Below are 288,358 nucleotides of genomic sequence, written 5' to 3' on the forward strand. Positions count from 1 at the left end.
ATGGATTGGGACAAAAAACCCAATCCTGCAAATGCCTTACTATCTAGATGATGAAGTGCTTGCTGCTACAAATAACCCTATTACTTTATGTAGGACCTTTCTCAGTAGTGAGCACTGTTAGTCAGGTAGTAAAGGTTTGCAGAAGGGGAGCTGTAGAAGTGGTGGAATTGTGCATGTTTCAATGCAATAATTGTGTGAAAACCTAAAGTTCTGAGCCATGAAGCAGCCCAGAACTAAACTGACATTTGTGCTGAGAAACCTTGTGAAGATTTTTTTGCAATTTTCACACAGCACTAGCCAAGAATATCTCTATACTAATCGAGATGAACATGAATTAAACATATTGAAAGTATCTCAAATTTTGTTTCAATTTATTTTTCTTCTCTTTTTTTAAGGCTACTAAGCGAGGGAAGAAAAATGTGGCTGTTAAATCCCAGCATATGTAGTTATGAATCTCTTTATTTTTCCTATAATTCCTCTTGACAAAATAATTAGCACATGTACAAAGTGAATGGAAGCATAGAGTGCTGATGTTTGAGGAGACTCTGAAGGCTCCTATGGCTGTGAGCTGAAGCCCTGCTACAGCTCTAATGAACTGAAAAGATACCTGCTCTCTGAAAGGGGTGTTAAAACAGCAATACTTCTGAAGATTACATGGGGCCAGATCCTTACAGGGTGTGGACTGTGTGGCTAACTTCAATAGAGCTACACAGACTACATCAATTAAGGAGTGGCCCACAGTGTTTTCAAAGCACTACATTGTAGAAGAATCATATAGTATCTTTAACTTTTAGGATTTTAAATGTGCAGAGTGGACTGAGTGGGTTTTCCAAAAAAAAAAAAAAAATCTGATAGTACTGTATTCTTCCTAAAACCACAGGGCAGAGAAATCTGGAACACCAAGAGCATAGCTATAAAAAGATTGCTTTAAAAAGATAAATTGGTTTAATTTTTGCACTTACAAAATTTGAGATTCAGTGTGAAATATTCATTCAGTAACTGTTAGATGAGACAAGTTGAGCACAGTGCCTACTCACTTCGCTGGACTCTCTCTGAGAGTCCTGTTGGCAGCAGTATGTAGGCAAGATGCATGACTCAAGACATGAAGATAGGAAACTACATTAATCTGTTGTTGGCTGTAGTGGTTACCCACCAAAGACTAGCTACCAGGGTTCCAACCTGATTTGTGGATGCAATGGGGAGAAATGTCAGGCTACATGTTTTTAACTCCCACACCTCATGCTGCTCCTAAAAGAAGCGTTCAAGGAAACCGGTGAAGGTGGAGTCCCCGTAGGAGCACATGGTCCCCAAGCAGTCACTCAAGTGTTTACACAGGTGCATCCACAATATTAGTCTTTATGCTGATTTAAATGGAGATCACACTCAACCTGTTTGTGTTAATGGGACACAGGTTCAGATTTTCCCCTCCAAGATATCTGAAATTTAAAAGAGACACATTCTGAATGATCTAAGGAGAATGTGCCCACATACTGTGGTTTAGAAAGGGGATCAGTGACTCCTTAAGGCTGCATTATGAATTCAGGAGTAGATAGTCTTAGGATAGTTTTCATATCTTGTGTATTAGCCACCCTAAGGGTCCTTACCCTAACAATTTTCATGAAGCTGCACCAGGACGTGGTCATCACATCATGACTAGGTTCTATGGGGCAGTTAGACTGGTGTATGGTGAGGCTGTGACTGAGGCCGGGGGGGTTCTGTAACCACTTCGAGGTCCTCACTGATGAAAAGAGAACAAAGAGGCTGAAGCTCAAGCTTCATGCTTTTGGGAGAAGGTTTGGCTGGGGACTCTGTAACATGGTTGGACTTTCCCCACCTCTTGTGATGTGGGTGCAGAGCCTGGCTGGGAGCAGCAACCCAGGCTCTCGGAAATAGGAGGTGGATACCAGTGTCTGAGCCCTCAGCTAATAGACTTGTGGGTAGAGCAGGTGTTTAAGGGTTGCTGGTGAGAAACAGAGAGCACAAAGGCCATGGAGGACACCAGGTCGATGGCAGCTCAAAGGGGACTTCCTTAAAGACAGGAGTCTAAAGCGCTCTCCTCTGAAGCTTGTTTTCCCCCTTCTCACTCCCTGTGGCATCTCAAGGCTATGTCTACACTGCAGCCGCGCCACTGGACGGTCTCCCAGGCAGCTGCTCTATGTACAATTAAACCGCCCTGGTGGAGCAGGGGGAAGCTAGGCCAGTGCGAGCCTCTCTCGCCCCCACAGCTCTGTCCACGCCGGCTCTTTTGCCTGTGAAACTTATTTCGGTCGGGGGTGGGGGTGGGGTTTTTTCACAGCCCTGGCGGGCAAACGTTTTCCTGCCCGGAGCGCGAGTGCGGACAAAGCTTGGCCGAGGGTTCCAGCCCTACGCCCCGCGGAGGGAGGCTGCCACCGCGCCGAGCCCAGGGCCAGCGGCCACCGCGAGCGGAGCGGCCAGGCGGGGTCAGAGCAAGGGCCCACCTAGCCCAGGTCCCGGCTGCCGACAGCGGCCAGCGCCAGGTGCCCCCGAGGGGAGGAACAGAGCAGGGGAGCGCCACGTGCCCGGTGCCCGGCGCCCGCTCCAGCCGGCGCCGGTGGCGAGATGAGGAGGGGGCGGGGGATTGGCGGGGTTCCCATGAGCCCCGTCCCGCAGGGGGCTCCCGCGGCGAGGCCCCGCCCCGGGCGGGCGTGAGCCGCGTGTCCCCGCTCCGCGAGCAGCCCCCGCCCCGCCGGCGCGCTGGGATTGGACGGCGGGTCCCACCCTGGCCCGCCCTCCTTGCGGGCGGAGCGCTGTGATTGGGCGATGTGTCCCCGCCCCTCGCCGGGTTCTCGCGGGAAGTGGGGGCGGAGTCGCTCCCCTCCCCCCGCCCCCCCCCAGGCGCTGTGGTTCCGCCGCACCCGCCCCGCGCAGGTAGGAACTTCCGGGGGGCTCCGGGGCTACCCCGCCCGCGGGTGTACGGTCGCCAGGTGCCCCAGACCCGAGGCGAAGGGGCTGCGGGCGCCGCGACGTGGGGCGCCCGGGAGGGTCTGGGGGCGCCCGTTGCCGGGGCCGGCGGCAGCTCTGCGGAGCGCCCCTACCTCAGCGCGGCTGCCTGTGGGCGCAGCTTTCCAGCCCCGCGCCCGGCGGCGCGCGGTGATTGGCCGGCGGTCTGGGGGCGGCGCGCTGGGATTGGGCCGCGCGTGTCCCCGCCCCGCTGGCCGGGGAGGGAGGGGGCGCCGCGGGGGCGGGGGCGGGGTTCGGCGCGGCCCCACGTCGCCGCCTCCCGGAGCCCCCCGCACTCTGGTTCCGCCCGGGCCGGGGACAGGCAGGAGCTGCCGCGCCGAGGGAGGCCCGCGCCCAGCCGCCCTGCACAGGTGGGAGCCGCCGGGGCCCGCGGGGCGGGGCAGCCGGGACCCGGCCAGGGGCTGTGCCGGCTCCGGGGCCGTCTCGGTCTCCTCTCCCCGGCGTGTGGGCTGGCTCGTGTCCCGCGCAGTGGCCGGGGCTTGGGGGACCGGGGCCGGCTGCGGGGGCTCGGCTGCCCCCCCCCCCCGGGGCTGCGGGCCCGGCTTCCCCTGACAGGTGGGGCTGGGGAGCGGCCGCCGCCGCCGCCCCCCCTGGCTTGAGGTGGTTTCCATCGTACGCAGGGGTGACCGTCTGGGTCATGGCTCTCAGCCCCCCCCCCCCCCCCACTGTACACACTGTTCCAGCCCCCCCCCCCCACCGGTTTGACCCCTGCCTCGCCTCGGGGCCATGTGGGTTCCTGGAGGATCTCTGCTGGGGGGAGCGCCCGGTCTGTGCAGTCTCCTGGTCTCTTTCCTGCACCCTGTTCCTCTGACTCCCTCTAGCAGTTGTCAGGCTGCCCGACGAGTACAGAGCCCGATGGGTTCGGGTCTGGCCACAGCAAGCGCCTGCCCTGGTGCAGAGAGTAGAAGCTGAGGAGGATGGTGCCTGGGAGCGGTGTGCAAGGGTTATAGGCAAGACTGTCTGGAAACTCCCTGGAGAGACCACAGAAGAAACAACCAACTGGGAAGTCAGACCGCTCTGAGACTGTTGCAGAAAGGAGACATGTTTGCTTTACCCTGACAGCCTTGGTTGTAGCTGTTTTCAGTCAAACCCGGCCACCACTTTTTCAGCTCCGTGCTCTTCTGTGTCTGTATCAGAGTTTTACACTCTTGCTTTCATGTTCACTTTGGCTTCTGTGCAAAGTAAATAAAAGTGCTTCCGTCCATTCTCTTCCTCAAGTTGCTTAGTAGAAGGGGCTTCACATTTCAGGATGGAGATTTTGAAATTCCAGGTCCAGGAGGAGAAGGGAGAGCAATAGCAGCTCTTTCTCGAGAAAGGATAAAGGCACTGATTACAGGTTGATATTTGTTTCATTCATCAGAGTGGGTAAAGTACTGCGTCTTGCTGCCAGAGCATTGTATGAGTAACCCGATCTTGAACAAACACCCATAAAAATTTGCCACCCTTAGGATGATCCTCTAAAGAAACGGATCACCCCATTTTGATGGGTGAGTAAACTTACTCATCCCAATTGAGTGGGTGTGTAGTGTTTTACGAGACTAACGTAACTGGATCTGAAATGTTCTATGGTGACTGGAGACACTATTTGGGAATTTTTATGCGAGCTGTTTTCTTGGTCAAGAGCAGCCTTTTCTTTGTGTGCTTCATTACTGCAGGTGCAGTCTGGCATAGAAGAGAGCTTGTGAATAGCTCTTTGTATTGTGCCAGCACCTGTTCATGTGGAACTGAGGTAGTTTTACTGTCTCCTTAAAGGTGTAATGTGGACTGACTAAAGCAGAAATATTTAAAGCTCAGGTTATGCTTCTGACGCTAACTTATCCCCTATTACCTGGCTATTGCTAGTGTCTTGTTGCCAGCTACTTGTGCTGTCACAAGGCAACATGAATTAAACATAGGGACACAATGTTGAATTTTCTAACCCTTTTTTAAGGGTTTTCCTCTGATCTGTAACAGTGCATCTTGACTCGTTATTCTGGCCTCCCAAAAGACATGGATTTCCCTCTTGGTGGTGGTGTTGGTTCCATAGAAGTGGGACAGAATATTAGCTGCTTATGTGGGACAGAAAGAATTTTGATTTGTTAGACTTTTATCTTAGGAAATACAAAAATTTAGGATTACTTAATCTTTGATGCTACTATAGTTTTTACAATTAGTTACAACAGTTCTGTGATTCTAACAACCGTTTCAGTGCGGAGTGCCTTTTCGTGAAATATACCTATATCCTCTGGCTACATCCATGGAACCACTCCAATTTGATCTCACCATTTTGATGTAGAAACTTCATAAAAATGCTAATGCTCTTCAAAGATAGTTGTGCAGTTGATTAGCTTTTTTGTCAGATGATCCAAAACCACAAAGATGGCTGTCTCTCTCTCTTCCCCCCCCTTCTCCCTTGATGTTCCGTTTATAAAATAGGCAGACCAGTTTAGGTAACTTTTTGTTCTAAATATGCCTAACCATGGCATAATGCTGATTAAGGGCCCAAGCTATAGTGGGTCTAGTAAGCACCCCCAACAGGAGAAACCGCTTCCATTTCGCACTGTTTATGTAACATTCAAATATAACTATTGATCAAAATATTCTTTGTGGAAATATGTATGCCCCTTTATATCTGTCTGTGTCAAGAGACAATTTTGTGAATAGTTTGCTTAGTGGGTGAATTCAAAAGGCCTAGCAGGATGTAGAAGTAGAGATTGTATTAGTCCATTTATCAAACTTACATTTAAAAACCCCCACTTATTTTATTTTGGACTAAAATGAAGCTTGATTGTTCTTAAGGGATAAAGCAAAAATAGCTTCTTCCAGATAGTTTTCAATGTATGGAAGATCATAACTGACTTGTGGAGTAGCAGAGTAAAATATATCGGATATCTAGATAAACAGGTAAAATCGTTCTGAGTCCGTATGGAGTCTCAGTTACTTAATTGGTGCGGTCTGGCTTAAATTTGCAGCTGTATAAGGAAAACCTACAAATATTCAGGAGGTTGCATTTTTGTTTTTAAGTACAGTACGTATAGTAGGAGAAACTTAGATGTCACTATCTATGAAACTGCATGCATTGCTCAGGAATGTTCTTTAAACAAATAAATATTTCTTACACCTTTTTTCCTCCCAAGTATGTAATAAGTGGTGCCTGACTGTTCTTTGAAATATGGGCGGGTGGATTTCTACATCTTTTGGATATTGTGGAACATCCAAGCGATGTATGTTTGTGTTTATATGTAGCAGGTATGACATGACAAATGTTACTAGGGCATTTATTTAAAAAGATATGGAAATGTTTAACAATTAAGAGGTTATGGTAAGCATATTAAAACTTTGTCCAAACACAGCACTTTAATGTTTAGTAGCTGGGCATATAGCTTGTCTAAAGCCATATTCTAAGTGGCTGGCTGAACTTTTGGTGCATGTTTGTGTAGGTGGGACCTTAAATTGCTGGGAGAAGACTATAGAGTAAAGACAGCTGGGCATGTGGTGGGGACAGAGAAGAATGCAATGGTTTTAAACTGTTCCCTCTGTTTCTTTCTCCCCATTCAATGCACTTCCCCTTCCTTCTCTCCCTTGAAAAGGTTGCTGTTGATAACAGTAGTTTGTGGATCTCTAGGCACTTTCTATCATAAAATCTATACAGGTTCAATATTACTAATGTAGGTTTTTAGTATAGATAGTTAGTTCAAAGTGAGTGATGGGCCAAGATCTGCTGAAAGGGCAGCTGGGCTTCTGAGGGTTGAGGAAAAGGATCCAGATAGTTAGGAAAAAATTGGGTTCTAGTGTCAGCTCCTTAGGCAAATCATCTCAACTTTCTATCTTAAAAATGAGGATAATATTACTTACCCACCTTTGAGTTGTTTCAGATCTATGGTTGAGAAGTGTTGTATAAGAATAAGTATGTGTTAGTTCGTGGGACCTGTAAATTATGTCAAGGTTAAAATTTATATTGTGTATATACTACATAGTAAAGAAAAGCCTGGTGTCCTCATTCCACTATTTTCTTTAATCCCGGGACTGCTTCTCGTTTTGAAAGGATAGATTAAGTTCTTCGAGTGCTTGTTCATGTTGGTTCCAATCAGGTATTTGTGTGTGTGCATGGCAGCTGGAAGCTTTTTCCCCTAGCAGTATTCGTCAGGTCGGCTTGGGACCCCACTGGAGTTGCACCTTCATGGCAGAAAATATAGAGCCCTGTCGACCCTCCGCCCCTTCAGTTCCTTCTTACTGTCTGTGACGGTTAGCTGGAACCTCTCACAGCTCTTGCCGTGGCAAGCGCCGTTAGCAGTGTCCATTGTACATAGTTGTTTACCTCCTGGTGTAGTTAGTATTAGCAAATCTCGGCCCTCCCGCCCTTTCACCCCCCTTCCCCGTCCCTCTTCAGGGACCCTTCTCACAAGCGGCGACTCATACAGGAGGTGCACTCGTTCCTATTGCTTGGGGGAGTGGAAGAGGTTCCTCAGGAGCTGAAGGGCAAGGGCGTGACACAACAGGAAGTGCCAGCAGTTTTGCTCCTTCCTGAATCGCAGCCCAGGCTCCATCGCGGACACGTTCCTCCTCCCATGGCGAGGCCATCTCCTAGATGTGATTCCATCTATTCCTCTTTTTTTACAAGATGCTCCTCAAGATACAGAGGGATCAAGCTTCAGTGATATTGATAGCTCCAGCCTGGCCCTGTCAATTCTGGTACACATTGATCCTGGAAATGTCTGTGGAAGCCCCAGTTACCTTGCTGCTCCTCCCAGGCTTAATAACTCAGGATCTCGCCCGTCTCCAGCACCCGAAACTCGAGTTGCTGGCGTGGAAGCTCCATGGCTAAACCTAATGGAGCTCTCCTGCTCAGACCCGCTTAGACAAGTCCTCCTTGGCAGTAGGAAACCCTTCACCAGGGCTACCTACCTTGCCAAGTGGAGGAGGTTTTCAGTTTGGTCGGCGCAGCATCGCTCGTCCCTATACCACTTATACTAGACTATCTTCTCCATCTCAAGCAGTAGGGACTGTCCATGTCATCAGTAAGGGTTCACTTGGCAGCCATTTCTGCCTTCCATCCAGGCACAGAAGGCCGGTCAGTCTTTGCCAATCGATGGTCACCCGTTTCCTAAAAGGTGTGGACAGTCTATAGCTGCGCCTCTGGCAACCGGCCCCGACCTGGGACCTTAATCTGGTCCTTTCCAAATTGACAGATTTGCCCTTCAAACCGCTGGCGACTTGTTCCTTGCTCTTCCTGTCGTACAAGGTGGTGTTTCTGGTGGTGATAACCTCAGCTCAAGGCTTAACATCAGAGCCTCCTTACACTGTGTTCTATAAGGAAAAGGTTCAGCTCAGGCCTCATCCAGCTTTCCTCCTGAAGGTTGTCTCCCAGTTTCACATCAACCAGGACATCTTCCTCCCAGTGTTCTATCCTACGCGTTCATCAACAAGATGAAGGGTCTTCCAGTCTCCTCCCAACGAATTTCATCGTGGGTCACGTCCTGCATCTGAGAGTGCTACAGCCTGGCAGAGGTGCCTGCCCCTCCCCTCAGAGTGCACCTCGCCAGGGCGCAGGCTTCTTCAGCAGCGTTCCTCACGCAAGTTCCGACCCAGGAAATATGCAGAGCGGTGACCTGGTCCTCCATACATACTTTCACTGCGCATTATACAATTACCCAGCGGGCCAGAGATGATGTGGCCTTTGGCAGAGCAGAGCTCCAGCCAGTGGACATCTGAACTCCGACCCCGCCTCCAAAACTTAGGTTTGGGAGTCACCTGATTGGAATCGACATGAACAAGGACTCTGAGAATAAAAAACGGTTACTCATGTTCTCGTAACTGTTCTTTGAGACATGGTGTTCATGTCCATTCCAATACACACCCACCTACCCCTCTGTTGGAGTAGCCGGCAAGAAGGAACTGAAGGGGTGGCGGGTCAGCAGGGCTCTATATTGAGCGCCATGAAGGCGCAGCCCCAGGGGTCGACCAAGCCAACCCAATGGATGCTGCTAGGGGAAAAATCATTTCTGGATATTCCCTATTTGTCAGTGGGGAAAATAGAGTCCTAGGGCATCTGGAAACAAGGATTGAGAATGGAAGCCTCAATCTTTGAGTTGTGTGTGTCTTTCTTTAGATACTGTTGTTCAGCAGTACAGTATTTAGATCATCCTTTAGTTTGTTTGATAATCTCCCTCAATATTTTCTGCCTGATATTACCAGCTTTGTATCTGATTTTCACATGCAAAGAGGCAGCTAGGATTGCTTTTGTACTCTGATTGTAATTCATCTGAAAACAGTCTCTGAAATATGTCGCATAATACAAAGGGGTGTAATTAAAGTTGTGTCTGACTAGATGTTGATTTCACAATCGGTTTCTTGAAAGTATTTGTTCATCAGTTATCACTGATTCCCCCGACCCCCCCCCCCCCCGGTTAATGTCAGTAATGTAATTTCAGTACTGTAGATACTTATTTACTCTGTACTTTATCATATAAGAACTCATTGGGAATTAAGAGTGCTCAGCACCTTGCTGAATTAGCCCCTAAGGCCATATGTTAAAAAAAGCCTACATAGTCTACATGTGTGAAAGTATGTTAACCTATTGAACAGGTCTACTTCTGTCTGATGTTTATGTAAAGTATTGTCATTACCCTATTAGCACGTAGTAGATCTCATAAACTGAAGCTTTGGTATATTATGGATACATTATTAATCAGTAGCTAAGCATTTTTATGCTAGAGATGTTAATGCTAGTATATCTAGCCTCTTTAATTTTGAATGTCATTCAGTTGGTCAAAGTCTGCATTGGCACCTTATTGTGCATTCAGATAGTGATCATTGAACGGTGTGGAGAGGATATAGCAAAAAAAAAAAGTACTGAATACATGATCAAAACATACTTTTCTGTAGGAGGGCAAATTAAAATAATTCAAGCCATTGGTTCAGCACCTTAGCAATGGGAAGGTCTGGTGTAGGCAAATTTAAGGTTAGATAATCAGAACTACAATACCTACCAGTGTAATATGAATGGACACCAGTCATCAGCGGGAAGGACTGAACCTGGGACCTTCTGGAACTAAATGTATGAGTCTCTACTGCATGAGCTAAAAGCTGTTTGGCTCTTAGCTAAGGCTGTAGTAGACTCATCAAGTTCTAGATCAGGAGTGGCCAACCTGTTGCTCTGGAGCCACGTGCGGCTCTTCAGAAGTTAATATGCGGCACCTTGTATAGGCACCAACTCTGGGGCTGGAGCTATAGGTGCCAACTTTCCAATGTGCCGGGGGGTGCTCTCCGCTCAACCCCTGGCTCTTCCCCAGGCTCTGCCCCTTCCCCTGAGCCTGCCATGCCCTCACTCCTCCCCCTCTCCCCCAGAGCCTCTTGCATGCCACAGAACAGCTGATTGGGAGGTGCGGGGAGGGAGGGGGAGGTGGAGGTGCTGATCGTCGGGGCTGCTGGTGTGTGGGAGGCTCTGGGAGCAGGGTGCGGGAGCTGATGAGTGGGGCTGCTGACGTATTACTGGTTTCAGAGTAGCAGCCGTGTTAATCTGTATCCGCAAAAAGAAAAGGAGGACTTGTGGCACCTTAGAGACTAACCAATTTATCTGAGCATAAGGTTTCGTGAGCTACCGCTCACTTCATCGGATGCATTCAGTGGAAAATACAGTGGGGAGATTTATATACACAGAGAACATGAAACAATGGGTGTTACCATACACACTGTAACATCCGATGAAGTGAGCTGTAGCTCACGAAAGCTTATGCTCAAATAAATTGAGGAACAGTGGGGGGGGGGTGTGTGTGGAATAAACATGGGGAAGTAGTTTTACTTTGTGTAATGACCCATCCATGGGTCCTCAGACGTTCTTGTCAACTGCTGGAAATGGCCCACCTTGATTATCGCTACAAAAGCCCTGTCTCCTGCTGGTAATAGCTCACCTTACCTGATCACTCTCGTTACAGTTTTCAGAGTAACAGCCGTGTTGGTCTGTATTCGCAAAAAGAAAAGTACTTGTGGCAACACCCATTGTTTCATGTTCTGTGTATATAAATCTCCCCACTGTATTTTCCACTGTATACATCCGATGAAGTGAGCTGTCGCTCACAAAAGCTTATGCTTAAATAAATTTGTTAGTCTCTAAGATGCCAGAAATCCTCCTTTTCTTTTTGACGTGTTACTGTGGCTCTTTGTCAATGTACATTGATAAATTCTGGCTCCTTCTCAGGCTCAGGTTGGCCACCCCTGCTCTAAATGGTCTCGGTGCCACGATAGGGGGACAGCACCACACCAAGCAGGCATGGGGGTTACACCTGCATTTTTTTTCTGCATAGCATGTACACTTTCAAAAATGCAATATGAAAATAACCCTTTGCATGAAGATTTTGCATGAATTTTTTTTATGGAAAAATACATTTGTGTATACAATTACTAGTAAGAATCTAGCAAGGGGAAGGTCTGTTAATAACTGTTGCACAGTTTTGTGTCTATCTACACACAAATGAAATCATGTTTTTTTTTTCTTGGTATTATCATTCATGAGTATAAATATTATTGCAAAATCTTAATGTTGGCTCAAGCAAATACTCTATGCCCTGCAAATAGCAAGAAGAATTATGTATATATGAACCCAATCCTTCAGTCCTCCTAAACAACATTTGCTGACTTGTTGATGGGAGTTTTGCAAACCAAGGCCAGAAGAATCAGATTTGGGTGTAGCCTTTTTAAAGATAGTATGAACTTGAACAATACAGCCTGTAGATGTAGGGATTGCCAGTTTTATTAATAAATCTTCAGTCAGCACTAGCTAAACAGGAAAGACTGTAAGGACGTTATGCACTTCTGAATTTGGCGAGTTGTAACAAGTGAAATGACACTATCAAAGCATGTTCTGTAAAAGTGTTTTGCCCTGCAAATATATTCTTTGGCACTATTAAACTTTTTATGGGTCAGATATTTCAGTTGATGTCTTTCTAGTGTCTTCGTTTTCACTTCAGTGAATTTGTAAAGTTATCGGATGCCACAGTGATGGTAGTACATAAATGTCTGTATTAAGTCTAAGTGTAATTCTACAACTAATCCTCCTTATGTAGGTAACTGAATCCTGTTCAGTTGTGGGGATGGGGGAGGGAGCAACTTGACAAGTTGCAACTTAAACTGTTTTACAGATTTCCAATATGCATATTGTGAAAACTTGCATCCAGTAATATGATTCTGAAGATGCATTTGAAGACCTGTATTGGCTGTTATAAATTGTTGACACAAGAAATTATTCTATTGACATGCCAAACTAGTTCAGTGAGTTTAACCAAAGTGACATTAACATTTTTTAAATGTAGTTTTAGTACCAAGTATGTGGTGGTTTCTGCCATCATGTTCCCAAATATGAGAAGCAACTTAAAAGTAAAGTGAAAGCATTTGTATAGGGAAAGGAAATATGGGCATTCGCTTTTGAAGTGATGGTCTTGTGAACCGCCATATCCCCTTTCTCCTAGTAGTAGTAGGCTAAGATCAACATTACCTTTATTATGGAAACAACAGCAAAATGTTAAAGCATGAGATAAAAGTTCAGTAAAGCATCCTCACGTCGTCATGGGAAGGCTGTCTGGGTGGTATTATGCAGTATATTACACTGCTAAAAATTAGTAGGTGCCTAAAACATTAGTGTCTGGCCGGTGGCCCAGACAGAAGAGAAGCTGGACCTGGCAGCATTTGGCAGCAGTTCTCTGCAAAGCAAGTGTCCTGAGCTCTTTTTACTGTCCAACATTCTTTGACAATAGAATGCTTTATAATGCTGTTTTTTACAGTGCTACCTCAACAGGAAAAAATAACTATTTTGGAGATGATGTAGTCGCTAGTTAGTTGAGACATTTCCTGTCTTTATTATAGAATTACACTAACTAGATTGAGGTATTGATTTTAGACTTGAAAAATAAAATAAGGGACGTTATTCTATATTTGTACAGCCCTGAATACAATGGGGCACTTATCTTGACTGACATGTCGGGTACTGCTGTAATATAAATAGGTGGTGGTAATAATCAGAACACTGCCTTTATCCTGCATACATATCATCATTTTGTGGCTTTCTTTGCCTAATAGCATCTTGCTGTTTTGGCAGACTTTCTGTTCCCTCACTGGTAACAGTGAAATGAGAAGCTGAGCTTCAATAAGATTAATTTAAGTGGGTCTCCAAACAATTGATTGAGCCATAAGATTAAAAGGTAGATTTCTTATGCAGTTACTATGTGATTTCTCAAAATGGTTACTTTACCATTTGGGTCATTAAAAAAATTAATTTTTTTTTTAAAAAGTTTGAGAACTACATGAAGTAATGTGGGATTCAAGTCTTACTGGCATTCTAAACCATTTAATATTTTGACTTCCAAAGGCCTTCAGAACAGATTGACCATTTCAGCAGACTCTCAAGTGAGGGAAATCTGATATTTTGCGTGGGCTGCAGAGTGAATGTGTCCAGAGATGTTGTGTACTGTTTTGACTTACCTTTTGCTATATTACAAATTAGCAGAATTATTACACTAGAGCAGTGATTCCCAAACTTGTTCTGCTGCTTGTGCAGGAAAAGCCCCTGGCAGGCCGGGCCGGTTTGTTTACCTGCCGTGTCTGCAGGTTTGGCCGCGATCCGCTGAACCTGCAGACGCGGCAGGTAAACAAACCGGCCCGCCAGGGGCTTTCCCTGCACAAGCGGCAAAACAAGTTTGGGAACCATTGCACTAAAGATTTTATGCACCTATACAAAGTTCAGAGGATTGATACAGGGATGGCAGGGTGTTAACTGGCGGTGGTTTTTACCAGGTAAAATAATGGCTTTTAGCGCTATGGGAAAAGCTAGCTAGACCCAGTTAAAGGCATTTTCTATTTCAAAAACTGTTTTATAGAACCATAGGGCTAGAGGGGTCAGCAAGGGTCATCTAATCTAATCCCCACCAAAATGCAGGATTTGTTGGGTCTAAACCACCCAAGCTAGATGGCTGTCCAGCCTCTTTTTGAAAACCTCCAATGAAGGAGCTTCCATGTCTTCCTTAGGCAGCTTGTTCCACTGTCCTACTGTTCTTACAGTTAGGAAGTTTTTCCTGAGATTTACTCTAAATCTGCTGTGCTGTAGTTTGAACACATGGCCTCTTGTCCTGCCCACTGTGGCAAGAGACTAACCACTTTTCTCCATCTTTTTATGGCAGCCTTTCAAGTATTTGAAGATCGCTGTCATGTCCCTCCCTTAATCTCCTATTTTCCAAACTAAACATACCCATTCTTTCAGTCTTTGCTCATGGGGCTTGCATTCCATCCCTTTGATAATCTTTGCTGCTTGCCTCTTGATCCTTTCCAGTTTCTCTACATCCTTTCTATAAACTAGTGACCAAAACTGGACACAGTACTCCAGCTGATGACTAACCAGCATAGAGTAAAGCAGTAGTATCACCTCCCATGACCTGCATGCTCTGCCTCTGTTAATGCAACCCAAAATTGTCTTTGCGTTTTGGAACAGCATCATGTTGTTGACTCATGTTGAGATTGTGATCCACCACAACTCCCAGATATTTCTCAGCAGTGATGTTTTCAAGCCAGTTATCTCCCATTCTGTAATTTGTAAATTTTGGTTTTTCTTCCCTATGTGTAGCACGTTATATCTTTGCTGAATTTCATTGTGCTGTCTATAGCCAGATTCTCCAATTTATCAAGATCCCTCTGAATTTTAGCTCTATCCTCCGAAGTGTTAACGACTCCCACTAGCTTTAGGTCATCTCCACATTTGATCAGTATGCTGCTCCCTATTCCTACATCCAGGTAATTAATAAAGATGTTAAATAACACTGGACTCAGATTCCTGTGGAACCTCACTTCAGACCTTCTTCCAACCTGACATCATTCCATTAATAGTTACTCTTTGTTTATGGCTGTTTAACCAATTATGTAGCCACTTAACGGTAGTTCCACTAAGCCTGCATTTCTCCAGCTTACTCATGAAAATGTCGTGTGGGACTGTGTCAAGAGCCTTGCTAAATTCAGGTATGTTATGTCCACTGCATTCCCCCTATCTACCAAACCAGTTACCTTGTCAAAGAATCAGAGGGGTAGCTGTGTTAGTCTGTATCCACAAAAGAAACGAGGAATCCAGTAGCACCTTAAAGACTAACAGATTTATTTGGTAGGTTTCAGAGTAACAGCCATGTTAGTCTGTATTCGCAAAAAGAAAAGGAGTACTTGTGGCACCTTAGAGACTAATTGGTTAGTCTCTAAGGTGCCACAAGTACTCCTTTTCTTCTTAGATTTATTTGGGCAAATCTGAAGAAGTGGGGTTTTTTTACCCATGAAAGCTTATGCCCAAATAAATCTGTTAGTCTTTAAGGTGCCACTGGACTCCTTGTTCATGTCAAAGAAGGAAATCAGGTTGGTTTGGCATGATTTGTTCTTAGTAAATCCATGCTGGCTGCTAGCAATCACCCCTTCATCCTCCAGGTAATCGCACATTGAATGTTTTATACATTATTCTGTAGCTTCCCAGGTATCGAGGTTAGGCTGACTGGTCTATAGTTCCCCAGCTTCTCCTTTCCCCCCCTTTTTAAAGATGGACCCTGTGTCAGCCCTTCTGCTGTCATCCATGAGTTTGTAAATATTATTGCTGGGGTCTCTGAGATTTCTTCAGGTAATTCCTTCAGCATCCTGGGTGAATAGCATCAGGCCCTGCTGATTTGAATTCATTCAAATTAGTCAGAAGATCTTTTACTTATCCTGATCTGCATCGCTTCCCCTTTATTGTCTATGATAACTTTGCTAGTCTTCTGGTCACATGTTTTTTGTGTGAAGACTGAAGCAAAGTTGACATTGAGCAGCGCTGCCTTCCTAGCATCTTCTGTTATTTAGCTCACCACCTCCACTGAACAGTGGGCCCATCATCCTTGATCTTTCTTTTTTGGCTGACGTATTTGTAGAACCCCTTCTTGTCTAACTTTTCTTGCCAGCCGTAACTCAAGCTTTGACTTTCCTGATTTTTGTCCCTGCACACTCGTGCTATTCCCATGTATACATCCTTGGTGACATGCCCCTCCTTCCATTTCCTATATGTATCCTTTTTGGTTTTTAGATAGCTAAAAAGCTCCTTGTGTGGCCACATCAGCCTCCTATGACTCTTCTCTTTCCTCTGCATCGGAATAGCTTGATATTGAGCATCAAGTATTCATCATTTTAGGAACTGCCAGCCCCCTTCCACTCCTTTGTTTCCTAATTAGTCTTTCCATGGGACCTTGCCTACTATTTCTGAGTTGGTTGAAATCTGCCTTTCTGAAGTCCAGTGTCCTTGTTTTGCTGTTCTCATGTCTTCCTTTCCTAGGATGTTGAATTCATCCATCTCATGATCCCTTCTTCCCAAGTTCCTGACCACCTTTGCGTTCGCAACTAATTCCATTCCTGTTGGTCAACACCAGATCCAAAATAGATGGACCCCCTAATTGTTTCCTCAGTTTTCTGAATCGGAAAGTCGTCCCCTACATATGCTAAGAACTTGCAGGACATATTATGTTTTGTTGTATTAGTCTTTCAACAGATATCAGGCAAGTTAAAATCCCCCATTAATACTAGCTCACATCACATTACTTAGTTTTAGTTGCATATTCAAAGTGTTACATAAAACGGTGGTTCTGTAGATTAATTAAGGTTTGTACAAATAAAGTAAAACTGCAGTTGGCATAATACTAATATGTAATAATACTGAATATTGGAATGTCTATACATTTTGGTTCAGTGTTTTCTCAAGGAAGTTATACGTGTTATGACACACTTCAGTTTTCAATATTGCATAAACAAGATGAAAACATTGAATTATATGAAAATCGTTAGTAATGCAGGATTGTAGGCTTGCAGCATTAAGCAGCCAGAAGCATGCAGAGTTGCAGATACCAGTCCGTGTCCATTTGGCCATGCAGCATTCTGTAGCAGAAGAGTGACTTTGATGTAGTGGATAGACCAACTCTATTCCTCCGTTTTGAATGGCTGTATCCAAAGTCCAAAAAAATTCATTCTATGCTTGTTGGACTTGCTGGGCACTGATGCAATTATTTTTCCCAGTTTCCTAGTTTAAACTGGGCTTAAGCCAGTGGGATCCCCAAACTTTTGAGGATCACGCTCCCTTTTACCCCGTCCGTGCTTCTCCTGCCCCTCCTTCCCCCGTCTCCCCGCACTCCGGAGCTGGGGCCTGGAGTGGGGGCTGATGCAGACGGGGTAAGGGGGCTGAGGCTGGGGCAGGAGCGGAGCCACAGCTGGGCTGCGGTGGGAGCCAGCAGTTGGGCCTGTGGCCAGGTGTGGCCCCACTCCCGGCCTTTCCCCCAGCCATGGCCCCAGGCCAGGAATGGAGCCATGGCCAGCAGCCAAGGCTGGGGGCTGGCATGGGGCCGTGCTGAGGCTGGGGACAGGGCCATACATGGGGCCAGGAGCTGGGGATGTGGCTGGGGGTTGGGACCTGAGCAGAGCTGGGGTTGGGGAGGGCTGGACCTGGACCCTCCCGCCTGCCCCAGAATGTTCCTCCATGGCCCCCTAGGGGGGCATGCCCCACACTCTGGGGACCTGTGGTTAAGCTAATATTTACCAGTGCCCTGTCGGAAACTGTTTTTTTCCAGGAAATTGAGAGCACTTGAGAGATACCGCAGTTTACACAGCTGTAAGTCTAGAGTAACTCCATTTACTTCTGTGAAGTCACACAGTGGATGTAATTTCTGAATCAAGAGCAGAATTTGGCTTCATCTTAATGTCCTAAGAACATAAGAATGGCCATGCTGTGTCAGACCAAAGGTCCATCCAGCCCAGCATCCTGTCCACCAACAGTGACTAATGCCAGGTGCCCCAGAGGGAGTGAACCTCACAGGTAATGATCTAGTGATCTCTCTCCTACCATCCATCTCCACCCTCTGACAAACAGTCTAGGGACACCATTCCTTACCCATCCTGGCTAATAGCCATTAATGGACTTAACCTCCGTGAATTTATCCAGTTCTATTTTAAACCCTGTTATAGTCCTAGCCTTCACAACCTCCTCGGGCAGGGAGTTCCACAGCCTGACTGTGCTGAGTGAAGAAGAACTTCCTTTTATTTGTTTTAAACCTGCTACCCATTAAGTTCATTTGGTGGCTCCTAGTTCTTATATTATGGGAACAAGTAAATAACTTTTTCCTTATTCACTTTCTCCACACCACTCATGATTTTATATACCTCTATAATATCCCCCCTCTGTCTCTTTTCCATCCTGAAAAGTCCTAGCCTCTTTAATCTCTCCTCATATGGTACCTGTTCCAAACCCCTAATCATTTTAGTTGCTCTTTTCTGAACCTTTTCTAATGCCGGTGTATCTTTTTTGAGGTGAGGGGACCACATCTGTACACGGTATTCAAGGTGTGGGCGTACCATGGATTTATATAAGGGCAATAAGATATTTTCTATCCCTTTTTTAATGATTCCTAACATCCTGTTTGCTTTTTTGACCGCTGCTGCACACTGCGTGGACGTCTTCAGAGAACTATCCACGATGACTTCAAGATCCTTCTCCTGATTATTCGTAGCTAAATTAGCCCCCATCATATTGAATGTATAGTTAGGGTTATTTTTTCCAATGTGCATTACTTTACATTTATCCACATTAAATTTCATTTGCCATTTTGTTGCCCAATCACTTAGTTTTGTGAGATCTTTTTGAAGTTCTTCACAGTCTGCTTTGGTCTTAACTATCTTGAGCAGTTTAGTATTGTCTGCAAACTTTGCCACCTCACTGTTTCCCCCTTTCTCCAGATCATTTATGAAGAGGTTGAATAGGATTGGTCCTAGGACTGACCCTGGGGGAACACCACTAGTTACCCCCTGTCCATTCTGAAAATTTACCGTTTATTCCTACCCTTTGTTCCCTGTCTTTTAACCAGTTCTCAATCCATGAAAGGATCTTCCCTCTTATCCCATGACAACTTAATTTACGTAGGAGCCTGTGGTGAGGGACCTTGTCAAAGGCTTTCTGGAAATCTAAGTACACTGTGTCCACTGGTTCCCCCTTGTCCACATGTTTGTTGACCCCTGCAAAGAACTCTAATAGATTAGTAAGACCTGATCTCCCTTTACAGAAACCATGTTGACTTTTGCACAACAATTTATGTTCTTCTATGTGTCTGACAATTTTATTCTTTACTAACATTTCAACTAATTTGCCCGGTAAAGACGTTAGACTTATCGCTCTGTAATTGCCAGGATCACCTCTAGAGCCCTTCTTAAATATTGGCGCTACATTAGCTATCTTCCAGTCATTGGGTATAGTAGCTAATTTTAAAGGACAGGTTACAAACTTCAGTTAATAGTTCCGCAGTTTCACATTTGAGTTCTTTCAGAACTCTTGGGCGAATGCCATCTGGTCTTGGTGACTTGTTCCTGTTCAGTTTCTCAATTAATTCCAAAACCTCCTCTAGTGGCACTTCAGTCTGTGACAATTCCTCAGATTTATCACCTACAAAATGACAGGTTTCAGAGTAGCAGCCGTGTTAGTCTGTATTCGCAAAAAGAAAAGGAGTACTTGTGGCACCTTAGAGGCTAACCAATTTATTTGTGCATAAACTTTCGTGAGCTACAGCTCACTGATGAAGTGAGCTGTAGCTCACAAAAGCTTATGCTCAAATAAATTGGTTAGCCTCTAAGGTGTCCCAAGTACTCCTTTTCTTTTCACCTACAAAAGAAGGCTCAGGTGTGGGAATCTCCCTAACATCCTCAGCCGTGAAGTCTGAAGCAAAGAATTCATTTAGTTTCTCCGCAATGACTTTATCATCTTTAAGTGTTCCTTTTGTATCTTGATCGTCTAGGGGCCCCACTGGTGGTTTAGCAGGCTTCCTGCTTCTGATATACTTAAACATTTTATTACCTTTTGAGTTTTTGGCTAGCCGTTCTTCAAACTCTTTTTTGGATTTTCTTACTACATTTTTACATTTAATTTGGCAGTGTTTATGCTCTTTTCTATTTACCTCACTAGGATTTGACTTGCACTTTTAAAAAGATGTCTTTTTATCTCTCACTGCTTCTTTTACATGGTTGTTTAGCCACGGTGGCTCTTTTTTTAGGTCTTTTACTGTGTTTTTTTAATTTGGGGTACATATTTCAGTTGAGCCCCTGTTATGGTGTCTTTGAAAATTATCCATGCAGCTTGCAGGGATTTCACTCTAGTCACTGTACCTTTTAATTTCTGTTTACTAACCTCCTCATTTTTGCATAGTTCCCCTTTCTGAAATTATATGTCAGAGTGTTAACCTGTTGAGATCTTCTTCCCACCACAGGAATGTTAAATGTTGTTATATTATGGTCACTATTTCCAAGCGGTCCTGTTATAGTTACTTCTTGGACCAGATCATCCTCTTTCTCAACTCACTTGACTAGCCCCTGGTCTCTTTCCACCAACAGTTCAAACTTCTTATGCTCATATTAGATGTTGCATAACTTCTGCTTGCTTCGAATCTCATTCCCTGCTCCATTTCTCTCTTGCATGCTATTCACTCTCAGCTTGTGGCTCCATTACTTTACTTTTCTCCTCTTGTCTTTGCCTATTTGAAAACTGTTTTCTGTACCTGGAATGATGTCTGTTTTCTCATCCACAAAGTGTCCTCCTTTCTCCTGCTTTCAAAATCTGCTTTCTTTAGTCTTTATTTTCACCCAGACTTCCCCTCCTGTGCTGTTTACTTCTCTCGTCTTGCACTCAGTCTTTGTGTAAAAATACTAAAACATATAACTGGCACTTTACATAATGGCTCACTCTTTATTTTAAGCATTGTCCTTTCTTTCCCAATCACCTTGACTTCTCTATCTTCATGTCCTATATTTAAATGTGATTTTTTTGGGGTGGAGGCAGGGGTAGGGTATATGTTAATCTGTGCAAAATGGTGTGCAAAGTTATGGCGTGATATACCTTTCGTAATCATTCATTCACTATAAAATATTTTTCTTCAGAATAAACTTTGCATAATTTTTAGGCTAGATTTTTAATAACTGTTGAATGCCAGTTGAAATATTGGAAGCGTCATGGAACACGAAAACCATGGTAACGAGATTCTCTAAAAGAATGCTCATTGTTAGTTTAAGAGGAAATGAGAAAATGAGGTTTTAATGACTGTCTTTATCTTGAGTACGCCACCTTCTGCCCAGATCTTCTGAATTTTGCCCGCGCTGCCAACACCATTAGAGTTGAAAATGAGCTGGTATTTCTTGATTTGAGAGTTGGCAACTTGGCTAGTGTCACTGGTGATTAAAATTTGACTTATAGGCTGCCTGATTAAATATGATTTGTTGGTTACAAATTTAATTTACTCAGCTATATTTTTGGGGGGCTTAGAATTTAGTGTAACCTACAATCAGGCAGTCTAGTCCTAATTAAGATTTATAGTAGAGGCCGTATGGGGAGTACTTGAATTGTCACTACACTTCTGTGTACCCTGTCTGCGAATGAAGCCTTCAGGGCTCTAAATCTGGCACCTTTTAAGAGCAGTATATTTGCTGTATTAAAAAAAGCTGCAGTCCATAAAATACTGTATTAAAGTAAAAATTGAACATAAATACCAATAGGTTGGGTGCTATAGTAGATAGCTAACTTCTGTCTCAACACATTTAATAAAATAAATGGAATACCTTGGTTCTGTACCTCACTAGGATTAAGGTAGGACACTTCTTGTTAGTTGGCATTCAAATGAAGCTTCCATAACCATTTTCTACTACATAAAATTCTCAAACTTAATTTTTCAGGTAGCCATGCAATCTGAAATTGTATACAGGTTTGGTTTCATTAGACCTTAGTGCAGACGTACACACATGACTTGTATTAGAAACAGAGAGACGTTACAAAGAATCCTGTAGACTTGGTTGCTTAATGTTTAAAACTTGTCTGTACCTCACAGGTTTGTCTGAAGATAGTTTTTCATAATCTAATAAACCCTTAACCTCAGAAGGAAATAACTTTTCTGAAAGAACCTATTGAGGAGAAAAGGAGTACTTGTGGCACCTTAGAGACTAACGAATTTATTTGAGCATGAGCTTTCGTGAGTTACAGCTCACTTCATCAGATGCATACCGTGGAAACTGCAGCAGACTCTATGCTGCAGTTTCCACGGTATGCATCTGATGAAGTGAGCTGTAGCTCACGAAAGCTCATGCTCAAATAAATTCGTTAGTCTCTAAGGTGCCACAAGTACTTCTTTTCTTTTTGCGAATACAGACTAACACGGCTGTTACTCTGAAACCTGCTATTGAGGAGAGAATTTGTCACGTCATTTTCACGGCATTATGAAAGCTGGCAGTTTCTGTGACATCTTGAAATTCACTTGTGTTATGGGTAAATGTGGCTTAGAAGTAAAATATTAGCACAACAATTGTTAAAATGTCAAGTCACATACCCTGAAGAGAATCTTTCTTTTGTATTCCTAACATGCGTTCCATAACTAGGCATAATGTAAGGCTGACTGCAACGGATGCTCTTTGAACCAAGTGGACAATGAAATCGCAGGGAAATGTAGTTTATTTCTGTGCAATGGATTTTTCTTTTGAAGTTCTAAGAAAAGTGTATATAATAGAATCTCCGCGTTATGGACGCTTCAGGAATGGAGGTTATTTGTAACTCTGAACATAGCGCAGTTTGGACTCCAGATGCAGCAGCTGATGCTTCAGGCTGGGCTTCGGCAGCAGCTGAGCTCACTAGTCAGCCCCAGCATGAGTTTGCAAGCTTGTTCCCCTCCAGGCAGAGAGGTGGGTGTGTGTGTTTTTGAGAAAACAGCGCGTCCCCCCTCCCAACGGGGCGTGGGGAGGAGGAGTGAAAGTGGTGCAGAACCCAGCCCTGCTCCTGCTCTGCTGGCTGGCTCTGGCTGCCTTGGGCTGGCAGCCCCAGCATCTTGCTGTAAGTGGCTGCCCCCAGGGTGGGGGTGAGGGGTGGGGACAAGCAGTCCAGATGTGCCTACCTTTAAGATGCAATACAGGCACAGTACAGTATTTGCTTTTTTTGGTCTCTGCTGCTGCCCAATTGGTTACTTCTGGATTTACTAGGTGTCTGGTTGACCGGTTAGGCCATAACTCTGGTGGTTGTATCTTTGAGGTTCTATTGTACTGTCAGTCAGGTGTTTCTTCTGGCTTTTCTGAATCAAATGTTACCTTTTCCCTGCTACTTCCATAAAATTAAGAGTTCTTTTGTTTGAGCCAGAAGTGTTTAGGATAATGTATGATTGCCCAAAGGCTAAAAACTATTTCCAGTGGGGGTGGACTACTATTTTATTTATGAGAAAATACTTAAAAATAAACTAGCAATATGTACCAGCAATCCTACCCTTACTGTCACAATAGAAAAGTTCACATACCAATCCTATCACTTATTTTGAGTTGATTCAATTCAAAACTTTCTAAACTAAATCCTCATTCATTGAAGTCAGTGCCGAAACTCTCATTAAGTTCAGTGGCAGTGCAGATTGGCTTGCAGTGAGGAAACTGCAAAAGGCAGGTAGGTAGATTGTGTCCTGTCTCCATAGTAGGGAAAGGGTATATTCCCTGCAGTCAGGAGGGTGGGACCCTGCCTAGCCCTTGATGCCATGGCACCACTGCTATTTTTAGCAAGCTAGCTCAAGCAAGCTACGTGTGCTGCAGTCAGACCTCCTGATTGCAGTGTAGAGATACCCGAGGCCTTTGGTGAACTTTCTTCTTTGGCGAGCATTGTGACCGTGTCACTAGTGGCCTCTCCTAGAAGATTTGTCATTTACCGCTTCACCTTCTTGTATCTTGTCTGTGTGGTTTGAAAACTGGTGAAATGGGAGGGCTTGAGATAGTACTGGAATTGACTGCGGATTATAAGGGTGCATTCTTTGTAGGGAAGACGTGCACGCTGGCATTTACTAAACTGTGGTACATTTATATTCTTTGACATTTCTGAATACGTAAAACCTAATGTCCCCATTGCCCTGCACTGCCCAAGGTGAAGTGAGTGCAAAGATATGGAGAATGGTATTAATCAAAATATAGTGCTGATGAATTGTGCACACTGCCTCTGTTCAGATCCCTGGAGCTCAACTAAACTTGATTTGCTCATGTATAAGAACAGTAAGTATTGTACTGGGGAGTGTGTAAGCATCTTAATTTACATGTTCTAAAACTGGGGGGAGAGTCAGTCTGAAGGTCTGTTTAATTTCTAAGTTGGCTTTAAAAACTTCATTTTATATCTATATGACTTTAAAACTTGGGTGTCACATTTATCCTACCTTTTGCTCATAAAATTAACATACAGTACAGGCAATTGAATCTTTACCTAAGACACCATTTTATATGCTCGTAAGCTGCTATTAGGTTTAAATAGTAGAATGTGCTGGGTATTTGAGTTTGGACAGTGTTTCTTTCAGTGAATTTTGTTGGAAAGCCATTAGTATTATTTCTTTATCTAATTTTCTGTTCAAAACTATGCTGATTTAGAGAATGTGCTTTTTACTGGGTTAGAGGTTTCTCTGCACGTCTTAAAAGGCCGCGTACGCTGAAATGCAGAACCATCTTGTCAGAAAATATCAAGGTTCCTAACATGAGAATCCACGGCTGCATCAGGCATGGAGCTGCTGTTTCACCTACCTTTTTAAAGGCTTGGAGGCAAGCAAAAGGTACTTTCTCACCTTTCTTGTGATATCCTATAGGTACCCTCTACAGGCACACCTGGTGAACGTGCAAAGACCCCACTTCCCAGGCTTCTGTCTCTAGGATCAAAGCCAGGTGCTTTCTCAGCAGCTCTCTAGAAGTCTGTTTCCTCTCCTCTCTGTCTTCTTCTGGCAAGGATAGGGTCTTTATAGGATCATTTCAAAGGAGTCCCCAGCCTTGACTGGCTTAACAGTAGATCCTCCACCTACCCCAGTGCTTCAGCAGTTGAGCAGGGCCAATTCAGGGATCCTGTCTACTTTCTCAGATAGCTTCTCTGAGTATTAAAGAGATCTCTCAACTCAAGGCCAGAAGCACAGGCTTAAGAAAAGTGTAGACTAAGCAAGATAGTCTGTGAATACAAGGGATGGATATAGCAAAAGAAAATTAAGGGTATCTCTATAGAAACATTACTTTGAGGAGAGGACAAAGCTTGAAGGCTTCTGATAGAAGGGTGGGTAGAAGTGTGTTTTTTGTCTTTTTAGGAGACAGTATGGTTTGAGCCTGTTGTGCAGGTCCCCCACACTTAGGGTCAGACTTTTCAAAAAGCTCTGTTTCATTTGGGTGCCTAAATGGGAGCAATCAGGTTGTCAAAGTGCTCAGCACAAAGCAGTTCCTGTTGAGAAGCAGCTTGGTGCCGGTCACTTCTTTTGAGAGCCAAAATGGTAGCTGAGCTCTCTTGAAAAATTGGGCTTTAGGCACTGAACTACCATTAATGGAAAGATTTCCTTTGGCTTCAGTGGCTCTTGAATTAAACCATTGGTCATGGTTTTACAGGTGTTCTGATTGCTTGTGTAAATAGGAATGAATTCCCCTGTTACACATATATATTATTAAGCCAATTCAACATGGCCTTGAAGCAACCATTCTGCAGATAATTTAAATGTAGCTTTCAGACTTTTTTCTCACAAACGCCAAATGCTCCTGTTCCAAAATGTTAGTGTTTATACCTTGTTTTCATTGTGTGTTCTCGCTTTGCCACAAGTAGTGCATTCATTTTGAGGTGGAGGTTCGGGTACGCGAGATGCATTGAAATTGCAAGACAGCAAACCCAGGAAAAAAACTGAATTGATCAGAGTTTATAAATGTTAAATGGAACTTCTATCACATCATCTTGCTACTTCTGCAAATAAGATTCTATCCTCTACTTACTCAAAGCATCATGAGATTTATTAGAAAATATAGACAGTTGTGTAACTGTCTGCAGAGATGGAAAAGATGTTATTGAAAGAGCTTCCCAGAAAGCTAAAGAATTTAATGGTTCTTTTGTTCTTCTATTGTGTGTGTAGCAAATGAATATATTTTTTGTTTTAAAAAAAGTCTATCCTAGTGTAGTCAAAAGAAAAATGCAGCTAACGTTTGAGTGACTAACTTATTGCGGTCAACCTAACTTTCATATTCTGTACTTGGTAAATAAATATTTGAGGACAAAGTTTGTTAGCAGTGCTGAAAATCACTCAATACCTCATCTTAGCTTAGTTATTTCAGAACTTTGTGTTTCACTGTAATGTCTCAATCTGTAGGACTAATCCTTTCTTGCCATCCCTACTGTTTAATGTAGGCTTTTTTAAATCCTAAGAAGCTTTATTCCTTTGTAAGGCTTTCAGAAGTCTCTCTCTCCTTAATGATAAATGTCAACAAATTACATCAGGGTATCTTTGACAACAGCAAGGGAAAAGTGTAGTTTTCAGTCTTTGGTAGGTTCTGTTTTACAGTATAGCAACAAAGTAAACTAGGTTGCACAACATTTACAGCAATGAAGGTAATGGTTTCTGTGAGATCCCTTATTCTGCTGTAAGGGGCAGAATAAGGTTGCAGTTTTAAAAAAAAAAATAGTGTATTTCTCTGTTTGCATACAGTGCTGACCGTAAGTTTGGAGATATGGTCTTCACAGTCTCCCTATGTACTTTTCTGCTGGGATTTGCCATTGTGCCAGTGGCTGATAGCAAGTACCCAAAGTTGCATGGTATACAGTCTGGCACTTTTCCGTTCCTTGCAATTCTTCTAGTTCTATTCCTTTCTTTCATGGGTCATGAAGACTTACAAACCTCTAAACCTTTTGAGGTAGGTTAATAGTGTAACATTTGTTCTAACAATGGTGGAAATGGAGAACCAGAAAGTCAGTGGAAGAGCAGGGAATAAGCCTTGTCTACATGGGGAGATTTAACCTGACTCCAACCTCTGATGTAGCTGCACTCACTCAAACTGCTAATGACAGTGAGTACTACTTACTTGCATCTGTGGAGCTTAATGGCTTTGCCTGTTTGTGTTGGCGGTGCTACCTCATGGATAAATGGCTTTGGGGTAAGCTCCCAGTATACACCAAACTTAGATTATTGTAGGAGTCGTAACTCTACTTATTGAAATGTTAAATTGCATAAAGAGATTTACTATTTTTTTTCATGTGAATCTTATTGTATGCATGAAAGGATTGAAAAATTTACTCGCCCCGGTGAGTACAAGTCTTAATATAAGATTCTGTGGATTGAAACCTTAATTTAAAAGAAAAATTGCTGGCCCTCTGAATGTGAGTGGAAAGTAAACTGATTCAGTGCTCCTTTTGGCTCCATAGCCCTCTCCAGTGCTGCTGCTCACAGCCTTATTTAGCATCAAAGCAAAAACTGTCAAGGCTCTGGTGAGTTTCATTGCTGCAGTTCAGAACTCTGAGGGCAGTGGCAAAATGGCAAATCATGCCAATTTTACTCTGTATGGAAAATCTCAGATTTCTAGGAGGTGAAATTGGACCCCAAAAATGGAGGTGTGGGGAAGACTACAGGAGCAGAGGTCAGCCCACTAGTCAAAAGGGGGTCTCTTTTTTCAGCAACTTGCTGGAGGAACTGTCAGCTTATCAAATGCTTATTAGCCACAAGCTGATTCCAGAAGGATTCTCAGGATTAGGTCTGGGAACAGCACCCTGGTAAGAATTCAGTCATCTTCTACAGCAACTGGAGGTCCCAGTGAGAGCCTGGAGTATTTTCATTACTACTTCACCTTCCTGGTCAGACCCACCTCTTGGTTGGCCTCTGATAGGTATAGGTTGCAGGTTAGCAGGTGTCTGGTAAACTTTTAAACATGGATTTTGTGTTAAATGGAGCTGTATCTCAGGTGGTCATGTTTTTAGAGTGTCTCTAACTTGTGGGAAAGCTTTAAAACCTATTAAGATTTAAATTTAGAAAACTCTTCACAGGTCTGGGAAGTTACTCTGTATTTCAGTACTCTGTGTGTAAAGGTGTGAGGACTTATATATTGTGTAAACACTTAGTTCTTGTTTCTTGGTTAATTTAAATGTAGTGCTAGTTCTTGAGAATTTGAACATCTGTTTTTTGAAGTGTGGAGCTCCAGTTACTGCATAACTAAATACTATGCTTAATGGATTAAGTAGTATACGTGTCCATAGTGGATTGCCAGGATGGCTCCGAGCTTTCATTGGATTTTTGGTGCTGCTTTTATAACTAGCAGTGAAATTCCAACTTGACATGGAGTACTTCCTGTTGGCATAATGATTAATGCACAGTCTAATGCCTCCACGTACATGAATCCTATGTGGTCATGTAAAGTAGGTCACATTTTTAAATCCTAATTTTATCAGTGCCATTTTATAGGGATAGCAATGTTCTAAAAACCTCTTAACACAGAAAATTGGTGCATCAAAATGAAAAAATGTAGATGTGCTAACTGCATTCCACTTTCGTGAGGGAGATCTAGAAGAAGAACTTGCTATCCAAAAGCTTAGAGATTTAAGTACCTAAATATTTTTCTTTAATGTATTTTAGAGCAGAAAATCTTCCCTGTTGTGTAATGCTTCCAAAACCTTGAGCAGCTGCAGAATTTTATATCTGAACATGGAATGCTTTAGCTGTTTAATGGCATAGAATTTTTCAAGAATTTACAGCATTTTCAGTGTACTCATAGCATGTCTGCTCCAGAGCTAGATTTAAAAAAAAAAAAAAAATTTCCACCGATCAATAACTAACGGGAATTCATATTGTAATACTCCTGAAGTACTTCAGTTATTGCTCCCCTTGTTATTGGAATGGGGCCATTTTAGCATGGCCCTCATCCGGAGATGAACAAATTTGATAGTCTCAGTGTAGGATTAACTTTGGATTTGTAAATCACTTTTAAACACTTGTGTTTACAAACCTTTCAGCTTTTTTTATCAATCATTTGCCTTTTACTGTACTCTCCAAGTTCTTAAATCCAAATTGCAGTAACTGGTACACTTTTTTTTTTAAAGGTTACTTTTAGTTCTGGAATATTGACATTTAAGTGCTATACTTAACAAATCTGACAACACAGGATTTAACAGGTGTTCATGTGGGACTTCATGGTGGCTGCAGGAGTAGAATAAGACTTTTCTGTTCCAAAACCCCATCCCATATATGAGTGCTATGAGCATTATAGGGCCTCTGACACAGATGAGCTATTCATATTTCATTCAACAGAGGAGTGAAATATAGCTAAGAGTGAGGGAAAATTGTTTCTACCTAGGCTGTAATGTGTTCTTCCAGTGCTCACAAGTGGTTTTAGTTCCTCCCATTAGCAGGCTGAGACAAGAAAAAATGTGAAGAGCTTTGTTACACTAGCTCACACTGAGGTCCCCCTGTGTCTGGCAGGTTGGGGGCTTAGGTCTTATTGTCTAACATAGTTCAGTGGTTTGAGCATTGGCCTGCTAAACACAGGGTTGTGAGTTCAATCCTCAGGGGGCCATTTAGGGATCTGGGCCAAAAATTGGGGATTGGCCTTGCTTTGAGCAGGGGGTTGGACTAGATGACCTCCTGAGGTCCCTTCCAACCCTGATACTCTATGAGTCTATGATCTTTGTTTTTTCTGAGGAGGTTATTTAGGTAAGAGAACAGACTTTGTCTGGCATGGCTTTTGAGATGGTTCTCTATGCTTCAATTCATGAAATAATCCACTTCAGGAATCTCTTGCAGCATGTTTGGGAATTGCAGTAGTTCCTGAAGTTCAGCTGAGTTTTCTGGGTGTTTCTTTTTATTGGGTGGTTTGTCTATTCACTGAAAGTGAGGGCAGGTACCTTTTGAATTCTGAATGAATTGTGCTTGTTCATGAGTCATAGTGAGCAGTCTCCCTCCCTAGTTTTATCTTCAACCTTCAAATGTGTTTTGAAACAGTCTGCTGTGCAAGTAGTCCATGCTCTGCACACACAACAGTATGAAGTTATATGAGCAATTGTAGATCAATAATTCTTAAACTTCAGGTAGCTGTAGTCTTAAGCATCAGTTATGGTGTTTTTTTAAAGCAAGAGGGTGAAATTAATGTCCTACATTCTGGCCATGTAGATTTTCATACATAACTGCAGTATGTATTCAGTGTGAATATACTGCACCATTGGACTATCCTTTTCCATTTCTCGGAAGATAGTGGAAGGCAATTATACTAACAGGCTAACTTAGCACTTACTGTCTCTTCACATGCTTTCTTAAAGGACATACACTTTTCCCCAGAAAAGTGTAAATGTTCAATACCCAAACAAACTTCAATTAAAGTCTGAAATTTAATGGGTGTTGACTTGAGGCTTAAGAAGTATGTGGCTGTTTAATAGTAACATGTACTAACTATACTTCTCAGCTGACTTCCCCACATGTTAAAAAATTCAGTGATTGTATTGCTGTGGAAACGAAGAGTAACTTTTTAGTAGGTCACTTCAGTTGACTGAGCTACAAACTAACAACATTTTAAATGCACATTAGTCTACTTGATGAATAAAACAAGTCGGCAGTAGCTCATCCTTTCTTTAAAAGACAACTGGATTTGTAATGTGTGGACGAATAGACAGAGTTCATAAGGTAAGATGCTTTTTTCACCACAAAAAAACTGCATTTGTAGGTGCTGAAATGCTAATTTAAGTGCCATCTTGCTCAGATGTGAGGTCATTTGACTCTCAGTAGGAACGTGTCCACTAAACAACTGTTAACTAGTTTCCCACATGCTTGACTTGCTAATAGAAGCTTTATCTGACATTTAAAATTGTCTGTTAAACCAAGCTTCAAATTTCAGTCCGTTCTTTAAGGCTTAGGCTTTCAATGCTGCTTTCACACAACCTTGTCGAAAAGAGTGTCTCCAGCATGGACCTTAAATTGATATCTATAAGGGCACGTCTGCGCTACAGGGATTATACTGGTGTAGCTATGTTGGTGTAGTTATGCTGGCATAGCCCTGTAGATGTGGTCTACACTGACAGAAGGATGTCTCCTGTTGGTATACGAACACCAACTCCCTGAATGAAGCTAGCTATGTCAATGGAAGCCCTTTTGGAGAGCACCTGAAGGTGTGAATACCCTATTTATTTCAGTGGGTAATATTGTGAACGCCAGTAATGCTTCAAATGAGTAGCAACAGATTTCACAAAGTATGTAAGAGCATATTTTGACGTTCAACCCAGGCCTTTCCTGAAGTGAGTGTGGTTGAAGGGCAGAGGGAAGGTTGGGCATGGGGTGTTTTGAGTGGGTATGAAGGATTTGCTTGAGGAAAGGAAGCATGGTAGAGGCCTACACCTATTAATGGATACATCTTCCAATATGTATGTGCAATTGGTTTTATTTTCCTAAAAGGGGCTTCACTTTCAACAATTTAACAAACACTGCTTTGAGGTCATGTGGCACCTTAGAGACTAACCAATTTATTTGAGCATAAGCTTTCGTGAGCTACAGCTCACTTAGCTCACGAAAGCTTATGCTCAAATTGGTTAGTCTCTAAGGTGCCACAAGTACTCCTTTTCTTTTTGCGAATACAGACTAACACGGCTGTTACTCTGAAACCTGCTCTGAGGTCAGTAATTTCTTAGATGACTTTCCTGTCCTGTTCAAATGCAACACCTGGTTGAGGAACTGTGAAGTTGGATACCAGGATACCACTAGTGTTTAAACGTATTGAAACATTCTCTACGCTACTCATTCATGCTACAGCACTTCATGCGAGTGTTGACGCTATAATATACAAAGCTTTCTGCTATGTATAGACCATGTAAAGATGCTGACTTATTGCTAAACACTAGATTAAAAGAATGCATTTAAATAAGTTTTTTTTCCTCAGTAACATGCATGTAGCTTCTTACAACGGACTTTTAGACCACTTACTAATCAAGTTGGCTTTTAACACACCTTAGTGTATTTTTTGTCTTTCTCCAACACAAGGTTTGCTTTTTTTTTTTTTTTTTTTTCCAGTTAAAGCAACATTTATATAATCCAGTCTGTCCTCTCATTGTGTAGTAGTGCCCTCTACTGGAATGAATGTCAAAGCTGCTCAAGTGTGATCATTTCCCTTTCTAGAGACTGCAGCCAACAGATAAAACATAAACTACTGCAGCGAAACAATTGATATTGCTCTTACGTTATCTTCATGTATCATGAAGGAACATCCAAGCATGTTTGAGTGCAGTTTGATCTGTCTCTCTCCTCTTAATCATGTATTCTCAATTTTATTTTAATACAGTGCGTTCCAGTTCTAATATTTTTAACGTCTTTATTTGCATGCAAATTAAAAACACACTCCAAATAGCATCTCCTGACAGCCCATAGAGGCAAAATGGGTGGTCATTCTGCCTTTCACAAATTTTGGCCTATACACCAAAAAAGCCCTTCTGAATTTGAAGAGAACCTGATAACTAGATGCCAATTAAAAACTAGCACAGCTGCAAAGACTAAAAACCATACAGTGCTGCCGTTGTTGGAGGAAAGTCCCATCTCAACCTCTAAAGCTGAAGGAGCCTGACTAATGCTGTTCCATGGAATGCTGGGATTAGAGTCAACCGGTTTCAGATTGGTTTTGTGTGGAAACTGACTGAAACAATCTCTGGAATATTCTTCCTCGTGATCCTGTTCCTCATAGGATATGAGTATACAGCTTGAAGGAGAGGAGGCATTGCATATGACAGGCATTTCTACTTTCTAATCTAATGTTTAAAACCTTGCAGTACACTCCAGTTTAAGAGTAAACATGTCAGGATTGATGAGTTTCACACAGTGAATTAACAAGCCCTCAAAAGCAAGGAAGACTGAGTTATACTTTCCAGATATCTCTAATATGTTTGGGTATCACAGGGAGAGTCCCATAACCCTTATTTCCTCTCTAGTGCTGGTTGCTAGGTGTGTTCTACACATGGGTGTATGTGTCATGTGCCCAAGTCTGGAAATTCTAACAAGCAATGTCCGTTGGACTGCATATGCGCAGTGGATCTCCTCGTGCTCCAGAGCATAAGAGGCAATGTGGACTAGCGTCTCTCCAATTCCTTCTTACTGCCACGTGGTCTGAGTTGGAATCCTGTGTTCAGTTTTCTCCAGCTTTTTTGATAAAACCTATAAATAGTTTTGCCTGTTAGTTTAGCTAGAGTTTTATAGCATATTTAATGTAGCTTGTTGTCACCTGCTGGGGACTCCCTCCTCCAGGAGTCCTGGAACAATTTTTATAGTGGGGGTGCTGAGCCATTGAACCAAATTGTAAACCCTGTATATAACTGAGTCCGCTTCAAGCCAAGGGTGTGTGGTAGCACCCCTAGTTCCAGAACCTGTGCTGTCCCCATGGTCTGGGACTATGCCCGGAGTCCAGGGGTTCAAGAACTGCATCTCTTGCCCTTTCTCCTTCTTCATCAGCAGCAATCAGCAGCACTGCCTCTACTTCTTGGGTGAAATGCATATTTCTGCAAAGCATAATATGTCCTTCGTTTCCACCAAGAATTCGTGAAACTCATGAGCTTCACCTAAGGAAATATCTGATGGAGAAGGCTCTGAGGCGCCTCTGATCCAGGCCAGGGAGACTCGCCCTATCCACCTTCCCAGTGCATTGGCCTCAACAGACAAGCAGCGCCCCTCCAAGCTTGTGCTTAGAATAGAAGTCTTCAATTCCTAAACCCAAGGACTTTTCCTCCAAGGCTTCCCATGAGAATAGGGGGCACTCTAATGGTTGCAAGGACAGATCTCTGTCAAGGACTGTCAACAAGAGACGCAATCCATCCCCAAGTCTGTCAAGGTGGGTAATGAGCCTTTGCATGTGGACCCTAAGGGACCGACACCACTGAAAATCCCCAGACTGGAGGGTAAAGTGTGCAGGAAGAAAGATCTGTTGGTGACTCCAGCACTGAAGCATAAGGACAGCCATCGACCGGGTCCATCTACGAGCATGGGTCTGGATTTGTCATCAGTACTGACTTCACCTCACTTGCAGGGCTTTCCTCAGGTTTATGTAGTCATTCCATATCCAAGTGATGTCAGACAATGTCACTATGGTCTTTTACATAAACAAGGTGGAGCAAGATCTCTTCCCCTTTGCCTGGAAGTAGTCAGGCTTTGAAACTGGTGCATCAGAAACCGCATTACTGTCCAGGCCGCATACGTCCTAGGTATTCAGAACTCCTGAGCAGGCACTTCTCTGCAGACTACGAGGGGGAGATCCACCACTGTGTCCTGAGCGAAATAGTCTCTCAGTGGAGAATGCCTCAGTGGGACCTCTTTGCATCCAAAACAAACAGAAATTCCTTAGTAGTACTCCAGAGGAACCATGGGCCAGAACTTCCAAGCCAACGCACTCCTGTTATCAAGAAAAACTATCTCAGATATGCCTTTTCTCCCATTCCCCAGCTTTCACATGTCCTACGAAACATACATCACAACAGGGCCAACATCATTCTTCTCTCATCCAGTTGATCCAGGCAGGTTTGATTCCCAGAGCTCCTGACAATGTCAGCCTGCCTCTAATCCAGATTCACCCCTTCCCAGACCTCTGAACTCTAGATGGGGGTGGGGGACAGAATCAGACACCCCAGTCCAATTTCACTCCACCTCATTGTCTGGTGTTGAGATGGGCATCTGAAATAGAATGCTTCTGCTCAGCACCCGTTAAAGGCTATCCTTACTCCTTATTTAAGTAGGAAAGATTCACCAAGGACCTAGCTAAATGGAAGCATTTCTCTGCCTGGGTGCAGCACTGTCAACCTTCTCCAGTCACTGCAGATACTCCAGTCATTTTAGATTATCGCCTGTCTCTAAAAAAAAAAAAAAACCAAAACAAACTCAAGACTTTCTAGTAGCTCGTTATGAGTCCACCTCACAGTGATTAGTTCCTTCCTCCCACCAGTAGATGGACATTCTGTTTTCACCAGCTCAGATACAGTACTATTCATGGGGGGGGGGCTGATCAGGATCTTCCAGCCAGTGGTCAGATCTACACCTCCGTGGTCCCTCAATCTTGTCAACAAGAGTTCAGATGATGATCTTGTGTCAATAAGATGTGCCATGCCCCCACCCAAAAATTGATTTTTTTCTTAGTGGCTATCATTTTGGCGGGAACGGTCAGTGAATTGGGAGCCATCGTGACAGACCCTTCTTATGGTTTTTCACAAGGAAAAGGAATCCCTTTGCCTCCATCTTAAATTTCCCCCCAAGGTTTCTTCTGAATTCAACATGAACCAAAGTATTCACTTACCTGTCTTTTTTCCAAAACCCCACACTTACGCTGAAGAGACTTCACTTTATCATCATCTGATATGCCCTGGCATTCTACCTGCAAAGAACGAAGCTAGCCGTAGCAGAAAGATTGTGAGGTAAAGCTGTAGCCTTTCACAGAATCTTTAAGCGGGCTTCTGGGTGCATTGTTGAGTGCTACAGGTTAGCAAACATCCTGCATCCTGACAGTGTCACAGCTCGCTCCATGAGAGTACAGGCCACCTCTACAGCATCCCTGCAGGAAGTCCTGATACAAGACATACACAGGACTGCCTCCTGGAGCTCCATTCACACGTGCGCTAGACATTACCTGCTAGCTCAGGCCTTTGCTGGAGATGCAGCAGTGAGATCTGCAGTACCGAAAGCATCTTTGTAGCTGGGTTCTGTGCACCCCCTCGCCCTCACCCCCCCCACATACCCAGAAGGGGAGAGTTGGACTCAACTCAAATCATTGCGCATTTAAAGTGACTGAAAATCAGAATGGAAACTAAGTCGGCTAAAACTAATGCTTAATTTTTTTTGAATGGGATGCGATTACTTCAGCTTAGCTACATGTGGCTTCAGACAATTAAGAACTCCTTCTCCTTTGATATTTTTCATTAATATTAGTGTAATCTTGATACTGAGCAGTTAATTGGGTGTCATCCCTACTTTAAATACCATATTTAAACTGAAAAGAGCTTTTAATAAATGACAAATGTCAATATAAAATTCCATGTGTTGTCAATGTAACTCTAAAGGCGTCAGCCTTCCGGCTTCATCTCCCCCACCATTCATTACCTGATAAGTACTCTTTAACCTTTAAGTCTTTTGTGCTATTTGGATAGCCTTTTAGATCAAATCTTTTCCATTACAACATTGCTGCCTTCACATTGATAACGCAGGGGACCAAAATACCATCCTGTTCATCTGGGAACCAGTAGAGTTTTGAAGTTATTGAAAAGTAATCTGTGTGCTCTATTTCAGTGGTTGGGCAAAAATGGAGCTGGAGGAGGAGAGAATAATGCAGAAATTGGGGGATAAGAAGGAGAAAATTGAGAGGAATAAACTGAAGTATTTTTGATAGTTATATATCAAATATCTAACTTAAAATATACAGTCACTATTTCAATACAACACTAGACATTGCCCATTCCTTAAAAAGAAAAGGAGGACTTGTGGCACCTTAGAGACGAACAAATTCATTTGAGCATAAGCTTTCGTGAGCTATAGCTCACTTCATCGGATGTTATAGTGTGTATGGTAACACCCATTGTTTCATGTTCTCTGTGTATATAAATCTCCCCACTGTATTTTCCACTGAATGCATCCGATGAAGTGAGCTGTAGCTCACGAAAGCTTAGGTTCAAATAAATTTGTTCGTCTCTAAGGTGTCACAAGTCCTCCTTTTCTTTTTGCGGATACAGACTAACACGGCTGCTACTCTGAAACCTGCCCATTCCTTGTCACTGAAAATGGATAGACCATAAAATCCATATGACGGAGCAATGAGAACACTGAACCTTGTTTATGCTAGCACTGTAGAGATGCTGGGAGAGAGAAAAGGGAATACTGATTTTTCCTAATTCTAGACAAGGCCCAGTGCTATCAGTCAAATGCTATTTGAATATCACTAAAATCAACAAGAAGGTGCAACAGGAAGCCACACTGACTTCCGCTCTATTTAAAAACAGGTGATAAAGTTCCAAACAAGAGGATGAAAACACCCAAGGAATAGCTTGGTTTACAGACTTGCATGAGGGTGCCGCAAACAATTGCAGGTTGTTTTTTTTAAGTATGTAGTGGTGTCCCTTTAAACAGAACCTTTCTACCTTTTTTCTCCTTTTTTAAATTGAGTTTGATGGACCATTCCAGATTTAATCTAAAAATCAGATGTCTGTAGGTCATGTCAGTTCTAGGAAGCAGCATAAAAATTCTTCATTGACCTAGTTAACCCTTTGGCATAAGGTATTAGAGCTGGGCAAATTGCTGATACCTTACTGGCTACATTGACCTGCTCTGACTCTTATAGAGTTCTTCAGTCTAGGAGAGAGAGGTAGAACATGATCCAGTGGCTGGAAGTTGAAGCTAGACAAATTCAGACTGAAGTAAGACATACATTTTTAAGTGAGTAGTTCACCATTGGAACAATTTACCAAGGATCATGATGGATTCTCCCTCACTGACAACTTTTAAATCAAGATTTCATGTTTTTATAAAAGATCCGCTCTGGGAATTATTTTGGGGGAAGTTCTATGGTCTGTGTTATGTAGGAGGTCAGACGAGATGATCACAATGGTCCCTTCTGGCCTTGGAATCTGTGAATCTGTATGCTGTCTTCAGTGTTGTGTTATTAAAAAGAGAAGCTTCATAAGTAATCAAACAGCTTGTCTTTTCCCTACTCAACTCTTCCTAGTGTCCAAAATTGTTTTTATCCTGGTATGAGTCTTTGAGGAAAAATTGTCTCAAGTGAGCATCTTCAGCTTCTTTCTGGAAGAATGTGGAGCTGATTGGATGAGATACACACTCTTACTCTGGGTAAAGCTGCATGTCATGGGGCAGACTGTCTGGAATTAGGGATGTGCCAGAATTGGGCATTTAGTTGCAGTGAGCATAAATGTTGACAGTGTTGGGGGTTAAAAATCATATCAGGTATTGTATTTCGATAGTATTCTACCAAGGCTTATTCTGTGAAAAAATTCTGTTCTTTCCTGTTTAACAGACTTCAGTAAAAAGACATTGAGGCTGACTGTCTAAAACTTCCATATTTGGATATTCAGTTATAATTTGGAAACTAGCATAATGTTCTGTTGTTGCAATAACTATATAAGATACAATAGGGTATAACTCTGTAATCTGTTAATACTGATTTGGAAATACTGAAATTTAAGGCGGCGAGTCCTTTAACCATGCAAGGCATATAGTAATGGCTTACTAATACACGTCCTGTAGTATCCTATTACTATATTGCAATAACTGTATACGCTAGCTTCAGAACTGTAGACAAACACCAAAATTTAACTTCACAGCTGTGCATTGCATTTTTCTGTAGAATGCTTTGAAATGAGAAATGCAGAAGGCTGCCTCCAATATTAGCTCCCTTACCTTGTCCAAATTTGTCTTTCAATACTTGTGGTGCTCTTGTCCATCTTGACACATGAGTTCAGTTGGCTGTTGTATCATTTCAACTATAGTTGTGTTGAATGAAGTAATGCTAACATTAGCTGCACTTTTCTCCCCCTCACAGCTGTCAGTGACACAAAAGGCAGTCAGTGAACAGGATTATCTGATCAAGGACGTTAGAAGTCCTTGTATATGCACTTATGTCAGTTATTTCTGAGTAGCAAGGTCAGTCCCAATTATAAAACATTTTATCTAGTGTCATACCTCTGCGTATTGTTTAGCGATTAGCCATGGTTCGTGGCCTGAAGAGTTCACAATCTAAATTAGAAAAATGAAGGGGGAGGAGAAAGGGGGCAAGGACTAACACAAATAAAAATAGTTCACACTAGATAGCAGAATCATAAGGGTAGTTTATTTGTTAGTTCATTCCTCATTTGTACACTTCTGAAGTGCAAGGTCTGTAATGCAGGGACTTGCTGCTATTTTAACAGTGTTGTAAAATTCCATACACTTCCATGGATGTTATATCAAGAATAAAGAGGAGATCTAAAATCATCACGTTTAAGTGCCTGACCTATTGGTATCGCTAGGGAAGGGTCTGGTGTCCCAAATGTTAGGCTTCATCGGGGCACACCTTGACAGGCAAAAAGGTTGTTTTTTCAGTTGAGTCAGCAAGAAGTGGACTTGGTGGCAACTTCCTACTGCTGGACAAATAATTCCTCTAGTTTCCTGTCTCTGCAGAAAGTTACGGGGATACCTGGGATTCACTGGCCTTGTCTAGTCTACAGGGGAAATTCAATCTGATCTACGCAATTTGAGTTATGTGAAAAGCGTAACTCAAATTGACGTAGCTTAGATCTACTTACTGCGGGGTCCACACTACGCGATGTTGACTGGAGATGCTCTCCCGTCAACTCCCCCTACTCTTCTTGATCCGGTGGAGTACAGGAGTTGATGGGAGAGCAATCTGCGGTTGATGTAGCGGGTCTTCACTAGACCTGCTAAATCGACCGCCGAAGCATCGATCACGGCTCGTCGATCCCCTGTTAAGTGTAGACAAGCCCACTGACTGTTGCTATAAGGAACTACTGTATAAAACTCACTTATTAAAGTGGTTGCTGTTCCCATCTTGAAGCTGAACAGTACTAATAGTAATTCCTCCATCCTGATAGGGAATTGGTGTGGCATCATTGGCAGTTCTCTCTTGGCTTGTACTTTGTCAGTGGAATTATCAGTGTGGAAAGAGTGCAAACTGCAGTAGCAACCAGTTGTCAGGAATGCGAAGAAGGTGGTGAGTAACACGCTTGTGCATTTCAGATTGCGTATCTCTGAGAAACTTCTGAAGACAGTGACAGAATTAGATGAATGGAATTGTGATAGTGTGGCTGTTAAAATAACTGACTGCTATTCATGATTACTTGTTAGTCTCTTTCGAAATGAACAGTGATCAGTTGCTTTTGTTTCCATTCACCGCGTGAGATGTGGTGGTACCCAGTTCAGCCTCTTGATACTGTGTTGTATACCTTCTGAGTATGTTCCCAAGGAACCCGTTCTCCATATTCACTAAACTCTTCAAGATCCTAAAGATCCATGTAAGCATAATGCTCCACAAGACTCTATTCTAGTTTGGATGCTTGCTTGTTGGATTTGAGTGTTTTATGTGCCTCCGGGGAGGTGTCAGTTAGTGTTCTGAAACAATTCTATATTGTTCGGTTGTGAGACCTAATACAATGCGCAGCTGGAGTGTAGAGCAATGCTGGGACTATAATTTGGGATTAAAAGGTAGCTTGGGATGGAGATGTGAATAAAAACCAAAAGGCTCGTTTAGACTTACTGTGGGCAACACCTGGCTCTCTCTGGGTATAGTAAGGCAGACTCTCTATATTTAAACACAATAAAAACTAAAGAGTGACACCTCCAGTAATAATAATAATAATAATGCCTGGCTCTTATCTAGAATTCTTCATCCATAGATCTCAAAATGCTTTACAAAGGGTTCATTAGCCCCATTTTACTGATGGGAAAACTCAAGCACAGGGCCAGGGGAGTGACTCTTCCACAGTCATCCAGCAAAGCAGTGGTAGAGCTGAGAATTGAACCTAGGTCTCCTGAATCCCAATCTAGCAGACAACTGCCCGGGGTAAGCTATCGCTATAAAGGATCTCCAGTTTCACATACCTTTTAGACAAACGTTAAGGACCAGACCATTTCTGCTGTAAAACTGATTTTTAGTTTTAGTCGTCAGTCTCCTGAGTGGTCGCTCAAAAGCTTTGCTGAACTTGGGAACTATGTCCATTAAAACTTGAAGGTGGAAGAGGAAGCCAGTAAAAATTATTCCTGGAAAGTAAAGCAAGGCTGTTATTAAAAACTAAATACGTATGCTTTTTAAAATCGGTGGGGCTTTTGAGGAGATGTTACTCTAGGGTGCTATAATCTTTAAAAGTCCACATTCCACTATATCAGTAACTAGAGTTTGATTTTATTTTTTTTAAACTGTTCTTCCCAGCCTTTAACTTTTGATGGTTGTAAGAAAACATGAAGTGCTTTGTAAGCTGGTTTTTGGTTTTGTTGCTTCAATTTATAAATAAGAAATGCTGGAAAATGAACATTTTGTTGTAAAGATGTTTTGAAGGCCACTTTTTTTTTTAAAGACTCCTAGAAGAAAAACTGACAATTTAATGGTGCATGATGCAGTAATAAAAATGCCTGTGTGGTTATGTTTAATCCTTTAAAGGAGAGAAAAGAAACACTGTAGTTATCAGCATTCAAAAGGCACGACGCAAGCTTAAATATATGCAAAGCCTTGGAGAGACTGAAGAAATTTACTGACTATATTGCAGAAAGCTTCTGACAGGCGCATCGCATCTTTGAAAGTAAGATTTGAATTATTAAAGCTGTCTTTGTTTATTAAATTGGGCCTCCAGTGAGAAGATTGTATGAAGAAATGTCATGCAGACTTGAGCTGAATTGGGCATAATTTGTAATGGGTATTAAAAGTAAATTTACCTTGTTGGACTAGAACAGTGAGTACATTCAAGTGCTTTAGAAAATGAAAATTCTGGTTTCAGGTGTACAGTAGATTGTGTATTTTAAGTCTCTTCCTGCAGCAGATAAACACACCTCTGTTTAAGGAGACCAGTTTGTTAGTGAAGGATAATCCTTTTTAAACCAAGAGATTTGATGGCAAAGCAGTTCAACAGGGGAGTCTTTGTTAATTTTAAATGAGGAATGCAAGGGAAAGAGATGAGAGCCAAGGGGCGTGCGTGGGGTGGGTGTGGGTGGGGGTGTGTGCGCGCGCGTGTGTGGAGATGGGATGCTTAAAATGCTACTTTTTGGAAAAATTAACTACATGAGGCTTAAAGTGAATTAAAAAATGAGATCATTTTAAACATTTTAGTGTGGAAAAAATGTTTTTACCCCTGTTGATTCAAGTATAGCATATATCTGCAATTTTTTATGCACGTAGCAATTTATCTTCTGTTTTCAGGAAAGTGGGACCATTGCATTGCAAAATACTTTTTCTTATTCCTGTTCTCAGTTGGACTGTGTAAGAAATATGCAAAACTCACAAAGTAGATGGAAAATCTTCACAAATTATTGTGGGACCAGCACAGACATTATAAACAAAGCACTTCATAAGAGTGTTTAATTTAGGATCTTTTTTTTCTAAAACTTATTTTGTAATTTCAAGGTTTTGGTTACCTCTGCAGTCCAAGTGGAGACAGCATAATTTTGTTTGAGGTTGAAAACTGGGCTCCAATTTTTTGTTAGCGTTTTAATTTTTTATCTGTTCCTTTACTGTAGTTTCTCAAGTGGAACACCATGATGGTTTATTTAAAAATGGAATCCTTTAAATATGGGATTTAAATCTGAATTCTTCAAAAATGTTTAATGAAAGCCGTGCATTTTATGACACCAGGAGGCAGATGTCAGGATTTACTCTTCAATTAGGTAGGATTGTGGTGGGAATAGCAGATTAGACTCCTTTGCAGCTGATGCGCTGTCTAGAGGAAGTGACATTTATGCTCTTGATCCTTCAGTGATTCTGCATGTCAAGAACTGAGCCTTGAAATTCGTCAGCAGTGCTGTCTTAAGAGCAGACAGAGCTGAGTAAGAGGATTTTTACAGACGGAAAATTTAAGTACAAATGCTTAAATACATTATTTTCTTTTTTTTCCCTAGGAGATTGGAAAGGAAAATTGTAGGTGATTATTTGAAACTAATGTATTTTAGAATTTTGAAATCTGAGATGCACTAGAGTTCAGAGACCTTCGTTTGATTAAGGTAAGAATATCTTAAGAAAAGTGTACCTTCCCCTTTCGTCTTTCTGCTTAATGTGTTGTTGTTTTTTAAATTTAACTCTATCTAATCTGAGATTCCATATAGTAATGCATTTTAAATGTACATTGCACCCCTGGCATTTAAATGGTTAATGTTCATTCAATGTAATAACTTTCAGCTGCAAAGGGCACATGGGTCTATGTCTACAGAAGGTGTTGTGTTGATAACTGGGTTCTGTTTGACCAGAGGAATTAAAGCAGGCAGGAGGAATAAACAGTGTGATTATAGTGCATTTACTCAGAGGAGGAGCTGGTTGGTTGTTTTCATTTTATAGTAAATTAGGTTTCATGTAATTTTTTTCATTTGGCTTGTAAGCAAGCTCAGTAACTACAAGGTGGTTACAGGGCAGAGGAAGTGTTTACAATATCTCGAAGGTAAAATTTTTTAGTTCTGTACAATAAACCAATGAAACAGGAGATCAGGTAAGCAGCTGTTATGGTTATCATGGCAACAGAAAATTACTCAAGTGCTAAGTGCATATTTATCTCTAACCATTTAAGGTTTTTTTGCCAAACAGCTTTTTTTCCTTTTTTAAGGTGTATATTAATTATTATTGTCACGTTAGATAAAAATGAGTAGTTTTTGCTCATCACTGCCTTTTTTCCTTAAGAATAAGAATGGAACATTGCATATTTGTACTAACATAACTTAGTGTTCGAAAAAATGCTCTTTTTAGCATAAATACATATTGGACAAACTAAACCTGGCTTTTTTTTAAAATATGTATAAGAACCCTCCTGATATTCCTTTTGATGGAGGAGTATTTAAACTGTTTCCTTACTCGTGTGTGGTATAGTTAGCCACGCACAATTTTAGAAAACCAAATTACAAAGGAGGAAAACCAAAATTAGAGACCAGCAAGCCTTCTGGTGTTCCTCTGACATGCTCTGGCTTACAGATAAAAGCAGAGTTTGAACTGCTATACCAAAAAAAAATTCAAAGCGTTTTATATTAAAGGAATACTTCAATCGTATGTCTAAAAACTAATATACAGAACCCTTTTTATGTCTAAGAAAATAGAAAATTATGGTTTTTTCTTTAAAATTTAACTCCATGTGATGAGTTTATTTGGCTTATGTAAGGTACTTCTTGTGAATCTCAAACTAATCTGACCATAATGTCCCATGTTCGTAACCTACATTGGTGTATGTGATCTGTCATTATGAGCTGCAGGACTGTCAGATAAGAGGGAGTTTAAAATGTCTTATTTTTTAAATTTGTAAATGGTAGCGGGAAATAGGAGTTGAACTGCTAAAATGGATCCTCCGTTCAGGTGGTAGCAGCATGTTACATAACCAGAGAGACAAATTTCTTCCAGAGTTACACTAGTGCTATGCGTACAAAGCATCCATTTTGTGTTATGAGTATTGTGAATTGTTCCTTCTGTGCAGTTTCTAAATGTAAAAGAATGCAGCAGATCCATTTGAGTTTTGTATCAATCACTTCAAACGTACAACATCCCATCACTTTAGTGTATTCTCTACTAAGACAGCCTCTGAGTTTCAGAAAAATTAGTTTGATTTGTCAATGTAATCATACTCCCCAAACCTTACCATACTTAACTGATTGTAGAATATGCTTTTTTTTATTAACTTGCAGGCAATAGAATTTGACTATTTAGGGAGGAAATAAAATTTTGCTGTCGGGTTTTAAATATATATCCTCTTAAACATGCTTTGCAATCTGCTTATGCAGGCATCATGAGTTTTATATTTAAATTGGAATGATTTTTTTTAGGATGAAAGTGCTTGCAGATCTGAATTGTGAGGGATAGATGAAATTAAGCTGTGGAAGCACTGATGGCAATCTACAAAGCTTTAATGTGTTAATGTAGTCTAGGCATTATCCATATTTAGAAGCATTTTAGATTGAATCCTGGAGAAATTCAAACTCCTGTCTTAAGCATGTTTCTGAAGTGATGGATGGTGTAGAACAGTAGTATGAAGGAGCTCCTAACGATTATTTTGCTGTTGCTATAACTAAGTCAGAGACGCTAATTCCCCCAAGTTGAGTAAAAAAAATAAAACTTGGGGGGGGGGGGAATGAGTGGTTTGTAAAATGTCTGAGTTTTGTGTAGAGACCTTTTTTCTCCATGAATTATTCAGTTTTTTGAGTCTGCTATATTGCAGTATTTAATATACTTTAAATGACACTGAGTCAGTTAATATGGTAAAGAGAAAAGATCTAGGTTTATTGATAAATTTTCTGTCAGTTGTGCAGCAACAGTGAAGAATGGCTTGCTGACTTGAACTGAAAAGTATATTTTATGACCAAAACATACCAATACAGTTTGCACTTGGTGTTATCCCATATTTAAGACTGTTGAGCAGCTCAGAACTAGGAGACCAAACTTAAGCCCTTCGGGATAAGGGACCACAATGCTTTTAGTACAGAGCCCTAACCCCAATGGGAGGTTTTGGATTCATTACAATATATATCGGACTCTAAGGAGACTGGACATAAATAGGGAGTGAGTGTAATGGACTTCCAGTTGAGGAGCCCAGTAGCATTAGTAAGAAATTAGATTGCTATCTGGCATTAAAGTGGTGGTAAAATTATTTGAACAACTGCCCAGAAGCGTCAGTCAAAGGGGTTAAAAAGGGGATGCTGTCCTTTGCAGGGGTGTAAGTCTGCCCTTGTCTTGTGCAACATTTTAAAAAAAAGTTTACAAATATACATGATGGAATTGGGGCCCTTCCACTCCATGACATGGTGGACCCATGTCATTCCATCTGGTCCTGTGTAATAGTTTTAAAGCACGGCTATATGGTGTGCTCTAATAGATCAGTGCATGCAGCATAGAGATGTCTTAAAATGTAATTTGTGTGTGTACAAGCAAATGCTTTAAAGTAGCTTTATTTTTTTCTGAAAGCCTTATTCTCTTTATATTGCTAACGTGGCTAGAAATTGGAGTGTGGCAGTAATACCTACAGAATAGCACACAGCTTGGGAAAGCTGACTGTAGTGTGAACCCTCATTCAACTGTGTCGCTTCCAGCAGGCTGGAGCAGAGGTTCTTAGTTGGACCAGATCACATCTCAGGTTCTGTGGGTTGGTCCTTCTATTGTTTTCTGAGGTCTCGAGTCCACTCCTAGTGGAATGCCCTTATCACCTCCTACCCAAATGTGCTTGAGGGCAATTCATGTTCCTCAATATGTATAAACAATGAGCCCTCTGCCCCTTTGATAGCCTCTATGGGAACTTTCAGAGCTAGCTGTGAATTTAAAATCACTTCCATAAACATTTTGGGCTCTTCTCCTGTTCTACTTAATGATGCCTGATAGCAGTCGGTGTTAACCAGGCCAAAATCTAAGCAGTTTTACCCAGCCCCCCCCAAATTGTACATATCTGAACTTGTATGTATCACACAAAATCAAACTAGGTGCCTGAAGTGTGTGTTGGACATTCGTGTTGCAAATGTGTAGCCATTAGACAACATCCAATAGTCTTTAGAATTGTGGGTTTCTTTCTGCTTTTGCCCCTTTAGTTCCTGTGATGGAGTCACAGGTCCGATGCTCTGGAACTGCTCTGTATGAAGCCCACCAGGACTCTGAGGTGGTGTGACTCCCCTAAGGGCACGCTGTCCAGGGCAAAAAGCCTCTTCAGCTGTGGCCTTCCTGGTCTGACTTCGGAGCATTCAGCATCCCTGTTCACACCGTACACTTCCCCTTGGCGGGTCCACCTGGATGGGACCCCTGGGGAAGCCAGAGGGCCCTGCTCCCCAACTCCACAGTCACCCATGACTCTCAGCCAGTGTTGTAAAACAGAAGGGTTTATTAGTCAACAGGAACACAGCATAGAATAGAGCTTGTTAGCACAGAAATCAGTGACTTTCAGCAAAGTCCATTTTGTGGGCGACCTCGAACTGATGCCCTGGACTCCCTCCTCTGAGTCCCAAACTGGAGACTGCCCAGCTTCTAGCAGCCTGACCCCGACACGCCTGTTGCTCCTCCTCCTGGTCTTTGTCTCGCTTCCTGGGCAAAGTGTCACCTGGTCACATCCCCCTCCTGGGTCTCAGGTTATGAAGGGCATTAGCTATCTCTTACATGCAGGCAGCTGAAGCCTCCTCACCTGGCCCCAAGGGTCTCAGCAAAAGTCAGACACCCTTATTCCCACCACCTAGGCACTGGTGCAATACATGGGGAAACTGAGGCACACACAGTATTCATGCAAAACAGTAAGACTCACGTAGGCTCACATGCATCATAACAAGGGAAAACACCCACTTTGTTACAGCTCCCAAGTCTCGCTTTAACCAGCAATCTGTGAAACTTAAGTTTTCAGGAAAGTCTTGCCCACTTTAGATAGGGAAAGGCGCATCACCACTCTTGTGAATGACATGATGTTGGGCCCTTTGTGCAGCCCAGTTGCCAACCCTTGATTATGTGAAGTCCACTATAGCTCAGCTGGTCAGGATGAGAACAGTTCAGGAAATCCAGTATTTGGTTCCCATGTGGCCTGGTTCTCATTTGAGACAGACTGTCTCAGATACTGAGGTTCAAACTCACTTGACTGCAAACTACCACATTTTTGAGCTGAGACTTCCTCCCACAAACCACTGGTGACTGCTACTATCTTCCTTTCTTATCCTTCATGGAATCTCACTGGCCTCCTTCACCTTGTAAGTTGGGATTTTGCTGGGACATCCCAAGTAGCCTTTTCTTCCCCCTTCCCCCCATTATGTTATAGTTGTGTCCATGAGCAGTCTTGAATAAACCAATCAAAGTTGCTTTAACTGAGGGGGACTACAGCAGGAGCCAACATGCACAAAATTTCCACAAAAACAAATACATTTTATTTTGTATACTGTTCAACTGTTTACTTGTGGAGATGAGCCTGGCTGAATTCCAGGGGCAGTGTCCAAGTATGCATTCTTGCAGTTACGGTGAAAGTGCTACATCACCCTGTTTCACTACTTTAATGTGGTAGTGAGATGTTCTCAAAGTAGGCAACACAAAAGCAATTTTAAAGATTGTGGTATGGCTAATGGGTACCTACTTTACTTCAAGTAACTAAAATGTTTTATACTCGCACATATATGTAAAAAAAAATCTGGGCCTAATAAATTCAAATATTTGTGACAGGAGGACAGTATTGTTCGGATTTAAACCTACAACAACACAGGCACTAGTAGGATATCTGGAATTCAAACAAAAAGGAGTAATGTGTAAACTTTCTTTGGGCTTTTACAGCAGTCAAAGGATATTTGCAGGTTTTTGAATGTTAAAGATAGAAGGTAAAAAATAAAATAAAATAAACATTTAGATCCGAGAGAGAGATCAATACTACTTTTGTAATAAAGTTGGTTTGTGGGGCAATAGAATTATGTAGTAAACGTTAACATTTCTTCTTTAAAATCCCCTGATAAGACAGTGGGGCCACATGTGCAAAAGGTCAATGAATTTTTAGTGTCTTTCTGGTGTGTTACCTAAGGTGCATGCTCAGGTTGGGGTGTTTGAACACATTGCAGGTGTGCACGCACGTGCCCTGATGTGTGCCTTACAGAATTTGTATACCTGCTATCAGATGTGTGGGGTTCTCGGCACCCTCCACCCACTTTTTTTATGCACAAGTTAGAAAATTTGGTCTTCAAATTCTTTCCGCTCTTTTGTGTAAAGAAGTGCACCTGTCTGTTTGGCCTTGTGTACACTGGCAGCAGGGTATAGGGTATGTGTATGTACATGCCACAATGAAAAGCACGCTGCACCCACCCTGAAATGTGGCAGTGAAAGCCTATGCCAGGCAGAGGCAGTGGGGCAAGGCTCTGGTACGACACGACACTGCTAAAAATACCATGTGGGAGTAAATGTGGGAGACATTGCTTGAGCATGTAGGGTACTTACCCTAAGGTTCTATCCTGTCTTTACTCATCTGAGTCGTGCCTCGCTGTCCACACTATTTTATACTTGTGCTGGGTGATGTGCAGTGTATGTACTGTACATGCCGCCATAAGTGTAGAACATAGTCTGAGAAGGGGGTACAAGCAGTAACTGCTATTTCAGCTTCCTAGCTGATAATTACATGGAAATATATACCAAATAAAGGTCAGTCTGCACAGCAGTTCAAGTTTCTGAAAATGGCTAAAGCACAGACATTGCCTTGTTTATTTCAAGCACTTTTGCTCTTCTAATGTTAAGAACAAACGGAGGCATGTTATATGTATCGTTAAAGCTGGAGCTACAATAAGACAATACTTGCTACCAATTGCAAATCTTTCAATAAATCTTTCTACTGTCCTCAGTTCTGCAGAGTTTCTGGGGAAGTATTAGAGCTGTCCAAATCAATGAGTAAAAACACAAGTCAAATGAAGGCAGAATAACAAAGCGGTTTCTGTCCTCTCTTGCCTTCAGCTGTAGGCTCTACTAACAGCTTTTTCAATGGCAAGTCTTATGAATATCTTATGAAACAAAACAAAAGAACACCTGAGATAAAATAATGTAGTGGAGATCTGAAGAAGGAAAAATTACTTCCTATTTTTGGTTAATGATGATGTGTATATGTAAAGGAGTTCTTGGCTGTATCGAGACTTATTTTCTCAGTTTTAACTCAGGAACTGGAATGGGAGCTTTCTCTGATATCCGTTGATGGAATGGCATATATGAATCTTTAACAAAGAGTCACTGTACTTTCCACTATATGCATCCGATGAAGTGAGCTGTAGCTCACGAAAGCTTATGCTGAAATAAATTGGTTAGTCTCTAAGGTGCCACAAGTACTCCTTTTCTTTTTGCGAATACAGACTAACACGGCTGCTACTCTGAAACCTTTCTCCTAAGTGTTCATCAGGAGATTGTGACTCAGGTATCAATAAAAGTGGACAATTTTAAACACTGACTAAAAGTCTTTCCTCCTGTGCACTTATCTTATAGCTTAGATTCTTTCAGGCAAGGGCAGTCTCTTCTGTATCTTACATGAAGTACCTAGCGTGTTGGTTTTTAATAGCATCCAAAAATTTCTTGTGGTGCTCGTAACCTGCTGTAATTTTATATACCCTGTTGTTTCTGGAAGACACTGTTGACAAGACCTGATATTTTTAATATAAAAAGAGGCATGGGAAAAATCCTCTAGTTTCTTTTTATAAAGAACCAAACAAAAACTCAAAAAATTATCCTGCTGCTTTAAAAGCATTAGATCTATATTCAACTCAAAATACGGTTGCAATGGTCAGCTTGAGATACAGCACAAAGTCAGAATTAACATTGCTGCAGCAGCTACAGTTTATTGCTACTGATTCTGTCACCATTTATCCCATGAGTTAATATTCTGTTACACCTTGTAAGAAAACTTTTGTCTGGAAGGGTGTACAGTTTCTAAATATACTCCAGCTGAGGAAGGAGGCAAGATTCAGTGGAAATTTATAGTGGAGCAATCTGGTTCCCGCTGCATGCTTTCATGTGACATTATGAGATCAGGGTCTGCCTCTGAAGCAGCCTGTGGATGATTCCTTTCAAGCTGCAGTTCAGCCCTAGAGCAATAATTTTTCCTCCTTTTTTTGCCTATTTGTTAAGTTCAGAGTGACGTATTAGATATGTCCCTTCACTGCTTCTAGAGGTTTGTCTGAGATTTTAAAACTAGTGTTGTGCCCAGCAGTACATAAATATTTTAAGAGTTTTTTTTTTTTGTAATCTGCATTGTGTCTTATCCTTTCAGTCTTTCACATAAAATTAGTGCTTAGTTTTAATGAACTAATGTCTGAGTGGATTTTGTTTACATCTACAACTAGGTCTTTGGAGCACAATGGGTTTAAGTCTGTCTTATCTGAAGATACGTAACAATCATCTGGAGTACGTTATCTTGGAAGCAGTCTTGTGTGAATACATCCAGAATGTATTCCCTTCCCTGATCTGTTATCAGGGAGGAGAAGTCTTCGTGAGATGGAAGGCTAGAGATTTTTTTAAAAATTGATTCAATTCAAAACAAAATCTAGCATTTCTTATTAAACAAGCATTTAGATTCTGATGTATTTTTCTTGTTGAATATATTTCTTTATGAGTTGCTTTAATTAAAATGTGAAATCCTTATCACTTGCTCTTGCAGATCAAGTTAGTGCTGAAAAACATAATTTAGACTAAACTGAATTTTTGGATAAGCTTAGTAACTAATAGTCGAGTCAGTAATAACTGCTTAGATCTTATTGCTTGAATTTCTTTTTTTATTTGGTTTTTCTTTCCTGCCAAAGAGCCCCATGAAGTCACATACAGCATTGTATGTATTTCTTGCACAGGAAGGCTAGTCTGGTTACTTAAAGATGAAAAATACCTAAATTAAGTCATACATGTATTTGAAACCTTATGTTCTTGTTAGGAAAACAAAGTTGATCCATATTTTTTGGCCAAATGCATCCTTCAATTAGTCAAGAGAATAACTGTACACAAGTATTGCGAGAAAGTATTTGATGCAATTTATTTGTTGCACTTTAAATATCTTCACACTGCCTAATCATATGGATAGCTTTTGGTTTGGGATGCAATTATTTTGACAGATAAAATGTACCAAGACTAGTACAATATGTCACATGCAGAGGAGACTTAATTGCTTAGAGGTGTCTGAAGATGTTGCGCTTCTTTATAATTGGTTTTCCCCTTCTATAAATGAAAATCTGTAAAGTTAAATGTTAGTGTAAATAGGAAGATGCAGCTCCTGACATCTTTCTTAGAAGATGAATATGGTATCAGCATCCTGTCTGGCAGATTTGCTAATTGCATTTTTTTTTTTTGTATAGACAAATACTTGACTTGTCTAACAATGTTAAATGGATGCTGAACCTTTAAAACACATTTCTTATAATTTGCTAACTTCAGCTAAAATTGAAATTCTTTCAGATCAAATTAATCTGTCCGCAGCTCTGCTGTTTGGTTTTTATATATAAATTTTTATGCTAACGAAGACACTTGGCCTACCCATCCTGATAGTAGTGGTTACTGGTCCTGATTATCAGCTGGACCTTTACCTAGCACCTATATTTGTGGGCACTACTATGCTTGCAGTAATCATGCCCACAGAAATGGAGGCTGTTACCAGAAATTAAGCCCCTCACCTCACTTACCAATATGATACTGCTCATTCAAGTGATCGCCGCTGCTCTTATACTCGCACTGACACAAGGAGAAGCCAGCTTCTATTCCGAGGTTTCAGGAAATACCTAGATCTTGTTGGGGAGGTGGTGGGATAGGTGCTTTTTAAACCATTCTGAATAAATGAGTTCGCAGCAGTGGCAGCAGCAAAGTCTGCCTGCTCCACACTTTTGTAGTCTTATAAATGATTTACACCCAGCCCAAGTGCTTGACGATCTCTACTGCTGCGCTCTCAAAGTCTCCACTCCTAGCAAGCTAGGGAATCCTTTCAGCCCCTGATGCCAGCCCTGCCACTGACTTGGGAGGGTTTGCCTGCTGGTCCCAGAGCCAAGTGCTAGTGTGTGCTGAGATGGGATGTACAAAATATTGGCATTGGGTTCCACTAGTGAGTAAACTCCCAGGGAACTAAGGACCATCACAAACCTCCCCACCTTCTGCTCCAAGTGCAAGGTGTATTTCTTCTTTGAATATGCATCAGTGTGACTTCCCCACTGTGGGTGCATATATGCCTTGTGCACATGAAATTGGAATGTTTTGAATAGCTGTGTCCAGTGGGGCCACACATGTACCCTGTGCTCCCGTGTGAGGCATAAAGGGTGGAGCGGTCCTGACTCTCGCTTAGTTTCCTTTTAGCATTCATGGCATCAGGATGGAACCCTCACTGCCCAGCCCACTTCGGCGTTTGTCCTTAACTATTTTGTGAAGCAATTATTCACTCTTTGGTCTGTTTAGTTTACCCATTTGTTTTTATTTGGACATTAATGCACCTAAGGAGAAAGGGTGGGTTTTGATGTCTACTATTACCTAGAGAATTGGCTGACCAGGCAAAGAACTTGAAAAGAAACCATGACAGATTGAGATGCTGCATTAGCCCTTTTCACCCAGTCGCAGTGATCTCTCTTGATCAACCAAGAGAAATCATCCCTGAACATCCAGTGCAAATGTTAGAAATCATAGCAGCTAGAATAGATTTGGAAGTAGTTGAGGCATATCTACCTCAGGACACATTCCTTGTAATCTATTCCCTGATAAATGGGATGATCGCTTACCCAACCTTCACTGTACAGACTCTTACAGTATTGGGCCATGTGACTGCATGTACGTATGTGACGCTGCTTGCCAAACTTCACCTGAGGCCCCTACAATTCTAGCTCCAATCAGTATATTTGCCAGGAAACAGAGCAAATCAGTGGTAATACCATCTTGAGTCTGCAGAGCACTCACCAGGTGGCTGCGTCTTGACAATATCCATAAAGGAGAACTGTTAGAAACCCCATTGCCATCCAGGACTGGACTATCTCCACCTGGACTGTCCCCAAATACAAAGTACTTAACCCAGACCCACTGTCACTACAGTTGATGGCCTGGATGCTGGTTTGAGTACCCTGAAAGAGGACTGCTCGTCACTTGTCCAGGATATGCAGGATATACACCAGGAAACCATCCAAAAGAAGAACCTTCTCCATTAAGTGTTAGAAGTTTTCCATATTGGTGACCCAACAGGGCCACATGCTTGAACAAGCCACTGTACCTAAGGTCCAGGAAAACCTGGTGCAGTCAAAGCACTCTGGACTTTTCAATCAAAGTCCATCTCGCAGTGAATTCAGCATACTGCCCCTTTGATGCAGTCACTCTCTCTTTTTTTCTCATCCAACAGTATCAGGTTCTTCAAGGGCCTGATACATGTCTAGTCACTGGTCGCACAACCAACCCTGGCCTGGGATCTGAACGTCATTGTCCTGAAACTTACGGAGTCACTATTCAGGGAGTGCTCAATTTACCATTTTGTGTTTAAGACAGTCTTCCTGTTGGCTATCATTTTGGCTAGGAGAGTAAGCAAGCTACAAGTTCTCATGGCAGCCCACCCCAGAATATCTCCTTCCTTCAAGATAGGGTGGTTCTGAGGCTGCACCTGAAGTTCATCGCCAAGGTGGTGTCTGAATTTCATTTAAACCAATATTTCAATACACAAAATCCAGAAAAACCACTCCTCTGCACACAGCTCTCCCCTTGGTGAGAGGATGAGAACACGAACATGTGACAATATTAGTCCTGTTACTTAATGCACTAATGAAAGGTGCTCTGATACAGTGCCGGTGTGGGTGTGGTGTCAGAACCTATACAGAATAGAAGGGTGGGATAATATTATTGAACTAGGAACCCTAAGAGCAACCAAACCTGAGGAGAAGATTTATATTGGACTTCTGTTGTCCTGTTCTTTGTCAATAAAGTCAAACTTCAGAATGAGATGAGTTTTACCATATAAAGTTGGGTGGCAGAGACAACTATTCTCCAGTTTCTGTAGTGCTTCTCACAACCCAGCAGAAGACTGTTATGCCCAGTCCTGCCACATAAAGAACAGTGGAGAAACAATGGCATCGCCTTTTACGCTGCACTACGAGGGAACTGCATGAAGGGTCTTGAGCATGAAGCAGGACAAAGGAGCAGTCTTTGTAGATCCAGCAGAGAGAGACACTTGCAGTTTTTTTAAAGTAACTCTCTTAATCTTGAATCTGAAGTTCCTGAAAATGGTAGTGGGCATAGAACATGCTAAATAAACTGTTATAAAATTTCACAGAATGCTGTAAACTGTTTTGCCAATAAACTAATGTTATAGTAGATCAATAGGTTCCATTTGTAGAGTGGTTTAACAGTCTTTAGCTTTATAGTTCTTTTGCCTGAAGTAATGTTATATGGTCAAGATTAATGTGTAGGTATAGTATCCTTGTCAGTTTCAACACATTTTTCTTTATATACTCATTAGATTAATGATGCTATTGTAGGATGGATGTAAATTTGTCTATAAAGCAATCATTATGAATTTGTTTCCAGTGTATTTGTGATCTGTTAGAAGCTTGCAAATCAGTAAATATTGATACAAAAAGTACACTTCACTTACCACAAAACTGAGATTCAAGTGAATCAGTTTTTTTTAATTCAGTTAAACTGTAAAAGATACCCGAATTTCAGCCTTTGCCTGAATGAAATCTCATTAGCCTGACAGAGGGCCTACTCTTTGTCATGTATGTTTGGAAGCAAAATATGCATAGACATAGAGACAGTCATTGTAATGGCCTGCAGCCATAGGTGCTAACTTTCTAATGTGCTGAGGGTTGCTCTTCCCCGGCTCTGTCCCAGGCCTCACCCCCACTCCACACCTTCCCCCAAGGCCCAGCCCCCATCCTGCCCCTTCATGCCCAGTTTCACCCCCTCCCCTGAGCATGCCCTGCCCTCACTCCTCCCCCCTCCTCCCAGCACTTCCTGCATGCCATGGAGAAACTAATCCGTGGTGGGCGGGAGGTGCTGAGAGGGAGGGGGAGGCGCTGATTGGTGGGGTTGCTAGCGGATGGGAAGCGCTGAGGGGAGGGAGAGGCACTGATAGGGCAGCTGCCGGTGGGTGCTCAGCCTCCCCTCTCCCCCCGTGGGTGATCCAGCTGCAGCCTGCAGCTCTTGGGCTGTGATTTCATAAGATTTCTCAAAAAAGGCAGTTATGATATTCATAATACTAAAAACAAAAAACTTGACCTTTGTAGTTAACTTTTTGCAAATAGCGTTAACTCTGATCCACCTGTTATTGGCCCCCTACCTGTTTTGTTTTGGAGTTGAAATTTGGATTTCTGCTACAATAAGGACACTGCTACACAGCTCTAGAATCTTCTAAAGCACTTTTTGTTTTTAAAGCAACTCTATCAACAACCCTAATGACTGTACCTCACCTAATTTACCTGTAGTGACAACCCAGTATACCTCCCTGTATTGTGCTTACAGATATGAGAACCACCCTGTTTACGCCATACTCTGGTTCACAGTAAACATCTAATATATTCTCTATAGGCAGTACAGAAATTGCACAGAACTGAGGATATTCTACCATCTCCAGAGAAACCCATGTACTTCATCCACTCTGTCACATATTGGCTAGAAGACGCACATTGTAGCTATGTAATCTATCTTCCCCATGTGGCTAAAAGACTCCTTCAGAAACAGGTATCATAAGTACCTTTTGGACTGTCCATTTCCCAGGCCATTAAAATATATCTCAGATAGTAGTGACCACAGTTGCTGATAAACACCTTAGGCAGGTAGCTAGAATGCAATTATTTTCATGTTGTCCGTGATGTCTTATATGCCCTTTTATACATTTGGGGAGGGGTGTGTGTGAGAGTTGATCTCATTTCAAGAAATTTAAATCTAAACTTCTTAACTTCTGAACTTGACTATGAGGCACAAATAAAGCTGTTGACAAATATGTGTATTCAACCCTAACCTAACTGGTCCAGGCAAAGTTGATTTTCCTGGCGAATAACTTAATGAAAACAAAACCTCACCACAACATATGTATCCAATACTAAACTTTGGTTGGAATGTGTGCTGTATGTTTTCAGAACTTAAACAATCCCAATGGGAGACAGAGTAAATACAGTTTACAGATATATAACGCAGGGGGCTGGACTAGATGACCTCCTGTGGTCCCTTCCAACTCTGATATTCTGGGGGGGAGGGATAGCTCAGTAGTTTGAGCATTGGCCTCCTAAACCCAGGGTTGTGAGTTCAATCCTTGAGAGGGCCATTTAGGGATCTGGGGCAAAAATTGGGGATTGGTCCTGCTTTGAGCAGGAAGCTGGACTAGATGACCTCCTGAGGTTCCTTCCAATCCTGATATTCTATGATTCCAAACTCTATCTGGTCTTCAGAGTATGTTTGCTGCCTTAAAAAATGGGCTGTTCTTTTAATTTTTTGACATGGTATAGTGCAAGGTTTGTCTTTACCTCAGCTCAGTGAAAATCTTGATGCTGAATATATTTTAGCTGAGGTTAATGCATTTTCTCTTGCAGTAGTTTCTTGGTAAAAACTCATCTGTTGTGATAAGTGTCTCTTTGGAGGAAGAAAATCAAACTCTAAGGCATTTAAACTAATGTACTATTTTTAAAGTTCTGCAGAATATCTCCTGGTAGAGAGATCTGGAATCTCTACCCTGCTAGTCTAGGCATGTTTAATCACTGTACTGTGAATATTGTAACCCTTTTATTAAAACAAAGCTTCCAGTCATGAAAAAGTAAGCATTCTGTTGTCGGTTTAAAATTGGGAGTGCTTTTAATTATTCCCGAAACCTACACAATTACTGCAAAAGCAAATCTTTATCCTAATGTAAAATCAATAAAAATAATGCAATTTGTATCTAGTCAAGTGCTTTAGGAATTGTTAATGCAAAAAGTGTTCTTTCTTGATTTACCAGCAACAGGGTTTCTAATAAATCCAAATCAAAGACTTCAGACTAAAAAAATGTAATTTTAATTGATTCATTTTTCCCAAGAGACTATTGCCAGGATGACTCTACTTAAAATGCAAATTGTGTAGAGGAGAAATGATACTGAAACAGTTGTAAATAATGCCTCTTTAAACTTTTTTTTAATTGAATTTTTACTGTAAAGTCAATTTGGTTAGTGATCTTCAGTAATTATTTCAGTTCAGTTAAATATTTATGGGGTTTTGTGCTATTGGGAAAGGTATGCTTAGATCCCTAAGAGGTTACACAGAACCTCTTGAGCTTTGGGTTAGTTTTTGTAGCGGTATCTGAAGCGGCAAAAGGCTGCTTCTATTTTTGGAGGATGAGTGTTGTCCATTCTGGTGCAAACCAGTCTCTTTTTAGAAAATGTTCACATTGATACGATAGTTACGCATTTGATTTTCAATGTGTTAAATTTCATAAGCATTTAGAGTTTATATTTAACCTCACATTTTTCATGCCTGTGACAGCTTGCCCTTTTCTCTGGCGAAAATGAAAATTTCATTTGTAGCTCAGGAGAAATTTTTAATAAAAGTAACGTTCATATCACAGTTGGACAAATTCACAAGGCTAAAAAAATTACATAAAGTTTACTAAAGCTATTTTCCCTATATCCCAATAAAGCTAGATTAATTTCTTTTAAAAGTGGAGGGGGAAAAATAGGAAAGAAGCAGTTTTTTCTCACCATTTTGAGTGTGCCATAAGGATAAGATTGTATCTTCATAAAAATTTCCTTGTAATTATGACAGCTGTAGGAAGCTACTTTTTAATGAGGTTATGAGCATTTGATTAAAAGATCTAGGCTGCTATTGACCTTTCATAGCCGTTCGCAAAAACAGAAAGCAAGTAAAGATGATACTGTTTGTTAGGATGATGAGAATTCCTTCTTCCACAAAATGGAGCCTGACTGCACACGTACTGGGGAAATAAGTAACCCATAAAAACAAATAATTGATACCATCAGTGTATTCAGAATAGCTGCAAGAACTAAAGCATAAAACAGTGATGGTAAAGCTAACTTTGCAGGAGAAATAACCTGGGATTGGTAGAAAACAGTACCTGACCAGGTGTTTTAGGATATTGTAACGAGTGCATATGCTGAATGAATAGGCCCTTAAATGTTCTTCTAAGTTTTGAATTACCTTAGTGCTAACTAGGGAAACTCATCAGTTTAGAATCTATCTTAAAATGTGTGATTGAAGAACATTTGTATGTGGCAGATCATTCCTGTGACCAGAAGGAAATGATATGTAAGATTGAAATTATAGTCTCTTGTTGGAAGATCACTGAAGATGAGAAAATGCCTTTCAATGGCTTCTTACTTGTGGCTAATGGGCTTTTCATAAACACTTCATTTATAGAGAGCTGCATGACTCTGGTTATTTTGTATTCAGTTTTGATGCCAATACCTCCTGTGAAAAAATGTTCCTTTTTTCCTCACAACATTGATAATTTATGAATTTTATTGCAGCAGCACCTACAGGTCCCATTCAGGGATTAGTGCCAATTATACTAGGAGCTATACAGACATGAAGTAAAAGAGCTTGCACGCTTGGAGGTGAAATCATGGCCCCACTGAAGTCAATTGCAAAACTCCCATTGACTTCAGTGTGGCCAGGATTTCACTCTTGATTTAGAACAAATGTAATAAATTGGGGATGAATAGAATGGAGAGGACCAGGAAACAAAGATGCTTAGGTAAAAGTTCACTTGTCATTTCAATCTTCAGCAGCAAACATGCTCTTCTCCATTAACCTTAGTTCCACCAAAGTCCACACTGTGTAGACAGACTGGTTCCTGTTTAGTATCCTGTAAGTATGGCCTACGTTCTTTGTTCCCAGATGAATACATTTATATTTAGCAATTTAAGATGCATATCATTTGCTTGCACCCAAGCAATCCAGATTGCTTTGTATCAGTGACCTGTCATTTTCATTATTCACCACTCCTCCAGTCTGTCATCTGCTAACTTGATCAAGTGACTATTTTGTTTTTTCAGTAAAAATGTTAAATAGTGTAGGGCCAAGAACCGTTCCCTGTGGGACACCCCCCCCCCCCAGAAACGCTCCCATTTGATGATTCCTCATTTACAATTACATTTTGAGACCTATCAATTAGCCAGTTTTTAATCCATTTAATATATGCCATGTTAATTTTCTGTCTAGTTTTTAGTCAAAATGTCACATGGTACCAAGTCAAACACCTAGTAGAAATCTAGGTATATTACATCAGCACTATTAACTTTATCAACCAAACTTGTAATCTCAAAAAAAAAAAAAAAATCAAGTTTAATTTGACAGGATCTATTTTCCATAAATCCATTTTGATTGACATTAATTGCACACGTATATAAATTATACATATAAAAATAAATGGTTTTGACTTTTATGCTGTTTGTGCATTATAAATGTGATCTAGTCATGACCACTTGTACCTAAGTACCATTTGTTCTGTGAGCAGCTCCTGTTTATCCATCAAACTGAAGTCTAATATAGAATTCCTCCGCGTCAGATGCAAAACTTTTTGATTTAAGGAACTGTCATGTATAATGTTTAGAAATTCCAAGGATGTTTTAGTACTGGCAGCATGAGACTTTCAGCATAAGTTATCAATATCTTGATTTTGTGCTAAAGGAGTGCGCATACCTTCCCTGTTCTTATTCTCCCCTTTTGTTATTAGTTGAATACCCTACATACTGACTATGCTAGACAGCGTGCCCCTGTGGCGATTGCTCCCTCTGTCATCTGCTAACTTGATCAAGTGACTATTTTGTTTTTTCAGTAAACAAAGTGGAAGGCCATTCCAACTATACAGCCTCCTCTAGCCATAGAAGGTGAACCAATGTTCCACAAAACCAAAACCCTCCTCCACTTACCTCGCCACTTCCAGAGTCTACTTCCATCACTTGTGGGACGAGAAGGATCTGACATTTTCGTTTGAAAACTCTTCTTCAGCATGCTTCCAAGTTCCTTGAAGTCCTCTTTTATGCAGTGGCATTAGTGCTGATGTTAACCTTCACCAGTTGTTCCTTGCCTACTGACTTCAGAAGCTTTTCCAGTCTTAGTGATGTCTTGACTCCAGGAAGGCAACACAGTCCTCTTGTCCACCTGTTCCTTGCAGAATGTTCTTTTGATTCTTCTGAGTAATGAATCCCCAGTAAGGATTGTTTATCTTCCTTAGACAACTGGAGAACTCTTTGGGCAAGCTTTATTTTCTTGTAGGTTGTGCTTAGCTTCCACAGGTGTGTCCCATACATCTCTCCATTCCCTTGGACCAGTGGGATCCAAGGAGGTATTTTCCACAGTTTCCATGTTGAGGACCTGGAATCAGTTGGGAACTTGGATGATAGTTATGTTATATGTAGCTGTGTGAAGGAGGCAACCAATATGTCTGATGGGTAAGGGGACGAAGCTTCTGGGAAGGGGACAGAACTCCCAGACGGGCCTAATCCTGTTTTCAGTGAAGTCAGAACTCTCTTTAACTTCACTGAGAATGGGATCAGGCTTAGTGTCTTCACTCCTGTTCAGTCTCCAGTTTATAGGGTTTTCAGCTGTTTGGAAAGGCACAAAGAGAGAAACGGTAATTATTTCTCTCTTTACTTATTTTTTTAGTATGACGTAGTGGAATGATATAGTCTATTAAAAAGCACTGGAAGCTTCAAAATTGGGTAAAGCTGAGTTCTGCAGTTCTTTGAGCACCGTATGTTAGGGTTGTGATGAGCCCAAGCAAAATCCTGGTGGGCTTTAGGTGCAGGTTTCTGTCAAAATATTCATGAGTTTAGCTGATCTAGTCTATTCAGAAACCTTTTGGTAGGGGAGTAAATTAAGAGACTTTATTGACAGCAGCTGCTTGAGTGGCAAAATAGTCTAAAGTTTCCATTGTTGTACTCAGACTACAGCATCCTCTGAGCTGTGCAGACCTGTATTTGTTGATTGTAGCTGAGGAATGTTTATCTAGACTGTTACTAGGACTGAAGAAAGCTACTAAAACCCCAGATCCCAACTGAACACGAGCTCACAAAGCCCAGTCCTGCAGTCCCTCAGACAAAAATCCCATTGTGAGTCTCTTGTTGGAATTTGCACCTTTAAAGGACTGGAGCTGGAGCTCATCCAGTCAAAGAGCCCTCATGCAGAAAATAAAAACAGTGTTGCAAACCCAGACAAATCAGACTGCTCATGCCAGTACAAAGATTGTTCTGTTGCAATTTCTTTCTCATGAAACTGAGTAAAAGGTTGCTGCTATTCCTTTACTCTAGTTAATTTATATTGATGGACAAACAAGGTTTCTCTGTCCGCCTTTTTACCAAAGATGGATGCCATGCAGAAAAGCAGAGGGGGAGATATTCCCTGAATGATAGTAAAAAGAAAACTCTCTGACTCAGGTCGTCCTTGTGGGCTATATGACATATACGGGTTGAAGCTTAATTAGTATCACTTTTTGGGGGGATGCTGCATATAATTCTTTATAGTGGGCTTTAAAATATTTCCTTGTATAATTCAGCAATAAACACTCTAAAATCTATTTTGAGAAGCTGAGCCAAAGATTTTTAGAGGGAGCCTCTGAATTAAGGTAGATTGTGAACCTTGTCTGATAATTCTTATCCCTGTTTTGTATACATGAGATCTGTATCTTCCTGAGTCCCTTAAGTATTTGGAGCCTTTAGTCAGAAAGGCTACTGGATAGAAAGAGAAAATAACAGGAGCATCCTAAAGACCTTCTATGTATATATTTAGATAGAGAGATATGAGAGAGAGAGAGATGCCGGCAGCTGTCCATGTAACCCCTTTAATCCCAGAAAATAAAAATATTTTTACTAATCACGAGTACTGGACTAATAAAGTGAAAGATTTCCTTCCTTCACACTTTGTTCCTTCCATTACTTCTGCTGTTGTATAACTTTAGCTCATTCCTTTTTCTTGGAGCATAGTGGAAAATAATTTGCAACATGCTTAAAATGGCTGTTTTTGTCTTCCCCTGTGAAGAAGATACATCATCACAACAGATTTCTCTCCACTCTGCTGTGGTCAGTCTATCTTTGGTCTCCAGATTTGTAAATATTGTCATGGTTTTCTCAAAACACCAAATGGCTTCAGGATCCTGGAGTTGTAGGTAACTCTATGGCCCAGATCCTGAGCTTCATGTGAGGATTAGAGGTGTGCACACACATACTAACGTGTGCATTGAGCCTGCTCTGTGCTCCCCTAGTTGGAGATTGGCTGTGAGCTAGTCAGATCTCCTGAGGTTAAACTGGAGCAGGCTAACGGCCCCAAGGTGCTATTGTGTCATCCGGGCAAATGGTGAGGCACAAGCAGTGCCCCCTACATTGCTGACCAGGAGTGGAGAGGCATATGGCTACACTGCCCAACGATTCCCCTACACAGGGATGATTCTCCAGGAGCTGAGTAAACTAGATTTTAGGACCTGTTTGCAGTGGGAGAGTAGCAAAGAGTATTTTGAACAGAGCCATGGTTTAGGCTTTGCATGTTGTCTTTGAGGATCCAAAGAGATTTGAGGCAGTTTTGCCTTGCATTTTATTTTGATTGTGAGAGACTCAGGTTACTAGAGCTGTCCGCCACACTCCCCACAGAGGGATCTAAATCTGGTGTGGGCATGGAGGGTGTGGTTCCTACTCTCTGCACTTAGGAAATTCCCCTGTAGGAGGATTGTATTGGTGTTCCTGCTTCTCTTTAGTGCTTCCCTATCAACCGAGTAAAACAGATGTGACCCTGATCAAGGCAGTTATGTGCAGGGTCAGCAAAAGCCCTATTTTACTTATTTTCTTCCACATTAGCAGAAGATCATGTCTGCCATATTAAAGCACTTTACTAATATGACCCCACTGAAGTGGAAAATAAGGACCTTGTGTCTAATGGAGGATTGAAACAAAGGAGGGGAATACAGGAGCTGCAGGAAAAATCGGGGGAAGAGATAAGCAAAAACAAAGAGTGGTGGGAGAAATGAGAGAGGGACCTCAAAAGGGTTTGGGAAACAAACTAAGGCTATCCTTCTCTTGAGTTTTTTTGGCAAAGGAAGCTGTTTAGTCTGAGTATACTGAGAAGGAAAGTCAGTTACTCCTCCCCCCCCCCCTTTTTTTGAGTGAGTTGGGATGTCACATATATAAGGGATCAAGAACCCATCCCCATTTTAAAGACAGAACTACTCCTGTTAAAGGTGATCTGGAGAAGAGAACTTTGCATTTTCATGGAAGTGACTACTTTACAGCCATGCTTTATTTTATTGTCTGCTCTGTGTGGCAACAACATTTGAGACCATTGAGTAATTAACACTTGCTCCTGTAAAGTTTTACAATCTGGAGCTGACTGCAGTAGGATGAGGTCTGTGTAAGATACAGAGAAACAGTTGCATTAAGAATTCAGTGCAACATAATAGCTTTAGGAATTTACTCCCTGATCTGTCCTCCTTACCTTTTCTGGTTAATAGAATAGAATATCAGGGTTGGAAGGGACCTCAGGAGATCATCTAGTCCAACCCCCTGCTCAAAGCAGGACCGATCCCAGACTAAATCATCCCAGCCAGGGCTTTGTCAAGCCTGACCTTAAAAACTTCTAAGGAAGGAGATTCCACCACCTCCCTAGGTAACGCATTCCAGTGTTTCACCACCCTCCTAGTGAAAAAGTTTTTCCTAATATCCAACCTAAATCTCCCCCACTGCAACTTGAGACCATTACTCCTCATTCTGTCATCTGCTACCACTGAGAACAGTCTAGAGCCATCCTCTTTGGAACTCCCTTTCAGGTAGTTGAAAGCAGCTATCAAATCCCCCCTCATTCTTCTCTTCCGCAGACTAAACAATCCCAGTTCCCTCAGCCTCTCCTCATAAGTCATGTGTTCCAGTCCCCTAATCATTTTTGTTGCCCTCCGCTGGACTCTTTCCAATTTTTCCACATCCTCCTTGTAGTGTGGGGCCCAAAACTGGACACAGTACTCCAGATGAGGCCTCACCAATGTCGACTAGAGGGGAACGATCACGTCCCTCGATCTGCTGGCAATGCCCCTATGTATACATCCCAAAATGCCATTGGCTTTCTTGTCAACAAGGGCACACTGCTGACTCATATCCAACTTCTCGTCCACTGTAACCCCTAGGTCCTTCTCTGCAGAACTGCTGCTGAGCCATTCGGTCCCTAGTCTGTAGCGGTGCATTGGATTCTTCCGTCCTAAGAGCAGGACTCTGCACTTGTCCTTGTTGAACCTCATCGGATTTGTTTTGGCCCAATCCTCCAATTTGTCTAGGTCCCTCTGTATCCTATCCCTACCCTCCAGCGTATCTACCACTCTTCCCAGTTTAGTGTCATCTCCTGAGGGTGCAATCCACACCATCCTCCAGATCATTTATGAAGATATTGAACAAAACCAGCCCCAGGACCGACCCCTGGGGCACTCCACTTGATACCGGCTGCCAACTAGACATGGAGCCATTGATCACTAGCCGTTGAGCCCAACAATCTAGCCAGCTTTCTATCCACCTTATAGTCCATTCATCCAGCCCATACTTCTTTAACTTGCTGGCAAGAATGCTGTGGGAGACCATGTCGAAAGCTTTGCTAAAGTCAAGGAACAACACGTCCACTGCTTTCCCTTCATCCACAGAGCCAGTTATCTCGTCATAGAAGGCAATTAGATTAGCCAGGCATGACTTGCCCTTGGTGAATCCATGCTGACTGTTCCTGATCACTCTCCTCTCCTCTAAGTGCTTCAGAATTGATTCCTTGAGGACCTGCTCCATGATTTTTCCAGGGACTGAGGTGAGGCTGACTGGCCTGTAGTTCCCAGGATCCTCCTTCTTCCCTTTTTTAAAGATGGACACTACATTAGCCTTTTTCCAGTCGTCTGGGACCTCCCCCATGTCCATGAGTTTTCAAAGATAATGGCCAATGGCTCTGCAATCACATCCTCCAACTTCTTTAGCACTCTTGGATGCAACGCATCCGGCCCCATGGACTTGTGCTTGTCCAGCTTTTCTAAATAGTCCCGAACCAGTTCTTTCTCCACAGAGGGCTGGTCACCTCCTCCTCATGCTGTGCTGCCCAATGCCGTAGTCTGGGAGCTGACCTTGTTCGTGAAGACAGGGGCAAAAAAAGCATTGAGTACGTTAGCTTTTTCCACATCCTCTGTCACGAGGTTGCCTCTCTCATTCAGTAAGGGGCCCACGCTTTCCTTGACTTTCTTCTTGTTGCTAACATACCTGAAGAAACCCTTCTTGTTACTCTTAACATCTCTTGCTAGCTGCAACTCCAGGTGTGATTTGGCCTTCCTGATTTCACTCCTGCAAGCCCGAGCAATATTTTTATACTCATCCCTGGTCATTTGTCCAGTCTTCTACTTCTTATAAGCTTCTTTTTGTATTTAAGAGCAGCAAGGATTTCACTGTTAAGCCAAGCTGGTCGCCTGCCATATTTACTGTTCTTTCTACACATTGGGATGCTTTGTCCCTGTAACCTCAATAAGGATTCTTTAAAATACAGCCAGCTCTCCTGGACTCCTTTCCCCCTCATGTTATTCTCCCAGGGGATCTTGCCCATCAGTTCCCTGAGGGAGTCAAAGTATGCTTTTCTGAAGTCCAGGGTCTGTATTTTGCTGCTCTCCTTTCTTCCTCGTGTTAGGATCCTGAACTCGACCATTTCATGGTCACTGCCTCCCAGGTTCCCATCCACTTTAGCTTCCCCTACTAATTCTGCCCGGTTTGTGAGCAGCAGGTCAAGAAGAGCTCTGCCCCTAGTTGGTTCCTCCAGCACTTGCACCAGGAAATTGTCCCCTACATTTTCCAAAAACTTCCTGAATTGCCTGTGCATCGCTGTATTGCAGATACAGTTTAAGTGGTTTGTCCAGCAGATATCAGGGTGATTGAAGTCTCCCATGAGAACCAGGGCTGCGATCTAATAACTTCTGCGAGTTATAACAGTTTCTACAGTAAAAAGAAAAGGAGTACTTGTGGCACCTTAGAGACTAACAAATTTATTTGAGCATAAGCTTTCGTGAGCTACAGCATCCAATGAATCCAATGAAGTGAGCTGTAGCTCACGAAAGCTTATGCTCAAATAAATTTGTTAGTCTCTAAGGTGCCACAAGTACTCCTTTTCTTTTTGCGAATACAGACTTAACACGGCTGCTACTCTGAAACCAGTCTCTACAGTGTTTATACTTTGAACTGGGCCATTCGTGGATGGGAGCATTCCAACCATTACTAGAGAGAGTCTGGCTATTGGTTATAATTTAATAGAAAGTAATGCAGGGTACAGGATGGCTTTTTACTGCACTGCCAGTCCTAAATAACCAGTGATTGCAGCTAGGTTTTCTCATATGACATTACAGCTGTGTCAGATCCCTCTAGTGCACTTCCCTTCTATAAAGGATGCAAATAATTCAGCTGTGGAACAGCGCTGACTGTGAAAATCTCACTCTGTCTATTAGACTATTTCCTCAAACCGTCTTCGCTACTGAGTAATAGTAGAATCACATTAGATTCCACCTAGAAAATATCTCCCCTTTAACTATGGTGTAATCACTATTTCCTAGTTATAGGAACACTTTGTAATGATTTGAAAAATCTAAAGCAGATAATCGTAGCTCCTCCAGTGAGGCAGCTCACTTTTAAGTCTTTATTCTTTCTTTTCGTGCATCATAATGAAGCGCATCGATATAATCCGTCACTCAGACCTTTTTCCTGAGTCAAGAAATAGGCTATCCTAAACCTTAACAGTACAGGTTACTAAAAGACATCGCTATATGTCTGTGTGTAAACTACCTTCTGCTTGTGAGTAGTAAGAGCAGAGCTTTCCAGGCTACTACATTATAAGGTGTTGGGCTAATAGCTATAAGTCTCTCCTCCCACACACACCATAATTACATCTGTAGAAGGACCCATACGGCAGAGATAATGGAGTAGTATCCAATAAAGTATCCTTCTGTCTTTCTGATGGGTGACCTATTAGACTAGAATGTCAGTCCTGTAGTAGGTGTGCCTGACCGTGCAGTCTGTAATGCCATTATTTTAGGTTGCCTCGGGACAAACCACTTAAACTTGCTAATCGCCTAATAGTTGACCAAGGAGTGACACTGGGCATTAAGTAATTGCTAAGGCTGCAGGGATATGAGACTAATAAAACTTTGTCTGAGGGAGTATTTGGTGATAGCAGTTAATCTTGGATATTAAGCTCTGCATGGCTGGGATTGTCTGCCTGCCTGCCTGTCTGTCCGTACAGACCCTTGCTGGAAGAGACCCTAATCCTGTCTGGGGCCGCTAGGCATTACCACAATGCAAATATTAATAATTAGCAACCTGACAAAATAGAATAGGCACTTACTTCCCCGTAGTTCCCTTTAGAATATTACCTTTGAATATGTGTACTGGAGAATCAACATAGCTGGTGTTTATTGAGCCCAGTGTTTTGTGGGGAAGGAGTGGATGGGCGTGAGGCTGTATAGGTTTTTTTGTTCTTCCACTCACCTGTGCTCTCATATTCCAAATTCCTTGGCATGTTCATTGCTGGTACAATTCAAGACCGCTCTTCCTGAGTAAATGACTTGTATACAACTAATGCAAGTACTTCCTTAGATCTAGATTTGGTGGGAGGTTGTCCTTTTTTCCATAAGTTATGAGTTGTGTTCTGTAGAAAGTGTATATAGTAAAGCAGTGGTTCTCCACCAGGGGTACATGTACTCACCCCTTGGGGTACACAGAGGTCTTCCATGGGTACATCAACTCATCTAGATATTTGCCTAGTTTTACAACAGGCTACATAAAAAGCACTAGTGAAGTCAATACAAACTAAAATGTCATACAGACAAAATGAGAATGTAAGCAATTTTTCAGTAATAGTGTGCTGTGACACTTTTGTATTTTTGTCTGATTTTTGTAACCAGTTAATTTTTCAGTGAGGTGAAACCTGGGGTACACAAGACAAAGCTGACTCCTGGAAGCAGGTACAGTAGTCTGGAAAGGTTGAGAACCACTGCAGTAAAGCATAGGTGAAAACAGTGCAGCCCACAAATATTTGCATAACTAAGACAATTTTAGTCCTCTCATAGGTTCATAATGTAAGGTTTGTAAAATATGAAACATTTGGCTGTGCCTGACAGAGCTGCAAATGGATATGGCAAAGACTCAAATTAGAAAAATGTAAAACTACTATACAAAGAGTTTAATAGCAAAACCAGCAGAGCAGAAAGTCGCAAAGATCAGGGAAGACTACTGGTTGATCTAATTAGAAAATTATTAAAGCCTGAATCTGGACACTGAAGAAAATGTCTTTCCAGACAGAGAGCTCATGGGAGACGTGTAACCCCAATGTATATCCTACATAGGACCTGCCTCTTATTTGGAGCTTACATCCTTGACCCTCAGGAAGACAGCCTTCTCAGAATGGTTTGGCATAATATAAAAGTTTTATGTTAGCCAACCAATTCAAATTCCTAGCAGCCAAAATGAATTTAAAAACTAGTGTCCCTGTAATATGTTCCACATTCAAAAGACATGTGTGTGAGATTTTTTTGGAGGATTTTATTTATACAAAATGCGTGTTGCATCCCAACCCAGCAATTCTAAACTCAGATCAACTGGCTGAAAGTAATCTTGCAAATAACAAGAATGTAGCATTAACAGTGGTCAGAATATTTCCCCTACAAAATTCCTTTCATTGTTAATTTTGCTTCTCCTCCCGAAGTCAAAAAGCTTTACTGCAAAAGTCTTAAGACTTAGGATACAATGAGCTCAAAGCATTTATTGGGGGAATTGTCTTTATTCCACAGCTCCTATTCTCATAAAGAACAGAGGTTAAAATCTTTTTGACCTTTCTTTGGACCTCTTCTTAAAGTCCTAATTCTGTTCTCTGTCTATTAGACATTAAGTAGCTGCTTCCTTTATAACCAATTCATTGTAAGGAAGCTAGTTTCATTCCTCTGCATCTGAAACTGTTTTGCTATCAACGGATTTTGAGCAGATTTTTATATAACCTATAATTTATTCTGTCTTCTAGCTTTGCATTAGTTTTTCTGAAGAACAAAAGCAGTAACTCTAAGGATACTGTGCAATCTTATGCCTTATTACATATGCACTTTCATGGGGCATATTATGAAATATGGTATATAAACTGTTCTGTTTTTGTGTAAAAGATAGATCTGCCTTTGTGGTGAGTTTTCAGTAGAAAAGAGGATTTGTATGTTATCTTAGTCTGTTTCCTACCCAATGCTTGGTGCTCCTCTGGCTTGCAGGATATGAAAAACTGTGGAAAGAGAATGTGTCCTAAACACATTTGTCTGTGAAGTTAATGCTGGATTCTAAACAGAAATTAAATTAATTTTTCAGGAATTAAAGGGAGAAAATGCAGCATCCCTCCCAAAATTGTAATATAGGTGGGAGATTCCATTGTTAAATGCTTATCATTCTAGTTCTTGGACTTTGTCTCTGTTCAACTATCTAGACCTTGGCCACTGTTTACTAGTGTGTACGCTTTTTTTGCATACCAGTCCAGGCCTTAGCAAGCAAGATTTCACAAAGCGATGCATACTTTTCACTTTGTTTGAGCTGACTGTTAGCTCAGTAAAATACTTGTGGTGTTGCTGTAGCGCGCTGGAATATTGCAGTTACATGTGTTCAGTGTGAATTTTAAAACCTACAAAGAGGAATCTTTACTCTTTGCTGAGCATGCCATGAGGTCATACATAAGTGGGAGGTGAATGAAGTCTGCTGCTGAGCTCAAGTTAATTTGGTTTTGTAACCTTACTGTTTGGTTTTGAAAATAGTCCATCTGGGAAATCATAGGTTCATGCTTAATTCACATTTATCAGTGATAAGGTTCACAGTCACTGCCAATATCTTGTATTATGTACTCTGAGAAGAGAGGGAATATTTACAATTGTTGATTTATCTCATAATTGAGAGCTATGGGGAAAAATACATACATCAGGGTAAGTAGCAGCAGAAAAACCTTCAGTGGAAAATAGTTCTTGTCAACTTTTCCTATTTTACATTCTTCAATGTTCTGCAGACCATTCTCTTTGAAGATATGTAATTGGAAGCAGCAAAAATTCACTGAAATGCTTAATAATTCTGCTGCTGATTAAGTGTCAGCCATAGCTCTTTCAAGCAGTACCATCTGTACAGAACTCCAGAATTTGCTAAGCAATAAAAAAGGCATAGTCAACCAGTTATTTTAGATATTTTAAGTTGACTTAAGACAAATTTTCCAATAGGCAGTCTTATTTCTTTGGCTTATTTTATGTATTGTATGAGAGAATAAAAGAAGGAAAACTATATTTTCAAATTATACAAGTATATGGTCTCAAATTACTTAGGCTGCAAATAAGGTAACTTTCAATGGAAGTGTAACACAGCCATGTGCAATGTTGCACTCTAGGTGTATACTACAAGGTCTGTATTCATCAACACATATCTTAGCACTCTTTTTATTATCTTGGGGAAATGAGAAGCCCAAGCCCACAGATAGATGCAGAATAAGGAAAATAGAAACTCCTTTTCCACCATGAATATTGATTGATAAAAATCTCCTTCCTTAGAAGTTATTAAGGTCAGGCTTGACAAAGCCCCGGCTGGGATGATTTAGTTGGGGATTGGCCCTGCTTTGAGCAGGGGGTTGGACTAGATGACCTCCTGAGGTCCCTTCCAACCCTGATATTCTATGAAAATCTGTTTTTTGTGATATTGTAGCCCATGGTATCTCTGTATCCTGGGTTTACTGCAAGAAATACAAGGTAAATTAATAATCCAGAAATGGTGAAAGTAAAACAAAGGGGGATCTCCAACGAATAGACTAAACTAACAGTATATTGAAGCAGTATATTGAAACACTGCCCCTGTGTTTCAAAAGTATCATGTATCATATTTTTAGTGTGAGACCCTTATGTCTAATGGGCATTGGCCCAAGCAATTTCCATTTTATACCAGCCCTGTCCCGTTTATGCCTTCTCCAGTCAAAATTTAAATGTATCCCTGTATTGGACACACTTCTTGCATCAGATGAATTTAGCCCCCTGATGCTTGTGAAGTGGCAGCAGGACTTGTTGTATCAGTACTTGGAGAGTACCCACATTGCAAAACTTTTGATCTCCAGCAAAAGGTTCAGGCTAAGGTAATGAGTTTCCATTCTCTCAATAGCTTTGCTAAGAGAACATGGAGGTTGCAGAGACAAAGTTGAATGCTCCAATCTGTTCTGACTCCATGTGCCTATGCATTATGACATCAATGTGTTGTTTAACTACATGACCATATACTATTTCTACAATATAATAGAATATGTACAATCTTGCCCATAATCTGATAGCATAATATTTTATAATGTTTTTCCATTTTTATATACCTGCACTATTTTCCTTGTCCTAATGGTGTGTATGTTTTAATAATTTAAGCAGCAGCCACATACACTAGCTTTTCAGCCACCTTTTCAGTCTTTTAGATCCAAATCCGTGGATAAGTCATTCAGCTACAAAGGTAACATAGCTGAAAATGTTGGTGGCCTATATATGCCAACACACTGTCACCATTACTGTATTATGTTCCTTACACAACATACTGTGTATTAATGTTTTATGGTATACTTGTTACATAAATATTTGAGCTCAGTGGACCCTAGAATGTGCAGAGCTCTGGTCAACACTAGAAGATGTTACATATCTATGGTTGTAGAATAAGTTGCGTTGTATGAGAAATGGCAGGTGACTTGGTTATTACTGTATCATAATGCTCCCAAATGGATGGTTGCTCAAACTTTAAAAACAAAAAAAATCTGTGGACGTAGATCACTCTTGAAAAATTTAGCTCAAAAAGCTAAAATTAGGGGACATTATGGGCAACCAGAAATGGAGGTAGAATGGAAACCATAGTGCCCTGCTGAACTGTCAGCTGCTAGCACTCCATCTATGAGTCTACGATAGTATAAGTGCAGGAGTTAATTCAAGAATAACTCCATCCTTCCTCCACGAGGTGGAAGATTGGGAGTTATGCCAATTTCAAATTTCTTTAGTCTATACCCACACTGTTAAAGGGAGTTCACAAATAGGGCTTGACATAATAATCTGTAACAGTTGCCATGCATGATTAAATGTGACCTGTGCAAAGACTGCATAAGTATAAGTGGCAGAATCATAGGGCACAGCGTAGACACAATGAAGACCCAACATTTGCAAGGATAAAAGGTGAGACCACTCATGCTAACCAGTATTGCAAGCCATTTTCACTGAAGTAAAAGCTTTTTGCTTCCTAAAGTAACCAACCATTCATAGCAGCAAGTGATTTTATTCTTTCTGAAATTTAATTTCAAACTAATGAGCAGTAATCTGCAGTGGACAATTAAAATCCTTTGGAATGGCTGAAGGAGGTTGTTTAGACACTTGACCTTCATATCTAATGATAATTCAAACTTCAGAAGTCTCCCGGTAACTAGCCTTGAAAGACTTTGCTGTTTTCAGTGTGATTGTAATCATGTTTGTTCCAGGATATTAGAGAGACAAGATGGGTGAGGTAATACCTGCTATTGAACCAACTTCTGTTGGTGTTGAGACAAGCTTTCAAGCTTATTCAGTGATCATCTTCAGATGCTGTTGTTAATTTCCTGTAGAATTACTTGGGTGTGAATTGACAACCAATTTGACCACCTGTCCGCAGCTGTTGTGTTAATATAAAGAATACATGTGCCAGTTCATCTGATTTCCATGGATTTTCATCTGAAAGGAGCAAGAATGAATAAATACAGGGCTTGGGCCAGCATACATGTCACTGGAGGAGGATATGCTTGCTGGATTTGACCTGAGGCAAGACCCCTAACTCTCCTGCGCTTCCTTCTGATCCATGGACTCATGTGCTCATCTATCTTTAGTAACTTCCTTACATGACGAGAGAAGATCGTGAAACTACACAATGTTTCCAGTCAGCTCCCAGTGTTGTTTTGAGGAATGCAAAGTTTTCCCCCTAGCAGCTCCCATCAAGTCGGCTGTGGAGCTCCCTGGAGGGGCGCCTCCATGGTGCTCAATATATGACCCTGCTGACCCGGAGCCTCCTTGGTTCCTTCTTACCACCAGTGACAGTCGTTGGAACTGTGGTGATTTGCTTAGCAAGCTTTCCTCGTTTTCCCGAGCCTTTCAGTTTAGTGTAGTTTGAATTATTTCTAGCCTAGTTTAGTTTTAGTTTACTGTAGTTATGACAATAGCTGTTGGGAGTGGGGATTTCTGCTCCACCCCGACAGTGTTCTCCCTTTGGGGACTCGGGGCATGCCTAAGTCCCAGGGGTTCAAACCCTGCAATGAGCCCATGCCAATGGGCAACCCCCATGATGCTTGTTTAAAGTGTCTGGGAGAAGTGCACCAAGTGGATAAATGCAGGATTTGTAAAGGATTTCGCCACAGAACAAAAAAGAAGCAGGACTTCCTCCTAAAGCAGTTCCTTATAGAGACAGCGCTGAGACCACAGTGCACCTTGGCATGGCACGACCCGGTGTGCAGCGCCCCAATGGCAGTAGCAGAAGCGGTACTGCAGAAGGTCTCTGGACACAGAGGCCTGTGTCCCCGCTGCTCCCCAGCACCAAAACCGGTGGGAATGGCCCGGCGCCACAGAAGCAGCACCGGTAGCAGCGGAGGAGTTGATCTCCAGCTCTGAGACCCACCCCTTTGGAGCCAGTCACAGGGAGGAGCACCGAGTGCCGAGAACTTTCTAGCCGGCACCATCGACTTTGGCCCCACGACGGGGACTGTCCAGTCCAGTACCGTTGGACTCCCCAAGCCAGGTGATGGAGGAGGTGGAACTGCCGTCCACCCGGACACCTTTGGGGCCGCGAGGGACCTCGTTGCCATGACGGTGCCACGGTCCCCGGTCCTCCGTGCCAAGCCTCCGGCGCAACAACATGCGGCACTGTCTTGAGGCAAACGGGCGATGCTTCATCCTTCAGCACCGCCAGTGGAGGCAAGATACTGCTCGGACTGCCGCTCCAGGTCGCATCAGCGTGTCCGACTGTGGCACCGATCCCTGTCGCACAGCAGGGCCCGTTCCTGGCACCGGTCGGCATCTCCGCGCAGACCCTACTTACCGTACTGCTCCAGATCGTGGCACTGCTCCCCAGGCTTGTGGCACCACTCTCCATAGATAGCCGTGCCCACCAGGACTTCTACAGGATGGAGTGGAACATGGGTCTGCAGGCCGAGGAGGTGGTAGAGTCTAAGGCCCCTATGGTTGACATCTTGGCCCCAGAAGTCCCATTGAGGGTGGTTCTACCCCTTATCAAACTATCAAAGCCAACGCAAAGACCATTTGGCAGACCCCAGCCTCCGTGAAGGGTATGGAGAGGAAATGCTTCATCCCCTCTAAGGGGTATTGAATACCTTTTCATACATCCGCAACCCTGCTCTTTGGTGGTGACCACAGTGAACGAGAGTGGGAGGTAGGGACAGCAAGCCCCAGCACCTAAGTCGAAGGACGCTAAGCACCTTGATCTGTTCGGGTGCAAGGAGTACTCCACTGGGGGTTTGCAAGTCAGGATTGCCAACCAGCTGGAAGCTTCAATTCCTGGAACTCTCTGCTGAAATTTAAGGGGCTGATACCAGCAGAGTCAAGGGAGGAGTTTGGAGCTATTGTTGAGGACCTCTTTACAGAGGTAAACAGAGCAGTGACACGGACCTCTTTACAGGCCTCATTGGACGCTGCAGGCTCAGCAATGCACAACTTATCCTCCGGTATCGCCAAGCAGCATAGCTCATGGCTGCAAGCCTCGGAGCTTCTGCCTGAGGTCCAACAGACAATGCAGGACTTGCCTTTTGATGGGGCGGGCCTGTTTGCAGAGCAGATGGACTGCAGGCCGCACAGCCTAAAAGACTCCCAGGTGACTGAAATAGTTGGGCATGCACACCCCAACATCCCAATGCAACAGCCGCAGCGCTCCTATCCTCCACGGCCGAGGCAGGACTTCTACAGGAGAAGGGGCAGGAATAGCAGGTCCAAACCTTGCCACCCCCTGCCCAGGCAGGGCCAAGGCCTGACCAAACCATCGTCTATTTCAAAGCAGGCCTTTTGAAGGTGTGCCTGAGGACAGCACACCAGCCACGACTCTGGATCCTTCCCCTTGCTTCTTGACTAGTCTGTCCCACTTCTGCCATGCTTGGTCCCAAATAACATTGGACCGCTGGGTCCTTCACACAGTAGAAGTGGGATATTCTCTCCAATTCTGCTCCTCCCCTCCCTCCCACTCCTCTTCCCTATCCCTCTTCAGGGACTCTTCTCACGAGCAACACCTTATCCACGAGGTGTGGACTCTCTTTGCCATAGGAGCGGTGGAGGAGGTTCCCCAGGGGCAAGGGATTCTATTCCTGATACTCCCTAATCCTAATCCCGATACTTCCTAATCATTTAGACAGTAATCTAAATTAGCATTTACTAAACTAGTAAACTTATTTTTGCAACACATTCTTATGGATTGCCTACCATTTCTTACTAATTTGTTCAGAGATGTCCACATCATCATCTTCAAAGTCATTGCCTTCTGAAGAGCATTTTATTATCATATTTCATTCTGACAACCAGGCATTGCATCTCTTTGGTGCGCTTTTTACATTTGGCATGTGTTCCTTTTTTATGACATGCAGCTGTGGCAGTTTTTTCCTCTAGTTCCCTAGTGTGGAAACCCACACGAGAGGCTGCACTCTGAAGAGTGTGTTGTCTTTTCTTCCAGCAGGGTCCTGCTTTGACACCAATGTTGCTTCTTTCTAGTTGAATACTCTGCTCCTTCTCCGTTGTTCTGTAACCTCCATCCTACCCCTACTCCCAGAAAAACAATAAGAACTAAGAGCCCAAGATTTCTGCTCATGGGGCCTTTTGCACCGCTTGATTTTATTTATTTAGAGACAGAGGGAGGCACTTGGGAAACTAATGGATTTTTGTTCGTTTGTGTCTGTGTAGACATGCCAAGAGACAGAGCAAGGTCATTTCCTTGGTGACCAGAACCATGCAGAAGCAAGACTGGTAGTTACTGGGCAGATCAGTGTTTTTTTCCATGAGCCAGAGAGTAAGTCTCCCTTGTGGATGGAGTCCTAAATATTCATAACTTGAGAACTGACCCAATCAGAGCTCCTGTAGGGAGAAGCTATACAATAGAGGTACAAGAAGCTCAGTGGATGATCCTCAAATGAGATATGTGATGGTGTCTCCTGAAGTCAGAGGCTGAGTCCCAGTGCCTGTGATGACTCTACCAGTCTTTTGTGCCCAGTGGTACACAGGATCAAGCCCTTAACACAGCACATGACCTATTGTCCCATATTTATAAAGCTCGACCTCCAAAGTTAGATGTTTTTCCTCTGATTCTTTATAACAAAAAGCAGCCTTTAACTCAAAAAAAATTTGATAGAGGTCCATTTGAGGGTTTGGTATATATTTTATTTGAATGTTTTAAAAAACTAAGCCTTAAAACATTGTTATGTTCAGATTTCATTTTAAACATTTATTTGTAGAAAGAAAAACTATAAGAAGACCTAATGGTCCATCTAGCCCAGTATCCTATCTCTGACAGGGGCTGGTGCTAGATGCTTCAAAGGGAATGAATAGAACAGGCAATTACTCAGTGAGCCATCCCCAGTCATCTAGTCCCAGCTTGTGGCCAACAGAGGTTTAGGGACACCCAGAACTTGGGCTTGCATCCAGGAACATCTTGTCTAATAGCCATTGATGGACCTTTCCTCCCGGAACTTATCTAATTCTTTTTTGATCCTAGTTATCATTTTGGCCTTCATGGCATCCCCTGGCATTGAGTTCCCACAGGTTGGCTGTATGTTGTACAAAGTACTTTGTTATGTTTGTTTGAAACCTGCTGCCTGTTGATTTCAATATGTGATCCCTGAGTCACAACAACAAATTTAACATTCAACTTTTTTAAAAAAAATTTTAATTTAAAAATCAGATTTATTTTATTTTGTTCCTATCCACGCTTGTCTCACCCCTGGGGAAGCTAGGAAGCCATATGTTCTTATGAAACAGTAGCACAGAGGAGACGGTGCAAATATCGGGCTCCTGTCTTAACGTTTGTTGAAATGGAAAATATATAAATCTCAAACTTGCCATTAAAAAGCTAATAGGCTATGCTGTTGAATGCAGAAAGCGGCAAACCCACTCCTCTGCCGTGAGTAAGTGGGCTGCGTGCTGGGGAATGATGTATGTTGGAAGAATTTGCTCTGGAGAGGCTACTCCATTCTCATGCCTCCTGTAGACTCAGGCCTGTTCTCATTCTCCTGGAACAGGACAGGATGAGCCACAGTGTGAGAGATCCCGTGGCCACCCATACTTCTCTCTTCTCTGTGCTGTCCTGCAAGAGGCTCATTTAAAGCAGGTCTCTGTGCCATGCTGGGGTCCATACTCTGCATGGACCCCCACATCAAATCCTGCCTTCTTGTTTAAGCGTACTGCACCAGTTCTGCTACAAAGCAGATTTTTAAATTAAACAAGTAATTGATGAAGCAGTAAACTAGAAAATAATTTTAATTCCTTCCTAGATCCTGAAAACTAAAGTCAGAGTAATTCAGTTGCTAGCAAAGAGAAAATGTTCAAATGGTACATTTGAATTCCTTAACGTATTGTAGGGATGGCTGAACATAGTACTGTAAAACCTGCTTTTTCCAAGTTTGCATCTGGAAGTTTTGGCACTATACATCTGGTCAGTCTCTGTTTTGAGAACTGGCTTCTGGGTCCCCATGGACTGGCATTTCCTCATGGGGCTAGGATAAGTGTCCAGAGGGGTACTTCTAACTTCTTAGCAGTATCTGCTTGAGCTACTTAAAAAGTGGCTTCTGAGCTGAATGCGCAAGCGGATGAGTGTAGTAGAGCTCTGTAGTAGCCAGTGAAGTCCAGAGTAGGCAACTACAGTACAGTGAAAGATGATGTGCCAACAAACACCGAAAGAAATTAAGACACTTCTTAAAAACAAGCATGTGAATTTGTTTGCAATTTTACCTGTTTAATGAAAGGACCCTGACTCCTGAAATAGTATATTACAAGATATAGTGAAAGATTTTGTTTCCCTGAGAGGCTAGTTACAGTGGTTAGACGTCGCTATCTTGAGACTTGTGGCATTTAGTGCTTCTGCTGCATGAGAAACCCAGTAATAATATTATTTGTCAAGCGTAGAAAGATTAAAAACAGTCTAGCAAAGACTGTGGTTTAGATGTCCTTCAATTCTATTACAAAAGAGTTTAAAATAATGTACAGAATTACTTGTGATATATTAAATCTGGATAGGTTTTATGAAATTCTATAATGTAAAACTAATGCTTTCTTGCAATTATAAAGACAGGTTATCTACCATGTAACTTCAGTGATTTGAATAATAATCTTATGTGAAAGGAAAAATGCAAAAAACTCAAACAAAGTGAAACCGCCACCCTCATTTAACAAAATTGGTTTACTTTGTCCATTCCCCGGCATCAAGGCAGAATCAACTTTCTTATTGATAAACCATTCCTGATTAACTTTACAGACTAAGGATAGACCTATATCGGTACTGTGTGCTGCTGTTTATTTTTAGCGTATATATATGTATATCCATAGTGCAAAAATGTTGCAATTTGACGTGGAAGGTAGTTTGCATATATTGCCTTTTTGATAGTCCAGCCTGTGTTAGCTGTCTGTGCTTATGTGCGCACAGATGTGCTTTTTGTCAGAACTGAAAAACATGAGGGAACTTGGCCCTGAAGAGGGACAGGTCACAAGGGAATGAGTGAATATGCTTTTTCTAAGGTGATCTAACCTTCAGTTCTCACCAAATCTGTGTCTAGCGATGAGCTAAGTGCAAATGAAAATGGTATCAGTTGTGCAGTTTTACACAAAAATCTTGTAAAAAATATGAATATACTGAGCGTGGCTGTCATTGAAACTAAATAAGGAATCCGCTGTGTTTTAAGTGAGGTAATGATTACAAATACACTGATATAAAATTATAGTATGCTTTTTAAAACCACTCTTACCTCATCACAACAATGTAATGTAAATAGACTTCTGTTCTAAATCTAAGCAGTAGATGGAATTTGTTTAACAATAAAGGAAATTACATTAGGCTGTAGTCACATTAGAGAATTGTAGGGTATATTACTGGACACTTTGTCATTTTACTTTACAATTTAGATCTTCCTTTCATGTGGTATACAGATGGAATATTACTAACTGCCATAATTAAATAGTAAATCTGTCTTGGAGTCAGCCAGTGTAGCATAGTGATCTAGATTCAATTAGGTTAGGTCTATTCATTTGTATTTGTACATTATTATAATTTCTCAGCACAAAATGAAACCATATATATTGTTCAAATTCTCGTCTGATTTTATTTAATCAAAATCTATTAAAATGCTAACTGCATATAGATTAAATGCAGATTAATTATAATTAATGTATTAAATTAGGCACTTGTACTCAAACCAGTTTTCACAGGTTAACAGTCAACTAAAATCTACTTACTAAGATATTTTAATGCCTCTGCCAACGTGTATATTTATTAAAATAAATGCAGCCATATTCTCACCTACTTCTCAGTTCTGCCTATTTCAAAATTGTCGTTCTAGTTTTGTTGCATCATCTGCTGCTGTGGGAATAAATATGTTGTGAAGCAGAATTTGGCAAACATTCATGAAGCCAATTCTAGTAACAAATTATCTTTAATTAGCTTTCGAAGGGCAGCCTTAGTGTTTGGGAGCATTGCAGAATTCCTGTCAGCGAGGCTTTATAAATGCTGAAAAAAATCTGGCTTTCAAGTCTTAAGTAAACATCAGTGGTACAGAAGTACAATGGAGTTTTTATTACATTATTTTCCTATGAAGGAAAATGACGACAATTGAGACAAATTGAATGGTTTCTGTAGTATTGAGCATGACTGCTTAAATATACACTTTCTGCTTCTAACTTTTTTCTTCACTCTTACGTACCTATAGCAAGATTTATTTTTCCCATGATTGTGATCAGGATATCGGTTGGAATTCTAGTCTGTCAGATTTATTTGGTTGCTAAATTGTTGTTGGAATGTGGTTTTTGTTTTTCTTTGTATCATATTTAACATATCTCAGATTGGCAGTCACTATTCCGTGGTTTTTTTCCCCCTTGACTAAATAGTTTAGCTTCAAAGTAAATAGGTAGCTTATCACTACTCAGCGGAAATCCATGGTCTTCAGTTAAAATACAGGCTTTCTTCATACATAGTAAACAGAATGTCAGTTCTGAGAAGTTTAAAATCTCGGTGAGCAACTTATTTTTGACTATTTAAACACATTACTTTTTAAACTGAATACTCTAATGTATTACCAACTGATACAGCCTGTTTGGAAAATGTTTGTGCTTCGTGCTTGCTAATGTTTCTCTGCTTTCTATACAGAAAGACAGCTAGAATTTAATAATTTGAAGAAGCTTTATGTAATCGTTGAATTTAGTCCATTCAAGACTGAGCCATACAATGTTAGGAAAAAAACCAGTAGCGCTAAAAGAGCCCATTGACTGTGGTTAGCAGATTGCCTGGGTGTGCAATACATGTCCATGCTAAACAGGGGCAACTGAAGTGATTGTAAAATGCTGGAAGCTACCATCACCTTATCTACACTATGGCTCTCACTCTTGCAGGTGAATCTGTGGCACCGCTGGTGGGATTTTTCCCCATAAACTTCCTAACCTGGATACAGCCAAAAAAAACCTTGAGGGTGAGGCAGGAGGTGATTTTAAGATCAAGTGGGCACTACAATCATTGCAGACGTGATGGATGTCCTATCTGGGAGAAGGTTTAATATATGTTTGCAAATTGTTCAGACTATAGTAGTACAAAGTAGTGCCTCTTGGTGACATCTGCCATAACAATGCTACACGTCATCTAAGAGCTATTTTGTGGCATACAGACAAGTTGTACTCTTGGTAGAAGTGCTTATGTAATCCATTAGTTTGGTTGTGCACGGATCCTTTGAGAGAAGATAGGGTGAGCAGGGGAACTTGCTCTCTGCCTCAGTCTAACTAGAATTAAACCTTAGTGCAGAGTTGCTTCCTGAGAAAGCAGGCTTTGGTGCGTGGGCAGAGATTTCTGGAAGAAGGGTTTGTCTGCACACTGTTGTGACCGTCTCCGTTCCCAGACTATTGTGTACTTGTAAGAGTATGCATGCTTTATTTATGGTATATCCAGACTCCCTGTCACTGTTTCCTCCACTGGAAAGCTGACTTCCATAGCCGCAGACATCTGTTGCCTCTTGGCAAAGGATGAGAGACATTGGGTTCAGAATGGGACACTAGTTTTGGAAGAAGGGGCAACAGTACTTATATTTCCATTTATTTAGAACATTAGGAGAGAATCCTAGTGTCTGAAACGAGATGGTGGGGAGTTGGGATCAAAAAGCCACATGAAGGAATTACTGGAAATCAGGTCTCCTACTCAACTTGCTATGATGAGTTGTTTCTTCTTCCACAAATTCTGAGCCTGCTGGCTGTGACTGAACAAGCACAAATGAGCCTGTATTTGGATGCTTGTGGCATACAGCTCTTGGAAAATAGGCAATTTATAGCTGGGATCAGGTATGCTTTGCTTTTCTGTGGCTGGGGAGTTGGGTGCTCCAGAGTTTTAATTTAAAAAAAAAAATCTAGCCTATATCACTGTGAGGCAAACCTTTAAAAACACTCACTACATGGCAAGGAATGGCAGGCCTATTGTCTGTAGCAATGATAGCTATAAGGGAGGTGTGAACTGCCATGTTCATCTCAGTGGGGTGCTGAGTGGGAAACCACCAGTGATGATTTAAGGATTAACATTGTTCATTGCTGAGTGTTTTAGGAGAAACATTCAGTTAATGTGCTTTACCCCACAATCACACACTGCCTCCCACCATTTCCCAGGCATCCAAAGCCACAACTGTCTTCTCCCCAGCTCCCCAAACCTCCAGTTTACCCCTGCTTTCTATAGTGCCATTGTGCATTTTCAGCAGACAGGTCTGCATCCCATAAAAATGCAAGGCTAGTATACAATTAATTAAATACTGTGTTCAGTAGTACAGGGAACTATGTACTGACTGTATTCATTTTCATATTAGGTTTTTTTAATGGAGGTATTTTATCTAAAAGCTGCCCTGGAATCTCTAGTATACCACACTGGAATGCTGTGAAATCCAGACACATACCCCCCACCCCGCTGCCTAAATTAGACCATGTTTGCCAAGGAGTGACCTACAGAAGGTCAATGACCAGTTAAGTAGCTATGTAAACATTATGGTGATGGCTTCCTCAGGGTAACTATACACAAACCCGCTACAGTAGCTCAGTGTAGGAGTGGCACATTTTTGGATGAAGAGAGAATCCCCCAGTACGAAGTCTTGCAAAGCAGCTCTCTAGAATGTGAAAAGGATATTTGCTAAATAAAAAATAGATATAGCTCCTTTGGCTGGTTCATTTTCTTGTAGAGTTTAATAAGCTTGGTCTCTCCAATTTCCCTTTTCTTGTACAGTATACCTTTCTTTCTTAACTGCAGACTGAAAAGGAGTACTAGTGGCACCTTAGAGACTAACCAATTTATTTGAGCATAAGCTTTTGTGAGCTACAGCTCACTTCATCGGATGCGTTCCAATGAAGTGAGCTGTAGCTCAAGAAAGCTTATACTCAAATAAATTGGTTAGTCTCTAAGGTGCCACTAGTCCTCCTTTTCTTTTTGCGAATACAGACTAACACGGCTGCTACTCTGTTAACTGCAGACTGTTCACTATCGCTATAATCTGGAAAGGAGATTAGTGCAAGTTCTGACACTGCTCTTTATCCTCTAGTGAAGCCTTTCCCCTCAATTCTACATCTCTGCATCCTCCTCACAAGTGAGAATTCTTCAGATTGAATAAAGATGAACCCTGCATCTTTAATGGCAAATATGACTGGGAACAGCTTGTAAGGTGAAGTTGTCAGAATTACATTAGCATTTCAAACTAGTGAGTACAGTAGCTTGAGGGGGGAAAAACCAACTTGCCCTTCTTAGCATATATCAAGGCACACTGAATTTACAAAATGATAACCTGGTTCTGTGTTTTGAAGGCATGCCAGAACGGCAAGCTAAGGGTTTTGGCCAGCAAATTGCAGGACCTATTTTGCTGCATTTACCTGATACCGAAATTTTGTAAGGAAGGTAGAACAAAATTCTCTTTTAAGTAGCATATGGAAGATTTTTCTGTAGACCTGAACTGTGTTTGGTCCTGTCTGTTTGTTTACCAAATCAATTTGTAAGTGTTGTTCTTCTATTTGTCTTTTTCTATGACTAATTATCAGTTTCTTAAAAAGAAAAGGAGTACTTGTGGCACCTTAGAGACTAGCCAATTTATTTGAGCATAAGCTTTCGTGAGCTAAACTTGCATCTGATGAAGTGAGCTGTAGCTCATGAAAGCTTATGCTCAAATAAATTGGTTAGTCTCTAAGGTGCCACAAGTATTCCTTTTCTTTTTGCGAATACAGACTAACACGGCTGCTACGCTGAAACGTATCAGTTTCTTGTGAACTGTATGTAGCATAGTTAAGGTTAACAGCTTCATTGTAACTTTTTTTTTAGTTCCGAGGACCTGGATTCATCATCTTACTTCTCCCCCCCCCGCCCCCCCCCCCGAACGTCTGAAAAGGGACCAAGCAGCCTTTTTGTTCTATCCAGCACTAAAAAGCATGCGTTTAAAACACCTTCTGGAGGAAAAGTCATGGCAATAAATAGTCTAGGTCTAACATGGTAACAAAGCCCTTTCTTGGGACGTTTTTCTTGCCATCTAACATTACTTTACAAGAGAGCTTGTTATGGTTGCATTATGATTTGTTTTTAGTGAACAGGCAATAACCTTGAACCTTTAGCCCTGAACCTTTTATCATAAATAGACTGTCTTACCTGAAAAGTTCTTTTCTTCTTCACCATTCTGCACTTTGGGTTAGTCTGTTGTGAGTTACTGACCCTCAGGCACATCCTGCTGACACTGCTCATGCAAGTAGCCTGATTTGGAATCAGCTGAGCTATTTGCTTGTGTAAGGTGAGCACGGTTAGGCACTTCTATGGAATTCCTTGGTACTAACATCTCTCCTCTATCTGAAGGCTCCAGTTTAAGGCCCTGTCTACACTAGGGGGCACTTCACTGTTATAGTATACCTCAGAGCTCCTTGGGCTAGCCTACACTATAAAAGTTTTGCCAGTATAGCTCTGCTGGCAAACCCCCCTTGTGGAGACACCGCTTATTCTGCCAAAAAGAGGTCTTTGGCCTGTATACTTAAGCTGCCTATACTAGCAAACGAACTCTTGCCAGCATAAGCTGTGTCTCCCTTGGATTTTTTTCAGGCGTAGCTGTGTTGCTTAAGGGTGAGACTTTATTTTTTCACATGCCTGATGGATATGACAATACAATTTTGTAGTATCAACCTGGTCCTAGTGTGGATGCCAATTTATAGCAGCAAAATAATGCTTTTACTGGTAGAACTTATTTTTTTCCTCTCTCTTCTCCCCGTCACTCAACTGAAAAAAGCTCTACCCATAAAAAGCACAGTTTTTCAGGTATAACTGTGTCTATATTAGGGACTTTGCCAGCACATCATGTGGGTTAGGGCTTACTCCTGTTCACATCCTGACAGACGTAGGTGTGCTATCAGAAGTCTGTCATGTAGACAAGGCCTAATTCCTCCATATCAAGCTTTTCCCCAGTTACATCCTGTCAGGCCTTGGAACAAAGACACCCTTTGACATAGACTCATGCTGTCAGGAGCCTGTCTTTAGTCTGGGAGACAGAATGATGAGTAGACAGTCTAATAGGAGGAGAGGGGTTTACATGATGTGTTTAAAAATCCTTGCCAGGATGTCGGAAAAAATCCTTGCCAATAATTGGCTTGAGCCTGCCTACCTGAAAATGGAACCAAAGGTTAGTTTGCAGTTTTCAACTAAACCCATCATTCTGATGAAGTTTACACCTTAATTAGTTATCTTGACACCTTCCCCTCCATCCCCCACCCCCATTCTAATGCTTCAATAGTGTTGAAATTGCCTTTGTAAACTGGAGTTTAAAAGATTTTGTTTTAATTTAGGGCAACAATAGTTCCCTAAAAAGTCCATCCACACTTTCAGTTTTGAAATGCTAACAAATTGGGTCAGCCTGTTGCAAAACTGGGTCAGTGTACTGCTCATTCTTTCATGGGATTGTGAGTTGTGTGCCAAATCAGAACTCAGCTTGCCAAAGCTGTGACGATACCTACCCTCAGGTCATTCCAGACTTCTGAAATGTACAAGCTGCAGTAACCACTTGAAGTCTGATTGTTTTTCCTCATTACTTCTATCTTAGTGATCCATCATAAATCCCCAATATTGATTCACTTGGGTCACTCTCTTCTGAGTGCCAGTGTTTCCTCCCAGAATCCTGTCTTTAATTCTTTCACCAGTAGTCTGTTTGTGAAAGATCTGTTTCCTGCTCCCAGAGCACAGGATTTCTGTGCCCTTGAAGCCCTAAGAAATACGCACAGATCCACAGTTATTTTCCACCTGTCTTCAAGACCTTTGCTTGGATACAGTATATGTCCATCCAAGTTAAGGACTCCTTTCTGAGCCTGTCTGCTGCTCCTGCTTAATCATATGCAGGTCTTACCATTTAGCTATACAAGCTACCCCTCCCTTTCTTTGCAGCTGTGCACATTCCCTCACTCCCAGACTGTACTGACCTTCAGAGCAAGAGACTGGGGTGAAATGCTGGCCCTGTTGAAATTGATGGGCATTTTGATGCTGACTTCAGGAGAGCCAGGATTTCACTCCAGCATTCAAATATGGGTCACCTGAGAAGCCATGCTGCATAAACAAACCACAGTGGCGGCTTATCCTCTGTGGCCCTCCAAATGGGAAGGTTTGTGATAGCCATACACAGACTTCCATTTTCCTTTGGCCATTATCACTGTAAACTAGAACTGTTGGCCTTTGTTCTTCCCTAATGTCATTCCCCAGGGAGAGCAGCTAAGGCAGGTCTTTAAATTGTTCAGAAAAAAATTGCCAAGTACCAAAACGCCCTGGTAGGTTAACTTTTTATTCTGTGCTTGTAGCTACATACAAAGGGACTTCCTCACGGATGTCCACTTATTGCTAGACACATTTCCATATTCCCATGGCTGGTCAGCAAAACATCCTGTGCTTTTTAGCTTACTAGGATCAATACATTTGGAATACAGATCTTCCTTGTTTGGCTGAGTCACAGCTGCACACGCCTTCACAAGCGGAGCTGTATAAGGCAGGTACCTGCCCTTCCCTACACACATTCTGCAGTAAAATGTTCTCTTTTGGGGCCCTGTCCTAGGTGCCTCGCTAACCCAGAAGACCATTGTCCACAGCTTGTGGAGTTGGTTTTGAGCTTTCCCTTTCTTTGTGTGAATCCTTTCTTCAGGAAAACATCTGTTCCTGCTTACTCTGCTCTGTTTGCTTTCCCTTCCTTTGGGTAACGTTTAGTTATTGCTACTTCAGTCCCGTCCATCTGTACTAGTGTTGGCCAGTTCAGAAAAGATCTTCTTGCCTACTTTCTTCTGCTACTGTTCACTCGTTAAAATGCTAACCTGTCCGTTTGATTTATCTCTAGTCAGTAAATTGCTCTGGGAAGGTTGATCTAGAAATATGTTTAGTCCTGCAGTTTCTCAACTGATTTGAAGAGCAGATAGCTAAACTTACTGGAAGATCACATAGAATCATAGAATATTAGGGTTGGAAGAGACCTCAAGAGGTCGTCTAGTCCAATCCCTTGCTCAAAGCAGGAAACCAACTAAATCATCCCAGCCAGGGCTTTGTCAAAAACCTCTAAGGATGGAGATTCCACCACCTCCCTAGGGAACCCATTCCAGTGCTGCACCACCCTCCTAGTGAAATAGGAAATTTCCTAATATTCAGCGTAGACCTCCCCCACTGCAACTTGAGACCAATACTCCTCGTTCTATCATCTGCTACCACTGGGAACAACCTAGCTCCATCCTCTTTGGAACCCCCCTTCAGGTAGTTGAAGGCTGCTATCAAATGATCACTTCCCTTGATCTGCTGGCAATGCTCCTACTAATGCATCCCAATGTGCCGTTGGCCTTCTTGGCAACAAGGGCACACTGTTGACTCATATCCAGCTTCTCATCTATTGTAATCCCCAGGTCCTTTGCTGCAGAACTGCTGCGTAGCCAATCAGTCCCCAGCCTGTAGCGGTGCACGTGTTTAGCTGCTTCTGATTGTTGCCTGTTTGCTGTTCTGGGGTGTGCACCAGTTTGGCCCGGAGTAACCTAGTCAAGAAAAAATTTAGCAAGTAAACAGGTCTGTTAGTTCCTGTATGTTAATCTGTAGGTGATGAGATGAGTCTTGAACAAAGGAGCATCTGCAAAACAAGCTGTTATAAATATGTATTGGATTCCTGCTGGAGCCCTTCTCATCCACCAAGCTTGCTTTGGATTTGGTTACTGCTGTAGATAGGAGTTGATGGTTAGAGGCTGTGAAACAGTTTACATCCTCCTTTGCCATGATCTCTTTATAAATAGGTCTTTTGTGTCCAGTGGGCAAGGAGACCTGACAGCAGCCTGGACCCATGAGCTGCTTACCTTTAGGGGATTCTAGTGCAAGGTGTCCTTGCATATTAGTTGTTTGCGGTGTTGTAGCCATGCTCATCCCAGGATATTCGAGATAAGTTGGGTGAAGTAATGTCTCTTATTGGACCAACTTCTGTTGGTTAAAGACAAGCTTACACAGAGCTCTTTAAGAATAAAAGATATTACCTCCCCCACCTTGTCTCTCTAGTTCCAGGGACCAATACGGTTACAATAACATTGCATTAAATTCTGGCATTCTCAGCCCAAGGTATAAAGTGACGCCTCATTTATAATTCTTAGCACTGAATACCAAGACTTCTTTGCTTGCAGACTTAATTAATATAACAGTAGTAGCAGGAATAGTTGAAGTTTTAGATTTTGTTTAGCCTAGTTTTTTATTCTTTGTACTCAAAACAAAGAATGTTGACACTTCATTTGTGCGTCAAAATAAGTTGTTCTAAGTTATATCCATTAACATGTTTAAAATTGACTGGTTATTTTCTCTGTAAAATATTGTGTATTTCCTTGCATATTAATTATGATTCTGTGAAGTAATTTTTGCTTCAACAAGAATATACTGAACTTTCAGAGGTAACTTGGATTCACTATATTTTTAGAAAAGTATTCTTTAAAGGTAACTTTGATCTCCAACTTGAGATCCTTAGGTGTTATCACAACAGGAACAGAGTCCCCATTGTACTGGTTAATACGAAGAGACATGAGAGGGGGAATTGGTCACAATAACATCAAACAGATGTGTGCATGGATTAGTTGTAGGTCTCAATAGTCACAGGTAGTAACGGCTTTTAAAAGCTGAGCAGTTGAGTGTCAGGCTGTTTAGAAATACTTGCATTTTGCTAATATCTATAACACTAATGGAAACTTCAGCGAAAGAGATGCTGAATCTTTATGAAAGATAATCTAATCTATACCTTCAGTTATGGTGTGAGAACTCTCAGCACACCTCCAGAGATTCTCCTAGAATACTCCAGCAAAATCTGGGAAGACCAGACACAATATCCCTGATATTTCCTTGATATACAGAGAGAGCAGACCCTCCCATATATGCTACCTTACATTTTATTTCAGGATTTTTAAAAAAAATATTCCTTTTATATATCATAATGAAGAACAAAAGGCACAGTGTCAATTTAAAACAATCCTTTGTAGGCCTGCTTTACATTATTGAGACTTGTACAGTTATTGGTCCATCCATTTACCTCTAGTGTGTACACTTGCTTTAAAGATTAAGGAATGTCTCAAAGTGTAGATGTGTATGCAAGTTCAGAGAATGTTTGTGTTCTTTTTCTTGGTAACTATGGGAATTTGTCTAACTACTACATTTCTCCACCTTTTGCTTGTTCAGTACCCAAAATCCTCTCTCTGGTTTCACAGTTGGTTGCTGTGAAGTTATCATAAACCTGAATTGTGACTTTAGGGGAGGAGCTGATGAGTAGTTCAAAAACAATTATCTTTACATGTTAAATATTTTTCATAATAGAGAAAAAGGGTAACATACAGAAAATATACTGACTGCTAGAAAAATGTGTAGACATATCCATAAAAATTTTCTGGTAGCTCTTTTAAAAACCTTGCCACTTTAAACTTCACTCAGTGAGCAGACCTTAAACTGCTGCACAGGCTGCTGGATAGATTGCACCAAGTGAGATCTTGCAATGTGTGTCAGGATTGAGCATTCAGAAATGCGAAAAGCAAGGGAGGAAAGGGACTTGTTGGTTGCAGATATTTGATCCGTTTTTTAACTTGAGTGCTGGATACTTCTTGTTTTGTGGTGTCTTCAGCTAATGTTCATAAAGATTGCATGTGTGTTTTAAATACCATTTTGGGGTCCTAGTTAACGTGGTGTTTAGGGGGCCAATTACAAATATTTTTGTAGTAATAAACTTAGGCTAGAGCAAAACAGAAAATGCTTAATTCCAACATTAATGTTCCAACATTTTCCCATCTTTCTTGAGTGCATCAGGAATGCTTTTCTCCTTAGAATGTGATGCAAAGCTCACTGAAGTTAATGGAAAGACTTCCATTTATTTCAATGGGCTTTGGATCAGGCCCTCTTCATTGCACAATAAAATCTCATATGATGGTTCTTCCAAAATGTTTCACTTTTTTCTTTCTGAATCGTTCTAGTTAAAATACATTGCTTATCATGAAAGTAAAATATACAGGCACCAGGCAATCTTTCCCACAAAGCTTCATGTGCTCTTTAACCCCAAACTGCAGCAGTGCCTAATCCTCCATTTACAGGCTTCTGAATGGAGGTGAACGGTTGCCGCTGTGATCAAATATGCTCACAATCCTGGACTGCGAACACCATTCTCTTCCACTTGTGAGCCAAATGCAACTTGGGACTCATCTCCAAGTGGTACCTAGAAGATGGTTAGCCATGCCATTGCTGCCAGTCTGAACTGTCATTTTAGAAGAATGGTATGCATCAATCTGTGTGACCCAAGTCAAGGAAACACACCAGGGAGGCCGTATTTCATAGGCAGCAACTCAGAGTATTGGTGGTATAGGATGACAGGTCTTGCTCATGACACTAACTCTGGCATACACAGAGAATTCTAATCAGAAGGCAGGCCAAAGACTCTCTTTCTTAATGATAGATATTTTGAAGTTTGGTGGTTGGCTTTTGTCTGCTCCCACCCCAGAGTTTACTTGCAGTTTGCTGTTGGTCATCTTCCAGAAATGTTGGATTTAATTTAATACTTCACGCTTCTGTTTTTCATCTGAGAATCTCAGTGCTGTCAAAACACTAAGAATCCTCTCCATTAAGCAGAGTGCGGATTGGAAGGTCTCAGAGCTTGCCCAGGATCGCTCCTCAAGTTGGTGGAAAAAGATGAGCAGAAATTTGCTGTGCTTAGTTCAAGTCCTCTGCTCTAACCAGCAGATGTGCTGCCTTCCAATGCACTGGACATGCACAGATTAAAACAAATATATTTTGTAACTGGGGAATAGCTGGGCCCTATTCACTGTCATAAAATGACATCTAATAGTCTGTTTAAAATATGCAGTAATAAGCATGTAAAAATGTATTGAGCTGTTTCTCTCTTCCCCCTCTTCTCCCCCCCCTCCCCATAATACAGATGGCTTTACATTTAGTTAAGTGTGCTTTATGGATAGGGGTGAAGTGTAGGAAGTACTGTTCTCCATTTAAAAGTGAATTATCTCTCTGTATAAAAGAAGCAAAGCATACTTGTTGAGGTCATCCTGAAAGCATCATCACTAAAAATTATCTGCTGATGCAGAAAATTAGATTTATTCTTATATTAGCATTTCCATAAAAATACAATTATATACAAATTTATATTCTCTAAAAGCTTGTAGTAAACTAGGCTTTCAGGAAAATAGGACACTTATCTTTTAAAGTCCAGTTTCAAATGGCCAGATGGTGCTTACAATATGGAAGCATAAAATTAGTGAGGTGATTCATTGTCTCTATTTTTTTTTAAAGGCAACCTGAGGTAGGAACCTTTCTTGTTGTTCGGTATCATTCCTGCATATTTATCTGTCAGCAGAAACTACAGCCGTTGCCGAAACATTTCATTTAGTCATCTGAGGTCGATTCAGAGAGTTGTGTGGATAGTCCCTAGTGGGGGGGGTGTGTGACCATTATTTTAAATGTGAAATTTAACCACCAGCTCTGCCTATTCAGTTGTGCTTCAAAGAATATTAAGAGCTAACATACTTGTTTCACTGCGTATTCCTTTAGGTTCCTCCCGTAGTTGCCCAAAGGCTGTGCATAGTGCTACAACTTTGTACTGTTAACGGCATTTGTTAAAATGTTGTGGACCAAACGTTTTCTGAATTCAGAAATAAACAAGCCATTTTTCATAGTCCTTAATTGCAATTAAACCATTAATTTGTTTGTGCCACTAGGTACAAGAAATCTTATCCTGTTGTCATCCTGACACCTTCTTAATGCTGATCTCTGGCAGGGAGTGGATGCTTCTTTAGAACACCAGTTAAGGGGGAAAAGTCTGTTATGGATGGTTGCATACAGTGAGATGCTTGCAGTGGTAACTGTTCCTGGCCTGACTTCCTGATCTTAATCTGTAGTACTTCAGCCTGTATAATATTATTTATTATCATGGGTGGTTTGTGTAATGGCACAGATCAGATCTGCTCTGTTTCTTTCTCCGTCCCCACCTCTACCCCATGACGTCTGGCTGTTTCTCAGTTACATAGTGATGTCTCACCTCCGTATTGAATTCTGTGTGTGAGAGGAGCCCTAAGACTTTTATAAAAGTATTTCTTCCAATCGCCTTGGCAAGACAAGGGCAGCTCCCGAAGCACAGTGCTAAACAAAAGCTCAGCTCTGTGCTTCACAAATCAGATCAGGTAGTTTAACCTTTGGGCACTCTTTGCCATCCACTCAGGAGAAGTTTCAAAGGGAAAAGATGTTGGCATAGAGGATATATGTGAATTAAGCTTTTGATTAAGCTCCTCGGTGAAGAGAAATCCAAGTATCAAAAATTAAAAACCTAGTAGTCTGCAACACATGTAATTCGGTGGGTTTTTTTAAAAAATGCTCTTGTGTTTTCCTTGTGGTGTCAGGTTTTTTGCTTCATTCTTGAGTAAAACCAGCTTTTTATGCCAGTATGCTTTTATAATTTAAATTTATTCTCATTATTTCTATATTTCCCAGTCTCACGTCTTTTGACGTGTTCTTTCAACGTAATCTTTCACCTACTGTAATGTAGGGTGCGGAAGGGGAGGCAGGGGGAATTTTTGGCAAGAAAACTGGTAATGGGGAGTGGGACCTTTGCTATGAGAGAAGCCTTTCCAACTCATGTTTTATGTTCTTATTAACCCTATGGAAACTTTGTACAAGAAATCTGACCCAAAAACACTTCTGCTGAGTCTGTAGTCCCCTCGGATGTTCTCGCATTTTCCCAGTTCTGTTCCTACTTAATAGAGGCCTCTAACTCCCTGGCGTCCTTCCCAGCCTGAGGTCTGCGTTGAACAGGGCAGTAGTTAGCGCTACATAGTCCAGTTGCCTGCCTGCTCCAGTAATAAACTGTAATTTTAAAGGTTTCAGAGTAGCAGCCGTCTTAGTCTGTATCCGCAAAAAGAAAAGGAGGACTTGTGGCACCTTAGAGACTAACCAATTTATTTGAGCATAAGGTTTCGTGAGTATTTTCACTGAGTATAGTATTTTTCACTGAATGCATCCAATGAAGTGAGCTATAGCTCACGAAAGCTTATGCTCAAATAAATTGGTTAGTCTCTAAGGTGCCACAAGTCCTCCTTTTCTTTAGTAATTTTAAAAAGAGTATTTGAAGAGTTGAAACTTAAAGAATTGATCTAGGTTTGAATGTCAAGATCCACACCCGAACAAATTTGTATATTTCCAGTTCTTTTAAATCAGCTCACATTTTTATCGGTGTCTAAAAACTTAAAGTACTTTTTTTAATCATTAGCCACTAACTTCTCGAAAGCGTCTGTTTGAAGAAAGCAATGATTGAGATTTAATCTTTAAAATGAGGCAGTTTAAAATGATCAGCAATGACTTTAGATAAATATTTAATTCACTCTTCTCCCAATACACATAAGCCAACAGGTGTGCCAGCCTGTCACAGAACTCCAAACCACAGAGTTTTTTAAAAACACCAATTTTAAAAAAAATCTTTTGGTGGCATCTCAGTTCAACAAAGCAAAACAAATCCAAGTTTAGAGCTTAGTCTTTTCATTTGTCAGAAATTTATGGTTTTTTAGATAGTTTTGTGTGTTGTTAGTTTAACCAATTACTGTCTGTATTACCTGTCTGAGCTTTCCTTCCCTACTCCCCCTTCTTTCTGGAGTTGGAGTAGTAGAAATGATTCATCATGTCACACTTGGTAGTGGCTGTACTTTGTTTGACTTCTCTGTGTGCGCTGCAGAGTGGATTACTGTGATTAGTGCTTTTGCAGCTCTAGTCGCCTGCTGCTGAGCATTTCATTGCTAGATTTATGACTCTTTACTTGAAAATATACTGTGGCTCTAAAGCTTACTGCCAGTTCTGGTATGTCCTGCTCATGGTGCACAACAAAATTGTGTTGATAAATGCCTTTCTGTTGCTATAGTCCAAAGTTGGTGATGTGAGCTACTAATCCGTAAATTCACTTTGTTGGGATGGAGGCGACCTAGAGGAATCCTGAGGAATACCCCACTGTACGGTGCTCCTAATTCAGTTATGCCTGTGCACAACCTCGCTCCATGAAAGGCCTCGGTCACGCTTACCTCTGTCTGAGAGCCTCACACCTATTCCTCCAGGTACTATTGTTAAAGAAAAGGAGGACTTGTGGCACCTTAGAGACTAACAAATTTATTTGAGCGTAAGCTTTTGTGAGCTACAGCTCACTTCATTGGATGCATTCAGTGAAAAATACAGTGGGGAGATTTATATACATAGAGAACATGAAACAATGGATGTTACCATACACACTGTAAGGAGAGTGATCAGGTAAGGTGAGCTATGACCTGTGCGGGGAGGGGAACCTTTTGTAGTGATAATCAAGGTGGACCATTTCCACACAAAGTAAAACTATTCCCCCGCCACCCCCCGCTGTTCCTCAGAGGTTCTTGTCAACTGCTGGAAATGTCCCACCTCGTTACAGTGTATATGGTAACACCCATTGTTTCATGTTCTTTGTGTATATAAATTTGTTCTCTGTGTATATAAATCTCCCCACTGTATTTTCCACTGACTGCATCCGATGAAGTGAGTTGTAGCTCACGAAAGCTTATGCTCAAATAAATTTTAGTCTCTAAGGTGCCACAAGTCCTCCTTTTCTTTTTGCGGATACAGACTAACACGACTGCTACTCTGAAACCTATTGTTAAAGAGTCCGTGTGTCGGACAGAGAATCACAGGGGTGAGGTTGAATCCAAACTGACACCCGCGCCCCCACGTGGCTCTATCGCTGTTGACTAAAGCAAAAGCCGTCCATTCCCCTGTTTTAATCTACTCCACATTTATACTTGAGAACATCTCCTCCTTTTATTTTGTAGGCATGGTGTGAATATGCGTTGCTTGGCAGCTCGGGTCAACTATAAGACTTTGATCGTCATCTGCGCTCTCTTCACTCTGGTCACGGTCCTGCTGTGGAACAGATGCTCCAGTGATAAAACTACGCAGGTTCCCCGAAACCTGAACAGTGGCTTCCGAGTAGATGGACTGGAAAAACGAACAGCTGCGTCTGAAAGTAACAGCTATGTAAATAACCTAGCCAAGCAGCAGAGCGAGGAGGCATCACCCCAAGAGCAACAGAGAGCACCCCCTGTTGTTGGAGGGTTCAATAGCAATGGAAACAAAATTTTGGGACTTAAATATGAAGAAATTGACTGTCTGATCAATGATGAGCATACAGTTAAAGGGAGGAGAGAGGGCAATGAGGTCTTTCTGCCCTTTAGTTGGGTGGAGAAATACTTTGAGGTTTATGGGAAAATTGCTCAGTATGATGGCTATGACAGATTTGAGTTCTCTCATAGCTACTCCAAAGTATATGCACAGAGAGCACCTTACCACCCTGATGGAGTATTCATGTCCTTTGAGGGCTACAATGTAGAAGTTCGAGATAGAGTGAAGTGCATAAGTGGTGTTGAAGGTAGGTGGTGTATGTATTTTACAACTGAATGAAATGCATCTGAAAATTGGCTCTCATAATTTGGTATTCAAGATGTTTGTTTTCATTTTCTCAGCCTCCCTAAGAAAGAATGGGGATGTGAGTCATGAGTGACATCGAGTTTTTTCTAGTCTGTCCCTTACTTTTCCTCCAGAGTCATCCTGACAGCTCTAATTTTGGTTTACAGCGGACACCTGCAGCACTAGAACGTGCTCTGATGCTTTACTAGCACCCCCGGAGAGAGATGACAAACCGTACGGCAGAGCTCTGCCATACAATAGCCTGTGGCTAAACCGTCTTTTGTATTTTGTCTTTCTGTTGTATTTAACAAGATTATGAATTTTATTTGTTTAGGTTTATAAATGTCTGATTTAGCACAACAATGTAAGCTTCTGCTTTGGAACATTTTTAGAGCAAAACAATAAATGTGTACAAGCAGAAAAGAGTACAAGGTTAGATTCTTCCAGATCTAGGTTAGCCTAGCACAGGTTTTATGCAACAAGGTAACAGAATCACTGCGGATAAGAGTATTTCTTCAAATTGGAGAGTTCATGCTTTTCTGTGTAATTTCAGGAGAGATTTCGAAGAATGGTGTGAGCTGAATGGGAAGGCATTTAAGCCATTAAAGCTTTATCTCATAAGACTCTGAATAAAATTACAGGACAGTAGAACTTTTCTAATTTGCTGAGCCACTCAATCGATAATTCGTACACAAACAGCTCTCATTCCACTTCATAGGAAAGATTTAATAGCAGAAAACTCTAACAAGATCTCATAACTAACAATTAATTACTTTTACAAAACGTACTACGGAAAACTTACTGGCATACTGTCATATATTATAAATAACTAAAACTAAACTGCACTTGTGAAATAAATGAACAAAGTGCATTAATGTGGTGGTGTATTCCTGAGTTTTTCCTAACAATTAACTTACTAGTTTGAAAAATTCATTAATTTGTGATGTTTCATTGTATGCTAGTATCAGTTCTTACTTCCAGAGTAGGGTCACTTCTAAACCCCTGAACATCAGTAGATTAGTTTTGTTTTAAAAGATGCACAGGAGTGAGTGAACCATGTCTGAATTAATCATGATACGATGTGCTATGATCCTTTCAGGTTATATTATCACATTCCCACTAATTTAGGTATCAACCAAACAAATACTATTCTATCTTTTCAGTCAATGTATTAAATTATTTTAGTCTCTGGAATATATTTTGAAAAAATATAAGATGCCCTATCAAACACATTTCTAAAAACTACTATTTTTAATGGACATGGTGTTAAAATATCTCTCCAAAACTACTGAATTCAATTCTTTAAATTCATGTTCTTTTCCTGTGTTCTGTAACTGCCATTTTGGGTTCATCGTAGTTGCTTTTAAAAATTCACCATATCTTAATGTTGGGCATTCGCTAGATGACATCTTAGCCCTAATATCTCAAAATGTAGTGGTATCCTCCTCCTGTTTTTAAACGGCCACCTTCCTTTGGAATGAGATGGAAAGAGAGGAAGGACATCTGGAGCTGTTCTTGTGCCCTACAAGAAAGGTGTTTACTAATTCTACACATTCCAATTCAAGTGGGTTGCAAGGTGGTCTAGTTCTGAATGTAGACTCGACTCCCACACCCCCCGCCCCGGGCTTGTCTATATTTCAATCACTACCACGGCACAGCTGCAGTGCTTCAGTGTAGACACCATCTATGCTGACAGGAGAGGTTCTCCCATTGGCATAGGTAATCCACCTCCTCAAGAGGTGGTGGCTAGATCAATGGAAGAATTCTTGTCCACCACACACTGTCTACATTCGGGTTAGGTTGGCATAGCTCCATGTGTCGGGGTGTGGATTTTGCACACTCCTGAGAGACGTAGCTATGCCGATGTAAGTTCTGAGCATAGACCAACCCTAAGATGCCTGACCATAATTCGTCTCTGGAGGGAAAAGGGAGAGTACATGCCTAAGTTCCCTCTAAGCTGCGCGGCTGTGCAGCAGCCTATTAAGCGCCACACAAGCACTTAGGGCTGTGGTGGGGAGAGATGCCTCTCCCCTGGTCCCAAAGCAGCCCCAGACCTGCTGTGGCCCAAGGAGGCATCACGCATCACCTCCATATTGGTGCACATAACAAAATTCATTCCACACATACCTGGGAAAAATTAGAGGGAACGCAGGTGCATGCTGAGTCTTCTGACTCTCCCAAAATTACAAATAAATTAAAGACCCAATAAGCAGCACACATGCGCAAAGAGGGGAATTTTTAATGAAACAGACAATAGATTAGAAAGTCCTATGTAGAATATCATTTAGAAAGTCTGGTTATCTACATCAGACTTTCTAATTGATGGTCTATTTCATTAAAAATTCCCCTCTTTGCGCATATGTGGTGCTCAGTGTGCTGTCAGTCTTTGGATGTTAAATGTAGAATGTATTTGGAAGATCACTGCAGTTAGTCACTTTGCAGTACTGCTGACTTTTAGGCTGAAAAGCTAAGTGAAACTGCAGTACAAAACCAAGCAAGACAAGTTCTGGAGCATCTCAACTGCAAAATATGTAGGCTCCATGCAGATCTGGAATATGTCTAGCTGCTGTATATTTCAGCCACAAATGATGAATTTAATCAAAGTGTCAAGTGTCATTTACCTACAATCTTGGCTTTCTGCATTATGCCATTTAGAGCTGTCGCCGTGCAATGTGGTGCCAAGAGCCCTAATGTGGTTGGGGAAATAGACTTGCTAGCATCTGGCAGACAGGTTTCAGGGGAGAAATAACTGTGTGTGGGGGAGAGGATGGATATCAAAGTAAAACCGTTTGAAAAGGTTTTAGGTTTCAAATGCAAACTAATAGAATGATGCAAGATAAGTAGTTCTTATCACCTAGATGGAATGAAGAAGAGCTCATGTTATATTTTTACCTTGTCTCTTTTTTACAAGGTAATATGTTGCCTTGTGTCCTGTGACCTGGACAATTAATCATGTCATCTTCTTAAATTAGCAGCTACAAGTAAAGCTTTTACAGCAGATTTCATCTTCTGATCCCAATACATGCACCCTTAACTGAGAACACTTATTAATACTAAGTGAGCTAGCTTCCAGCAGTTGAGATAATACAGAGTACTTAAATATTTCCCTTGATGCTTTTACTCTTCAGGCAGAAGTAGTCCATCAAGTTACTTTCAGGAACACTTACTATTAGTAGCATGAAGCACTGATAATCTATGAAAGTGTATCTTCTTTAATTTAGTTTAATCTTTTCATTACACCAGGTTCCAGGGATAGCTAGCTTCCAAGTTGGACATTTGCAAGGGACAAAAATGGTGCAAATGCCACTGTATTTTTCACTTTTAACTTTCTTCACTTTGTGCCATTCAAAGGTTTGAAGGGCTGGAATCCTGTTTCCTACCGGGGGTTCAAAACACTTTCCATTTTAAGGTTCAGCTTTGAGACTTAGGTGGAAGACTAGTAAATCATGTTTGTTAAACTCCAGCAAGTTTTGGAAAAAGTATTTTATCCATGCTTCATGCTGTGTGTGCATTTCCTTTCATGTTACCATTTTTCCAGATATTGGCATATAAATTAGAACCTCTTTCCATATACTAAGGCTCCTCTTGCCTTCCCCATTCAGTCAGTGATGTGACATGTTTATCAGTTATGGCTGTGATAATGAGGGTGTCCTCACTGAATGGACATTAGTGAGTGCTTTGGGCAGAAGGAAACTGATTACAAGGTAGGGGGAGCTCTTTTTAAGCACATCATGGCGGTTGGTCATGACAGAGAATGTTAGAAAATGTGTATTGATGAATGAGGTTTCAAGAGCACTACATTACGCAGTGAGCTTCAGTTATACAAATTACCAGGTTGTAGCAGGTCTCTGGGGGCCCAACTGTTAGCAGATGTTGGAGCTCTGCACAGATGTGCCAGTTAATTCTTATTGACTGATTTTGGTAGATGTGACTTTTTAATTCCACTTCGAATATAAAGGGGGAAGTGGCTTTCTTCTCAGAGGCAACTAGGGTCTGGGACAAGGATGCCCTTGCAGAGAAACCCTAACTCAGGGGACAAAGGTTTAGGTTGCCATGTTTTTTATTTATATGTTGAGCTAAACCTGAAGAAGAGAAGTTTAGATCAGAGAGTATGTGTAAATTCTGCAAAGAGCAGGGTGGGGGAAATCTCTGATTACACAGACATTATTTCAGGATGTATTTGTAATAGCTTTATAGTTTGGGAGCTGTAACAGTTTAGATTTGCAAGTATTGAGTAAAATTGCAGGTTCAACATGAAAAAATGCTAGTAAAATTCTACTAATGTTGTTTTACATTTAATTTGCAAAGATTTATGTGGTATTAGAGGGATTTCATGGTCTCCAGAGTGGAAGGAAAAAATCCATAAAAATGTTTGTGTATTAAAGTCTTGTATTCCAATAAGCAAGTAAATGCCCCGGTGTGGTAGAACATGGTGAGAACTTCACTTTGCCTTCTGCATCTGGTCGGTTTTGATATCAGTTTTTAGTATTTGCAGACCTTGGTAAAAAGGAGAGTAATTTTGTCTGTGCCTGAGAACTAATGGTGAAAGCTACTTCTGGTAAATGGCATTTATTTATGTAAAACTGTGGGGGGAGAGAAGGGGAGACAGAATTCTAAACTCTATTTTAAATGTTCTAACAATTATTTGTGTTTTTCCTATATTACAGGTGTGCCATTATCCACACAGTGGGGACCTCAAGGCTATTTCTACCCAATCCAGATTGCACAATATGGGCTAAGTCATTATAGTAAAAATCTGACTGAGAGACCACCTCACATAGAGGTGTATGAAACAGCAGAAGACAAAGACAAAAGCAGCAGAGCCATTGATTGGACTGTACCAAAAGGCTGTTCTGTTTCAACCGTACCTGATAAGTTCAGGTTCACTAATGTTAAACAGTTTGTCGTTCCAGGTGTGTTGTTGTAACTACATCGCAGATAAGCCATTTGTGTCAATTTTGTGCAGATGTTACCACGGGAGTCCTTTATTAAATACATATGTATATAACCTTGTTGACTTTTCATCTTTGAAATCTCACCTGAAAACCTGTCTTCTCCTTTGTCTGTCTCTTATTTTCCTTCTGTCTTATCTCTCAACTTTGTAACTATAAAGTGAACAGAAGCTGTATTATAGAAGAGATTTTACCACACAGATAAAGAACAGAAAAGCTCCAGATGAAATTCTGCAGCCTTTAGTTGCCATGCCTATCACAGAACTAGGAGGAAGCAAATAACCTGGGAACCAGTCTGTAGAATAAGAAATGGGAGTAAAATAAATTCCACAATCTTAGTGCTAACGAATTACAGATAGGGTGAACCTGCAATATCCTCTTTACAGGCTTAACTGCATGGACTCCATCAGCGTTTCCATTATCAATCCCTGTGTTCTAAGATTTTTCATTAGAATGTAAATGTTGCGCTGAAACTCAGCATACAAGTTTTACGATATTTAGTTTGTCAATTCAGGCCTTCCTAAGTCTAAGGAAAGAGGAGAAGCTGGACTACATGTGGCTTCAGGCTTTTTTAAATGTTCTATTTCTTTGTAACAGTACTGCAGATTCATGCAGCAAGGGTTAATCCATAAGGTGGGTTTAGCATGTCTTGTACATGTATTAAAATAACCAACGTGTTCAAAACCGTCCTGAACTGAAAGATGTACTACTGTTTAATGGAGGAAATCAAGAATGTCTAATTCTGTAACCTGCCATCTGTTTCATTATGCATGAGCTTTCATGCACAGGATGGCTTTGGAATCGGGCCCAAGGTGTTCAGGTATTCTTAAGGGATCTAGCACAATTGCTTTATGCACCATTGCTGGTAGAATCTGACCCTAAAACTCCAAAGTAGCTGATGATTGGAGGGTCATCTCAGCATAGGAGGATCCTCCAGTGGTGTAGTGGCTTCCTGCTGCCAGTGTAAGGGAGTATGGCTGGGAAAAAGCTATAACGAGGGCTTCCCTGTGCCCTGCTGAGTCCCAGCTACCATGTAAGTCCCTTGGGGGTGGCTGAGGTAATGTCAAATAGCCTTCAGGCTGCTCTAAGTGACACCCAGCTACAACTAGCCTAGGTGGGGAGCGAAAGGTTACCTTCCCAGCTGCACTGTCTGCTTGGCAGTTGTAGTCAATGTTTGAGCCTTTGTTCTTACCGAGCCCCTCTGAGTTTTCCCAGTCTGTATGTATATATCTGTTAAGACACTATGTGCCTATGGCTCCTTTCTCCACTCAGTGTTCTAAAATATACTTTTACTTCCTCTGAGTTGTCATATACTGTTTCATACATAACAAAACAAATCATCAATACAACAGAGTGCATTATTTTATGCAACATTTTCCCCTTGTACTAAGACAGCCTCATTAGTAAGGACTGAATGTATTTTTCTCCCTAATCAATACCCATTAGAATTAATGAGTCCATTACTTAAAAAGACAATGAAGTAATTTTAGTCAGCACCTTAGGCCTGGGTCTCTAAGGAAAAAGTTGTTAGAACACTCTTGTGTCTTTGTAGTACATAAATATAAGGAAGAGGAAAGGTTATAAGATCTCTTATGTATTCTCCCCTCATCCTTTATTGATGGCAGAGTAATCTTCAGACCTTGAAGGCCACAGTACGAATCCACTCATCTTAGATGGCCTTAAGTAATGGATTTATAGGTGCTTAATGCGGTACAAGTAATGGGCAACCTTTAGGGGTTTTTTGTTTTTTTATTTGGTTCTGAACTTTTTGCCCCTCTTCCCATAGTGTTTTGTATGGTAGAAAGCAAAAGGAATAAGTAGAAATGATAGATGGGGACAGTCAACTTTTAACATTTTTTTATAAAGAATTAATTTTACTTAATTTTGTTGGTGGTGTGTGTTAGTCATTCACAGAAAGAAGAACACTAGTGTAACAAAGCACTGCTATTTCTCTACTCCAAAGGCAGACGCTGAACTTCAGAGCTTAAAGGAAATAAAGCTTTATTTTAAAAAACATAAAATTCAGTCATAAAGGCGATACGATAGAACTGACATTGTACAGTGCAGCATATGAAACTACAGTCTTGATGCAAAGCATAATGGATTAGTTTGGTAGCTGGGGAAAGCCTTGTATTCTTGAGGGAATGTGGGTCATAACTCAGTTGTTGTTCCTAGAATTATTTATGGGGTATTTCACACATCAAGGAGCACAAGCACAGAAACAATCACCTTTCACACATGAGAATTTTATTCCATTAAAAACATTAATTTAAATGACTGTCTTTAAATGTTTATCATACCTCTGTGCTTTCAAAACTACAAGATCTGTACAGTCTTACAAACTAATTAGCTGATTGATCATCTACTACAGTTTTGGGGGGATTTGGTTTTATACTTAAAAGCTAATGTGTGAGGAAACAGGGTTTCTTTATGGTGTGTTGCTTTGGAACCTTATTTAATTGTTGACATACGTTTTAAAAAAAAAAAAAAGTAAAACCAGACAGCTGAGTTTTGCCCTTGTAGGGGTTAATAAATTAAAATGTAAACTTGCTTTGTGTTCATTTTTCCACTAAATTAATCAGTTCCCTGCTCTTGCAACTGTCAAGCGGGCAAAACCTCAGCTAATAGATTTTAATTTTGGTCCCAATGGATCTCTAACTACCTGTTTCTTTCTCAGTTCTCCAAGCTGTTTTGCTTAATGTGGCTCTAGTCTGAAGTGTGACTAAAAATGGCAAAGCTGGGGCTCCATGTTTTTTCCCCCTCTATTTCCGTTTCAAATATTTTCAGTTTGCAACTAGAAAGAGTTCTTTTCTAATAAGCTCAGTAGAATCTGTGTAAATCAAGTTGGGTTCTTTCCTTCTGGTGCATCACCAGTAACAGATGTACTGCAGGCCCAATTAGGTCCTCAATTATGCTTGTGCAACACCCATTGCCTTCAGTAGATTTGCAGTTAGCTGGTGGGCCCTGCGGTGGAACTTGGTAAACATCTAAGATGATGACAGTAGAATCTGCCGTGAGGAGTTTTACCTTTTATTTTAGCTATACAAGCAGGGGTACTGGAACAGTTTGGATAGTGGGGGTGCTGAGAAGCATTGAATCAAACTGTAAACCCTGTATAGGATGGAAACCACTTCAAGCCAGGGGGTGTGACAGTACCCCTAGTTTCAGCAACTATGTATACAGTTTTCTGACTGGGGAACTGAAGAGAAGTGGGCAGTTAATAATCTGTTGGCACAAATCATGTCAACTGCTTTATGTGACAAGTTCCAGAATATGTAATGCCAAATTAGTGTCAGACACCCGATCTGCACACACAAAATCGGATTTTTATTGAAAGATGACTTACAATGTAAAGTGACTTTCTTCTGCTTTTCTTTCTTTGAATCATAACCGGCTGGAACAAATTGCCCACACTGTGTTACTAGAATGCCAGACCTGATTAGGGTAAGATTTATTGTAGCTAGAGGGGTTTATATTTTTTGAATTGTGTTGGTTGGTTAGTTCATATTGCGGTCTACTATGGATAGCTTAATACTACCAAACATATTTCAGGTTCTCAGTGATGCAGTCCATCTACCTCTTTTCATCTCACCCTCTCTCTGTCTCCTCTTATGCCAGCTGTCCTTTGCCTGAAGAGTCCATTTTGGCATCTGCGTTACATCCGGGGTATTGACCAGCTAGCATAGGATCCTGAAGAAGCCATTTGGCCAATACCTTGGCACTGCTCCTAGACCGAATGCAGCAATGCACTAATGTAGAATAGAGGAGGGAAATTTTCCCTTATGGTACGGGAAGTCATCCTTGACCCATTAATTGATGCTGTGTTCTTAATTTAGTAATAAGCAATAATGAACTGACACACACAATTGAAACACAGATTTTAGGTTAAGTGCCCTTGAATTATTTCAGATTTTTATCTGGCAAACCTAATTGCATGGTGTAACTTCCTTCTAAATGTTCTATTAATATACATCCTGGCGGATCATTTTTTACCCCTAACCACTTTCATTTGTGTTTTGTGTTTTTTCCAGAAAATACCGAAGGGGCGTCTCTGCAGCTTGGGAACTCAAGAGATTTTATTATTTCTTTTGACCTCAGATTCATCACAAATGGGAGCATATCTGTGGTTCTAGAAACAACTGAGAAGAACCAGCTCTTCACCATACACTATGTCTCGAACACTCAGCTGATCGCTTTTAAAGACCGAGATATTTACTATGGCATTGGACCTAGGACCATTTGGAGCACAGTCACAAGAGATCTGGTAACTGACTTAAGGAAAGGAGTGGGTCTCTCCAACACAAAAGCTGTGAAGCAGACAAAAATAATGCCTAAAAAAGTGATTAGGTTGATCACGAAGGGAAAAGGCTTTATTGATAACGTCACTATATCGACAACTGCCCACATGGCAGCTTTTTTTGCTGCGAGCGATTGGCTAGTGAGGAACCAGGATGAAAAAGGTGGCTGGCCAATTATGGTGACACGGAAGTTAGGGGAAGGGTTTAAATCTTTAGACCCTGGCTGGTACTCTGCTATGGCACAAGGGCAGGCCATTTCAACGTTAGTCAGGGCTTATCTGTTAACAAAAGACCACACATTCCTCAACTCAGCTTTACAGGCAACAGCACCTTACAAGCTCCCGTCAGAGCAGCATGGAGTGAGAGCTGTCTTTATGAACAAACATGACTGGTATGAAGAGTACCCAACCTCTCCTAGCTCATTTGTTTTAAACGGTTTCATGTACTCTCTGATTGGACTGTATGACTTAAAAGAAACTGCAGGTGAGAAGCTAGGGAAAGAGGCAAAGTCTCTCTATGATCGAGGCATGGAGTCCCTGAAAGCCATGCTTCCACTCTATGATACAGGCTCAGGAACGATCTATGACCTCCGTCATTTCATGCTCAGCTCTGCTCCCAACTTGGCCCGGTGGGACTATCACACCACCCACATAAACCAACTCCAGCTATTAAGCACGATCGACGAGTCCCCAATTTTCAAAGAATTTGTCAAGAGATGGAAGAGCTACCTTAAAGGTGGCAGGGCAAAGCACAACTAGAGCTCACAACCAAAACCCCGTTTCAGCTATCTGCTGTTGACGGGAATTATTGGACTCATTAAAGCTAAACAAAGGTACATTTTAAAAGGTTGCATACTAAGTTTTTTGTGGACTATTTCAAAGTGGTCCTCAAAACTGATCTTCAGAAAGTAATTGCATTCCAGCGTGAGAATACTTCTATCTGGGTGGTAGAATTTGAGGCAGGGGTCCAGTCAAAGGATGGAATAAAAGCTGGTACTTTAATGTGTTTACCTGCCCATATAGTGTTCCATAGCGAAATTATTCGCACTGGACAAAATCCATTTGTACTCCTGGGTTTGTGGGGGAAGTTTTTTATTTTTCCTTTTTGTAGGAAAAAGATGATTTACAGAAGCCATACAGGTCTCTAAAGTCCAGCACTTGCCTGAAAAGTTAGTATGTGGCCTCTTTTAAAATGGAATTATCTGTATATATGTTGGAAACAGAATTACAGATCATGTGATGTAATGCAGTAAATGTGTATTTACTTGTAACCTGGGTAGTCGACAGTGTGTCTTTTTAAAAGTGTTTCTTTAATACAAATTCTTTTCTTGGGGGGAGAAAAATACACAAAATTTGTTTTAAATTCTATATATTGAGGAATACGTTGAACATATGGTTTCTTTAAAGATGTGTAAATGGAAAACACACACAGCCAGCATTCAGGCTTCTTAAATTATGTAAGCACAACTCAAAGTGGGATTAGTTGACTGCACAAAAACTGCAAGCATGCCATTTAAATTTGAATTTACAGTCGTATTTGAGGCTTGCTAATCAACATTCCCCCCCATGTAGTTGGAATCTCTTGTTGTGGAGTCTGATGTTTTGTACTGTATTTTCACCCACACTTGAGAGGTTTCTGTATCAATATTTTTTCTAGCAATTTAATTTTTAAACTGTTTTTAAAAAGTGGATCAAGCATTTTAAATGTTAATTACAATCTAGGTCTCTACATTTAGTTATACCCACAATATTGGCTTAATTTTTTATATTGATTCTCAGTTGCTCTGACAGCTGAGTACTTGTGCAATAACTGAATGTGTTGAACCCATGCATTCAGTGACATACATTATTGTTCAGAATTAACCTGAAATTTCCTTTTATATTTATAAAGTCTTTTCAGTAGCCATTACAGTCTTTCATGTCAACATGTGTAGTGCCTGATCAGATTCACGGCCGTGAAAAACCCATCGTGGACCATGAAATCTGACCTGGGCAGAGAGGCTGCAGCCCTAGCTGTCAGCCCCCGATCCTGGTGGAGAGGCTGCAGGAAAGCCTGGACACATGGTAACCCACCTCCCCATACCTTGCAACATTTGCTTCTGCGCTGCTGGTGGCCGCGGTGCTGGCTTTAGAGCTTGGCATCCAGCCAGCAGCCGCTGCTCTCCAGCTGCCCAGTTCTGCCAGCAGCAGCGCGGAAGTGAGGGTGGCAATCCCGCTGCCCCGTTTTGGGTCAGGTCCCCCACAGTTACAACAAACTGTAAAATTTCAGATGGAATCATATGAAAGTGTGAAATTTACTATTTTTAAAATCTTATGAAAGTGAAATTGACTAAAATGATCCATGCATTTGGTAGGCCTCTAAACATGTGTTTTGCCTCTTTGTAGTTCGGAGAGAGTAAACAAACCAACTCATGTCATTGGACCAATACTGTTTTTAGGGTAGTCTGCATCACTAATATCTGCTAATATTTTGGTCAGTACAGATTATGAATCCCAGACCTTTAAGTTGTAGACACATTCCAGTATGGTAAAGTATGCACACTAGTAACAGATTTTTTTTTTTTTCCGCTTGGTCCTGTTGTATGTTACTTATTTCTTGTGTGATTTAAAAAAAAAAATACCAAGGAGAGTTTGAGTGGGGAGAGATGTTTGTATCGGGGACAAAATAAATTCAAACCACTGAAAGGAGAGATGTGGCAGATAACAGTAAGACTTTAAAGCCTTTTCTGTTTTGCTCACCAATGTATGAAACAGGTTTGTAGCTCTTTTGATCTTTGCAAACACACATGATCGTATTGATTCCTACAAAAAGTAGATGTCACAGCAGAACTATTTTGAACCCTAAAATCTTTATCAATACCAAAGTGTTCAGAGAGGAGATTTTCCTCAGATTACAAAAAAGGGGAAAAAAACTACTTCTGCGATGGCTGTTCACTATCTGAGAGTGAAAGAGAGATCTTTCTGGTGTGTTTCCTCAACATTATACCCATTTTAGATTTGGAGAATCAAATGAGAAGGTTTGGGTACTGCTTCTGTGACAAATATCAGTGCCTTAACAATGTGAACACCTTTTCCAACTGAATTAGGAAAAGAGTGTTAAAAACAAATAGTGGCATTGGTCTTTCCATGTTTCATACCTCACATTGGAGTCCATCCGGCAGCAGACAAATAGATTTGTTAAGAAACATAGGTTAGTCATTTCAGCTGAGAAACTGATGTTGTACCATTCTATTTTTAACGCAGTCTCCATTGCATTTTTGTTGTTTGAGTGCATATGCATGTAAATTAAGCAATCAACCAGGAGTGCTTATGGAACCTAACGCATGGATTCCTCTTCGTTTTTAAAAAAGAAGTGCGCTGTGGGAGAGCATTAATAGACACCAGTGCCGGTAATTTCATTTATTTGACTTCACTGTATAATAATCCCTTTTGTACCTCTGTTTTTAAACTGACAGAAGATCTCCGATGCTAAGATCTGTTTAACCCATTCGCTAGGATTACTGTACGTGTCGGTTTCATTAGAGAAACACAGTGCACGTGGGTATGTGCAAACCAGAGACACAAGCACAACTGTACAAGCGTTTTTCTCGGCCATTGTGTGAGACACTCACTGAAAGCTGCTCTTGTCACTCACTTTGTAATTGTACTTTATTCTTTTCTACATTTTACATGGGGGGTACACACCATGTGTTAAATATGCAATAAATTGTTTACAGGGTGCCCTTCTAAAGGGTAGTCCTTTGTAAAGCTGTATAGACTTTGCAGGTTAAGCACAATGTGCACGTTAGTTTTATATACAGCAGGACAGGATTTTTTGCAGAGGGAAAGAGGTCCTATTATGTTTATATACCAAGTAAATGGATCAACATTTGTGCTTAATGTAAAGCTGCTTTATAAAATTGTAAAATAAAAATTTTTATCTTAAGACATGGTTTTGGGTGTTACATTTTAATTGGCGTGTATATATATATATATATATATATATCAATCAATCACCTGCATGAGAAAATGTAATTGCTTGATTGCACATAAGTAAAAACAAACCCATTATGTGGTTAACAGTCTTCCTAATGGTTTGATAAATGTCCCCTTTCGGGATACCGTATCCTCGAAGCAATGACCCTCTATGGCAGGACTGGGCAAACTTTTTGGCCTAAGGGCCACATCTAGGTATGAAAATTGTATGACATGAAATTGGGGGTTGGGGTGCAGGCTCCGGCTATGGGTGCGGGCTCTAGGATGGGGCAAGAAATAAGGAGTTCAGGGTGTGGGAGGGGGATCAGGGCTGGGGCAGGGGATTGGGGCACAGGACAAGGTCAGGGGTTCAGGCTCCGGGGAGCGCTTACCTCAAGCAGCTCCCAGAAGCAGCAGCATGTCCCTTCTCCGGCTCCTATGCAGAGGCATGGCACCAGCTCTGCGTGCTGCCCTGTCTGCAGGTGCTGCCCCTGCAGCTCCCATTGGCCACGGTTCCTGGCCAGTGGGAGCTGCAGAGCTGGTGCTTGGGGTAGGGGCAGTGTGTGGAGCCCCCTGGCTGCCCCTACATGTAGGAGCCGGAGGGGGGACATGCCACTGCTTCTGGGAGCCTTGTGGAGCCAGGCAAGCCCCCGACGCCGCTCCCCGGCTGGAGCTCGAGAGCCGGATTAAAAGGTCTGAAGGGCCGAATGCGGCCCATGAGCCTTAGTTTGCCCACCCCTGCTCTACAGTGAAGGTGGAGCAGGCTCTTTCTGCCTCTTCCTAGCTTGCTTGTTGTGGCTTCTTTTCATCTTTGAGGTGACTTCCACTCATACCTCTGATCCCCAGCCTCCCAAATAAGCTTGATACTGTCAGTTATTTCCACTAAAGGGCCCCACAACCTAAATATATTTAATTCTCATACTGTTTGATCATTGAACAATAAACTAATGAAGCAAATGGATGGTCTGCATTTGCCGTAATCTATACAAGAGTGTTACCAGTCTCATCTTTACCTATAGCTTTAGCTAAATACGTCTTACGTAAATGTCTGCCTTACCTGTAGGTATAAAAGTTAAACCTGTTTTTTTTAAGGCTACTAAAGTTTAACTTCAATTGAAATTGCAACAAAAAAGGAATTGGGGGCCCCTTGAATTTTATTCTGCAAAGCTTTTACTGTTCCATGACTGAAGTGAAACCTCCTGCTTTAACACACAGGGACAGCAAATTTAGAAATACCTTGCTAGTCGCTGCTGTGGCCTCGGTCACTATTAGCTTGGAGGTGAAAAGTCAGATTTTTAGCTTCAAAGAACATTCTGACCTACATAAGTATGTAAACCGCGAGTTAATGTGTCTTTTTAACAACTTTATACAATTCAAATAGCTAGAACACGCTTCTGCTACAATGATGCAGATTTTCCAGCATCTTTCCTCAACTATTTGGACAAAAGTATTGATTTTCATTACTTAGCAATTTGTTGAGAATGTCTGAACTGAAAATAGAAGTGAATTTAAATATGTTGTCTTGGTGATGAATTTGAATGTTTGCTGCTCAATTTGTGGTGAAAGGAGATACATTTACCATCTGCCTACAATGATTGATAACTTGCACGTGTGCATTACATTTCCTGAATGTTAAATAGTTCTCTTCTATAACTTACTAATCCTCTTCCAAAAATGGAAGGAGCTATTTAAATGACACAAGTGCTCAGCATTTTAGTGTGTTAAACAAGGTTTGTTTTTGCTATGGTGAAGTGCGAATGGTGCTACAAATGAGTCTTTAGGACAGTACAGTGCTCTTTAAATATAGCATTCTTTAATATTTAATCTGCAGCCAGGGAGATTTAGGTTAGATATTAAGAAACCCTTTCTATCTATAAGGATAGTTAAGCTCTGGAATATACTACTAAGGGAGGTTATGGAATTCCCATCATTGGAGTTTAAGAACAGGCTGAACAAACATCTGTCAGGGCTGGTCTAGGTTAACTTGGTCCTGCCTCAGCTCGGGGGCTGGACTTGACTTCTCAAGGTCCCTTCCAGCCCTGCGTTTTCTAGGATTCTATAACCCTATAGAGGAGTTGTCAGTAAGTAACTCACATAACCGTCACCAGAGGTTTAGCAATGTGAAGACCACAGTCTTTCTTTTGTCATGCTACAGTCTTGCTTTAAAAATGTGTACTAGCAGGAAGGCAGGATGGTGGTGACACGGGTTGATCTAGAGCAGGGGTGGGCAAACTTTTTGGCCTGAGGGCCACATCTGGGTATGAAAATTGTATGGCAGGCCATGAATGCTCATGAAATTGGGGGAGGGGGTGCGGGTTCTGGGGTGGGGCAAGAAATGAGTTCAGGGTGTGGGAGGGGGCTCTGGGCTGGGGCAGAGGGTTGGGATGCGGGAGAGGGTGAGGGCTCTGGCTGGAGGTGCTAGCTCTAGGGTGGGGCCAGGGATGAGGGGTTTGGGGTGCGGGAGCGTGCTGCGGGTTGGGACCGAGGGGTTCAGAGGGCAGGAGGGGGATCAGGGCTGAGGCAAGAGGTTGGGGCACAGGAAGTGGTCAGGGGTTCAGGCTCTGAGCGGCGCTTACTTCAAGCAGCTCCTGGAAGCAACGGCATGTCCTCCCTCCGGCTCCTATGCGGAGGCGTGGCACCAGCCAGGTGTCTTTGTATGCTACCCCATCTGCAGGCGCTGTCCCTGCAGCTCCCAGTGGCCACAGTTCCTGGCCAATGGGAGCTGCAGAGCTGGTGCTTGGGGCAGGGGCAGTGTGTGGAGCCCCCTGGCTGGCTCCTGTGTGTAGGAGCCGGAGGAGGGACATGGCGCTGCTTCCGGGAACCGCGTGGAGCCAGGCAAGCCCCGAACCTGCTCCCCAGCTGGAGCTCCAGGGCCAGATTAAAAGGTCTGATGGGCTGAATGCAGCCCACGAGCTGTAGTTTGCCCACTCCTGACCTAGAGTTTTTTGTTACTGTTGGGCTAATTCCTTCTCCATGCTTTGCCTTATTGATTGTCACAATAAGCTTTGTTTTTGTTAATCATGTGGTGAAACTGCTTCTCTTTGAACTAGTATTTTGCCCGTGTATAGCACCTTTTGCCCAAGGATTTTTTCAGTGCTTCATGCTTGTGCAGAAATATTCTCCCATTAGATGGTTAAATCCAGGCACATAGCTGTGACTTGCCTACACTCTTATAGCAAATCACTGTTGGAGTTGGCAGTAGAACCCAGATCTTCTGCTCCTCACCACTGGGCCTTTGATAGGAATGATCCTTTAACGAAAATTATCATGGATGTGCCTTCTCTAGTATCTGTAAATGGCAACCCATGCAGCTCCATCTGACATGAAGTTGGGGTTTCTGTTCTTTCAGGGATCATGTACGTAACCCAATGAACTCAAGTGACATTTAATGAGTAAACAACATCTCTTCAGAAAGCTAGAGAGAAACCTCCCACCAATGTGGACTATTTCTATTCCCCTGAACAAGAAGACAATGGAAGCTGGTGTCTGCTCAGTCGTCTGTCTTCTAAGTGGTTTCTTTGTTTATCCCCTTCCAGTAATTCAGGAAATCACCACTTCTGGAGAAAAAGGTAGGAGCCTGGTGGAGATGGGTCCAATCAGGTTTGTAGCCAAGCACCATCTACTGGAAAGCAACACCTGGGGACCTTGGCATTGGTGCTCAAACCAGCCTCAAAGCCTTTTGTTCCCTGAGTGCCGGCATCTTGTTCTATACCGTCTAGTCCCTTCCCTTGGGCAGCTGGGAAAACAGAAATCTTGTCCTAGACAAGACTCACTTTGAGCTTGATGATTTTTTTTTGCTTTCTCCCCGCCCCCCGTTCTAAGGAAACCCAAGAAATTCTTGGGCCTAGGTATGCCCAACAAATCGGACAAGTCTGGGCAGCTTCTGGAGGAAAGAGCTGTAGCTAACCCAGTTATAAGGCGCTTCTCATGAGTCACGTAAGTATAAAAAAGGAAGTATAAAACGACAAACAGCCGAGAGCCTAACAAAACAAAGGTGTGTGCACAAAGCAAACCTGGCAGCCTCTCAAACCAACAACTATCACCCCCAACCAAACGGACTAGTTATAGACAAGAGGCTGGCTGGGAAACTTAGAAGACCATATAAGATACAGGCTTGGTCTACACTTACAGCTATGCCAGTGTAAGTTTTGTCAGTCAGGGGTGTGGAAAAACCCCACTCTTGACTGACACAGCTATGCTGTGAAGATGCAGCTGTGCCAACACAAGAGGACTTTTGCTGGCATAACTAACATTGTTCGGGGAGGTGCTGTTTTTACACCAGCAGAAAAACTCCTGTCCCTGTAGGTTGCATCTATGCTAGGGAGCTATGCTGACATAGGCGTTGTAGGGTAGACAGCCAGGGCTTCCCACCAGACACAGGAGCTACAGAGCATTGCCAGCTAAATGGGACAAAGGACCTGCTCAATCAAGAGTGGTGGGGGATTTCTGATCCCTGGGAGAAGATAGTAAGGCCCTCTAGGGTTGAAGCTCCTACCTTCACCCTCATTCTTATCCACAAAAGAGCCAATTTGTCAAAGCCAGGGAAAACTGAGTGAAATTGAATGGAAGGAAATATTTTTTAAAAAAAGTTTGTTGGTCAAAAAGCCACGATTCCACAATCAAAGAACAACTTCCTCTAAAAGCCTATTCTGGTGCAGTGGCAAAGTGAAATAAAAAAAACTGTGTGTGTGTGTGTGTGTGGCAAAGGGGAGGTACTAATCAGTATAAATTACAAGTTAAGAAGTGTAGAAGATTGATAAGGGAAGGTACTGAGCTCAGTACAGGGGTAAGTGGGTAAAATGTAATAACCTGGGCTATACAGGAGGTCAGACTAAATGATCTAATGGCTCTTTCTGGCCTTAAAATTCCCATGACTCTCCCTGAAACAGTTCCTGAAAAGGGGGCTGTATCTGGAGAGCAGTGTGTTAGGTGACATTATGAAACCATGACAGGATCAGCAGTTGCTTGGGTTTTCCTGGCAAAGCAGGTATGGGGCATACCTATGACTTAGCTCAGGCTTCCATAGTCTAGCCTGTAAAAAGTGTTTTGGAATAGGTTGTAGACCAACTAATTACTGGACAAAAGAGAATGTCAACAGGATGTTTTCCTGCTTGCTTTCACTCACTGGGGTCTCAGGAGCTGTGTCTGGTCAGTTAACAAGAACATAACAATGACCTCACAGGATCCATCCAGCGCCCAGTATCCTGTCTTCTGATAGTGACCAGTATCAGACATTTCAGAGGGAGTGAACAGAACAGGGCAATTTTACTGAGTGATGCACCGTCATCCAGTCCCGGCTTCTAGCAGTCAGAGATTATGGGACAGTTATAGTTTCCATTGCAGTGAGCGATGTACTCATGATGCTTGCCAGCCCATATTGTTCTGCAGCCAGAACAGCCGAAAGATATTCATTAACATATACCATTGGTGAGTAACGTCTTTCATCTCTTTCATCCACTAAGGACTCCCGTCGTAGTTCTGGAGTTACCCCCACACACACACCCCGACTGTGAGAACAGCCAGGTACCAGGGAGTAGGATGAAAGAACTGTAGGAACTTCCTGGAGATGTACAGCTGCCGTGGTGGTCGCCTGACTGTTAACCTTGCCTACGCAGCACAGTAATCAACACACGGAGGGAGAAAACCCACCTTTGGCTGGTATCTGGGCTTTGCTCCTTTTGAGGCAACTTCTGTAATCTTACAAAATTAAATAACAAGGCGGAAGAATTTCTCTGCTCTAAAGGGAAGCACGGCAGAGTGGATGGGAGAGGGCTACTGTGTGTGATAGCCCTGGACTGTGCTCTGTCCAGGGGTGGCTCGTTCCTACTTTGTTCTTCCATCTGGTCTGGAATTCATGGTTCTAAACATCAAAGGCAATTACAGGCACTTGGAAAAAATAATGTAAAAAATGAACTTTCTGTGCGCCGTAGGGGGCCCGAGAGCGAGCGCCAAGCTGTCCTAGAGAAGCAGCCGGAACATCAGGAGTTGGCACCATGGTAAGCCTGGGGCCATTGTTTCCAAGCGACAGAGCCACCCAACTGTAGAGGATTAGCCTGGACGGAAACCAGCCAGAGCAGTAAGTGCTTTTGTTTCCAGTAAATTAAAACAGAACTGCTACTCTTTCTCCAAACACCACTTGACTTTGCAGGCCTTGTGGGAACGGGACATGCTCTAACCTAGTCAGTCTCAGAGGTTGTGGACTGCCCTGCGGTGATGCGATAAACCCCGAATGGGCGGTGACAATGCATGCTCCCCCTCTACGTCACATCGTCCAGGCCTGAGCTGGAGGCTTGACCTGAACCCATGACAGGCTGGTCACTGCAACGCCAAAATGATGCTGTCGCCTGCTGTAAAAGGAGGCAGGATGGTGTTGAAGGCCTTGGGCAGGTACTGGGGAGCTCTGGGATGGAACCAGTGATCTAGAGAGGGTAGTCTCCTAATCCCATGGCTGGCTCCTTGAGCCATCCACTCCCCTGAACTTGGACTTGTGCAGACAGGATCCTCAGTTGCTGTCCCCTGGAGTATCTCCATTGAAGTCAGTAGGAATGTGTTGATAGCCACTCACTGTGGATCCGGCCCACGCTTGTATGGACGTTCACCTGCTGCTTCCGAGTCCCTGGGGCTAATGCAAAGGCCGTGCACTGAGCCCTTCTGCAGGAACATACCACCAGGGGCAGCTCAACGGTGCCCCCTCTTGCCGACTAAGGATCAGTGATGAATAGTTTGTGGTGTCTAATTTTGAGACTGTAGGATTCTGTGTCCAAAAGTTCCCCACTGTGCTGAAGGGAATGCTGTCAGCGAGATGTTCACACTCGGCAGCATCGTCTCTGACTGCTGAAATGCCTTTCGCTGCCTCAGAAATTAAAATGACATTTACATGGTGCCCTGTAATGTACAAAATTAGTCAGGACCTTCGGGGCATTAAGGGAGGCATTTTCAGCCATTTGGGCCCAATGTGCATGAAGCATCTAAAAGGATTTGCTTCCGCAAAGCTCATTACTGCCAATGTTCAAATGGCACCGCTTAGGTGGGGAATGTGACTCCGTTAATTGGGTCATAAAGAGGCCTTATTAAAATCCCTTCTTTATCCCAAGTACTAGCCTGGGTAGGTCGAATCTTATTAAATACTCATATTCCACTGTTGCAGTGTTGTTTTTACTGTGGCTTGTTTGAACAATCAAATGTCAGCGGAAGCAGCTGGTGGTAAACTGCCTTTTCCGTCGGCGTTTAGGGAGTGCAGCTTCGGCTGCTGTGTGCTTAATCGGGAGATGAGCTGCTTAGAGTGAATTAAATATTAATACTGTGTACTGGCCTTTTAATGCACTAAACCTTATTTATGTAGTTCAGAACACTAACCAGCTGCGATTCGACTCCTTTCTGGGATTAGTATATTCCCAGCCTTTGTACGCCTCACACACACTGAAGCTGGGGCTGTGTGTGTGTGTGTACAGATGACTTTCATAGGCCTGTGCTATGAAGAGAGCAACAGTGTAATCAGGACTTTCCAAATGTCAGTTCCTCAAGGCGGGGCCTCAGCAATGTAACATAATGACGGGGCATTGGCTGTGATGTCGGGTTGGGGGGGACGGACAGGGACGAGATCCTCAGGGGTTGTAAGATGTGCGAGGTGCAGGAATTAGGAGACGCTCTGTGTTGTTAATGGTTCTGCCCCGGCTGCTCCAGCTTTTTCCATCTGCAGATGACATCGTAAAAGAAAAGAAAAAACCCACTAGGCAGCCGATCTCCACCCCCTTCCTCTGTGGCTCATTCTGTGCAGTGTCTCTGCAGAGCCCCCCGTGGTACAGCGGAGAGTGTGAGAACCATTAGGCTCTCCTTGCCTTGCCCTGGTTTCCTTGTGGCTGAGAGCTCTGGATGGAGGCTGTTGGGAAACCTTGGAAAAGCAACGTAGCCTCCTGGCGTCGGTGGGTTTTCACCCTATTTGCTGGCTGTGGCTGCTCCTCTTAGTGCTGGATTAGCTGAGTCAGCCAAGGTGCCCCCAGTTAATGTGGGCAGCTGTCGCATGCCGTGGTGAATCCGCCGGTGGCGTTGATGTCAGAGTTTAAAATGGAAGCTCCTTAAAAGAGCAAAGGTTGTAATTCATGGGCCTGGCGTCCACCCTCAGGCAGCTGGGCCAGCCAGTGCAAAGGGCCGGCTTCCACGCCCAGCTGTGAGTGCACCCCAACGGCACAGCTTGTCACTGGCATGCGTGCCCCGACAGCCCAGGAGTGCCAGACCAGCCCCTGGGCCAAAGGCTTTCTTTGCTGCTCAGTGCTGTAGGAGAGACGTGCGTTAGTACCAGTCAGAGTCCCACTCGGAGGAAAATATCCCATTGGATGCTGGCTGGCACCCTAGTTAGCTGTCTCCAGTGAGCCCAAAGGCCACGCACGATCACATAGCAACCGATGTGTCCAGGGCTTCCTTATGACTGTCGCTTCAAGTGCTAACGTTTGCCAGCTCAACTGTCTAAGCCCCGGAAACTGCTTCCTTAGACCAGCCAAGTCATGTCTCAAAGGCCTCCACTCCACCCAAAGGTACGTCCGGACTTTGAGCGTGGCGTGTGCTTCCCGGCCCCAGGAGCCAGCCCCGCGGTGGCAGTCGTTGAGTTAGCACGCTCAAACGCGCATGGCCGCGGCAGCAGGAGGGGCCAGCCGCCCCGAGCGTGTGCTTAGCGGGCTCAGGCACCTAGCCCTCCTGCTGCTACACGCTGCGGTTAGCGTGGCCGCTCTGAGCAAGCTGGTGCAGGAACGTCCCTGCAGATGAGAACTGCATGTCCAGCTCGCGGTGCAGGCGTGCTGGGAACGGGGCAGGAAAGCAGCGAAGGCCCGAGTCCCATGCAGTCAGCAATCCCACCTTAGCCTTCCAGGGAGTCCGTGTTCTGAAACCAGTGTGTCTGGCTGCACTAGCTCGCTGCATGGGCAGCTGGATTTCAAAGCCAACGAGAGGCAGAGAGGATCGGGGATCATCTCAAACTGTGCCCGCCCTCCTGCCTGCTGAACATGCCCCTGCTTGGAGGCTCAGGCTAAAGCTACTGCCCCACAAGCAGGCTCCTCTGTGTGACTCCTGGATCTCCGGGGAAAGTGACACTGAATCTCAGTGGGGCCGCAGTTTGGGGATTGTTTAAGGGGGGAAAAAATATACCTGTAAAAGGAGGCAAGTTTGAAAACACGCACAGTCGCCCTGGGCCTGCGCACAGCTGCCAGAAATGATCGTTGCCCTCCCTGGGCCTGAGCCATCTGGCTATGTAACTGAACCCATTGTATGGGCTGCACGGAAAGAGCAGCCTTCCTGAGCCAAAGGGGAATCGTCCTTTTCCTAGGACTTCTCTCCTCTCCCTGCCTGAGAACGGCCCCTGTTCCACTGAGGAAACTCCTCCAAGCAGGACAGCTGCTGTTCCACTCAGGTTCCTGCCCTGTGCCCCATCGACGTGCACGCTGAACACCGGCATGACATTACCTGCTCCCCGGGTTTGGTGTCTAACTTTGCCAAGGCTGGTGCCATTGCAATCTCAGCTTCTTGTCCTCGGTAATTGATGGGAAACCTCTCTCCTGCTCTTGGGAGCCTGCCCTGTGGTGGTCCTCACAGCATAGCAGTCTGGTTTCCCTTCTCTCTGTGCCCCAGGGCCCCAGCAGCTCTGCCTTCATAGAATATCCGGTTGGAAGGGACCTCAGGAGGTCATCCAGTCCAACCCCCTGCTCAAAGCAGGACCAATCCCCAATTTTAGCCCCAGATCCCTAAATGGCTCCCTCAAGGATCGAACTCTCAACCCTGGGTTTAGCAGGCCAATGCTCGAACCACTGAGCTATCCCTCCCCCTTTCCTTGCAGTCCTTCCACTAGTCTCCAGTGCGTTTTAAAACCCAGGCCCTGTTAAACCCGTGGGACACTAAATTCACATTTTAAAAGCCCCTTAAGAAGGGCGCCGTAATGAGCCAGAAGTGCCTGGAAACCAGGCCGGCTTGTGCAAGGAGCTCCTCTGGACTCGTTCTTTACGGTGCTGCCTTCGTTCCTCTCCTGCCCACGGGGCTCTAGGGTCAGTATTTGCTACCAGACTAACTCGGAGGGGAAGCTCCTGGGGGCCGGTTCCCGTCTGTCGAACGCCCCAGGGCGGAAGTGCCACAGACAAGAATGCAGGAATTCACGAGGCAGGGGCTACGTGCTGCTGCCAACCCCCGGCTGCCTGAGACGTCTACACCCAAAGCCTGGGCTGTCCTGGCTACATCAGCCAGCCCTGAGAGACGGCGTTACGCCGCCCGAAGCCCTGCTATAGCTCCCACTGCTGCCTCTCCAGGGGCGGACGCGGAAACCCCTTGTGTCTTGTAGCCAATGGTGAAGCTGCGGCCGGGCCGCTGTAGCGTGTCTAGTGTAGACGAGCCCTAAAAGCACAAGAGGAGCAGTACAGGGGCAGCATTTCCTGCGCGTAGCCGTGAGCCACCCTGTCTACTCGGCTGCCATTTCCCTTGGCGAGCGCCAGCCTTCCTACCTGGGGCTCCCAGGTCTCCTGCCGCCTCCGTCACATTCCTCCCCACCCCACCAGCCGTGCCATGCAGGGAGGAAAACCGTCTCATTACAGAGACTCCCTCCGGCAGCAAGGTCCCAGGAATCTCCCCGGGGTCTGGTCCTCAGCGCCGCTAGTTTGTGTCCCTTGCTCAAGGCCTCTCAGCTGGCCCAGCTGGCACTGATGTCAAGGGTTTGGCAATGTCGTCTTCTGGACTCTCCAGAGCAGGCCTGGAGACCGCTTTAGCGGGATGAGTTTCCTCCTCACTTGCCTGCAGCCGGTCTGGGCACTGACAGGAGTTTGAGAGAGAAGCACCAGGAGGGTTTACGAAAGGGTCTGGTTTGGCACGGGGTTATTGGCACGGGGTTATTGGCACAGGAAAGCACTGATTGTATGGCAGGCCCAGGAGGCTAAGGAAAATGGAGGCAGGCATGGACCCCAGGGCTGGGAGTGCAAGTCGGGGCTCGAATTTTTTGAGTGTCTGGGATTCAATCAGCTCTGGGACACCTCTGTCTTAGTGGCTGGAGCAGGCTGCCCTCCTGGCTGGGGGACAGGGAGCTGCGTAGCAGCCATGAGCAAGCAACCGAGGGACTGGAAGAAAATCAGAGGGAAAAGGGGCGCTGCAAGGAAGCTGTGAATCCAGCTACGAGTGCATTTCAACGAGGACGCTGCCAGAGAAACACCAGCAGCCCCGGCCACCTTCCCGGGGAAAGAAATGGAGATGTTTGGTGTCAATTAGCTGTCTCCTCCCATGGCAGGAGCTGCAGCAGAATTCTAGCTCTCCTCTACATCTGCAAAACGCTTTGCATGGGCTTTTGAATCCCAAATACAAAGAGCTTTTTTAAAAAAAACTTAAAAGGAAGAAAGAGGCACCCTCTTAGTGAGCCCAGCTGGCTGAGTCAGCGCCCTATACTACGTGGGAGGATGTAACACACGCAGGGCCGCTTTAAATACAACCGATGTAACGGAGTTTAGAAAACACCAGCGTGGCTTCCTCCAACTTTTGGCAAAAATGCAGATTCCATGACGCTGAAAGGTGCAGGAGGTCAGACGAGATGACCCTTCACCCTTAAACTCTGACTCAGAAGCCGGCCGGTCCTGTGTTCCCTCTCCTCTCGCAGCCTGGTTATTATTCTCCCTTCATCCTCCTCTGCCAGAGCCGCTGTCCCTCCCTTCCCCCTTCACGTGCTCAGTGAGCCCCCGGCCTTTACATTCCTTTACATTGTCCTAGTGTTGTCGCCCTCTTCTCTTCCCCCTCCTCCTCCCCGGCCCAATGTTCCCCTTTCCCCTGGGCAGCAGCATGAGCCTCTGGGTCCCCTTTCATGCTTTTGCCTTGTCTTGTCTTAGCTAGCTGGGGTCAGGACTGTTCTGATGCACCTGGGACGGGGGGACGGGGGACCCTAATATCAGTCAGCACTGCTGCATCCTAGTGTTACACAATGCGGATTCCTCACTCCTACCCCTATTATTTGTCCCCCTCCCTCCCCCACCTCACTGTCCATCTGTCCCAACAGCCTCCTCTACCCAAGCAAACAGCTAAAAAGAACGCCAGGAACAAGCAGTGGTGAGTGCAACCCGCCACCCATCGTTAGGGGTTCTTGTTTGTAGTACACGCAGGCCTTGAATTCAAGCGGCTGCACTGACAGGTTCGGCAAGCTGACAGGCCCCTACGCCGATCTTGTCAGCACAGTAGTTTTGTAATTAAAAATGCTAATTAAGACAGATCTAGACCGTAGGCTGGAGCTGGCAGTTGGCTTAACTTCCTCTGCAAGGAGCAAAGTCAGGTAAACTTACGGGATGTGGCGAGGCTGGAGAAATCTCTGTCTATGGCCTGGGAAGAGCCATTGGGCCCGTGCTGCTGGCCCCTCCTCATTTCTATCTGCTAAGCTGCAGGTTTATCAGCCCACCTCACTGCCACTCATGCCATTGGACGGCTGCCACTCACGGATCAGGATGAAGTGTTATTCATTGTAAAATCCATGTGATTTCTCAAACATTACACCAACCAGAGAGATGTATGCTAGAGAGAGAAGGTGCAGAATCTCATCTCAATCCCTGATTAACTGGTAAATGTCAAATAGTGATTCTCCTCTCTCCTAGGATCCCAGCCCAAGCGCCACTTAATACAATAATCAACCGTCTTCTGTTACTGTCTCTTTTCTTGCAGTCAGAGACTTTCCCCTTCCCCACGCCATTTTGTCCCCCTTCACCAGAGTTATTTTCAGGAAAATCTTCCAGTGCTCTCTGTCAGGTCCTGGGGCCAACCCCTGGCGTTCCTGAGCAAAGAGGAGACTGTGCCCAGCTCCAAAGCAGAAGAGTCGGTGAGCTCGGTGCACGTTGAAACAGGACGCGGGAATGGTGCCAGTAGAATGGAGCTATTTGTACAGCAAACCGTGAGCCAGGAAGCTCTCAGGTATGTGCCTGAAGGAAGTCATTTGCGTTACGGTGTTCCCACTTCACTGGCACGCACAATACAGGTGCTAATCAAATGCTTCCCCACTCGAAGGAAAGTGACTAGCTGAGGTCAGTAGTTTCCAGTGTGATCCACTCAACAGTCATTTACCAAGCTGTTCTCCCCGGTCCGTACTCCCCCCAGGGTAGTGCAGCCACTGTGCTAACACCAGTCCCTGGCCCCCCTGGTGCACGTGATGAGATCTACGAGTGCAGCATGTGAACAGAAGGGTTGATGGGGAAGAAAAGTCCCTGCCTGTCACCATAAGGAAAGTTGCCCGGGGACAATAAAACGATATTCTCTTGCCTACCCTTCCAGCCCCCAGGAGCAGCAGTGTGATGCTGAAAGGGGTGCAATGGCCAGCGAACAAAGTGTTACTTGATTGAGTGTTAGCCCCGTGTAGCCTGTGGAATAGCATGATCTGAACAACAGTGCCACCTGGAGTTAGGCACCAAAGGAAACCAACGTAAAGCTAAGCCCTGAATGGGAAATACAGACACCAGCTGCTAAAAGGAATGAACAATATAATCAAATAGACTAAAAACCTGCCCCAATGAAAGAGGGCGGACAAAGCGGGGCTGCACACACACTCCTCTGAGCAGTTACCTGCTGGCATGAGTAAGCACGAACACCCAGCACCACACTCCAGATTCAAATTCCGGGTGGGTGCATTCGAACAAGTCCATTTTTGGCACAGGGCTTCTTTAGCACTGATGACTCATTGCAGGATGGATGGACGGACCCCCCCACACACGCACCCTGAACCACTCCCGGTCTAGGGGAACCACTCCCAGGGTGGGGGCAAGGGGGGAACACCCTAAGCCAGCTTCATCAACCCGCCCCATCCCAGTGATATGAGCGAGGGCAGGAGCCTCGTCTGAGATCAGTGGGTGGTGCTGGCCTTGCTCTTGCACTGTGCAGCAGAAGCCAACATTTGGGGTCACTGTCTCCTTGCTGCCTAGAGAAAGTAAGGGAATTCGCACTTGTGTTTTGGCCACTGTACATCCGTGGTGCTTGTTGCTATGTGGGGGGGCTGCATGCCCTCCTGCATGTAAGAATATGGAAGCGCTAGCAGACGCATTCAGGCAGCAGACTGTTTCCTGGAGGGGACTGTTTGGAAGGGTCTGTGAAGCCATGCGGGTGGAGTGGGTTAATTAACCATGTGCCAGAGTGAGCTCTTATAAGGCTGATGATCCAGAAACAATGAAGCATATAACATGGTGGCAGTGATAATCGAGCCCAAGACCTTTCAGAGCTGCACTGCAGAGAGCAGAATACGTCTGAGTGCGCAGTTTGTTTGACAAGACCAGGCTGATAACAGGATATGGAGGGGCGGAATTCTCTGGGGTCATTAAATCTCCAACTAAGAATTTAGCTCAAGTATGGAAGAGCTGGAAAGAGGAATTTAACCTCTGTGTAGGCATTGCTATGGCCCATAAAGAGGATGCTATGAAAATAAACTTGGTTTGTTACCAGACTGGAGAAAAGGGGAGAGAGCTAAGTCAGACTCTGTGTGCAGAAATTCCCCAAGCTCAATGCACCTTGGAAGCAATAATGGGCTGTTCTGATGCTTGCTGTAACCCCAGGAAGAATGAAAGTGTGGAAAGATAGAATTTCTTTTCCTGGGATCAAGCAGCTGGGGAGGCTATTGCTGAGTACAGTGCTAGTGGAAAAGTGCTGGCAGAAAGTTGCAATTTTGGAACTGTTAAAGATTCATTAATAAGAGCCTGGATAGTGTGTGGGGCATGAGATATGCAAATACAAGAGCGGTTGCTGAGAGAACCTGACTTAACTGTGGGAAAAGCTTGGCACTATACAGGGCTGTCCAAAGAGAGGATTAGAACCTGGTAGGGCAGTTGGCAGAACCTGTCCATACAATACGTAAGAAAGAGAAATGGAAACCAGATACATAATCAGTAGAGGACAACAGTACAGACAAATGCAAATACTGTGGAAGAAAACATAGATCAGAAAGAAAAGTGTCCAGCTTTTTGGGGAAAGTGCCATATCTGTGACAAATTTAATCATTTTCAGCCAAGAGTTTGTCCCAGGAGAAGAGAAACAAATTCAAGGTATGCACAGTAACTGAAGAGAGCAGCAGTGAGTATGAGGCCATAATGTGAGTGACCAAACAGCTGGTAAACATAGTGCAAGAAGACCCTAGTAAGCACCAGAAACAGATGTATGCAGCCGTGTTACTTGGGAAGAAAGTGATATGATTTCAATTAGATTGTGGCACAAGTGGTAACGTTATGCCGACCAGTCTAGTGAACCCAGACATACAGCTGGAAGAGGTTAACTGGCTGTTAACAGTGTACAACCATACCACATTAAAGCCCACTGGGAAATATAAAATTAAATTAAGACATCAAAGGAACAAAAAGAAATAGAGCCTGGAGTTTGTGGTCATAGATGAGTCAGCAGCAAGGCTGTCCAAGCAATGAGCCTGAGAAAAGTACAGTTCCAGAACATAACGAAAGGGAACGGCGAAGTGATTGAAGATACCGTGGATGATTTACCTGGGACCAGGAGATGATATTTCAAGGAGACAGACAACTAGACAGTGTTTATAAAATAGAGATTGACACTCTCTTTAGAGAGTGTGAAGCCAGTTAAATGCCCCAAAAGAAAAGTACCCATTGCATTATTACAGCCCCTGCGAGACAAACCACAGAGCCCACAGAATTGTTGATTTCTACAGCCTGTAGAGTAGAGCAGACTGGATAAGCAGTCTTGTGGTGGTAAGAAAGCCATCCGGAAAACTAAGAATATGCACAAACCCAAAGCCTTTAAATAATGTTTTGAAATGGAACCATTTCCCTCTGCCTACAATTGAGGACAAATGACCAGATCTGCCTAAACCCAGACTATTTTCAATAGGTGATCTAAATAATAGATTCTGGCTCATCGAACTGGATGAAAAATTGTTACTTGACAACCTTTGCAACTTTATTTGGATTAAGGATGCCAATGGGAATCAGTACGATACTGGAGGTATTCCAGAGCAAATTGTCCCAAGCATTGGAGGGCTTGACAGGAATCTGGACAATGTGCTGCTAGAGGGAAAGAATGGTGATCTAGAACAAGCACAAAGAGAGTTTTTACAGAAATCCACAGAGAATAGTAAATTGAACTTAGCCAAGTAACAGAGGTGCCATACTTTGGACATTTGTTGATCTCCAAAGGCCTGAAAGTAGACCCAGAGACAGTGAGGGCAATTAGAAAAATGCCAAGACCCCACAATATTAAAGGAGTCTGTAGATTCCTGGGAATGATCAATTATTTAGCAAAGTTTTACATCCGTCTGAGAGCTGTGAAATCCTGAAACAGCTGACACATCACGACACCTTATGGGAGTGGATGGACAACGTGAGCAAGCTTTTCCCAAAAAGGAAAAGAGATGATTGGGGAGGCTCCCATTGTGAAATATTACAATGCTGCAATGTGATGCATCCAAGTCAGATCTAAGGGCTACTCTGATGGTGGCAGACTAGGTGCTAGCTCATGCCAAGGCCTCTCGGACTCTGTTGAACACTGACAAATGCATAGCTAGAAACTAGTCTGACTCGCCTGTGGGTTAGCATTGTTAAAATAGGCATTAGATTATAAAAAATGTGTTTAGTGTTTAGACTTTATGAAATACTTGAGAGTTGCTGCATTCAGTAATCACACTTACAATATCTGTATCCCATGTTATAAGGTAATATTTAAGTGTTTGGTCCCTAACCATAAAAATGTTTGCTCTGAAATTGTAACACCCCCCCCTTCACACCCTTCACCCCGGTCAGGTGAGAAGCTTTACCAAGTGTGAAATGCTAGTTTACCACAAAAGCTGTCCCCTCTTGCCCAACAAAAGAAGACCCATAGGCCTTTGTGGAACATCAGTGGACAAAAGACCTTGTTGATCGCTTCCCCCACACTCCCATGAAGAACACTCATCCCATCAGTTTGAGCTCTAGGGGAAGGGAGTAAAATCCCTGTCAAGGAGCAATTGTTATCCCTGTGCTGCCTGGACTTCAGGGAGAAAGCAAGACTTCTAGGCATAAGCAAGGGATCCCTGGCCGTTCAGTTTGGGTTAGCCCTAAAGGACACGGAGCTTGGGTCTTACAACAGCTTCTATCGTCTTTTGGAACTTAAAACTATAACTCATTTGTGTGTATTTTTACCTGCTTTAACCTTGTAAACAGCTCTTTTCCTTAATTAATAAATCTTTAGTTAGTTTATTACAGGACTGGCTACAAGCGTTTGTCTTTGGTGAGAAATCTGAGGTACAACTGACCTGGGGTAAGTGACTCGCCCTTTGGGACTGGGAGTAACTTGAATATTAGGGTTAGGGTTCAAGAAACCTCCAAGGACATTATGGACAACACACCACTTAGGGGTCTACAGCAGGAGAATCCCGAGCCCGAGTTGTGGAAAGAGGACAATGTTGGGGGCACACCACAGGAAAGACAGGTGTAAGAGGATGTTTTGACGGAGACTCCAGCAACACCAAACCTAGAGAGTGTGGTTGACCCAGATGGGAGGAAGACAGCACTGTCACTCCATCACCTGGGACTTTTAAAATAGACTGAATCCAAACATTGGCCCGTGTCCTGCAGGGACAGTGCTGTATTGACGGGGAGTTGGGCTGGCTGATTTGACTTTCCCATCGGTCTGTGATCTTTGTGTCCGACTAACTGAAAGTGTTTTTTGTCTGGGAAATTTTTTTCACTGAGTCCCTCCCTGTAACTGAGCAAAAACGCTGCCATCTGCAAGTACCTGACCGTTTACTGGGAAGCACCTTTTTCATACGTTCTGCAAAGGGAGCAAGCACAGTTTGCAATATATAAGATGACTTAGGAAAATGTGGCCCCATATGCATGTCATTCATTCTGGCTGTGCCGGCTTTATCTAGTCCGCATGCCTAGCTCCGCTTGCGGAGTGTCAGTAGCTCGTTACACAGAATTTGAGCCAGGATTGCTACGTTCCTGACAATACATTTTGTTACTCACCTAGCATCTACACAGTAATTACTTTGCACCTGACTTGGCTTAGCAGCATCCAATGTATCAACACAGCAGGGCTAGGAACATACCAGATGGATCAGAAGGTGCTTAGACACTGGTAAACAAGAAGAACTCAGCTGCCTTTTGTTGACAGCCAAGAAAAGACAAAACAATGTGGATAAAAGGTCTGCTCCTACTCCCATTAAAATCCAGGTGAAAACTCTTTGGTGTCAATGGGCATGAGCGTGGGCCACTTATTGCTGTTACCACAGAGCTCTATGTATAAAAGGAAATAGTTCATAAAGTGCCAGTAGATGGCGCCCAACTACAGCCGCATCCTATACAGCAGCTCTTAGCGATTATTCAGAGTATGGAGCACCTGGAGAGCCAAACCAGGATGGCAGCCCCCCAACACAGTCAGAGCCCGTCCCCTTGCCCTGACGAGCTTACAAGCTAAAGAGACAAGACAGGCAAACAGTGGGGTGTGTGGAGGACAGCGGAGAGGTGTGGCTTGACCATGACCCCAAAGCAGGTCAGTGGCAGATCGATCCTTTGTCTCCTAAGTTCCAGTCATGTGCACTAGACCACTCTGCTTCTTTGTGTGTTTGAACCCATTCATTGCAGTGGAGACTTTGTTTAAATGAACACATTTAAATATACATTTTGATTTCCTAGAGTCCAAGACCACTGGGGATCATCTCATTTGACCTCCCATATAACACCAGTCATAGGACTTGGCTGAATTAATTCCCGTTTGAACTAGAGCAGATCTTTCAGAGATACCTCCAGTCTTGATTTAGAAGTAGTTAATAACAATGATTTATAGCAGTACTTGGAACTTCGAGAGCACCTTTCCTCCGAGGATCTTGAATCACTTTCCAGGCAGTTGTTGTTGAAGTACTTAATGAGGCTGTTAAGAATGCTAGAGACACAACACAATTCATGCAAACAAACATGGCTGTGGCATCCTACTTTCTATTTAAGCAAGAGATACCGCACACTGCAAACTGGAGGCCAGTGTTAAGTGCAGTGTCACTTGTTCATCCTGAAGTTGAACACTGGTTCTGAACAAGACCAGCAAATGCTCACTATCTTTCTGCAAGAAACTCAACTGACTGGCTAGAAGCATGCAGTGAAAGACTCAACAGTTGAAAAAATTAAGAACTTTCTCACCACATGGCTGATGAATGCACTGATGCAAATGGGCACCAAGTATTAAGTCATTGTGTACGTTATCTTGATGTCAGAGGTAGGCCAGTAGATACATTTCTAGATGTTCAAGTTATAGAAGACACATCGGCTGCATCTGTGACAACCCACATCTTAGAAGAGTTCAATGCTTGTCAGTTGGACCCCAAACAGATGGCTGCTTATGCATTTGATGGAGCTGCAAACTTCTCTGGAAGACCTGGTGGAGCACAAGCTTTGCTCAGAGAAAAGTGTAACCCTAATCTCTCCTATACGCACTGCAGAGGCCATCTACTCCAGCTAGCACTAGTACAAGCTGCAGAATTTCAAAAGGCATTAAAAAAGCTATAAATTTAATGTCTTCATTATATTCTTTTTCAGCAAGAGTCCAAAAAGACTGAATATCTTGGAAAATATAGAAGATACACTGGGACTGAAGTTCAAATTGGTCCAACCTGGGAAAACCCACTGGCTTTCTCATGAGCGGTACTTGGCTGTTGTCTTAAAATTACTCCAGCCGTTATTACTGGCTTTGGAAAGTATCTACCAAGATGGGATGGATCTAAGTAGTAAGGCTGGTGGATTACTTTTGCTACTACGTTCAGAGAAGACTATCGCCATTCTCTCTCTCGTAAGTCTCTACTGTTGAAACCACTTAGGTCATGAAACAATGCCATCCAGGCATCTGCTACAACAGTAGTAGATCTTTGTCCAGAAAGAGAGGCTACATTTGGATCAATCAGAGAGCTATCCATTGAAAAAGTACTGGAAGAAGCAAAGACTTCAGTCCAGAAGCTGACTAATGAAGGCATTTATATTGAATCCTTAAGTGAAGAAGAGAAGAAGTGTTTGTTAAGACAACTGAAAAAGTACACAGACTTGATTCTTAATCTACAACAGCGACTTCTAGATTCTACTCAACCTCTACGTAGCTTTTACAGATGCCTGTCCTATAAAACACCAACAGTTGAGTGGAGTGAGGCACTCCCAGCAATGGGGCTGCCGTGTGCTCAGGACAGAATAGAGAATTTGAACACAGCGTGGAATATCACACGATGAATGAATGAAGATTTGACTTCAACTTTTTTTATCCTCACTAGTGGCTTGACCCGATCTTTGTGTTCTGTTTCCTGGGATGAAAGAAGTAGGAATTCATCTCTCGCTACTCCCAGTCACAACAGCTACAGTTGAGCGTTCTTTTTCATCATTGAATCAAATTTTGTGTTCTGAAAGAAGTCACCTTCTGCCTGATCATGTGAATGAACTAATGAGCATATCAGTTGAAGGAATGGAAGTACTGGACACACAAGAAGCCACCAAAGATGTACGCATTGCATTCAAGAAGTTCATTAACAGAGTTGTGCAAAATTATAACAAGAAACCAAGAAGGATGTAGACGTAGTGCTTCATAGAAGGCTTGAGTAGCCAACTTTAATTTGTGTGATGATTTTAAAAACATGAGTTAAATCTAATAAAATGGTCATGAAACATTTTTCAGTTTTTACTATGATGCCATACAGCCCACCTTCACCCTCACAGTCTCACCCCTCAAAGGCCCTGACACCCCCTCCTGTAAATTCGAACACCCCCCTCCCCAATTTCAATTCCTGGGGAAACCACTAAGTGGCATTTTCTCCGTTCTACACTCGGGAGGAGCTGCGGTCCAGAAAGTTTGGAAATGATTTGCTCAGTGTCACATAGCCGGTCATTGGAAGAGCTAATAATAGAGCTCCAATCTCCTGGCTCTCGGTCCTGTGCCCTGTTGACTTGTCCATTCTGCCTCCTTACAGAACGACTTTCTTCAAGCATTGGACAATGGTGAGGGTACGTCACTGATTTCAAGGGAGCTATATTACACTCCAATGACACTATCCGTGCTCCCTAGACTATGCCAACCCAAGAGTGGCATCATGTCCAGAATAAACAGAACATGGGTCTAGGGGCAGGAAAGCTGTTACGTATATAACTGTAAGTCCCACTGAAGTAAAGCACCTGCCCACATGTTTTGCTCTACTGGGGTTTGGTCAGCATTTCAATACCTAAAGCAAGAAACCACTTGGCCTTTTGTTACCTGTTGACATTTTCCAGTTCTGCATGTTCGATTCATAGTGAACTAGAAGACTTGCTAATGTTTTGTGTGGTTCTTTTACATGAAAACAGGTTATGGTACAAGTGACTACCTTTGTTTACAACAGTTCTGGGTCACGACAACTAACTGGCTAGTAGCTGACTCCCTTTTATGGGGCGGGAACAACTTCTTACAATAAAAAGTTGCTTTTATATTCCACAGTCTCAATCCTCTACATTGTTCCTATTGGATACTTGTATTGTGATAGCACCTACAAGTCTCACTTCAAGGGTCAGGTCTCCATGGGCCTAGGTGCTGCACATGCTCATAACGAAGTCCGTCCCTGTCCAAAAGAGCTTATAGTCTCCGTAGAGTTTGCAGTGCAAGGCCCCAGTCCTGCAAAGACCTATGCACGTGCTTAATTTTATGCATTGAGAATAGTTAAGTTTAAGTCCTTTAAGTGTTCTGATTAAAGTTAAGCACATTCATGAGTCTTTTCAGGACTGGGGCGAAAGGGATTGATCCTGCACCACTGAAGTCAATAAGAGTCTTTCCATTGACCTTAATGGGTGCTGGATCAAACCCTAAATTGAGCTTATGGTGCACAGCTGCAGAATGGGGAATAACTGGCTAGGTGGTGGGTACTGCCGGAAAGGATCATATGATATTATGGTGGATCACAAACTGAATATTAGTGAACCCTCTGCAGCTTCAAAAAAGGCTAATATTATTCTAGGGAGGTATTAACAGCAGTGTGGTATGTTAGACAGGGGAGGTGATTGTCCTGCTCTACTCAGTACTGGTGAGGCCTCAGCTGGAGCGCTGTGTCTGGTTCTAGGTCTCACACTTTGGGAAGGATGTGGATAAACTGGAGAGAGTCCAGAGGAGAGCAACCAAAATGATCAAGGTTTAGAAAATCTGATGTATGAGGAAAGGCTAAAAAAAACCCTCCGCATGTTTAGTCTTCAGAAAAGAAGACTGAGGGGGACCTGAGAACAGCCGGCACGTACGTTAAGGGCTGTTAGAAAGAGGACAGTGACAAATTGTTCTCCATGTGCACTGAAGGTAAGACAAGAAGTAGTGGGCTTACTATGCAACAAGAAAGATTTGTTAGATATTAGGAAAAACTTTCCAACTATAAGAGAAATTAAGCTCTGGAATAGGCTTACAAGGGGGGTTGTGGAATCCCCATTATTGGAGGTTTTTAAGAACAGGCTGGACAAACACCTCCCCAGGGATGGTCTAGGTTAACTTGGTCCTGCCTCAGCTCAGGCAGCTGGACTTGTTAACTCTTCCAGGTCCCTTCCAGCCTGACATTTCCATGATTCTGTGAAGCCCAGTAGGTCAGGTTAGACGCTGAATAATAAGGCAAAGAATTAAATGTACATTATTTATTTTGTAGGTGATAAATCTGGGGAATTGTCACAGACTGAAGTGCCACTAGAGGAGGTTTTGGAATTAATTGAGAAACTGAACAGGAACAAGTCACCAAGACCAGATGGCATTCGCCCAAGAGCTCTGAAAGAACTCAAATGTGAGATTGCGGAACTATTAACTATGGTTTGTATCCTGTCCTTTAAATCAGCTACTGTACCCAATGACTGGAAGATAGCTAATGTAACGCTAGTATTTAAGAAGGGCTCTAGAGGTGATCCTGGCAATTACAGAGCAATAAGTCTAACGTCTTTATCGGGCAAATTAGTTGAAATGTTCGTAAAGAATAAAATTGTCAGACATATAGAAGAACATAAATTGTTGTGCAAAAGTCAACATGGTTTCTGTAAAGGAAGATCAGGTCTTACTAATCTATTAGAGTTCTTTGCGGGGGTCAACAAACATGTGGACAAGGGGGATCCAGTGGACACAGTGTACTTAGATTTCCAGAAAGCCTTTGACAAGGTCCCTCACCACAGGCTCTTATGTAAATTAAATTGTCATGGGATAAGAGGGAAGATCCTTTCATGGATTGAGAACAGGTTAAAAGACAGGGAACAAAGGGTAGGAATAAATAGTAAATTTTCAGAATGGAGAGGGGGTAACTAGGGGTGTTCCCCCAGGGTCAGTCGTAGGACCAATCCTATTCAACCTCTTCATAAATGATCTGGAGAAAGGGGGAAACAGTCAGGTGGCAAAGTTTGCAGACGATACTAAACTGCTCAAGATAGTTAAGACCAAAGCAGACTGTGAAGAACTTCAAAAAGTTCTCACAAAACTAAGTGATTGGGCAACAAAATGGCAAATGAAATTTAATGTGGATAAATGTAAAGTAATGCACATTGGAAAAAATAACCCCAACTATACATACAATATGATAGGGGCTAATTTAGCTAAAACTAATCAGGAGAAAGATGTTGGAGTCATCGTGGATAGTTCTCTAAAGACGTCCACGCAGTGTGCAGCGGCGGTCAAAAAAGCAAATGGGATGTTAGGAATCATTAAAAAAGGGATAGAGAATAAGACTGAGAATATCTTATTGCCCTTATATAAATCCATGGTATGCCCACATCTTGAATACTGCGTACTGATGTGGTCCCCTCATCTCAAAAAAGGTATACTGGCATTAGAAAAGGTTCAGAAAAGGGCAACTAAAATGATTAGGGGTTTGGAACGGGTCCCATAGGAGGAGAGATTAGAGGCTAGGACTTTTCAGCTTGGAAAAGAGGAGACTAAGGGTGGGGGGATATGATAGAGGTATATAAAATCATGAGTGGTGTGGAGAAAGTGAATAAGGAAAAAGTTATTTACTTGTTCCCATAATATAAGAACTAGGGGCCACCAAATGAACTTAATGGGTAGCAGGTTTAAAACAAATAAAAGGAAGTTTTTCACACAGTGCACAGTCAACCTTTGGAACTCCTTGCCTGAGGAGGTTGTGAAGGCTAGGACTATAACAGGGTTTAAAAGAGAACTGGATAAATTCATGGAGGTTAAGTCCACTTATGGCTATTAGCCAGGATGGGTAAGGAATGATGTCACTAGCCTCTGTTTGTCAGAGGGTGGAGATGGATGGCAGGAGAGAGATCACTAGATCATTACCTGTTAAGTTCCCTCCCTCTGGGGCACCTGGCATTGGCCACTGTCGGTAGACTGGATACTGGGCTGGATGGATCTTTTGTCTGACCCAGTATGGCCGTTCTTATGTTCTTATTAAAGATACTGGCTTAGGGCTAAATTAAATATTAACCTAGTCATCCTTTCACTTCTCCTTTAGTGACTCCCCTATGATGCTAGAATATTTAGAAGAGGCTCTGAAGAGCATTTTCATACACAATTTATAACTCGGGAGCTTGTCTGATTTGTGGCTGGTAGGATGTTTGAGTTGCCACCAAGTCCTCAGAGGAGCGAATGGGAGCAGTGAAATCTAAACCTCCATTTTCTTGATGACGTCTCCTTTTCAAGTAACCCACGTCCACGCTCAATTGCATGTTCTTCCTGCCCTCCTTGTTTTGTCTTATTCAGGGTGGGTTTGAGGATGGTTTTTGAACGAGAACTGGATAGTTTACAAAAAGTTGCCCATGCTGTGGTGATATTCGTCTGTACAAAACAGGCATTTCTGGTGAACTCAAACAGGGACCAAGGCTGTGCAACACTTATTACTGGTCTGTGAACATGAGAATGGATCGTCGTTATCAGCTGAATGATCCAGCTAGTTAACTCTCCAAAACAGCTGAACTTAGCCTGGGGGAGGAGAAAGAAGCACAGCGGTTATGATGTTATCAGGATTTATGAATGGATTGGTATTATGGTAGCATTCAAAGGATTCCAATCAGGAGGCAGGGCCCCATTGTGCTGGTTGATGTACTAAAATCTATGAATACAATCCCTGCTCCAAAGAGCTTATATTTTCTACGTTCATCAAGAAGACTACGATGGTGCATGCCCGTGCTTGGTTGAGGGCAGAATCCATACCCATCTATACTTGCAAATAAAAAACCCAATACAGATGTGCATAAATTTACTTACATATGCATGTGTTTGCATAGATGTTGGCTGCTTAATCCACTCTCTGCATTAATGCCTTATGCCTAGAGTCTCCTGGAATAAAATGAGGAAGAAGGCATGGTCACTCCCATTGAAAATTACCCCATCTCTGCATAAACCCTAAGCCAGAACCCAGCATGCCAGGCACGTGAGGGCTCCCAGCAATTAGCACTTACGGACAGGAAGGAAGAGCGAAGGATGGGGAAACAATACAGTAATTGTGTTCATTTAGGTGGGGGTTAAAACGTAGCTGGCAGAGGTTCTGATCCAAAACCCACTGAAGTCAATGGACAGACTCCTAACTTCAGTGGGCTTTGGATCCAGCACGTGGCAGTCCAGCGAGCTGAGCTGGAGCAGGAGACAACTCTGATGGAGGAAGCTGTGCTGGTGGCATGACAGTAACTTGTTAGTCTCTAAGGTGCCACAAGGACGCCTCATTGTTTCTCCTCACTTTGAGGCTGCTCCTGCAAACCCTGAGTGCCCTGAACTCCCAGGGGCTTTGCTGGAGTCCTGCATGCAGCAGGGAGCGGGAGGACTGGTGGAATCGGGCCCTTCCCAGAGGAGACTTGTTCTCTCAGTAGCTCTGCATTTCAGAAGGCACACGGCGTCCACTTAATGTGGCCATGCTACCTCGAGGGGGACGGGGCGTCAGGAGGCAGAGGTTCTATTGCTGACTCTGGCTAGGTCTACACTGGAGGTGTCACTTCCAGCTTCGAGCTAGCCTGCTGACGATGAAGACTTGCCATGGCGGCTGGCTGAGCGCAGTGCACGGTTGGCGTGCTGGGTGGGATTGCGCTCGGGGCAGCTAGCGGCTGCATCGCTAATGTCAGCGTGCCGAGTCGATCCAGGCCCGCCTGGGGACACGTGTCTGAGCTGGAATTACATCTCCAGCCTGGCTGCAGTCAGTCACTGAGTCACTGCGCAACTGCAGGCAAGTTTCTTCCCCTCTGCACCGCCGTGTTCCCCCTCTGGATGCTGGAGATAACGCTCCCCACCTTGTAAAGTGCTGGGAGGTCTACGAAGAAGAAATCTCTTACAAAGTCAAAGTACCAGCAGTGATAACCGCTAATGCGTGGTGTAGTCACGCAAGGCTCTTGGGCTTTTCAGCGAGAAGGGATCAATTGGTAAACAGGGGAACTAGTTAGTTGTTGTTGTTTTATTTCACCTCTCTTTACTGTAATTGGTTGCCATGAATTGAGGCAAATTGATCAAAACTGATGTGCACTGAGGTTATACCTAATTGAATTCTATTGGAAGCTCCATTCAGATGTTATTTACTGGATTAAATTAGCAAACTGGTTAACCTGAATGGATACTCTGTGGCAAAAAACATTTTTGAAGTAGCTGGTCAGTTAAGTAAGTGGTAATAAGGAGAAATTGACAGAAGTTAGATACAGGCCGAGTCAAATACATTAAAATCCATTTGCAATATTTAAAAAAACTAATTGAATTAGAGAAATACATAGCAACACACTGAATTACTATTAATAGCCCGGGAGAAATCTACTGTACTCATGTAGTGTATGCAAGGGAGGGTTTATGGAGTGTGGTGATTCAATTAAAACAAACATGAAATACTTCTATATCTCAGTTAATTTTACTGTGCCCTGTTATCCAGCTATAAAATGGAGGATGATCATAATCCCTTTCTCCTACTTTGTCTGCCTTGTCTATTTATACTGAGAGCCTGCAGGGCAGGATCTGTTTCATATTACGTGTTGGTATTGTGCCTCGCTCAATGGGGCTCTGAGCTCTGTTACAAGAAATAGTAATTGGCCTGATCCATCTTCCACTGAAGTCAGTGGAAGCTTCCTGATGGACAAAGTGCCAGCAGCCTGTGGTATTTGCACCGCCATGTTGTCTAGACCGGATCCACGCAGGGTTAGATGACAAGGGTTTTTACCACTGTGACATTTTGGGATTCACCCAGAGCAGTAAGGGGGCCTGTTGCCTGCCCTGCAACTTGGGGGGGGCCTGTGTGCTGTGCGGCTGTGGTTCAGATCCTCGACACCAGCAGCCAGACCACCAGTCTCACCCTGGCTCTCACCAGCTTAAACAGGCTGACACCAACATCCCTTCCAGGCCCGGGTCTTCCCTAATCCGTCCTCCCCAAATTCTTAATGACCAGACACTCAGACCAGGCCCTGTGATTTAGCACTCCTGAAGGTGTGAAACCAGCCCCCCCCCCAGTTACCAGCTCACTTTGGCACACCCACTCCACACCGTTTGCACACCAGGGACCTGCTGGCAATAAAACTAAACATATGGTAAAACCACAGATTTAAAGACTGAATAGCCTGGGGAGAGCAACCAAAACAAAAGTTACACAGACAATGAATGTAAAGACACAACCTCAGGAGTTACGTTTCCATATTAGATAAAATCTCTTTTCCAATCAGTTACCTGTTGCCTTAAAATAGCTTCCCCGTGTAACCCCTAGTGATAGGAGAGATCCAGTGCCCAGGGACAGCCTCCTGCCCTGGGACTAGCCCGCAAATTCGGTCTGGGCTTCAGTTCAAACCCCTCCCATTTAAAAGGGTTTTGCAGTTTGTTTGTTTGTTTTTTCTTCATTCACTCCAGATAGTCAAAGTGGGGAAAACTCCCTCCTTTCTTGGTTTCCGTTTCCTTCCATGGTTCCTCTGGCTGGACAATGGTGTTTGAAGCCAGTCTCCTGTGGTTGGGGGTGTAGCCCCTCCCTGCCTGATTTCTTCTGTGTCCTCTTGTGGTGTGATGCTGAAGTTGCATCACAGTTACAAATTTCCTCGTATACAGCCCCTGCCCTTCATAACTATCAGGTGTATATGGCCCCCGTAATGATTTTTAAGTTTGGTGCATTACAAGCTTTTATAAAAGATCTTACTCAATATGTCCTTACAGTAAAATAACATTGGATGCAATCAGTTAGTTTAACAGCTTGCTTTTCCAAGTTTAAACCTTCTGTTCTCTCCTTGGGGCCTCTGGACCCTGACGGTCACAACCACCTTCATCAAACCCACGCCACGGTGACCTCAGCAGTGTTACTGCATGGAACGATGATGCATGGAACGATGATGCATGTGTAAGCAGTGTCAGGATGAGCTCCACCCTGACATCTGGTGGTGAGGTGTGGCAAGTTGTGGAAAAGAACTTCAGGGGCCGATCTCATTTGCATAGGCACACCCACCCCGCCTAGAATGAGACCATAGCTGCCCAAATGGTCACTTTGGCTGCTGTGGGATCCCCAGTGTCTCTGTTATTGGGGTGGGAAGAATAAATTGTTAGTACCCTGATTATGGGAACTGTGCTTGGAACTGTACATGGCCTTTTGTTATGATGGAGGGATTCACCATCAACTAAGTAGCACTCGCTAGGCAAGGGTCATGGGTTCCAAAACTGTGTGAATGGAGAGAGGCTGGGGACAAGTATTAATACTTGGTGGTATGGGCCCCTTGGTGAGGGCCTTACATGCTAATTGCACTTCCTCCTCTCTCCACTGTGGAATATCAGAGCTAATTTTGATTTCATTAGAAGTCTAGTTATAGGCTGCTGAGCTCACTTTGGGCTGACAGTGCACCAGCACTGGGGCTCCCCCTACTACAAGCTGAATTCACCTAAGAGCTGAAATCACTGAGTGTTGTGTTAAGTAGTGGGGGAGCCTGAAGATATATTGTGGAGCAGTTTGCGGGACGGCTGGTGAAGCAGTTCGACGTGGAGCAGTGTGTGGATGGCAGGAGCTGCTTGTGGGCCGTGGAGCTGAGCGAAGGAGTTCGTGGGGCGGCTGGCGGAGCGGAGCGCAGCTGAGCGAAGGAGTTCGTGGGGCGGCTGGCGGAGCGGAGCGCAGCTGAGCGAAGGAGTTTGTGGGGCGGCTGGCGGAGCGCAGCTGAGCGAAGGAGTTTGTGGGGCGGCTGGCGGAGCGGAGCGCAGCTGAGCGAAGGAGTTCGTGGGGCGGCTGGCGGAGCGGAGCGCAGCTGAGCGAAGGAGTTCGTGGGGCGGCTGGCGGAGCGGAGCGCAGCTGAGCGAAGGAGTTCGTGGGGCGGCTGGCGGAGCGGAGCGCAGCTGAGCGAAGGAGTTTGTGGGGCGGCTGGCGGAGCGGAGCGCTGCTATGGAGCTATTGGGCAGTCAGCTTCAGATCATGTAAGGTGCCTCTTACCCCTGTCCCATTTCCACCCAGGTTGGGAGGTAAAGCTCCGCAGATAAACTTTCGAACTCTGGGGCTGACCTGACCAGGGACAGAGACTTTTGGGGCATTGGACTTTTGGGACTTTGGGTGATTTGGGGTTGCTGGACTCAAGAACCAAAGGGAAAAGGGCATGCCCCAATTTGCCTGGGGTGGGGTTTTTTTTTGCTCATGGGTTGTGTTATGAATCCTGTTGGTGGTGTTTCCCCAACATAATGCCACATTGTTTCTCTCTGTTATTAAAAGGCTTTTGCTACACTCAGACTATGTGCTTGCGAGAGGGGAAGTATTGCCTCTTGGAGGCGCCCAGCGGGGGTGATATATATTTGTCCCAGGTCACTGGGTGGGGGCTCGAGCCGGTTTGCATTGTGTTATTGGAACGGATCCCCTAGATATTGAACCCGGCCCTTGTTGCTGCCAACTCTGACGGGCAGAAGGGTTACACATGGAATGAGGGGCAGCTGTGCTGATCTGCTGGTACAAGAGGGTCTGAGGCTGCTGTTAGGGTTTTGCACGAGACAGAGTTCGCTGAAGCTGGAGTACCCATTGCTATGTCGGAGGTGGACATGAAAGTACCCTGAAGGGTTTGATCCACAGGGTTGTTACAGGCAATGTGAAAGCAGCAAGGAATTCTGGGGACTTTTCCCTGTTCAGAGTCTGCGTTGGTGTGGTGTGTCCCTAGCTGTCACTAAATGAAGATTTTGTGTATTTATCGAGTATCTAAAGGGAGATTGTCAAAAGTGCCAAAGGGGGTTGGGAGCACATGTCCGACTGACTTTCACTAGGTCTTGTGGTCCTGAGTCTGTTAGGCACTTTTGCAAATAAAACCTGTAGTCCACACACGCATAGAAGGAGCAACAGTGACATCTATAGTTAGGTTTCAGCTTAGCAGCCGTGTTAGTCTGTATACGCAAAAATAAAAGGAGGACTTGTGGCACCTTAGAGACGAACCAATTTATTTGAGCATGAGCTTTCGTGAGCTACAGCTCACTTCATCGGATGCAGCTGTAGTTCACAAAAGCTTATGCTCAAATAAATTGGTTCGTCTCTAAGGTGCCACAAGTCCTCCTGTTCTGGCCTGTGTTTTCCTCTGCTCACGCAGTAGCAGCTATGGCAATGCCCTTATGTCCGACGTGCCCCAGCGGACGCCTCTTGTTTGCAGCCACTTCATGCAAGTGCACGTGTATTCGGCGCTGCTGCATAATTTGTCTGCGCTCTTTTAAATACGACTTACAGCCTGATGCCCGCAAATGTAAAGCGAGACCCAGCTCCCACAGCAGCATGAGCAGACAGAAAGAGCTTCGATGCTGTTGGGACAGTCAGGCACAGGTCACGCGATCACAGGTGGGTCTATAAAAATCACAGCGAATGTTCTACGTGCCACTCGGTGTTGGGAGGCTGCATGTTTGCACTTAAAAATGCTACTGTGTTGTGGGTTAGATGCAACTTTCCTTGGGGGCAGCTTGCCCCAGAACTTGTACCTTTCTCTGAAGTATCTGGTGCTGGCCACTGGCAGCGGCTAGATTCTGGATGAAAAGGACCCTTGAGTTGACAATCTGGTAATTTCTATGTTCTTCAGAGCCCCCCACCCCCACCCCCAAAAAGCCACACCCCTCCTTCCTTCCCTCCTTTTCCATTAAAAAACTCCAAACTATAATGATACCATCCAGCCAGGCTTTATTTTCTGGAAGCTGGGCAGATGCTCCAAAAAGGCCTTTCAGGCCAGGTTCTGGCCCCCTTGTTCATGCTGGAGACTGCCTTCTCCCCGCAAACCATCCCAGCCGAGTCCCTGGCAGCTCTGGTTGGGGAGGCACCCCTGAAATCAGCCCCTGGGATTTTGGAATGTTTTTATCATTAATTCTTCTTCTTCCCAAGTCTCTGGGGGCGGGGGCCGTGTTTGTGTCCTTGCCTGTCTCAGCCCAGCTCGTCTGTCTCCGTCTGTCTCTTTCCCTGTGTCTGCCTGTCTGGTTCCCCCGTTGTCTGTCTGTCTGTCTGTCTGGCTGTTTGCCCCTGTGTCTGCGCTTCCCCCTTTGTCTCCCAGCCCCCTTCCCTCCCGGCCCGCAGCTGGGCGTGAGCGGTGCCTGTGACAGCCAGTGCCTGCCGCTCTGCCAGCTAGGATTGCCAGCTTTGGTTGGACAAATTCCTGTTGATTTCATCACATGACATAATCTTTAATTAAAGATTCATCTTTAATTCCTGGAGACTCCAGGACAATCCTGGAGGGTTGGCAACTCTACCCCCACCGCAACACACACCTGGCCGCGGCCCCCGCCCTTGCGCAGCGCCATGTACCCCAGAGCACCCCTGTCGGCAGCTCCCGGGCTGCACAGCCCCAGCCCTCGCCATGTGGCTGCTGCCCGTGCCCGTCTGCCCGGACCCTGTTCTGCAGGCCTGAGGGGGGAGGAATAGCATAAGGGACCCTCGGCCAGATCTACGGTACTGGAGGGTCATCTCGGCACCGGAGACGATCCCTCCAGGGCTGGTTCACTTGCCTTTTTAGGGGCAGATTTTGCCAGCAATGGGGCACAAAAGAAGCTGCACCACATCAAAGAGCCTTTAAACGTAAAGGTGCAGAGTTAATGTGAACGGATTCATGGAATAAAAGCGCTCGGGCGCTCTCCCTCTCGCTCTCTCAAGTTGACATAGTAGATCTAAGCATAATGAAAGATTGCCCAGATAATGCTGTGACGCTATCCGAGTAATTATGACGTACAGATACCGTTTCATTCCAGTATCAATAAGCCACCCCAGATGCCCCAGAACATGGGTTGAAAGCTATATTTCCCCACAGCCACTGAATTTGTATTGTCTCTGCAGAGGGCTGTAACCTGAAGGTCATAGCACTGGGAGGTTTTTAAAGTGTGGCAATCCTGGGACAGTTTTGCAGTTTCCCCAGGGGAAACGGCTAATGACCCGAGGAAAGAGAGAACCTAAACTCCCATTTCTTTTGCTTTTGTTCCTATTTTACAAGTATCTAGAACTTCCTGCCAACACGGTTTTCTTTTGAGTCTTAATTTGACTACAGCATTGCTTTTGCAAAAACTGTCGCTAAGGTTGTGCCAAAAGTTTTTTATCGACATCTGAAAACGATGTTTAACTGGTAAATTTCCACTGGATCGAAACTTGTTATACCAGTTTCTAGTGCACAAGGCATGCCTTTGATGCCCTTCACAGCCTCTTCTGGTTACACGAGATACTACCTCGCCCTCTCCCCACACGCGCATGCGTGTGTGTGTGTGTACAGTTGATTTGGAAATATGAACTGTCAGGCACATGACTAGACCCTAGGTATGGGATCTTTAAAAGGGCTCAGTAGATCCCAGGGTAGAAAAGAGGGTCTAGTGGATAATGCACTGGACTGGGACTCAGAAGACCAGCGTTCCCTTCTCAGCTTACCCATACAGTTTCTGTGATGTTGGGCATGTCACTTAATTTTCTTTGTGCCTCAGTTTCCCCTTTGGAAAAGGAGGATAATTCTTCCCTGCCTTACAAGAACGTGTAAAGAAAACTATCCATTCATGACTGAGTTACTCAGTTACTGCAGTGGTAAGGGCTATACAGGCATCTAGATCTAGAACTCCCACTGAAGCCAGTGGGGACTCTTTCTGTTACCAGCTGAGCTGGATCGAGCAGTCTGTTACAAATCTATTAATTCTTGGCAGTGCAGCAGGAAAACCTGCCGCTGCTCCATTAGTGAGCCAGCTTTAGTAACTGGGAATCGCTGCCCTGAATTATTGGGTGGGTTTGTGTCAACTATTGTGTTTAAAATAAATAAATAAATAAAAAAGCCAGGAGTCATTTGCAAGTGTTTAGTTAGTTTAATCATGATACAGCAGCTGGTTTTATTCTTTCCAGCTTGTTTGATTGGCCGTGGTAGAGTAGATGGAAGTAGGCTGCATAACTCTACACCTAAATTTTCAGATAGGGGAAAAGTAGCATCAGAGAGCTACCTACAACTTGAGAAGATTAATCGATTCATAGGGTCTGTCTACACAGCAAAAAAAAACAACCCAAAACCCCGCGGCACCACTTTGGGCCAATTCGCTTGGGCTCAGGCTGCAAGGCTAACAATAGTGTAGGTGCTTGGATTGGAGCCAGGGCTCTGAGACGCCCCAAGGAGAGAGGGTCCTAGGGGCCGGGCCGCAGCCTGAGCGTTACCGTCTGCCCTGCTGTTTTCAGCCCTGCAGTCCGAGCCCCGGAAGCCTGAGTCAGTTGACTCTGAGACTTGGTGCCGGGGTTTCTTTATTGCAGTGCAGATGGACCCACAGATTTCAAGGCCAGAAGGGACAGTTGTGATCATCTAGTCTGACCTCCTGTACGACACAGGTCAGAGAACTGCCCCACAATAATGAATGGATAACAGCTGTTCCGTGTCCCTTTCAGTGTAGTTATCATCCGGTTCAGAACTATGGTGCGTATGTTGATCAGATCCCAGGGCACAGACTAGATTCGGCGTAACTGTGCAATGTCATTTATCCCGTACCTGAATGAGATGGAAGAGGACTTGGAGCATGTTTTACCTAGGGGGCTCTCTTAGCCATGTCTGGGAGAGTCCAGTCTGCTGATATTAAAATGTGATTGCACAGATGATGGCTTCCGGGACATTGCGCCCTTCCTTGTAAGGCATGGGGCGCCCCCAGTTTCAAGACCCAGAGGCCTGATGAATGGTCAGGAAATGGTCAGAAGAGAGCATGGCCGAACATAGACAGAAGTACAGGAAATGGGTTTGCAATATACAGTCCCCACTGACCGCAAGGAGTGGGCAGAAAGCCAGCAGCTTTCCTTTGCTCTCCGCATTGTTCAGCGATATAACTTGGGGCTCAAGAATATAAAGTGTTTATGAAGCTGGGCCCCAATCCTGCTCCCACTGAGTGAAGTTAATGGCAGCATTCCCACTGGCTTTTCTGGGAGTAGACGTGGGCCAAATGTCCAGTTCACTAATGACGTGTTTACCCATCAATTTGCTTCCTAGTAAATCAGTATTTTGTGCCAATTTGCTGGCCAATGGGGAAAAAAAATTCATCCACTTTGTGCAGCCGAAGGGCATTTTGTTGTTCTCCAGGACCGTGTTCCAGAACCAGAGGATGTTGTGGTGTAATGTTGGTGTGTGTGTCATGGGGGATTAATTGAGTTTGTTAATCCAAATAAATCAGCTGTTTACAGATTGTACCAAAAGGAGGCCCACGCCTGACCTTTATCCAGGGACATCTGTCTGTCTAATGGGACCAGTGACTCACCTCCAGTTGGAAAATTCATTTCCTAGGGTTTTGAAAAAACTGCTTTATGTGACTGTGTAACTTGGCAAGGATCCTGACAGGTTGTGTCACGAGGCCCACTGTTGCTTCCAGGGCCGTATTTACAGCCTGGCATCTGCTTTTGCATGCTTACTTTTTCCATGTAGTGGAACTACCTGCTCTGATTTCTTAGCAGTCGGGCTTTTCTGTGGCTTCGGTGCAGGGTGCGTGTGCAACGTTAACCACGTAATGGGCCGGATTCTGCGTTCTTTCCCCACACCCGCTCCAGTTGCCTTTCCTGGGTACAGATCTGCCGCCCTGCATGTACTTCCCCAATGCTAAACTAACAATAAGCACTTTGGAGACACACCCAGTTCTCAATGTTTGACTGGTGGAGCATTTGGTGTGTCTGGAATTTTTTTTCATTTATTCTTGATAGCAAAGGCGAGTGTTCACTGCTGTGATTGACCAAGCTTCTTCAGTTGCTCCATGATACCAAAGCTGGCCGTGTTGTAGTCACGCAGCTGGAAATCAGAGGGGTTTTGCCTTTTCTGATATGAGTGTTGAGTCATGTGGGAGCCAGTCCCGGTAGCTGTGCGTGCAGTCAGCAGTTGTTGGAGCTAGTCCGGGCCGAGGTGTAAGTATTAGTGCAAAATGGTTTCTATGAATACCTGTAACAATGGGTGGTTGGTTGTGAATTGTGCATCTGGACTATTTGTCGTGTGCAGCTGGTCACGTGACATTTGGCTCTGCTCCCTGAGGGGGGGACTAACTTTTTAGCAGGACAACATCAAATGCCAAAAAACGTGCTTCTGGCATGAATGTGCGAGACCTCCAGGGTTCGGGAAAAGTTTTCTGAAAGCTCCAGTGGTCGCCTGAATGTTCAGAAATACTGACCAGCATGACCCCACAACCAGTACGGAACCGAATGTGAACTGTTTGTTGTATGCATAGATCTGTTTTATCATTATTTTACTAGATCTAGGTCATAAATATGACCGGTTTCAGAGTAGCAGCCATGTTAGTCTGTATCTGCAAAAAGAACAGGAGGACTTGTGGCACCTTAGAGACTAACCAATTTATTTGAGCATAAGCTTTCGTGAGCTACAGCTCACTTCATCGGATGCATCCGGATGAAAGCTTATGCTCAAATAAATTGGTTAGTCTCTAAGGTGCCACAAGTACTCCTTTTCTTTTTATAAATATGACAGAGGTTGTGTTTAGCAAGAGGTCTGGAATACTTTGCTAGCTAATCTTCAGTGTGATTTCTTGTACAAATTCAGAGCCAGCAAGACCATAAAGAACATTGCTTTTTGTTTTTGCATTGTACATGCTGATACCAATAATGTCTATTGCACTGTCCTTAGCACTTTGTTGGCATTGTATTTGAAATTGCTGCCTTGTGTGGATAATTTTATAGTCCCACTGAAGGAAATGACACTGAAAAGAGATCGCAGAACAGATGCGATGCAGGCTTATATATTTCAGTCTGAGGTTAAAGAGAGGTTTTAAAAGCAGCAATAAGAGCACTAGGTAATTCTCATCCAAGGAAAAGCCATGATTAAAATTCTGGAGCTGGAAAAGGGAGGGTTAACATGCCCAGATTTTAAATTTTAGGTCAAGATTCTTTCCACCCCCTGTGATTAAAACCTGGGACATTGTTGCATATTCATGAGGCCTGATTTAAAATGACCATTATTTCTGCTTTTCGTGATCTGTGAATAATGCATTGTGCCTCGATATAGCTTTTTAACTACTTAATAATACTAGAGTAATGCCCTTGTATCACACTTCAGTGATTCAAGGCTCTTAGTCTGTTATAGTCAAATATTGTGAAATATGTTACTCATGGCTGCGAGGGCTAAAGTAAATATAGGGGCCTTATCAAAGAGAAGAAGAAGAATATGTTTGGTTTTGCATACGGTGACTTTGACTAGTCAAAAGAACTGGAACCAGCAACACTGTGAGCATGGAGGGCTAGATGGGGCAGAACTGCACAGTCCCTGCAGAAGTACCAGGGACCTTGCTTTGCAAGCAGGTACCGCTCTTCCATAGTTTCCCTGGGCACGTTGGGCATATGATCTGATCCGATGGCACTGATTACTCTCCTCCCCTCTGGTGTGCTATCTCCGTCCCCCGGTCAGTGGGGAGGGAGGCTATGACCCTGCCCACCCTTTTTTGCCCCATCCATCTCTTTTCTGGCATTTTATGTTTATTTTTTTAAGAGCCTGATCCTGTCCCATTAAAGTCACAGGAAGTTTTGCCATTTACTTCCATGGGAGCAGAATCGAGGCTGGAATGTGTGGTTTTACTCTGAGGAACCGTGATTGGAGACCTCATATCGATAGTGGCTCAGAGGCTCAAGCACAAGTAGGCATAGTTTCCACCCAAAATGATGTTTTGGATTATTTCCCCCCCTAGTCCCTTAACTGCTGGCTCTGCAGACTCCACGTAGGCTCTGAGACGCAAGCTGGGTTCTCTGGCTCGTGTGCTGTTGCTATTTGTCAGATAAGGATGTTGAGGCTGGTGCATAGTTAACAATTCTGTGGATGGTGCGTGAGTCAGAATTAGGGCTGCCAACAGTCCCTTATTACAAGGGATGTCCCTTTTTTTTCTTCTCTGTACAACAAAATCGGGAGTTGCTGAGCTGTGCGAAAAGCAGCAAGAAATACCCCAGGCCAATGCAGGTGACTCCTGCTTATTATTATTAATCATGGTGATGATGATACTGGAATACAGAGTTGGCAGCCCTAGAACAGAATCCAGCTCACTCTTCCATGGCTGACTGGGATATAGAGCAAGCTGTTGTGACTCAAAAGCTCAGGGAGCCGGTCTGTGGAGCAAGAAGGTGCCATTTTCACATAGTCACTTTCATGCCCATAATTACACTTTTAAGCAATCCCAGTTTTGTAACCTCTTTGGATGTTACAGAAGGGAACTGTGACCGTGTGCTGCTCCGTGTTCCCCTCCCTGCTGTTCTTGGGAAATGTTGTCCTCCATGCAAAGGGACAATTTAGGCTCTGGTTGATCCCAGCAGCTGAGTTTGTCGTAAGCACATTTTAATTCAAAATGGACGATTTCCGTTTGTTTGACCAGTTTTTGAGATATGCCGGGCTCTTTCCCCTGTTCTCTCTGTTTGAATTACGATCACAATGGGACAGATTCTGTCCCTCTTACTCACACTGAATAGTCCCTTACTCCACAACTAGCTCCACAGAAATCTGTGGTACTACGTGAGAAGTATGGTATGATTCGTGTGTAGATGTGGCAGGCCCAATATAACCATCTGTTTCTATAGTATTTGATTTCTTAAAGCTCTTTGATACGAATGATGTAAGATTTCCAGACCATTGAAGGTAGGCAGGCATGTGTTTTTATCTCCATTTCAGCGGTGGGGAAACTGAGGCACAGAAAGGTTGGACTTGGGACACTAAAGAGGCCTGTGGATTTATACACTGTGTACCTGTGTTCTGCTTCCTGTAGGTCTTAGTAAACTTAATCCAGAACATAATCTGATATTATTTTGGACTCAGTAATTTCCAATAAAACATGAGTCAGAATTAATTTGCTCCTAATCCCAGAGAGCAGCATGCATGCTTAACCGCCTTTCCTTACCCTGAGCCAGCATGCTGCATGCCACACCACAGCTCGTTAATGTGTATGTACTGCCTGGCCAAGTGGCTGCTGCAAGCATATCTTGTGCAGAGCTTCTCTGCGTCTGTTGCTCTACCCTTAGGAGGTCAACAGGTTGGTTTTGTTTCTTTTGCAAACCTGTCAGCCCACTTACTCTCACTGAGCTGCTGTGTACATGCCAGCTCAGCCCCAAACAATTCTGCTACTTACCACATTTCTAGCACAGGGCTGATCTGTGCATTTTCCATTGTACAAAGAAGAATAGTACCGACATCCTGGTGCTGAGGGGGCTGCCAGCTCCTCTGGTTATTAGGGCACCAGTGAGTGCTTCCCGGCTCCCGAGGCAGAGATGTAAGTACAGTGCATATTTGCTTCCCAGCAGCGCGTCTGGTTTTTATGCAGCATTTTTGATGGTCTTTTTTGTGTTGCTTGTAGTGAAATATACTGAATCTTTATATAAGAAATGCAAACAGCACTTGGACTGTAACTAGGCATGGAAGGATTAGATTTTTATTGGTAAATGTCGATTTCACCGAACACACAGAAACCAACGAAAAAATATTTCCACTGAAAATAATCAAAATTAACAGCTAGACAAAGTAAGAAAAATGCTACATGAGTACTTATTTGAGTTTAGTGTAAGGATATTTACTTTGTGTATTTTGACATGTGATGTTGGGAATTTATAATCGTTAAAATACACAGCTTTAACTTTTTGAATCTCCACATTTATCATTAAACAATTATTGTCTAACCCCCCCTTGTCTGACCACCCCATAATTTCACACAACTGTGAAAAATGTAAATAAACAGACAAAAAAATGCTTAAACCCCATAGTTTTGCACAACTGTGAAAATTTAAACCAATAAATAACTTTAAAAATAAACCTCAATATTATGGGTCAAATTTTGACTATTTTAAAAATAATTCTGCCAAGCCCAACTATATGCAATCTGCAAGCAAAAGTTTGAGCTTTCTCATGCCCACTCATATATATATTGAGAGAGAAAGGGACACAAAACTATGGAAAATTAATATGTATTTTATGTCATCAGAACAATTTGTTTATTTTAAGAAGTTGTTTTCTTCTTGCATTCATACTGTAACAATAATATCTTAAGTGTATAATAGAATTTGCGCTGTCATTCCAAAACACTTTTTACAAGCAGACAGATACACCACTGAAATGCAGCCATTTCTGGGGTGCAGTAGAAATCTGATCACCCTGGATTCAACAAAGCACCTTAGCCCATGCTTACCTCTGCCTGAAAGTGACTTCAGTGGGACTTAAGCAAACACTTAAAACTTTTTCTTTATGTGTTTAAATGCTTTGCTGTGTTGGGCCCTAAACAAGTAATAAATGATTAATAATAAACCTGTTATGAATTCCTCACCGTTCTGCCTACAAGGGCTTGGCATTTCTTATGTTACCTTTAGTGGTGATTATGCAGGATGGCTCAGTCACTGGTTTCATAGTTTAATAATTCTCTCTGGTGCTGTACAGAGTAAATCATAAAAGTTAATAATTAACAGCTAAACCATTTTTCTTGAATTTAAATCCTCCTGCGTGCCCTGTTGTATTTTCGCTCTGATTGTGTCCGCCATGCAGCCAGTGCTAATAAATGTAACTCTAGAAACCCTACAATGGAAGGTTGTGCTTCAGTCAGACCTGTTCACCCTTGGCCCGTATCTTCCTGAATAGAAGCACGCCCTTGTAGAAGAGAGGTGATTCTGTAGGGGACTGTCAGGGCTCCTCATCTGCAAAAACTGGAAATTAAATAGTCAGGCTGAAATATTCCTGTGTAAACTTAACAGCAGAAGAATGCCTGGCTCCTGCCCTTGGAGATATGGGCGTGCACCGTGTGTAGTATATTTTGTAAAAATATCTACTTGGCATGTGTGGACAGATGCTTTGCTGAGTTTGCAAGATAAGCAGGGAGAGGCTTCTCTCTATTCAAGCTTCAAAGCCAAATTTGGACCAGGACCTTGAAGCCTTTTGGTGCCTGTTGCTCCCATGGAACTCAATGGAGAGTAACATGAGGCTTGCACAAGGGGAAGTTGTGTTAAAGGGAATTGGACAAACTGTGAGAAAGTTTGTGTCTCTGTCTTTGGGGAGGGAGGTTGTAACTTTTACAAAGAACTCTCTCTATCCTCGCAGCTGCATGCAGAGCTCACTTGTGTGTGCACCTTACCACCCTTCATACGCCACTTTCTGGCTGCTTGTTCATGTTTCCCTTATTCAAATTTGTGCAGCTTCCAGGTGTGCATGTAGGGGGTACCCTGCAGTGCACAGTACTGGCAAGAGATTTTTAGCGGGTACGGGGAAAGACTTGGGGCTAGCCCCCCTCCCCCCAAGGGGGGAGGGGCTGCACTCTGCTCCTTAAAGGAACAGAACACAGCTGGGGAGGACATTCATTCTTTATATGGCTTTAACAGCACAGTACATATGCTAACAAACATAAACGAAGGCTTTAAGTTTGTTAGCATATGTATTGTGCTGTTGTGTTGGTCAGGAGCCCTCAAAAGGGGAGGGGTGGGCGGGCCGCGACTCCCCAGCCACGTTAAAGCGCTGCCCTGGCAGCATTTTAACATCGGCTGTGTAGACATACCCTTCCATGCATTTTGTGAACGGGAACTGGAGCAGCAAAACAAATGCCTCGTGTTCCAGCTTTGTGGGTGAGAGAACTATAAGTGAAGATTATAATGCCGGACACTGACGGCCTTAAACCAGCTGCCTCAGGAATCTGCCAAGAACTTTGCCGAAAAGATGTTCCTCACCTTAGCAACGGAGCTAAGACGTATCACACGTCTGCCCACCTTTAGTCGAAGGACGCTCCTTCTGATCTGACAGCTCAGGCCTTGTCAGCTTCATCCAAAACAATTTACAAACTTGGAACCGAACGCTGTAAACCCTTAATCATTTGATCGGTCCCATGGAAGACAATGGGACTATTTGCATGACTATGGGCCACTTTTGTGGACTGGTAAGTGTTTCAGGAGTCTGTTCCTGTAAAGGACGTTGAATCCCGCATTGAAATGCAATGTTTGGGTACAACACTGTAGAGCAGTTTAGGATACAGTTCTATTTAAAATGTGTCTTTTAATAAGTCATACATATGCTGAAATGGCTCCTCACCCAACTCCCCTATTCCATATAAACAGACTGAATACAGCATATGGGGGGGGGTGAGTAGTTAAGTATGTTGATGATTATATATACAAAGGGGGGGGGGGCCCTGAGCTGGAGGCGGGATGGGAAGCAGTCACATGGAGGGTCATATGGGAAGTCACCTACCTCTCCTTATGTCCCTCCCATGAGTGCAGTACCAGCAAAAAATGACTTCTACTAGCACCACTGGTATCGTCCCAGAGGCCACAGGAGTCTTGCTGTGGGAGCAGAGGGAAATGGGACTGTAGGGTTGGTTGTCTGTCCCTGCTAGTCTTTTCATCGGTTCTAGAGTTGTGCATAGTTTACTCTGAGCTTTAGAGAGGGGACTATATTTCTGACACTTGGACAGTGAGACCAGAAGACATTTTCACTGTTTCAGTAGCATGTAATTAGATGTATTCATATCAACATAGCTTTTTGGGTACTTTGACTCTCTCCGGTCAGCAGTGAGTGCCAGCTTGGAGGGCGAACAGGCAAGCTAGTTGTTCACGAGGGAAAACGGTTTGCCATGACGAAATCAAAGCTGGAAATGAGAAGGTTCCCAACTATCGGAGGAGTGACGTTTTGGAACAGTCTCCCATTAGCCCTAATACAGGCAAACAACCGAACTAGTTTGAAGATGGAGCTTGATACATTTCAGAATGGGATTATATGATGGGGCTGCCTGGAAAACTACAGGCCTGGACATGGTGACCCAGGAGGTCCCTTCTAATCCTATGTAAATTTGTTTATATTGATACACAACACAGTAACTCACTAGCGAGGGCATATTGCTCCTCCAGGACACATTTCTGAAATGTACTATCAGCTGCTCTTAGATACTACACTGATGGATGCCAGTACAAGAACCTAAATACATAGACAGAGAGTCAGTGGCTAGTCAGATGTATGCCCAGTTAGCTGATTTGCAATCTGGTAACCCAGCATATCAGGTACTCGGCTTTGTCTGAGACTAAAAATACAGGTCATGTGCTGATCAATGATCCAACATGTAAACCACGGCACTGTGTAACAAATGTGTTGAGCAGCTCCCGTCTTTTCCAGTTTTACTAAAATAACAAGAGTTTGTATTTTTTCTGTCCCATGGCTCCCTTCAGCTGTGTTCATAGCAAAGGTGTTCTGGCAAAGGATAGGAACAGATAGAGCTTGTTCCAGATCTTGAGAATCCAGGTGAGCACTGGAGGGCCCAATTCTGCACGGTGTGGAATACTTTCAATGGGGATCTGGAGCATTCCCCCACAGGATTCGGCCCATCGCTTGTACTGCAGTGAGAAAATGAGTAACTAAAAAGGAGACCTAAACAGACCATACTCTGCATGAAACAAGACAAAACTCTGAGCCTGTAGGACCCTTGTTCTAAATCTGAAAGAAGTAATTACAGATCATGGAAAAAATCAGACATGAAGTGTAAACTTCGAAAGCATTTCTGATTGTTTTTATGTCACGCATTAAATTGCTGGGCTGTATTCGTTTTCTTCTTTTAAAACAGATGAGCGAACGTCGAACCCTTTCTTCCTGGGAAGTAGCTTTGCATGGTGGACTACAACACTTCTCCCATTATGCAGTGCAGCTCGGGAGTTGCACAGCCACAAACTTTGTTTAATAGTGTTGGAAGGTTGGATCTGAGAGAGTGAGGCAAACTCTAATTACAAGGTGTGGGGCATTTGCAGGAAAATAAAAGGGGAATGTGTTTAATTCTCCGGATGGAGAATAATTGTAGGGTGGAAAAGGCTATCAAAGGCTTTGCTTGAGATGGAGTTTCTCTACCGCTGGGGCTGCGTGTCTATGCGGAGTCAGTCCCGTGCTTACAGTCTGATCCTGTACTGGGCTAATGCCCCTCAGCTCTTAGTGAAGTTGTGACTGGCATGTTCTGCACAAGAGAAAAGGGGAAGACGGACTAATTGGGCTGTCTGTCACAAGAAGTGTGTACTGATACAGAAAATAATGAAACTGCCATTTTCAAATCTAAATTTGTGGTGCCAGTTTGTCTGTCACTTGGATAATACTGTTTTAAATATTGTCCAGGCACTGCGATTGGTATGTGACTGTTCGTAACACTTGGTTACAGGCCTACTGAAAGGCGAGGCAAGCTGATAAAATATGCGTTTGGATACTCACCCTTAAATGACCCTTCTCCACAATCTTTGACTATGCAGTCGGACAGATGTTCAGGCTGTAAGAAGTCTGGGGACCTGGAGCTAGAGAGCCTGCCAATTAAACTCCAGCAGCCTGCAACAGGTTAGCACAGATCATGGAAATAGGGCTCTGCAGTGGCATGCTATGAGAAAAAAGAAAAGGAGTACTTGTGGCACCTTAGAGACTAACCGATTTATTTGAGCATAAGCTTTCATGAGCTACAGCTCACTTCATCGGATGCATACTGAAGTGAGCTGTAGCTCACGAAAGCTTATGCTCAAATAAATCGGTTAGTCTCTAAGGTGCCACAAGTACTCCTTTTCTTTTTGCCTGAGTTAGACGTTTGAAAAGGTTTTGCAGAAACAGAGATTAAAAAAAAGGCTCTGGGGGACTGTGAGCAGTGCACAGATATTTCACCGTTCACCTGCCACTCCAAAGAGGGGCATCCCCGGGCCCTGGATGCATTCCCGGCATGACCACCCTCTGTTAGGATATAGATATTCAGGCTTGTCTGTAAAGGCCTATACTCTAAGAATTTAGGTGTATTCTTATCACTTGGCTATAAAAGAGAGAATCCAAATCACTGTCTGACTGTCTAAGGCCTTTTCTCACTGAGACAGTCTGAGGCCCTGTTCTTAGGCTAAGGCCTTTGGCTAAGCAGCAGAGACAGCCATAAGCTGCGAAGCGACCGGTCACCTCCTCACGTTCCAAACTAGTCACATTGAAAGAAGGTGCTATGGGGCTGTTAGGATACAATCCTGTCCTGATAACGCCTATCGCTTCCAGAGAAAGGGAAGTGCCTAGAAAATGTAAAAGGAAACTTAGTTTGATAGCATCCTGTCTGGCAAGAACTCACTTATACGTAGCTGGGATGGGAAATCCTCACTTCTATGTTGTTTTGTCATTATAGTTCCCACTTTGCTATTGTTTGTCTGTAAAATCTCTGTCTGGTTCTGTGATTGTTTCTGTCTGCTGTATAATTAATTTTGCTGGGTGTAAACTAATTAAGGTGGTGGGATATAATTGGTTACATAATCGTGTTACAATATGTTAGGATTGGTTAGTTAAATTTCAGTAAAATGATAGGTTAAGGTATAGCTAAGCAGAACTCAAGTTTTACTATATAGTCTGCAGTCAATCAGGAAGTGTGTGGGTGGGGGAAATTGGAATCATGTTTGGCTAAGGACAGGAAATGGGAACAGGGACACAGGAGTAAGGCTCTGTGGTGTCAGAGCTAGGAAGGGGGACACTAAGGAAGGAAACTGGAATCATGCTTGCTGGAAGTTCACCCCCAATAAACATCCAATTGTTTGCACCTTTGGACTTGGGGTATTGTTGCTCTCTGTTCATGCGAGAAGGACCAGGGAAGGAAGTGGGTGAAGGAACAAGCCCCTAACACACCCCCTCAGAGGAAACCTCAGGAATTAGTCTGCCAAACTAGCACTGGGCAGGTAGGCTTGAAATAGGTGCTTGAGAATAAATGCACGCGATTGTAAATGTTGTCAGAAAACCATTCCCATGCCAGGAGTAACAGCGACATGCCAACTGTGAGCCAAGAAATTGAAAAAGGAGAAGGTTTGAAACCTAAACCGAGTGGTGTTGGAAACGGTTTCAGCAGAACGTTTGTTTTAATGAACTCACTTCATGGATCTGTGAGTTAGCAAGTTATGGGACAGTACGGGAAGCCTTTTCTGTGCCCTGTGGTTTCCTGTAGATGGCGCTACAAACACCTTTCCCTAGGCGTTCACTGTCAGTGCTCTGCTTATGTTGTAGTTTAATGTGAAGCTGACAGCAGTGCTGCTTAATTCTGAAAGGCTACGGAGCACTTCTGACCATCACTGCACGTGTTAGAGGCTGGCAGTTTGATGAAACAAAGGAAAAGGGCTTATCCCCTCCCCACCCCTGCCTCTGTCCCAGACAGAGTCCTTCCAGGTTTAAATACATTAGCTCTTCCAGCATCACAGCACCCTGGTGAGGCAGGTTTTGTTACCCTCTTTTTACAGCTGAGACGCTAAGGCTCAGAGTGATGAAGGGACTTGTCCAAGCTCACAAACTGAGTCAGTGGCAAACTTGGGATCAGAACCCAGGAGTCCTGAGTTTGCGCCTCCAACAACTGCAGACTGTTGCAACGCCCACCCTTTATCCGTTTGCATTTTCCAACATCAGGAGTGCAGCGTGGCCCCTTTCGGTTGCTGTAGAAGCCAGCAGCTTGTACCTCTTCCCCCAGGACTGTGCTATTCCAACACATCTGGGCCTCCCTGCCAGGGCATTCAAGCTAACCCTTAGTTGCCAATGCCCATGATTCAGCATCTGACAGTCTCCCACACCCACCTCCCAACTTCCTCAGCAATGCCAGCTGGGGCCAGAGGGCCAGACAGATGGAGTTTTACTGTTAGGGAAAGTTGCCAATAGGGATTGAGATAAAGGGGGAGACATACTGATTTCCCAGGGGCTGCATGTTATTAACAACACTGAGCTGTCACTGGGCATGGAGGAGTTTGTACTCCACACCTTGTGGCATTGGACCGGGAGCAATAAGCACTTAAACTAGCATTTTGGCTGATACCAGCTGGAACGAGGAGGGACTCCCATGACTGAGATTACTCCAAATAGCTGCAGGTTTGGCAGCATTGCCTGGATTCCACCCCCATCTCCCCACTCCTTTAAGGAGAGCTCACCTCCCCAGTCTATTGATGTCCAAGGACATCACTGAGCAGCAGAGACCATCTGCATGGTAGCACGGTACTGCACATGGAAGGCTGGTCCTCTTGCCATTTCAACAGTTCTCTCCTGAGTGATTTTTTTTTTTTGGTGTCTGATGATAAATGAAATCTCAGACACCGCTAGATGGAGTGTTAAGGAAATGCTACTCATGTGGCTTATTCCCCATGACACTCACTCGTAACGGGAACCACCTGCAGAAGAATATGGGAAATAAGTGACATTCTGCAAAGGGGCCAGTCCTGCCTTGAATGGAGCACATGTCAATGCCAATGGGAGCTTTCAGTGTGGATTAATTGGCAGCATCAGGCCTCAGAATGTCAAGACAAGTGGGTGTCTGAGCTTCCTCTCAATACTTCCATCAACGGTGGGGAGTTTGGACGCAATGACTGAATAGACAGGGCCCAAACTAGACTTCGGTAAAGTTTTTCATGACTAGTTTTTTTCCACAATAAAATGCAGTTGTGAGGTGACCAAAACAATCCGTGAATTTGGCTAGATTTTGGCAAATAGTCTCAGTCCAAAAAAAAGGGCAAAAAGTTTCAGAAATGTTCCAGAATGAAACGATTTGATTTTTTGTTTTGGCGAGATGTTCCAGTTTTGAATTTTCCTAAATTATGTTTTAAAACCCATCAGAATGAAACAAAATGAAATTATTTCAATTTTTTAATTTTGCCAGGAAATCAGAAATGTATTCATTTCGGTGTGATCCATAACACGTTTTCCCCTGTTTTTTTTTTCCAGCTCAGCCACCAAACTGAAATACTGGTTATTCGCTCAGCTCTAGCCCAAACTTACAGGTCTCCCAAGGTCCACATAGGTATAAGAACAGCCATACTTGGACAGAGCAAAGGTCCATCTAGCCCAGTGTCCTGTCTTCCAACAGTGGCCAATGCCAGGTGCCCCAGAGGGAATGAGCAGAACAGATCCATTCCCTGTTGCTCCTTCCCAGCTTCTGGCAAATAAAGGCTAGGGGACACAATCTCTGCCCTTCCTGGATAATAGCCATCGATGGACCTATCCTCCATCAATTTATCTAGTTCTTTTTTGAACCCTGTTATGGTCTTGGCCTTCACAACGTCCTCTGGCAATGGGTTCCACAGGTTGACTGTGTGTTGTGTGAAGAAATATTTCCTTTTGTTTGTTTTAAACCTGCTGCCTGTTAATTTCTTTTGGTGACCCCTAGTTCTTATGTTATGTGTTGTGAGAAGGAATAAATAACACTTCCTTGTTTACTTTCTCCACACCAGTCATGATTTTATAGACCATGATTTTATCATATGCCACCTTAGTCGTCCTTTTCCCAAGCTGAAAAGTCCCAGTTTTAGTAATCTCTCCTCATATGGAAGCTGTTCCATACCCCTAATCGTTTGTGTTGCCCTTGTGTACCTTTTCCAATTCCAATATATCTGGGATGACCACATCTGCACGCAGTATTCAAGGGTCACCCATGCAGAGATCCAATACCTCTACCCTGTTTTCCAGCCCCTGTGCCAGTGCTGTAGAGGCTTGCCGACTGGCCCATACTGCAGGGATTTCACTTTCTTGCAGGGGATCTGTGTTACACAACATCCTGCTTTCCTACTTGGAGAGCCCCTGCTAGTTTCCAGAGGGCTGGGGTCTCACAAAGTCCATGCTGGGCGTAGCCCTGAAGTACCTCATCCCATGAAGGGGCTTTCCTGGGATTAGGAGGAAGGGCATTGCCATGGAGACACCATTCTCCTTTCTGTGCCTCGAAGCTGTGTCTTCCAGCTCTGGGTACGCTCTGGGTACCCTCTGCTCTCAAAAGCAGTGGGACCGATCAAGCTCTGAGTAAGGCCTGCAGCGTCTGGCGCTGAGTTCCGAGTCTCTCTACCTACTCATTCCTCTAGGGCAGTCGTTCTTAAGCTGGGGTGCATGCACCCCCTGGGGGTGCGAGACATGCCAGATTTTTTTAGAAGGTAAATTATCGAAAACACAAATTAAGCACAGGCACGTTAAGTACAACTACTTTGTTTCATCAAACCTGTGTATTTATTAAAATTACACATTTTTTAACGATTACTGTAATATACAAACAGGTTTAAAGAACTGACCTACTTCAACGATTTTTGATAAGGGGTGCGAGAACATATTTTGAGAACCAAAGGGGTGTAGGCTGAAGTAAAGGTTAAGAACCACTGCTTTAGGGTGACATTCCCTCATGCAAAAGGTCATCTCAAAGCATAGGTTTCATGTCAGCCCATTTTGATGGCCTACGTGTGACGTAAGCTGTGCATAGACCTCGCACAGGGGTGAATGTCACTGTCTTGCCTTCTACATCACACCTGCCTTCACTAAACCCAAGAATCCCAAACTGGCACCCTAACTGGGTATAGAAACAAAAAAGAGAGCAACTGGTAGGGATGTGACACAGGCTAGAGCTGCCAATGATGGTTTGAATCCAGTTACCTGGCCCGGGGCCCTTTCCCTGTTTGTTACTCTTGCTATAGCAATCCGCCTTGTTTTGTTCTCTTGCGCTCCCTAGCACCAAAGCACTTGGAGGGCCTTGGCAACAAGAGCTGGGCGAGGAGACAGGAAGGTGTAAATAAGGATGAGTTTGGCCTGAGGCCATAGATGAAAACTACACAGGAGTCTGTCTCGAAGGAGGTGAAGATTTAACAAGCATTCCGAGCCAAAATCATCACCACCGAGCCCAACGCACCATGCTGGGCTGGAAGTTGCGCAGGCAACTCAGTATTAACCAAGTGCCTAAAGTAAGTAAGGTTTGGTTAAATGTATCTCCAATTTGGCTGCTAATCTGTGGGCTCAGTAGCCTAATAAAACCTCAGCGACCACTTCTCTTTTTAATGATAACTTTCTTCTAATGCTCTACACGTGAACCTCTTGATTAAAGCATGTTGGCCAAACCCTATGTCCAAATCAGTGGCCCTCGACCTGGCTGGGGAAAGAGCTTATTTCTGTGGAAAATTTTTGAAATGGTGAATTTGTTTTGTGTAAAGTTTTTGTTTTTGAAGAGTTTGAAAGAGAGGCATTGAAAAAACAGCCCAGAGAATTTTTTTCAGCATATTTTTAATTTTTTTAATTGAAAACATTATAAAATGGTTATAAAACTTACATTCACCAAAAACCAGGTTTTTGATCAAATATTTTGATGATCATTTTCAATAATAATTTTAATTCACTTAAATACCTGTAAGCGTGTTCACTCTCACACTAAAAACAAGATCTTTTTTGTGAAAAAGGAAAAACATTGAGTTTTGTTGCATAAAATTTCGTTTTCACAAGAAGGCCATTTATTGGATTAAAATATTTTTAGTTCAAATAAAAGTATTTTATTTGGTTTGAGAGCCAGCGCCAGCCAGAGCCGCAACAGCCCTACTGCTATTTACAATGTGCTGGCTTGTGGACCCAGGCTGGGAGGCTCCCTCCCAGACGCAGTGTAGACATCCCTTCGTCCAGATGTGGGCACTAACTACGTGGGCTCGTTTTCAGAATTGCCGAGGACCCAGCAGCTGCTATTTTCTTCAACAACTCTGAAAATCAGGCCCCAAGTGTCTAAAATGTGGCTCCCAAATGGAGGCACTGCAAATCAGTGGCCGTTTTTGGAATGACCTAATTTTGCAGAAATGGGCTGGGCTGGAGCTGAGCTGTAGCCTAGCTTCCACATGCCACTGAGGGAACAGAGGCTAGGAGCAGTCAGCAGCTGGGGGACCAGCCATTGCCAACTATTCTGAGGCAGGCTTGCAGGTAGAGCGTCAGCTCCTATATGTAGATGTCCTGTGACTTGAGCTCAAGGTCCTAATCAAGAATTTCCCCAGGATCCTCAGTCTTCTGCCAGAAGCTGGGACTGGGAGACAGGGGATGGATCACTTGATGATTGCCTGTTCTGTTAATTCCCTCTGGGGCACCTGGCATTGGCCACTGGCGGAAGACAGGACATTGGGCTAAATGGACCTTTGGTCTGACCCAGTATGGCTGCTCTTATGTTCTTATGACCCTGTTTAGCAGCTATTACCTCGATTGTTCCTCGCCCCACGAGCCCATCTCCTAGATGAGATCATGAACCCATTTTTCTGCACCATTAACATGTGTTCTCCTTCCTTTGTAGCATACTTTCTGAATTAAATACAGTTACCAATATTTTGCACTGCAGCTTGATAAAGTTCTCCTTTTGCAGGGAGATGTTTAGTGGGAGTTTTGCTGCAGGACTGGGCATTTCATGCTCATGCTCCAATTCCTGTGACACAGTGTGAAATATACAGACTATACAGTCCATCTAAACGACGCGCTTCTAATCATCCCCTGGCAGGTGTTTCGAGAGCAGGGCATCCTGTTTGGGTATCGCCATCCAAGAAGCTCTGCAGCAGACTGTCTCCTCAGTGTCTTCCAGATGACAAATGAAACACTAAATATATGGACACATTTCTTGCCTGCCTGGTACTTGAGCTGGTTTTTATTAACTGCTGTATTTTCAAATGTTTAAAATCACCCTAAGTAGATGGCTCTTTGTGATTGGCGGGGGGGGGGGGGGCGGTGATTTTGGGACCTGGGTGGGAAATGTACTGTATTCTAATGGAGGGACAAGGAAAATATAACTGAGAACTTAAATAATCAATGCATTCATTGTAATTCTGACAAAAATACAAGAATCAGTGAGGGTGAAATCCTCAGGAGTGGGAGTGTTGCCACTGATTTCAATGGGGCGGGATTTCACTAGTAATGCACAAGGTACTAACTCAATACTCTGTATTTCAGGTACTTCCTATGGAAGTTGTTTGTCTTGGCCTATTCGCTGGATATCTGGAATGACATGTATGCCTGGCCCTTTCTTGCCTACATGCTCACGTGCTGTATTTATCCGGTCACATCCAGCTGTGCCCACACGTTCAGTGCGATGTCCACCCAGGCGAGACATATTTGTTATTTCTTTGATTATGGTGCCCTTAGTATGTACAGCTTAGGTAAGAGTCTCCAAACATTGTCTTGTTAAATATGTAACCGAATAATTGGCAACATCTTCAGAAGCATCTAAGTGAGTTAGGGCCCAGATCCTCAAAGGTATTTAGGCCCCTAGCTCCCATTGATATCAGTAAGAATTATGTACCTAAATACCTTTAAAGATCTGGGCCTAAGCCCCATTTTCAAAAGTGACTTTGGCATTTAGGAGCCTAAATCTAATTAAAAGTCAATGGAACATGGGCTCCTAATTCACTTTTGAAAATAGGACTTAGGCTTTTAAGCCATTTAGGCACTTTTGAAAAAGTTGCCCAATGTCTAATTTTTTTTCTCATTCGTCTTTAATGCCTTAAGTATTTTGGGATTGCTGTAGGTGTTTTTCAGTTAATAATAATTCATGCTTTGCACTTAAATTGCACCTTCCATTCAAGGATCTCTAATCAATGAACATTAATGAAGTAAGGCTCACAACACCTTCATGAGGTATGGAAGTATGGTCATACCTATGTTACAGAAACTAAAGAACAGAGAGTTTAAATGCCTTGTCTGAAGTAACCCAGGAAGTCCTGAGGCTGCTGATATTTATGCCAGGAACCAAGAGATTGACATATGAAAAGTGGCTTAAAGCTACCTTTGGTCCCCACAGTCAAGTCCTGCATCAACCCCAAAATTGGGGTCCTTTCCCTTTATGCAACCACAGCAAGATTAGGGATGAAATGCTCCTTGGGCTGGAACTGAGTGGGCTCTAATGGTTCATGCTCTGCTGCTTGAATCCTGACTCCCAGGGCTGGGTTCTCTGGGGTGACTATGGGAGACACAGTGGGACAGTCGTTCTTTTGGAAAGACATGACATTTGCCCTGGCTGGTGCATGCTGCTGCCAGCCAGCTAGAGGACCTATCCCGCTGCCTGCCTGGCGGATGACATCTCTCTGGAGCTGTTGGGTCCAGCTCACTAGTGCTTCCTTCACATGCCACCATGAAATCCTGCTCCACCGATTAGCAAGGGGAGATTGAAGGACCTCTTGTCCTCAACTATTGCAACGTGACTGTGTTGAAGACACACCCAGGGCTTGAGACAGACAGAGAGACACACGCACACTTAATCCAACTCTGATACCTGCCGAAGTCAAAGAGATGGCTTGCTAGATACTTGTATTACCGTCCACAGAATGTTGAAGTATAGTCCTGCATGTTAACATTTGGTAAAGTCACTCTGTCTGGGAGCACTGAAGTAAAACTGTGACTTTTTTCTATCATGAACCTGTGCTGTGTGTTAATGGTTAATCTCGGAGGAAGAGGGGACCAAAGCGGTGGCTTGACACTGTTATGGCTCTATAGAAAGAATGCTGAGTACATGCAAGCTGTGTGAGAATAGCTCTGTTTTGGTTTTTTTTTTTTTTTTTACAGATACCATCAAGGGAGATGCAGGCCATCTAACCATTTGTGAATTAATCCCATGCTTTTGTTTACAGTGGGTTTCACTGGCTGTTTCGGTTTGGAGTGGCCTGTGGCTTGTAAAACGTGTGTCACCAATGTTTTTAGATTTTGCTATTTTGCTAATGCCAGGAGTAAAAGGATGAAATCACAGGATCCAAATAGCTCCACATCCCCATAGCTGCCCCCCCCCCAAATGAAGTAAGGTAAATTAGCCCTAACCTGCTGGTTCAGATGTTCTGCATTTGTGCAGTGCCAACATAGCATGCTTTATCTATTATCATGGGACATGTCCAGCCTCCTTTGAAGTTGCTGGTAATTCTTATCAGTCCACAGTCATACAAGGGGATGCTGCAAGTACCCTGCTCTGAGTCAGAGTTTCCCCTCTGTGATGTGTCTAACTGCATCTACATAAGGATCCAGAGGGACCTGGCTGTCTTGCTTATAAATCAGAGAGATCCTGACATGAAGTTACTGCCTTTGGGTTTATTTATTATATTTGTAAAGGAATGCGCCCTGTGGGATGCATCATCTCTGTTACAAGGAAGTCCTGGTGACAGCAACTGGAACAATAAAGTTATCTTCAGCACTTAATGAAATAATTCAAGCATAAATATGAATGACACTAAAGAAAGCATATAACTGGCAACCACATAAGCACAACGGAGACATAAGAACATCTCCACTGCAATTTTTAAAAAATCCATTGAATGGTCTGATCTTGCAGTACTGACTTAGCCCTACCAGTCACTGGGGGGAGGAATGCCTGAGTTAGGACTGGCTGCAGGGTTGGGCTCTTTGTTTTTTGTAAAATACCTGAAAGGAGCAGCTGAAGCAAACTAGAATTCTATCACTTTACAACAGGAAAAAACAACAGGTTCTGGGCCAGATTCTTCTCTCGCTTACACTGGAGTCAATCAAGAGGGACTCCACTGAAGTCAATGGCATTGCACAGGCATAAAACCCAATGTGAGTGAGAACAGAATCATCCCAGAGCCACATAATTTGCCTTAATTTTTTCTAACAGAAAAAGATGTATAAACATAGCTAGAATAGAATGTTCTCTGTCTGGGCTGCCAATAAATCAGGGAATGCTATTGTCCTAAGTCAATTTGTTTCTCTCCTGTGTGATACAGACCAGTTTCAAAGCTCTAATTAATGAAGTGTTTAACCTAGTATCTGAAATGATGAAACTTTTTTCCTTATTTTGTCTTTCACGTGTTAAATTAAGGTCCCTAGTCCACTCGCAGACACCTCCGATCAAGTCAATGGCAGACTATCCACTATCAGAGAGACAAAGATAGATGAGATAATGTCTTTTACTGGACCAACTTCTGTTGGTGAAAGAGACAGGCATCTCTCTCAGCAACTGAAGTTGGTCCAATAAAATATCACCTCAACCACCTTGTCTTTAGACCAGCACAGCTGCAACAACACAACGTATCCAGTATCAGTCAGCTTCAAACAACAATGGACTTTTTCTGATAGTCTTGCCCCTGAATCTGGAGGCTTATTTAAAAATCAATAGTTTCATTTTCCAAGGTGCTGAAATCCTGTCCTTCCTTGCAGCTTTCTTTAATTGCAGAGGAATCTACAAGTGCTTATCACCTCTGAAATATATTTAGGATCTGCCTACAAGAAACACAGGATAACACAGGTTTGCTTGTTTGAAACCTGCAAGATCACCAAATTACCCGGGAGGTTACTGAAGGGCACTAATAACATTCAAAACTAACCTGGGCACTGATTTTATTTTCAGGTTCTGCGATTGCTTATTCAACCTATGTTTTCCCAGAAGAATGGATCAATAGCACTTTCCATCACTATTATGTACCCATTGCTGTGCTTAATACTGTCATTAGCACTGGTCTTTCCTGCTACTCCAGGTACAGTTACCTCCTGATTATCCCACTGTGACTGCTAAAGCAGGTTTATTTACAAATGTAGCTTTGGAATATGTTACGCTGTGTGAACTGGGGAAAGGGAAGGGGAAAGGACGTTTAATTTTAGAACCATGTCATATACTGAAGCTAGAGCAGCTTCATAAGAAAGCATGTGAAATAACTTATCGGGGAAGTTTTATTTTTAGAGTTGCTGAAAGCTAGCTTGATATCTTACTATGTTTAATATGTCTGCCTAAAGTAACTTTTTTTTTCTTTAACTACAATGTGCCTGATATATGGGGTAAAGAAATTTGGGCCCCTGTGCTGCAAACACTTAAGCATGAGTTTAATTTTAAGCACAGAGATAGTCCCGTTGAAGTCTGCACCTGGGCATAAAGTTAGGAACATGCATAAGGGTTTGCAGGATTGGGGCCTCACATCCAATTGCCTCCTTTGTAAAGGGTAATAAACATGATGTGTACTGTATGCTTACCATGAGAAAATCATTAAAATCTAACCTCCCTGACAATCTGACTGACTTATAAACTGAAAGTATCCTGGCATGGAATTGGGATTTGAGCAACATTTCTAAAAATTTCCATAGTACTCAGCTAGCTTCTGGTTATGAATTACCTACCAAATCTCAAAAAATCTTTTTAATCTTCATAATGGAAATCCTCTTTAAAGTCTTCTTTGTAGAAGGTTAATATCTACGATTAGGATGACACAGTTCGCCTCTGCAACTGATGATTGATTTTTTGGTTTTGCAGCTGTATGAATAGTTCAGCGTAATTAGTCAATTGTCCTTTCATTGGAGTGTAGTGATCCCAATTTTTCCTATTGGCATGTGTGTCCATTACAGGAAACACACAAAGCACCCACAATAGCTTCTGCTGATTGAGGGGTGCTTCCCTATCAGCTTTAGTGGCTCTAAGTACACTTCTAACCTGGGGTTTTTGCTGGCATGTAAATATGTTTGAAATGCTGTTGCCACAGAACAGGGAGAGCTGAATTCCTGAAGGTAAAGCACCAAAACAAAATGGAACAGTAGCAGAGGTGATTCTGCTGTAGCAGAGAAAAGAAGCAACTCCAGGGGGGAACAAATTGATAGCGTAGCAGTACCTGGGTCTACCAAAAATCATGCTGCAAAGCTTGGGTGTCCCAGATGTGTCCTGATCCAGCCACTTACTCACAGAAGTAGCTCTACTGAGTTCAGTAGGGTACTTGCAGAGGACTACTCACTAAAGTCAGGGTTGCAGGTTTGCCTCCATCATTTTAATTTTAGTACCAAGTATTATGTGAACTGCAGAATTAGGAACTGATATTTTAGACCACTCCACTTGTCTTGCCTTCCTCCCCCCCCCACTCCTTTTTCCTTTTTTTCTGTTTTTCTTCTTCTTTTGTTTTCCCTCCTCCTTTGTGTTGGTTGACTTTTGATTTCTGTTGTCTGGTTAGACAAATGAAGACAGGTGACAATGGGTTAACTCTAGCTTTTACAATTTCAAATATTACCATACTAACACAGTTATGAAATGTCAATGAATTTGACCAGTCCAAGTGTAGCTTTTTAACCTATTTTAAATTCTTTCTAATTTACAAATTGAAATGCCAGTATCACCCAATTGCAGAATTGTAGAGATGGTCATGTACAAATTTGTACAGCACTAACTAGATCCGATAAGACAGTGTAACATTATTGTCTCAAAAAGAAAAGGAGTACTTGTGGCACCTTAGAGACTAACCAATTTATTTGAGCATGAGCTTTCGTGAGCTACAGCTCACTTCATCAGATACATACCGTGGAAACTGCAGCAGACTTTATATATACACAGAGAATATGAAACAATACCTCCTCCCAAAATGGCCTAACTTCATTATCATGCACATTGTGTAAAGAGTTGTCACCTTGGATGGGCTATCACCAGCAGGAGAGTGAATTTGTGTGGGGGGGTGGAGGGTGAGAAAACCTGGATTTGTGCTGGAAATGGCCTAACCTGACGATTACTTTAGATAAGCTATTACCAGCAGGACAGTGGGGTGGGAGGAGGTATTGTTTCATATTCTCTGTGTATATATAAAGTCTGCTGCAGTTTCCACGGTATGTATCTGATGAAGTGAGCTGTAGCTCACGAAAGCTCATGCTCAAATAAATTGGTTAGTCTCTAAGGTGCCACAAGTACTCCTTTTCTTTTTGCGAATACAGACTAACACGGCTGTTACTCTGAAACCTATTATTGTCTCAGCAATGCTGAAGTGTCAATTGTATCTGTGGTGCCACCATCAAATGTCACCTTTTTAACAAATTAAAAAGAAGTTCCCAAATAAGCAGACATTGTGGCTGTTGGGCCTGATTCTGCTCTAACTTTACACCAGGATGATTACATTGACTCAAATAATATTATTCCTGATTTATACCACTCTGAGTGGAGAATTGGGCCCACTGATTTCTAATGGCCATCTCTGATGGGATAATAGTTCTTGCCCTAGTTATCATTCTTGAATTCTAGAGACATCTTCCTCTTCCTACCAAACCATCCCGTTGCTTCACAATCAGCAGTGCAATGTTGTCCCCTGTGAGTAGGTAACTTCTCTATTATTCATAATAAACATATAATAAAATCAGAATCTCTCTGTGCAGTTGATGTTGAACTTTTATAGGAAGCTTTTATATATTTCCCGAACTTCATTCACGCAAAATAGAGCTTCCCTGTCAAATGAACTGCAGTAGCATGGAGCTTCAGCTTATACTGTGCCAGCAATGAATTTGTTAGCTACCAGACTCTCCATCTCTTCTTTTTTTTTTGTCTGTCTCTCTCCTTTCTTTTTCTCTTTCAGGCTCAGGCCCACAGCTGCAGAGAAAGAGCAATGCCACCCTGTGGCATGGAATCACTTTCCCCAAGGGGCTTGATGTTCAGTGAAATACACTAGGAGTGCACAGTTCTGTAAAATCCATAGTTTTGTGAATGTCTCTTCACCAAAGTCCTCTTCCTTGTTTATGTAAGTGGCTAACTCACGATTGCATCCCCAAAGGGTGCATGAGCCACGCGAGGGGCAGAGAGCCTGCTCCAACAGGAAACCATTGGAGAGAAAATGGGAGAGAATTTAAGGGCCTGACTGAGTCCCTGGGAGTTTAAGACATTTAGCACCATGCAGGAAATTTAGCGCTCAGTGACCACAGTAAATCTCATTTGCTTGCATACAACACAGAATCCTTCCATAATCTTAATTGCTATAGCGAAAGGATCCGATTCTGCTGAGTTACGCCAGTGCAACTCTTCCTCAAAATCAATGTGAGTTATAACAGAGCAAAATTTGGTCCAAACTGCAGAATGGACAGTGTTGGAAGCAGTGCAGTCTAACATGTTTAGGAGTGCAGCCACCCATGAATCTCTCTCTTGTCTCTTTTAAAAAAACCACTCTTAGTAGTAGGCCAATGCAATCTTGGACCGTCCACATCTATCATAGCTTTTATGACCTTTCACAGAAAAAACACTGACATTCTCTACCTTGGGGGAGTGTCCTGGAACCCCCATATTCCTCATTTATATAAAGCAGGCCTTGTAAAGTATCAGGGGAAAGGCTATGACCCCCTGAAAGTCATTTCTCTGTCCACATGTGTATCATTAATGCATGTGAAGTTCTGAGAATTGTGTAGTATGGTGGTCACTAAAACATGCTGTAAGTTGGGGAATCAACCAGGTTTTAGCTCCCCAGAGGCAACAGCAAGGAAAGTGACCAATGCCCAGGTGGCGCCATCAACAACCGTTGTCCAGCAAGGGAGCTAGGATGCAATGATTCACCTGCATGAGGCCACACCAGGGGAATTGCTCAGCCTTGCCTAGAGACTCAGCAAGGCCCACCCAGACATGCCAGGACTTGTGTTTTCCAAGCACACGGACTGAGGGTATAAAATCGACAGAGTGGCCATATGCTTGGCTTTTCTCCTTCCCCCACCTACGCTGCAAGCAACTAACACACTGAGAAGACGACAAGACTCCAACAGAGGAGATTGGCACAGATTTCAAGGGGGAAATCTGTATACTAAGGACTGCAATATCCAGTGGGGTGAGAAAAACTGCTTAATCTAGTTGTTGCCCAGTCTAGTAGGATTGAGAGTTTAGGCTGCATGGTCATATTTTATTTCTTTTGGTAACTAATTCTGACTTTTTGCCTATCATTTAAAATCTGTGATAATCAATACATTTGTTTTACTGTTTATCTTTACCAGTGAGTTTGTATGATGTGTGTGGCAAATCTGCTCAGGTGTATGTCCACTTTCCATTGATGAAGTGGTGAACCAATTAATAAATCTGTTTTGCTCGTCTTGAGAAGTGCAAGACTGTGTATTCCTGGGGTACAGTGCTGGGAGCTGGGGGGATCTGGTTCTGGTGCCTTTCTCTGTGTGATTCGTGAGTGGCTATTGGAGCATTCATGCAATCTAGCTGGACGTGGGGCTCCACATACAGTTGTTCTGAGTGATCACAGCGCCTGGAGGGGTTTGCTGCTGGTCACTATCAAGGCATTGTGAGAGACAGCCCAGGATGGAGAGAGTTAACGGAGCACCGTGATCCCACAATCTCAAGCTGTACCCTGTGGGATCCTGTCACAACCACATCTACCAATAAACAGGTATATTTCTACACCTCCAAAAGTAGTGGGCACTAACTATCATAGGCATGTAGATTATTTTAGTGAATAAAAGATGTCATTGCAACAATACGGTATAATGATTTCAGGTTGATTAATACTGAGGCCATTTGCACTTCATCATCATCTTGGCAAATCCCAAAGGGATGTGGCCTTCTTGTAAGGCAATCACCATCCGGACAGATCTTTGGCAAGGTGCTTAAGGTTGTCTGGTTGTATATTGAGGTTTCTGTCCATCACTGGCAACCTTGTCATGCCACCGAAGCGTTTAGCACCCACCTGGTCACCGGAGGGGTAGCAGCATTCATTGGCATGCATGCATGCATTGGAACTCATTGGTCTTCCATTTTTATAATATATCCATACCAACAAAGCTGCTGGAACTGTTCCAGTCCTGATGGAGATGATTGTTGGATTTGGCTTTGAATATCTTCATTTCTGATCTTGCCTTGGCACTTTATATGGAGCAGCTGACTGAGACAATGAAAATTAGAACCATCAGTCCAGTGATCTTCAGCCCTCCAATGCGCCCACGTTTCATTTCCGTGCAACAAGGTTGGTGTAACTGTCATTCTATAGACCGGCAGGTTCGTAGAAAGCTTTATGTCATGAGGTACCCACAGAGGCCGCTGAAGGGCCTGAACCATGGATGCTGCTATACAAGCATCCACATTTTTCAAGCATCATTCAGCATTGTCTTTGACGCTACTCAAGTATTTGACAACTGGCAGCTGCTCCATGTCCCATTCGGACAGGTTAATATTGAGCTGGTTGTAAACAGCAAAGTAGCTTGCATAGGTCTGGTTATTAATCCCAACAAAACAAAGTCTGTAGCCATTACCTTCAAACAACCTTCAGCTCCAGATTACAGCCAGCTCAATATTAACCTGTCCAGATGGGACATCAAGCAGTTGGCAACTATTTTCACTTGCTCTACAATAACTAAAAATGGAGAAAGATTCTTGGGTCCTGGTAGGATTCCTCAGGGTACTTGGAGCCTTTAACAACAAGCAGGCCTATACATAAATGTAAGAAGTATGGGGAATAAACAGGAGGGACTGCAAATATTAGTACACAAGCTAAATTATGACTTAATTGGCATCACAGAGACTTGGTGGGATAAATCTCATGACTGGAATATTGTGTAGGAAGGACCAGCATGGAAAAAGGCAGGAGATGTTGCATTATATATCAAGAATATATACACTTGTTTTGAGGTCTAGAAGGAGGTGAGAAGCATACCAGTTGAAAATCCCTGGGGAAAGATAAAAGGGAAAAAAAAATAGGGGTGATATCATGGTAGGGGGCTAGTATAGGTCATGAGATCAGGAAGAAGTGGATGAGACACTTCTAGAACAAATAATAGAAATATCCAAAAAACAAGACCTGGTAGTAATGGGGCATTTTAACTATCCAGACAACTGTTAGAAAAATAATGCAGCAAAGTACAAAATGTCCAATAAGACCTTGGAATGTATTTTGGACAACTTTTTATTTCAGAAAGGGGAGGAAATAACCAGGGCAAGAGCTATTTTAGACTGGATTCTGACCAACCGGGATGAATTCGTAGCAAATCTGAAGGTGGAAGGCAATTTGGGTGAAAGTGACCATGAAAGGATAGATTTCATGATTCTAAGGAAAGGAAAGCGAGAGCAGCAGAATAAGGTTTACTTGGTCCTGCCTCAGCACAGGGGATTAGACTAGATGACCTCTCAAGATCCCTTCCAGACCTACATTTCTATGATTCTATGTATCCATCCATCTTAACCACTTCATACTGTTCCTCATGAAGATCAATAGGAATATGAATCAGTGTATCAGCATGAAGATGGAACTTCTTGATGAAGGCAGGAACTTTATCATGGTCATCAGAAAAAAGTTAATGGGTTTCTATAAACCTACCGTACCAGCTCTTACCAGCTTCTCAGGAATTTCTTTCAATACTGGATAGTTGGTTGGTGAGTCAGTAATAAAGCATTTTTTCCTTTTATGTACTTTACGAATACTGACTTGTCAAATGTAAAAGTGTATAAAAATGGCTTAAAACAAACATATTTTTGACTTTTAGGGGAAGCAGGATGTCTCCATTGCTCTCTCACTGAGAGCTTCCTACTTCTTCCCATATCCTTTTCACCCACTGAATCAACATCTGTGCAGCAGTCACATCTCAATATCTCTTGCATACTTGGAAATCTCCCTTCAGATTCCCACATGGATCTAGAATAAAGACTGGACATATGAAAGAAAACAGAAGTATTTCTGGGATTTGTTGCATCTCACTTAAACTTTTTTGCAGAACATAAAATCCCATGGATTATTGCGCACGTGGGCTGAAGAATTGGTGTTATGTTTCAGAAATGGAAGTAAATGTAGATTTGTACATTGCTAAAAAGTAGCAGCAAAATGTGGGGCAAATAGTAGCAGTATTTGAATGGATGGCATGATGACATGCAGGACGGTATGGAAGCTACAGTTGCACCTGAAGCTCAGCACCCTACAAGGAGGGTAAAAAGAAAGTCAATAGGATCTTCTTCACCATCATCGTTTTTCATACCCAAAGTCTGCAGAGCTACAACAGGCTTTCACAGAAGTCCAATTGTGTCAGAGCTTTGTTGGGGGCCAGCTTGCCAGCTACACATCTGATCTGAAGAGCACTAGTAAGTATCTAGTTCAGGGGTTCTCAAACTGGGGGTTGTGACCCTCAGGGGGTCACCAGGTTATTACATGGGGGGCTGTGAGCTGTCAGCCTCCACCCCCAAACCCCAGTTTGCCTCCAGGATTTATAATAGTGTTAAATACAAAAAAAAAAGTGTGTTTAATTTATAAGGGGGGGATCACACTTATAGGTTTGCTGTGTGAAAGGGGTTACAAGTACAAAAGTTTGATAGACACTGCTCTAGTTCATTGCTCAGAAAGTCCAGATAGTTACAAAGAATTGTTTTGCAGGGAGGGGGCGTTAAACGAGCTGAGAAGTTGGCACTTTAGATGACCTGAGCACAGAGTGCTGCATGGAGAAGGTGCAAGGAGCAGTGAGGAACTTGACCTTGCAGCAATGGAACAGCTGCTGCACGGCTGCTAAGTTAGTTCTCCTTGATCGCAAGAATAAGACGTAAGAGAGAAGTGCAGAGTTAAGACCACCCAAATTAGCATCAAGACACACCCATTCAATGCACTGTATGTAACCACACTGGGAGCAGGCATGAAGGAGATCTGATGCTTACTTTCACCATACTACACCCCATGCTTAACTTTCCTTGCCCTCACATGTAGCCTCCACTTGTGCTATACCGCTCAAGGATTTACAGGATCAAGGCCGGTCTCTTCTCTTTTTAGGATGCTAAAAGAAATGAAAGGTAGAAAAACACAGTTGAGACTGCCATGAGAAACCACTTTCACACAACTAAATATCCCAGAGTACCACGAGAGTTGCAAATAATAGTTTTAACTGAGGCTTCCATTTTTCTCTTCCAGGAATTTTGGGGTTGGAAATTATCTGGTTTCATCCCCATCTGTACCGTCCACTCCTCATCTTTGGTTGGTTTTTTTGGTTTTAGTTTTAAAATAAATAAAATGCAAATACAAAAACAATGGACACTGTGTTCATTCCTTGATTAGTGAGTATCAGATCAGGGCTATGGGCTGTGCACTGCACTAATTGTCATGCAAATGCACATGAAGTTTACAAATGAGTGGCTACTTGCGCTGAACTTGGTGGCAAAATTCCTACTGAGGTCAGGGGAACAGGACTGGACCCATTAGGGCAAGGCCACTCACAACCTATCTGAACTCTTTTCGCTTCCTTCCAGCGTACATTTGAAGTTACATCGGTAGTAGAGCTCTTTCGTATGGAAAATTCTTAACGGTGAGGGAGCAGATCTTTCATAATTCAAATCAAGTGAAAACAGACTACTGAAGATGTGGGCCCATAACCTCCCACTGGCCTTGCCTGTGAGGTTGAATATCTTTGTAAACATTGGGCCTTTTCTGCTCAATCCATGAGAAAAATCACATGGAGAGGTGCCCTGCAACTGGCATCTTCATTCACCAATGCAAACTGGGTGCTTGATGTTACCAAATGAGTATGGTGTCATTTTACACCCACTTTATAAATGACACCAGATGAATTGGGCTCATTGCACTGGGAGTCCTGTGTGTGGAGTGGCTGCCATATCAGACATAAAGAGGAATCTGACTCTAAGGGATAAGTGAAGTGTCTGCGATCACTGATATTCCAACTGGATTTCTGATCTGGATAGAATTGTGATACATTGCATTTACTATGAACTTAGTATGTGAACCACTGAGCAATAATGTGTGTCTTCCTGGTTCTGTCTTGGTTTGGAATCTCAGGCTCTTCATCGGAGTAAATGAAAGTCACCTGTGAACATGTTTCTTTCTGCAGAAAGGCGAGGTGTTCTTTCTAACTCTCCTTTTTGGCACAATTACCACTTCTTTCAGCTCTTTGCACATTTGCTGAGGACTGTTAAATTATGTTTAGACTTTGCACCAACTAAGTATAAAGTGCATCTCCACAATTTTCTTTGTTGTGCTAACGAATTCCAGCATATATTTCTCCACCCAAACATACCCATTTACCATATGATTGTAACCAACAGGCTTGGTGCGCCATACCTCCATTATAACCGTGATATCCTAGAAAGGTAATAAGGGCCAGATTTATTTTGGATTTTAGCTGATATGTTTGGATTCCCTGAAACATTGCATTTACAAAATCTTGGCTGGATGTAAAATATAAGTATTCTGAGATATGTCATGCATTATAAACAAACTGTGATTCAACTTAATGAATCAACATCAGTGATTAATGAATCAACAGCAGTGACCAAGGCCTTGTAATCCACTATAAATAGATCTCTCTTTATGACAACACTGAGTTCAATATCTAGCTCCTGTGATTAAGCAGTACAAAAACTCAGGTCAAAATAACTATAACTTTGGCAACTAGTTAAAGAAGTAAACTCTGTTTTTTCCATATGATATATGTTGCTAAATTTTTAAAGGAAGTACTTTCTCAGTGTTTTGCCTTAGGCCATTAATACTGCTTTGAAATGTGTGCCAAGATGATGTAAAAAGATTTCATGCTTTCAAAACTGCTCAGAGTCTGTGTTGAAGAGCCTGGTGCATGCTAATCTACATCTAGAAGAGACATAATTTTAGCCAATCAGAGCTTAGAAAATTGTCTGATTTGTTTTCTGTTGTGTGATTTTACACAATGGTAAGAATCTTGTAATCTGGGAAATAAATTTGTGTGATTCAGCCATCATGGAAATGGCTACAGGCTCCTCAATATGCTGCTAATTCCACTGTGGTCTGCAGAAAACAATTGGGAAGATTTTTATAGTAAACCACACAAGGAACCAGCAATTCCAACACTGCTCCTAGTGTCTGTTTATGCTGGACTCTGTCACCTCAATGACACAGCATCACACCACAATACTAGCAATCAGGCTGGAGGCCCAACATGGAACAGTTTGCTGAACTGTAGAATCAAGATATCCCTCTGCTCCATTCGTCATTCCTTATTATTAACGATGACTGGCCTGCTATGCTCCTGTATTAGTGCACGATTCAGCTATTTTCAATTTAATTGTCTTATCTACAACATGAGAGCCGAGGAGGTGGGGAATCGATGGGGAATGATCAATGTGGAATGATTGTGGGTGCCCTGTCTCAAAAGGCCTGATCCATGCATGGTAAAGGCAATGGAGTCTTTCCATTGCCTTTAGAAGGGTTGGGCCAGGCCCACAATTTTAATCAGCTGAATTATGCAAAGATTGGTTGATACGTTATAAACAAGGCCATTGTTCGAACAAACATGGACATTTATGTGGCTTGGTTGTCTACCACATGTTTTACAACAATTAGTTGCATAAACAAATTGAGGATGGCTGTAATTTGACTTCCATTTCTCCAGCCCCACTTCTGGACTTAAAGACAGCTTTTTGTATGCTAGTATAGATTACAACAGCTATGAAAATATGGCTTGTGCAAAAAACTTCCACAAAAAGCACGTTCTGCAAGCCACAGTTCCTTCGAAAATATGCCTGGCAGTTGCACAATCCTTATTTGCCTTGATTTTGTAATTTGAAATGCTTTTTTATGTAGGTTCCCTGAGATACAGCAGCCCACGCTCAGCAAAACTCTTCGCACACTGGCTTTTGCATATCCGTACCTGTTCGACAGCACCCCTCTCTTCTACAGGGTATGCGCTGAACATTCAACCTTTATTAAGATGCCATAAAATACATTAGCTTCCTGCAGTGAAGTAACTATCGCCTATTAACATGAGACTGCACATATTCAGGAAAATATACAGACTATTTTTTTTAAAGGAAAACTATACAGGTTAGAAAACGGTGTTTGGCTATTTTTAGCAAATACCTGTTGATGTACAGATTATTTTGTGCTCAGTACAGGGGCACTCAAACATACTGGCAATTTACCATGAGCCCAAAAGCTGCCCCTAGGCCCAATTCTTGGATGTTAGTGGGAGTTCTGCCTGAGCAAAATCTGAGTCAGGTCATCAGTATTTGCACCATAATTTGCATAAAATGGAGATGATTGCATCTGCTCTCATATCTACTACTGGGCTCTGCCCACCGTGTTCCAGATCCCAGCATACAATAATCCAGCCTGACCAAGTGGCCATTCTTAGTCCTGAGACTAAGATGGCAAAGCCTCATCATCTTGGTATACAGGGCTACAGGGATAGGTGGTAAGTTCTTTGGAAACATGCAACAGACAAGAAAGCCATTAAATATAGACAGCCTGGACTTGATTCTCCACTGTGACCTAGCAGGGAGGACACAGGAGCTGACTGAGGAGCTGATCTGATTCCCAGCCACAGTCTAAACTGAAGCTCCAGGAAAAAGGCTTTAATTTACAACACTGGCATAAGGACCCTTAGGGACCTTACACCAGTGGCGAATAAGACTCAGATATAGCCTCACCCACTTCATTGTCCATCCCACTCATGCCCCAATGTATGAATGCCCCTGCCCTAGCCCCACTCTCTGCTTACACTGGAAGTGAAGAAGTGGCTAGCACAGGAGGCAGGGGAACTGCCTGTGCAAGCTTTCTGCTCGTGGAAAGTTCTGGTGTGTGGGGTAACTACTCCACCAGCCACCTCCAGCCATTTTATGAGGCCAGGTGACCTTTAGCAGAGCAGCAAATCTGGCCCCAATCAAGAGGTATTCTTCAGTAGTTCTCTAACTTTCCTTTTCTTGGTACCCCCATGTGTAATTTTTCCTTTTGATATCTCAGCTATATCTGTGTACTGGGGAGAGCTGCATGGAAAGCGTAATCCCAGTCCACTACAGGCACGGTGTGTTTGCCTTCCTCACTTGTTTCATTTTTGCTGCGCATCTGCCCGAGAGACTTGCACCGGGATGCTTTGACTATATTGGTGAGTGCAGAACACTGTGATTCTTGTCTTTACTATTCTTTATTTCCAGCATTTAAGAGTACAGAAGCTTGGGCATCTCATGAGGGATATAATATATCTGGAGCAGAGTAAATGGTTCATATCAGGAAAATGCATTCACTGTTTCATGCTCATGATTAGAATAACCATGCATAGTTGTGCAAGAAGCCATCTCCAATGACCTGCTGTTTCAGGAAGTATCATAGAATCTTTAATGACCACAAAGTGGTCCTTTGCCATCCAAAAATCTACACCATAGTGCCATGCTATACAGTACTGAGTTGGAAGAAAGACTGACTCACCAATACCAGTTCTTGCAGCACACAGGTGTTTCTTGGTGATCTCCCATCCAAGCAGAGCTCTAGTCTAGTCCTACTTAGCTTGTAGTCTCTGGCAGAATCACAGCACAAAGCAATATACCCAGAACTTTGATTTATGGTAGGCAGGGATTCAGTGAGTTTCCAAATGGACAATTGTCTTAGTTTAGTAGCATCACAATAAGAGCTATATAAATTAGTAAAATAAATAGAATTTTTGCACATAAGACTTGCTAAGCTGTCATAGGTGTATTTTAATGAAACCCAGAGAAATTTCTTGTTAAATATTTTTGACTCTGTTGCAGGGCACAGCCACCAGCTTTTCCATATATGTGGGATCATTGGCACACACTTCCAAATGGAGGCCATCTTTATAGACATGAACGCTCGCCGTGACTGGCTCTTAGCTTCCTCACCACTTCTCTCTCGTTCTCAAATAGTTGGTTCAGTTGGCATCTCCATTATCATTAGTCTAACTATCATTGGGGTTTTCTCACTGGCTCTCTATTCAACACCAATGTCCTCTAGGAAAGAATAACTACATAAGCATTAAACTTTAAGTAGAGATTGATTTTTAGTTACATTGCTGCAAATGAGAAATACCAAGTAACATTAGCACTGGATCAGTGAAGGTGATGAGATTTTTTAATGAATGTTTTTCTTGGGAAAGACACTCACTCAAGGGGTTTTCAAGAGTGAACCATTTTATATTGCACTGCTTTTTGTACTATGACTTTAAAGTTGGAGACCAGATTGTGAAATGGTTTTAAATTGGGACAAGTTGATATTTTAGCATGAAATTATTTAGAAAAAAATTAAAACACTGTAAAAGGGAGAAGTGTCATATTTTGCAAGCCAGTATTTGAAGGGCAGATTTAATCCAAATGATAAAACTCAGTGTGATACCATCTTCTAAGTCCAACGGCCATTTATCTGTGTTGCTTTCGACTGCTTTAGGGAGGAACCAGGAAACTTGATTATTTTGATTATAACATGATGGTGCATTGTGCTCTTATGTCAGTTCATAGGCATAAGTGTCTATATTTTATATATTTAATAAGTAGGGTAACATCTTGAGCCTACTGACGTAAATGGCACTTTTTTGCAACAGACTTCAATAAGAGCAAGGATTTCACCGTAGAATCCTAGTTGAAATGTCCCTAGGATTGGGCCTTTCAGTTCTTCCCTATGGAGATTATTCCAGTCTGAGTTCACTGTATGTTTTTCTGATATTCAGTCTAAATTTCCTTGGCCTGATTCCGCACTTGTTTAGGGCCTGATCAGTCAGTGGGTGTTTTCCATTGAGTACAATGAGGTGTAATTCAGGCCCTGACATCAGTCTTATATTGGGGTAGTTACACTGACTTCCATGTTACTCCTGATTTACAGTAATGTGAATGAGAGGAGAATCAAGCCTCCACTGCTCCTAATTAAACCTCCCCCAAGTATGCACCTGCTGTAGCAGACACCTCATTGAAAAACTATCACTGAGAAGCCATCAAAATTGCAATCTGGGGTCATAAATTTTGGCTTGGAAGCAGGTGGCATCCTGCGATAGGACCGACTTGCACTCAGCTGGTGACCAGAGAGGTACTAGGCCAGGTTGTAATGTCCGTTAGAGTATTTTCACAACTGTTTTTTATACATAGGAGTGGTACTCTTATGTCTCAGGCTTTGAGGTTATGTGACTTGATTGCATATTGGATTATCTAATACCTTGGAATATAATATTTTTATTAGGTACATAAACATGTAATGCAGAAAATTACAATGAGATTATCAAGCTTCCTGATAATTGTGTTGGTTTATTATATGTTTTGTAAATAGTAGCCTCCATCGAGGTGTAATAGATGCACTTTGGGTTGACAGTACAACAAAATCTTTAAATATATTCTGGGAAAAACACAACTTGGAAATGATCTTACTTTCTTCTGAGAGCTGATCAAGATTGCTATTAACATTTATTAGCACTGGAACATAACTATCTTATCCAACATTTTATTTAATTAAAAAAATCATAACCATGACAAGAAAAGTGCTAATATGTACTGTTTATCTATCTTGTCTTTTAGTATAACTGGGAAAGAGTCTGGTTTTGTTTGCAAGAAATGATTTAAGATTCAAAAGCATTAATTAATTAACCGGTACAACTTCTTTCTCAGTTGGTAGTCTAACTTTTCAGATTCAATAAGTCCTATTTTCTGTGACTACTACACAGCCACAATTAGATAACTTCAAAGATGCAGCGGTTCATAGGAGATCTACCTGTAAAACAACAGGTTTCTGTTGGACATGGTAGCTGCTCCTTCATCCTTCTAGACCCTCCAGTAGTGTCACAGGGGGATCTGGTCTGACACTTAACTAATTTGCTCTATTAAAATGTGTGTCATTGCAACGTTTTCTGATCTTGGAACAGCATATGGAAAGAGAAGCCAGCTTCATTATAATGTGTGAGATACACATTCAAAACTATACAATAAATTAAGCTATACAGATGTAAAGAAATAAAGTCTATTTATGAAGAATTGGTCTTGTCATATTATTACATGTGAAGAATGCCAGAATAACTGTTTGTTTCCTTCAGCCTCTCTACTATGTCTGTATTCCAAACACAGAGTCCTGCAAACTGAAGACCAATCTTTGACCTATCCTGTCCCAAACACTGACCTTAATTTCCATCCTGTTCATCAGACTCCCAACGGAGAAATAGGCAAAGCCCTTCAAGTTTAAGACCAAATAAATCCAGAACATTATTTCAGTTATATATTTCAATTCAGTGGTACTTTATTGGCATGGCAAGCTATATAAGTGTGGCCAAAGTGTAAAAAAAGAGACAGAGATGGCAGGTATCTGTCCAGGATAAAGTTACACTGTTTGAGATATGTCCAGAGGTGAAAGTAAGCTGGTATGCACTGGTACGGTGTACCCGTAAGAGCCAGTGCGCCGTACCGGGACTAGCTTTCCCAGACAGCAATTTAAAACCCTGGGGTAGTGGCAGCAGGGCTCCAGCAGGGATTTAAAGGGCCCCAGAGCTCCAGCCGCTGCTACTGCCCCAGCCCTTTAAATCCCCACTGGAGCCCTGCTGCCGAAGCCCTGGAGTAGCGGCGGTGAGGCTCCGGAGGGGATTTAAAGGGCAGTAGCGGCTGCTGGAGCTCCGGGGCCCTTTAAATCTCCGCCTGAGCCCTGCTGCCATAGCCCTGGGGTAGCGGCGGCAGGGCTCTGGCGGGTATTTAAAGGGCCCCAGAGCTCCAGCCGCCGCTACCGACCCGGGCCTTTAAATCCCCGCCGGAGCCCTGCTGCTGAAGCCCTGGGGTAGCGAGGGCAGGGCTGGAAGGGATTTAAAGGGCTGGGGTGGTAGCGGCTGCAGGAGCCCTTTAAATCCCTGCCAGAGCCCTGCCACCCCTACCCCAGGGCTTGGGCGGCAGGGCTCAGGTGGGGATTTAAAGGGTTCGGGGGCTCCAGCAGCTGCTACCCTAGCAGAGCCCCAGGCCCTTTAAAGCTCTGCCAGAGCCCCAGGGTAGCGGTGGCAGCCGGGAGCCCCCAGGGCTCCTCAGTGATTTAAAGGGCCCGGGGCTTTAAGGCCCTGCCTCTTCTGATTGAGGCCACGCCCCCTACTCAGGACTCTTGTGTACTGGTAAGTCCTCTAACTTACTTTCACCTTTGGATATGTCTGTCATTTCTATCCATTCCTGATCCAGTGCCAGGCTCTAAGTTCCCTCTAAACTGTGCAGCCACACAGCGGGAGAGGTGCCTTGGCCCTGCCCCCACCTGAAGCTGCCACCGCGGAGAGGTGCTCTCCCCACCCCTGGGCTGCTGTAGGCAAGAGAGAGCTGGGGGAAATCCTCTCTCCCTGCCGCAGCCGTGGGGCACCCTGCACCCTAAGCGCCTCATTCCCAGCCCAACCCCAGAGCCCACACCCCCAGCTAGAGCCCTCACTACCCTGCATCCCAATCCTCTGCCCCAGCCCTAAGCCCCCTCCCACACTCTGAACCCCTTGGCCCCACCCCAGCCACACATCACCTCCATATTGGTGCATATAACAAAATTCATTCTGAACATGGATGTAAAAAAACTAAAGGGAACATCAGCCAGGATGCTACATAGTATGATGCCTCTTGAATTTAACCTCTTCCTTTTTAACCCTAGTCTTTATTTTACCCCAGGCTCCCAACACTAACTCTCTTCCCATAATATTATGCCTAGTCCATATCCCATCCTTAGTCTGAGAATTACATTAGTCCACCTCTTAGGTCCAATGTTCTTCATCTCCACCCCATTGATTACCAGGAGCTGCTGAATGTATTACTTAATGTCACGGAAAAACTGGGGTATGGATGAGGGCTAACTGGCTGAGATTCAGTTCACATAAGACTGAGGTGATGTTGGTTGATTGACAAAAGCAACCAGAAGAGATGAGTGGATTATTTCTGCCCACTGACTGAGATATGGTCCTGCCTTTGGTGGCTGGGATTTGCAATCTTCAGAGCAATCAGATCATGGCTGTTGCTAGAAGATCAGGTAGCTGCTATTGCCAAGTTAGCCTTTTTCCCATCTATGGAGAGCTAGGAGGTAATGCACCCTGCCCCCCCCCCCTTTTTTTTTTTTGGATGCAGTCCTTGCAACCATCACCCATGCCTTTGTCACCTTGAGATTAGACACTGTAGTATGCTCTCCATATTAAATCTATTTGGAAACTGGCTAGCAGGCAGGATATTCTCTGTTAGGGCCCTGGGCCTTTGGAACTTGCTTCCTCTCCAGGTCTGAAACAGCCCAACTTCCTCAGCCTTCAGGGCCCATTAGAGACACCACCTTTTCTCCTGAGGTCCAGAGGAAACAAGTAGGGCAGAGGGTGGGACTCAGGGGATTGATTCATTTCCACTATAGTCATATTGCTGCTGTGTAATTAAGCTGATCTAGGGAAACTGATACATCTGCTTATTTTTGCGTAGTTAAATAGATATATTTATATCAAGGGTGCCCAGAGCAGTGGATGGATTATTCTTCTTGTAGTTTGTATAAATCTAAAGGATGGATAACTACTATAGTAAATAATAACATGAAGCTAGGGCATTTGGCCCGTTAATCTACCCACGTTGGGTCCCTCATTGGGCTTGTTTGTTAGCTTTCTGGCTGTTGTCACATGTCCCAATGACCACACTTTCGGTTTCAGCACTAAGGATACTTTCCTAGGGGGCAGTCCTTGCTGACAGAAAATTAACAGTTTCCTGCTGTTCTAGGTAACTTCAGGGCGTAGAAATTTAAGCCCCGGGAAGGCTCATGCCCCGAGGCTCAGGCTTCGGGCACTCGGGTGCGATGGGCACCTTCTCTCCTGCCCGGGCTCGCAGGGAAGCAGCGAGACAAGGTGGGGGAGGGAACACTTTTACATGCTCTCTGTTACTCCGCTATCAGTAAACAAAAGCTCCCCCCCCGCCGTCTCGTTACTACCCCGGGTATCCTGCACCACACCAGCCCCAGCTACCCTGCAGCCAGCAGGGGAGGGAAAGAAACGGGAAACCCGCCCAGGGGAACGTCCTAGGCAGCGGGTCCCCAGAGCACGCGCGGGGCGGGGGGGGGGGGGGCTCTCTCCCCTCTGGGCCTGCCCCGAGCGCCACCCGGGGCTCGCCGCCCTACACCGCCCGCGGTCCCCGGCTCGCAGCGAGGCCAGAGCCCGGGCTCCCGCCCCGCCCGGCTCTGGGCCTGCCCGGCTGCCCCCGGGCCCCCGCCCCAGGCCTCGTCCCCGCACCTGGAGCCTGGGCGTCCCTGTCGGCGTCTCCATGGGGACGACGATGGTCCGTGACGCTCCGGCACGCCACACGCGTTGCGTGGCGACGCTCAGCCGCCCGGCGCCCTCTGATTGGCCGGATTTGAATCGCAGCAGCGCGCGGCCCGATGGGAGCGGAGGGACCGTTCAAATCGAATCATCCCTAAGTGAGAGAGACCCCCCGACCTTCCTGCCGGCCCCGCGCAGGCCTCGGCAGAGCGGCCCCGCCCGGCCACCGTCCCCGGCCCGCCCGGCCACCGTCCCGGGACCCGAGAGAGCGGCCCCGGCACCATGAAGGCGGCGTGAGTATGGGGCAGACCCCCCGCGCGGGAACCCCCCGGCCCGGCCCGGCTTTACTGCCGGGGGCCTCAGGTCGCCGCCCTCCCCCGGCCAGCCCAGCTCTTGCCCCACTCGAGGCCGGCGGCGGGTAGGAAGGCCCCGGCTGGCTGAGCCGCCCCGCCGAGCGCGGTGAGGGGGAAGCGTGTATGTGGTGGGGGGCGGGCCAGGGCCGGGGCCTTGGCGGGCGAAAGTCACCCCCCCCCCCGTCCTGCCCACCCCGCACCCGGCAAGGATCCCGCGTGCGCAACAAGCGGCGTGCCGGGGGCTGGCCGCTGCCAGCGGGGCGGGTCGGAGGGGGGCCGAGCGGCGGGCCTGAGAAACCCCCCCGCCTGTGCTAAAGACCCGGCGAAGTTGACCCAGTAGCGGCCAGGACCGGGAAAGCCGGCCGTGCAGTTGCGCGGTGAGGTCAGCCCCATGTGGGTACTGTGGCGGTCAGCCCCCGCCCAGCGGAGGGTGTTGGCTCCTTAGCTTCGTGTCAGGCCCGTGTCTGGTGTGTTCTGAGGCTTTGCAGCGGCGGCGTAGCCCTGTTTGTCCCGGGCTGGTAGCGAGAGGCAGAGCGCTGTGTAGGCTGGAAAGCCCCTCTCTTTCACCAACAGAAGCTGGTCCAGTAAAACATATTCCCTACGAAGTTAGGTCGAATTTATAGAAGTTGGTTTTTTAGAAATCGGTTTGATATAGTCGAGTGTGTGTGTCCCCACAGAAAATGCTCTCAGTGCATGAAGTGCATTAACTCGGCCGACTGCTTCCACAGGACCGAGGCTAGAGTCGACTTCCGGAGCGTTGCACTGTGGGTAGCGATCCCACAGTTCCCGCAGTCTCCGCTGCCCACTGGAATTCTGGGTTGAGATCTCAATGCCTGATGGGGCTAAAACATTGTCGCGAGTGGTTCTGGGTACATATCGTCAGGCCCCCCTTCCCTCCCTCCCTCCGTGAAAGCAAGGGCAGACAATCGTTTCGCGCCTTTTTTCCTGAGTTACCTGTGCAGACGCCATACCACGGCAAGCATGGAGCCCGCTCAGCTCACTGTCACCGTATGTCTCCTGGGTGCTGGCAGACGCGGTACTGCATTGCTACACAGCAGCAGCAACCCATTGCCTTGTGGCAGCAGACAGTGCAATAGGACTGGTAGCCGTCATCGTCATGTCCGAGGTGCTCCTGGTCGCCTGTGTGAGGTCGATCAGGAGCGCCTGGGCAGACATGGGCACAGGGACTAAATTTGGAGTGACTTGATCCGGTCATTCTCTTTAGTCCTGCAGTCAGTCCTATTGAACCATCTTATGGTGAGCAGGCAGGTGATACGGATTGCTAGCAGTCATAGAATCATAGAATATCAGGGTTGGAAGGGACCCCAGAAGGTCATCTAGTCCAATCCCCTGCTCGAAGCAGGACCAATTCCCAGTTAAATCATCCCAGCCAGGGCTTTGTCAAGCCTGACCTTAAAAACATCTAAGAAAGGAGATTCTACCACCTCCCTAGGTAACGCATTCCAGTGTTTCACCACCCTCATAGTGAAAAAGTTTTTCGTAATATCCAATCTAAACCTCCCCCACTGCAACTTGAGACCATTACTCCTCGTTCTGTCATCTGCTACCATTGAGAACAGTCTAGAGCCATCCTCTTTGGAACCCCCTTTCAGGTAGTTGAAAGCAGCTATCAAATCCCCCCTCATTCTTCTCTTCTGCGGACTAAACAATCCCAGCTCCCTCAGCCTCTCCTCATAAGTCATGTGTTCTAGACCCCTAATCATTTTTGTTGCCCTTCGCTGGACTCTCTCCAATTTATCCACATCCTTCTTGTAGTGTGGGGCCCAAAACTGGACACAGTACTCCAGATGAGGCCTCACCAATGTCAAATAGAAGGGAATGATCACGTCCCTTGATCTGCTCGCTATGCCCCTACTTATACATCCCAAAATGCCATTGGCCTTCTTGGCAACAAGGGCACACTGCTGACTCATATCCAGCTTCTCATCCACTGTCACCCCTAGGTCCTTTTCCGCAGAACTGCTGCCTAGCCATTTGGCCCCTAGTCTGTAGCAGTGCATTGGATTCTTCCGTCCTAAGTGCAGGACCCTGCACTTATCCTTATTGAACCTCATCAGATTTCTTTTGGCCCAATCCTCCAATTTGTCTAGGTCCCTCTGTATCCTATCCCTCCCCTCCAGCGTATCTACCACTCCTCCCAGTTTAGTATCATCCGCAAATTTGCTGAGAGTGCAATCTACACCATCCTCCAGATCATTTATGAAGATATTGAACAAAACCGGCCCCAGGACCGACCCCTGGGGCACTCCACTTGACACCGGCTGCCAACTAGACATGGAGCCATTGATCACCACCCGTTGAGCCCGACAATCTAGCCAGCTTTCTACCCACCTTATAGTGCATAAAGTGTATAAAGTCCTATTGCATCATCTTCTGCCGGGCAGGCAAGAGATGAGCATGGCTATCGGTCCTATTGTACCATCTTCTGCCGAGCAGCCATGACATGTGGATGGCATGCAGTCCTTTTGCACCGTCTGCTGCCAGCCAAAGATGTAAAAGATAGATGAAGTGTATCAAAACAAGAAATAGACCAGATTTGTTTTGTACTCATTTGCAAACCACCCTCCTGCCCCCTGTCTAGGGGACTCATTCCTCTAGGTCACACTGCAGTCACTCACAGAGAAGGTGCAGCGAGGTAAATCTAGCCATGTATCAATCAGAGGCCAGACTAACCTCCTTGTTCCAATAAGAACAATAACATAGGTGCACCATTTCTTATTGGAACCCTCCGTGAAGTCCTGCCTGAAATACTCCTTGATGTAAAGCCACCGCCTTTGTTGATTTTAACTCCCTGTAAGCCAACCCTGTAAGCTGTGTTGTCAGTCGCCCCTCCCTGCGTCAGAGCAAGGACAAACAATCGTGCATGTGAGTTGAGAGTGCTGTCCAGAGCAGTCACAACAGAGCACTCTGGGATAGCTCCCGGAGGTCAGTTCCGTCGAATTGTGTCCACAGTACCCCAAATTCGACCCGGCAAGGCCGATTTAAGCGCTAATCCACTTGTCAGGGTTGGAGTAAGGAAATCAATTTTAAGAGCCCTTTAAGTTGAAATAAAGGGCTTCATCATGTGGATGGGTGCAGATTTACATCGATTTAATGCTGCTAAATTCGACCTAAAGTCCTAGTGTAGACCAGGGCTAAGTTGGCCTGTGTTAGGTCGACTTACAACCATCACAGTGATTAGTGCAGTGGCTCGTGTCCCCGTTACCCTCCTTTTGTCTGTGGTGCGCCATCCCCATGAGGAGTGCTTCTACTGACTTAACAGGGGCAGCGTGGGGAGCTGAGAGCCTGGGCTGTCAGCTCCACACACAGCTCCTCCCTGCCAGGAGCCCAGCTTTCTTGTCAGTTTCATGGCTCCTGCTTGAATGACAGCCAACAGTGAATGACAGCCAACAGCGGATGTAAGTAACACAGTGTCTACACACACACACTGCGTCGCCCTGACTACACCGACATAAGCCCTACACCTCTCGTGGAGGTGGAGTTATAATGGCAGTGTAGTAGGGCGCTTACATCAGTGGGAGCAAGGCTGGAGTGTGTACGCTGACATAATTAGGTCAACATAAGCTCCCTTATGTTGACCTAACTCTGTAGTGTAGACCAAGCCTTAAAGTAACAAGGTGGGCAAGATTTTATCTTTTACTGGACCAGCTTCTACTGGTGAGAGGGACAAGCTTTCCAGCTACACAGAGCTCTTCATCTGGTCTGGGAAAAGTACTCAGAGTGTCACAACTAAATACATGGTGGAACAGATTGTTTATCATAAGCAGTTGCACATTGTAAGGGACCATTCAAGGTGAAATGGCTGTTAACACCACTGGAGTCATAAGACAAAAAAGGGGGGTTAGTGGGTTACAGATTGCAGTAATAAGCCAGAAATCCAGTATTCTTTAGACTGTGATTTTTAGTGTCTAGCAAAGTTATGAATTTAAACTCCCAGACTTGTGTTAGAAGGCGTTGTGCAGGTTTCCTTTGCAGATGACGACTGAGAGATCAGAACTGGAGTAATTGTATTGTGAAAAATGTTTGCCCTTGGGTGATATGGTGTGTTTGTCTTTTATCTTTTTTTGGTATGTCATTTGAGAGCTTAGTGATTGTCTGTTTTCACCCACATTATTTTTATTGGGGACATTTAGTGCACTGGATCAGGTACATCACATGATGTGATGGGCATTTGTAGGACCCATGGATCTTGAAAGGTCTGTTGTGGGGTTATTGATGTTTGTAACAGTGGGGATATGTCTGCAGGTTTTGCATCTGTCTTTGCGACAGGTTCTGTCACCGCTTTGAGTTGGTGAGTCCTGGTCTGTGGGTAACTTGCTTGTGATGATGAGGTTGGGGGTTTGAAGACCGGAAGAGAGGGTTCTGAAAATATTTTTATTATTTATTAATTATTACTTTCTCTGTTATTAGGCTTGGCAGAATTTGATATAGAATCATAGAATATCAGGGTTGGAAGGGACCTCAGGTCATCTAGTCCAACCCCCTGCTCAAAGCAGGACCAATCCCCAATTTTTGGGAGCTGGTCAGACAATAATTATTTATTGATTCAAAAAATTAAAGCTTTATACTGTTAAAACGCATTGTCAACATCACATGTCAAAATATACATAGTAAATAATCTTAAATCAAACAGGCAAAGAAAAAAATGCTGCCTGAAAACTATCTATACATTTTGATGATTATCGATGGAAGTATTTTTTTAGTTTGTGTGTTTATGATTAAATTGATTACAAAATCTAATCTGTCCAAGTTTAGTTGCAATAAATCCCTGTTTAAGTAAGTATTACAGTACAATCCTGACATCTCCTATTTTACCTTAGGTAAAAGTAAAATGCTTTGTCTTCACTGTGTCTGTATCTCTGGATAGCTCTCATGTTTTTTACCCTGAGATAAGAATCAAAAACAAAAGCCTTCAGCAGTGAATACAAGGTCTTAGGAGCCTATGACTTGCCACTTTGGAGCAATGGTGTCCTGTTTCCATAAGTGGCCCGTGTTTTCCTAAAGAGATGTAGGTAGATCACTGCTGTTGGAATGTTAGTCTAAAAGATTGTTGGGGAGAGGCAAGTTAATGTTCTTTAGGTAGAACTATGCTAATCAATGTATGTATCGTGTGACTAGATGACGAGTCTAACTTTCAGTTCTTTATTTTCAGTAGAACTAAAACTCCTAGAAAACCAGTGCTAAAGAAGTCATCCAACACAAATCTGAAAGATCCAGTTGGGGTAAGGTATCTTGCTTTCCCGTCTTGCTCTTCCAGGTCAACTGGAAAGCAAACCTACTGTAGCTTTGAGAGGCTGTTTGGGGTAAATCTTAATAACATTTCAGAAATGGTGCCATAGTGTTAATGGCTGAGAATGTTTCTACAAAACAGCTGACTGGCAGCCCTGTGAGTCTAATTTCTATGATTAACTTTCTACTAGCACTGTGGTCTCCTTGGTTTGTGTGTGCCTGACATAATGCTGATGAGCTGAAAGCAGCCCCTACCTCTCCTTCTGTTGTACAGGCTTATTTATACCTGTGCTTAAGTCTTTTTGGAATCCACTTGTTGTGATCAGGCTTATGCATTTCTAATCCATTTCTTCAATGTTTTTCTGCTTGCTTTCTGATGAATCCCATCTGTGGTTCTGAGGAATGAAGGGGGAGGAAAGCCATGTAGTGGCAGAGAATATTCCCTCAATTTCTCTCTTCTTCCCCATCCCCAGCAGAGTTTTACTCCCCTCTCATCTTTCCCTGATTCTGTGGCTCAAGGTCCTGAGTTATAACTTTACTTCTTGCCAACAAGGATTGTATGGGATCATAAGAATCTGTCAGTGGCACTCCTGGGTTGATGGGAGGCACTTGACAGACAGTCCTTTACCCACAAGCAGTGTGTGCTCCAGAATCTAAATCTGGGACTCTTGTGTGGTAATTTTGAGTAGAAAGATTTTCAAGGACAGCACTGTCAGTATGCAGTGGCAAGTGACAGAAGTAGACACAAATCTGTTAAAAGAGTGACTTTGTTAATCTTTTGGCACTGGACAAATTTTGGGGGAGAGGTCTTAAAATTGTCCTGTCACTGCCATAGTAGGAATTTCTCTGAAGAGAAGCAGCCAGGGAATTTCTTCATGTGGGTCGTTGTGTTTTTTTTGTTTTTGTAAATCACGTGTATTTTCAAGTACATATGATCTGGTACATAATTATAAGATGCTGAGATAAAACGATTTCTTTGGTGACTTTAAAGTAGAACAAATTAAGCATTCTGCAGCATGAAATACACTGCACAAATATCACTAGGTGGGAACGGTTGGCTAATGTAGATTCAATTGACCAAATGTCTTGGGGTATTAAAATAAACTTTATGTATAAATATTTTTAACTTTCGAAGGTGCATGTAAACTGTAGTGGCAAACATCAAAATGTTAATTTCACCTTGCTGTGTCAAAAAAACGGAACCAAAGTAGACTGCCTTTTTATTATTATTTATTATTACTACTTTTTATTCTAAGAAAACCGACTTCTGTTCCATCAGGTGTACTGCAGAGTGCGTCCCTTAAGTGTTCAGGATCAGGAGTGTTGCATAGAAGTGATCAATGAAACAACAGTTCAGATTCATCCTCCTGATGGATACAGAATATTCCGGAATGGGGAATACAGGGAGGTATAGTACTTTTTAAGACTAGCAGTAGAAACAAATTTAAAATGGGCAAGTTGATAGCTATTGCTCATGCTGACTTTGTCCAGCAAACTTTGGACCTCATCTGTTTATCATAGGCGTGCCATACAGTTCATATATCAATCTACAGAGGGCTGGCTTCTAAAATTTACTTTTTTGTAAACTGTTTGATTAAACTATGTATTTATTCTCACACTAAGCTCTTCATTTAAGAGTTAAATGGCTTAAACTCAATCGCTGAAAATCAGGGAACTAACCACTTAACATCCACAATAACCTCAACTCGCATGCCTTTAATTCCCAAGCATAATACGTTAACATACTATCAAGGGTCTGATCTAATGCTCATTGAAGTCAGTGGAAAGAATCTCTCTGACTTCAACGCATGTTGAAACAGGCTTCAGCTCTGCAGCTCCACAACATACTCCCCTTCAGTTCCACCACGGGACCACACACTGTGCACACATCCAGTTCCTCATCCTCCTACTCAAATACAGTTCTAACCTCTTATTATCTTGCGGGAAGGAGGGTGGCTTTTTCTTCTGTCTGGAATGTGCTAGTGTTTTTTCTTTTCCCCAGACTCAGTATACGTTTAAGGAAGTATTTGGAACTCTTGTCACTCAGAAAGCACTCTTTGATGTTGTGGCTAGACCTCTAGTAGAAGATCTCGTTCGTGGAAAGAATGGTATGCCCCTGTTTTGTATTTAACATGCTGTAGCGGCACTGCATAGCTAAAACCATTTATTTTTTACTCTTGTTTGGTTGCCTTTCTCCTGGAATCTTTTTTTAACCACTGTTAAGCCTGTTCAAAACTTAAGGATACTTATTTTCTTCAGGATTACTTTGCTTATTCTGGCACTCCCACAAATTGTCAAGGTTTCTCAATTTGTCTTCTGAAAACAAGTTTTCAAATAGTCCTATCCTTTCATGAAAATAGGAACAACTTCCTTGTAACAAAGTGGAAAGAACCCCCCCCCCATTCTAAATTACTCCTGTTTCAGATGCATGCAAGATATTTATATTGAGGCTTAATTTTCTTGCATACCAATCAACTGTAGAGGCTTTTGTCTACAAAACCATGACATTGTATAATTTTGTAAATAGACTAGAGTCTTGATTGGCAAGCAATTTGGCCTAGTAGGTCTCCTGAATCCCAGTCCAGCGCTCGCTCTGTGTTCTACTTTGGGTTCAGCCACGGCCCGCTGGGTGACCTTGGGAAGTCACTCTCCTACTCCATGCCTCAGTTTCGTAGGCTGTAAAATAGGGATAATGATGCCAACTTTCTTTGAAAAGAGCTTTGAGATCTCTGGATGAAAAGTATGATTGAAGAGCTAGATGGTGGTGGTAATTTGGTGATTGGCTCATGTGAACTATCAAAAAATGTCTGATACCATGAGGCCAGGTTCTTCAGATCCATCTGGCTGCTGTATCTGAAGCTCTTCAGAGCAGAATAAAAACAAACAAGCTTCCCGCAGTCAGGTTTTAAGCGACGGTCAAAATGGCTGCCTTCACTCTCATTTCTAAATGTACTTAACCAGAAAGGGGAACTTTGAGCAGCTAGAGTTTATTAAAAACTGTTCATTTCTAGTACTTCCCTGAGGTCTGCCTGCTAGTGCCAGCTAGCCTTGTCCTGAGCAGCATTACAGTATGCTGCGGGAATGGCTTTACACTAGCTGGCCCAGTCCTGCTCTCTGGGCAGTCGCTGCACTGACAACATGCAGCTGTGGTCTTTCCTCCTTTGGACTAACTCTTTCCTTTCTCACTCCTGGGATGGTACCAACATGTCTTGAGTATTCGTGCTGACCTTTCCAAATGAGGAAGTCTTCTCCCCCCCCATCTTTATTGGATAGGATCAAGTGACAGTTTTAAGTTGAAGGTTTTCTAGTTAATAAGGTCCAATTAGGAACATTTAACTGTAACTGTTTTACTCCTAGGTCTCCTTTTCACCTATGGTGTGACAGGTAGTGGGAAAACACACACAATGACAGGTTCTCCTGGTGATGGAGGACTTCTTCCCCGGTGCTTAGACATGATCTTCAACAGCATAGGACCGTTTCAGGCCAAGCGATTTGTGAGTTGCTTTGTTTTAAGTCTTAAGAGAAACTTTCCCAGTAACAGCCTAAAACACAGTCAGTTATTCTCTGTTCTAAATTGTTAAATTGTAAGAAAAACCTTACAGTCCTTTAATCAAAATAATCAAACAAAACATCTGCATCAGAAGCAGAGCCTGGTCAAAAATGGAGAATGACTGCAGGATGGCACGTCAATGAAGTAGTTCGGTCTGACTATTTCAGAGATCATTAATCATATTTTCACTTTTATCGTGCTGACATTTTTATCACAATTAACCCTCGCCACAAACGACCATTTCCAGTGTTTAAGTTCGTCACATGACTGCTAACCCCATTTGCTGCCCTCAGGTTTTTAAACTTGATGACAAGAACGGTGTGGATGTGCAGTGTGAAGTTGACGCTTTGTTAGAGCGTCAGAAAAGAGATGCCATGCCAATTCCAAAGACTCCATCTGGCAAGTAAGTAGAATGAAATGGTGTATTAATACATATATATGAAATGTTGTAGCTGTGTCAGTCCCAGGATATGAGAGAGACAAGGTGGGTAAGGCAGTATCTTTTATTGAACCAACCTCTGTTGGGGAGAGAGACAAGCTTTCGAGCTGTACAGCTCTGCTCTTCAGGTCTGGGAAAGATACTCAAGCCATTCAAGGTAAAGTGGCCCTTTAACACCTCTCCAGGCATAGGGGGGCAAGAACTGGTGGGGGAGGCAGGTTATAGACTGTTGTAATAACCCATAAATCCAGTGTCTCTGTTCAGTCCATGATCTTTAGTATCTAGAAAAGCTATGCATTTAAGCTCCCAGGCTACTTTTGATGGTATTGTACAGGTTTCCTTTGAGGATGAGGACTGAAAGGTCCGATATAGAGAGGTGAAAAGTGTTCACCCACAGGTGATATGGTGTTTTTGGCTTCTCATTTTCTGAGAGTTTATTTAGTTGTGACACTCAAAGTACATTTCCCAGACCTGAAGAAGAGCTCTGTGTAATCTTGTAAATTTGTCTATAAAAGAGATCACCTCACCTACTTTTTCTCTGATACATGTCATTCCAAAACTTGAGTTTTGATGACTTGGACGCCCTTCATGAACGCTTCTTGCCACTTTCAGGAAGCGTTAATATATCACTCTACCTTTTTCTTCTGGTGAGATAAAGCGTAGTCTAATCAACATTTAAAGCTGAGTACTTGGAGGCAGGCAACCTAGGTTCTATTCTTTGCAATATGATTCGTAGCATTACCTTGGTTAAGTCACTTAAACTGTCTGTGATTTAGCCTTTCCTGTTAGTAAAAGGTATGTTGAATTTAAAAAGTGTTTGAGTCCAATGAATGGAAGATGCTATAAGTGCAAAGTATTAATCAGCTCTGCATAGGGCTGACTAACTGTAACTGCTTGGTAATTGACTAGGTAACACAACTACATCTGAAAATTTTATATCACAATATATAGTAATAAACATGACTATATTTAAGCTTTTTACTGCTTTCACAAGTGCTCTAGCTCTTTCTTTTTGGAGGAGAACTGAATACATGGCATCAATGTTCAACATGGGCATTTTTGGGACTGCAGTTATATACCCGTGGCTGGCCAATGCCAGCTGACTCTGGCTAAGGGGCTGTTTAATTGCAGTGTAGACATTTGGGCTCAGGCTGCATTCTGAGCTCAGGGACCCCCCCACAAGATACTAGAGCCTGGGATCCAGCCTGAACCTAAAAACATCTACTCTGCATTTAAATGGTGCCTTAGCCTGAGCCAAAGTCAGCTGGCCTAGTCCACCCACAGGTTTTAATTGCAGTATAGACATACCCTTAGACTGTGCTGCTTTCAATATAGCTTCTAATTCTAGATTATATGTGATGAATTATCCGCTTGTCATGGATGCTGTATTGCAAATAATGTCATGCATGGTTTTAACAGACGACAAATAGATCCAGAATTTGCTGATATGATCAGTGTACGAGATCATTACAAAGTGGAAGAGGTTGAAGAAGACAATGTCTATAGTGTGTTTGTCTCGTATATTGAAATCTACAATAACTACATATATGACCTGTTGGAGGAAGTTCCCTTCGATCCAATAAAACCAAAGTAAGTGTCTTTTTTTTAATATGCCTCTTTGAGTGATTATCACTTCTCCAGGTTGTAATTAATATTGGGTTACCTTGAGACATGCTCACAATCCCCACCTCTTTGTCTTGAGTCCAAACGAGATTACTCAAGAAAGGAATATTGGGTACAGTGGTGTGGAGACAAGACTGTGAACCAGACAGTTGAATCTGACTTTGCCACTGACACCCTCCATAGCCTTTTACAAGTCTGCCTCAACCTCATCTGAAAAATGGGGACTTGCTGTGATGTAGTGTGGAGTTGGCTTGTTTAAGTTTCTACAGCAGGGTCTAAAACTGCAGAACAGGTGTCTTATTGCTGGTGCTAAATTTTTCACATTCCCTTTAGAGTGTGTTACAGAGGAACTTAAGTTTGTTACATTGGTACAGGCTCTTGGAACCTGTGGGACTCCCAGATCTGCTCATGCTGTCTTACAAACAGCACTCTCAACTGATGACTACAACTTGCAATCTATACAACTTCTTAGCTGCCATTCCTACTCCTGTTTCCAAAGAAACTGATCCTGGGCTTGGTGACCGTGACTCACTGTTAATCAGCTTCACGCTTCATTGAAACAGGAACAGAAATCTTGGGTGTCAGTTTGAAACTCTGGCTTTTGGAGGCAGCCTCTGGGTGAGCTCCCTCCCACCATTACAGTGTTTGGGAACTTTTGGGAAAACAGTGCCCTTTAGGGACAACACAAGCACACCTCTAAACTTTTGTCTTGTCTCCACGTTAACTCTCTGCTTTGTGCTTGTGTTTAAATGGATCTAAAATTAAGGTTCTCACAAATAGCTACTGGTGTACAAATATCTTTGTGAAACTTGACACACTTATGGCAGAACAATTAATGCACACAGATTTGTCATGGCTCTGGCCTGAGGTCTTTGGATCTAATCTTTTTGGATTCCTTCTCTGAATAGGGTCCACAAACCAATAGAACATATTGGCTATGTCATGAGGCTTTAGGAGGAGAATTGCAATTATTTTGTTTAACCACTTGTTAAGCTCTCACTAGAGGATCACCATCTTGTTAAATGTTTCCAGAACTTGGTCTTAACTTTTACATTATTTCTTGTTGTGCAAACTACAATGATTAAAATGTTAGGTGGTTGCTATGGGTGCTGTAATATTTTACCCTATTCCCTTGATAGGTGGAACAGTTGCAACACTCCTGTGCGGAATGGTGATTTTATGTATGTGCCCAGCATATTGTCTCTTCCATTAAAAATGGAGAAGCTGAATTTATTATATGGTGTTGCTGTAAATAAATTCAGACCCCATCTCTTTCTCTGCTTCTCTAGCAAATTCAGAATAATGCTGTTGAAGTCTGTTATATGCTTCTGTATGAGCTTATGCATGTGGGAGAGTAGCAGTAGTCCTCCAGCCTCATAGTGCCTACTATGCATTGCAATTAAATGTGTAAAAGCAAAGCAATAACTGAACTGTATCTAGTCCTGCCTAAATATTTCCCCATGCATTTGTATTGGCTCTCTGTTCTGTTAGTGTGGGATAACGTTTGACATCTGTGTTCAGGTTGAATCTGATCTTTAAACATAAGGATATGCATGGTGCTTGCTTTAAAAGCCTTGCTGCCTGTCAGCTTGATCTAAACCATGCTCTTTGCAGACCTCCACAATCCAAAGTACTCCGTGAGGACCAGAATCACAACATGTATGTTATAGGATGCACCGAAGTCGAGGTAAAATCTACTGAAGAAGCTTTTGAAGTTTTTTGGAGAGGTAAGAAATGTTCAGGAGTAGTGGTCACTTTAGTCCTGTATATCCCTGTGGGATGAAGACCTGCATGGCCTCTACCGATCTGCCACTCAGATTAAAGGGCTCTCTCGTTTAACAGGTCAAAAGAAAAGGCGCATTGCTAACACTCAGCTGAATCGCGAATCTAGTCGTTCTCACAGCGTGTTTATGATTAAGTTGGCTCAGGCGCCGCTGGATGCAGATGGAGATAATGTCCTGCAGGTGAAATTCAGAGGCTAATTATTTTAAAGAGCACAATGCGTGTGTGGGAAGGGAGGTGATGACCTAGACAATGGCTCCTCTCTGGGATGTTCTAATTACTAGTTTCCAGTTGCACTTTTTAAATGCCTCATAAGTCAAAGCTCTCTCTGTCAAGGTGAGCATTAATGAAATAAGCGAAGTTTGTTGTTCCCTTGCTCTTTGTCTTGGCTACTGTTACGCAAAAACTAAGCATATAGAAATTGGGAGAGGTTTTGGGAGAGGCATTTGTAGTTTGAGACTGCCTGAAATAGAATATGAATCCTAGATTCCAGAACCTGGAATGCTAGGGCACTAAACCATTAGTAGCTCATAGTCTCTCACATAATTATAAGAGAGAGCTTCAATTCTCTCCCTAACCTTTATTAAGTGTTAACGTACAACAGTTATGTAAGGCTTAAAAGTCTCATGTAATTTTATTTCTTCCCCTATATTGGGGACATGTTGCAAATGGCATTAAACATTTTATTTTTTTTCTTGAACAGGAGAGAGAACAAATAACTTTAAGCCAGCTGTCCTTGGTTGATTTAGCTGGAAGCGAAAGAACGAATAGGACAAAAGCTGAAGGAAACAGACTACGTGAAGCAGGTACATAGTTGGCTTGGATGGTCTGTTGCTTATATGCTCATATGCAACTATTGGTTTGTGGACTAGAAAGCTGGTCATATGGTAGTGCCTCCTGGCTCAAGATAAATATCCTGGTGGGGTGTCTTTTTGTTCTATTAAGTCAAATGACTCTTAAATCCCCTTGTCTGGAAAGCTGGACACTACCCATTGTCTTAATGTAACTAGAAAAGGCTTGAGGTATTCCTAAGCTAATCAGAATAGTTTATCCCCCCAAACAATGCAATTTTAGGCATAAATTGGCCACTAACTTTGGAATATTGTAACTGAGGGGCAATATCCATCTGAGTGCTTAACACTAGCTCTGTTTCTTTCAGGTAATATTAACCAGTCACTTATGACATTAAGAACATGTATTGAAGTTCTACGGGAGAACCAAATGTATGGAACCAACAAGGTATATGACAACCCACCTTCTTACTGTCTTTTAACCTGTCAAGACTTTTGCTTGAGACTGTTGTTGTTGGGTTTTTTTCGTTCTTTTTAGATGGTCCCTTATCGAGACTCCAAATTAACCCACCTGTTCAAGAACTACTTTGACGGAGAAGGAAAAGTGCGTATGGTCGTGTGCGTTAACCCCAAGGCCGAGGACTATGAGGAAAGCTTGGTAACTTGCATGTGATTCTTCTCTTCTTCCCCCCCCCCCCCACCCCCCCATTCCATCCCCACCAAACTGATGAAACGAATATGAAGAGACAGAAAATATAAAGGGGAGGGAATCTCTCACTTCATCTAACAAGGAACAAAACTGAAACTTTAAAGGGAAACCCACAACCTAACAATCACACTCCTTATTCCTAGAAATGGCATTGAAGACTACTATAACAGAAAGAAGCCACATTTCTCCTAGGCCTTAACTGTTTGCCAACACTCTGTACAGTCACTTTCACTGTTTCCTTTGTTGGCAGCATCAGGGAGAGAGTGGGGAGGGGGCGACACACACCCCTGTAAAACCACCAGGGAAACTGGGCAGGAGCTGTAGTAGTTGAAACTACCTGTAACTTGGCTTTCAAAAGCCATCTCAACTTGATAATGTCCCTTTTTAATATGTATCTAGATACTTGTGAGTTCACACTGTGGCTAAAGATTGTGGTAACTAAATACGGAGTATCTAAAACTGCATATTATTCTATCATAGCAAGTCATGCGATTTGCAGAAATGACCCAAGAAGTTGAAGTTGCAAGACCTGTTGATAAGCCACTGTGTGGCTTAACCCCGGGACGCCGATTTAGAAACCAGGCCTTTAAGGATGAACTCTCACGAAGACTTGAGATTCGAGGTGGCCCAATCGGCGGAGGTAAAAACTGGAATGATGTTACATGCTTTCATAGCACAGACTTATTAGTCAATCCAGCACTTCTGACTAATAGAAAAGACTTTAAAATAAAATAAAAACTCCTACATAATCTATAACTTAACCGAGAGAATAAAGTCATAAGGATATTTCAGAGTAACAGCCGTGTTAGTCTGTATTCGCAAAAAGAAAAGGAGTCCTTGTGGCACCTTAGAGACTAACCAATTTATTTGAGCATGAGCTTTCTGCAGTTTCCACGGTATGCATCTGATGAAGTGAGCTGTAGCTCACGAAAGCTCATGCTCAAATAAATTGGTTAGTCTCTAAGGTGCCACAAGGACTCCTTTTCTTTATAAGGATATTTGTTACCTTGGGTTTATGCTGCAGGGTTATATATTATAGTGAACACAGTCGGTGTTAGTACACATATTACTAGTTGCAAGATACATTTTAAATATGGTGATAACAGACGTAGATGAACTTTCCCTTACCCCCTCCCTTGAGGGAGGTCGTGGATCTAGAAATACAGCAATATTTGGACAAAGAAATAATTTTTAAACTGGATTAAAAAATTGTATGCTCACAGGACTTCTAATCTCTCTTAAATTTCCAAGCTTCCCTCTACACCTATCTTTTATTTATAACTTCTCTAATCGAAACACTTATTACATGCAGCAATGTCCCATTCAAACCCTTCTTTTGGTACAGTTGTGCCTGATCAGCTACCATCTAGGTGGTGGAAACTCTTCCTTGTTAAAATGTCCAGGCTTTTATATTTCCAAAATGCTTTGGGGTGAGAGCGAGTGAATGCATGGCTTCAGTCTGTGTGCTGCAATGCTGAAATAGGTTTAGAATAGCTTGCTGTCATGGATTGTCTGCTTTAAATCCTTACAGAAACAGAAGAACAATCTGTGACTGAAATGCTTCTGCAGAACTTCCCTCCGTTACCATCATGTGAACTACTGGACGTGAATGATGACCAAACACTTCCTAGGCTGATTGAAGTCCTTGAGAAACGCCACAGAATGCGGCAGATGCTGTCAGAAGAGTTCACCAAAAATGGTGAGCATTGATTCTCCATATGAAACCATTCCTCTGCTAATCAATACATGAAAGGCAGTTGTGCAAAGCAGCTGGAGTAAAATAGCTATATCTTCTATCCCAGTGGACACATGGCGGAACATATCTGGTTTGCCTAAATTCGTGAATGATGCTTCAAAAACTTCACTGTGGTTTGATATAAATACTCAGACATTTGGCAGGGTTGTGTCAGCAAGCAAAATAAGGCAATCTTCATATTTCAAGCTAGTAGGGAAGAGGCAAAAGTTGATCTAGTTTAATGTTCTGGGGAGGGAGTGCAAAGATTCTTCCTAAGTGAATTTATATGGATTACAATGTCTGAATCTGTTCCAGTACTCGCATTTAAAACTATGCTGCAGGAATTTGATAGCAGCATTGTATCCAAGGAAAACTACGCTCAAGGAAAACTCACTGAAAAGGAGAAAATGATAGCAGGACAGAAAATGGAGATTGAACGACTGGAAAAGAAAACTAAAACATTAGAGTACAAGGTTTGTTCTTGCATAATCTGAAATTACTCAGTTCTTAGGCACAAAACTTATACCTTACTTAGCAAATGTCAAATTTTTAATTCAAAAACAGAAGTTTTTTCCACATAAGGTTTTCTCAAAATACTTTAGTTAATTGTTTTTTCTCTTATTTGGTGGGGATATTAATCAAAATGTCTGTCTTGTTTTGGCTTTAGCATGAGTAAGGTTAAGTTTCTTTCAAGAAAACCAGAAATCGCTAAACTACCGTATATACTTGTTCATAAGCTGAATATTTTTGGTAAAAAAGTGACCGTCAGAGAGCAGGGGGTCGGCTTATAAATGGGTCTACACCAAAATTTGATGATTTTTAAACTCTGTGAAATCATTGAATTGAATATCTAATACATTGTCGTTTTGTTTACCCAGAGCATCTGCAGGCACGGAGCCCCTCAGTTCCCTGTGGCCGCAGTCTGCAGCTCCCATTGGCTGGGAAGGGCGAACTGCGGCCACAGGGAGCTGAGGGGCTCCGTGCCTGAGAACGCTCCAGGTAAACAAAATGTCCCGACCCACCAGCAGCTTATCCTGATGGGCTGGGAGCCAAAGTTTGCCAACCCTTGAAATATTGGGTTGGCTTATGAAAGGGTCATACAGTTTTTACTATTTTTACCTATCCATCTTGGGGGGCTCGGCTTATAAACAAACTGGCTAATGAATGAGTATATACGGTATGTGCTACAAACTTCTGAAATTGTCTTTGAAATTTCAAGGGAACTTACTGGAGTGTTGGTTTATGTCTGTACTAAAATCGCTGATTGTGGTCTAAAGCATGTTAAAATATGATTAGCTCCTTTGCTCTCTTGTGCACCTCTTCAAGAAAATGCTTTGTGAGCAATTAAATGTGAAACTTAAAAGAAAAAATGCTATGGTCTTTCCTCCAGATTGAGATTTTAGAGAAAACTACTACAATTTATGAAGAAGACAAACGTAATTTGCAGCAAGAGCTAGAAAGCAAGAGTCAGAAATTGCAGCGGCAGGCTTCTGATAAGCGTAGATTGGAAGCACGATTGCAAGGCATGGTGACAGAGACAACAATGAAGTGGGAGAAAGAATGTGTAAGTACACTAGCATATCTGTTAGAAATGCTTAATGGAGCAATGTTCGTTGTACCAAGCTAAGGCTGAAATTAATTTTTCTTTGTGTATCCAGTTTTGAGAGACAGACCAGACCATCCACTCTCATCTTGAAATTTGACAAGTGTGATCTTATGCTGAAGTAGAATTTTTCTAGAAGGGTATTGATGTAAACTTGGTAAATTTTGTTAAAAATTATTTTAGAAAAATTTGCTTTTTTAAACAGTTTAGCACTGTTTCCTTCTGGTTCATAACTTTTTTGTCTTCTGAAATCAGATTTTCTTTGTCAGTTGTCGTCATTGACCTAGCCACAAGGGTTCTGCTCTTCCCGTGGTATATTAGCAACAGCAAATTTTCTGCCAATTGCGCGCGCGTGTGTGTGTGTGTGGGGAAATAGCTTTTGAGGAACCAACCTGCTATAGTGATCCATTACCTGAGCTAGAGACTTAGCCACTACAATATGAGCGATGTATGCTACTAAATGAATGTAATCACTTTGTTCTTCAGTTAGGATATTGAAGATGCTAGATAGCTTTCAAAGTTGGCCAGGCCTAGCGTACATAGGGACTACTTTGACAAGTCTACATCTTGGCTGGAAAATCTTCTTCCATTTGAAATACACAGCTCTCCTCAATTCAGTTGTCATCACAATAACGTATGCTTGTCTAATTTGGTCTTTATTTACAACAATATCCTCCACCCGGTTCTCACCTGCAGGAGCGCCGTGTGGCGGCAAAACAGCTGGAGATGCAGAACAAGCTCTGGGTCAAAGATGAGAAACTGAAGCAACTGAAAGCTATTGTTACTGAACCAAAGAATGAAAAACCAGAGAGGCCTTCACGGGAGAAGGACCGGGAGAAGACTTTTCAGAGATCTGTGTCTCCCCCGCCAGCACCAGTATGTTATATGTGAATCTCTTTGTATGTCAGTGCAGAGACAAACAGGTTTTTATAAAGCTAAATGTAGCTGATTATTTTTCTCTCTAGTTGTTGGGAATGGGACACGAGAATGAGTATGTTTTGGGCTCTACTAAATTCCTTAAGTGTTTTTTTTTTTTTTTCCCCTCCTCTAGTGTGTTGTCTCTGCATGCTCTTTTACCTTACACTTGACTAATTGAAAGAGTGCCCTGGCTTTTTAAAGCTGACAATGAAACACCTACTTATGTGAAGTACTTGCGTTGATTACTCTCTGCATATACGCAAGTCAGCCATACAGGATGATTTCTGAGAAGTGTTATACTTTACCAGTTCAAAATTGTATGTGTTCACTAACTTCTCTCCCATTTTCTTCAGTTTTCTAGTAACTATGTTACTCAAGTCCCTAACAGCCAACCTCTCATGAGCCAGCCACAGCTGCATAGACGCTCTAACTCTTGTAGCAGCATTTGTGTGGCATCCTGTATTTCGGAGTGGGAGCAGAAAATTCCTCCATACAACAAGCACACCATTGGCACACCTAAGGCAAGGAGTAGACAACAGGAACCAGAGCAAAATAGAAACTGTAATGTGTCAGACAGAAGGCGAGGGATGCACTGGACTGGAGTCATTGAGGTCCCCAGCCGTAGAGATGAGATAGAAATAGAAGAGGACCAATGCTGCAGGGTTAGTGCTACTCCTAGCAATGGTTACATGAAGCAGTGCTTGGTTGCTGTGGCTCAGAAGATTACCATTCTCAAACAATGGCTAAGCTTAGTGTGTGCTGCCATATGTGAGCTCACCCCTGAAATGGAATTGGACCCAATTTTACAAATTTTCTCCATGTTTGACTGCTGCCTCCAAGTTATGTGTCATGGCACTTGCAAAACACAATCTAATTTGGTTTCTAAAGTCAGTATATAAAAGCCCTTAATGTCTGTCTGTGTCTCGTCAGCGTGTGTATAGTTCTCTCCAGGAACAACAATTTAATTTTTTTGACTATAAACCTCCTTGTCTCCATTTGTCTGTCTCTTAAACTTATTTGGCAGTCTGCTATTGCCAGAGTCGTTTTTGGGCAGATTAAAGATCTCATGAGCTGTTTGTGGAAATTTCATTTATCAGCTGGAAAATGTTTGGACAAGCAGTCTCGCTTGTAATGAGCTGAGTCTGGGATTCATACAACCGTTAAAATGTTCTTACTAAATTTGAATATTTGTAATAAAACTGGTGGTTTTACTTGCAGTTTTCATTCAGTTTTAATTGGTCTAAGTGATTCTTCTGTGTACCAGTTTGTATCAAGGAGATGCTTGTCTTAACACTATACGCTTTATCATCACATTCTTGCTACAGGGGTTCAGGTAAAACTAATAGACAAATACCAGACTATTTGAGAGACGTTCTAAACAGGAGCAAAATCTGTTACATTGTGAATCCATATCTTGGACTCCCTTAATGGTATTACAAACAAAGTTCCTGTAACAGACTTTTTGATGCAAGTCATGCTTTCATACTAATGCCATTCAAATTAAACTTTACCTTAACCCCTGTTGGTAGCAAGTTAAGGAACATTGTCCACTGTCAAATACAGTGCACCCTTTTTTAAGGATCTAAACTACTAAGGCAGCTTTTCAGAACTGTCTCAAAAAATTACCAATGGAAAAATGAATACTTCACTCACCCAGCCAAAAAAAAAGGGTTACTGTAGGTAGTTTTAGGTGAGCCTTGAAAACTTCTATTTGCCCAAATCTTAATGTTGCGTTCTACATCCTGGCAGCATGTAGTTTTTGATATCATAGATGCTTGTAAACAGTGTTTGGGGCTTCTGAGATGAGACCTATCAAGAGGGTGCACTGTAAGCCTTATACCTGTTGCTAAAATACAATGTAATCAATGCTCAAGTCTTGGAAGTGCAGTGGATGGGGTTAGTATCCATGGATCTGAGTTAGGTGATCTTGCCACATGTCACTAATGAAATGGATTTTCATTGGGTGTATATGTGAGACAGAAGTGTAAAATCTCCCCTTATTATTTACAGCTGTTAGTTCCCAGAGCCTGATAGAGGAACACTTACCCATATGCGTGGTCTTGCTAGTTTCATCTTATTTCTCTTAAAACTGAGCAATGTAAACTCTCGCATGATAGGCGGAAAAGGCTGAATTTGATGGGGACAGTGAACTGTGTGACTGAATGGAGATCTTGTGTACTTTGGATGGGTCAAAAAGAGGCCCTTTTTCCCTCTTCTTCCCTGCACCTCTTTGGAAGTGATCTCTGCTGTAGAGTTTATTTGGCAGGGGGACAACACTGTATACAATTGTTCTTTGTGGCTGGGATTTTACTTCTAGACTCTGACCCTGAATCTAGCTGTCTGTAGAATAAAGGTTGGTACATAGTCACCCAGTTATGGAGTTCAAAAGAAGGTAGTGGAAAGTACCATTATAACTTCATCCCTTGAGTCTGGTGTTCAGATTGGCCCCTCCATGGTTGGTCTTCAGCTCCACATCAAGAGCAGCATTTAAAATATGCACCTTGTTAAAGTCATGTCTTGGTCAAGAGTGATTTCAGTTTGATGAACATAAATCACGGCCTTGTGTCAGAGGTCCCTCAAATTCTTTCTTAAGAGGAGGATTACATTGCCCCTCCTGAGACTTCAACCATCCTTCTGCTTAACTTTCAGAGAAGATCCTCTGCATGAAGCTTATTTTCTTGTATAAATAATACTACCTCTTGTAACATTTTCACCTGTGATCTCATAAGAGGGTCCATATTTAACAGACCTGTTGCAGTTTAAAACAGACTTCTAGTCCCGCCCAGCAGAGGGTGGGTGGTATACCGGTAGAGGTATCAACACATCAGTAACTTCTGATGCATTCCAGCAACTGAGTGCCAAACCAGTCTCACTCTGGAAAGAGGGGCTCATGTCAAGCTTCTTCCTTCTCCACAGTATTTACCCAGAAATACACTTGAGGCCTCCCATCTTTGAGTGACTCCGCTGAAGTAACACCTCCTAAACCTGTGCCATGAATCTGTTCCCTTGATTACCTGAGAAACAGACCATTTGACCCAGGAATGTGTCCATGGAAACTATCTTATGTAACTGCTTTTTCAGGCCTGTTTAATGTGTGTAGAATTCATAGTTTGGCTGGACGTTTGAGAGCTGCTGCAAAAAACTTCAGATTCTTTAGTCTGAAGTTCTGGTTAAGGAATCCATCCAACTATGTAGAACTTAATTAAAACTGCAAAGAATGAGTTGGCCCAAGTGTAATTCTAATAGCAATGTTGTGTAAGTGTGTCAGTAATGGTTCCCTGCAAGATCAATTCTGATTAAACGTTTAGAGATGAAATTTTGGTCTTCATCCAAATACATTTTAACCAGGCCTGAAAAGCTGCACTTTAACTACTGATTATGCTTATTTCTTCTGGTTCTTTTCTGCTCTGATCAGACTGCACCTCCAGTTCGTCTCAGACACAGACGATCACGCTCAGCGGGGGAGAGATGGGTAGATCATAAGCCACCTTCTAATGTGCCAACTGAAACAGTCATGCAACCACATGTCCCCCATGCCATCACAGTAGCAGCTGCAAACGAAAAGGCACTAGCTAAGTGTGACAAGTACATGCTGACTCACCAGGAACTAGCTTCTGATGGGGAGATTGAAACTAAACTGATTAAGGTAAAGCAAATACCTTTGTGTTGTCAAATCGTACTTAACTGATTCGGAGTTTCTGATTTTAGCTTGCATAAGGATGTGTTTGACTTAAAGTGCTTTTGTTGATTGTGGTTTTGGAAGTTGCAGGTTGGGGTAGGAGATGCTTCAGTTCCTAGAAAACATTTCTAGTAAGCTTACAGTACTTGAATGTGTTCTTCCAGCTATTTGCATGCCAAGTTTCATCTGCATCAGTTTTGATTTAAAAAAAAATTGCACCTACCGTAATAAAATGATAGTTTGTCCCATTATGTAAGACACCATCCATAATCAGTGGATGTGTCAAGCCTGTGGCTGCCACTGGTTTTCTGAAGCCTACTTACGGAGGCTTGACCATCTTGTTGAAGTGATGTCGCTTCGTTCCTCTAGCAGCGTGAACCAGTTCCCATCTTGCTGCAACAACAAAGCAATATGAAATCTAACACTTTCAGAATGTAGCTTCCAAGTGTTAGACTGGCAAACACTTAAAGCAGGTTGGGATGCAGCGTAGGCTTTGAGTTCCAGGGGGCTCTGCTAGTTTCACACAAGTTGTCAATTCCGCCAGATGGCCGCTTTCAGCACGTTTGTTTGGAAATGCCAATTGTTGTCACTTAAACCCCCTCCCAAAGAAACAGTGTTGATAAGTACTTCTTGTGGTGAACTTTAAACTGGATAAAACAGCTGCAGTTTTCCTTTAGCTCTGACTACTAGGGCATGGTCACTTTTTAAAATAAAATTCCTCCATGCTACCCCAAGGGCTTGTTGACCCCACTTATCCCAGGGTTTATCCCATCTGCCAACACAGTTACAGTCCTGTCTAGACTGCTGAATGAAAGCATTGAAACTGGGCCTTACTCAGTTGTGTTTTTAATCTGCTATCTTAGGAATTTCGTGCACCATTTTGCGGGGGGGCAGCTGACAACTTCTGGGTACATCATGTGCTGATGGTTCACTCTAGTGCATGCTCAAGTGTTTGTGCTCTCTGGGTTGATCGATGAGCTTCCTTGAAAGAAATGGTAGTTATTGCAAACACTGAGGTCACGTACTAGTTGGCCACAATTCAAGTTTCTGTGCAAACATAATATCCAAGTAATATTAATTTGTAAGTAACTTGTTTCTTTTCCTCAGGGTGATGTTTACAGAACCAGAGGTGGTGGACAGGCAGTCCAGTTCACGGATATAGAGACTCTAAAACAAGAATCACCAACCGGGTCAGTCACATATAATTTTATAATTGCAATAATGTCAAGAACCTAGTATCCCCAGAATGTGCACACAGCTCTAATTCTATCAATGGTTTGGTGAGAAACTTCAGAAGAATGAAGTTGCTGAGATTTTGAACTTACCAGCTTTAAGGTAAGACTGGCTTAATATACGTAAAACTGAGGTAAGGTTTTCTTGTAAAGCCTGCAGCTACCGGTATCGCTGGTGCACTGCTGGAGTTTTGGGGTACCAGAAGCTATTCATCATCTCCATATGAGTGAACCGTCTCTAGATAATGGCTTGTGCAGTCACTCATTGGACAGTCTATTGAACTATACGCAGCAGTCTTTCAGGACTAACTCTTCTCTCTGCCTCCCTCAGTCGAAAGCGAAGATCATCAACTTCAAGTCCTGCTCCACCAGAAGATGCTGCAGAATCTGAATGGACAGATGTAGAAACCAGAGTAAGTTACAAGTAGGCGGCCAGATTCTTACGTTGGTGTGAATCTGGAATAACGCCAGTAATTGTCGTCTTTTCGCTGGCTTTATGCAGCAGCTGTGACTAATGCATGCGTCTTTCCAGTGTTCAGTAGCTGTGGAGATGAGGGCAGGATCCAGTCTGGGACCTGGATATCAGCATCATGCTCAGCCCAAGTAGGTGTCACACTAACTTATCATAACTGGAGCTTCTGGCTTTCTTGCTCTAAATGCTCCTTGGCTGGGAAAATGTTATTCCCCTCAAGTCTTAACCAGCTTTAAGGTAAGGATTGATTCCTGAAATGTCAAACCTGGCGGTGTTGCCACTTTGCCTTTGTGGTTCCAGCCATTTACTCTTTCTCCTTTGCTGGTGTGAATGGGTTCTCTTGCTGACTCAGAGCAGTGATATGTCACCAAAGGGACAACTGGAGATAGCTAAGTGCCATGGCAATTGGAATGACAAAGTGACCTAAAATTGAAGCCAAATTTAGCATGACAAGTGACTTTTTTGGGTGCCCAACTTGATGAGCCTGAAAGGAGCCTGATGTTCAGAGTTGGGCCAACTTTCTGAACATCAGTCCCTTGTAAGACATCTCAAGCTGGGCCCTCAAAATCACTGGTCACACGTGGCCTGAGGTGTGATAGTAACATCTGACATCGATACCGTATGTCTTCAGCGGCAGTTTGAGTGGACCCACAAACCTGTGCTGGAACACTGGCTGCCCTAACAGCTCAGAGGTGGAGCAGTGTATCTGGGACAGAAGTGAAGAGAAATGATAATATTCTACCCTGATTTCCTTGTCCATTATACATCTAAGGTTGCAAAGGATTAAAGTAATCTCCGTGCCTGTCAATGTTAGTAACACGCTGTAGTGCAAATGAGCATATCTGCGATCTCTGCTTGATGCCTGGAAGGAAGGATAGTTTAAGTACATTTTATTAGTGTACGAAAACTGTTTAAGGTACCTTGGAGAGGGGGATGGTGTTCAACAATCTGATGGCAAAGTTGATGTAGTTCATATTAAATTCCAACTACCACTTGCCAGATTGGGTACGTAAAGCTTCTAACAGAGAAGCACAGGCCTTAGCTGTGGCAGAGAAGCCCTGCTTCTGTTCAGAGTCTGGAGTACCACATACTGAATTCACAGATGACAGCCTGAGGCTTCTTGGGGAAGCTCAGTCTCACCCTGGAGAGTTTGTGAATCTAAAGCTCCCATCTTGCTATACAAATAGAAAACTCACCTGATGTCGTGTAGAAGTCCCAGTTTCTAACACCAGAGTCCAAACAAATGCTAGAGTTTCAACGTGAAACTTCGTAAGTGGCAAGACTGGGTCTCAAACGCTTGCTGACAGAATACGTGCTTATTAGGCAGTCTGGTAGCCTAGCTGCTGGAGAACAGAGTTCACTTGCAGATTTGGCCTTTTGCAGATAGGTGCTGGCAGTGCTGTGGCAGTGATCCATTCAGCTCAGGGGAAGAAAGCTTGCAGTTTTACACGATGTTTACAGGCAGGAGAGAGGGCTTCAGAGGTAAAAGGGCTTTTCATGAAGCAAAAAGGGGGTTGCGGGGTGGGTAGAAACAGACGGTGACCCCATAATGACCAAACAATCTTCAAAAATTTCAGGTCGAAATAGAGAGGCTAAACAACTGTAAAAAGCTAATGCATTAGACTTCAGTCTATGGTGTACACTGCTCCAAGTGGGAAAACTTGTCTGTACAAGTCCAATAGCAGTGGTGGAATACATTTGAAATCTGGCACTTTTGGGAACATCTGGTCAGAAAACTTGTGATTTTTAGATCTGTTTACAAACTTTTCCCTTGTAATCCTGCTATGGTATAAACTTTTTTTCAAAGCCCCCTTCCCTGTAATCTTGGGGCCTAATCAAAGTGAGTGGGAGCTTTGTCACTGCCTTTTAGAGGAGCAGGATCAAGTCTTTGCTTTGCCTGTTGGGTCAGTCTTGCTGTTGTCCTGTGTGTGTAGGTTGAATTCTATGCAAAAGCAGATTGTGAACTTAACAGTTGTTGCTCCCTGATCTAATGCGTTGAATCAAATCCATAGCATAGCTGTATCACTGAACCAATTGATTCTTTTCATCACTATATACTCTTAGTCTGTTGTATGAATACAGGTTTTATGTAAATCTAAGTAACATTCTTGACCATGAGTATAGAAAGTTGTGCTGTGAGAATCAAAACTTTGAGCTGAGAGTATTGTGTGCTTTTTATTTCAGGCGCAGAAAACCATGAGCTGGAATTCACTATTGTACTGGAATACTGTTCGCAAAATGGGGATTTTAATCAGTTCTTCAGAATTTGCTGCCAGTGAAGTCTTGGTAAATTTACTGCTATGCTAAACTGCAGACTTGCATTTTATAACTGCTTATGCTGGACAGCAGGCAGCTAAGGGAAACCTTTTTTTTCACAATTCTGAGGAAATATATGTATCCAATGCATTTGTTTTTTGCCCGGCTGTGTATTATGGATAACTTTGAAGAGAGCCTTCTGTTCTCTGTGTGTGTGAACCTCTTGATATTCTATATCTCCTGTAGACTGAATCATGCAAGGCCTTTGCCTTGTGTTTTTGCAAGGTTTTCTTTTTGTAGTGTAAAACTTTCAAGTTTGGTCACAATCCTTTGTATGGTGGTTGTTCGTTTGTTTTTTAAATACACAATTGCTGCTATTTATTTAGCTGCAGTAATGCACTTTAGAAATATTTCTATGCCCATTCAGGTTTTTATTATACTTAGCAAGAATTATTAATATGAACTACCCATCAGAACAATTATCCAATAAGAGATGGGACTTAATTGTTGGACTGACAGTGTTCTGTACATATACAAATCGTCTTCTGAATGTCATTTCAGTCTTTGAGCCGGCATAATGACAAAAAGCAGAAATCCTGAGACAGTGCATAATGGTGAATTGGTGTCATACCTATTCAGTTCTGTGCAATGAGTAACTGTTATATGATGCTGATTACATCAGCAGATGTGGGGTGAAGGTAATATGCTCACTTGTTAGGTGACAATTGTATTAAGCATGGATCTGCAAATGTGTTAAAATAAATACTTTTATTCAATGGCTCTTACTCAGTGTAGACTTGTTAACTTGGGATAGTGTTTTACATTTAGTGTATGTAATCTGGGCTTCCTCTCAGTGGAGATGTGAGGCCAGAATTTCAATAGCATCTTGCACTGTCTGGTCTTTAATAACTCCCATGCCAAAAATATCCTGCAGTAATGGATCTTTGAAGTGGGAGTCTGGCACACTTTGAAACTTTGACTAAGGGATTACAGTGAATTCCAATACGTTAAAAGCGTCAGAAAAGACCTTTGGGATTTTATATAGGCTGCCTTTCCACTTCTTCAGTCTCTCGGCTTATCTTTTGATGAAAGGGTTGTCTTGCTTTGGACTAGGAATAGGAACCCGGTCTCTTTAGAGAGTATGTTGGCTAACACGTTTAAATAACTGTCAAAAATATGGCTTTTAAAAATGAGTTTTGCCCACACCTAGTAAGCATGTTTTTAACAGCATTTGTTTACACTGGCTGCTAAATAGTGTTTAAAAATATGCATATTTGTGTTAGCTAACACACTTGCTAAACATACCTCATTTCCTAGTCTACACTACGCCTTAGAGTCTGAATCAAAAGTGTAGTGTGTAAAACCAAAAAGCAGGGCTACAGATAGTGAGGACTCATGGGCTACAGATAGTGAGATACCCAACTCTGGTAACCCCTCACCCCCCTCCCAGGCTAATATTACAACTCTGATTCTTCGCGAGCCTTCCTAATAATAAACATCTCCCTGAGCAAAATGATAGACGTTAACAATCTGGTTTCAGAGTGGCAGCCGTGTTAGTCTGTATTTGCAAAAAGAAGAGGAGTACTTGTGGCACCTTAGAGACTAACCAATTTATTTGAGCATGAGCTTTCGTGAGCTACAGCTCACTTCATCCGATGCATAAATTGGAAAATACAGTGAGGAGATTTATGTACACACAGACCATGAAAAAAAATACACATTGTAAGGAGAGTGATCACTTAAGGTAATAAGATAATGGTAATAGCTCATCTTAAGTGATCACTCTCCTTACAATGTGTATTTTTTTTCATGGTCTGTGTGTATATAAATCTCCTCACTGTATTTTCCACTTTGTGCATCGGATGAAGTGAGCTGTAGCTCATGAAAGCTTATGCTCAAATAAATTGGTTAGTCTCTAAGGTGCCACAAGTCCTCCCTTTCTGTTAACAATCAGATGTTTGTTGCTGTTACCTGTAGCCTTGAGCAGACAGCAGAGCAGGTCACATTTCAAAGCCCTTCCATCTTAGGCTGGGAAAACCAAAAATGGGGCCTTCAACATCTCTGGGTCTGCCCGTGTAACACCACTAACCCAGTTTCTACCCCACAATGGTGGAGCAGCCCCAAAGCACTGACTGGTGAAGAGCAAAAGTTGCTCTGCTTGTGAGACAGCATTTGCAGGCTTCAGAGGGCAAACTGCCCTACTTAGTCCCAGTCCTTGCACTCTGGGCTGCACTGATTTGCTGCCACCGCCCACACCCGTGCGTCTGCAACTCCACAATGGGAAAAGTTAACCAGCAGTCGCGGGATTTCCCAGGCAACAAGGGCGTGAGTGATTGTCCCACATACAAAGCAGGCAGTCCAGGGGATCTAGCGTGTCTGCTCTTCCCCGGGTTGAGACATTTATGGACAGGATTATATGATGCGGCTGCCTGCCCTGGCTTGGGACTGGACACATTCAGAATGGGCTGAGGCACGCTGAAACACTTGGCTCTTACAGAGGTCATGGGCAAATGTGCAGCACCACTGTTTGTGTCATTACTTCTCCCATGACCCATTCAGGAGTGGGGCACAGGCCTTGCTGCAGGTCCCCATGCCTTTCTGTAACTTCCTGCTAAATACTAGAAGAGGAAAACGGAAAGCAGGGCTTCAAATAACCAATCAGGAAGCCTTGTGGAAGAAGTACCTCCATTTCTGTCACTTAAACCTCTACGAAGGGAGAGATGGAAGGGAATGAGCTGTTGTATCAATAGCTTAGCGTCGAGATGACCGCTACTTATATTAAAAAGGCAATACATTACATTGGGCATCTTGAACTAGTGCCACTAGTGGGGTACAGTAGCAGCGTTGCTTGTGTTAGGAAACAGTATGTGACCTTAGATTCTTCCCACCCCACAACTTAACCCTTCCGAGGTAGCCTCTGTCTGTTCCCACTTGTGGGAAGTGCCTCCTCCCACCGGCATTGCTGGGCTTTAGAAACCTTGTAACCAGCCCCCGGGCCAGCACCCTCTCCTTCTACCAAGTGACCGTTGCTCAGGTTATTGACGGTTCCTTTCTTTCCAGGGCTGAGAGCAGCTGGGGAAATGTGGTCTGTACTTGGAGCGATTAGGGGATTTTGTTGAATTGTGTCTGGATACGTTTTGCTATTGCACACTTGGCTTTTTCTCTGGGCCAGGATCTGGCACTTTCTGGTCACAGCCAGTCAAGTTTTTTTTTTTTTTTTTTTGGTGCAAAGTGTACATTGGAGAGGCAGACCCTTGTGTCTGAGGGTTCAGGTCTGGGACACAGATTCTGTGTAGTGTAACCCAGGCTGTGATTTGAAACCTGTTGCTTGGTACCTCTGCTGAAAGGCTAAGATCTTGACCAGTACCAGTTGAACAAAATAGCTTACTAATACAGACTTAAGTGCTGAGCTGTCTCAGAGGAATTTGAGTTTAACTGCATTAGTTTGGATGCTTCACAGTGATTGACGGGGCTGGGGAGCTGAGCTAGTGGAATTAGCAACAAAACAGTCAAATGGGGCTGCAGCCACCAATGATTATTTGTTTTGAAGAAAACCCCTTAGATTAGGATGAAATAAGTCTCTACCCCAATCCCAATTAATCTTTCAGTGTTAATCACTGTGCTAAGTGTGTCACTGTTTAACGAGCAGTATTCAGGCCATATGCCACCTAAACACATCAGCAACAGCAGAAAAATATGATGGGAAACTACTTCTGTATGAGCAACTCCATGGTCTGGGTGTTCCTAAGCCTCTGACTGCCAGAAGCTGAGACTAGAGGGCAGGGGATGGATCTGTTTTGTTCCTTTCCTCTGGGGCACCTGGCACCAGCCACTGCCTAAAGACAGGATACTGGGTGAGACAGATCGGTATGGCATTTCTTATTGTAGATACAAAGTATCTTTGTAGGAAAGACTATTTAGCTGTGGAGTGAATGTGACTCTTAGTATTCTTCATTCGGGTTGCTGTTAACCTGTCTAGTGCCTGGCCATAAAGCTTTCCATATGCTCTTTAACCATTGGTGGGAAGGGATGCATAACTCTTGAACACATGGACACCCAGCCTTAAATGTTGCAAAACTTCTTCCAGCCTCATTCCTTATGGGGAAAAAATTCTTTGTTTTTGAAATTGAAGACCTGACAAATTCCAGTGAGAATGGTGTGAGACGCTGAGAACTGCATCATCAATGGAAAAAACATAGTCGGGTGGTGTTTAAATGTCTGGCAGACTTAAGACCTTACTACTAAGGAGAAGGATGTGTCTGTACATCATTGGATTATAAGGGAGGGGGGCAGGGAACGGGCAATGTGGCAACAACAATCTGTCATCAAATGACCAGGTCCTGGATACATGGGTCTGTGAAAAGCAACTTGTTAGTTGGCCCAGTGCTGCCCCATAGAAGCAGTTTGTAGGGATGGAATCTTTCTCCGTGTTATCTGTGTGCTGCATTGGGTCTCTGCTGAGCAGAGTGTGTTGGCAATCTTCAAGGAAGATAGGGGGTTTTGTACATTACTGTCCGGGAAGGGCCATGTTAGGCCTGGCTGTGTAATTCTAGATGACTGTCTCAGGGTGAGGACAGAGGACTTGACATTTGCATTTCTGCTTCTATGCAGCCACTGAAACCCAAACCTCCAGAACGTGGGAGCCCCTCCCTTTAATTGTTGCTATTCTCTTCAAGTTGAGGGAAGGGAGGGAATGGAAAATTAAAGAATGAAACCTGATGACGGATGAGAACAAATGGCTCTTTGTTAGAATGTTTCTTTCTAAACACAAAAAGACTGAAGGAAAAACTTGGAAGAGAAATCAAATTATTTCAGAAACGACTAGTCAAGTCATTAGCTAATTCACGGGAGAGGGCAGAGGTTGGATTTCTTCATTTGTGAAAAATGCCGAAAAAATCAGACTCCAGTGTGTGGATCCTGTGTCCCTTGTTTTTCCTCCCACCATTTTAACCACCCATTGTCCCCCTCCTGTCAGTGAAATCCCATTCCAGTGAAGTCACCATTCATGTCTGCTCTTTTTTCTTCACTTGCTCTAGTGCACATCACTGGCAGTGTTTACCCTGCAAAGATTCCTCTAAGTCTAAGCACACAATTTACTCTGCAAACAAGACTTGGCATTTATTGTGGGTATCTCTGTTTACTTATCATTCTTTAGTCTCAGTGGGAAATGTTAAAACAAACAGCAGTCCGCAGTAGGACAGCTGCATGTACCAATGCTCTCCAGTGAAAGATATCTGAATGGAGGCCTTCTTCTCGGGTTTAGTCAGGGTTACATTCCATCAGTGAGTTGTAAATATATGTGGAAAAGAATATCCGCATTGAAGGAAATTTTTAAACATTCTTGACCGATCCCCTAAAGGTTCTTTCCTCTTCAGTTGTATGTGGTTGTGTATATACACCTACCCTTATTGCTGAAATCAAGGGACAAACTGCTATTAGCACTTTAATGTAACACTTTATAGGGCCATGCCATCCCCAGTGTGGGGGAGAAAAACTTGAGGGAAGGTCAGGAATCTCCACCAGGTCTCATGAAGTCTTAGTGGAGTCATATGGCTGATGATTTGCCCCCAGAGACTGGACAGGAGCAAATGGCTCTCCGAGCCCAAGGTTGTCACCATAGCTGTAGACAACAAGAATACTTGTGTGGAGACACCCATCCTCCATGTTGCTTGCCCTCCTCCCCACTCCCAGAGACATCTGTGCGTAGAAGACATGTGGATGGAAGGGATCTCAAACTCTGGATGAGGAATGCTCAGTTGTATGACGGAAAACAAGATTAGTATAATCCTAAGGAGGAAAGTCCTTGCTGGTTTCATGTGGATGGATGCTGTGGAGCACAAGGACCTCTTCCACCTTCAATTCCATCCCCTCCGCATCCAACAACTTCCCCTCCCCCACTGTAGGGTAAAAATATACAGAAGAGGCTTCCACAGAGTTGTGGGGGAGGGGTGATGCTGTTTAGACTCCATCTCTGCCTCTGACCGTTCCTCATGCTGCTTTGCTGCAAGGCCATGTTGTCTATTAGTTATTACTTCCTCTGTGTACTCTTAGCCCCAGAGTGTGGCTCCCAGCCAATGCAGGCAGAAGCGCTGGCAGAGTTTGGGCACTGGGATGTTCAAGTGCAACTTTCCACTCATCTCTCCCCCCCCACCCCGAAAACAATCAGTGAACTGCTTGAAAGGGGAGTGGCAGGTGCTCAACACCTCTCTAGATATGGCCTAATGTCTGGAGAAATTTTGTAACCAAGAAGGAGTTTATTTTCAGTTTCCTTAGATTATCTCTGACAGCAGATGTGAAAACTCTCAAGCAAACCATGTCCATGTCTTTTCCTTTGAAATAATTTATACCTTAGTAAACTAGGGTCAAAGTTAGTTACTACACATACTTGGTGTGACATTATCTGATTAAAATATAACCATGTCGATCATTGTTGCTACCACTGTTATATAATTGCAACAAATCTTGTACAAAGTATGTCAAGTAAGGTGTCTATGGAAAGGTTATGGTTATGATTATGTTGTTTGTATGCATGTATCATTTTTGTATTTGAAGTTATGAGTATTGGCTCTGTACCTGTATTTTAAATGTTGGCTCCCGTGAAAACACCACGATGGTGTTTAGCCAGCACGTCATGAAGGAACTATTCAAGTTAAATGGCACATCAAAGGGCACTTAACTCACAATGGAAGACGGCTATCTCCACTTAATGGGCTTTCTGTGAACATTCTATCTGGAGTCTAGGTCATGGCTTCTGCTATGACTAAGCGAAAGCATGCGTGGACATGTGACTTGCCCATGTGACTCCAAACACCATCTTGTTCTCTGTAATTTTCCACAGTGAGAACAATGGGATTCCCTTCACTTGGCAGAAGCTATAAAAGGCCCTGGAAACATCTCCATTTGGCCTCTTTCCTGCTCAAACCTCTGGACTATGAACTTATGCTAATAGGAGCATTCTAACCAAGGGACTGAAGATCTTCCAATGATTTGGAAGTAGCCAGAGACTTGACTTAAGCCAGCAGTTTATTGCATCACTGCTATTAAGTCTGATCTAAGAACTTTTCAATTATTGTATGTATTTGATTGCTTTAACCAATTTTAACTCACCTTTCTTTTTATAAATAAACCTTTAAATTTTTAGATACTAAAGGATTGGCAACAGTGTGATTATTGGGTAAGATCTGAGTTATATATTGATCTGGGTGTGTGGCTGGCCCTTTTGGGATCAGAAGAACCCTTTTGTTTGATGAAATTGGTTTTAAATAACCACTCAACATTCAGTTTAGTGTTTTTGCTGCTGATACAAGGACTGGAATGCCTAACGAGACTGCTTTTCTGACTTCGTGTTAGCCAGTGTGGTGAAACAGAAGTTTACTTTTTGTTGCCGGTATGGTATATCTTATGGTAGAATACCCACCAGTTTTGGGGTGTGTCTGCCTTATTTCTCAGCAGTTTGTCCTGAATTTGGTATTCAGTTGTGACCCAGGGAGGGTTCTTCCAAAGTTTTTGCTGTCTGTTCTCCTCTTCAATTTTTTAAACTCCAAAAAACCTCTGAGTCGGACGTTATAGGGCAACTGCTTATGCAATGTTGGCTGGGTGTTCTTGGCACTGTTAGACTGGCTGTTGCCTGCCCTGGGTAATAAAAAGCAGATGATTCATAACTAGTCTTTAAAACCTAGCAATTGGCAATGAGTGGGAGGGGAGCTGTTATCAAACAGGCTTTTTCAATCCTGCAATCCTTACAACAGGGGTGGGCAAACTTTTTGGCTTGAGGGCCACATTGGGGTTGCAAAACTATATGGAGTGCTGAGTAGGGAAGGCTGTGTCTCCCCAAACAGCCTGACTACCCCCCTCAGAACTCCCGACCCATCTAACCCCCGCTGCTCCTTGTCTCCTGACTGCCCCCTCCCCTGACTGCCCCCAGGGACACCACCCCCATCCAACCCCCCCTGTCTCCTGACTGCCCTGACCCCTATCCACCCCCTCTGCCCCCTAACAGGCCCCCCCAGGACTCCCACACCTATCCAGCCCCCCCATTCCCTGACCACCTGCCCCAGAACCTCCGCCCTATCCAACCGCTTCCTGCCCCCTGGGACTCCCCGCTTCCTGCCCCCTTACCAGCAGGACAGGGCCATAGTTTGCTCACCTCTGCCTTCCAACATGATATAGAACGTTGAGTTTATTGGCCCGGTCCTGCTTCCATTGCAGTCAAGTTGAGATCTCCTATTGAACTGAGAGGTAAAAGTTAGACCTCAAGGGTGATGTGACTGGGGTGTACCAACCCCGCACTGGGCTGCTGGGAGCGGACCAATCAGTGTGGGCCCAGGAGGCCACGCCCCCTTTCCCCTGCTGCGTATGCTGTAGGTGGAGAAGCCGGATAAAAGGAGGCCGCCCAGCTCAGTTGGGCTGGGCGATGGAGGAGGAAGGACGTGCATGGCTGGTTCCTGTGGAGGTGCCTGCGAGCCTCCTGGCGGTAGAGTCCAAAGACCCGGACTATGTGTCAGACGACTGGCTGGTTGCAGAGACTGCCGGGGAAGCCAAACTGCCGCCCGCTGAGGAGGCTGCTGCCTGCTCTATGTCCCAGCCCAGGGGGAAGTAAGGCCTTCACCCTGCCCAGGGGGAACGTTCCCCAAGTACTGCTTGCCCTAGCCAGGAGGCTGCAGGGCTCTTGACTGTTGCTTGCCTTGCCCCGCCGAGAGGCTGCAGCCTGATTGTTGCTAAGTAATACTGCCTGCCCCCGCCAGGGGGCCGACGGGGGTGCCCCAGCTCGACACACAGCGGGGATATTCAGAAGTGTTCAGCACTGGCCTAACGACGCCGATGGAAGTCGATGGGAGTTTTACCATTGAGTTTGTTGGGAGCAGAGTTAGACTTGTGCACATCCTATTTCCCAAAAGCTTTGCTTCTGGTAAAGCCGTTCCAGCTGCACTCCGCCCTAGCACACTGGAGCTGTCTGCTCCTGAGAACTGGGGCAGGAGAAAGACTGTGCTAACGTGGAACCTGCCTTTGATCCAGGCTGGCTCTGGGCATGCTTCCCCTGGCTCTGCTGATCTACTGCAGCTGTTCTGAGCGTGACCTCTGCCAAGTGCAGGCCCCCAGTCTTGCTGCGTCTTGCCAAACTGCAAGTGGATTTTGCGATCTGCAGAAATGGGGTGTAGGATGTAGCCAGAAAACTGACGGTTGTTTCAGAGCTAACCCAGGTCTCCTGCGGGGGGAGGTCAGCTTGTCACCTACCCCTTGACATGGAACATCCCAGCCAGGGTGACATGTCTGCTCTCTAGCTTTCTCTGCCCTGAGAACTGGCAGATCTCCCACTGTTGCTTCGTGGGGAGTGTAGCTCCAACCTGCTGGCAGCAGGGGAGATGACAGCATGGAGCAGAGGTCAGTGTTTTTACCCATCATGTCATCTTTGCCCTGAGCCAGGTTATGGGGAGGCAAAGTGGATCAAGTACTAGGCAGGGGCTAAGGAGACCTGCTTCACATTCCTCATTTTGTCACAGCCCTGCTGTGAGACCTTGGGCAAGTAACATCCTCTCTCTGCCTCAGTCTCCCCAACTGTAAAATGGGGACAATGCGACTCTTCTTTGTACTGCACTTCAAGATCTATGGATGAAAAGTGCCACAGCCCAGCTCAGGATTGTTGTGATTAAAGAGGTCAGCTGAGCACCCCGAAAGTGAGGCACCCAAACTCAGAAAGGGACCCTTTCTGAAAACGTTGACTGAAGTAACTTGCTGACGCCATGGTGTCAATGCTGGGATTAGAGCACTGCATCTAATCTGCTACAGCACAGTTCTCTGTCGGGATCTGTTTTATACCTGTGCCTTCCCCCCTTCCCCTCGTCCATGATGTCTCTGTCATGTACTAAGAACACCATTCACTAGTGCTGGAGTCCTGCTTCACTGCTCTAGGAAGCCCTTGCGGCCCTGTTCTGGGGAGCCGGAGTGGAGTCTTACATCCCTTCTGGTACTCGTGTTCTGGCGTTGCAGGAGCATAGCTCTTGCCTGCTGATTCACAGAGTTTGCAGGATCAGGATATAAATGATCAACTCCCGGGGGGAAGCCCGTTGGCTTGTTTGCCTGCACAGCATGAATATTCTTAGCAGTAATAATGGGGCACAAGAGAAACTGTAGCTTGTTTTAAATTATAAAAATAGGTGACCCCTGACACACGTCAGCACCTGGATTAATAGATGTGTGTTGATACCACTTCATCTTCAAACACTGGTCCTCTTCTCTAGCGCCAGATGTTCACCACCACCTAGGACTGCATAACTCTTGTCAGAAGCCCTCTTATGGGGAAAAATAATTTCTAAAATGACTAGCTCTTACTACTGCTGCATTGCTTCAGCAGCCAAGGGGCAGGATTTTGCCCATTGTTATAAGTGAGTCACATTTTTATGAGCCAATGTACAGCATGAAGCCTGCCTTCCTCCTCCAAGTGCTGTCAGCCCAGAACTCCACTCCTGGGCTGGGCCTGCACAGACCACAAAAGCCAAGTACTGAGTGCGAGTTTGTACTGATGATCCAGTCCCAGATGCCAAATTACAGGTAAGTAGCTTATCCTTTCCCCCCAAGTCACACTGTGCATTTCCCGTAAATACAATTCATCTCGTCTTTGTCATGATTGATATTCAATTACTATGCTGTTAAAAATAATCCAATCACATGCTAAAATTACATTGCCTGCGGCTACATTCGCTTTGACAGAGAAGATGCTGCTTAAAAAAATAACAAACAAATAAAAAACACTTTTTTTTCCTGGAAAAATTACTTTTCCCCTCCTGATTTTGCCAGTTGCTCTGGAATCTCCTCTCCAGCCGGGGAGAAAGCAGGTATGGCTTCCTCATAGCTGATTTGCTGTGAATTAGTTCACGGGAGAAGACGGTTACTTATACCGTTATTTCCCCGCAGAGGAATTCCATTTAATTCCCCATGTCTGCTTTGCTGAAAGTGCTGGAGTTGAACAAATATTTAATCTGCAATTCAGATGCAAACATTTTAATTAGCGAACAAAATTTTTTTCAGTTTGCTGAGTTTTAGATGTCTAGTTGCACGCCCCTCTCCCCCGCTCTTTTTCTGTTCAAATCATATTTAATTATTCTCTATCTTCAGGCACTTGGATTTATTTATAAAATATCAAGTTCTCTTACCGTCTTTTTTTTTTTTAATTGAAGAAAGACCTAAAATACAATTCTCATATAGGAATAAAGACCTACTCTTACGATTTTTGCAAGTTTCTGGATGATGATATGGCTGGATTATTAAAGATGAAATTTGTCACTGGATTCCATCAACAGTGGAATCCAGTGCATAAATGTGAAGTCTATTTTTTGTTCTTTATTGTTGAAAAGGGGGAAAGTGTTCTGGAGGTAAAACCAGAGAAATGAAATAAATGAATCCTTACAGCAGTGGATCATGGGAAGCTTCTGTCCAGTTCCTTGTTGGCTCAAACAGCTACAACCTTTATCAGACAAAATGTTAGCAAATAGAGGATTAGTTAGTTACTCTTGTATCCTATTCTGTTTCTAGGTTAACTAGCCCTTCTGGAGTCCTTAGGTTTTGAAAATGTTTGCTAACTCCTGTGGGTTTGTCTCCTCTTTTGCCTTGCTCTAAATCAGAGGTAAGTGGTGCAGAAGGACTTGCATCTTTACAATGACTGGTGGACTTTCTGCAACAGCTGTCCTCACCCTTGCATCTGGTCAGACGGAATAGTAGCAGAAAGTTCTTTGGACAGAATCCTGTCATGAGAGCCATGTTTCCTACCTTGAAAATAAACATCTCAGCCTGGCTTCAGGATTTAGTAGCGAGAAATGACCACCCATGAACTCTTGAGCTTGCCTGCATTATGGGGGTTTTGCCCCAGGGTTGCTGGAGGTGGACTGCACTTGCACTTGACTGCTAGCTCAAACTGGAGCCAAAGTCCCTCATGTAGACAAGCCCTCCGTGAACTGGCTGTTGGAAAGCTCATGTTTTCGGCAAAGAATTTTCTGTGCAACAATAAAACGTGTGTGCAGCAGATGGCGACGTAGCACTGACTAAAGCAAACCTAAAGGCTCTGCAGAGTTGCTCCTCAACCGGGGCTCAATTTTCTGGGAGGTGAGGGCACATGGCATCTGCAGGAGTTGCTCAGCAAGCTGCAGGACTGTGTCCTTAAAGTTTGTTAGGGGGCTGGGGGAAGCCCAGGGTTGTATTATAAAAGGCACTGGGAACTAGTGACATTCTGGCCCATCTTTCTGTGAGATCGTTTGGAAAAGGAAGCACAAATGGACCCTTTCTGCACCTTTTTCTTTAAGAAAATTACCCACCTAACACAAACGCACAAAATGGAGCCTATTGAGATTTGCTGTGCGATTCCCTATAGATCTCTCATGCCACAGCTCTGTGCTTAATTTACTGGCAGCTCTCAGCTGTGCACTAGGTCAGTGGCTCTCAACCTTTCCAGACTACTGTACCCCTTGGCAGTCTCATTTGTCTTATGTACCCCCAAGTTTCACCACACTTAAAAACTACTTGCTTACAAAATCAGATATGAAAATACAAAGGGGTCACAGCCACACTGTTACTGAAAAATTGTTGACTTTCTCATTTTGTCTGCATGAAATGTTAGTTTGTACTGACTTCACTAGTGCTTTTGATTTAGCCAGATATCTAGATGAGTTGATGTACACCTTGCAAGACCTCTGTGTACCCTCAGGGGACGCGTACCCCTGGCGGAGAACCACTACGCTAGGACTTCCCGTGACGGGGATGCAGGGTGCTGACGTGGTGTGTGTTCTACACTGCTGGAAATGCACCAATGGTACAGTCAGGGTTTCTTTGAAACGTTTATATTCTATACGTTTTCAAAGTAGATGACTGATAACTGTGCAAATAACAAGCCTTTCTTAAAGGCCTGCAAAAGCAAGGAAATTCAAAATTAAGGCTAATCTGCCTGTAGGATTTAACTGAGCCCATTAGGTCAGTATAACCACATCCAGAGCCAATCAGAGGGGGGGGGGCCAGGAGGGCCATTTGACCCAGGCCTCAAGCTCAAAGACGGCCTCAAATTTAGACACTTGTTAATTTTTCGGCATTTGATATGTTTCTCAAGTTGTTTTTATGTGCATCCCTATCGGGCCAAAATGTGCCACACATTCTCAGTTTAGAGCTGCAAATTTAAGCAAATAAGAGATGTGATTTGATAAGACAATTTTTTTTCACAGAAAAAGGCTAGAAAGGCATTTGTTAAATAAAAATATTCAAATTATCTCACTCTTTTTTGGTGCCTTATTTTGTTTTCAGGTGTCGTAATTTTTAACTTTTATTATGGCTAGGGCCCTCTCTGGACCTCTGAGAGGGCCTGACCACATTTATGGTATGGAAGCCTGTTGGAAAGGCAGAGAAACAATGGGATGATTTCAGGGTGGAGCCTTCTCTGCATTTTCCCTGATGTGTGATATTTGTGGTTTGCGTCTAGGTTCGTTCTCTTTTAAGCCAGGGAACTGTGTAAAGAAAAAAAAGGAGAAAGCAAGACACAGTGCAGGCTCCATGGTGGCCCTGTTTGAGTTCTGGGCACTTTGCAGCTTTTTGTGATGGGTCGAACTGCACTTCCTCAGCCACGTACCAGCTCAAATCCTGCTGTCCCTTATGTAGCCCACGTACTGGTAACCCCCCTGGTGGAGCTGGTGGGTGAAGAAATCTTCTCCCACTGGCCATGGAGTGAGCTGCTCCTGCATCATCGAGGCACAACAACCCCACTGTACTCCTCTGGGGTGAGGCAGGTAGGATGAGCCAAGGCCTAGAGGACTTTCCTGTTCAGGGCACCTCTATGGGGTGAGTTAAACATGGGGATATGAACACCCAGCTTATCCTGGGACCCGCTTCATCTGCACACAAGAGTGAAAGACTTGCTCTAAAATTGCCAGTGGCTTTGGTAAGAGTTTGCGGTGCAAGGCCAGGCCCCTGTGCTGAGTTGCCACCTCCCTCTCTGCGGTCAGCTCTGCAGAACTGCTGTGCCCTCCCTGGTGGTGGAAAATGTTTCCTAATAAAAAGGATGAATGGAGGAAATCTCTCCCAAGCTCAGGCTGGCTTGGTGGTAGCTGCCCTGGCCATCTATCATCGCAGTATGGCAGCAGACAACTTTATAGCTCCATGCGTCATTAACAGGAGGTTTAAAGATGGCACTTGCTAAGGAGTGATGAGCTACTGTGCTAACTATTATCCAAGTGCTTCTCTATGTGGCAGGCCTCTGACTTAGGGCTACAGAATCTCCTACAGGATGGCTGGCTTAGGAGTGCCATTATACCCAGTTACTGCAGAGCTGCATGCTGACCACACTAGGAGCTAGATCTTGGCTTGTAATGTCGCTACTTTGCACCAGGCCGCCAGTGCAGAGCAACTACAAACTGGGTTAGCTGGTTGCCTGAGAATTCCCTTTCCCCAAGGGATTCTGCAGGGACTGATGGAGGTAGCTCTTTGCTCCCCCTCTCTTAAAAGATCATGAGTGGGGCCATTGGAGTCAGGCCAGCGGAAAGTTAGAGCAGCTTTAGGGTTGCTCTAAATTTGTGCTTGGGGGCAAACCTGTCTGCAGCTGGTCTCAGAATAAAGGTTTAGAGCCCACTTTACTCTCCCATACCTGGGCCTGTTGGACCAGAGGATGTAGCCCTACACTTAGTACTGCACATTTATGCTAGCTAATGTCAGAGTAGCGTTTCCACAGCTATTTCAAAGGGCCGGGAAAGGGGAAGTTTGGGTGTGAGGGGAGAAGGGGGAGATTCTCAAATAAGATGCTGGAGGTGGGAGCAGGCTTACTGTTTTCCCCTAGCTGTACCAGGTGGGACAGCTGGGCCACTAGGCTTTCCCCCCTAAGAAGATAACAGCTAGGGGTCTGCCAGGGCCCAACCAGAGGAGGGCTGATTTTGCTGGGGGAAGTTCATGGGGGCTGGCTGGGAGTCCTGTTTTAGGCTGTTTCTCTGACTGAGTGGCGGGGGTTCCTCATATCTGCTTCTGAAGGGCCTGGCGCTGCCCCCAAAACTCTCCCCGAAGCTGCTAGGAATTTGGGGGCATGAGGCGGAGTAAATCTTGCCCCCTTCCCTGCAGAACGCTGGTTTTGCTGCACTGAAGTCAAGGAGGTGGGGCTTTGCTCTTCTTTCCCTTCTGCATTGGGGCATCCCCACAGTGGATCATTATTGCACTGCACTCAGCGTACAGGCCAAAGGCCACAGGACTCCGTGGGACGAGCAAGAGAGCAGAAAACTCTCCCCTTGTCACTGTGTGCACATGGCCCACTGGTGACTGGCTTACGTGGAACATTATCCCTGGCAAAAATGTTCAAACGTTGGCAATTCTCGTAGAGACAGAACACATCGGGTCCCACGCTGCCCCGCCTGGAAGCGTGTTATGCCATTCCTGGGCCAGTGGGACGCTTTCCAATCTGCTCCTATTGAATGCGGGGGAAGAATTATTTTACACTACATAATCCAATCTGATGTTGAATGCAGCCACTGGTATGTATACACCATAACCTCCGCTGACATCCTTGGCCTGGTTACTTAACAAACAAGTTGGTTTTTTTAATCACTGACGACACAGAGTTCTGTGAATTAATCTCGGCCAGCAGGCTGTAACAAGTCTTTTAAGGACAGTGTTTTGTCTGGTGAGGTATTAATGTTACATCTAGCAGCATAGAAGGTTTTGGGAAAAAACGAATTCACTAGGAAATAGTTATTTCTCTCAAGCTAGAGGGATGATTGGCCTTGTGGTTAAGGCATGGTACTAAAAAAAAGCAAGACTTAGGTTCAATACCTGCTTCTGTGTCTGGCTTTCTGCCTGACCCTAGGTGAGTCAGCCAGCTCCCGTTGAAATAGCAGTGAAGTGTCTAATCACTCAGGATTTAATCTCTGTAAAATGCAGCTCAAGGTGCTAGGAGGTCAGATCACAAGTTTTTAACTTGGAACAGCTTTGTGGAGAAGTTTTTTTTTTTTCTCTCAAATATGATGCTAAAAATTTCTCTCCATGGGATATGATGGAATACACTGGCCCCAAAGGTTGAAAGGCCTGTTTGAGAGAAGGACCAATGAAGGGAGTGTGAGAATCATTCTCTACAGTTATGGGTCTTTCTTTTTTAACCTTTTATTTCCACCCCCAGAACTGCACTTAAATGGACCTGACCACCCACTGCAATCACTATGGGTTTTGCCATTGATTTGAAATGAAAGCAGAACTGGGCCCTGCTTGACTTAGGATGCAAATGTGTTTCCACACCTACTTTGGGAAATTCATGTGAAAAATAACACACTGTAAAGGTTTACCTGATCTTGGACTAGCTGAACTAGATATTGCATTGGGAATTCTTAGCTCCAGTACGTTAATGCTTTCATCTTTCCTGTTAATAAGTTTTCTAACAGAGGGGTTTGAGCATGCGCACATCTTGTGGCCTCCATATCCACTGTAGAGTGACTAGGAGCTAGCTCTAGCCCTGTGAATTAACCAGCACTAGTTCTTCAGGAGCTTCTGAAAAACACTTGGTCAAGCACAAACTCTACCTAGTAATCAATTCAGCCTTCAATGCAAATTAGATTCCAAATAATAAGTAATTAACTTTATCATGTTGGCATTACCATTTATAACAAAATGTCAACATTAGCTCTGTAAACAAGACAGAGTTGCTATTTACAAAGTTAGCGTGGGGACCAGAATGGCAAGAAAATACAGCTGAGCCTGGATGAAAAGAATGAAATGACCAGAGACCTGCACTGGCCTAGTTTTAAATCAGAGCTATTGAATCTTATAAACAAGGAAAACCTCCCTGCAGTTTTACTATTTTTAACTCAGTCCTTTGGCATGTGAGATAGCAAGTTGCAAATTGGACTCTGGCATTTGTGACAGGATTTATATGCTAATAGAAACTGCATTGCTTGGAAAAATAAAACCTGCAGGTGGTGTTTGTGGCACTGTGTGTGTGTGTGTTTTCATGCACATGGGGACTGGGGAAGGCAGATATCGGAAAATCCATTGATTTGTTCTCTAGCAATGCATATGTATTACTCTCTGATTAAATGACGTTTGAAGGAAACCATATTTAGTTGGTCTGCCAGAGGGGAAAAATACAAATGATGGGCTCATGCCCCAGTATTGACATCTGAGTCTGGATTTCCATCCCACTGTGAAAACCTGAGACTGTTTAATGCCAGTGTTTTGGTTCAGCCTATTATAAATACAGAGGCCTTTTGCAAAATGTGGATCTGGATCTACGGTTGGATTCCAAAGTTCTTAAGATATGGGGATGTTTCAGTCGGGGTTTTGGTTTGGGACCATCTCTGATGTTTGTTTGTGTCTGTGTATGTTTTAAAATGCTTGAAAATTTCCAACCTGACAGGTTAACTTTTTTCTGCTTATAAAATCAATGTGTTTACATGTATACAAGGAAACAAAATCCTGTATTGGAGTGCACTGGCATCAATATTGTGTTTTTTCTTCCTATTGCCCATGGAATCAAAAGTTACTCATTTACCTCCAATGTCCTCAAAAGCAGAGGTTAATAGCTGCAATAAGGATACAGATGATCCTCTTCACACTTTGCACCAAAAGCACAGATCTGCAAATGCAAGGTCAGGTGAGAATTTAAACATGCAAAGCTCAGAACACTTGGAGATAGAGTTTCCATGCAGGAAGTAGGAAGTAATGCCAACCCTTAGTATTCTTTAGTACCATATGTTTGCTAAATCTAGGGACCCAGCAGCCAGATTGAGTCTTTGTCAGGGAGCTGGATTATGTCCATGGGTCAGAGGCCTGAAGAACAGAATCCTGTGCCTCTCAGAAACTAGAGAGAGGCTGCAGGGAGTCCACTTTATCCAAATGGCTGTTGTAATTTTCCATAGCCCCAACACTGGAGTTGGCTGAAAATTTTGTCTAAACGGTGGTTGTGTTTTTTTAAGTGGGCAAATGCTTATTTTATCAAACTGGCAATGTCTCTGGGAAGTCTATTTTTGACTACAAGTACCTGCCAAAACTGTAGATTTTTCATTTTGGGGAAAACAAAAACAAATTTTAAAAAATTGTTTTTTGGCAGACCTAAACTGGAAAAATTCAGCCAGGCAGGCAAAAAGATTAAATAAAACCAAAACCTGTTGCCTGAAAGGCTGAAATTTTTCAGTTGCCATAAATAGAAAAATGTTAGGGTTTCGTAGAAGACCTGAAAAATGTAGGAAAATTTCAACCTTTCTTTTGTCAGGCTTCTATTTTTTTTTTAAGGTGGTAATTATTTCTCTCCAAAAAATCTGACCCCAACACCCCATTCCCCTTGGTACTGGTGGCATGATAGGATGATCTATATGTGTAGGGCAGCCTGTAATTCTGCACCCTGGGGATGGTGTGGGAGGCCAACAGGGATTTCCCCAGGAATTGAAATTAGAGGGAGCGTTCGAATGTACAAAGGTCTGGAAAAGACTAAATTTGCAACACTGCATGTAACTAGTTGACCACGGGGGGGGGTCAAGGGAGGAGGGGTGTAGGGAAATGTTTTGGAGGTAATCTCTCAAGTGGAACTACTCTATCTGCTGCTATGGAGAACTACTCCCAATTCTGGAGACATTTGTAACTCCAAAGGCGAGGAGTCCTGCAAAACTCACAGGGGCGAGCAGCTATGGAGACTGCTATGGAGGGCCCTAAATCTATGGGCAACTCGGAGCTTAAAGAAGCAGCCATTTTCTAATGGTCCCAGTTGCAAGAAAAGTGTTTGAAAATTTGTCTTTAAGGCTTAAAATTCACACTCCAATAACTCAGAACCAAAGAGAGGGAATTTTACTGGGCTTTACAGATAAATCCACCTCTTGGCCAACAACAACCAGGAGAAATTTCAGCTCAAGGCCTAATTTTATTTGTGGCATTTCTAAGCCCCTGAGAGCAGACACGACTTTAGAATGAAAGTGACTGAGAGCGGGAGAGCGTAAGAGCTCCAGGTGCCCAACCGTAAGAGCTCCAGGTGCCCAGCTGAAGTAGAAATTTCCACGGACTCATAATATGCTTTTTAATTCCCAAATCCATCTTCTACTTAAGAAAAAAATAAAAATAAAATAAACATAAAAAGGTCAGTAATCTCATCAGTGGAAATAATCATTTTTGTTCTATGATCTTAATCTTTTATGGCATACACATCTGGAAAAGTACAGGAAAATAATACAAACTTCAGTTAAGCTGTATAAACTGATGAGAAAGCAATTTCATTTCACTGCAGCTCTGTGGACCTTTGTCACACTCCTTCTTGTAAAAATATTGACTTTATAACACCTACACTTTGTTCTTTTCCTTAACAGGATAGCTGCTAAGTGTTGTTAAAACAAACATCACATGTTCCATGGGGCTCTGACAAGGCCTGCAATCAAATCCTCTCTAATAACTGCTTAAATACTCTCATCAAGCTTGTCCTTGGTGTTTGCTTTAGGACATTGTGTTTTTCTCTCCTCGCTGTATTTACTCAGCACCAGCGATAGACTTAGCTACAGGTCACCCAAAGTAAATGCCAATTTTTCTCGGGCTGGCTTTCATTACTGAAGTCGCCTTTCCAAACCAGTTAAAAAGGATGTCTTTCTAAACAAATGGCCTTACTTTTTAACTTCTGCTAATCTCTGCCGAACGTAAGGCTCTTCGCTACCTTTTTGCTTATGTTCAAAACCAAACAAAAGACAATGACTGAGCTAAAAGATTGTCAAGGGGGAATGAGAAAATGAAGCCTGACATGTGAGTGACCCTGGACTCACACAGCACCTCATCCAATTAGTTAGTGGGAAAATAAGGCTCTCCTTTCATACCAGCCTCGAGGTCAGGGGAAATGAACGAAGCTTTGACCTGACAACTTACAACAGGGTATAGCATGAACTAGAACAAGGCGAGTGAAAGCCAGGCCTTAGGGGTTTCCGTCTCCGCCTGTCAGGCAGGCGCTGCCATGGCCTTGGGGAGAGCTGGCATTAGCTTTGCTGGGTCTGTGTAATGGGGTGAGTAGAAGGGTTGGCTAAGTGGGGCAGCCTTTTCCCTTGGGGTTTAATTCTGCTCTGGGGTGGGCTTCCTGGGCCTGGAGTTTGGCCTAATAAGGCTTCCTTGAGCAGGGACCCTAGAGCAAAGCAGACTTCAGTGTGGCAGATACAACTGGTGGAGGAAACCTTGGCATGGGGGAACTGTCCTAAAGCACTATATTGGCTCCTACACCACCCTCCTCTTGGCCGAGAGGGCTGGGCTGGAGGAGCCTGGCCATAGCATTGACGGGAGAAGGACGCATGGCTGCTGTGTGCCCTGCCCCCTTCCAGTTTGGGAAGAAGGCAGGGAGGGAGCATGGCTCTGAGGGGCAGACAAAAGGCACTTCAGGGGAAAAAACAGTGAACTGTAGAAACCAAGCTGTGATTGGTGGAGCAGGCTGGAGGGGGAGGAGTCGGGCCTTTAAAACTGGCTCCCTTGCCCACCTCCTTCAGTCCAGCAAGTGAAGGCTGGGTGGAGGAAGCAGCTCCCTGTTCCGGTGCAATGGCGAGGGTAAATGCTCTTTTCAGTTGTTAGGATCCCAGTGTTTTGGGTTTACTGCCCAGGCAGGAAATAAAACAGCCTGAAACTGAAGCGCCAAGGCAGAGTTGACCCGAGCTGCTTTACCAATGTTAAATTCAGCTGTGTGTGTTCCCAGTCCCATATCCAAAGGGAGGCAGGGGGGGATGGGACAGGCTGGTGCTTTTGCTCCCCACAAAACGCTCTGCTAGTAGGGGATGATCCTCCTAGCACAGGCTGGGTGGGGTTTCCTCACTTGTTGCCTTCCTGCTGAGATGCGGGGGGGGGGTCCCTGGGGCAGAGAGAGGTAGGGGTGGGGAGAGGTGGGTTATGAGGGAAGGAGGCCGGAAGAGAAGGCTTAGGCTGGGGTTTGTGGTGGTTTGGCAGGACGCCCTAGTTAACAAACCGGACTGCAGGAGGGGCAGACTTCACTTGACTCTGAGGAAGGTCGCGGGCGGTTGTCTGGAGTATAGTAGGGAAAGGAGCGAGCTGAGAGGCAGGATCCCAGCCTTTGGACAGGGGAGTGCCCCTCCCCTAATGGGCGGCCTGCTGCTGGAGCCACAAAAGGGAAAGGCTGTCAGCAGGGGTAAACTACAGGAGGCCTGGGAATCATAGAATCATAGAATATCAGGGTTGGAAGGGACCCCAGAAGGTCATCTAGTCCAACCCCCTGCTTGAAGCAGGACCAATTCCCAGTTAAATCATCCCAGCCAGGGCTTTGTCAAGCCTGACCTTAAAAACCTCTAAGGAAGGAGATTCTACCACCTCCCTAGGTAACGCATTCCAGTGTTTCACCACCCTCTTAGGGAAAAAGTTTTTCGTAATATCCAACCTAAACCTCCCCCACTGCAACTTGAGACCATTACTCCTCGTTCTGTCATCTGCTACCATTGAGAACAGTCTAGAGCCATCCTCTTTGGAACCCCCTTTCAGGTAGTTGAAAGCAGCTATCAAATCCCCCCTCGTTCTTCTCTTCTGCAGGCTAAACAATCCCAGCTCCCTCAGCCTCTCCTCGTAAGTCATGTGTTCTAGACCCCTAATCATTTTTGTTGCCCTTCGCTGGACTCTCTCCAATTTATCCACAGCCAGGGAGCTGCTGACCTGGCTCCTGTTGCTTCTGTGAAGCCATATGAGGTGTGGGGGAGAAAAAGAGAGAAAAGTACAGAGTACTAGGGCCAGAGGAGAGGGGCCACTGTAAACCAGAGAGGACAGGAGGTTTTGCTGGCAGCTGGCTCAGGCTGGTCCTCTTTGCCACTTCTCTGAAGCCCAGGCTGTGGGAAATAGTTGAAGGAGGCCTTTGTCTCCCAAGTGCCTGGCCCATTCCCCTGCCAGCTGCCCCAGGACCAGGCTCTGAAGGCAGATTATAAACTGCCTTAATGCAAGCTTAAAGAGAGCTCTTCCTGTCTGTGTCATACTGGCCATGCTGCCCCCCGCAGTGGCTAATAAAGTCCATCACATTCTTGGTCCATTTGTATCTGGCAAAATGCAGACTAAATGGGCCATTAGCAGGATCTGGCTTCTCCAGCTCCCCAAACACAGGATTCTAAGTTACAGCCCATCTGCTTTTCCCACAATGCTGTTACACCCAAATAAGTTCCCTAGAATCTGTTCTCTTGGAGATATTTCCATAACATGTGACAGACCAAGCCGCTTGTGCTTGTGCTGTGCTCAACCATTTTCATGTTAGGTTTGGAAACTAAAACCTTATGATTAAATAACATTACTAGTAAGCTTATAATTTTAAGGTGCTTTGTAACCCTTCTATGTCTCATTGCTTGATTCAAGACAATGTTTTTATGGCATGAATTTTGGACAAAACGCATTTGGTGAACGCAAAAATGTCTGTACAATAGTATGCTTAATTTGCATGTATGGTTATTGCAATTGCATGAGCAATTCAGTACCTTTTGTAAATAAATTAGGGCTGTCAAGCGATTAAAAAAATTAATCATGATTAATTGTGCAATTAAATAATAATAGAATACCATTTATTTAAATATTTTGGATGTTTTCTACGCTTTCAAATATATTGATTTCTATTACAACACAGAATACAAAGTGTACAGTGCTCACTTTATATTTATTACAAATATTTGCACAGTAAAAAACAAAAAAATAGTATTTTTCAATTCACCTAATACAAGTACTGTAGTGTAATCTCTTTATTATGAAAGTAGAACTTAGAAATGTAGAATTATGTACAAAAAATGACTGCACTAAAAAATAAAACAATGTAAAACTTTAGAGTCTGCAAGTCCACTCAGTCCTACTTCTTGTTCAGCCAATCACTCAGACAAACAAGTTTTGTTAGATTTGTAGGAGATAATGCCACCCACTTCTTGTTTACAGTGTCACCTGAAAGTGACAACGGGTCACTTGCATGGCACTGTTGTAGCTGGCATCACACGATTTTTACGTGCCAGATGCACTAAAGATTCATATTTCCCTTCATGCTTCAACCACCCTTCCACAGGACATGTGTCCATGTCGATGATGGGTTCTGTTCAATAACAATCCAAAGCAGTGCGGACCAACACACATTCATTTTCATCATCGGAGTCAGATGCCACCAGCAGAAGGTTGATTTTCCTTTTTTGTGGTTCAGTTGTGTAGTTTCCGCATCGGAGTGTTGCTCTTTTAAGACTTTTGAAAGCATGCTCCACACCTTATCCCCCTCAGATATTTGAAGGCGCTTAAGATTCTTAAACCTTGAGTCAAGTGCTGTAGCTATCTTTAGAAATATCACATTGGTACCTTCTTTGTGCTTTGTCAAATCTGCAGTGAAAGAGTTATTAAAGCGAACAACATATGCTGGGTCATCATCCGAGATTGCTATAACATGAAATATATGGCAGAATGCAGGTAAAACAGAGCAGGAGATGTACAATTCTCCCCAAGCAGTTCATTTACAAATTTAATTAACACATTTTTTTTTAATGAGTGTCATCAACATGGATGCATGTCCTCTGGAATGATGGCCAGAGCATGAAGGGGCATACAAATGTTTAGCATATCTTGCAATACCAGCTACAAAAGTGCCATGTGAACACCTGTTCTCACTTTCAGGGGACATTGTAAATAAGAAGCAGGCAGCATTATGGCCTGTAAATGTAAACAAACGTGTCTGTCTTAGTGATTGACTGAACAAGAAGTAGGACTGCATGGACTTGTAGGCTCTAAAGTTTTACGTTTTATTTTTTACGTTTTACGTTTTATTTTATTTATTGAATGCAGTTAAGTAACAATTTTTTTAATCGCGATTAATTTTTTTGAGTTAATTGTGTGAGTTAACTGCAATTAATTGACAGCCCTAAAATAGATACAATCAAGCCCAGACAATACTTTCCTCTCCCACTATCAGCCTCCCCAAAAGCTTGGGTAAACCATTGGCCTTTGTGGGATTCACTGAAAGGCAACCTACCTGAGGTGGTATTAGTAATGAAGATAATATTATCTTGCTTCACAGATGTATTGTGTGAATATCCAGAAAGTGCTTTGAGCTCTTCAGGTGAGAGGCCTGCAGGAAGTACAGACTGTTGTTAGTATTCGCAAAAAGAAAAGGAGGACTTGTGGCACCTTAGAGACTAACCAATTTATTTGAGCATGAGCTTTCGTGAGCTACAGCTCACTTCATCAATTCATCATGAAGTGAGCTGTAGCTCACGAAAGCTCATGCTCAAATAAATTGGTTAGTCTCTAAGGTGCCACAAGTACTCCTTTTCTTTTTGCGAATACAGACTAACACAGCTGCTACTCTGAAACCTGTTGTTAGTATTATAACACTTAGTTTCAACCAGATACTTCTATATTGGAAATTAAAATACTTCCATTTGTCCAGAGAATGAAAATGACCTGTGCTGTAGCAGGGGTAGGTGCACTTTAAAGAATCCAAAGTATAAAACTACATAAAGAATTCAGCATTATGGTGGGATTTCTGTGTATTTATAGTATTCCACGTGGCTGTTACTGTCATTAATGGGTTACTTGGGAGCTGCTTCTCCCCGCTACAGGCTGTGTAGTTGGCACTGCCTGGCTGCAAAATCCTTGTAGTTCTGTAGAGTCATATGTCAGGATTTATGAACTGATGTCCCAGATAAAGAATATTTGTTCTAAAATAGGACCAGTGTCCTGGCTGACATGAACAAGACTTCAAATGTCAATAATCATTGTTCATACACTTGTGCGTATGTCTGAGTAGTTCTCTTATTTTCTGCTCCTCCAAAGGATTCCAAAAATGTAATCTTTTAAACTTTGTATTCTTCTCTTTTTTTCTAGAATAGGAAGCAAAGCTGGCAGCGGTAACATTACTCTGCTTGTGCAGATAAAAATGGCTCCTTCCAGTTAGACAGCTGGTAAGTGACACTGGGATTCTGACACTTGCACTGTTCTATTTTTTGTGCTTTCCTTTATGAAGGTTACATGCTGTCACACTGAAAGCTTTGTGCCTACACGTGCAAAACTGCTACTGCCATGTGATCCCCAGAGGTCCTGATTGAATGTCAAGGCAACTTTTCGATCACAAATCATGGAGAAAGAAAAGGAGGACTTGTGGCACCTTAGAGACTAACCAATTTATTTGCGCATAAGCTTTCGTGAGCATCCGATGAAGTGAGCTGTAGCTCACGAAAGCTCATGCTCAAATAAATTGGTTAGTCTCTAAGGTGCCACACGTCCTTCTTTTCGTTTTGCGAATACAGACTAACGCGGCTGCTACTCTGAAATCATGGAGAGTCACTGCAGAGGCTATGCCGGGTCCCATATGAAGGAAAAGGGTTAACTCCAGTTTGGGATTGCTCAGGTGGTCAGGTAAATGATTAGAGCAGTAATGCCAATAGGTGTAGGTAACTGCATGGACAGGTTGAGAGGGGAGAATGCCTTTGGCAAGGCCATGCTCCATGTCTAGAAATCACAGTTTATATTCTGATTGTTACATTTATTCTGCATTGTACGTGTACCCATGCACATATTAGCATGTATGCATGAATACTGCTAACCCTCAAGGAAAAGTCCTTGCTGACTCTCCCTGCTCTCTTCTGTTGAGTGATTTCACCTCCTTGTGGTCTTGCAATCCATTGTTCTTTGTACTGAGTCAAATTCTTGTCCAGTTATACCAGTATAAATCCAGCGTGCTGTAAATCTGCTCTCACTAGATTTCTACAGTGATGAAAATCTGGAGTAATTCCATTGATTGCCAGTGGAGTTACTCCACATGCACACTGGTGCAAGAAAGAGAAGAATCTTTTTGCTTCTCTTTGGTTGTAATTTTGTTGCATAGCTACTGTGTTTAACCAACTGATGTAGGATCCTTCATGGTTTCCTTTAGGAAACTGGAGCTGGTGGGAAAAATAGTTGAAAATTTTCAGCAAGGAAATGGATATTTTCCCCCTTTTGCAATAAAATGTCCCAGTTTTTTGGATCCGCTAAATGGGAAGCCAGGAAAAAAAACCATAATTGGGTCTGGGGGGAGTGGCGGGGCAGTTGTTGTCCATGATCTCATTCAACAGCTAATAATATTCCTTCCCTGGTTTAGACTGTCCCTCCAAATATGGAGGAAAGTACCTTGTATTCTGCCTTGCCTTCAAAGGAGGGGATTACTTGTGTCTAAGTTCTTGTTTAATGAACAGAGTTCTATACATGCTGTAGATTTGCCAAATAACACAACTAAAATGAGGAAATCTAAGGTCACCTGCACTCTTGCTAGGAATAGTCTGCACATGAACATTAATCTGGAATACGGTGGGGGTGTGAATTTAAAGCGTATTAACTATTACTGATTAACTTCATGTGAGGACATATATTTTGGAAAAAAAGTGCCTTATTCTGAATGAGTTTAACTGGATTAAATCATTCAGAATAAGATATTTTTATTCCAGAATAAGAACAACCACAAATGGAATTAATCAGGGATAACAACCATTGTAGACAAGCCTCTAGTGTAACACACACTGGGAACGTAGTACCCCTTTTGTGCTGGTTCACTATTGGATAACCGCCTACTACTGCTACATGCTAATAATGCAATTACTCCTTTAGCTCAGGTGGTAGAGGTCTGTGCCACAGTGCTGAAGATCATATGCTCAAACCCTTGTGAGTATCCCCAGTTTAATTTGAAGGTCAAAGCCCTTTTATAATATTTCAGAATAAATAGTTCCCTCCCCTCCCCCCCGATCTAATTGGATAAACTCTGTTGGCAGTTTTTCTATAAAATTCTATCTGGGTGAGAAAAAAAGAAAATAAAAGATTATAGGAAGCACAATTCATCTTTAGCAATTCAGTTCTGCCTTTGTCAGACACCAGGAGGCCAGAGCTTTTTCTGCATGGCAGGAAGGGACCATTCCATTGAAAAACAAGATCGATATCAAGGCCCTGGATGCTAACCCAGATATTTAAATCACCCGGGAGACCATTTAAATGGAAAATCAGTAACTGAAGCATGAGAGATTGATTTTAAATAATTTTTATGGCTGTGGGCTTCAAGCTGTTGTCAATATTTCTGCATAAATAATAAAATATATTAAAAAGTTAGACATGACTGACAGCATGCCCAGATAAACCTTGGGATTGGAGCAGTTTCAAGGTGTGGGGAGCAGCGCAAATCATGTTGCTGGCAGGTTAAACCACTGCTGCAGGGTGGAGAAAGGTAAACAACCGCTGCTGACACACCGTTTATTCTCCAGTGCTGACAGTAGTCAACCTCTTTCCTCTCTGGCAGAAACAACAGCAAGGCACTTATAAAAGAAGTGCTGATTTCAAATAAAAAAAGTTATGGAAGAAGAAGATGAGACGGACGTTTTTATATCCCAAGCCAAAGTGACATTTGTTGATATCCAACATCAAGTATGACACTTACTTCTGTGCTGAGAAAAACAAACCCAACAGTCTGGTATCTATCTTATTGGGCTATAAACAGGTGAAGTCTAGTGGTTAGAGAAGGGGGCTTGTATGTCATGGCTCCTGGGTTCTATTCCTAGCTCTGCCTCTGCCCTTGGTTGAGTCACATACCTGTGTCCCACTACTGTCTCTGTAAAATGGGGTTTATAATATCCATTGCATGGTGATGTTTTGTAGCTCAATTAATCCATGAAGACTCTGCAAACTTCACATGAAAAGGGTCTATGTGAAATGTTTGTCATCCAGGTTTGAGAGGGAAGTCTGTGGGCAATTCAGAGAAATCAGTCAGCCATTTGTTTAAATTTCTTAGCTGGAAATTCAGAGAGTAGAGTTCCTAACATCGAAGTAAGAAACGTGTCCCACCTGAGGGAAGCTTTGTCTGGCATTCCTGTTAGGCATTTAGTAGTGAATCGAAGGTCACTGCATAGATTCCACTACTTATTTATGGTACAGATTGGTTCTCATTTAAATGTTTTACTATTTACCGTCTTTCTGATGACAACAATCGCTTCTTTCACCTTGGCCACATTGGAGCTCCTCGAAAATAATAAACAGACATTGGTTGGCACAGATTTATGTAACATCTATTGCCTTGGTCTCTGCAATTAAAAGCCATTTATAGTAAATGTGTTTGCTTTGTACTGAATTACTCACAATGCTGCCAAGTACAGCCACACCAGCTGTTAATTAGAGTTTAGCTTTTATGACCAAAAAGTCTGCTCTGTTGTTACGGAAAATGGGAATAAAAAGTCATTTAACCTATTGTGATGTGAAAATAAATGATGACTTGTTGGTTTAATTAAATAGTCTGTTTATCTAGCCGTCAAAGTGTTTGAACATACACAGGATTACAAACAGCATTTTGCTGACTTGGTTCCTGTTGTCTGAATGTTGTCTGAAGTGACAGTTACTTACTAAATGGCCCACTGAACTCAACATGAATCTTTCAGCAGAAAGTCCAGTGCATCATTTTGCTTTGTGGGCTGCACAACGTGTTGTCAACACACAACCCAAGCCCCAAAACAAAACCCACCATCACCCTGCACAATTCTCTTTCTCACATAGCAAGAGGCATCTGCTTAAATATCTCATTATATTGCACATGGGTGCACGTACGCTCCTTTATTTCTCTGAACCATTCCCACAAGGCTATTTTGGGGGAAGTTGCCATTTATCTGTTGCATAGGGGGAGCAACATTAGAATTAATTCTTCAAAGACAAATGTATGGTTCTTCCATCCTGCTCTTCACAATGGAGGTTTCAGAAAAGTTCCTTTATGCTTAGATTGAATGTTCCATAATGTTGTTTATATTTTGTGCCTGTGGATATTCTATGAGGGTTCTTCTGATTGAACCAGAGGGCTCTTCTCTTTTTTTTTTTTCATGCTAATCTTTGGCATGGCAGGACAGGTGGATGGGCTGTCATGAATCCAGCAATTTGGTCTTTGGAAATGATTGGCTGTGCAGCGGCAAATAGGAAAGCTTGGCTCGTATGTTGGGGCCCTCAGAACTACTCTTGGATGGTAGAGGGGCAGTGGTTCTCAACCAGGGGCCTGCGAGCAGCTTTCAGGGGGGCTGCAAACCAGGGCCAGCGTTAGATTTGCTGGGGCCCAAGGCAGAAAGCCGAGGCCCCACTGCATGGGGCTGAAGCCCGGGGCCTTGAGCCCTGCCACCCAGGGCTGAAGCTGAAGCTTGAGCAACTTAGCAAGTTGCCCTGCTTGCTACCCCATAAGGCCGCCCTGGCTTTTATATGCCAAAAAACAGTTGTTGTAGCAGAGGTGGGCCTTGGAGTTTTTATAGTATGTTGGGGAGGAGTGGGGGAGTAGGAAAGGAGCCCAGAGAGGAAAGGATTGAGAACCTCTGGTATAGGGCAAAGGGGTCTTTAACTGCAGATGCTGGAGAAAATCAATGTAAAGACCAAAAGGCAGCTCTCGTGTTGCAGAAGGTCACTGAATACTGTTGGCATTTTTTATAGGTGAGTGAGCCAATAAAACAGATGTCGTTCCAGATACAAAATTACCTCACTGTGTTGGGTTACTGAGCAAGAGGCAGTGAGGACTTGGACATAATAAATGGGTGGGTTTTCACCGTATGGTCCACGCTTCCGCAACCAAATGGATTGCAAGACTAAAACAAGACTGTTTGTGTCCAGTATGTCTGAGATTGTTGAAAAGCAGTGCACAAACTCAGTGCCAGCCTGGTCAAGTGAAACGCTTTACCTGATGCCACTTTAATTGGTGATTACCCCTTTCCTAAAGTGTTCCAAGAGAACTTTCAAGACTTGGGGTTCTTTACTCATTTGTATTAGAATTCCACTTGCTGCTCCTCGTCCGCCTTCTTCCCCGGCGGAATATTTCGCCAGTTGCCAATGTCATAGGCAAAATTCCCAGGTCTACAGTAAAACAGCAGGTTGGTCTTACCAGTTATGTGCAAAAGCCACGATGGTATCACAATGGTACCCATTGCTATCTGATTTATACTAGAGTCAAAACAGCAGGTCCTACCTTGTTATGGAGATACATCCTCTGTCAGGGAGGCAATATCATGCCTTATGCAGAGGGTCTGGACTTTGCATCTGTAATTCCTATGATCCTATCTATCTCCTGCTTAGGAACAGTTTGATTCTTGTCTCTCACACCAGAAGTCCCAGTCTTGAGACAATGTCAAGGAAGAGTCTTGAAAAAAATGCAATAATCTGTTTCTACAGGTTTGTAACCTTTTAAAAAAAACCAACTCAACACCGTGTAACACAAACATTCCATTTAGTAAAATAAATAAAATAACAGCAAAGAGCTGCATCTATTGTATCCTACTCTCCAGCTCTCTGTCGCTATGATTGGTCTTGGCAAAATGTGCAGCTCATGGCAGATATCCTCGACACAGTCACACAAGGTGCCAACAAGGCCAGCTTCACTCCATCTTGTTAGCTCTGATTTCTGCCCAGGATGAGAAGGACTTCTGAAAAGGAGACCTGGAGCAAAGCTAATGTACAGTATATGCCTGTTTGTATTTGTAATGGGAAGCTGGCAGTCAACGGCAATTACTCTGCAAATGGCAGTTTGAGGAATCTCAGCATTGCAACATTTTTATGGACTGTGGAATTCTGAGAGGAATCTGCCTTTAGATACACAGCTATATTTATACGGCTAAGTTATACATTGACTATCTCTGAAACCAAATAGGGATGCTTTGTGCCGATGGTTTATCAACCTTTTTAATGTGACTGGGTGTTGCTGTTCTCTGTTTGCTTTATATTGGAAACTATGTACAAATATGTGCCACGCTCTCTCAAACCAACCTGCCTAGTTTGTACTGACCTTGTGCAGTACAGTCTCTGCTAAAGGAAAGCCGATCATGCATTGCTGTCTGGAGACAGCCTGCTGCTTCCTCTTTAAATATTCCAGAAGGAGCTGTGGCATGAAGCACAGTCACTGTATGCAGAAGTTAGTCTCCAAGAAAGTGCTAAACTTGTCATGGCTGTTTACTTACGCTTTTGTACTGTTTGTGTAGTCAGAAGTCTTGATCTCATATTTATCTCCTCTTAAAACAGCTAGTTTATAATTTATACACATTAATAATCTCCAAACCTTTAAGTGGAGACATTGGCTTTGTTTGCCTTTTAATTTTTATTTAAAGACGCCCTTCCCAATTCAGCAGGCAAGTGCTTTAAAGGGCATCTAAGGAGTGTCTCCTCAAACAAACTGCTTATAGATAAGTGTAGTAGCATGCCAAGGTTTCTTTTTACAATGGAAAAAGACTTGTGCTCTAGTGGTGAAATACACTCCTGGGCAGAGGACCAACCACAAGGTCTAGGCACCACTTAAATTCTCAAATTAGGGTTTAAGTGGTGTCTAAGGCACGTGTGAGGCTCCTGCACCTGAGCCAGTTTCGCCCTTTGAGCGAATGTCCGATTGTGAACTTGCCTGTAAGTCTGTATTGTACTGGTCTCGCCATTCTGTATGTGCGCCACTGCTCTCTCTGGGACAAATCAGAGCTGCTTAAATGTGTCTCAGAGGCCCTACAGTCGCAAATTGATCAAGGGCTGGAGTTCAGCTTCAACGGTTCCGAAATCTCACGAGTTGTTCTCCCAATAATTTAGCTCAAAAGGGAAGTGACTGGGATTAGATGTTGGCAGAAATCTTACGGGAAGTGAGCTGGTGAGGTTACCATAATTTTGGGTCTAAATCTTGCGATTATGGCTATCCTTACAAGATTCTGGTCTGTCCCAACCAGAACCAGCAAGGAGGTCTGGTCCCAGATTAAAAAACCGGTTAGTTTGGAGGAGCTATGGATTTCAGTGTTGTTTCAGATTCATCTGTAGTTAACCATGGCTGTGAGGGCTGGATTTTGCTTTGTCACGTAGTTGCAAATTTGGAGTAACTTCCCTGAACCCTTTTGAGAAAGACAGACTGAGTGTTGGCGCTTCAGGTGATTCATTTAATCTCCTCTCAAGTGAAATCTTCCAACTCAGTCACAAATCAGAGGGACATGTTTACTGACAGCATTTTACAGTGACCCCCCACAAAGCACTGCAGTAGCCTTACGGTAAGACCGTGTGTTTTGGAGCATTCTTGGAGAATACTGGAGTACTTTTTTTATAATGGGAAAAACTCTGAGCAAAACGAAGACAACCCAAGAATCCACTTAGGATCGAAATCTGCCACACTGGGGACTGAGTGGTTCAGAGAACTAGTCATAAAATAAATGACTGCTCACGTCTTGGTTGCTGTCTCAAATCCAGCCTAGTTCAGTAGTGACTTATGGCTACTTTAGTAGCCTGTATGAAATGAATCTGGTCTTGGCTCATCACCAACTGGAACAGATATTTGTTACACAAGAGCTATCGCAGCTAATGGCCACTCCTGTTGTCCACCTCTGAGAGACCAAGTCTTTGGGCACAGCCTGAATTATTCTCATGGCTGCTGCAGGTCAGAGTGAGGGATGCTGGAAGGCTGGCATGGGGGAAGCGTGCATTGCTCCTGCCAGTGTTAGATCTCTTTTCTGGACAATCACAGGAATTCAGATTCCCGGGCTGTTAATACAGCTCTTTGCAAAACGAAAATTCACACAAACAAATACGCACGATCTGCAGCTTGTCCTGGAGCCTCCTCCCAAGGTGCTGTAGGTTGTATTTACACAGGTGGCACAAACTCCTGGCTCTGCCCTTCCTGTCTTTCATCTGGTGAGGTGCTTGGGCACGACGCTGAGTGACAAATGGTACAGGAATGCCCATTAATAAGGAAACATTTTCCTGCTTTCTCAGTGTGCCCACAAAGTAGCCGAGGTGTGAGACTCCCTCTTATTTAATCTGAATATTGACGTTTCTCCCACAGCTATGTTGGAGTTGGATCCTCATGCAGTTTTCCCACATGGAATCACATAAAAGGATGAGTTAATTCGTGTTTATAAAGCCCCATGTAGTGCTCCAAGCATTTTTTTTTAATTGTCATCATTGGTGTCCTAGCAAGGTGCTGCTGAAGACATCCAGATGTGTAGCATCAAGCTGATTTGGATCCTTTGAGAAGCCCAGATAAAGCATCGTGTCACTTACTGAAGAATCTCTGTGTCTGGCCGGTATCCTCATGTGAATTTGTGGAAACCTGGATATGTTTTGTTTCCTCCTGCTGTCGGAGTTGTATGAGGATTCCAATCCAGGCGTGGCTAACAAATCCAAGGGTAGGTCTACACTGCAATTAAAAACCCACAGCTGGCCCATTCTAGCTCTGGGTTTTTAATTGCAGCGTAGATATAAGCCAAGCAAGGCTGGCTCAGATGCCCATGGAAAGTTGCTGGGGTTGGAGGGAGAAACTAGATGAGGTAGGATGTCCCCCACCATTGATGTCTTTCTTCTGTTAAAAAATAAAACATAACTCCAGATGCTGGAGACCTTAAGGTAATAATTTCAGAGTTTTCTACTGACAGGTCTCCTCAGTTCCAGTTGATCCAAATCTCCCTTTCTTTATTCAGGGGAGCTCTTACCCAGGATCTCCTGGTATGGTGTCCTCCTTCAACAGGGGCAGCTCCTCGTATAATACTGTATAATTTATAGGAGGAGTCCCTGCCCTAAGGCTCCTGCGAGCTCACTTCCCTAGCCCCCATGCCAGTAAAATTAAAATGTAACTTACAATAAATTGTAAGCCTGCAGCTGGTATGAATCGGCAGAACTCCAGCAACTTCAAGGGTTTTACCCCAACAGAGATCTGGTCTGCCACAAGGCCCCTCAATCAGTGCAAAACTACATGACAAATGCAGACAGAATTTAAAAGAACATTTCAAAGGAAACAAACACGATCCTTGTGTCTCTTATGTTTGGGTTGGAAGAGCCCCAACAGTATCAAACTGCCCCAAACTGCACTAAACTGCTTTATATCAACCCAAAAGGCAATTCAGGAGGTGGGAGGGTGACATGGAGTCCTAAATGAACACAAGGCTAACCTACTGTCTCCACCCTCTGCAGTTGTGTAGGCCATAGTGAGTGGTCTGGTTGCTCCTGTCAGTTAAAGCAGAGATCCAAATGCAGAATCTGGCACTTGAGAAGATCATGGATTTGACATGCTCCCTGGAGAGCTGTGGGTTCGTAAACCAATGAATAAATTACAGCGAGGCCTAAATAATGAAGTATTTACATCTGTCAGATGACTGCCCCGATATTTTTCAGTATGTAAAATAAAACTGGACCCATTGTCCTCCATGCTCTGGAATGTACAAAGAAAACAAACTTCTCTAGGCATGAATGAATTGAGAAACATGTGGCAGTGAATTTGGCACCTTCTTTTCCCACCTCACCCTGGGGTGTGTGCGGAAGAACAGTTTTTAAATCTCTTCCAATTTTTTAACCCACTCACATAATTATTCTTGCACAGTGGCATCTCAAGGTGCTTGGCAAACCATCCATAAGAACCAGACTAGTATCAGGTGACTCATGTGACCAAGTTCTGTTTGCTTCACTTGGGCCTGCTCAGGTGAGAGAAGTGATCACAAGTCGTCTCTAGTGAATTAAGTTCCTGTGCGGCATGGAAGCCGTATTAACCCCATTTCACATACCAAAGCATTCAGTGATTTGCCTGCAGAGAGTTCATGGCAGAGCTAGGAAGAGAGCCCAGAGTTCCTGACCTCCTCTCCTGTGTCCTAACAACATAATCACCCTTCTTCTTGCACGTTAGTAAATGCAGCAGAGAGGACATGGCTTACTGAGAACACAGGAAAAGCTCATATCGTGAGGCACGCCCACACTTCAGTGAAGTGAGAAATGTTTCACGGATGCATGCTTTTTTTAACCATGGTATGACACTTAGGTTGTGCAATCCCACTGGTTAGCAGGGTCATGGCACAGCCAAAGCTGTGACCCTTTCTTTGCTTTTGTGTATTACCCACCTCTCAGAAACCGTCTGCAATCTCTACGGTTGCAAATACAACCCAGAAAAATGCTCTCCATTGGACTAGATTCTGTCCATTAGTTAGTCTTAGGAGACTCAGTCATCTGAGAACAGAACCTTTGCATGACTCATCATACTATTGACTTAATCTTTAGAAAGAATATTAACTGCAATGTCACAATATCTTTGCAATCCTGGTCTAAAGAGACAGTTGCATGGTAACTTTTTATAACTCAGGGTTAAGGAAACATTCACAATCTTTAGTGTAAATATGACTTGTTTTTTCCACCACCTCCTCCATCCTCTGTAAGACTGCAAATCTCTCCGATGCTGTTGCCTTAAATTAAGCAACTTTGCACCAAAATATTTACATCTTAGTATACTTTTGGCTTGCAGTATAATAAAAGCAATTGTGCCGTGAAAGAAAGGCGATGACATCGGAGGGATTAACTTCACAGAGGTTGGAAACATTCTAGAAACACAGTAAGTGGGAACTTCTGTGTCACAAGAAACCTCAGCTGGTGGTGCAGCTAGTACAGCAAGTTGTTCCAACTGACCAGGATAAAGCTTCCAAGATAAGATGCGGAGGGGCCGCGGCTCCTGTTCTGATCAATGGAAGTGCTCTTATGCTTGCTGGATTAGGCCCCAGGTGCTGAGTCAGTCTTTAGAGAGCGATGTGCCGTGTTAATGTGAACAGAGGACCAGAAACTGAGCTCGCCTGAGTTCTAATCCCAGCTCTGACACTGATTCCCTCTGTTGCCCTGGGCAAATCATGTCATCTGAATCTTGGCACAGCATGTGTGAAACAGGGCTAATGCAGGCCTACCTCGCAGGTGTGGGAGGGTGGATTGACAAGAGTTTGTGCAGTGCTTTAAAACCCAACAGAGCCAGGATATGGAACGGTTTGCTTCTCAGAGAAGGAGATGTTACTCCACCAGCCACATGTTAGACAAAACTGGGAAGCAATCACGAGTGCTGGCTGGAAGTCCCTGCCCTCTGATGGCTGTGCCATGGGTTGTCTGAAAAGTTGAGAAAGAGGCTCAGTCCTGTTTCTCATAGCAGGTGTCCACATCGTAAAAGCCACTCCTGGTCAGTGGCCCACCAGACCGGACAAGTCCTCAATTATCCTGCTGCTCACCAGAGATCAGAACTGAACCAACGATCCACAGGTGAAAGGCATCAGGAGCACAGCGCCTCAGAGCTGAGCAGTCCTCCTCAGACAGCAGCAGAACACAGCTGAATTTTTACTTTGCACGAGCTGTGCCTGGACCAACACCATGTGCTTCAGGGGAATCCAGATTCAAATACCGAGGCCTGCCCCCTAAGGGAGAGGATCCAATATGGCTGGCAATGCTGTAGCCAAGTGTTCAAGCTCCCAGATAAATTTAATCTCTCCCTGATAGCAAGATGTATGGTCTTGGAAATGAGGTAAAGTTATAAAATAAAGAAACAAAATCTCCCCCACCGCCAATAAATTTCAAAATGAACGGAAAGCCATAAACCGACAGCAAGCGTACACTCTCGGGCATTTGGCCTATTCAAGGCTAATGGCAGCTCTCGGGCAGAGAACATTAGCGTCCCACAGCACACCTGACGCACCCCGTGACTGGAGTGACACACAATATGCCCTTTCATGCTCTCCTGCATACTTATTGTTACACAGAGCCAACTCCCAGCCACAAGCTGTGCCTCAAGGCATCCCTGAAAGGCTGTTGTGATGAAGGGAAGCCCAGTGCATGTCTTTGCAGCTGACTGGCCCCAGATCCGAGACGTGTTTCCTGTTGAAAACCTCGCACATAAAATCCTGGCCTTGTTGAAAGCAAAACTCCCACTGACGTCAGTGGGCCAGGAATTCACCCCCAGCATTTATCAACCCTAATTCCCAAGTGTTAGGAGCGCCCTAAAATCCCCACCCCCCTTTAACATGGAGAGAGAGAGAAAAGTGTTTTCTTCTAATCTTTGTAATGGATTCGCTGCTGAGCAGCAGCTGGGGGATTGAGTTTCTTTTATTTTTCTATTACACTCTAGTCGGGGAAAAAATGAAGAAACGAAGCTTTGCAAAAATGGCTGGGAGGCTGTGACAACTGTTCGTTTATTGAATGGGAGGAAAACTTCCTTTCTTGGGCAAAGGCTCGTCTCTGTGAGTGTCGGCAAACGTAACTGCCATGCCTTGGGGAGATGTTGGTCTGGAGATCTGAGGGCTGTTGTGGACATGAACTTGACTCTATTTGCTTACCTTGGCAGGGGGTGCCCCCGGAGGCTGGTAGCACTAACACTATCGAAGCATTGCTGCAGTCTGATGCTGTACTGTCCTTCCATTTCCTGTGTATGTACGAACGGAAAAGGAGGAAATAATTCACATTAGAATTATAGCCTTTGGCCCAAGTGTTTGATTTTTTTTTAAGGGAATGTTTCACAGATGGTTTGCATTAGTTCAATATTTTTTCGATCCAGCCAATAATATCTGCTAGGCTTGGGCTCCTGTATATAAATGGAAGGTATTAAACAAAACAGGAGACAGAAGAAAAGAAAATCATCTGCTTTCTCCACAGGATCTGAAAAATAATCAGGAAAATTGTTAGTGTAATTAAAATATCTTTTTGTAGGCTAGGACTTTCAAAGCAGACTAAGGAAGTTGCATCCCCAGTTCCTGTTAGTTTCCAATGGCATTTGCGTCCCTGGTCACATACTGTTTAACTGTCCTTAATTTCTCCTTTTGGAGGGAGCATTGCCTTGTGATTGATTAGAGCAGAGCTCTGACTCAGTGTCCCACTTGGGGAAACATCATACACACTCTCACTTAGCTGTAAAATGGGTACAATAATATTGAATTTCCGCATGAGGGGTGTTAAGTCTTATCTGGTGACTCTGAAGCTCTGTGAGATCCGTGGATGGAGGGTGTTACCGAAATGCAAACTCTTTCATTTTTGGTTTCTGTGATGTAGTGCTGTAGGCTCAGAAGAGCTAGAAAACAGAGCTGCATTAGTTAGCAGATGGCTGGTTTTATTTATTCCTGTATCCAGGCTCATTCAACTGCCTGTTTCTATCCAACCGAACTTGTACCCCCAGACAAGTGATGTAGACACCTGGGATTCTCTTGGGTGAAGGCCTGGCTAATTCAGTGCTTTGCTATGCTAGCTTGCCCATAGTTCCTGTTTACTGAAACTGGCCTCTCCACCTCAAACTATCCTTCATGTGTCCATTTGCTCTCTTAAGTGTCCTTTACAAGCCAGAACCAACCTGAGGCAGTGAGGCGTAGGCCTGATCTATATATGTAAATGAGATTGATCTAGCTACATTGCTGATACAAATTTTGCACCCTGTGTGATATAGTTAGTACAATCTGATCCCCACTGTTGATGCAGAGAGGAAGAATTCTTCCGTCAACCTAGCTACTACCTCTCAGAGAGGTGGATTAACTACAGACACAGGAAAACCCTGTCCAGGGATGTAGGCAGCATCTATACTAATGCCATGGGCAGTAGGTGAAGCTTCCCTTGGGGGAGGCTAGCCCCCTGCTCCGCTTCTTCCGGCCAAGATCCTGCCTCCTCCAGATGAGGCCACACCCCGCTTGCAGCTCTCAACCCTCTGTGGCTCCAGCCGGGGGTGGGGGGGCTGAGAGCTCGACCCCTCCCTCCGCCCATGACCCTAGCTGGGGTTGGGGGGGACTGAGAGCTCAGCATGGCCAGGGTTGAGCTCTTGGCCCTGGCTGGAGCTCTGAGCCTGGAGGCCCTCCCTGTTCCACTCCGTCTGCCCATGGCCCCACCCTTTCCTCCATGGCCCCACCTCTGTTCCACCCCCACTCTGCTTCTGCCCCCTCCTCAAAGATTCCCCCCCGCTTGCTCCTCCCTCCCTGCTGAGGCCCTGAGACTGGAAAAGCACAAGCGGGAAGCAAGATCTTCTCCAGCCCCGGGGCCATGGCAGGGGGAGATTTTTCTGGGGGCCCCAAATCTGCCACTACCTCCCCCCTCCCGGCGGCATGAGGTTTGGGGAGGCTTCGCCTCCCCCAGCCTCCATTATGTGCCTCCTGTGACTAAGGTGCTGCAATGGCACAGCTGTATCACTGTAGTGTAGGTCGCACTGTCTGCTGGTATTCAGCACTTGACACCGAGCAGCGAGCTGCAACAACAGGGTGGGCTAGTAAGTACCCTGTGTGCTAGGAGTCTCCAGTCACCTGAAAACGATCCTGATGCTAAGAACTGCATTGCAGGGCTTTTTGCTATTGGAGTTGTGCGAATCAGCTACAAAAGGGAGCTCGGAGCATTGACTCTTTATTTTGAGGGAGGAACTTGCACTCCCTCCAGATCTTCCATCCGCTTTTGATTATTCTCCTCCACCCCCAGAATTTTTTTTTTCTCACTACGCCGGAAAACCTAAGGCAAAGTGTCTTTGGAAATGCTATAGCTATGTTAACAGTAACATTGAGCAGATAGGAGGTGACCTGCTAGCTCTTTTGTTAAACCATCCTGTTTAAAAGAGGAGCACAAGCTGGCTTCTAGCTTGTAGGGGTCAGGAAGGAGCTTCCCCTGTGGGCATGTTATTCCATAATTGCCCACGCTGGGGTTTCTTGCATCTTCCTCTGTATCAGCTGGTGCTGGCCTCTGTAGTGGGAGGACATAAACTCACACTACAGCCACTCTCAGAGATGGATATTAGACTAGATCGCGGTGGGCAAACTTTCTGGCCCAAGGGCCACATTGGGATTGCGAAACGGTACGGAGGGCCAGGTAGGGAAGGCTGTGCCACCGCAAACCGCCTGGCCCCTGCCCCCATTTGCCCCTCCCACTTCCCGCCCCCCTGACTGCCCCCCTCAGAACCTCCGACCCATACAACGCTCCCTGCTCCTTGTCCCCTGACTGCCCCCTCCCAGGACCCCCAGCCCCAAACCGCTCCCCCCTGGGATTCCACCCCCTATCCAACCTCCCCTGACTGCCCCGACCTATCCTCACCTCCGCCTCCTGACAGGCCCCCCGGGACCCCGACCCATCTACCTCCCACACTCCTTCTCCCCTGACCTCCCCATCCCGGGACCCTTGTTCCTTACTGCCCCCCCCAGGACCCCACCCCCTACCCCCCCGCTCCCTGTCTCCTGACCGCCGCCCCGAACCTCTGCCCCATCCAACTGCCCCCTGTCCCCTGACTGCTCCCCGGGACCTCCTGCCCCTTATCCAACCCCCCCACCCCCTTACCATGCCATTCAGAGCGGCAGGACAGGCTTATTGGAAAGCCTGGAAGGTGGGCGGGCACAAGCCATGCTACCCGCGCAGTGGCATGGCTGCGGGGGAGAGGGGACAGCGGGGGAGGGGCTGTGGGCTAGCCTTCCCGGCCGGGAGCTCAGGGGCCGGGCAGGACAGTCCCGCCAGCCGTAGTTTGCCCACCTCTGGACTCGATGGACCACTGGTGTGATTCAGTCTGGCTGTTCTTATGTTCTGAATGGGCGAAGCTAACAGGGAGTCTTTATTCTGCTGAAAGTTAGTCCAAGTTGTGTTTGGACTATTTTCTGCTTTGTTTACCTGTCCTTTCCACTAGGAGGTCCAAGCTGTGCGCCCCTGGGCGTTGTTTGGAACAAGGCTTTAGGCAATCACTGTCCAATACCAGCCTCTAATCTCTGTCCTGCATGGTAACACAACTATCGATGTTGTTTGAGATCAGGTGTTCCTCCAGCTCTTCCGCTTTATCTCACTGGAAATCCGCAGTGTAAATGTATTGAAGAAAAAGTACAGTTCTGGATATACAGCAGGGATGAATTTGCTATTATGTTCTTGCCAAAAGGAAAATAACAAATGTCTGTCTCTCTCCTGTTGGAAGCAATCTGTAGTATGTGCTAATCACACCAAAGTCAACAAATCAATACACACAACAAGGAAGTTTCTACTGCTTTCACCCAACCTCAGTGCGCAGCATAGAGGACCTGAAGGAGAATTCAACAGAGGAGTTAAGAATTTTTCCATTTAGGTTCTTTCCTCGTGGTGTTGAGCATGAGCATTTTTGGAAAACACTGTCTGGGATTAATCTTCCTGATTAACTGCTGTGACTGTGGAAGGTGCAAATTCTCCACTGCCCCCTGGATTGTGTGACTGTGGAAGGACTTCCCAGATCAGCACTTGCCCCTAGCACATGGTCAGCATTCACTCAATAGGACCAGATTGAAGTGTGTAGTCTTGGTTAAAGTTTCCTCACTCTGCCTGGCAAATTCAGACCTCACTTTTCCATTCTCCCCTCAGCTGAACACAGGCAGAACATCACCCCCAACTAATACTAATAATATCTGGCGTTTATGCAGCCCTCTACATCTTCCCATTGTTGTACAAATGTTAATTAAGTGGAACTAACGTTCTGTAAAGCACACTTAGGATGGTACTGCTCATAGTCACAGCAGTTAATCAGAAAGATTAATCCCAGACTGTGTTTTCCAAAAATGGTAGCCGGTACCTTATGCTAAACACCATGAGGAAAGAACCTAATTGGAAAGATTCTGAACTCCTCTGTTGCATTCTCTTGTATGCTGCTACACAGGAGAAACCGCAGCACTTTCTGGCAGGTTGCATACAGGTCTGCCTGCTTAAAAGAATATGACATAGCTGATGTGAGTTGATGTCATACCAACCAGGTACCTCAGTTTGGCTGGGGCATTGTGCAGGTTTCAGCTAGATGGCATAGCGAAGCCACATATCTGTCATGTATGCTGTGTGTCCTCAAATGTGGCAGGACACAGTCGTCGTTAGACAAGGTGGGTGAGATAATATCTGTTTTGGACCCACTTCTGTTGGTGAAAGAGACAAGCTCTCGCTCTAATATCCTGGTGTAAGCAGGGGAATAGTCCCGCTATTGTGGGGAACTTTCTTGGCTTCTGCACGACCCCAGTGAAGTGGGCTAGCGAAAGGATCTGAGTCCTCGCTCCCACTTCTTTTACCCAGTGGCCTCCCTGCCCTTGAGGACTCCCCTTCCACTCTCCTGTCTGGCAGAGTCCTCGTAACCCCAACAAGGCTGGGCCCAGGATTCCTGGGGGGTTCGACCCCCAAACCTGCTGTGGTCACCTAGGACAGGGGCTAGGGTGTCCCCACTCCGGAGTACTCTCTCTGCCCTGGGCACTTCTCTGACCCACTGACCATTACATACAAGTTAAAGCAAATGCAAGTTATTTAATCAACAATTACTTTAAAAAAGAGTAAGAAAAATGGGAAAGGTTAAAGGGAACACATCACCCCGCTCTGTGGCAGGGAACATCACAAACAGTGTCTCTGGAACGTCAGGGCGGTTCACAGTCTGTTCCTTGTAAGTCCCAGGCCTTCTTCTCAGGGCCTGGCTGTGCTGCAGGGATGCTGGGGGTTGGACACTCGCTCTGGTGGTGGCCACATGCTCTCAGGCTCTAGGTTGCAGGGCCCTTCTTCCCAGAGTTGTCCCTGCCCTGTCAGGATTACGTATCTCCCTCCGAGTCTGGCCTGCAGAGCCTCCTGGTGGAGGCGTCTCCCTGTGCTGGGCCCGCTGCCCAGGGTCCCCCTCGCTCTCCCCAGCTGCTCACGACACCTGGCTCCGGACTGCCCCAGCCCCAGCTCCAGCTCCACTCTGCCTCAGCACGGCTGCAGCTCTGCCTCCAGTTCCCGGGGCTGCTTCTCTGGCCCCTCTGGCTCTGGTTGCTGCAGCTCTGCTCCCAGGGCAAGTCTGCTCCCTCTGGGCTGTGCCTCTGGCTCTGGGGCTGCAGCTCTGCTCCCAGGACAGGGTCTGCTCTCTCTGGGCTGCTTTTCCGGTCCCTCTGGATCTGGCCCAGCTCTGCTCCCCAGCTCAGCTCGGGCCCCTGCTTTCTCCTTAGCTCGGCCCCACTCTGTCTGCCCCAGGCAATTCCAGCTCACACGGAGGACAGGACCTCCCTGGCCTCCTGACTCCCTGGTTAGCCTGCCTGCCCTGTCATTCAGGCTGACCTGGAGCATTGGCCTCTCCCCACTGTTCCTGGGGGCTGTCAGTCTCAGGGTCCTGATTCCCCATCGACCCTTCCTCCTTTTTAGTACTGGGAGCTAGCAACTAACCCCCCCCCCCCGAATGTTAGTAAGGGGGCAACAGTCCCCTTACACTGGGACTGACATGGCTGCAACAATACTGCATACATCTGTCATTGTTGGCATTTGTGAGTTTTGTCGTGCATGTTGTTAAACAGTGGCTCGCAGAAAACCCTCCCCGCTTGGCTCGCCACTGGGGGATGAATATGGTTAAGTGCTGGGTGGAACCTTATTATGGGTTGAGGTAGAGCATCATTGAGGTTGATCGGTATGAACTCACTTTTCAATTTACGAAACTGTAAGGATGTTTCCTCACCTAAGAGAAGAGGAGTATGTGATCCCACCCAGGAGCTTTTGTTTAGTATTGCTTTGCCTAGGAGTGTCGGGGGAGGGGGAAAGGCAAAACAGACACAGAAAAAGTCTGGGAGAGACTGGGAGACAGGCAGCCTGAAGGAACAGCTGAAAGCACCATGGCTGACCCTGGGGAGAGGTTTTTGAGTCAGGTGCAGGCTGAAGAGAGGTTCTTGGTGCTGTGAGCATACAAAACTCTTTCCTGCTGTTTTGATTCCTTCTCCATTCAAACACACAGGACTTTGTCCTGTCTTCCTTGATAAACAAAACTACATCAAAGAAACACTTATCACCAATTTCTCCTCCTAACCAGAACAGCCTACTAGGCCCTGAATGTTTTGGCTACCTGCTTGGCTCAAAAGGGGTAACAATATGTCGGAAGGTGGACCAGCGGTTAGGGCCCAGGACTTAGGACACTCGGGTTCAGTTCCCTGCTACACCACAGATATCTTGTGTGACCTTGGGCATGTCACTTATCCTCTCCATGCCACAGTTCCCTATCTGGACAATGTGGATAACAGCCTTGCCCTGCCTCATCCAGGGGATAAATACACTAAAGATTGTGGGGCACCCAGATACTTTGGAAATGGGGGACCATATAAATACCCAAGAGAGATTCTCACTGGTGATGTGCACACATTGTCATCTGTAAATTGGGTAGTTTACAAAAGTGTTCATTGAATAATTCATTTGATAAACTTTGTTAAATGTTGTGAATTATTCCTTATCATTACTCATCGGTTATGATTTTCAAAGCATTCTAGTGGATTTAGATAAACATTTCCTACTTATTTTAATTTCATTCCTACTAGCAGCTAGGATATTCCCACTCCCCCATGAAAGTCTCCCAAATATAAAGTTGAAATTCAATAGGGAAATTGATAACACCAAAATATTCAACGCTCTTCCATAGAGCATGATTTTCTGCATCGGTATTCTTGTTTCTTTACATTGACGAACAATGTTTCTCCATTTGAAAATGAGCTTTGGTGCATTCAGGTTCCATGTATATTTTCGCCATCACATACATACAGAATCACAGTGCTATCCCTACATTTCCCTACATTTATCTCTTGTAAATTGATTTTGGTTCCTACAATGAACGGACATTTGCAGAAAGACCTTTTTTTTTAAATAAAAACATTGGAAGAAATATATTTTGGGGTTAAATTTCTGACTTGTACAGGAGATGACAAATCCTATATCCTTTTCTGCTGTATGGTGTGTACAGAAGGGGCCAGATTATGATCCCAGTTATGTTGGTGTAGGTCCAGAGAACTTCATTGATCTCAAATGATTTACGCTGGTGTAACGGGAAACAACTCCATTTGAAGTCAGAGCTTTTCTGGATTTACATCAGTGTAAACTGAGGGTAAAATTTGGGCCAATATTTTGAAAATCTCCCCTTGTAAACTCCTTTTGGCAAATTCGATTCTGAATATTCACACTGAAGATGCACAGTGGTGTGTAACATTGCTGGACCTTCAGCTCTGTAACTGTAACAAATATTTTTTCCATAAGATGTCAGTGTGCTGCAAGAATTTACATGTTTGTTTGTTTATGAAGTACCATAAAAACCAGATGGAAGCCCTTCTTCTGCACCATCACCAAATCTGAGTTCAGCGTGTAACTTAATACTTTGATTTGCTGAGAGCAAGAGGAACTGGTGCACTGCTGCAGTTCTGTGTATTTTGTACTGCAGAAAGATAATTACCCACCCTTTGGTGTTTGTCCTTTAGTGAAAGCTTCCCGGCAAGGCAGTGAAAGATGAATAGAACCAGAAAATCATTGAACTATGTCCAGCCGATCAGAGGCCTTATTCTCCTCTAACTAGCCCCTGTCTTGTGTCAGTGTGATTCTTCTGACCTCACAGAGTTACTCCTCTTTTACACTAGCGTAAAAGAGAAAAACGGGGCCTTGTTTTTTGTTAGTTAATTGCTCATAATTTTCTGCCACGGAATTACTGACTTTTTTCAGGGGATGGGTGTGGGGAGAGGGAAAGGAGGGAGTGAAATCTAGGCAGGCTGGCAATTATTCCCAACAAAGCACGCAGAAATGTGAAAAGCCCCATTCGTATGAAAAAACACGCTGGAGAAAATAGCCAGAGGAGGTGGGTTCAAAAGCTGCATACGCTAAGAAATGAGTGCAGGGCCGGGGGCCATTAACTTTAATAGGGAATTTTGCCTAAGTCAGGGCTGTTTTGCGCTGCTGCTGTATATAAAAATGAAATACCTCAAGATTTGGCCCTTAACATGGGGCTCAACATCTGCATAGAGTCAGTCTTGTGCTGGTGCTGCTTTCGTCCTTGCTACGAGCTGTCAGGGACCTCTTATGGATGTGTTCCTGGAGTGGAAGTTGCCTGCCCTTGAGAGTTATGATTGCAGACAAGCCGAAAGGAAAACTGCCACACCCTGGTTTGACAAGCTTATTTTCCCCCCGGGAACATTCAGCTCCGCTAATGTGTGTCTGTGAGTTGTGTTTTGGAGGTGCTGAGAGGCCCTTGTGAGGATCGGAGCCCCGATGTGCTGGGTATTGTACAATGTCTAACACTGCGTCAGAGCCACAGAGCACCTCGGCTCTAAGCATGGGTGTAAGCTCTTTGCTCATCATATCATTTATTAAGTTGTGCCTTAGTAAGGAGCAGCTTTCAGTTCTGGATTTGCTACTAAGGGCCTGATCCAAAACCCACTGACGTTAATGGAAAGTCCTGTTGGCGTCTCTGGGAGTTGGATCAGAGCCTTATGCCAGACAATTGGGCTGTCCCTATTCAGAACTGGCTAAATAGGAAAGAACTTGTGTTCCTTCTCCTTCAAAGGAGATGACTTCAAGGGCTGAGAATATTTATTTCTCTCAGGGTAACAGTCATGCTTGGATAGTTCAGATGTTGCCTAATCCTTTTTCCTTCTCTAGTTTCAGTTCAATTTTTAAATCCAGTAATATGCGTAATAATCCATAAATCTGGGATTAGTATAACATTATATGTTCCTTGAAAGCCTTTCTGATCCCATAGTTCGTTTAATCTTTTATTAACGTTAACTACTACGTGTACTGTCAAGGGGGGCTGGATCAATTTGGATAGCGGGGGTGCTGAGAGCCATTGAATCAAACAGTAAACCCTGTCTATATGATGGAAACCACTTCTAGCCAGGGGGTGTGGCAGCACCCCCAGCACCCCTCGTTCCAGCACCTATGGCACTGTCCAGCAAGCCCAGGAAGGGCATCTTCAGAGGCAACCAAACTAGAACGATACAAAAATATACTAAAGTATGAGTTTGTCTTTAGTGCAAAAAACGTCTTCTGTTCAATCATCTCATCTGGCAGACAAAGTGCATGTCATGTTGCTAGGCTTCAGAACTGTCAAGAAGAAACACTTACTGACGTGACTTTGACGGTAAAGAAGGGTTGTTGACAGATGTATTTCGGGAATGGAAGTTGCCCGCACTTATCAGCGATGATTACGGACACGCCCCCACCTTTCCCAGGGCCAGGGAAACCTCATGGATCCATTCTTTGGCCTCCTCCGGAATCTTATAAAACAACAATAAAAGCATTGTGGGAAATGGCCACTTTTCTGTTAAATGGGTTGTCATTGTGAAAATGCCGAATTTCCTCCTCTGGCAAACGCAGGACTTCGCCCAGATCATGAAAAGTGTCATAATTTTTGCTACAGAGAATCAGTGCTGCTGCCCATCTCGTCATTACCCTGTAAATTGCACATTTTGTAGGTTTCCTCTCATTGTAAAGCTGCTACATTATGTCAGCTCCTCTTATCTGGACCCCAACTGCACGCTTTATTGTTATGGTAAATTTGTGAGTACAACTTCTGCCCCTGTCTGCCCCATGGAAAGTCCATAATATATTTCCACTATGTACTTGTAAGCTCTTATTGTAAACAGAACCCCAAACCAGCTAGTGAACTGGTCAAAGTATATCCTGTAGTGAGGAAAGACTGTCCAGTCACATAGGGCATGAAAAATAACGTCTGTTCGTAACATTATAGTATAACAGAGAAGGGCGAAGAGGCAGTGTCGCTTGCTTTTGACCGAAGGAGGAATTCAGTCCAGTTTATTGCAGGCTTCATGGTGACAAGCCCTTTAGAAATAACTAAGATAAATAGAAAAGACCAGATCCTCTGTCCCACTGCCCCTTTATGCTGCTGGTCAGAAAGAGACCCAGAGTGTTTTGAGTTGCAGAAATCAGGGCAGAACTGGTTCTGTATATATTGTGCCACAAGGTGCTAATTTTGCCCATGTGGCATAAGTGTGGCAGAACACGGTTCCGCCCACACCCCAGCATAGGGGGTGTGGCAGGAGTATTCTTGGCTGCTGAATGTCCCCATGAATCTGTTCAGCTCTGGAACTCAGAGCAGCTCTGTGGCTGGATTGACCTTTGGCAAGGTCAGGGACATAGGAGGTCTTAAAGTGGCTGAAAGCCACTTGTGTGCTCCACTCCTGATCCTGTGCTTGGCCAGAATGGAGAACCTGACCCAAAACTTCAGCTAAACTTGTCAGATGCAGAAGCTTTATTAAACTGGAAATTAATCTTGTGTAGTTAATTTTCCTGCCAAAGCAAACTGGTTCAGAGAAGATCATTGTTTCTGACAGTACCGGTGCTACGATAACACTGACATTAGATCCAGATGGAGAGAGGTTTCGTCCAGTCGGCACAGAGGGAACCAATTAGAACACACATTATTTTCCAAGGAATTCCATTTTCAATTTCCTTCCCGATTATGCTGCTTATCTGTAAACGTGAACTCTCTGCTGAATTCACTCTGATATTTCTTTTCACTAAGTCTCTTGAACTTGCATATTTTCTTTTCACTTCATCCTATTTTCACAATTTTATTTTTAGCTCTGGATGGTCCACAATGACCGTGAGAGCACCAAGCCATTCAAAACCCCCACATTCCTATCCAGTACAATCAGGTATGTTTTCCAAACAGCATAGATGAACACAGAGCCTAGGCTGCAATGTATTTTGCTTTGCGTGATTGGTGTGTCTTCTGCACAGCATCTGACATCCAATTTCCTTAGGTCATCTTAGATTTTTTTTCTGGTCTTTGATGTTCCTCCCTCTTACAGTAGCGAGAATACAATAATGGAAAAAGGTCTTGTGCAGTGTTCCTCTGACACCTCATAACTCAGCAGAGTATAAGGCTGGGAGAGCAATCAAGGAACACCTTGATTAGGTTCTGCCATCATTGGTGTTGATGATTCAGTAGGTAATGGAGAGATGGGTGACATCTATCGTATGATTCTATGATAGGTGTCACCCATCTCTCCATTACAGAGAGGGCACTGTGCTGCTGAAGGGTGCTGTCTTTCCGACGAGATATAAAATTGAACACTTTGTGATGGTTAAAGATCCAGTTGCACATCTGACGGGAGAAGGGGTCTTGGACCCTCTTACATTCTTCCTACCTACGTTCGGCCAGCAGTTTGAATTGAATAAGCTGTTCTTCTTGCCTTCCTGTCCCAACATCCTGTCGTATGCTAGGAAATAGCTGCAGTGTGTCACCTCACTGATGGTTGCTTCATCACTGGGTGGCGCTCTAGCTTATGAAGCAGTTTTGGGTCTGAAATGCACTTTAAAAATGCCAAATGTTATCATTAATAAGCAAAGCTGCTTATGACCGTCGCCCAACTTCGGGGTAAATTGATGGTATGCAGTCACCCCCAAAATGGAATACTTTGGATCTTTTCTAATTTTTTTGTCCTTAATTTTTAAAAATCTGTTATGACAAGGCCAAATTTCTACCTCTGACAAATGCAAAACTTTGCTCAGGTTACGACTTCCTTACCAAGCCTCTTGCATGTAGTTTTTTCCCAGCATCTGGGCTCTTCCACAAGTATGTACATCCATGCCTGAGAGTCATGTGTACAGCAAACAGAAGAGCATGAGAATTGATTTGCCCTATAAAGGGGGACCAGAAGTTATTCTTTATTCCATGACAGTCAAAGCACACTTGGCTATTTTTAGTAGATAGCATCGCCATTGCAATCAGTATGAAAGATGCAGACTGTTGTCAGCCCCTGGTTCATGGGAAGGTGGGAAAGTGAAGCTTGCTGAGTTTTACTTCCAAATACTTCTGCTCTAGTTTCCTCTTAGTGGGCCAAATTCTCATTTCAGTTCTATTGGTGTAAATCTAGAGTGACTCCCCTGACTTACTCTGGATTTACACGGATGAAAGTGAGACCACAATGGCTTTGTCTGTATACATGATGCCCAGGTTTCAGCTGTCCTTTGCTTGGGACTGGCTCTCTGTAGCATGGGCCAGTAAAGAGGAAAGCCACACTACACTGTATGCCTATTAGTTTTAATGATGGACTTTCAAATTTCAGGCTTCTCTTAGCCATATTAGAGAATAAGACTGATATATACACTGTGTGCTAGGTATGGAATGAGAAATGCCACAGTCAGCTGGATGCTGGATCAATCCTATCCACAAGTACTCGAAGCCAGTATGGACTACTGTATTATTCTGAGATGGTTCTGAATATCTATGGCTTACCTTCGTGGGAGGGGAGGTGTCTCGTGCTTTTCTGATCCCTGGGGTACAAGTTTCAGGGAACTTTTAAAATGTTGAAAAGTCTCAGATCAGTGTGCCTGTGTGGAGAGGGTTGTGAGTGCTGCTACGCTGGGGGAGATGGGAATTCTGGACTCCCCAGATATTTTCTGAAGCAGATGAGGATAAAGAGGGGGTGAATTTGACACCAATGAACTGAAACACCTGACCTAAGGAACGTTTTTAGGAAAAGGAAACCTGCATGGAAAGTGTTAGCATTTCCTTCGGGAAGTGATTAGATTGCATTTATTTACCTAACTCTCCTGCACCTGGGAAGGGAAGGCTGCAGGTTCTCCATAATATCACATCTCCATTTGGTACTCAGCACTTTCAGGAAATTCACTTGGTTGCCTTGGCATTTCTTCTTCTCTGATCTTTCCCCAAACCCACTGTCTTCTGTTCTAAATCTGAGTTAGAGGCCAGATACAGACAAGCTCCGCCCGCCCCAATCCTCCCCCCCAAAAAAACTGGCCTGTGCTCTATAGAAGTGGTATTTGTGTGTTGTTGAATCATGTGTGATGTGGTGACCTTATTTCTCTTCCTCAACCTCTCCTCCACAAATACGTCTCTGTTCCTGATGAGATTCTCAAGAGCAAGACACACTTCAGAGCCAAACCTACGAAGTGCTTGTGCACATTTGCATGCTCCTAGCACAGGTGTGGCTGACCCTGATGCATGTGTGCAAGCTAGGTTTTGCACAGTTAGGTTTTGTGCAAGTTAGGTTTTGCACGCAGGTACACTCCAGTTGGATCTCTCCATCAGCTTCTCTGTAGATCTTCTTCCTAGAACCTTCCCCCATCACCCTCCCTGGGGGCTCCCTGCTACAGAATTAGAACAATAATATGCCTGTGTTGACAGTACACACTTGGCTTTTTGTGGATTAAAAGAAAAACTTCTTTCTAACTGACCCGGAAGCATCTTCTCCTTAGACTGCGTGCAGGATTCAGGGCACACTGCATGTTGGTTTATATTGTACCACAGCTCTGAGTAAGAAACAATGCAGAGCCACTTCGTCTTTAGAAGTGGTCTACCTTGCTCTGTCAGCACATCTGGCAAGCTTTGGGGTGGCAACTGGGCTATGAACCTGTCTCCTCTTTGTCCTCCTCTGGGGTGCTTTGCTCCCCACAAACACAGGTTCTGAGATTGGGGGAAGAGTACACTTTCCTCCACTTTGTACACACCGTGGAGGAGTTTGCAATAATCTAGTTCCATCTGAAAGAACAGAGAAGCTTGCTTCCCATTCGTTGTATTGCGCCCTCTGATGCTCTTTCGCCTTGTGAACCAGCAAAATGCAACATGCTAGAATCTAAAAGCCAAGCTGTTGGTGGCCTCTTAGTAGAATGGGTAAATGAATTAAAATGGGTAAATTAAATCTTCCAGGCAATGAGGGTTGAGTTCATGGCTAATTTAATACTGTGTTGGGAGGATTTGATTGGCTAACGGCCCTCCTGAACAAGACGGGAATAGATAGCCTAGTCCTCCTGAAATACACTGCAGGAAGTGAGGTTATACAGCAATGCATAAGCTTTGAGTGCTTAGAAGCACTCAGCGTTGTCTTATCGCAACACAATAAAATTAAGATGCAAATGTCCTAGAACAACCACCCAGCTTGTCCCTGATGGTATAAAACTGGATCCTCTTACATCCCTAGACTGGTTTTGTATACACAGTGGATCTTGCTCAGAGTAGCAGATGTGCACCTTTGTCTATACACACATCAGGTCCTTGGGCCCATCTGCTAGAGTGGTGCAGTATTATGTGTGTAATCAGATGTCTATGCAAAGTGGCTGTATAAAATCTGGAGCTAACTTGATGCTGGCTGCGAATTTGGCCTTGAATGTCTGGAGCTCAGATTTTACTGACTGAAATTTAGTTTAAAACTAGTAACCCCCTACCCTGCTCCTCACCCACTGGATTAAAATAGCAGCAACAAGCCGGGGGCGCGGGGGTGTGTGTGATAGCTGGAAGGCTGCAGAAAATTGGTTAAATACCAGCTTTTCTGAGGAAATGTGTGTAATTCCAACATTACAGGGCTGGTCAGTTGGAGACCATAAATATAGGAACAGCAAGTTACATTGAAAGAAGCTGAAATGAGGTGGCAACAAAAGGTTTTTTTTACTTGTGGAGGGAAGAGAAATTAAAAAACAAGTTCAAAAGGATTTGAACCTCATTCTCTGGGCTTTAAGAGACAGTTAGAAAGTAAACACTAGGAAAATGTAGTCTCCCTGCCGAAATCTCTGCCATAATAAATTTGCTGTGATGGTTTCCAAACCTCAAATGTTTTTGTTGGGCTAATAAAAGATATAAGAAGAGAAAGAAAAGATGTAATGGAAGTGGGTCTTGTGAAAGCAAAAAACCCTTATGTGGCTCATTTTCCTGCATGTTTCAGAGGTGGGTCTGAACCAGAGAATTGTGTATGGACCTCTGTCAGCTTTAGAGAAGATCAGAGTAAAATTCAAATCTGTGGCTCAGAAAATCAGGTGAGATACGATGTAGGAAATCTCACTTCCTAGTGATAAAGAGCGTCTTGCAGGATGCTCTGAAGATGATCGGATTCTGCAAAAGCCATGTCCAAGCCATGTCATTCCATAGTCCCAAATCCCTCAATTTGAGGGCCTTTTTTAATCTGTTAAAGTTACTGGGTTAGGTAAATGCTCCAGGGACTCTGAGTGCTCTAGCTCCTGTTTAGACAGGGATCTTGTCTTGACTATTTTTTGTGAGGTGTTCAGTGAACTTTTTTTTGTGTGTGGTTGAAAAATAATAAGGTAGAAAAATCACACCCCAGAAAAATTCAGTGTTATATATAGGTTGGGGGTAAAGTTGCTAATTAACATAGTTTCACTGCACAAGGGAAAATTGGATGAAAGTATTCTAAAGCTCTCTGATTTGATATAAGAAGAGAATAGTAATTAGCTTTGCTGAACTTCAAGCTAAGGCAAGTCTATGTAGGAATTCAGAATTTAGTACTGAGAAAATGCTTGAAAGAAGGTCCTTAGAGGAGGGGAGACTGCAAATCACAGAACAAATGTCACCATTGGATTCTCTTAAAAAGGAAAACAAGTACAACGCTCTTTGGGTGTGCTTTGGTCTCTACTGGGACAAGAAAGTAGAGTTCCTGGGCCGGATTCTCATTGCTCTAGCAGTGGAAAAGGGCCTTTAAATCAATGTAAATTACATGTACCCCCAGTTTGTGGTCCCTTTCCACTGCCAGAACCACAGAAAGGGGTCTTAGTGTCAATGAGAATGGGGCTTCCCAAACAGTCAAAATAACCTAGGAAGGAATTTCAAATCCAATTGCACAGAAGAATGGATTATAAACCAGGGAAAGAGTTATAGAAAAGATGTATTTCTTCTCTAGCTTCCCCACACATGAGCAAATGGAGTTTGACAGGTAAGTACTGAAGTGATAGAAGTACGCAGTTGAGATTGGGAATTATAGACCTGATCCTGCTCTATTGAAGCCAATAGGAGTTTTGCCGTAGACTTCAGTGGGATCAGGATCAGGCCCTTACAGGCATGTGCCATGTGACTGCCAGAAGCTTCAACGTACACCCAAAAGAATTACCAAGCAAAAAAGTTATCTAATCCATCTAGGTACTTAGGGGAAGTTTACACTTAAAATGCTGCATCAGTGCCACTGTAGTGCTGAAGTGAAGTTGCTCCTGTGCCGACAGGAGAGCGGCTCCTGTCGGCACAGTTAATCCACCCCCGTGAAAGGTGGCAGCTGTGTTGAAAGGAGAAGCTCTCCTGTTGTCGAGGTGCTGTCTACACCGGAAGCTAGGTTGGTATAACGACATTGCTCAGGATTTTTCACACCCCTGAGCGACGTAGTTCTACCGATACAAGCCTTTAGTGTAAAAATGGGCTTATGTGACCCCCACCACCACTAAATTTTTCAGTGATCTGCCAGGGGCATGGTTGAAACAGACCTTTTGAACCGAATGAATTTCTAAAAATCCCATTAAGGCATTGGAAGGCTAAAGGGTCATTGATGAAGGCATTTTGCTGCTTATTATATATTTATTTGTGGAATTCTTTCATCGACCTAGCACTGTCTACATGGGGACTTAGGTCAGTTTAACGATGTCGCTCAGGGGTGTGGATTTTTCACATCCTTGACGGGTGTATTTAAACTGACCTAATTTCCTGGTCTAGACCAGGCCTTAGCTCAAAAGGGTTGTTAAAGGAATCAAGCAGGTGAGCTAAAACCATGGCCTAGATAAGGAGCATCCCAACAAACACTCCAATGCAATAGCCGGGGTTATAACTGTGAAGAGGCCCCATGCCTGGTGACAGAGCTGTTAGCCAAGGCTGAGAAGAGAGACCAAACGGAACACTCTGGGTAAGTCTACACACACAGTCTGCAGCAGCCAGCCTCCCAGCCCGGGTTGACAGATTCGGGCTAGTGGGGATTGTGTGAGCGGTCTAAAAATAGCTGTGTAGACAGCACTTTGAAGTTGTGGCTCGGGCTGGAGTTCAGGCTCTGAAGCCTAGAGACGCGGGAGAGGGCTGTTTTTTTCCATCAATTTTGAGAGCACTAGTACAAGTCCCATTAGTCCAACTCTATCAGCCCAGGCTGTGTAGACATACTCTTAGCCATTACAGGACCCTGGACCTAGAAAACGGGAGGGGGGCTCAGTGAGCTCAGAGGCTGCCTAGGGAGCATCAGCAAAAGTTGCCTGGTTGGTGAGAGGACATGCAGACGGAGAGAGCGGGCTAAGGAGCAGGACACCCTGCTTCTCCCAGCCAGAGCCGGGGGTTAACTGGGCTCTGGGGAGCTTACAAAAGCTGGCCTGCAGAGAGGAAGCTGTAAGACAGACCCAGGGATAGAGGCCTGTTGGTGTTTAACCCTTTGCATTACCTGCTTGCTCCCTGTCTGGGACGGAATAAATAATGCTTTGTTTTGAAAGCACTGTTTCTGAGTCATGTTAAACAGCTGCTGGACACAGGTGCCCAGAGCCAAAGGGCTCACAGGTGCCACACGCAACCGGGCCTGTCGTGTTAAGGGTTGTGAAATGGTGCTGCGGCCCAGACACCAAGTCTCAGCGTTTGGACTCGCGTGGCCCAACCTGCATGAGATGCAGGATGCCAGGTCTCCACTGATGATTTTCTTTCTTGGATGCCCCTCTGAGCAGATTTTAAATGCACAGAACTAGAATCAATGGGGCCCTTCTGTGTAGCTCAAACTCCCCCTCCCCAGCAACAACAACAACAAAAATCTATCTTCAGAATGAAACAGATTTTAAAAAATCCTTTCTAATCACCAGTGCAATCACTCTTGCTCAACTAGGTGTGTCATGATTGCACTCTAACACATGCTCTGTTATGTCTTATTGTTTAATTGGTACTTGGCACATCCTTCATATGAGCTTGCCTGGGACCCATTGGAGATAAACTTATCCTCCATTAACATCACCTGGAAGTTTTTATGGGGTTGATGAAAAATATACTTGGGACAAATAATTGTTTTATATCTTAGGGAGAAAGACCTAAGGGGTCTCCTAGGCAGGCAGTAAGAGAATCATCATCCATTAACATGAAGGTATAATCTGTCTCTCATCCTCTTTACCATAGGGCTGTGGGACCCCTTCTAGGTAAATATAACATTCAGCTGTCTTCCTGGCACATTGGAGAAGGGCAAAGCTACCTCCTTGGCAGATTATCATGATAAACATTAGTCACCCAATTTAGTGAAAAATATTGTTTTCTCCTAATTAAGCAAATTGTTGCAAGCTAGGTCACTGACTGCTGGGGAAGTTAGTTTCTGCCTTCTAGGCTTGCTGACAAGAGAATAGATTTATCTCCAATTCAGATCACTGTAGATGGTTCTCGGTATTTTATTACCATATGCAACTCTGTGGATGTCACTAACAGAGTAATGAAAGAGGGGGGAGGCCCTCTGCAACAGACTATGCATGACAAATATTAATTATATTTCATTTCATATGCAGATGATGCAATCAGCTGTGCAAAGCTGGAGATAATACTTTTGTCTGGGTTTGTTTTTTGACCTTGAAAGGCCATGTATTATTTCCCTCCTCCTTGCCTATAAATCAGAATTCATATCTTAATTACATTCTGTGATTTGAATTTCCTTTCATATGTGCAGATTAGCTAATGTTAACATACAGAATATACAAGATAACTATGTACAAGATCAGTGTAGTTTTAGCCCTGAATTGCTGCTTTTCAAGACCCAGCATTGTCCATTTGACCTTAGTGATGTTCAAATGCCATCAACTCTTCCTCATGCTTCAGGACATAAATCAACACCTACCTACTTGAGGTCAGGAAGCGACTTTACCATTGGGCAGGTTATTTTATACTTGACCACTTATGAAGTTTCTTGCACCTTTCTTTGAAGCATCTGGTACTTCCCACTATGGGGAAGGAAGTGGGAATTATGGGACTATTGGTCTGACATACTGTGGTAATTGCTCTGATCCACTGTAGGAAGCATTTAGTAGAGCTGGATGGGAAATGGTTTTCCTTTAACATGAACATTTTTGAAATATCAAAAGATTTTCTGGTCCTGAATCAGGACAAAACCACAGAATCTTTAAATGTTCAGAAATTAAAAATGCAGACAAAATTTCAGTTTGGGCTAATCAAAACATTTGATTTCAACCGTTTTTTTCTATCATTACCTTAAATTTCAAAACAAAAAGTCATGCTGAACCAGAAAATTGGAATTTTTCATTCTTGATCATTTTGAAACTACTATAAAAATTTTTGAGTAAAACATTTTTTTTTGGGTCAAAACTGACCCTTTCCCGTAAAAAGCTTTGTTTTGACAACTTGGCATTAACAAACGAACGAACAACACTGTCAAAAAATTCCCAACCAGCTCTAGCATTCAGAGGCTGGGGATTATTGAGGTAAATCCTGAGGTGCCTTTCCCACTCTCAGAAGAACGAAGAGTACCTAATTATGATGGAGGGGGAGGGATAGCTCAGTGGTTTGAGCATTGGCCGGCTAAACCCAGGGTTGTGAGTTCAATCCTTGAGGGGGCCATTTAGGGATCTGGGGCAAAAATTGGGGATTGGTCCTGCTTTGAGCAGGGGGTTGGACTAGATGGCCTCCTGAGGTCCTTTCCAACTCTGATATTCTATGATCAGTACTGCATAGAGTAAGAGATCAAGGCACCATAGACCCTGCACCGAGGACTCTGAACAGCCCATATGCCAGAGAGACACCTCATAGCTCATTTCAGGGCAGAAGTGGTGGTGTGGTGGGAATGCCAGAAGCATGGTCAATGGGCTTTCATACAGCCACAGTTCCATGGGAAGCAGGGTTCCCAACTTTCTAATTTTTGAAAACCGGCCCTGCCTCTTTCCCCTAGGTCCCGCCCCTGCTCACTTCCCTTTCCCCTCCCCCTTCCTTGTTGCTTGATTCTTTCCACCTCTCTCCCCACAGCTGGGCTCCCTCTGCTCCGGGGCTGGGACAGGAGCTGCAGCCTGACACAGAGCCTGTTGCCTGCCTGTCCATGAGATGCAGGTAACAGGTGGTCTAGGCTGAGCAAGGGCTGATGTGGGTGGATGACCCAGTGCCTCCTCCCCCCCCGACCCCCCACGGTAACTGGACTTTTGGTGTCCAGTCAGTACATTTGACCGGACGCTGCCAGGTCCCCTTTTCAACCAGACTTTCCAACTGAAAAACGGGCACTTGGTAACCCTATAGAAGGTTGGGCAGTGGGACACATACACTTCTCCTCTCCTGAACCAGCAGTGGTTAGTTAGTACCTGGCTGGGTGGGTATCCTGCAATTTGCTTCCAGCTTGGGGGTGTAGAGTCAGTCCTGCAGTGCTCCCTAACAGTTCCTGTACAGAGAGGCACTGGGGGGCTAGGTTGAATAGTGGCTTATGCCAAAAATGATGTGTCTCCTGGCATCACTGGAACTATGCATGGAGTAAGGTGCTGCTCCGAGCAAGGTAGGGAATCAGAATCTGGGCTGCACATGTGGGCCCAGGGCCGAGCCCCTCATTAGCAGTGTGGCTTTCAACCTGGGGCAGCGATCGTGCACAGCATGGGTAAAGGCTCTGTTTTGTTACAGCACTTTTAATGCACAGCATGATGACTATTGCAAACGACTAGGCACTGAGTGGTAAGAGTCAAGACTTTAATAGTGTCTCTCTGTAGACACTTGTCCTCTAATAATTGTTGGAGAAATGCCAGGGAATACTTGGAATAGACTGAGCAGGCCAAACTAACAGCTGGTGGTAACTCCATTAACCTCATTGGAATTACACCCACCAGGGCTGAATTTGGGTCAGCGGCGGTTGTCAGTTGCACATCACGCAGTGAATGGCATGTCTCCAGGCCTAACAGCACTATTACTCATGACTACGTCAAAGGGTGATCTTCAGTACCGTTACACGCCACCTCCCGCCTTTATATTGCAGGTCCCCTCCTGACACTCTTTTCCTGATAATTATACAGCCGGCACTTTGTGAAAATAATGCAAATGGCTAAATATGTCAGCGTGTGTAAGTTATTTTAATGTTCCTGTGAGGATGTCTGCCATTTCTGCTTTGAAAACTGAAGGTGGAACAGTCTTAGAGGAATTCTGCTTTCTAAATACTTGGGCCTCTTGTGTCCTCAGCAATACATCTCAGTTCAGTGGGGTTTGATTGGCATGACAAGCTATTGGAATATTGCCAAAGTGTGTGTTAAAAAAAAAAAAAAAAAGTGGGGGAGGGAATCACACCTCTCAGGTATCTGTCACAGGTAGGTACGACTCTTCCAGGATAGTGTTAGGTGCTGTGTTTGGGGTTGGATCCCCTGAGTCAATTCTTGCTCCACGGCAGGTTGCTACGTAGTGCAATGCCAACTCTGTTATCTCTCTCCTTTCCCCTTCCACCCCGAAGCTCCATGGTGTACTATATGGTACAGGGTAAAGTGCATTGGGCAACCAACACATAATCTGCACAAAGTAGCTGAGGTCTCTGAGGGGAGGAGCTGGAATTGCAAGGTTGCCCCGGATCTGCCGTGCTACTAGTTGGCAACTGCTGTTTCTCGTTTTGTTGTGTGTTTCCACCATCAGTGGCAGAATTGCAGTTTTTAGGCTAGATTCTGTAGCATAACAGAGGGTTGCACAGTTATTAGAAAGAAGTATGTGAGTTCAGTTATTAGAAAGAAGAGGCTTGTGGTTGAAACACCCTTCGTCTAATTGGATCTAGCACTGTCCGCACAATTCAATTAAAATGAACATGGTTCACTTTTTCTCTGCTTTGTAGGAAATGTGGCACTTCTAAGATGACAAGCCTCAGGGATTCTATTAATATTGCTTACAGTATTTAGAATAATTACTTCCCTAAGCCGAAAGGACTAAATGAGTTTAGTGGGCGTCAGGGACCTCTAATAGTGTTTTTGTTTATGTTTCCAGCTTTCAGTAATTCTGCTGGACAACAGTCTCCTTTACCTGCATGCCTCTGAACCAGCAGTTCATGTGAATTCATCGGAAGTAAATTCCTCCAGCGCATAGATGGAAATGCAGTCTGCTGTAGAGCTGAGATATTCACTTCTGTAGTAAACCTGTGTTCGTTTATATGCCAGTTACAAATAAAAAAGAGGACGAAATTGGTGGTAAATAGACTAGTGGCCATAGGTGAACCAAGTCGTGTGTTGTGACGGGCAGAATGGTAAAGAGAAAACAGAAATGTAAGAAGGGCCAGACTGGGTCAGACCAATGGTCCGTCTAGCCCAGTGTCCTGTCTGCCGACAGTGGCTGATGCCAGGTGCTTTAGAGCAGGGGCTCTCAAACTTTCTCTTTCTAAGCGCGCCCCCCCCCGCCCTGCCCCCGCCATGTGCTATAAAAACTCTATGGCCCACCTGGGCCATAACAACTAGTTTTCTGCATATAAAAGCCAGGACCGGCATTAGGGAATAGCAAGCAGGGCAATTGCCAGGGGCCCCATGCCACAGGGGCCCCCAGGAAGCTAAAGTTCCTCAGGCTTCAGCTTCAGTCCCAGGTGGAAGGGCTCAGGGCCCTGGGTTTCAGCCCCAGGTGGTGGGACTTCAGCTTTCTGCCCTGGGCCCCAGCAAGTCTAATGCTGGCCCTGCTTGGCAGACCCCCCTGAAACCTGCTTGTGGCCCCCCAGGGGGCCCCGGACCCACGGTTGAGAACCACTGCTTTAGAGAGAATGAACAGAACTGGCAATCATCGAGTGATCCATCCTCTGTCGTCCAGTCCCAGTTCCTGGCAATCAGAGGCTAGGGACAGCCAGAGCATGGGGTTCCATCTCTGCCCATCCTGGGTACTAGCCATTGATGGACCCATCCTCCATAAAGCATAAGAGGGGAGTGGTGTGTAGAGCATCTGGGGCAGAAAGTTATCCAGAGAAAAGCCAAAAATAAATAGCACTATGCACTTACAAAGTACCTCTCATCTGTGGATATCACAGCACTTTATGAATAATAATAAAGCCTCTCAACAGCCTTGTGAGAGAGGTATTTTTGTACCTATGTTACATATGGAGAAAATAAGCCACAAAAAGGTGACTTGTCTAAAGTTACACAGCAAGTCAGAGACAAGAGTCAAAACAGAACCTGAGTCCTGGCATCTAGTCTGCTGAGAGAACTCAAAATCTGGACTGCAGACAATGTATAATACAAACTTAATAAGATACCCTGTAGGGAGCCAGGGTGGCTCCCCTCCGAACCAGAGGGTAAAGAGCCACCCTCTCAGCCTGAGTGGGCGGGGCCAGGCCAAGCTTCTGCCAATCCCTGGAAGGGGAGGGGTGGGACAGGAAGTACAAAAGGCGGGGCCCTTGGCCCAGGGAGGAGAGCACCAGGGAGGGAGACAGACGCAGGTTACTCCCTCGTGATCCTGCTGCTGACCCAGGGGAGGCCCTGGGCCAGGAGGAACCGGAGCGGGAGGAAGGCCTGTGGTGACCAGGACTGCCAGCCGCTGAGTACCCGGAGGACCTGGAGGGGCCCGGCTGCAGCCCGGGCCGGCGTGAGTCCGACACAGAGGGGGAGCTGGAACTGCCCGCGGCGGAATACCCGGACGAGCCGGAGAGACCCGCCCCAGAGACCGGGGAGGAAGTAGCCCAGGGGCAGAACGGCACCGTGGGGTGGGTGTGTTTGGTCAGCGGGCGCAGACGGCCCCGCTGACCCAGCGGCAGGACCTTTGCCTCCCGCCACTGACCGGGCCCTGGGCTGGACCGCAGTGGAGTTGGGTGGGCCTGCGTTCCCCTACCCCGGCCAACCACCTTGGGTAGCAGAACTGTGCGCCGCGGACTCGGGCCGGCGCTCCCCCTGCCCGAGGGGCGCCCCGCGGACTCGGGTCGGCGCTCCCCTGCCCGCTAATTCCCCAGCGCCCGAAAAGTGTGACTAAGGCTTGCTAGTGGGATCATAGCTCTCCATCGCCCCTAGGGGCTCGGAGGACCGACTGAAACCTGTCACATACCCATACTGCCAAGGTGCTATATAGTAATTTTTAAAAATACCCCTTTAACTAACCTTGCATGCAGTATTTGTGTGTTGCAGTAGCCATCCTGCCATATGCAATCTATTCACCGTGATCAATATGTTTTCAGCATTATAAGCTACACATTTTTACTAGTGAGGATGATAAACTATTGGAACAAATTACCAAAGGAAGTGACGGTTTCTTCATCTTGTGATGTCTTCAAATCAAGACTGGATGCCTTTTTAGAAGGATATGTTCTAGCCAAAACACAAATGATGCTTTAGTTCGACAAGCTGTTGGGCTCAGTATGGGGGTCACTGGCTGAAATGTCGTGGCCTGTGATCCACAGAAGGTCAGACTAGATGATCTTCTGGGCTTAAACTCTATGAACCTGTGAATAGATATGTTTTTGCAATTACCACTAGCTAGTTAAAAAAGACAAATAAATGGTTCTCAGCAAGTCCTTGCTACCCAAACAGCCTCTCACATTTATCATGACTGTATTGGTGCTTTCCAGTGGGTTTGGAATTTGAATGTGCCTCATTTTGTGAACTGACCTACTGCTCACCTTAACCGAAGGGAGAAATCTTGACTAACGCAGCACTTTTTCATTAGGAAATTATTTTTCTTTCTATGGGTTGGACGTAGGAAAGCAGCAAACCAATTAAGAGTGCAGCAAACTGTGACCAATCCCAGTTTAGGCATGATATTACCCTTTTATTTGACAAAGCTGTTAAATATTTAGTCTAACACACCAAAAGGATTTATTGGGAAAGCATTCTAGGTCAGTTGCACTGCTGTATGCCATGGGCCATATTTAATGTTGGGACAGATATCAGCTGGATAGAGAACGAAATGAACATTTAACTATATATGTAGGTACAGATATGGAATAGGTGGGGATATCTTTAAGTGTCCCATAGCAAAACTGGAAATAGTAAAGTATGTGAATTTTCTTAATAGTTAAACTGAACGACCCTTGGCCAGTGTTCCAACTTTTTATTAAAATCTACACGATTCAAATTCTTTGTCCGTGTTGCTATTTTTCTCTCTTATTTTAGCTCTTAGTGTTTATAAGTGTCATCACCTAGAGCTTTCCCATGAACTCTCTTGAACTTCAAACAATGGCAGTGGTTTATTGTTATAAAAAATTGAACTACTCTAAATGTAGCTGTTAAGCAACGTTGTACTGCTGGAGAGGCCGGTGTGGTCCAATGGATTAGGGCACTGGATTGAGCTTCACCAGATCACGGCTGTGGGGTTGACTTGTTCTGTTACCTTGTTTCCCCTCCTACCCTTTGTCTGTCTTGTCTATTATTTGTATTAGGCATAGACCAGGAACCCATTGTGCAAAAGGACCGTCTCTGCCCCAAAGACCTCACTTAGACTGTGAGTGCTTGTGGGCAGTTAGTGTCTCTTACTACGTGTGTTTGTACGGTGTCTAGCATAACGGTGCTCGGATTTCAGCAGAGGCCTTGAGGTGCTGCCATCATACAAACAATAATAGTTTAAATTGTCAACTGTCAACTTAAATATCATCCAGCCTGGCCGGCACTTTGTGCTGTTGTTTACACCTCTGGAGAGTAGGTGTAAAATGGTAACATTCAGACCTGGTAGCATCTTACACCCAATTTGCTCAGGTGTATGGGACTCCTGAAGGGACAGGATAGTGGTGAATCAGGTCACAAACAGTTACAAACAGATTTGCTTATGTCCATTTTTGGGGGGTTTTAAGGCTAAAGGAACTTTTAAAATCTCATTTACTATTCACTCCTCGATATTTGTTTGCTGCTGCTGCTCTTTTTTTTTGTTGTTGCTTTTTTTTCCCCTTTCACTTTCTCAGCCTAGACAACCAAGGTCAATGAAGGCCATTCTATTTTTGTTTCACTCTCAGCTCTTAATTCTTCTTGGTTTCTTAACTGATATGGCAAACCCTACAGGGAATGTTTCTTGTCTTAAAAATATCCAAACCAAACCAAACTGTTCCCATTGGAATTAAAACTAATACTCCAATGTATCTAATTTTAGGGCTGACAGCTACATTGTAGGGCTAATTGAGTTGATGCTGGTCCGTTCTTTAAAATCACTGACTTCACAATAGGACCCTTACTATAGAGCCCACCAGTCCACTATAAAATATATCGCCCAAAGCTAGACTGCCAAACTAATACAGAATCTGTACTTTATGATGATTAATGGTATTTGAGAGCGTGCAGGTACCGAGCCAAATCTTACCTCTTTTCTTTTTGAGGCACAGCTCTTAACGAAGTCACCTGGAATTTTGCTAGAGCAAGGACTGCAGGATTTGACTCATTCTGTTCAGTTGTTAACATGTAATGAGAAACGTTGGCAGGACTCTAACCTCCTCACGGCCTTTGGTAAGGGCTGAGATGTGGACTAACTTCTCTGGCACCAGCATTTTTTCATTTTTCTTACATCCCTGTGTAGGCCCAGAACTTGTTTGCCTCACTCTGAGCTCATTTTAATATTATAAATAAATTAAATTAAATTAAATGACTCTTGGCTTTGGGGTCTCTTCTCCCATTAGTTTGCTCAGATAACGCACGCTAACATTAACAGCAGTTATGCTCATGCCTTGAGACGAGACTGCATCTTATCAGGGAATGTATCAAAAGACGGTTTTAAACACCGGGCCTGTTTGTGCTCTCACTTGGTCTCTCACTCGCACAGCATGAAGTCAATAGCTGGCAGGGAGGAGAGAACGCAGCAAAGAGTCACACTCTTGTTTTATCTTTCCGTAGATTTGCACACTCACCAGGGGGTAGCTGAGCAACCTCGGCCCCAATCCTGCAGTTGGATCAGCGCCTGAATGCAAGCGTTTTCTTGCACTGATCCAATGGCAGGACTGAGGCCCTAGATAGACTGGCATTACACTGATGTAAGTGAGAGCAGAATCAGGGCCCCTTGGTGTTAACCATGCTCTTGCATTACTGCTTCTTGCCATTGGATTGTATCTCTGAGGATATGGCGATGGTTTACTTTAACGGAAAATATAATAAATATACACAGCCTGCACTGACTTAAAAATAACATGTTTGGTATTTAATTGCTTTGCCTGTGTGTGCTGGGTGGCATGGTGTTTTTTTAACCCTCCCTTATCGTACGGAATTTTATTTTCATCACAAGCCGTTTTTTCTTCTTCTGTGCGCAAACAGACAAGATATCTTAAGAGCTCTTATCGGGAAAGGGGGAGGGAAAAAAGCCTAATCCCCATTTAATAATGTAATGTCAGCGGGTAACGTGTTCAATATGGCAAAGGATCTTCAGCACCAGGTCAATAGGGTAGCTATAATTTTTAGCAATAAACAAAGCCTGTTTTTAATTACTTCTGTGAAATTGCTTGATCTATGCCTGATTAAATATTCATTATGTATAACTAGACAGTTTCTTTGTATATAGATCCATATTAAATTTATCTGGCATCCTGCCTGCACAACACATCTAATAATGTATGGCAGCTTTGAAGAAATTTCTCTACCCTGCCTCCATTGAATTTATATAAATAGTAAGTGTCTCTCTGTCACCTGTGGGACTGAGTGCTTTGGAGACACATGGAAGCTTTTAGGAAGGGGAAATGATGGAGTTCTTGGGGTAGGCATGGGAAAAATAAACAGATCACTCAGAGAGGGATATGCCTGGGGCAGGAGGAAGGGAAGTGCCTCTCAAACCTTGTTTTTTTCACAAGCTTGCCAGCTAACTACTTTGGCAGTGTGCAAAAGAAAAAAAAAATCGCTCCTTTTAAAGTAAAGCCAGAACTGATGTCAATATTTATGTAATATTTTATTACAGTCTAAATGTACTTCTTGATTGAAAACATTTCCTAGAGACCTTCTGGAAAATCAGATTAATCTGTAATTCAAGTTTCTATAATAATTTTTTAAATAGTGGTTCTGCCACTTAAATTCATAGGTACAGGGCAAAGATTTGGACTCTAAATATGTAATCCATGGGGTTGTTTGATGTAACGGATCGAACCCCAAATTGTATCTTAATTGGATTTAGAGACGTGGTTGTGAAAAACAGCGTATCTGGCAATAATCAGTTGTTTCCACTTTTTTCTAGTGAGTGTGGAATTTGTGTCTTGGAAGGACTTTGAGACTGGAGTTCCATATCAATCAATAGATCTGGCAAAGTTCTTGGTCTTTTGATATTACTCTACCAAGCTGCACTAGGTACAGCTTGCCCTATGTCCGGAGCAGAAGCAAATTCTGACTTTATTTTTTCTGTCCTTTAATAAAAAAAAAAAAAGGCAAAATACTGCGTTACATTGATCTTCGTGTTATGTTATGCTGACCTGTGCCAAATGTGAGGAAGCAGTAACACAGACCGCGAGAGCAGTGGTTATGTTAATAGGCTAGTATGTGGTCCACTTAACCAGAATGAAACTGAGCACCCATTCTGAAATATTCAGCACGAGGTTAAGATTAGTCACTCACAGTGGGTTGGCCTTCCATTGGAGAAATGTCTGCATATTCTGCATAGATGTGTTGGGCTCCCCTCTTTAAAACTTTTATCATTTGTACCTTTCTGCCATCCAAGCCTGATTCAAACTGTGTAAATATTTGTATAAAGAGACATGGTGGTTATGCCTTAACTTAAATGAAAAATGACAATGCACTGAGAACGTGTGTGTGTGTGCATGACCACAGACTGCAAGCAGATGAAAACCACGGGAAGTGATTTAACATATGTTAACATTCCAGAGTCTTCACAATGAGTCTAATATCCCCAGCAGCCAGTGTTTCAGCTGTGATAAATGTAGGAATTGGACTCTTACTCAATTTCACAACTTTTCAATTATTCCATCATAAAGGAGTTCGTCTTCCCTCCAGTTTAAGGCTCAGAATCTGCAGCTGGATCTGGGTGGCAGTTGTATTTGCTTAGAACCTGGCTGCTCAGTTCTAATTGCAAAACCAACACCTGTTGAAAATCTTATGAGAACAGCTGCTTTTCAGACATTTTTGTGGCATCCGAGCTGCTACCAGAAAATTAGTGCCTTCCAGTTTTGCATGCATCCTGAAACAAAAGCCATAAGGAGTAGATTTAGATCTGGAGATTCAAACTCAAATAGTCCCTCTTTGCCAAGAAATTCAGAAGGGTTTGGACTCAAAGTTCTGTTTCTGGGGAGGGGGTGCTGGTTTTCCTTTTCCTTTGGATGCTGTAGAATTTTATGCACAAGACCTTGAGCAGTAGCTCCTGTTGCTGTTATATTTTCTACTTCATAAAATATTTTGACTCCTGCAAAAAGACACAGACCATCTCTTGACACATCAGTAGCAGCTGGTCATGCCAGACAGAAAAGGACACAGGAAATGTGTGTAGATTGGTTCACTAGAAGTTAATCCTGTAGCTGATAACCCACAGGAGGAGGAGTTACATTTACAATCTTTCTAGTGTCTTCCACATGATGGGAAATAGGACCAGCTGAGATTATTTTTTTTAAAAAAAGGGTTTCAATTAATCTTTTATGCTAATCTGACTAGAATATTAAAGAAGAAGAAATGTAAGTTTTTTCTTGCACTAATTAAAGTCAGCCAAAAACATTGTATTACAACACTAGAGACATACTTTTGAAATACATATTGGCCACTGGATTCGCTCCTTTCTTATAAGCTATAAATTTGAAAGGGCTTGTGCAATCAAACATCATAGTTTGAAATAACTTAACAAAGAATCTTGCCATCATTAGCAAAAGCTAAGAATAAACACAGCAGCTTTTCCTACCTCTTGTGGCATCTTGAGTTGGTCTGGAATTTAATTTGAAATGACAGGTTTCAAAATCCAACGGGTATGATTGTTGCCTAGGAAACTAATTTTGTTGTACAAATGTTTGGGGGAAGTGGGCTCCTGTTGAGCAAATTTTTTCCTCCTGACTTATCAGAGGTAGTTGAGCATTTGCATCTCTAACAGTTACTCATGGGTCAAATGGCAACTGCTCATCAATGAGCCCTCCCCCAATGCAAAGCGCTCTCTCTGGGCACTGTATCTTCCCTGCTTGGAGTCCCATGACTTATTTGTATAGCCCACCTTGTTGGGTGCCTGGGCCTCTGAGGCCCATCTTGACATAAAGTCAGCCAACATCTTCCTAGACTCTAGAGGATCAGTCCTAGGGGAAACCATCCTCGAGTAACACCTTTGGGAAGCTCCCAAATCTCTTCCTAGACTATTACCCCACTGTGACTCTTGCACAATGCCCCCTATTCGTCTCCAATAGAAGGCAGGCCCTTTAAATCAAATATTCCAATGACTGTGGCCAGGATTTTCAGACCTGGGGGCCTAATTTTGGGGATGGAAATCCACTGACTTCAACAGGAGCCATGAATGCCCAGCCCAGTGACATGCAAGGCTCCTGCTTTTTTATAATGCCTAAACATGGATTTAATGGTCTAACTATGCACTTAGGTTCCAAATATTTGCCCAGTATTTGGAGTGACTTGATTTCCCATTCAAGAGCTTTGCAAGCGCAGCCCATTCCGAGTTTCCTTGCCTCTGGGTGATGAGATGCTCAGGGTTGGAATGACTTTGATCATCCTGATTTGCTGAGTGTAAGTTTTGCACCCTGGTGAATCAGGGTTGCCATTTCATGGAGGAGGGAAGAAATATTAAAATGACATCTGCTCCAACCCAAGGAGTCCTCCATGGGTGACTGTTTTTCCTGCTGAAAAAGCTTGACTGGGCGCAGACGTGGGATTCTTGACCTTCCATGGCTAGGCAATAACTGTTTCGCGTCCTCTGAAAAGGGTCTGTAATGGGTAGTGTGTTGCTTTTCCCCACCTCTGAGGATTGAGCCGTTCTATATGTTTCCTAATTGCTGCTGTTGCTGCCAATTTTTCTCCATTAATCCACTGTAATTTGAAAGTTAGCCTAATGCAAATTCTCTCTGGTATTCTTTATATTTCTGCATTGCTACAACTTGAAAGTTCTCAATCCCCAGTAAATTAAACCTGCTATCCAGGCCATGAGACCAGGTACTTGTACTGTGTTGTGCTTCACATGGGGTAAGCGATGTCATGAGGTGGCTGGAATACTTACTGGGGTTTTGTGGTCACTTTTCTTAGCCCCATCAGATGCTGTTTTGAGGCACCCTCCATCTCTGTTCTCTGTGTGAACGTCAGAGCTGCATGATGCACACTTTTATTTCAGTCCAGAACCGCAGTGTAACGGACAAAAAGAGGGGAATGGAGGTCTGTCAAGGTTCCTCCCCCACTCTGAACTCTAGGGTACAGATGTGGGGACCTGCATGAAAAACCTCCTAAGCTTATCTTTACCAGCTTAGGTCAAAACTTCCCCAAGGTACAAAATATTCCACCCGTTGTCCTTGGACTGGCCGCTACCACCACCAAACTAATACTGGTTACTGGGGAAGAGCTGTTTGGACGCGTCCTTCCCCCCAAAATACTTCCCAAAACCTTGCACCCCACTTCCTGGACAAGGTTTGGTAAAAAGCCTCACCAATTTGCCTAGGTGACTACAGACCCAGACCCTTGGATCTTAAGAACAATGAACAATCCTCCCAACACTTGCACCCCCCCTTTCCTGGGAAATGTTGGATAAAAAGCCTCACCAATTTGCATAGGTGACCACAGACCCAAACCCTTGGATCTGAGAACAATGAAAAAGCATTCAGTTTTTTACAAGAAGACTTTTAATAAAAAATAGAAGTAAATAGAAATAAAGAAATCCCCCCTGTAAAATCAGGATGGTAGATATCTTACAGGGTAATTAGATTCAAAAACATAGAGAACCCCTCTAGGCAAAACCTTAAGTTACAAAAAAGATACACAGACAGAAATAGTTATTCTATTCAGCACAATTCTTTTCTCAGCCATTTAAAGAAATCATAATCTAACACATACCTAGCTAGATTACTTACTAAAAGTTCTAAGACTCCATTCCTGATCTATCCCCGGCAAAGACCAGCATACAGACAGAGACAGACCCTTTGTTTCTCTCCTTCCTCCCAGCTTTTGAAAGTATCTTGTCTCCTCATTGGTCATTTTGGTCAGGTGCCAGCGAGGTTACCTTTAGCTTCTTAACCCTTTACAGGTGAGAGGAGCTTTCCCCTGGCCAGGAGGGATTTCAAAGGGGTTTACCCTTCCCTTTATATTTATGACAATGTCCCATGGGACTGGTAATGGGATGCAATGTCCTGCAGCTGTAGGTCGGCACTACCAGCAGTCTGGGCTGGCTTTGAGGCTGAAAGTTGTGTTTGCAGGGTTCCGATTTGGTAGCCTATGTGAAATGCGGAAGTGGCCGGAGTACCGTGTTCAGTGGAACAGTCTCCATAACACAGATCCACCCCATCACAACTGACCTATGTAAGCAGGCCAAGCAATGAGTTATTGCAGTGGTTCTCAACCCACAACCCAATCAGCACTCAGCTGTGGCCCATGTGACATTCTCAGGGCCATATGTATACATATTGCTTGGATGCAGCCCGAATAACACATACAGAGCTGCATCTGTGGCCCACAATGGTAAATAGGTTGAGAACCACTGATTTACTGTATGCTCTCCCTGTAGAGATTCTCCTGCCAGATCCTCCTGTTCTGCTCTGCAACTTGCTGCCATCGCTTTCTTGCTAGCCCTTGAATCATTCCAGGTGTCCCCTGGTGTCATGGTTCCTTCCCCACTCTGAATGCTAGGGTACAGATGTGGGGATATGTATGAAAACCTGCTAAGCTTACTTTTACCAGCTTAGGTTAAAACTTCCTCAAGGTACAAACTATTTTACCCTTTGTCCTTGGACTTTCGCTGCCACCACCAAACATCTAACATGGGTATTATTGTTATTATTATTATTTATTATTAGGAAAGAGTTCATCTGGAAACATCTTTCCCCCCAAAATCCTCCCAAATCTTACCACCTTTTTTCTGGGGAAGGTTTGATAAAAATCCTCACTAATTTGCATAGGTGACCACAGATCCAAACCCTTGGATCTTAAGAACAATGAAAAAAAGCAATCAGTTTCTTAAAAGAAGAATTTTAATAGAAGAAAAAGTAAAAAGAATCACCTCTGTAAAATCAGGTAAATACCTTACAGGGTAATTAGATTCAAAACATAGAGAATCCCTCTAAGCAAAACCTTAAGTTACAAAAAGACACAAAGACAGGAATATCCATTCCATTCAGCACAGCTTATTTTCTCAGCCATTTAAAGAAATCATAATCTAATGCATACCTAGCTAGATTATTTACTAAGTTCTAAGACTCCATTCCTGTTCTGTCCCTGGCAAAAGCATCACACAGACAGACCCAGACCCTTTGTTTCTCCCCCCTCCAGCTTTGAAAGTATTTTGTCTCCTCATTGGTCATTGTGGTCAGGTGCCAACGAGGTTATCCTAGCTTCTTAACCCTTTACAGGTGAAAGGGTTTTTCCTCTGGCCAGGAGGGATTTTAAAGGTGTTTACCCTTCCCTTTATATTTATGACACCTGGGATTATGGGAAATCCCTGTTCTTCTGAAAGAAAACAATTTTTCTAATTACCAAATGTATATGGTTGCTTGCCCAGCCCTAGAGCTCTTCACTTGTTAATTCTGGTCGCTCTCTTTCTAGAGATAACCTGTGGAACTACATCAATGCAGACTGAGATGAAAATATTACACACCCACTAGGAAAGAGCAACTGTAACACATTCCATGGGAAGCCTCTTGCACCTAGACACTGAAGCCATAGTCCAAGCACAGAAAACCTCTTCCCTGTCTCTCTCAATTCTCCTCCTACCACAGTGTTTTCCATTTGGGTGTCACTGTTCCTTCTAATCCACACTAAACACACAGTTGTGTATTTGGCTCAGTAAAGCCATCATGCACTTAGACACCTAACTCAGTGAGAAAATGCTTATTTGCATGTGCAAGGAAGATTTTTGATCATAAAAACAGGGGGCGCTCGCAATGTTTGCGAGTACCTCTTTGAAGCCTACTTGGCAAATTTGCTCCAGTAGGTCATCTTGCCTGTCCTGTGCTCCATATTGCATAGACAAGTGCCTGGTGACCTCAATAGCTCTTGTTCTCTCAACTATGCCTGGAAATGTATGTTTGTGCTTCTGCTACAAATCTCTCTATTGATATTGCAAATTGAATGAAATAGCTAAAGATTATAAAATTAATGATCAGAGGGGTATCCGTGTTAGTCTGGATCTGTAAAAGCGGCAAAGAGTCCTGTGGCACCTTATAGACTAACAGACGTATTGGAGAATAAGCTTTCGTGGGTGAATACCCACTTCTTCAGATGCATGTAGTGGAAATTTCCAGAAGCAGGTATTTCCACTACATGCATCTGAAGAAGTGGGTATTCACCCATGAAAGCTTATGCTCCACTACGTCTGTTAGTCTGTAAGGTACCACAGGACTCTTTGCTGCTTTTACAAAATTAATAATGTATTTGTTTCTGACATCAGGACGGCATTGCTTAATGAAATTGAGTTCAGCTGAACACAATTACTCGATAAAATAATTCTCTTAAATAATCAAATCTGCACTGATAAAGCTCAAGCCAATTGTGCTTACAAACGGACCAGCCAAAAGAAACTATTTAGCTCACCCTCTGAGAGCTCTACATAGCCTGACTTTGACGGTATGTTGACAGTTAATTCAATTGAGAGATGAGACAGTATATGACTGAGAACACCAGAGGGAGTTTAGGTGAGGGAGAACAGCAAGATGGCATAGACAAACCTTTGGATCGGCAGGTATGTGACTCCACAGACATACACTGGCTCAGCACCTGTGGACCCAAGTTTTAGTATAGGGGCTTCTCAAAATTGTGCTTGGAAAATTGCATGTATCCTTGATTTGAAAAGGCTGAGAGGAAGGCTGAAATCAGCTGTACTCATGATCACATTGTAAATAGGAGAGAGTGTGGTCTCAAGGAACGGCCACCAAGTCGGATGTCATGAGTTCTAATCCTGGCTCTGACTTTGGTTTCTGGTGTAGCCTTTTTCTATGTTTCTCAGTTCTGCATGCAGTGGAGGCAATTCTATTTGTAAGAGTTGTAAGGTCCATTAATGTTTGAACATGTAAAATGCTATTTAAAGGATAAGTATCATAAAATGGATCCAGTTGTAAGATGGAATAAATGGGGCAAAACGGGAGGGTGTCTTTCGTTAGCTTGAGGCGTAACTGTTGGTCTGAGGCTTCCATGCCAATGAATTAATTCATGTCTTAATTAATGATTCATATTAACGATCAACTTACACACATTGCTATGTGGCAGTGAAGACCATGTTCTGGTCCTCTTGTCAGGTGGATAGACCATGACAAGAGAGGACAGATTCATGTATGTGAAATTTTCACCCCAGAAAACTCTCTCTCCATTCCCTTGGCCTTGCTAGATTTCTGCTGACGAGGCCAATTGGGTACAGAGCCAGGACTTGTGACCTTATGTGATGTCTAGGCTGCTGACAGCTGCAAATCATGTAAGAGGAATATGCCCTCCTCCGTTAACCTGTAATACTCATTTAATTGAAACTAAGCGTATTTTAGGAATACTTTGGTTTCTGGTTGAATTCACAATATTAATTAATAAGCCTGCATTTCAGAATAAAACCTTGTTCTGCTTTATCTTTTGTGGTGAATGATTCCTCTATGTGCTCCTCCCCCCTTCCCCTGCCCTTTTTAATCTAACATTCATAGATTTCCAATGGAAATAAAAAAGATATTTTGTCTAATGAAGAACTGATGCCACCAGTATGTAGGAAGCATTATTTTTGTGTGGGTGCGACAAACTCAAACTATGTATCCCTTGGAGGCTAAAATACTTTAACCCTAGAGTGAACTGTCTCCTTTTAAATTTGCTTATAAGAAAAATCTAGGAGTTGTAATGAGCAGTCAATCTCCACCAAATAACTGGCAAGCCAATTAGCTTGCTTAAAACTGTTGTATTCATTAGCATGAAAACAAAGCCAAACTTTTTAAAGATAATTGCATCTTTTAAATATCCATATTCTTGATCCACGGTTGTCTCATAAATATGCATGATTATATAATCCTTTTGAAAACATGCTCCCATTAATGAGAAACACAAAAAGTATGCTAAATGTTTCAGATTGTGACACAAAACAAAAGCAAAGAGATTCGACTTAAAAGCTCAGGCTCCCTCTTTAGCTGGTCCCCTGTTGTGCCAGAGTATATGGCATGCCTGGTGCACCATATGGAACAACCCACCCTGAGCTGAGACCCTGTGCAGTACCAAAAGCACGATAGTCCCTATGCTGCAAAGTGATGAACGTTTCCTACTCCCCGTGATTTCAGTGGAGATTGAAGATGTTCATAGATTCATAGATACTAAAGTCAGAAGGGACCATTATGATCATCTAGTTTGACCTCCTGCACAATGGAGGCCACAGAATCTCACCCACCCATTCCTGCGATAAACCTCTCACCTATGTCTGAGCTATTGAAGTCCTCAAATCGTGGTTTAAAGACTTCAAGGAGCAGAGAATCCTCCAGCAAGTGACCCATGCCCCATGCTACAGAGGAAGACGAAAAACCTCCAGGGCCTCTTCCAATCTGCCCTGGAGGAAAATTCCTTCCCGACCCCAAATATGGCAATCAGCTGAACCCTAAGCATATGATCAAGATTCACCAGCCAGATAGCCAGGAAAGAATTCTCTGTAGTAACTCAGATCCCACCCCATCTAACATCCCATCACAGTCCATTGGGCCTATTTACCATGAATATTTAAACATCAATTAATTGCCAAAATCATGTTATCCCATCGTACCATCTCCTCCATAAACTTATCGAGTTTAATCTTAAAGCCAGGTAGGTCTTTTGCCCCCACTGCTTCCCTTGGAAGGCTATTCCAAAATTTCACTCCTCTGATGGTTAGAAACCTTTGTCTAATTTCAAGTGTAAACTTCCCAATGACCAGTTTATATCCATTTGTTCTTGTGTCCACATTGGTACTGAGCTTAAATAATTCCTCCCCCTCTCCGGTATTTATCCCTCTGATATATGTTCAGTACTTCAAAACACAGGCGCCCTCTTGAGGATTTACCACCCAGGGTTAGATCCGGGGCAGTAAGGAAGAGTCTGATTCTTCATTATGAATCACTTTATGTAATAACATAGGTAAGAAACTGGTTTTGTTTTAACCAACTGACGTCCATTTTAAATATCTTCCTGTAGATATATAGCAAGGGATTTTTTCAAAATAGACATTATTGATGTTTGATAATTATTTAAAGTGGAAATGAAGAAGTAAAATACAGTAAGCAGGCCAGAGTATAGAAATTGCTGGAGTTTGGATGTTGCCAGGACCTTCATCTTTGCTCTTACATGATGTTGTTCTATGACCACGAGTGCTTGTGGTCTTACTTTTTCAGGTCAGATATAAAAATGAACACACCATATGTTAGCCCCATGCTGGGACATTTCTGGAATATATAGGGAAGAGAGCTACATAGGATAGCACCAACTCCATCAGTGCCCACTTTTTTTGTATGTTTTCCAGAAGCAACTTAACAGTGACCAGGCTCCACTGTGCTTTATTTAGGAGATCAGATACCACCACAAAGGAGAATGTCTACTTTTCACAGATTCATAGATTGCAAGGCCAAAAGGGACCACTGTGATCATCTAGTCTGACCTCCTGTGTGGCTGTAGAACTTCCCCAAAACAATTCTGGAGCAGATCACTTAGAAAAACATCCAGTCTTGATGTAAAAATTGTCACTGATGGCTAGTCCACCATGACCCTGGGTCCATTGTTCCAGTGGTTGATTACTCTCACTCTTAAAAAGGGTATGCCTTATTTCCAGTCTGAAAGGTACAGCTGGTTCTGCCCACTTTTGAGCCAGGGCTCTTTCGAGTTTGAGTTGAACATAACCCCTACATTACACAAACCTTCTTGGGCTGAGATTCCAAGCTTTAGCCCAGAGTAAATCTTTTCCCTCTGCATTAGAAACCCTTAAAAATAGTGAGTCATAGCAGAAATATAAAAAACATCTTCGCCATAGTGGCATTGTCAGGATGCGTGATATTTAGGACCAAAGTATGTTCATCGACCACTTCATTGATCTGTATTGAACTCATTGTATGAGATAGTGTTGCCTTATTCTTTTCCTTCTGAGGAGAGGAGTGTTAGGAAATTGGAGAAAGAAAAGGAGGACTTGTGGCACCTTAGAGACAAACAAATTTATTTGAGCATAAGCTTTCGTAAGCTACAGCTCACTTCATCGGATGCATTCAGTGGAAAATACAGTGGGAGATTTATATATAGAGAGAACATGAAACAATGGGTGTTACCATACACACTGTAACGACAGTGTTCACTTAAGGTGAGCTATTACCAGCAGGAGAGCGGGAGGGAAAAAACCTTTTGTAGTGATAATCAAGGTGGGCCATTTCCAGCAGTTGACAAGAATGTCTGAGGAAAGTGGAGGGGGTGGGGGAATAAACATGGGGAAATAGTTTTACTTTGTGTAATGACCCATCCACTCCCAGTCTTTATTCAAGCCTAAGTTAATTGTATCCAGTTTGCAAATTAATTCCAATTCAGCAGTCTCTCGTTGGAGTCTGTTTTTGAATTTTTTTTTGTTGAAGAATTGCCACTTTTAGGTCTGTAATCGAGTGACCAAAGAAATTGAAGTGTTCTCCAACTGGTTTTTGAATGTTATAATTCTTGACATCTGATTTGTGTCCATTTATTCTTTTACGTAGAGACTGTCAAGTTTGACCAATGTACATGGCAGAGGGGCATTGCTGGCACATGATGGCGTATATCACATTGGTGGATGTGCAGGTGAACGAGCCTCTGATAGTGTGGCTGATGTGATTAGGCCCTATGATGGTGTCCCCTGAATAGATATGTGGACACAGTTGGCAATGGGCTTTGTTGCAAGGATAGGTTCCTGGGTTAGTGGTTCTATTGTGTGGTGTGTGGTTGCTGGCGAGTATTTGCTTCAGGTTGGGGGGCTGTCTGTAAGCTAGGACTGGCCTGTCTCCCAAGATCTGTGAGAGTGATGGGTCGTCCTTCAGGATAGGTTGTAGATCCTTGAGGATGCGTTGGAGAGGTTTTAGTTGGGGGCTGAAGGTGATGGCTAGTGGTGTTCTGTTATTTTCTTTGTTGGGCCTGTCCTGTAGTAGGGGACTTCTGGGTACTCTTCTGGCTCTGTCAATCTGTTTCTTCACTTCAGCAGGTGGATATTGTAGTTGTAAGAATGCTTGATAGAGACCTTGTTGGTGTTTGTCTCTGTCTGAGGGGTTGGAGCAAATGCGGTTGTATCGTAGAGCTTGGCTGTCGACAATGGAACATGTGGTGTGGTCTGGATGAAAGCTGGAGGCATGTAGGTAGGAATAGCGGTCAGTAGGTTTCCAGTATAGGGTGGTGTTTATGTGACCATTGCTTATTAGCACCATAGTGTCCAGGAAGTGGATCTCTTGTGTGGACTGGTCCAGGCTGAGGTTGATGGTGGGATGGAAATTGTTGAAATCATGGTGGAATTCCTCAAGGGCTTCTTTTTCATGGGTCCAGATGATGAAGATGTCATCAATGTAGTGCAAGTAGAGTAGGGGCATTAGGGGACGAGAGCTGAGGAAGCGTTGTTCTAAGTCAGCCATAAAAATGTTGGCATACTGTGGGGCCATGCGGGTACCCATAGCAGTGCCGCTGATTTGCAGGTATACATTGTCCCCAAATGTGAAATAGTTATGTGTGAGGACAAAGTCACAAAGTTCAGCCACCAGGTTTGCTGTGATATTATCGGGGATACTGTTCCTGACGGCTTGTAGTCCATCTTTGTGTGGAATGTTGGTGTAGAGGGCTTCTACATCCATAGCGGCCAGGATGGTGTTATCAGGAAGATCACCAGCGGATTGTAGTTTCCTCAGGAAGTCAATGGTGTCTTGAAGATAGCTGGGAGTGCTGGTAGTGTAGGGCCTGAGGAGAGAGTCCACATAGCTAGACAATCATGCTGTCAGGGTGCCAATGCCTGAGATGATGGGGTGTCCAGGATTTCCAGGTTTATGGATCTTGGGTAACAGACAGAATACCCCAAGTCGGGGTTCCAGGGGTGTGTCTGTGTGGATTTGTTCTCGTGCTTTTTCAGGGAGTTTCTTGAGCAAATGGTGTAGTTTCTTTTGGTAACCCTCAGTGGGATCAGAGGGTAATGGTAATGATAATCAGAGGAAATTGGAGGTGGCTAAAGCAGTTTCACCTCACTAAAGCTGTAACTCTTTTGAACTGTTCAGGACTCTTTCCACCCGCTGTCAAAATGCCAACGTGCAATGTTTGGTGGAGTGCCCACTTGAGAATATTTTTGCATTAAAAAAACAATTAGCAAGAGCAGGCTCCTTTCTAAATAATGCATGTGCAAATGCACCGCCAGGTGCTCCAGGCCTGAAACGACAATTCCTTGTGTTGCAACCGATTCTACCAGTTCATTTTAACAGGGCGGGGCAGGTGAGCTGAAACCTTCTTCCCCCTCCGCAGAACAGAGAACGCGAGTAAGGGTATGTCTACACAGCTGGGCCTGCTCTTCCCAGACACGAGCTAGCGCCCCTTCAGCTAGTGCTCTAAAAATAGCAGTGTGGACGCAGTAGCGTGGGCTAGCTGCCTGAGTCCATACCCAGGGGTTGGGTGGGCTTGTACCACCCATGTAACTGCGGCTACCCTGCTATTTAAGTTCACCTGGATAGTGCGAGGACGCGTATACGAGTAGGGGAATCACACCCCTCGCTTGGAGTGTGGATGTGGCTTAAGGGTACGTGGACGCAGCCTGCTGCAGCGAGCCTCCGAGCACAGGTGGTCAGACTCGGGCTCACCGAGCTCACGCTACAGGCATTGCACCTTGGGGGCTCTGAGGAGGGAGGTGGGCTTTAGAGCTCTGTGGGGCAGACGCCTATGGAGCTCTAAGCCCCTGGCCCCCAAGCTGCAACTGAAAAGTGCCGTCTACACAGCTATTTTGAGTGCTGGTAGTGCAAGCCCGAGTCTGTCGCTGCCAGGAGCTGCATCGACGAACTTTCAGTCTCTAAACTCACCCTGGGGTTCAGCTTTATTTATAACTCAAACAGTAACACAGCCCAACTTGCTGTCCCCACAGCTTCCCTCCATGCTTGCTCCCACTTGCCTGGCTTTCAGGTTGGAGTTAATGAGCTTCTACTTCCCACCATGCAATCGGTCAGCATCTTCCCTGCGGTAGGCCAGCTGCTCCAGGGATAGGGTAGAATCGCCCCGGAGCAGCTCAGTGGCAGCACCACTTGGGTTGGGGTGTATTACTGAGGCACTTTGGGATTTAAGCCCTACTCTGCTAGGGGATTCTTCTGGCTTACCTGGCAAATAGTTCTCTGTTAGCTCTGCCAAAAGAGCCTCAGAGGTAGAGGAGACATCAGGCCTCCGCCGCCTTCCCAGACACGCAGTGCCCAGAGGGATAAAGAGAATTCAGGGCTGGAATGGCTGCCCAGCCCCACGCCACAGGAGGGATGTGGGGAGGGACAGAGCATGCAGCCTGTACTCAGGTAAAGCTTGCTTAATATTGATGCTGAATGCGACGGAGCCTAAATTCAATGTCATCTGCATGTTTAAACGCCAGGACCTGTGCAGATCCCTACTGGCTGGGAGGATCATGGAGGCAAGTCTCTCAAGATTCAGTCTGGAGAAGCCCTGCGAGGCCTGGCACTTTTATGTGAGTGATCTGAACCTCCTGGATCTGAGCACAAGATTCCTGCTGATTCCTCTTTCTGTTCAGACTGTTCTTGGGTGGTCTCTGGCCTTTTGAGCAGTGTTTGATCATTTCTACTTTTAGTTTTGCCTGGAAGAGGAAATGCTGAAGGGGCCACAGTGTCATCATGGGTTTGGGCCAAAGTCTTGGATCAGTTCTTATTTTATCCAACCCATTTTGGCCAACCTTAGCATTACTAGCTTTCTGTTTTTGTAAGTCAATGCCAGTCTTTTCTGTGTAAGACATGAGACTTGACGCAGCACCTTACAAACTGCCGTTAGCCTGGAACATACAGCTAGCAACTGCTGTTAAGAAAAAAAAAATCACCATTTGACAACAGAGACTGCAGAGTTAGTTATTCCCTGTAGTAAGGGTGCAAGAAACTGCAGGTGTACATCATCTGAGGTGTGGTAAATGCTGGCAATTAGTGATTAAAAAATACAGCTACTGTAGGAAAGCACAGGAATGTAAATGTACTTAAGCCAGCCAAGTTAAGGAACAGTTACTATGGAATCCTCTGGAATCTGATTAATTGGCTCAGGGACAGCATTGCATGGAACAATAAGTATGCTTTGCTTTTGGATAAATATGATTTCTAACCTTCTGCTTGGTTCTGTCAAACCACGTCCTGGTTTTCTAATTCATCACTTACCATACAGTAAATTACCCAAAGTAGATTTTGAATCACCTTAATGTTGCAATAATGGCAAAAAAAGTTCAAAAGTCTCCCCATGTTACTCTGACAGACAGAGGAATCAAACATTGCATTGACTTGAGGAGAAGGTGTATCAAGGCAAGAAAAATCGGTGTCTGTGTGGAGGGCTGGGTGGTGCATTTTTTCACTGAAACATCTTGGTTTATTGTTGTGTGAGAGAAACATTGTTCTTAGGAGATTTTCATTTAATCTTCCATTAGCGGGTCTCAACGTACCACTCAGATGCTAAAACAAAAGCACTGAAATAGGGAATAAGGATGGAAATGGAAATTTAACCTTTCTCCCTCCCCCGTTGCTCTCAAGGTGTTAAGTGCTACTTATACTGTATACTTTACTGAAATGTAACACTTACAGACTAAACTAATAGAAGTTGCTGGCATGTGCAATTTAAAGCTTATGCTATAAAAATGTAACTTAGTTGTCCCCCGTGGTTTTATTTATGACTCCAGGAGAATTAGCCTGTCAAATGAAGAGTTTTGTTGGAAGAAACAGAGAGCCGTATTTAGTGCATTACTTGCGAAACAGAGAAATCAATCTTGCATTTCAGTCACTGAAGGGAAATAAAAAATCCACTCGCTGACCCCTGCCTGATTATTAATTGAAGATTTTTTTCAACAACCCCCCTTTGGTTTCAGAGGTATGTTTTATATTCATCTTTTCATCACTGCGGCCCGGGTGCGAAAGAACAAGCAGGCTGCTTCCCGTGGGGAGCAGTAAGTTTGGTGGCTAACTATAATAGCAGAGCACCTGCTCCCAACAGCTGTCATTAAGGCCTCAGCTAATGGTACAAACGGAGGCCTAAATGACATGACATAAGTCTCTGCTGGCAGTCAATCCTGTCAGTAACAGGGGCCCAGTTGGACATACAGGAATACAAGCAGCTAATGAGTAACCAGGCTGTGATATTCTGAGACCTAATGGAGGGATTAGCAGAGATTTGGGGTCAGGAAAGGCCTGAGTCAGGTCTAGCTTTGCAGTTGTTATCACCATCTTGGAAGGCGATCAAAGGAGGGATGTGGGCTGCGAAGTGCCTATCATCTGGAAATCACTGTCAACAGTGAGCTGGGTGTTAGTGATGACTCTGCTTAGGTCACGGAACAGGCCTGTTCTGTGACAAACACATTCTCCCCCCGGCTCCCTCTTAACAGAATAATAATAATAACAAAAGTCCTCCCATGGCTGATAGACTGTGAGCGGGCGAAAGCCAGTAAAGGGGGCACAGGGCCACCTGCTCTGTTCAAATCAAGGCCTTTGTACACATGGCAACACACAGCCAAGTCCTCCACACCAGCCGAGGTCCTGATCCTGTGAAGTACTAAGCGCCCTTGAAATCAATAGGCGCTCAGTGCATTACAGGTCCAAATTCCTTACTGGTAGTGAGTGAAATTCGCTTCTGTGCAGAATGTCAGGTCAGCTCCTGAAGTCCCAATTAAGCCCAGACATGTGTTTATCTTTAGTGGCTAGATCTTGTCTTGGCCCCTGGAACTGGGGTGAATTTCAGCTGATGTGAGAACATCTCACAAGCATGACTTTCATGTCTGCTATCTTGAATTTTCTTCAGAC

The 288,358-nt window shown here is 43.6% G+C and overlaps 3 protein-coding genes across 11 annotated transcripts; all 3 read left to right on the top strand.

Annotated features, from left to right (window-relative positions):
* Nucleotides 1-3,202: 3,202 nt before the first annotated feature.
* Nucleotides 3,203-105,571, top strand: GLCE (glucuronic acid epimerase). 5 transcript variants are annotated; one of them, XM_077828653.1, is made up of 7 exons: nucleotides 24,471-24,572; nucleotides 39,338-39,456; nucleotides 40,900-41,038; nucleotides 42,348-42,449; nucleotides 94,418-95,013; nucleotides 99,719-99,964; nucleotides 104,035-105,571. In XM_077828653.1, the coding sequence occupies exons 5-7, from the start codon at nucleotides 94,431-94,433 to the stop codon at nucleotides 105,057-105,059; spliced, it is 1,854 nt and encodes a 617-aa protein (XP_077684779.1). In that variant the 5' UTR covers nucleotides 24,471-24,572; nucleotides 39,338-39,456; nucleotides 40,900-41,038; nucleotides 42,348-42,449; nucleotides 94,418-94,430; the 3' UTR covers nucleotides 105,060-105,571. The 5 variants fall into 5 exon arrangements, with proteins under 5 accessions (XP_077684780.1, XP_077684783.1, XP_077684779.1 ...); XM_077828654.1 differs by lacking the exons at nucleotides 24,471-24,572; nucleotides 39,338-39,456 and adding an exon at nucleotides 3,203-3,332; XM_077828652.1 differs by lacking the exon at nucleotides 24,471-24,572 and having other exon boundaries at nucleotides 39,122-39,456.
* Nucleotides 105,572-146,493: 40,922 nt separating this feature from the next.
* Nucleotides 146,494-177,655, top strand: PAQR5 (progestin and adipoQ receptor family member 5). Of its 5 annotated transcripts, none has more exons than XM_077829291.1 (9): nucleotides 146,494-146,798; nucleotides 156,981-157,209; nucleotides 158,634-158,893; nucleotides 159,212-159,417; nucleotides 162,606-162,732; nucleotides 171,993-172,037; nucleotides 173,503-173,599; nucleotides 174,661-174,802; nucleotides 175,443-177,655. In XM_077829291.1, the coding sequence occupies exons 3-9, from the start codon at nucleotides 158,847-158,849 to the stop codon at nucleotides 175,673-175,675; spliced, it is 897 nt and encodes a 298-aa protein (XP_077685417.1). In that variant the 5' UTR covers nucleotides 146,494-146,798; nucleotides 156,981-157,209; nucleotides 158,634-158,846; the 3' UTR covers nucleotides 175,676-177,655. The 5 variants fall into 5 exon arrangements, with proteins under 5 accessions (XP_077685417.1, XP_077685413.1, XP_077685416.1 ...); XM_077829287.1 differs by having other exon boundaries at nucleotides 158,766-158,893; XM_077829288.1 differs by lacking the exon at nucleotides 146,494-146,798 and adding an exon at nucleotides 149,059-149,432 and having other exon boundaries at nucleotides 158,766-158,893.
* Nucleotides 177,656-181,074: 3,419 nt separating this feature from the next.
* Nucleotides 181,075-208,079, top strand: KIF23 (kinesin family member 23). Its single transcript, XM_077828932.1, has 23 exons — nucleotides 181,075-181,200; nucleotides 186,434-186,503; nucleotides 187,790-187,918; nucleotides 188,513-188,618; nucleotides 189,868-190,004; nucleotides 190,354-190,463; nucleotides 191,919-192,089; nucleotides 193,737-193,849; nucleotides 193,965-194,086; nucleotides 194,608-194,710; nucleotides 195,064-195,143; nucleotides 195,234-195,353; nucleotides 195,885-196,044; nucleotides 196,936-197,103; nucleotides 197,455-197,612; nucleotides 198,530-198,703; nucleotides 199,439-199,618; nucleotides 200,014-200,322; nucleotides 203,076-203,306; nucleotides 204,447-204,529; nucleotides 204,903-204,984; nucleotides 205,104-205,174; nucleotides 207,228-208,079. Exons 1-23 carry the CDS (start codon nucleotides 181,190-181,192, stop codon nucleotides 207,241-207,243), a joined length of 2,904 nt encoding a protein of 967 aa, XP_077685058.1. The 5' UTR covers nucleotides 181,075-181,189; the 3' UTR covers nucleotides 207,244-208,079.
* Nucleotides 208,080-288,358: the final 80,279 nt, after the last annotated feature.

The sequence above is a fragment of the Eretmochelys imbricata genome, chromosome 10 (assembly GCF_965152235.1).
Source record: "Eretmochelys imbricata isolate rEreImb1 chromosome 10, rEreImb1.hap1, whole genome shotgun sequence".
NCBI lineage: Eukaryota > Metazoa > Chordata > Testudines > Cheloniidae > Eretmochelys > Eretmochelys imbricata.

What these genes read in the sequence shown, in the direction of transcription:
- GLCE (XM_077828654.1), top strand. Translation starts at nt 94,431, where the DNA reads ATGCGTTGCTTGGCAGCTCGGGTCAACTATAAGACTTTGATCGTCATC. An exon ending in GTGCATAAGTGGTGTTGAAG is followed by an intron (nt 95,014 to 99,718) that starts GTAGGTGGTGTA and finishes CCTATATTACAG; the next exon opens with GTGTGCCATTATCCACACAG. An exon ending in TAAACAGTTTGTCGTTCCAG is followed by an intron (nt 99,965 to 104,034) that starts GTGTGTTGTTGT and finishes TGTTTTTTCCAG; the next exon opens with AAAATACCGAAGGGGCGTCT.
- PAQR5 (XM_077829287.1), top strand. Translation starts at nt 157,159, where the DNA reads ATGCTGGGCTGGAAGTTGCGCAGGCAACTCAGTATTAACCAAGTGCCT. An exon ending in ACACATTTCTTGCCTGCCTG is followed by an intron (nt 158,894 to 159,211) that starts GTACTTGAGCTG and finishes TCTGTATTTCAG; the next exon opens with GTACTTCCTATGGAAGTTGT. An exon ending in CCTTAGTATGTACAGCTTAG is followed by an intron (nt 159,418 to 162,605) that starts GTAAGAGTCTCC and finishes TTTTATTTTCAG; the next exon opens with GTTCTGCGATTGCTTATTCA.
- KIF23 (XM_077828932.1), top strand. An exon ending in ATCTGAAAGATCCAGTTGGG is followed by an intron (nt 186,504 to 187,789) that starts GTAAGGTATCTT and finishes CTGTTCCATCAG; the next exon opens with GTGTACTGCAGAGTGCGTCC. An exon ending in TTGAAACTAAACTGATTAAG is followed by an intron (nt 203,307 to 204,446) that starts GTAAAGCAAATA and finishes TCTTTTCCTCAG; the next exon opens with GGTGATGTTTACAGAACCAG.